Genomic DNA, 288358 nt, shown 5'->3' on the forward strand with positions numbered 1-288358 from the left:
TGTAACGCTGCCACAAGGTGGAGACACCTAGTCCTGACCCGGGAGCTGAAGAGGCCAGGATATGCAACAACCAGACGGGGGCCAGGGAAGGACAAGTGTGAAGGTTGTGTTATCAATGATTGGTTTCCATAAGGCTGGCTGAAATTAGATGTATATATGTATATCAAAGTATTATATATACTGTATCAGGAAGGAAGGATACACGGAATGTTTTCATTCTCCCTTCACGCAGACACGACGGTCCAAATTCCTACGGCAACTGGTGTTTTGGAGAAATCCCTCTGTGTCCACAAATATAACCTTAATATGGGAGGGGTGGACCTCAATGACCAGCTTTTGGCGCCGTACTTATTTGCCCATAAAGCCAGACGCTGCTACAAAAAAGTGTTTGTTTATATATTCCAATTGGCTATGCTGAACGCCTTTGTGCTATACAAAGCTGGATTCTTCCTAGAATTCCAGGAAGAGATCATCGGAGCCTTCCTGTATCCAGGAGGTGCTCCTGCCCAACTTCCCCTACCAGATGCAGTGAGCCGGCTGCATGAGAGGCATTTTCTACATGTCCTCCCGCATACCCCTATCCAAAGACACCCCCAAAGAAGATGTTGTGTCTGTAGCAGGCGTGGATTTAGGCATGACACCCGCTATTATTGTCCCTTCTGTCCTGACCAACCTGGTCTCTGCATCGGGGAATGTTTCCAACGCTACCACATACTAGTGGAGTATTAGCGTAGGGTACCGCACGACACAGTTTAGGGCACACTAACACAGGATCTTGAAAGATGTTCGATGGCTATCAACATTTTGAGAGACCCTAACCTGGAAAGTTGCAGTTGAAAAAAAAAAGTTTAAAAAAAAATTACAAAAAGTTACAAAAAAAATGACAAAAAATATAAAATAAAAAAGCCAAAAATAGTTGTCGTTATAGTTATCTTTCTGTTCTTACTCTGCTCTTCTACTTCTACTCTTCCTATTGTACTTTTACTGTACTTTGTTATTGTTTTTCATTCTATTGTTAACCAGTTTGCCTTGCAGGTACACTCATCAGCTGCCACACTGATTTTATATATTCTGACACAAACAGCGTTTGTGCTCAGCATATATGGAAATCTCTGATGGCAGCGCTGTAGGAGGTGATTTCACCACCGCAGTTAAAAAAACCATTAGATATACATGGAATTTTGTCATGTATACCCATCACTAGAAAGTGGGTTTGGATGTTTTGGGCGGCTAATGGTGGGTATACTACACAATTTTCTTGCGGAGATTTCTTTTAGGTTCTCTTTTTTTCATTCAGCCCACAGGCTGCATGAAAAAAAAAAACCTACACTATATGCCAAACAAGGACCAGCAATGTACTGGTACGTTACTGGACTGTGAGTGGTTATACCAGGATGATGCCTGCAGATTTAGGCATCATCTTGGCATCGTTTTTTACAGCCATCGGTTGGCTTACATGTAAAAGCAATCCTAGCAGATAATTAGCCACTAGACTGCTTTTACAAGCAGTGGAAGGGGACTACCCCCCCCCTCCCGCCGCCTTCCGCGTTTTTTCTTGGGCTCTCCTGTCCCACCGGGACAGCTGATTGGCTTCTATGCACAACTGCACCAGATTCTTAGTGCACCCGTTTTAGTAAATCTCCCCATATGCCCTTGTTCTCACCTCTGTAAAATTTGATAGATGTCTATGTGTTTTCTGTTCTCAAACTATCATATTACGCTGGCAATTCAGAGATTGAAATTCAGTTGGTTTAGTAGGAACCAGACAAATTTTGATCCATCTATGAGCAAACTGGTTGTACTGAAGTCAATTTACAGATCCGCTTTAGTGCAACCAGCCTGTCAGGTTTTTTCGTGTGATCACTGCCATCGGCTATAGTCGCCAGCAGTGATCATTGTATTCTGGCGAGGTGAGGGGGGGGGACAACCCACTGTCAAAATACAATAGTACCGTGGGAGGGATTCCACCATCAACACTGGCTATGTGGATGGGGGAATAGAGCAATTTTAGAAAATTGCATAATCTATGGCCAGCCTTAGAGTGTTCTACTGAAGCTACCTCTTTGGCCAAAACATATGCCATTAAACTACGCGTGATTAATTCACAATTGACTTTCTTGGTTGGATTTAAAAACACAATTGCATACCTACAAGGACTGTTGGAGACAATTTCAAAGATTGACTTCAGTAATCCTCCATTCAATTTTTTGATTGATGGGTCCCCAGTTTCTATTTGCTTGATGAGTGGTAAATCTTTAAGTGATTGTACTGTATTTGAATAATCGCTATAAATTACTAGTGGAACCTTGTTTATCTCTTCATTTACAATCACTGCTGTCTTAATGGCTTCCAAAACAGCATTTTCTGTTAAATAAAACTCTGGTAATTTTTGTTGAATAGCATAACCATTTTTTGGGAACCAAAAAGAAAGACCTACTGTATGAACCTTAGCTGGATTAACAAATACTAGTTCAAATCTTTCCTCAGCACTTGATCTAAATACATGTGTTAAAGGTTTAGCAGATACATTTGTACAACCATCAGTTTGTGCACTTTACTACAAATGTTTTGCTGTAACATCTAGCTGAATTTGCTTAGATGATAAAACTTTGAACCATTGTAAATACCGCTTTTTTAATTCTCTTGAACCAGTTTCCTCTAGGAAAAGTTTAAAGTGGCGGTCCGGGCTCCTTTAGAAAAAAATTTAAGTCAGCAGCTACAAATAGCTGCTGATTTTTAATATAAGGACACTTACCTGTCCAGGTATACCGTGATGTCCTCACCAGAGTGGATTCTTCAATTAGCTTTGGGTGCAGGTGCCGGCATCTTTAGTAATTCTAGATGGACCCTCTGCACACTGCTATATACACCCTTGGCAGTTGGCCAGCTTAAACATGTATTACAATATGTGTGAACTAAAAATCCCTGTTTTTCATTGCATAGTTTGCTGAAAAGGGTATAGCAGTGTGCAGAGGGTCCAGAATTTGTAGCGTTAATGTGGTCACACCTGATATTTAAAATACATGTACAAGCTATTGGTATTTGAGCACAGGTATATCTTTTTCTCTTGCATCTCTGGTAAGGGAAACAGAAACTGAAGCCTTGTGCCTTCACAGCCTGTTTCCTATTGCGCATGCACGGGTCACACTGCGCCTTGTGAATGGTCCCATAGGCTTCTGGGACCTGTGATGTGTCCCAGAAGACTGCGGGGGAAGGAGGGGGGCTTCTGGAACTTCCAAGCTTCCGGCTCAGTTTGCCGTGATGATCTGAGCTGGAAGTGGGAGCGGGTACCTGTCAAAAAAAAGGTACCTGCTCCCCTCAAAAAAGTGCCAAATGTGGCAGTGGAGAGAGGGGGTTAAAACAAGCGGACCTTCACTTTTCGTATGGAGCTACGCTTTAAGTGGTGAGTTTTTAAATGATTGTATTACACCTCACAGTGTTTTCTGTTGCTTTCACTGCAAAGTAAACACCTAGAAATTGTTTGACACATGACTTGGAACCTTTTAACACTGTGGAGTTTTTCAGGCGCTTTGCGTTTAAAAAAAAATGCCCTAAAAAGCTTGTGTTAAATGCTTCCTATTAAAATCAATTAATGCTTTCACACTGGGGCAAAGCGCTGGCAGTGCAGTGAAAAAAAATCTGCATTCAGCATCTTTGGAGAGCAAAAAAAAAAACGCCCTACTTCATTGAAATGAATAGCAAGTGTTTTGGCAATTTTAAAGCAAACCAGTGTGAAAGGGGCCACTAATGGTGTCACAAGTCTGGAGAAATAGCATATTGTTCTCTCATTAACTTCTTTTAATGGAGAAAAAGTTACTGAGATCTCATTCTCAGACACAAGTTTTCAAAACAAAAGGGGCTGCAGGACAAAACTCTATGGGCCTGAAAGTATCAGTCAAGGCAAAACCTAACTAACGCTACACCTGCTCTGTGACGCATTGTAAACCTAATCTATCTAACCCTGTAAAGCAAAATGCACTGTACTTGCCTATTCTGCAGCCAATCTGGTACGGTCCCAGCAAAGTTGCAGTTGAAAAAAAAAAGTGTAAAAAAAATTACAAAAAGTGTACAAAAATAATGCCAAAAAAATATAAAATAAAAAAGCCAAAATAGTTGTTGTTATAGTTATTTTTCTGTTCTTACTCTGCTCTTCTACTTCTACTCTTCCTACTGTACTTTTACTGTACTTTGTTATTGTTTTTCATTCTATTATTAACCAGTTTGCCTTGCAGGTACACTCATCAGCTGCCACACTGATTTTATATATTCTGACACAAACAGCGTTTGCGCTCAGCATATGGAAATCTCTGATGGCAGCGCTGTAGGAGGTGATTTTACCACAGCAGTTAAAAAACCATTAGGTATACATGGAATTTTGTCATGTATACCCATCATTAAAAAGTGGATTTGGATGTTTTGGGCGGCTAATGGTGGGTATACTACACAATTTTCCTGCAGAGATTTCTTTTAGGTTCTCTTTTTTTTGTTCAGCCCACAGGCTGCATGAAAAAAAAAAAAAAAAAACCTACACTATATGCCAAACAAGGACCAGCAATGTACTGGACTTTGGACTTTGAGTGGTTATACCAGGATGATGCCTACAGATTTAGGCATCATCTTGGCATCGTTTTTTACAGCCAGCGGTCGGCTTACATGTAAAAGCAATCCTAGCAGATAATTAGCCACTAGACTGCTTTTACAAGCAGTGGGAGGACTCCAACCCCCTCCCGCCTCCTTCCGCTGTGTTTCTTGGGCTCTCCTGTCCCACCGGTTAACCCGAGAGTTCAGCCGGTGGTTCAATTATCTGACCATAGAGCTGATTGGAGACGAGAATGGCTCCAATCATCTCCATGGCCTAAGATACCGCAAGCTACGAGCATTTCATGACATCTGTTTCACCAGAAATAAACAGCGCTATTGGGAAATTGGGAAAGCGTCTTATCACACCAATCTTGGTGTGGTTAGATGCGTTAAGGTCAGAGGAGAGATCTAGAGTCTAAAATACCCCAATTTTTTAAAAAAAGAGTACCTGTCACTACCGTTTGCTGTCATAGGGGATATTTAAATTCACTGTGATAACAAGAAAAATGATTAAAAAAGAAAAAAAAAAAAAAAAAAAAAAAAAAAACGAAAGGTGTCAAAATAACATAAAAAAGCAAAATAAAAATTAAAAAAAAATCAAGCCCTTCTGTCCCCCTGTGATTGCGCGCAATCTGTAAGTCTAAAGTGGTAACCTGTAAAGACTTTTAAAGCCTTTAAAAATGTACGTAGTTTGTTGCCGCTGTATGGGCGTGCACAATTTATAAAGCATGTCATTTTTGGTATCTATGCACTCAGCATGAGATCATCTTTTATATTTTACCAAACAATTTGGAATTATATAGTGTATTTGTGCATTAAATTTTAAAAAAAAAATTATTTTTTTTGCAGAAATTGCATTTGGGAAAATCTTTGCGCAAATACCGTAAAAAAAAAAAATTGCAACATCCACCATTTTGTTCTGTAGGGCCTCTGCTTTAAAAAAATATATAATGTTTGGGGGTTCAAAGTAATTTTCTAGTAAAAAAAAAAATATTTTTTCATGTAAACAAAAAAGTCACAGAAAAGGCTTGGTTTTCAAGTGGTTAGAAGAGTGGATGATGTGTGGCTAAGATTGAGCATAAAATGCCAGGACAGTTCAAACACCGCCCAAATGACCCCTTTTTGGAAAGTAGATACCCAAAGCTATTTGCTGAGAGGCATATTGAGTGCATGGATTATTTTATATGTTGCCCTATGTTTTGGGAAGGTAACAATTTGTTTTTTTTTGTTTTCTTTTACACAAAGTTGTCACTAAATTATATATTGCTCACACATGCCATGGGTTTATGTGAAATGACACCCAAAAATACATTCTGCTGCTTCTCCTGAGTACAGGGATACCCCATGTTTGAGACTTTTTGGGAGCCTAGCTGTGTACGGGACCCTGAAAACCAATCACCACCTTCAAGTTTTCTAATGGCGTAAATTGTGCATTTCACTTCCGCACTACCTGTCACAGTTTCAGAGGCCCTGAAATTTCAAGATAGCACAAAACCCCCCCCACATGACCCCATTTTGCAAAGTAGACACTCCAAGCTATTTTCTGAGAGGCAAGGTGAGTCCATGGAATATTTTATATTTTGCCACAAGTTTCGGGAAATTTATTATTTTTTTGTTTTTGTTTTTTTACACAAAGTTGTCACTAAATGATATAATGCTCACACATGCCATGGGTATATGTGAAATGACACCCCAAAATACATTCTGCTGCTTCTCCTGAGTACAGGGATACCCCATGTGTGAGACTTTTTGGCAGTCTAGCTGCGTACAGGACCCCGACAACCAATTTAGACTTTAGGCTTTCTAAGGGCGTAAATTGTTGATTTCACTCCTCACTACCTATCACAGTTTTGAAGGCCATGAAATGCCAAGATAGCACAAACCCCCCCCAGCCGGAGGGAACAAGGAGGTATTCAGGGACTTGTTCATGAAATATGTGCTGGTAACCAGGGAAGCCCGTCAAGACAGTATCCAGCAGTTCCTGCAGGGACAGTGCCACAACCAAAACAAGAAGTGATTGTAAATCTTTCAATGGGGACACCTGTTCCAGTGACAAACGTCTAAAAGGGAAATTCCCTTCACTTTGTAGATATTTCTCCTCCCTTTCTATTGTATCTTTAGGACTGGAAGTGGGACACAGAGAAAAAAAAAATAGGGGTTTTAACTATTCCCTACTTTATCCAAATTAGAAAAAACAAATGTAAATTACACTTTCAACAAAATGCAACATCAGTGAGTATGCCTCAGTGGCTTATAATTACTAACATAAGAGCCACTGTTTGCGCCTGTGCCTTAGAAAAGCCACTCTTGTTTGGTTTGTGACTTGGCATGAAGTGTGATTCCTGTATGGAGGTGGCAGATGCTTCCCCTGTCTCAGTGAGTGTTCCACTTACCTTCCCCAGTGCTAAAAACGTACTTGAAGCTTAGTTGTTGCTACAGTATATGTGCATGTGGTTGAACAACTATAAGGCCATTGTAGCCATGTTAGTGAACTTCTAACAACACAGATGAGTACTGTATAGAAGTATATGATATTTTTGTATTTGCACTAATGATTCATTTCTTAAGACAAGCTTTTGAGAGATTAACACCATTCTCCCAGTCCAAATAGTACAGGTTGTATTTTATCTATCTATCTATCTATCTATCTATCTATCTATCTATCTATCTATCTATCTATCTATCTATCTATCTATCTATCTATCTATCTATCTATCTATCTATCTATCTATCTATCTATCTATCTATCTATCTATCTATCTATCTATCTATCATATGTGTATTTTTCTTTTTTATAACTGATATGACGCAAGTCAGTTTGCAACTCGGTTTAATATGCTATACATGCGGACTTGATAGATGACAATAAGCCCAGCCCATATTGGCATTTGATTGTTTTTAAAGAGATAATAAATACTGGGAAAGAATCACTTTTGGGGTATACATTCACATATGAAAAAAATACACACACCAGAAATGTATATACTATATGTGTATATATATATATATATATATATATATATATATATATATATATATATATATATATCTATATATATATATTAAGTTATTGCTAAGCAATAAAAAGGTTAAATTCAGCATTGATAGGGCAGTGTCATTTCATGTGGTCACTTGACAACCAACTGCTTCTCTCAGGTCTTCAGTGACATATTTTACATCATCTGTCAGGTGGAAAGATTGATCAGACTGAAGCCTCTCTCCAACCTCCTAGCACATAAAACCCTGGGATTTTTTTTCCTCTTGCTCTCTGTAGCTCCTTTGACGTCAGACCTACACACAATAAGCTGTGAATTCTAATGCTTAAGTGAATAGGAGCTTATTGGGAGCTTGAGCAGAGCAAGAGGGGTGTTTTTGTATAGGAGCCATTACTGTTTCTGTAAGGCATAATGAATAATTTTCTCTGACTGTGTGGGAACTTGAATTGCTGCAAGGGAGAGAGAGAGAGAGAAAGAGAAAGAGAGGGAGAGAGGGGAAGAGAGAGAGAGAGAGAGAGAGAGAGATAGAAGGCGAGAAGGGAAAAAAAAAAGCACCAAATGCTGCACACTCAATAGGTGGCACTAGGGAATGGTACATCAACGCTCTAGGTCTGCAAAAGGAAAATCATTTTGAATCAGCCTGCCTGGAAGAGAGGATTCTGCTGATTAAAAAACAAACATGTCTGCAAAGGAACGGCAAAAGATGAGAGTCACAAAAGACAGCGTCACATTACTCCCATGTTTTTATTTTGTGGAGGTAAGTGAAAATCATATCCTATTTTTTTCTTGCCTTATTGCAAGTGCTATTAGAAATATGTAAAATTATGTGTGTACAGTGGATGTTGCTGATAAAAATGGTGTATATGCATGGTGAAGGATGCTTTTGATTTTTACAATCAATATTGCTGTGCATGCCACTTTTGTAGATTGCAAGCAACGCTTGTTTTTATCATTACTGCTGTCAAAACCAACATAATGCAGCAGATGTGCAATAAAGTGATGTAATATTATCTGATCCTCCGCTAAATAAATATATAGACAGAGAGAGAGAGAAAGATGCATTATGTCATAGCTAATGGTATGATATAGATTTGGCTGTTTACATATATATATATATATATATATATATATATATATATATATATATATATATACACGTATAATAAAATGCACTTACAGAGTAAGTCAGTCCTTTTTTATTGGTTTGCTCACTTGGTTTAATATATGCAGCTACAAAATGATGTAACCGGCTAGAAGGCTAAAATGCAAATATGAATAAAATAATGGATTTATCAAAGTAAATCTATTAAAAGATACCTGCCAATTGAATCATCATTTTGGAAATGTGAGTCTTAATATCACATATTGTGTAATAGTATATAATTATTGCTATTACTGTTGCTGATAATAGTAGAACATTTGAAGCATGTTTTGCCAATAGCCAATACAGATTCAGTTGGCTGGATTTTGTTTTTTGGCAGGGAGCCCTTTTTGTTATTTGAAGACTGGACTGGGTTGGTTAATGATGACAATAGCCCATGAAAGATGGCACAGAGTTCATTATAGTCCTTATTGAAAGGACTGGGTATATTATGGTTTAGCAGAAAAGGGGGAATTTATTAAGGAGGTAATGAAGGTCACAAATATTTTGCTGTTTTGAAGGCCATGCTGAATATACTGAACAGTTCCCCAGTATTTATAGGATGGTAATTGCAATGTGTTGTAGAGTTCAGCAACAGGGCATTTTTACTGTCATTTGTGCAAGTGTGATGTCAGATTCCTGAAGCTTGTGTGGCCTTGCCAGTTAAAGACAGACCTTAAGCCAAACTCTATGTGTTGCCAACCATATTTTTTTTTTGTTTGCACAATTGGCAAAAGAAAAGTGTTAAAAATAATGTTTAGCATTTAAAAAAACAGCTAGTCAGCTCACATATCCTATCATTTTATAAAGTGGTATATAAAACCTTAAACCCATCAAGTAGGCCCTTCACGAGCCTTAAAAAGGGAAAATGAAAGAACAGAAGTTGGTGTCTAGACTAATTTTGATTAGATGTAAAAATAGTACCAAGGAATATAAATGTACCTGTTGAGCCAGTGATAGTCTACTACACAAAAATGCGTTCTCGTAGACTGTGGTTTATTGGTCTTTTAGAGCAATGAATAATGAACTTGTACTCTCACAACTCTAGATACCCATAGGTGTTCTATGGTGGATGTATAACACTAAAACTTAATCTATGCATATAGCACAATGGTAAATGTTTATTATTCTTCTGTTGTAGCTTTGGTCTGGTTTCTATTCCACCTCTACACATATTTTCTTTATGAAATTTACATGTTCTTCTTATGTTTGCATTGGGGTTTATTCTGGTTGTTTCCTTTAAATCCTTTTTCAGCAATCTTAAAACAAAAAGTTCAGAAAAGTTTGTTGGTGTTAGACCAAATTGGACCTCAAAAGTTTGTGTGATTTTATGAGTGTGATAGCGATATTGGATTGAAAGCTTTTTGAAGGGCAGGTACGGATATGAATAGTTCTAGCTTCTATAAAAAGCAATACTCAAAATGGTTATATATAGGCTTTATAAATACTAGAAATAAATAAATATATTACTTGTCAATGACAGGAGGAAGATGTAGGTCAGTCAAAGCCACCCTGACTCACTGTAGTTGATTGACTAGCAAATTGTCACCTTGCAAAGTGAATGCTCATTAAGTTGATAAGATGAAGATATGTTCACTTTGAATACTTCAAATACTCAATTATATGCAAGAAAAAAAAAAAAACAAGCAGGAAAATATCAAGATTTTCTTGCACATTATTTGATATTTGAAGAGAACATTAAGCTGGGTAAATATTCTCAACTCCACCACAATAAGTAATCACTCAAACTAAAAAGTGAACTTTGGAGATATTTATCAAATATTTATTATTTCAGCTACACCATATTTTGATCAAGCTGAGGAGTCCTTAGTGAAACATGTTTTTGGGACATAATGCGCAAAATTTGATAATGAAATATTCAAATTGCTAATAATTTTTTTCACATACTGATTGGTTGTAATGGAAAGTTCAGCCATATGATCATAGAATCTGGCAGTGCATACTGTGTTGCTGCTTTCATTTCCCTGGTTGGCAAATGTCTCAGTTTGACAGTGTAGGCCATATGCGTGCATATCATATTTGGAAGAGAATAGTGTATGACTTAGGAGCAGCCTCAAGGAAATAAATATCTATGAAAACTGAAACCTGTAAGCTGTGTGGACTGGCAAGGTTTACAGTTCTCTAAAGTTCCTCAATTCATGTACCATATCAAGATAAATAATGAACCAAAAAGCATTTGGCCTACTGATATGGACAAGATAGCGAATGAATGTGTTACTATTTTGTTTTGTCTGTCTTGGTCAATGTCTATGGCCTGGTTTTCCTCCTTAGCAAGTTGTAAGAAAGTGAATTAATATCATTTTGAGGGCTGTGCAAATCTCCCATTTAGCCTAAATGGAAATGTTCAAGTTTGTACAAGTATTTCCAGTCTTGGATTCAGATTAATCGAAAAATACAGTAGTTGTAGTGGATGTTAGTCTTATTTTAAAGTGTCTAAGATAACAAATGTTTTCATGTCCATAGCAACCAGTCTCTCTTTCATTCTTTTACTGCATTATGGGCAGCAATACATTTTCTTCTCATAGATGCTTTGATACAAGTTATTTACATAGCAGTGGAACCTTAGAATTATTAGTATCTCGTATCTTTGCATAACATTGGAAAAACCTCTAAAAATAGTGTTATTGATTAGGAGGAAAATAGATCAATGGCTATTAAAGTGAATATACTACCAAAACATTTTTTCATTGTTCTGGATACAGTGTGGAAGGGTCAGAACCCCAGTCAGGTAAGTGTCCCTCTCTGTTTGTCTTAGTGAACATCATTGATAAGATGTAAAGTAATGGGAAATTTAAAAATTCCAAAGTTGCCAACTAAACAGAAGATGAGGAGAAATCTTCCAAAGTTGAAACCAGCTTTGAGGGGAGTTCCCTTAAAGGGGAATTCCCCTCTGTTTGTAGAGATTTGCTGTCTTTGCATCACCAAGGCAGCCAGTAAAGGAAAATCTTCCCAATGGGACACAACCCAGATAGCAAGCAATTGTGCTGCAAGTTTAAAAATGACTTGCTAAGCTATTGCTAAACCTGCCAGGCTTCACAAGTTTGTTGCACAATTGTAGCAAGTCTGCATTAAATGATTAGTGATCAATTTTCTTTGCAAACATTCTGCAAGTCTGCTGCAAGTTCTGGTTCAGTTATGTTGTGCAATAGTCATCCCACCACAGGGGTCACTGTGGCAGAGTTTGCATGCTGAAGACATGCAGAGCTCTTGCTTTAGACTCACCACTGCAACTTTGCTCTTGCTAGAGACTTGCCACGCAAATTTGCTACAAAGTTGAAAAGTGTCAACTAGAACGTGTTCTTCAAGTGCTCTGCAAGCAGGGGCGGACTGACCATTCGGGGTTTAGGACACTGCCCGAGGGCCCAGGGTCAGTAGGGGGCCCCATGAGAGGCTACACACTACAGAAAGAAGCCAGGAACTTCCATGCAGGCTATGCTGTGGTAGATATTTAAATGCCCACTCTATGTGGCTGAGCTGCAATTTGTAGGTGGAGCTTTGTGTGGCTTGAGTGTGGACACAGGGGGCCCCATGATCTCTGATTGCCCGGGGGCCCCATGAGTTGTCAGTCCACCCCTGTCTGCAAGTGTACAACTTGCAAGTGAAAATGTGCCGCAAGTTAACACACTTAAAATTCAACACTGCCAGAAATTTGTGTCAAGTTATCCTTGCTATCTGGGTAACATGAAGTAAACTTACAGGAGCTTTAACCCTTCTCTTCTCTATCCAAAACTAATAAAAAACATTTTGTCCATACATTTACTTTAACACTACTGACTTTAATTTCGCTAATAGTCAGCAAGAAATGTATTACTGATGTCATCTATGACACTGTGAATAATACCATGCAATAATAATCTGACCAGTAAGCTATTATATTAGCTGGGCATGTCATTTCTTGAAAGAAATGTGGCCAGTTAACCTAAAAGTAGCTAATGACTTAGTCAGTACCACTCAATTCAAAGACATCATAAAATGAAAGCATTCTTGTGTCATGGAATAGGTCTTAGGCGGGATTCACACCTTTGAGCTATGGAAATTTGCACAATAACACAAACACAAGAAAATTGTGTGTCGAGCATTGGGATTTTGCAGTGCTATTCATTCTTAATAGCACCCCAACGCAGCTTACCAACACACATGTGTTTTAGCACGTACAGTAATGCACTTTCATGAATTACCTTTCAAATAAATGTACATGCACATTTTGTTGAGGCATTTTAGTGTGTTAAGGAGTCCAATCAAATGAATGGCCTGCCCTAATACAATAAACATAAATAGGCAAAGGAACGCACATCAACATGCTTTGTGTTAGCGCATCATAAAGGTGTGAAGCCAGTCTGACAGTGTTGCAACCACTTACTAAAACACCCAGCATAAAATGATTATAAAGTATCTTCAAAAACATCAAGAACCCATGATGATATGTATTTCTGCTAAATTAGTTTAATGACTTCATGGCTGCTGTTATTGAAAATTTCTCAGCCTTCTTCTTAAAGATGAACTTATCTCTGGAAGTTGTGCCCAAAATGTCAGCTAAAGGGCAAAGGTTTAGTCATAGCATTGCCTGTGGTCTCCCTGTATGCAGCTGATCTTTTCTCATTACTGACTTACCATGACTTGTTCTACACTATATCTCTTTGTAGAGGTGGCCATCTTGGTAGAGGCAGGGCTTTTTTTCTCTCATATCAGAGCCTCCAACATGAAAAAGTGAGAAACAGAGTAATAATATCACCAAATCTCACTCCAAATCTCTTGAGACTAACAGTCAAAGGCAAAAGAGCCAGGAGTAGGGTTGCCACCTTTTCTATGGCAAAATAATGAGTGGGGCAGAATAGGGGTGGGAATAATAGTGGTACAGGTAGTGCATTGTGGGGAACTGTATTTACTGGGCTGAAGAACACTGAAGGATAATATCATCCTCTTCTTGGGGCCGTAGTGAAACTTCCCCTTTCACATCAGAATCATCCTTCACATTAGAAGCCCCACTGTACATCAAAAGGTCTCCCCTCCTCCTTCACATCAGAGCCTCCTTTTCTACAAGTAAGGAAGTATAGCAGTAAAGGTGCAAATGGCATACATGGCAGATAGAATAGTAAGTTTGAAAGCCATGTCAATCACGTAAAAGGAAACATGTCAGTAAAGTCGGTATGTTATGCAGAGGTAGTATAATGTGGATGAAACCCATGCCAGTAATACAGAAGCAGACATGTCATTTCAGGGACAGCTGACATACATAGCAGAAGTGGCACAGTGAGGGTGAGAGTCATGACAGTCACTCAGAAGAACATTTGGTAGTTTAGGGACAGCCAGCATATATAAGAGAGTTGGCATATTTAGGGTCAGAGCCATGCCAGTCAAACAAAATAATGAATCATGGAAGCACAGTCATGGCATGATTGTGCTATAAGGGTGAGAGTCATGACAGTCGGTGGGCAGGGTCAGTTCACTCGCACATGGTCTTCACATGCAGCCATACCCCAGCCCAGAAACATGCAGGTTAGCAGGCTGTAGCAACTGTACAGCCCACCCCAGACTGCCATTGCACAAATGGCGGCCAAGGGCCTACACTTCCCATCTTCCTGACCTTGTATGGTTAAGCCTTTACCTCCCAGGAATACTCATTGGCTAGAGATAGGCACTTCTATATTAAATATTTACACAGAGGCCAGATATTGCAATAAACTTCCTGTACTGTTTTAAAGAAGTAGTTGAGTAATCCATATAATATCATAGAATGAAACTGTCCAGATACTGTATGTGGTATAAGGTGGTTTCACTATTGGAGGATCTTGTGCCGATCTTGTGAGAATTTAAGCTGGTTCTCCTTATTCTCCACTGTTAGACCACTAGCTCACCATTATTTTTCCCCAGAGGGTGAACCAAGGGGAAAATAAACTCCTGGCTTACTCTTCCTTTAGGGCAAAAAATAGGGGGGCAGGGGGGTCATGTGCCCCGGACTCCACATTGAGAGAGGCTCCGCTGACTCGGAGACCAGTGCTGGAACTTGGGGTGTTAGAGCAGGCACCTGCCCCTCATCTCCTTGCGGGCTGACACTGTGATCTGCTCCTCTACGGCAGCCGGCATCTCTCTCCATCAGCTGCCTATACAAGTTGCAGGGCTCACAGAGACATCCTTGGTTGGTCCCTACTTTCTAAGTTGTGGTTCGGCCAACAGTCTCTCTCCTCACCCTTTTTCCCCCGGGCTCTTGTCAATGTCAAAGAAGCCGTAGTTGCGGCTGAAGGTGCACATCTCCTTTGGGCTCCCCTCGCTGACAGCAAGGATGGCAGGATTAGAGTTTTTTGGGTGGAGGTACTTCATGCAAAAGGCTACCTGAGGTTCACTCATCAGGGGACATAGAGACTGATGGGGGCAGGTAAGCATGATTTACTCTGACTTATTTGGGGGGGATAAAATGATATGTGCTGTGGGTGATTTTGGAGGCAAGAGGACTTCTGATTTAAAATCCACCGCCCTCAAACCCACCTTCTAGAACAAGTCCTTTCCTCTCCATAAGCACCCCCAGCACATATCATCTTACCCTCCCAAATCTAAGAGAAGCCAGCTGCCGTAGGGTGATCACAGCATTGGATACCTCAGGGCATGTGCCCCAGCCTCCAGGTGTTCATGTTTGCATGCTCCTGCCAGTTGTGTTAAGGCCAGTTCACACTGACCACCCACTAAACTGCAGACATTTAGTGTGTGGGCACTGGGCATTTTAGTGCATCACAGAGCTCCCTTTTTTTTTTTTTTTTTGTGTAGCACTACTCCCAAGGGAGCTGCTGGTTACTGGTTACCCTGGGTTACCATTGGCAACAACAGAACATTCTGACATTTTCCCAAGTGTTTTACCTCAGACAAGAATCAGTCCAGTATCTTTGGTTTTTATGTTTTATATGGAACTTGGATAGGAGAAGGGAGGAGTGGGATACCCCAACTGAATGAAACTATGCACAATAGGCAGGGACGACTTGAATAAATGCTGGTTAACGCTGAGTAACACTGAGTAACGCTGAAATTGAGCTAGTCATGGCTAGGCCGCTGCTTTGCCCTTGGCTGTGAAATGTTTTGCTTAAGCTTCCTGAGGTAAACTCTATCCTGAGGCAAGCTGTACTGCTGAACAACTTCAAGGCCCTTCCTGGCACCCTCTTTATCTCTATCTTCAGGATTTAACTACTTTGCACCCCCTTTACTGTGACACTCTGAGTGAGCTGGCTCCTTGATCCCCTGACTTCTCTGGAGTGGTCTCCTCTCTAAGGCAGACCCTTAGGCAGATCCCTCAGTACTCACAATACTGTTTTTCCCAAAGTCCTCTGCCCAAAAGCTCCACTGGTCAGCACACTGGATCCTCTAGAGCCCAGCTCCACTCCTGGTCCCTAGGCCGACCTCCTTGACCACCTTCCTCACTCTGCAGGAGTAAAGACAGCCATCCACCTCCTCCTGGGACTTTGCTCCTGCCAAAAGACACCCTGTCAAATCCCCCTCCGGATTTATTCCCAATCCCAGGATGCATTGCAGCAATGCCCCGCCCACTGGGACAGTCATAAACCCTGGTGTGCTATTGGTTAGGTTTCCTCCATTGTCCAACAAGCTACCTTATTGGATACAGTGGGGAGACTCCCTAAGACCCAATGAATCACACCTGAGAACATGTGACAGGCCAAACTCTCCTGATAAGCAGAAAGAGCCACTCTATGCATTTGCCTAGCACCTACCTAGGAAGGTGCTACATTTGTATGAACATTTATTCATGTCACTGTACAGCAGTGCAGTTCAATGTGCTACTGTACAGTGGCATGCAATGCCTTCCTGTGTGCTATGATAAAATGCAGCAATGTTAGGGTCACTTTTGAATTAAATTTGTCATGTGCGTTGTTGTGTACCTCTTTAAGTATTACCTGAATTTGTTTTTTGAACAGCTATCATTGTCTTTTTAAAAGGATGTGTAACGTGTAACATGCTCCAGACCCCTGATTCCTCCCCTCCCTGTGACAGTGGGTGGGGGATCTTCTCCTCTCACCTGCTGTTGCATTTTGAAAATAGCATGGCTGTGTGTGGCTCCGCTGACGCAGCCACATCAATCATTCACAGCAATCTGTAAATGAGAGAACTACAAGTACTGTCTTCCATTGCAGCTGACAGCTTGTAGTTCAGAAAGAAATGCAAGGGCACCTATTAGGGCTCTCATAGTTCATTCACAAGCCCTTCAGCTTGTAAACAGTCAGTTCGTATTGGAGGTCCAGGCTAAAATCTGCAGGGCTTGTCTGCAGGAGCCTGACATTGCACCCCTAATCAAGGGTGCAATGCTTTCCAGGCTCCTGAAGGAAAAAATAATACATTTACTTCTTTTTTCCAGCAAAAATATGTGCATTTATTTATTTTTCTCAAAAGGTGAACTTAACATTTAATGTTGTTGAATAAAGATGCTATGCGATTTTAGAGATTTTTGTATATAATTTTAGTGTTTACAGTGCCTTGAAAGTCCCAGCCACCTATTGTGTTTTCATATTGTTTTGGGAGGGGTGAGTGTGCAGATTATTGTAAAAAAATGTTTCACTTTAGTTTTGTATCTTGTATTCAGGATTGTAAAAAGTGCAGCAGTTTTTTTTTTTGTTTTTTTTCTAGCGCAAAGTTTACTATATATTTTTTGAGTGTGCAGATTAGTGCTTGATTTTTTATTTTTTTTTTTTGGGGGGGGGGGGGGGGTGCAGAGTTGGAATTTTTGCTAATAGGGTAAAGTGGGGGAAAGTGTTTTCCTTGTGGGGGAATGTTTCACTCTCCTAACCCCTACACTGGGTGTTACACTCCTGAACTCTTTTCACTCCTCATCCCTGTATTTTGTGCATAACACTCCTGCCCCCTGCATTCTGTGCATTACTTACCCCTGACCCATTGCATCCAGTGTGTCATGTACTCTTGAACCCAGCACTGGCTGTGTTACATGTTTCTGATCCTTCAACACATTGCATTGCACACCCTGGACCCCTGCAATCTGTGTTTATTATCCTAAATTTGACACTGAATGGCGCACTCTGTGTGTTACATAATCCTTACACTTGCACTCTGTGCATTGTACACCCTTGATCCCTGCACTCTGCTCTACAGACTCCTGCACTCTATACATTATATTATACATATACGTATACTCACTCCCCCCCCCCCCCCCCCCCCCAATGTTCATTGTCTCAACAGTTACTGGTTGCTAAGCAGTCCCTGAATATTTTAATGAAGTGCTTCATTAAGGTAGTCTCAGACAAAGTGTTAGCTCTCCGGGCTCTACCAACTGTACAGACTGCCCATTGCACAGATGGTGGCCAAGGGCCTACACTTCCCATCCTCTTGACCTTGTATGGTTAACCCCTTAACTCCCTATAGTATTCACACAATAAGTCCAAGCATCACCTTCCAGAACTTTGCAGCCAGGTTTGTACCTGCAACCACTCCGCACATATTACCTTCCAGGTATTGCCTGTAGAGATAGGCATTTCTTTAATAAATATTCACACAGAGGCAAGATCGTACAATAAAATGTCTTTACTCTTTTAAAGCAGTAGTTGATACAGAGTAATCCATATAATGGCACAGAATAAAACTGTCCACATATTGGATGAGGTTTTAAGTGATTTCATCTTTGGAGGTGCCTGTACCTCTCCTTATTTTCCACTGTCCAACTATTGCTCACCGTTCTTCTTGCACAGAGTGAGAACCAAAGGGGAACACTAACTCTTGGTTTAATATCCATTGTAGAGATCTGCTCCATCCCCAGTTAAGGATCACCTTTTTTCCTTTTAGTGTTCAGTGCAGAGTCCCGCTCAGCAGCCCCTCCCTCAAATGGGGGGAGAGAAAGAGATCCTCCAGCAGGCCTTACTTGTCCTAAGATTCCCTGCATAGCAACGACCCCAAACCCCAGCTCCACGCACCTTATAAAGGGACTCACAGAAGATTTCCACAAAAGGAAGAGCAACCCTTAAAGGGACCAAAACTTAGCTCTACTTCTCTACAAGTCACACAGAATGAAGCATACCAGTATGGGGTCATCCAGCATGTATGACATAATAGGGTCAGAGCCATGCCCATCACACAGAGGAAAACATGTTAGTACAGGGGCAGTTGTACTGCATAGCATAATGGGGGTAAAAGCTATGGCAATTACAAAAAAAGAAGAATAACAGCACAGAACAAGCCAGCATATATGATATAGTTATGGTGAGAGCCATAAACCTCTACAGGCATGGCATTGAAGACATGCTACTCGACATTCCATTTTCACACCTGATGAAGGTGGTCTTTTCTGAACTTTACTGGCCAACCAGCAGCATCATAGGTAGCCCACCAGTCTGACGCCCAGCACAGTTCTGTTCCTCTCCAGCACCCACTCCAAGAGCTTCTGCCTTCCAGTCTGGATAGACAGTGCACCTTATTACAAGCCACCACAGCGCCTATTGGCTAAAGGGTTGCAGCAAAAGGGGGTGCAGATGTAGATGGATGGTGTCCAGTATTGAATCAACATAATATGCGGCAAGCCAGACTGTTATTGATTCTGATCTTGATGCTGTTTATATGGGATGGGTGACAACTATACACAGGAACACCTAGGTGTAGTCACATATCTGAGAGTGCATCCCTATTTTTTAAATTCAGACAAAAGTTATGATTTAATAAACAGGTCCTGGCCAGATTCTGATAAGCTCCCCCCAGAAAAACTAACAGAATGTGTGAATGAGGCCTTGGTTCCCTCAATTTGGGAACAAGTTTCTTTGCAAAGGAGGAAGGCTTGGTGTACCCCTCCCTCCTAATTTTCAAGGTACCCTCCCAATATTGAAATATATTTGGCCTGCCCTTCCTTTTCTGGTATGACTTTTATTGGGAACTACACATCATTTAAAAAAAATGGGAAAACATGGGAAAATAGTCAACATCGGGTAGAGAACACAAGAAGTTACGTACCAGCTTAAATAATTTCTGGCAAGATCAACAGATATTTTTGAGCTTATCATATAGATGTAAAAACATGAGACTGTTCATTGTTAGGGTTCAAATATGCTTTATGTTTTTACTAATTTAATCTTTGATATAACAGAATATGTAAGTCTATTCGCACTCATTCCTATATGATGAATGCGATTTAGGACTTACTGTTGCCTGAAGACCTCTTCAAAGAGAACATAATAGAGGTCTCCGTGTATATTTCTCAAAGCAGCATCTTCAAGCTGGTAATGCTAATTATTCTGTATAGCATGACACCTCCTAGAAAACTGAAGACCTTATTAGAGACTTTATTTTCTGACTCTAGTACTTATAACAAATATCATTCTTTACAGTTTGGCAGTACTGCAGTAGGTGTGCTCACAGGGTGTGCCAGGTGTGCCTAGGCCCACCCTAATCACCCTGTTTGGTGCAGATTCACCCTGTTTAGACTCCTGATATTTCACTAAAGCCCCCTAATGGGGCTCCTAAAAAATTGTAAAAAATATAATAAAAAAAAAAAATACTGACACTGTCCACTTCCCTACTGACACTGTCCATTGCTCTGCTGACACCATCGGTATATTGTGTATGCACATGCACACACGCACAAATATGTTTGAGCTTTGGTGTGAAGTCCCTAATGCATTAGGCCGTGCACACCTATGAATACTGCCATTGCAAAATACAAGATATTTTTCACAGGCATATTCTTTTTGTACGTATGAATTACTGGATATTTCCTTTGCATTGATGATTTTAACACAGATTGATTACTTGCCAAAATGCGCTTAACACTATTAACAAAAGCAGGCTAGTGTACCTAAAACTAGGAGTCAAATCAAAACATAATTTTTAACCACTTGCTGACTTGCCGACTATTTACGGCGGCAGTCAGCCCCTCACAGGCAAAGTGACGTAGGGGTACGTCACTAGCCTGTGAGGCTCTAGGGGGCGAGCATACGCCGCCGGAGGCGCTCTCCCACCCCCGCTTGCTCCCTAACTTCCCCGCGCGTGTGACCGGTGGACCCGATGTCCGCCGGTCACTCACAATCGTCCGTTACAGAGGGAGAAAGGCAGACGGCTAATGTAAACAAAGCCGCCTGCCATTCTCCCCTGTGTAAGTGCAGAGATCATATGGTCCTGCTATGTAGGATCGTATTTCTCTGTAGTTACACAAACAGCCACATCCCTTTACAGTTAGAAGCACGCCCCTAGGGACACACTTAACCCCTTCTTCTCCAATAAAGTTAACCCCTTCCCTGCCAGTGTCATTTTTACAGTAACAGTGCATATGTATAGCACTTATTACTGTAGTAATGTCACTGGTACCCCCAAAAGTGTCAAAAATTCAGTCAGGGGTCCGATCTGTCCGCCGCAATGTCGCAGTCCCGCAAAAAAAATCACAGATCGCCGCCATTACTCGTTAAAAAAAAAAATTACAAAAATCTTTCCCTTAGTTAGTAAACGCAATAACTTTTGCGCAAACCAATCAAAATATGCTTATTGCGATTTTTTTTACCAAACATATGTAGCAGAAAACAAATTGGCCTAAAATGTTAAAAAAATTAGATTTTCACATTTTTCTCGGGGGAATATTATATAAAAAAATGTGAAAAATATTGTTATTTTTGCAAAATTGTCGCTCTCTTTTTGTTTATAGCGCATGATCAAAAAATCGCACAGGTGAACAATTACCACTAAAATAAAGCTCTGTTTGTGAGGAAAAAAAGACGTCAATTTCATTTGGGTACAGCGTCGCACGACCGCGCAATTGTCCGTTAAAGTCACGCAGTGCCGAATTGCGAAATAGGGCCTGGTCAGGAAGGGGGTAAAATCTTCCGGGGCTTAAGTGGTTAATTGCCATTTGTTTCTTCAATAGGAAAATTTACCCTCCCTTCTGTTCTGCTAACTTGTGCCATCTGGTAAAAGAAATGAGGAGAAATGAGCATAGACTGGAATATAAAACACTTACATCAGAACTCCATCTGAAAACAAAAAGCAGCTTTTGCTGCAGTACTCTCCACACCAGAGCTGCTTGCAATACTTCCTTTCCACCACAGGATGCCTTCAGTCTTCTGGCATCATTTAACTCTCTTCCTCTGAGCTCAGGCTGTTATGGACCTGTTACCAGCCTGGTAGTGAAGGAGAAGAAGCACAGTGATGAGCTCATCTCTCTGTCACTCTGTTTTCTTCTCCTATCAGCATGTTCATTGTCAGCATATAAATTGACGGGCTCCTTGTTCTGCTTCTTCCTCTCTCAATATGAGCTCTGCTACTGTATATAGGGTCTGCAAAAAAAGTTTATACCAAGTCAAATCCAGGTACTCACACTGGTTGCTTTTAAAACAAACAAACAAAAAAAATGAATCTACCTAAAGTTTAGCTTAAAAATGTTAAAACCACTGGTCAGGTTTTATTGCTGTCGGTAACTTCCTTAGGGATATCTCCTTTCATTTCTTGATCCAATTACTAGTGCAGCCATTATTTCTTCAAAAATGGGGTTGATGTCTACTTTTACCCATGTGACACTGGGTCAGTATACTGAATGTACTCTGAATATGAAAGAAGCTAGAAGTAACTCTAATAGGCTAATACCTTATTTTCTGGCGTATAAGACGACTGGGCGTATAAGTCATCCCCCCTAGTTTTCAAGTTAAAACATAGGTTTTGGGCTATACTCGCGGTATAAGACTACCCCCTTCCCAAGCAAGGCAACACCATTGAAAAACATCAGATTTCTCAGATCTCTCATATATCTCCAAGGTACTGTAAGAAAGTATTAGATGTAATCTCTCAAAGCGCTAGCTGTCTGTGCCCTTTTAATCTCCAAGGTACCATAAGTATCGTAAATGTAATCTCTCATAGATCTCCAAGGTACCATAAGTACCGTAAATGTAAGCTCTCATATATCTCCAAGGTACTGTAAGTACTGTAGATGTAATCTCTCATATATCTCCAAGGTACCGTAAGTACTGTATATTTAATCTCTCATATATCTCCAAGGTACTGTAAGTAAGTATTACCGGTAGATGTAATCTCTCAAGGCGCTGGCTGTGCAGGAATCCTGTATACCGCATGTACCGTAGCTTTGGCTAAATACAGTATACCGCGCTAAGCCAATCACGGTGAGCAATGTATTATATTATTGAATGCAAAGACTGCTTGGATTGGTGGAGTCGGAGAGGTGGGCTGATGTTATTCTCTCTGACTCTGCCAATCCGAGCAGGCTTTGCATTCAATAATAGAATACATCGCTCACCGTGATTGGCTCAGCGCGGTATACTGTATGTAGTAGCCGAAGCTACGGTACATACGGTATACCGGTACAGAATTCCCGCACAACCAGTGCCTTGAGAGATTACATCTACTGGTAAGAGAGATTACATTTACGGTCTTTACGGTACCAGCGCTTTGAGAGATTACACCTCCTACTTACTTACCTTGGAGATTTTTATACTCGACTTATAAGATGACCTCCCCATTTTGGGGGGATTTTTTTGAGGTTACAAAGTCGTCTTATACGCCAGAAAATACGGTATTTTCCTAATTTGTCGGTCATATATCCTTTCATTCTGTAAATCTTAACAAAGTCTTACTCAAATTTATAAGCCAAGCAGGGCCTGGTTTCTAATGGCTGAACCATAACTCCTCTAAGCTATAAAAGCAGTTATGCCCTGTTGATTTTTTTTTCAAAATCAAAAGTTTTTTACTAGTTCTAAAATAGGTGTAAAATAACATCACAGCTGACACCTATGCTTGCCTAGCCAAAACTAAAATACCCTCAGTTGCCACAGCCTCCTGGGATATCCACCATGTTCCAAAAGGATGAGGGCCAGTTAGTGCCGAAATATGGCAAGACTTCACACCTGCATAGCTTTTATCTATGCAGAGACATAAGCACAAAATCCTGCCCTGTTTTAGCTCTTAAGGCCCGTACTCATTATAATAAAATCACAGGTAACATTTCGTATGACGAACGATCAGCTGACTATCTGATCGTTAGTATATATGTATATAGTGCTTTAGACAGCTTAATCCAACTTTTCGGATGACAAAAACTGAAGGTGCAGGCTAAGAACTTTTTAACGTATGTGAGCACAATGTCCAATTTTGGTGTAATTAGTACAGTTTTCATCCGAAAAAGATCGAAAGAGCAAGACTACGTATTCTCAGAAATGAAAGATTACATTACAAAACAATTCAACACATTACATCACTTCTGAAGTTGTATTCTGTCATACAAGAATTTTTGTATGTTGAGTAACCTCTTCAATTTCGATATGAGACTAGCACGCAACAAAAAAATGGATGATTAGCTGTCCGATAATCTCATTGTGTGTACAAGGCGTCACTTGCCTGCAGCCTTCTGGGATGTCTGATTTTGAAATCCCAGGAAGCTGAGGGTACGTTACTCTCACCTAGGAGCGAAATTAGACAGTGGGGGATGGATGCTGAAAATTAGGCATATACTATACACAAAATAATAATAAAATAATTTGTGAGAGAGGTGGGAGGAAGGGAAAAAAAAGCAAATGTAGTTAATGGTAAAAAGTCTACTTTAAAACAGGATACACTATACAATACTATACACTTTGCAGTTTATGAGAGCCTACCTGGCCACCTGGTGACACATGGAGGTGCATTCTAATCTATGAAACCAGTTCATACTTTAGCTTAATACTGCACTCCAGATCCTACCACTAAAGTCTTTCTAAAATAAATTTGGAGGTTAGTGGTAGAAGGTGGTGGTGATGGTGGTGGAGGTGGTGGTAAATCATTCATGAGTTATGTTTTTAATACTTAAACCAACAAAGTTTTCAGTATAGTAGCAGAAAAGGGCACTTATCGTAATTTACTGTACTCAACAGTATTGTCTTAGTAATCCTTATAAAATGAAAGCTAGTGCCGATAGTTTACACCTCTGTGCTTATAGAAACAGTTTGTCTACTCAAGTTGCTTTTATCTTTTATCCATGAACACAAAATAATTACGGAGAATAAGCACAGATAAAGGTTATTTTACTTTTCAAATGTTCACAGGTGGCCAGGTGATGTATTCTTTCTGATTAGAGTTTCTTTGAGCACAAGCTGAAAACAGTTGGAGTAGCACTGCACATATTGGAACACTGATACTTCTCAGGATAGTTTGTTTTGGGTCTTCCTTGTGCAAGTAACAGTTTAATGTTGAAGGATATATTGAGTAATATAAGCATAACAGAAGACCTGTATAATATTTTTTTTTATTAAATAAAATAGGAAAAAACTATGGATGGGCATATTTGAACTTCCCATGCCATCCCAAGTCTATTAAAGTGTGAGTCTTGTTTACAAATTGAATGACCTATGTTCACGACACAGCTGATTTTATGTAAAGCATCTCAAGAGTTTCTCACTTTCAAATCTCAAATAAACAAACTTTAATAATAATGTTCTAAGAAACACACTGATGAATTCTTCTAGTATGATATTACATGAGTTGGGTGTTATTTACCATAATTAAAGCAGGGGGGCTCCACCCAAAAGGGTAAGCCTCGTTTGTCTGTCTTCCCCTAACCCCCCCCCCCCCTCCCTGCAACATATGGTACCTTTTAGGGGGAGCAGATACCTGATTTTAGCAGGTACCGTCTCCCAGTTTGGGCTCAGGTCAGTGTGGCAAAGTGAGCCAGAAGTTCCGCCCCCCTCCTTCCCTGCCCATTCACAGAGAGCAGCGCGATTTATGCATGCGCAGTAGGAAACCGGCAGTGAAACCACAACGGCTCCACTGCCAATTTCCCTTAGCCGAAATAGCAGGGCCCACACCCGAGAGCCGATTTAACCACTTAAGGATCAAGCCTATTTCTGACACTGTCGTTTACAAGTTAAAATCAGTATTTTTTGCTAGAAAATTACTTAGAACCCCCAAACATTTTATATATTTTTAGCAAAGACGCTGGAGAATAAAATGGCAGTCTTTGCAATATTTTTTGTCACGCGGTATTTGCGCAGCGGTCTTTCAAACGCAATTTTTTGGGGAAAAATACATTTCACTGAATCTAAGAAAATATTAACAGTAAAGTTAACCAAATGTTTTTGTATATTGTGAAAGATGATATCACGCTGAGTAAACAGATACCTAACATGTTACGGTTTGAAATCGCGCACACTGATGGAATGGCGACAAACTAGGGTACTTAAAAATCTCCATTTTGAGTTACAGAGAAGGTCTATTTCTAGAATTATTGCTCTCTCGCTCTGACGATCGTGGCAAAACCTCGCATGTGTGATTTGAACACCGTTTTTATTTGCAGCCTTTATGTATGCGTTTTCTATTTATTTTATTATTTTTATTCACTTTTATTTTATATAGTTTTTAATTTTTTCACTGTTTAAAAAAAAAAAAAAATCTGATCCCTTTTTTTGCTGTCACAAGGAATGTAAACATCCCTTGTGACAGTAATAGACAGTGACATGTACTCTTTATGGAGGGATTGGGGTCTAAAAGAATCTGCATTTTTGGATACTGACATTTTTTTAAAATCGGCGCCGTTGAGTAAATCGGAAGTGACATTGTGATGTTGCTTCCGGGTTACATGATCGGAGACCCGATTGAAGTTGAATCCAGCTTCGTTCGAGACTCCAACCAGCCCAAGGACATGCTAGCTGGTTGCTCGGTAGACCCAGGCAGAAGGCAGCGGGAGGGGGGACATCCCCTCCCGCTTGCTAGGATAACTGCCGAGCAGCTGCTTAGCCACCTTGGTTGTTATCTCCTGAAAGCCGACCACCGGCTCTAAAAAAAACGGTACTGGGTTGATGCCTGCAGCTGCAGGCATCATCCCGGTACAACCACTTCTGCAAGCCGACGTACAAGTACGTACAGAATCAGCTGGATGCCTTAACAGATAAGTGCTCTAATAGTAAAAGTCAGCAGCTACAGTATTTGTAGCTGCTGACTTTTAATTTTCGGAAGGGGGGGTGGAACTCCGCTTTAAGACCAGGTGTATTAAATATAAACTATTTATAATATTTGATGACTTTTTTAAAGTATTAAAAAAATTTGCTTGTGATTACTACTAATCCACATTCTTTCTCCGTGTACAAAAGAGTTCCAAGATTTTCTATAAATAGTATTCCAACACCATTGTAAAGATACCTACTCTTGTCATATACAGGAGTGCTTTTTTTGAGAATAGTTATCCTACTTCTCTTGATTATTTACTTTTAAATGGAATGCTGAAGTGGTTATAAAGGCTGAAGATTTTTCTCTGCATTAAAGTAGTTCTAAAGACTGAAGATTTTTTTACCTTAATGCATTCTGTGCACTGTTTTCATGCATGTCTGATGCTTCAGTTTTTTATTGAATAGGATCCTCTGTACAAAAGGCTTTCTGTTCATTTACTGTCCAGTGCATCTGAAGCTGCAGAGAAATGGATTGAGAAATCTACATCCTCAGTCCCTTTCTTTGTCTCAAAAGTGAGACATTGGTGATCTGTTTAAACCCCTAATATTTCTCCGAAGCCCAAATGCAAAAGCACAGCACTGTTGAGAAAAAATAAATGAAGTGGTTACAAAGGCTAAAGATTTTTCTCTGCATTAAAGTAGTTCTAAAGGTTGAATATTTGTTTTACCTTAATGCATTCTGTGCACTGTTTTCATGCATGCCTGATGCATAGTAAACTATGTTTACTATGCTTCAGTTTATTAATGAATAGGAGCCTCTGTACAAAAGGCTTTCTGTTCATTTACTGTCCAGTGCATCTGAAGCTGCAAAGAAAGGGATTGAGGAATCGACATCCTCAGTCCCTTTCTTTGTCTCAAAAGTCTCCCTTTCTTTGTCTCTAAAATCCCTGATATTTCTCCAAAGCCCAAATGCAAAAGCACAGCACTGTTGAGAAAAAATACATAAATAAAAAATAATTAAAAAATGTATTTTTTTTTTTTAATTTAAAAAATAAGGTTCAAACTTTATTGGCTTTTTCACACAGATTCTCTTGCCCATACAGTGTGGACGAGTGGTTTGCTTGTGCATCAGGAACTGCCTGTTGCCATAGAGGATGCAGAAGCTGTACAGAGATAATATCAGGTCCTAATTTGATAGGTATGTAGGAGTAGGTTAGTGGACCCAAATGCACAATGTCTGTGTTCGGGGGCCATACACCTGCATCCACACCCCTGTCCCATTGGGACCTGCAGCTGTGTTCGTACAGCTGCTGCATCCCCATAGGGCAACATAGCCTTCCTATTCAAAGCTCCAGCCACAAAAAACAAAACAAATTCACACTGTACAGGCCACAGCACTGATGTGAGCGAACACCAGGACCTTAATTACACAGAGACATGTATTTATTAAAGGCCCGTACACACGTACCGATCGTCGGCGAACGATCGTCCGTCTTTTGTCCCCGGGCTGTCGGTGTCTGTTGAAAAGTGCAAAGACAGCACAAGAATTTTGTCCACCGACTACAGCCGACTGCAGAAGTGATGTCATGTAATGGTTAACTTTCCCTGTGTTTTTTCTTTTCTGAGCATGCAAATCAATCAGATCTGAAGAAGGGCTAGGCCCGAAACATGTCATTTCCTCTATCTGTGGCATTCCCCAATAGCTCCGCCAGGTGACCCTTGGTTGCACTCTACAGCTGTGCCCTCGGTGAGCTGCCTCCACACTCCCGGCTACATCGGTGCTGCAGTTCCCGGTGCGCACGTCTGCGCCAGGCGCCTGGTGACGTCATCTTCCGGCGCCACGTCAGTAGGGACTGACGACCAGCGGCCGCTGCCGCCTCGGGCGCGCACCGCCACCGGAGTTGTTCGCCGGGGTTTGAGCATCTCATCCCCCCCTGTCAGCCTCTTTTCCTCACCTCAGGCATCGTCCAGCCCGGAGGCACATTTGCAGTGAAGGTTCCCGATCTGACCGAGGCAGCTAGTCCATCTACAAGTGCCACACCGTTCAGGATTCACAGGTGGTAAGGCGTTGTCTCCCTGCCTCTGGGTCCTCCTTGCTTTGGAGTTGTCTCCTTTGGTATCACATCTGTTTGCTGAGCACTGCACCCTTGGCACACCATTGGCTTTCCCTGACTAGGAGCTTATTTTAAATTGATTTTAATAAACAAGTTTGATTATTTAAGATCCCGAGCAGCATCCAAGTTTTTTTGTGCCATTTTGTCCGGGAGCGCCATCATACCCCGTTTTTTTGTGTCATTACTTCCTATGATTTCTAGCAGCAGCCATGGTCACCCCATGCTGAAAAGAACTCTCACTGAACTCCTGTCCAAAAAAAGCTTAAGTGGAATTTCACTCTCCCAGTCAGCATTAATTATTTTTAATCCTCAAGCCCCTAACACTAATAAATACTGTATTTATCGGCGTATAACACGCACTTTTTCTTCCTAAAAAATGGAGGAAAAAGCAGCAGTGCTTTTTTTTAAACTTACTTGTTTTAAACTTATTTTAATATTTCTTCTGTTACTTCCTGTTTTTTTACCTAGGCAAATTATGTCATACATCCCAGGAGTGTTCAGGAGGGGAGGAGGGGTTTTCTCAGCTAAGCACACTCTCCTGCATGCATACTTGAACTAAGGGCAGATGGATCCCAAGAAGTAAAATCTACCTGAATTATTTGCTCTTACTCAGGATGACCACAGCCAGAAATGCTAGGGGATGTTTTTCAAAGTGATTTCTCCACTAAATAAAGCATTGAGACATGAATGGATGAGGGGGGTTGCTTTGAATATTTAAAATGTATTAAATAGTGTTTTTGGTTTGAGGTGCTCAGATGCAGTGAAGATCTGCTTTAAGACGTATCTTGTTTATCTCCAACACTTCTAGAATGCCTAGTGTACAACCATCTGAGTTATCAACTCGCTGTTAGAAACCTTCTTGACCCATTTCAATCTGGTTATTGGCTGCAACACTCCATAAAAACCAGAACAGAATCAATCTTCTGCGTATAAGAGAAGTGCACTGGCAATCTAATGTAATCTAGTGTATGCACTGGCTTCGTTGCCCCCTGTGGGCTGGGGAAACAAAGAGAAATAATGCAGAAACAAAGAACATAGGGTGCACCAACCTACCACATTACCTTTGTAATAGCTTTATTATGTAAAAAGAGCAAATGTATACTCAGAAACAACATCAGCAATAAGACACATCAAAGTCCACAATGTTCTTGAACCGGTCTGGTCACCTAGACAAGTCCCAAGCATAAGAAGACCTTCCAAAAGGCTGATGCATTTCGAGCAGAGATCCACAGGCTCTGAGGAAGAAGGGATCTCCCCTCTAGATGTGTCAGCCTTTTGGAAGGTCTTTTTGTGCTTGGGACTTGTCTAGGTGATCAGGCCGCTTCAAGTACAAACCCAACAAAGCTTCTAATTAACTCCCTTGTTATCTCTTGCTTCAGCTAATGTAATTCCCTCCTTGTTAATCTACCTCTATGCAAACTATTTTCTTTCAATCCACATTGAATGTTGATGCCAGACTTATCCACATATACAATCTATTCAGCGTATTTCAACCCTCTCTGCCAATTCTCCACTGGCTTTCACTCACCCAATACATAAAATTGAAAAAATTAACCACACAACTCTTCCAATCCAGAGAAATCACCACCCCCATTTCAAAATATCACCCAAATCATCCTCTTTGCTCCTCACAGGACTTTCTGCTCTCTAGCCCCCTTGTCACCATTTCCTATGCTCTCTTCTCTAGAACTTCTCCAGAGGCTCTCCCTTGATATGGAACTCTCTACATCAATCCATCCAGCTTTCTTCCCTTCAGTATGATTTCAGGAGAACCTTAAAAACTCACCTCTTTAGGGGAAACCTATCTAACCTCTGCCTAACAACAGGAATTTTACTTACTCATTGCCCCAAAATCATTTCCTTTTATATCAGTTGCCTTTCCATTTAGATTGAAAGCTCTCATGAGCAGGATCCATCTGTCTTATAATAAATTATACTGTAGCTGTGCTGTATCTAATTAACAAACTGTTTGCACTCTATAAGTCATGTATAATAATAATAATAATAATAATAATAAGGAGCTTAAATCCAGTAGGAGAAGTGATAGATGCAGGGTAAAAACGTTTCCCTATGAATATTCAATGGAATTCTACTACTGTATGACCAGTTTAGGAGTGTGAAGATCCGGTTACAAGAGGTGTGAAGGTGAAGGGCATGGGTAGGGCATCACTCTTCATGTTGGAACCTCCACATAAAAAGTGGAGAAAGGTTAGAACTTCTGTTAAGTTTTTACTGCTATCTGTGGCTGCTTTATATTGTTTTCCTCTCACTAGCTTAACCACTTGCCTACTTTGCACTTAAACCCCCTTCCCATCCAGACCAATTTTTAGCTTTCAGTGCTCTCACACTTTGAATGACAATTGCGCGGTCATGCAACACTCAACCCATATAAATTTTTCGTCCTTTTTTTCATAGAAATAGAGCTTTCTTTTGATGGTATTTATTCACCGCTGGGCTTTTTATTTTGTGCGCTATAAATGAAAAAAAACGCAAATTTAAAAAAAAAACGTTTTTTTTTTTAGTTTCTGTTATAAAATTTTGCAAATTAGTAATTTTTCTTCATAAATTTTGGCCAAAATGTATACTTCTACATATCTTTGGTAAAAATAACCCAAATAAGTGTACATTATTTGGTCTGCGTGAAAGTTAGAGAGTCTACAAGTTATGGTGCTAATCATTGAAAATTGATCACTCCTAATGTACTGACAGCCTATCTCACTTCTTGAGACCCTAACAAGCCAGGAAAGTACAAATGACCCCCAAATGACCCCTTTTTGGAAAGTAGACATTCCAAGGTATTTAATAAGAGGCATGGTGAGTTTTTTGAAGTTGTCATTTTTTCCCACAATTCTTTGCAAAATTATTATTTTTTTTTTTTTTTTACAAAATTGTCATATTCAACAGGTTATTTCTCTCACATGGCATATGCATACTTACAACTACACCCCAAAACACATTCTGCTACTCCTCCTGAGTATGGCAATACCACATGTGTGAGACTTTTTTCCAGCCAGGCCACATACAGAGGTCCAACATTGAAGTAGCACCTCCAGGCGTTCTCGGAGCATAAAATACACTTTTCATTTCTCAACCACCTATTACACTTTTGAAGGCCCTGGAGCACCAGCACAATGGAAAAGCCCACTAAATGACCCCATTTTGGAAAGCAAACACCCCAACGTATAATCTATGAGGTATAATGAGTCTTTTGAACATGTCATTTTTTTCCAGAATCTTTCGGAAAATGTGGAAAAAAAATGAAAACGCATTATTTTTTACACAAAGTTGTCAATTTATAAGATATTTCCAACACATAGCATGTACATAGCAAAAATGACACCCCAAAATACATTCTGCTACTCCTCCTGAGTATGGCGATACCACATGTGTGAGACTTTTTTATAGCCAGGCCACATACAGAAGTCCAACATTGAAGTAGCACCTCCAGGCGTTCTCTGAGCATAAAATACACTTTTCATTTCTCAACCACCTATTACACTTTTGAAGGCCCTGGAGCACCAGCACAATGAAAAAGCCCACTAAATGACCCCATTTTGGAAAGCAAACACCCCAACGTATAATCTATGAGGCATAATGAGTCTTTTGAACATGTCATTTTTTTCCAGAATCTTTCGGAAAATGTGGAAAAAAAATGAAAACGCATTATTTTTTACACAAAGTTGTCAATTTATAAGATATTTCCAACACATAGCATGTACATAGCAAAAATGACACCCCAAAATACATTCTGCTACTCCTCCTGAGTATGGCGATTCCACATGTGTGAGACTTTTTTATAGCCAGGCCACATACAGAAGTCCAACATTGAAGTAGCACCTCCAGGCGTTCTCTGAGCATAAAATACACTTTTCATTTCTCAACCACCTATTACACTTTTGAAGGCCCTGGAGCACCAGCACAATGAAAAAGCCCACTAAATGACCCAATTTTGGAAAGCAAACACCCCAACGTATAATCTATGAGGCATAATGAGTCTTTTGAACATGTCATTTTTTTCCAGAATCTTTCGGAAAATGTGGAAAAAAAATGAAAACGCATTTTTTTTACACAAAGTTGTCCATTTATAAGATATTTCCAACACATAGCATGTACATAGCAAAAATGACCCCCCAAAATACATTCTGCTACTCCTCCTGAGTATGGCGATACCACATGTGTGAGACTTTTTTAAAGCCAGGCCACATACAGAGGTCCAACATTGAAGTAGCACCTCCAGGCGTTCTCAGAGCATAAAATACACTTTTCATTTCTCAACCACCTATTACACTTTTGAAGGCCCTGGAGCACCAGCACAATGAAAAAGCCCACTAAATGACCCCATTTTGGAAAGTAAACACCCCAACGTATATTCTATGAGGCATAATGAGTCTTTTGAACATGTCATTTTTTTCCAGAATCTTTCGGAAAATGTGGAAAAAAAATGAAAACGCATTTTTTTTACACAAAGTTGTCCATTTATAAGATATTTCCAATACATAGCATGTACATAGCAAAAATGACCCCCCAAAATACATTCTGCTACTCCTCCTGAGTATGGCGATACCACATGTGTGAGACTTTTTTACACCCAGGCCACATACAGAGGTCCAACATTGAAGTAGCACCTCCAGGCGTTCTCGGAGCATAAAATACACTTTTCATTTCTCAACCACCTATTACACTTTTGAAGGCCCTGGAGCACCAGCACAATGAAAAAGCCCACTAAATGACCCCATTTTGGAAAGCAAACACCCCAACGTATATTCTATGAGGCATGATGAGTCTTTTGAACATGTCATTTTTTTCCAGAATCTTTCGGAAAATGTGGAAAAAAAAATGAAAACGCATTTTTTTTACACAAAGTTGTCCATTTATAAGATATTTCCAACACATAGCATGTACATAGCAAAAATGACACCCCAAAATACATTCTGCTACTCCTCCTGAGTATGGCGATACCACATGTGTGAGACTTTTACGCAGTCAGGTCACATACAGAGGCCCAACATGCAAAGACACATAGCATGCACATACCATGAATTATCATGAATTACACCCCACAATACATTCTGCTGAGCAAAGGGTAAACAAAAGCTTACCTGTAGTTTTAGAAGCGCAGTTGTCCACAGGAGTTGAGTCCAGGCAGCAGGCAGGGACTTGGTCAGCAACAGTGCATGTAATTCTCCAGGCAAGGATACCAGTCCAGTGTCAGTGCATGCGGCAGGCAGAGGCATAATGGTAGTCCTGCAGGCAGAAGTAGGGCCTCTGTCGGGATAGAATGGGAACAGGGGTAGAGGCTTCTCCCACCCAAATCGCTTTGAAGCCTCCGGGATCCAGACCCTAATCTGAGAAGAAGAAAAACAAAAAAAATTGTTTTCTTCATCCAGAAAAACAATTCTGGTCCCCTCACATATGCGAGACCCCTGTGGTATGAATCCCACTACTTCAAGAGGCAGGCAAAAATCGTGGTCAAACAGTCCAGGGTCAGTTCCAGAGCAGGCAGAGGTAGGTACAAAATCAGCAGGCAAAGGCATGGTCAAATAACAGTCCAGGGTCAGTTCCAGATCAGGCAGAGGTATGAACAGAATCAGCAGGCAGAAGAATGGTCAAAAAACAGGCCAGGGTCAGTTCCGGAGCAGGCAGACATAGGTACAAAATCAGCAGGCAAAGGCGTCGTTGAATAACAGTCCAGGGTCATTTCAGGAGCATACAGTGGCATAAGGGGTGAAGGCGGAGGACTACGTTTACCATACTAATAATTTAGACAAGTATGGTAACGGCGGAAACAGTCGTCTACACAGAGGCCTGGTTGGGAAGGACACTGGGGACAATAATAGCGGGTGTCTTTTCGAATTCCTGCCTTGGTACACACCCTACATTTTTTCTGCCGTTTTTGGTCTCTTTGTGTGGGAGGGATTTTACTGGGAAAATGGCGTTCAGACAGTCTGCTTTTTATGTCAGATCTAATATTTTCTGGTGGGCCGTTTGGAAATATGAGGGTTGTGAAGATTTCCTCCAGGTAATAAAGGAAGGGTTGGAGGCTTTCGGTGGATTTGCGGTATAAAATGTAGGAATTGTATATGGCCAAATGAAAAATATAAATTGCTACTTTTTTGTACCAATGGTATGTACGTCTTGTGGGTAGATAGGGTTCCATCATTTGGTCATTGAAATCCACTCCCCCCATGAATAAATTGTACTCATGTACACATGTTGGCTTTCGGACTGGGCCATTCCTTCGTCGGGATTCCACATAGTTGTCATTGTGGATCGAAGACAACATGTAGACGTCTCTTCTGTCCCTCCACTTCACAGCCAGAACTTCCTCATTTCTCAGACTCGCCGTCTCCCCTCTTCTCAGCTTGGTGTTTACTAGCCTTTGAGGAAAGCCTTTCCGTTTTTTTCGGACCGTGCCACATGCAGGAGTCTTCTTTCTGTGAAGGTTTCGGAAAAGGGGCAAACTGGTGTAGAAATTGTCTACGTACAGGTGGTAGCCTTTTTCAAGGAGAGGGTAAATGAGGTCCCAAACAACTTTCCCGCTTGATCCCATGTAGTCCGGACATTCAGGGGGATGCAGCTGGGTGTCCTTCCCTTCGTACACCCTGAAGGCATATGCGTACCCTGTGGCTCGGTCACATAGTTTGTAAAGCTTCACCCCATAGCGGGCCCGTTTGCTGGGAATGAATTGTTTGATGCCCAGCCTGCCGGTAAATTTAACAAGGGACTCATCCACACATATATTTTGGTCTGGGGTAAATAACTGAGGGAATATTTCTGAAAAATAATTTAGAAGTGGCCGAATTTTGAATAGCTTGTCAAATGCTGGGGAATTTCGGGGAGGGCACTGGGTATTGTCGTTGAAATGGAGGAACCTCATGATCATCAAATACCTGGCCCTGGGCATTACTGCAGAGTAGATGGGCATATGGTAGATTGGTTTGGTTGACCAATATGCTTGCAGTTCGTTTTTTTTATTGAGTCCCATGTTGAAGGTGAGGCCTAAAAATATCTTGAACTCCTCCACCGTTAGGTCTCTCCACTCAAAGGGACGGGAATAAAAAGATGTGGGGTTACTCTGGATAAATTGTTGTGCATACAGGTTGCACTGGGCCACAATGGACGTCAGCAGGTCCTCCGTAAAAATGAAACGGAAGTAGTCAATTGGGGCAAAGTTCTCCGTGTTGACCTGGACTCCTGGCTGGGCAGTGAAAGGGGGGATGATGGCTTCTCCTGAGTTGGGAGAAAGCCACAGGGGGTTCAGAAGGGCATAGGGAAGGCTGGCGTTGGTCCTAACCCTTTGAGGGCGAGGTGACACCCCACTTGAGCTTGGCCTTTCTTGCCGAGGCACTGTGGTGCTGGTGGATGGCACTGTGGAGCTGGTGGATGGCACTGCGGAGCTGGTGGATGGCACTGCGAAGCTGGTGGATGGCACTGCGGAGCTGGTGGATGGCACTGCCTCCTCCTCACCAGAACGCCTTCGTTTGGCAGGCGGGCAGTATTCTTCCTCGTCGGAGTCGGTCTGCGTCCCGCTGCTAATGACCGTCTCATAATTTACTTCGGAGTCAGACTCTGACTCCGAAGATTCCGAAGCAGAAAGCTCCCTGTCCATGTCCTCACTGATGATATTGAAGGCCTCCTCGGCTGAGAAAATTTTTTTTGCCATCGTTGGTGACACTGATGGGCACGGTGACACTGATGGGCACGGTGAGACTGATGGGCACGGTTAAACTGGCTCACTGATGGGCACTGTGATGGGCACACTGATGGGCTCTGTGGGCACACTGATGAGCACACTTATGAGCACGCTGATGAGCGCTGTGGGCACACTGAGCACTGGGCACACTGATGAGCACTGGGCGGCACTGATGAGCACTGGGCGGCACTGATGAGCACTGGGCGGCACTGATGAGCACTGGGCGGGCACTGATGGGCACACTGGTGGGCACTGGTGGGCACTGGGCACACTGATGAGCACTGGGTGGCACTGATGAGCACTGGGCGGCACTGATGAGCACTGGGCGGGCACTGATGGGCACACTGGTGGGCACTGGTGGGCACTGGGTGGCACTGATGAGCACTGGGCAGCACTGATGAGCACTGGACGGGCACTGATGGGCACACTGGTGGGCACTGGGCACACTGATGAGCACTGGGTGGCACTGATGAGCACTGGGCGGCACTGATGAGCACTGGGCGGGCACTGATGGGCACACTGGTGGGCACTGATGGGCACACTGGTGGGCACTGGTGGGTACTGGTGGGCACTGGGCACACTGAGCACTGGGCACACTGATGATCACTTGGCACACTGGTGGGCAAACTGGTGGGCACTGGTGGGCACTTTTTTTCACTTACGATCTCTCCTCTCCTCACACTGCAGTCTGTGTGTGAGGAGGGAGAGCTGGCAATGAGTGATGATCTCAAATGTTTACATATGAGATCATCTCTCATTGGATGCCTCGATCGTGACGAATGGCCGCTGTGATTGGCCATTCGTCACGATCTGTGATTGGCTGTGTCCAAGGGACACGGCCAACACAGCTTTTGCCCGATGCGTGCGGGCGTGTTAATGGGAGGCCGTTTAAAAACGGCCTCCCGAAAATTCAAGTCCGCGCTGCAGCCGTATATAGGCTGTAGCGAGGATGGGACCTGGTTAAAGACGACTTCCAGCTTTTCCTCCCCAAAAACAACAGATGCATTGTGCATGTAAATGAATCACAATCTCAGTGTCATCGTATGTGTAACCTACCTCATTTAGCTGTGTACTGCAGGTTTCTGTGTCTGTGATGTCACTCCTTGTCCTGGCTGAATTTCAAAGTTCTCTGACTTCCCATTTCCTGCCTTTACTAGTCCTGATACTACATGTCCCATAATCCTTTGAACCTCTGTAGTTTCAGGACAGGCTAGGGGAGTCACTTGTAGCAGTTCTTGGAGTTGATGTTGGTGGGTCTTTGGGTTACTGTGGGTGTTTCTGGGCCTTCATGTGGGTGGTGAAAGGAGAGAAATGGAAATGTGTTATCACTGCCCACACTCCATTCTTCTCTGCAGTGAACAGAGTGCTGTACAGCAGGAAGTGTAACCTTACAAACCAGAAATGTGCTATTCTAGCTATAAAGGGCACACAATTATAAGACTGATCATATGATCATGTTTTTTTTTGTTTGCTCTGTTCCCAATTTTTTTACAGAGAAACAGCAAACTGTCTTTGTTAAAGGCATGATTTGTAATGTGTATATAGTATTTGCACACACAACTCTATTTAGTCACACACAAATCTATGGTTGTTGTAAAGTGTATGTGTGGTCACCAAACACACAACAATTATTGTGAGAAGAAATGCACTCCTTCTACACAAAATGTGAAAGTGGCCTTAGATGCAGGGGATCACTAGCATACTAGAATCATTTCAGTCTTAGGGCACAAGGTTTTATCACTGCCAACTGTTCCCCCTTTAGCTGAAGGGCTAGTGGCTGGGGGTGAACACATGCCATGACTGTGATACTCTGCTTCATGGCTGTTATGCTTGGTGGGAACTACTGCCTGCGAGACACAAACAATTCTAGTGAATGAAGCCATACTGCAATTGTGCACGATGTGCATGTTGACAGTGTAGTACTCCAGCATTTAGGGGGTAAAATTAGATGATGAGGAGGTGATACAACTCCGTCTCACCGCCTGTCAAATGCTTTCGTATCACTTTTCAGTCTGCAAAGCAGATGTAAATGTGTCATACCTCCTCCTGCGTCATTCCCATCTTGCAGCATGCCAAAAAATAATGGCTTACTGCAAGTCTACAGAGGAAGGGCTATAGGAGGATATCATGAAGGTGTTTCCTTCATATATAAATTGATTCGTTCACAGAGAATGGGCTCTGGGAGGGCGGAATCTGAGGGGTGGGACTCTCCCTGTTCACACTGGTTGGCATATTTAACCGGGCAGGACAGAATTCTAATTGTGACCCATTCCATCCCGCCCAGCAGCAGCTAGTTTTCAAAACAGGCTGTGTATGAAGGTGTCTCCCTTTTGAAAAATGTGTGATCCATAAGGAGGGACTTGGGAGGTTTGGACACTTCCTGTAGGTGTGACTGGGTGGGATTGAATGCTAATTAGGTTGTATTCCATCCTACCCACCATCAGAGCTGTGAAGGAAGTTACATCATTTGTACAGTCTCAAAGGCTACAGAGGGGTGTGTTTTAGGCTCTAGCTGCTGCAGGGAGTGGCTGTAGTAGAGAGTCTACAGCCAGATATACAGAGTGTCATATGGTACAAAGCCACAACTAAACCCAGGAGATCAGGGGATCTGCAGACAACAGAGCAGCATGGTACAAAGGCATGGTCTATGCTGTGACTGATCATTCCATTCAGTTCTAGTGAAATGAAAGTTGGAGTTCAGCTTTAACAATAGTTTTACAAGACAGGAAGTGAGGGAAATTTTTAAGCAGCAACACAAAATAAAAATTATTTTTGTTAGGATGGTAGGGAAAGGCTAGAACCTTTGTCAGCTTTTTATTGAAGTCTGTGTTTCTACTGCTGTTTCTGTTTCTACGTTCTGTCATATGAAATAGTTGTCAATCTGACGGGAGTGCTAATCCTTCCTGTCTATTCAATGGAAAAAAGGGTTTTTGTTCAGACATACATTTTAGGGAATATAATGAAAAGTTTTTTCGAGGACAGCATGGAAAAACCAGGCCACTGAAAGGGGCTACACTGACATAACAAAAGTCTAAAAGATTTATTACTAAACAGCACTTACTGCGTCTTTCTACCCTAGGCCTGCCCCACTAACGCATTTCACCTATCTGAGCTTATGTGTAGATTTGTCCCCTCTCTCTATTATTAAGCAGGGATGGATGAAACACATTCGTTGTGGACCTAAAGCTGAAGGACGCAGTGTGCGCTATCTATCAATAAACCTGTTAGACTTTTGTGACGTCATTGGAGTGTAGCCCCTTTCTCTTAGATGGAGGCGGAATGGCTCCCTGGGCTTTGCACACGACTGACTGCTTAATGGAAGAACAAACTTGGCGGCTTAGTAAGATTTCTGGGTTTCTTCTAATGGAAAAAGAAGGCCTCCATACTATTTTAAATCAGTATAACTTAGGTAAAGTAAAATCATAGAAATATCACTTATATAGAAACACCAAGTCTCAGTTTCCCCAGATAATAGATCTAGTACCCACAGTATGTTTTGAAAGAAAAAAAAAAGACATTAACTTTTTATACAACGTGTCATCACACAAGAAGCCCTGACCAAAGTATATATGTGCTTAAATATAAATGAGTACTAAACTGGTATGGAGGGAGATTCCATTAGCCAGTTTCTATCCTGAGTGTAGAGGAAAAAGCAAAGTTATTATCAGACAGTAAAGCCCCCGTGGCATGCCATTTACAAATGCATTTTCTTTCCTTCTTCTGCCAAGTGTAATAAAAACAGTTAGGGCAGACTATAGAACTGCTAAAGCATGATTAATGTGTGAGAGCTGCAATGGAGATCGCCTAGTGGAAGATGCCTTTCCTTGCAATCTGACAATATGCAAATGTTTTATGAAATTCCAATTTTGCTCATTTATTTACAGTATATGCACTTTTTGTGATATTCATGTAGATCTAGCATTATATATATATATATATATATATATATATATATATATATATATATATATATGTTAAATAAAAAAGTAATGTATACTTTTAACATAGGTACCTATTACCTCTCAGGGATTACTGATGACAATGCAACTTTCTGCTTTTCCAGAAGCATGGAGTCATCTGAGCTTCACCACATTCACCAAGCTCTGGGGGAAATGGGTGCAACTGCACCAGCAAAGTGCACAGTTTACTTTCCTTTATTAAATCAACCGATAGAGTACTTACCTGTGTTCACAATTATCTGAGACATCAGCCTCTTTTGAAAAAAAAAAACAGAAAAGAGCCTCTGAGTGTAGACTGTTTAATTGGTAAAACATTTAAACAACACTTGGCAACTCACAAGGGCCTGCAGGCAACAGGCTGTGGGATTAGTAACAATATGTTCCTCCTGGTGAGAGCTCCAGCCGAAAGCTTGGGGGGCACTGTGATCATTTAAGGAAGAGATGTCGGCAATCTCCTGTGTGCGCTCCTGATGAAAGAGCGTACATGCTCAGCAAGAGCCTAACGCACGCTCAGAAACGCGCTGTGTTGCCATAGCTCACCGTTGATGTCAAACACTTCTCCTCCGTGTATTGTATCCCTTCACGGCCTCAGTCTGGGACCCAGGTGTTCTACAGGAGATTGACGGCATCTCTTCCTTGATTGATCACGGTGCCCCCCCCCCTCCCCCTGGCGGAAAGCTTTGGGCTGAACGGACGAACAGATCTCTCATCAGGAGGAATGATATCATCATACTAATCCCATAGCCTGTTGCCCGCAGGCCCTTGTGAGTTGCCAATTGTTGTTTACATGTTTTACCAATTAATCAGTCTACACTCAAAGGCGCTTTTCTGCTTTTTTTGTATAATTTCTTCAGAGTTCACCTACACTCCTGAGAAGAGCAGCCCAAATTAAGTGTAACCAGCTATCTATTATCATCAGCTATTTTGTATAAGGTTTTTAACCCCTTATGGACTGACCCTTGTTTACTAGAGACTCCTATCTGTTGCACCTGAGCACTTTATGTATTGTGTCCTTTATGTATCAGCCTCTTCTGCGATCGCTCTTCGTGTGAGTAGCTGCAAAGTTACAACATTGCAGTCTAATCATTGGGGTAGAATAGAGGCAGGGGTGGGCAAACTGTAGCCCTCTAGCTGTTGTGGAACTACATGTCTCATAAAGCATTGCAAGACTGACATATAGAAGCAGAGGCAAGTTGTTATCAGGCTCTTTTTATATGAAAGAGAGAGGGAGACCTCCAGGGAGAGATATATTCCCAGAAAAGAGGGGAGTATATGTGGACCGGGACGAAAGAAGAGAAGAAAGTGAGCTGGAAGGAACACAAAAATAAAGAGGGCACAGTAGGAGAAGACATTTTTAACCTGAGAGGGGAATACTTGGAGAAAGAAGAATAAGAGTTTTGGACAGGTTTAAGATTTAAGTAGGTTTTGGACAAAATACTTAAATATGCCCCGGTGAAACATTTTAACAAATTTCAAACATTCAATAATGTTCATAAATACGTTCACACCCTTAATACAAAAAATATTTTATTTTGAAACTCATAGCGCAAAAAAAAGTGAAGGCTGAAGGACCATCAGCAGTGGATTGATAAACAGATCAGTTTTTGACATATCGAAATATTACAAACAGAACACTGGAAAAACTATTGGGGCTAAATTTGCACCAAGTATTGCCAAATTTTTTTTGACAATATTGGAGTCTGAGTGTGTATTAAAAGATAAACCAAAATAATTGGTTTGCTATAAACGCTTTATTGCTGATATCCTGATGATTAGGAGTGGTGATAAGGAAACCCTAAGAAGCTTATTAGAGAAATTAAACATACATTTTAGGAATATTGTACTGACATTGAAAATAGATTCTCAGATTACTCATTTTATGAATTTGTCAATTACTGTGTAATGGAAAATAGTGGATTCAGTACAAAAAAACGTTTTTCAAAGGGACAGAAGTTCATATGTAATGTGTAATAGCTGTCAACATGCAGCTTTTAAAAAATCCTAAAGGACAGATCATGTAGCTAAAATGTAATTGTTTAGACAATAGGGTATTTTTTGCGACAGATTTTTCTGGAGAGAGATTTGTTAGGTAGGGCTATGAAAAAGATGTTATCTCTGGAGAGATGCAGAAAGTGAATACTATGGTAAGGAATGGGCTGTTACAGGACGAAGTGAGGAAATCCAGAAAAGATTTTGGAATGGCAATTTTTATGGCTTTTAATACACAATCTAAAAACATTGAAAATATTTTCAAATGCCACTGACCAATCTTGAAAAAAGATTGACAACTAGACCCTATATGCCCAGATTATTTAAGATTTATTTGAAGAAGGCGACCACCCAAGTTGAGGGATGGAATTGTGAAAAGTGGGATCGATCCTACATTGGAGAATTATTTTACCTTTTTTTATCTAAAATAATTTTTGGCTTGCAGAAGATGCTGTGCTTGCAAGATCAGAAAGGATAATATCAGAGATAGATATATATATATATATATATATATATATATATAGTGCTTTGCTAAAGTATTCAGCCCCCTTGAACTTTGCGACCTTTTGCCACATTTCAGGCTTCAAACATAAAGATATAAAACTGTAATTTTTTGTGAAGAATCAATAACAAGTGGGACACAATCATGAAGTGGAACGAAATTTATTGGATATTTCAAACTTTTCGAACTTTTCGAACTTTTCACTTCATGATTGTGTCCCACTTGTTGTTGATTCTTCACAAAAAATTACAGTTTTATATCTTTATGTCTGAAGCCTGAAATGTGGCAAAAGGTCGCAAAGTTCAAGGGGGCCGAATACTTTCGCAAGGCACTGTATATATATATATATATATATATATATATATATAGAGATAGATAGATAGATAGATAGATAGATAGATAGATAGATAGATAGATAGATAGATAGAGATATACAGTATAGAAATTAAAATATAAATATATATATATACGTACGTATATACATTGGAGCGCCCGTGTGGCCTCTACTGCATTGGAAGAACTTCTAGGAGTCTAGGGGTGCGTTTACTGAAGCATGTTTATAATATAACACAGTTATAAAAACCATTGGCTCCCAGCATTTTAGGACTTGTCATCGCCATGACCCTACAAGATTGAGATTTGGGGAATTGAAAACGATTTCGGAACATTGGAGGGGGGGACTATATCAGATTCCTGGTGGATTTATATCACCTAAGTTTTGGCCCCTAGAGGACATAACATTGATGGAGATATAAATCATTTTATTAGTAATATCTGAGACCCCCTGATTAGCAGTTTTTTTTTTAATTTGTATTCATTTTTATTACATAATTTTTAGGAATGGCTTTTATTTTTATTTAGCATTGTTTTTTTCTCAGCTCTCTTAAAAAAGCCCTAATATGAGTTAGCGTTTATATTTTATATTCTGTATTTTAGTATTCCTATTGTATTTATATATAGTTACATAGTAGTTGAGGTTGAATAAAGACAACAGTCCATCCAGTTCAACCTGTGTAGGTGTGTGTGGACGTATTCATTTTCCATACCCCTGAATGTTTTGATCTTGTAGATGTATGTCCAAGAGTCTTTTCAAAGTAGCCATACTGCCCGCAGTTACCACCATTTGTGGAAGAGAGTTTCACAATCTTATTGACCTCACTGTAAAAAACCCCTTGCGTAACCTGAGGTTAAATCGCTTCTCCTCTAATCGCAGTATATGGCCTCATGTCCTCTTACATTCCTTGTGACTGAATAGTTTTTTTCTATGCTGAGATCACTGTTGAGGTATTTGCAAATTGCTATCATGTTCCCTCTCAGGCGTCTCTTCTCTAGGGAGAATAAATCAAGCACTTGTAAATGCTCCTCATAATTTACTGTAGGTCCTCCAATCCCCTAGCAAACTAGCTTAGTTGGCCTTCTTTGGACTCTTTCCAGTTCCTGCACATCCTTTCTGAGGATTGGTGGTAGGATTACAGTTTTATCTCTGGAATATATTCCCTTCCTTATATAAGATATATTATAAGATTTCATTATTTTAAAGATTTTCTTTTGAAATGTGGAGCTTGTTTCTGGAAACCAGAAGCAATATTTTATTAATTTTTTATTATTTAATATTTTTTTTTATCAGTTATGGATTTGTATAAAATATGTGGGCCTATTTATATGGTTACTGAAACATGGTGCTGCTCTTTATAGTCTTTTAATAGTCTTTTTGGGTGATGTTTATTTGGGTATTATGGAGAGAAAGATCAGGACAGCATCAATGGTGTATATCTGTTGTTAAGCAACGGTGCATTTGTGTACTTGCTGTATTTTTTTTAGAAAAAATAATCAAATGATGGAACAATCATATTTCCATATTTCGATCAACAGAATGTTCGGTTTTCAACTCATCTATGGCCTGCCTTAGGCAAGTCGCAAATTATATCAGTGTATGCTATCTATTAAGGGTGGAGGGGCAGAGGAGCAACTTAGCTGAACCATATAGAAAATGTTTACTTAGACCTCTTATAACCTAGAGGTCGTTCCTGAGGTGAGCAGAACCACATACACATAACCATGGTGGTGTTTTTGGAGGAAATGATCACAAAAATGATTTAGAGTGGAAACGTTTCCATTGCTTACAATGTTCACAAAGGACAGTTTTATGGACTTAATATTATTTTGGCTGTGTATTTTAACTTAATTTAGTTATTTTTATAATAAGTGTGATTTGTGAGTTACACTTGTTTAAATACTTAGTGGATTTATTCATATATGTAGGTAGTAGGTTTGAGCATATTAAGTGTAGCGCTGTACTATTATAACGTTTCTTGCCTGGTTTTATTAATTTCAATTGTAGTAACACTGTTGCCTTCATCACTCAAAATCTCACGTATTATTTTATAAAGAAAAAAGCATAGAGGGCAGGAGAGGGAGCTGCCGGAGTTAACTTTCCAAGTTAATCAATAGGTGATTGGTTTCAAGGTGGTCCTAGCAACCAATCATCAGCTTGTTAATTTGAAAAGGGAACTCCGGCAGCTCCTGCCCTCTATTCAGCACTGCTGTGCCTCCAGCTCTGTGTGCTGAGTATGGTAGGAAGGAGTAAAACAGAGGCGGCTGTCATATGAAGAAAACAGATCATGCTTAGATAGAGTGTGCTCTGCTGCCATATAATGTAGGGAGGCTGAAAAAAAAAATGCTACACATGAGACAATGTTTGTTTCTGATAATATATGTACTTTTTCATTTTTTCATGTTCTCTGTATGTGACTTAAACATTCAGCCAGCAATATTCTTTTTGCAGAAGCTTTGCATTCGCTTGATAACTCAACATGTGCTTTCTGGTTGTCTGTCCCATTCAGAATCACATTCTAGCTCTAACCATGTAATGGCAATTCTGTAGATTTTACCATGTTGTTTCAAGATAATGTATGTGCTAAAAAACATTAAGTCTTAAGGGGGGCCAGAGGTGCAAGGGGCAGTGGTGTTAATGGGGTGCCAGAGGTGCAGAGGGCTGTGAAGTAAAGGAGGGCCAGAGGTGCAGAGGGCTGTGATGTAAAGGGAGGCCAGAGATGCAGAGGGCTGTTATGTGAAGGGGGGTCAGAGGTGCAAGGGGCTGTGATGTGAAGGGGTGCCAGAGGTACAGGGGGATGTGATGTGAAGGGAGGCCAGAGGTGCAGGGGACTGTGATGTGAAAGGGGCGCACAGGTGCAGGGGACTGTGATGTGAAGCGGGCCAGAGGTGCAGGGGGCTGGGATGTGAAGGGGTGCCAGAGATGCAGGGGGCTGTGATGTGAAGGGGGGTCAGAGGTGCAGGGGGCTGTGATGTGAAGGGGGGTCAGAGGTGCAGGGGGCTGTGATGTGAAGGGAGGTCAGAGGTGCAGGGGGCTGTGATGTAAAGGGGGGTCAGAGGTGCAGGGGGCTGTGATGTGAAGGGGGGTCAGAGGTGCAGGGGGCTGTGATGTGAAGGGGGGTCAGAGGTGCAGGGGGCTATGATGTGAAGGGGTGCCAGAGGTGCAGGGGGCTTTGATTTGAAGGGGTGCCAGAGGTGCAGGGGGCTTTGATTTGAAGGTTCGGGGGGTTGCGATGTGAAGGGGGGCAGAGGACACCACTGAGGGGAGGTGCAGTGAAGGAGGGCAGAGGGTATCATTGTAAAGGGGGGTTCAGAACACTACTGTGAAGGGGAAACTATGATATGAAGGGGGGATTGTGATATACGGGGGGACTAAGGAAAATCATGTAAGAATGGGTTTGTGAAATAAAAGAAACGGCTGTGATGTGACAGATCATGCGATTTGGACTTCTGCTAGATTACAATTTTACTGATCGGACCTCCGTGAATTTTACGTCAGTAGATATTTTAGTGTTTGCCTTTTTCTGCTTTGTTTTCATATAATTTGTGATACTGATACAGCAGCTGGTTAGTTCACTTTGGTGGTAGGCATGCAGACCTGCTATATTTTAAATACACTCATTATTTTGCTAACTGCAAATTAATATAGCTATCTATTCATAGGTTTAAAGTGTACCTGTACCTTCAAACAATGTAAAATTTATGATGGAGATTACAGAAAGCCCTTCCAGGTTCAATTTTGCTTTATTTCCAGTGAACCCATGAAACCTCAAACCACATTAATAAAATAGTGACCAAAATGTGCATGATTATGCAGTGTCCCCCTGCGCCACCTTACTGGCCAGTGAGACTACTTGTGATCACACGTATTGGCCAATAGAATGGTCATTAAAGGCAGAACAGAGCATGACCACACAACCATTGGCTCCAGTTTATGTAATAAGGAACCTCAGGATTTGAGCCTCCCTGGTGTCCTGAATATAAACCGAACAGCTTACAATGTTTGTAGATCCCACACGTTTGTTTTAAATCCACAATCAAAAGCACTCAATCTGGTTAAAAAACACATTCCCTATGTTGGTTTATATTAAGTGAAATGCCTAAATAACAGTAACATACGGACTGACCCCTTTCAGGGAAACATCTTGTAACATTCACAAATGTGCGACTGAGAGTTTGGATGGCTTAATGGAGTGTAAAGAATATAACAATGTTCCTAACACTGTTCTATTTGTTACTACAAGCAACCATCTGCAGATGTCAGCCAACTTGAGCTCTGAAAGTGTCATGAAACATTAAAAAGAAATGCTGCCATGGCAAATGAAATATCAAAATGTTAATGCAAAAGCACAGTGATTGCCACGCAAGCAGAGCTGCTATTATCGGTGCATTTATATCTCTAGATGTTATATTACAGACTATAATACCTAATTTCCCTGTGTATTAAAATTTGCATTTGCTTTGCAACTACAGGGAGTGCAGAATTATTAGGCAAATGAGTATTTTTGAGGATTAATTTTATTATTGAACAGCAACCATATTCTCAATGAACCCAAAAAACTCATTAATATCAAAGCTGACTATTTTTGGAAGTAGTTTTTAGTTTGTTTTTAGTTTTAGCTATTTTAGGGGGATATCTGTGTGTGGAGGTGACTATTACTGTGCATAATTATTAGGCAACTTAACAAAAATCAAATATACAGTATACCCATTTCAATTATTTATTTTTACCAGTGAAACCAATATAAACATCTCAACATTTACAAATACACATTTCTGACATTCAAAAACAAAACAAAAACAAATCAGTGACCAATTTAGGCTCCTTTCACACGGCCGCTCCGTGTGAAAGGTCCGCTGCGGGACTTTTTTTTTTTTTTTTTCCACGGAGCGGATGACATTTCTGTCATCCGCTCCGTGTGCCCGCATATCATCCCATCCGTTTGCGGATGATATGCGGACATAATGTATGTCTATGGCACTGCTGACATCCGATTTTCCTTCCTTTCCGTTTTTTACACGGAAGGAAAAATAGGGTTCTGTTCCGTTCGTAAAAACGGAACAGAACTGACAGGAGGAAAATCGGGTGTCAGCGGATGGTATTCCGCTGACACCCGCAGTGCCATTCACTTACATTATGTCCGCAAATCATCCGCAAACGGATTGGATGATTTGCGGACACACGGAGCGGCCGTGTGAAAGGAGCCATAGCCACCTTTCTTTGCAAGGACACTCAAATGCCTGCCATCCATGGATTCTGTCAGTGTTTTGATCTGTTCACCATCAACATTGCGTGCAGCAGCAACCACAGCCTCCCAGACACTGTTCAGAGAGGTGTACTGTTTTCCCTCCTTGTAAATCTCACATTTGATGATGGACCACAGGTTCTCAATGGGGTTCAGATCAGGTGAACAAGGAGGCCATGTCATTAGCTTTTCTTCTTTTATACCCTTTCTTGCCAGCCACGTTGTGGAGTACTTGGACGCGTGTGATGGAGCATTGTCCTGCATGAAAATCATGTTTTTCTTGAAGGATGCAGACTTCTTCCTGTACCACTGCTTGAAGAAGGTGTCTTCCAGAAACTGGCAGTAGGACTGGGAGTTAAGCTTGACTCCATCCTCAACCCGAAAAGGCCCCACAAGCTCATCTTTGATGATACCAGCCCAAACCAGTACTCCACCTCCACCTTGCTGGCGTCTGAGTCGGACTGGAGCTCTCTGCCCTTTACCAATCCAGCCACGGGCCCATCCATCTGGCCCATCAAGACTCACTCTCATTTCACCAGTCCATAAAACCTTTGAAAAATCAGTCTTGAGATATTTCTTGGCCCAGTCTTGACGTTTCAGCTTGTATGTCTTGTTCAGTGGTGGTCGTCTTTCAGCCTTTCTTACCTTGGCCATGTCTCTGAGTATTGCACACCTTGTGCTTTTGGGCACTCCAGTGATGTTGCAGCTCTATGAAATATGGCCAAACTGGTGGCAAGTGGCATCTTGGCAGCTGCACGCTTGACTTTTCTCAGTTCATGGGCTGTTATTTTGCGCCTTGGTTTTTCCACACGCTTCTTGCGACCCTGTTGACTATTTTGAATGAAATGCTTGATTGTTCGATGATCACGCTTCAGAAGCTTTGCAATTTTAAGAGTGCTGCATCCCTCTGCAAGATATCTCACTATTTTTGACTTTTCTGAGCCTGTCAAGTCCTTCTTTTGACCCATTTTGCCCAAGGAAAGGAAGTTGCCTAATAATTATGCACACCTGATATAGGGTGTTGATGTCATTAGACCACACCCCTTCTCATTACAGAGATGCACATCACCTAATATGCTTAATTGGTAGTAGGCTTTCGAGCCTATATAGCTTGGAGTAAGACAACATGCATAAAGAGGATGATGTGGTCAAAATACTAATTTGCCTAATAATTCTGCACTCCCTGTATATTTTTAAATTGATGTTTTATAATTTTATATTTTATTACATATACACAAGCTTTGTTTTACAAATAATCATTTAACCAGCTCCCAGCTATAACCTTTAGATGAACAATCCTCAGCATGAGGCCCCATGCTGGGGTTGTAGTTAACTTACATTCCATGGTGGAACTAGGAGCGCACAGAAGTGAAGACTGCAAGCACTGAGACCACGCTGTCAATAAAAGTGCTGATCTCATACTAATGATCAAGAGCCAAATCCATTTGGTTCTAGATCATGTCATTCCCATGACAACCAATAATATTAATGGCATGGGTTTTTACAAGACAGCTGTCAATGAATAAGCAGGCTGCAGCCGTTAAAGTGAAATGCAAACAGTAAAGAAAATTGTAAAATTCATTTATTAAAGAAGATATATCATTATATATATTTTTACAGTTCTGTCCTTTATGGGACAAAGATTGTGATACATTTTCCCAAGTGCTTCCCAACCCTAGTTATGACATCTGACCTATCCCCCTTACCTTCTGCTGGGGCTGATCAAACATGGATATGTTATGAAGGGGAAGATGATTCATAGCTGCAGGTTGTCTTAGCTGTGAGCACTTTCTTGAGAAAAGCAAGGGCAAGAGGAATGAACAGGCCGACACCTACCTCTGCATTCTTCTTGCTGTTGCTTGTCTTGTGAAATGCTCACAACTGAGACAATATTCAGCTGTAAATGAGCCATCTCTTTCATTGATGTTGTCAGGTTGGCTGGAGCAGAAGGGAAGTGGTTCAGGTCAGACCTCATAATTAGAGTTAAAAAGTACTTAGAAAATGGGATAAAGTACTGCATGTTATTTGCCCCACAGAAGACAGAATGTAATTTTTTTTTTTTTACACGCTGTTAAACAATTCTGTTAATTTATTATTTATTATTTTTTTTGAGAACTGACAATTGTTATTGGTATTCGTTTTTCAACATATAACAAAGAAAGTAAATGGCAATTAGATTGAAAAAATATAAAAAGTGCCATCATACAGATGATGAAATAAAGAAGCAAGGATAAAGTATTTGGAATTCAAATCAGGATACAAAATAAATTATCATCTAACGCTGTAGTGGCAGAATGAGATCAATGATCTGGCTTCCAGGAGGAAATTAAAAGCACAAGCACAACTAGATCGTATCCGCGCTAAGGTACGCAGCCACATATCAAAAGGCACTGTACTTGACACAGAGAAGAGGCAGAGAAGTGCAAGAGGGCAAGGGGGAGAGAGGAAAAAAGAAAAAAAAAAAAAGGGGAGGTGAGAATAGAAAATCCACCTGTGTCAGAGCCCAACCCAAATCAGAAGCTGACATCTACCCACGCCGTAACATGGCCAGCAATATGTCAGACTGGGGGAGCTTATAAAAGGTCCCACCAACTCCCAAACCTGGTTAAGGGTATCCACTTGAGTCAGTAAGGAAGCAGTCAGGTATTCCATCCTCTTCACATCTCGGATCCTAGAGTGCATTTCAAAGAAAGAGGAGGGGGGTCTCCCATTTCTTCCATTGAAGAGTAACCCAGCCTCGTACTGTGGCCAGCACCTGTGCAAGGAGTTTTTTTTTTAAATTTACAAAAGGATTAAGGTGGGAGATCCAGGAAGAAGGTTTTGGGGATTGAAAGGAATCCAGGAACAGTAGATGGATAAGAGTAGGGAGCGGACCATCTGCCAAGAAGGGACAATTAATGGGCAGGACCAATAGATGTGGTACAATGTACCTGGGACTTTTTGTGCATCGCCAGCAACAGCGGTCAGCAGAGGGATATATGGAGTGGAGCAGGTCTGGGGTTTGGTACCAGTGAAAGTGACTGTTATACTGAATTTCTTTGTATAAGGTACAAATAGAACCCTTGGATGCCTGTGACCAAATAAGTTACCACATTTTCAGGGGCAGCTACTCCCCCAAAGCCTGCTCTCACTTTCACACATAGGCATGCTGAGGCACGGGTGACGTAAGTTCAGTAATGAGAAGTTTATAAATGCCCTTAGAGGATGGGCCTTTTAACAAATCTTCTCAGAGTCCTTCAGATTAGAAAACTGGAAGGAGGCCATTTGTAAACAATTGCACATAATGTTGTATTTGTAGATAACTAAAGAAGGCCTAAATAACTAAAGAAGGCCTGTCTGGGAAGGGAGTAAGCATCTTTCAAGTCCTGGAAGGTCTGCAGTATTCTAGTTCTAACACTAGTCAAAATGAAACAAGGCCCTTTCCATAAAAAAAAAAAGGAAATCTGCAAGGTCAAGCTGCCCAGGACATTAGATTTAAATAGAAAGGAAGTTGCTAATGAAGCATCAGAGGTAAGAGGATAGAACAGCTAGGCACGCCAGAGGGTAGGCAGGAGCAATATAGGTCCCAACAAATGTGAGGTATCAAGAGGGGCATCATTACTCCAAACAGTTCAGATGGAAAGGAGCCAGTCACAGTTTCACGACCTCCGCCCAGAAATTAAAAGTATAGAAGGTATACCAAGGGGCAAGAGAGCGTAGTACTTAGCAACATTTGGAAATGCAAGGATACCTTGGCCCCGGGAAGCATAGAGAACGCACTTAGCGATCCTGTGTCTTTTAAAATTCCAAAATAAAATTAGCAAGTCAGTTTGAAGGTTCTTAAAGACTGAGTATGGGATTAGGATGGGCAATGTCTTGAAAAGGTAGAGGAATTTAGATAAAATTGCCATCTTAATAGTAGCCATATGTCCAAATAGGGATAGCTTATGGGATTTCCACTTGGCAAGGAAGGTCTTAATAGAGCCATATAATGAGGGAAAATTGGCTTTATTAAGAGTGTCATAGGACAGTGTAAGATAAACACCAAGATATTTTAGAGTAGAGGATCTCCATGAGTAATGAAATTATTGAGATAGGCATTGTAAGGTCTGGTGAGCTATGTTGAGAGGGAGGGCCTCTGTCTGAGAGTCTGTTCATTTTATTAGTTTTCAAATTAGTTACTTGGTTATCTTCAAAATAACATCCATGTGGTCTGAGCATCTAGTTTTCAATTACCTATGGTCATGAAAGGGTTAATAAAAGGTAAAAGCACTATGACAAACTAAAGTGGCAGTACAGCCCAGCTTGCTTTGCAGTTCCCTTTGTATGATTAAAACCTGATATTGAGCCCACTGATAGGAGATGAGTCACTGCTGTGATAAAGCACTGTAAACAACAGGTCCTTTAAGCAGAGGTGAAAAGTAACCATGGTAATGATGTGAAAAGAAAGCTGGAGCTTCATATGTTGACTGGATAGAAGACTGCATAATATCATACAATATAAAATAATTTTTTTGGAAAAGAACAATATTTTAAATGCTTTGTTATTTAGCCCTGACCATAATAAATTAATAATAAAACCACTATACAATGCTATAAAAAAAAAGTCACCTTTGTACTGAGTGTGACTTACGTAACAATGCCACTCTCAGGTGCGCCCTGCACGAAGATTTTCCAGCTCGCGGGACCACAATCTAGGTGCCAGCAGCCTGAGAGTGATTGTCACTGGGTTATGTTTATTAGGCAGTTAATCCTTAACTGCCACCACGACTTTTACTGAACAGTTAGAACTTCCACAATATTAGCAATAACAATTATGAAAAATAAATGTCAGTGCACACACTGTCAGCACAGACAGGTATATTCAGAGATTTATACTACAGTAGCACTCTTGAGGAGATAGGGATTCTTTTAGTTTGCATTAAAAGCTTTAGATACGATTTTTACACTTTTCAAAATTTGGTTTATAATGAAAAGATCATAGTGGTCCAAATAAAATATTTACAGAAAAAAGGTGTTACAAAGCAATAAAGAGACAATAAAGCAACAGGGAAGAATTAAAAAGGAGTTCAAAATGAGAATACTTGCAATGTCCTGTGTCAGCATTAAGATAAAGAAAAACCCTTCTATCTGCAGCAGCCCCTCTAATACTTATCTGAGCCCAACTTTATTCAGCAATGTTGCAGGAGTTTCTCAACTTCCCTGGACTCCCCTCCTCATTTGCTGAGACAGCAACATGGTCCATTTGGCTCCCGCTGCTGTCAATCAAAGTCACTCAGCCAATCAAGAGGTGGGGGGTCGCAGCTCTGTGTCTGAATGGATGACACAATGGATGGAGGTCGCAGCTCGGGTGCCCCCATAGCAAACAACTTGCTATGGGGGCACTAAGCAGGAGGGAGGGGCCAGGAGAGCTGAAAAGGGATCCGAGAAGAGGAGGATCCAGGCCACTCTGTGCAAAACCAACTGCATAGAGCAGGTAAGTATAACATGCTAAACAAAAAAAAGATTTTACAGTCACTTTAAGGTACTATAAAGTCTATTTTATGATAGTTTAAACATCCGGGTATGATGTGATGCACAAGCCTAAGAAATTAAGCAAAAAATAATGTTCTTTACGTTTAGGACTGATGCAAATCCTCCATTATCTATGTCTCACATGCTTCTCCCAGACACAGCAGATCACAGTCCAAACACAAGAATACATGGGGCACTGAATTCCGATTTCTAAGGGTCACTGAAATTGTCCAGAGCACTTTGGGTCTGAATCAGCAGCACTTCACAAAATGGGGACACCCCTCAGGAGCAGGAAAAGCACCCAGAGTTCAAACTCCCCATACATACAATGCAATGGGAGCACCAAATAAACATCCAAGAGTTCAAGATTTTTAGTGATGCAATTGATTTATCAAAAATCCAATGCATTTCAGGGGCCAAACACATCCTCTGTTCATCAGGGTTTAACCGGTTGCCGACCGCCGCACGACTATATACTGCGGCGGTCAGCCCCGGCCAGGCAGAGTGACGTATCGGTATGTCACTAGCCTTCGCCGCTCTGGTGCGCGCGCACCCGCGGTCCCGCCGATGACTCGATTGGGTTCAGAACCGATCAGTCATCAGGTCCAGGCCAATCATTTTTGGCCTGGACCTGTTGATCGGTCCTGCCCAATCAGATCACACTTTAAGCCTGTGAAATGTAAACACAGGCTTAGAGAAGATGTGCCCTCCCCTCCCAACGGTCTTTTTGGATCCAGCGTGAGAGGAGAGCACATCTAATTGTAAGTACAGCACCAAGCACAAGCACATGTATTTTTTGTATTAGTGTGATTGTGATCAGAATTAGCGCAGGCGACTACGTTTCGGTCCCAAGAAGGTTTAGGGTCCCCGCCACCCGCCCAATAAAGATTTAACCCCCTGACCCCCCCCCCTGATCACCCCTACACCCCCTGCCACAACACACACCGTATACAGTATATAGCATTTTGCTATATACCCGTATAATTGTGATTTGTGGTCAGGTCTAGCGCTTGCGGCCCCCCCTTTTCCACTTAAATTACCCGCCACCCCTCCCCAATAAAGATTTAACACCCTGATCCCCCCCCCTGATCGCCGCCAGTTAACCCCTACCCCACTGTCACTTCAGCACTAATGCAAACGTAATATACTGTGTTTTTGTATTTTTGTATTAGTGTGATTGTGATCAGAATTAGCGCAGGCGACTAAGTTTCTGTCCCAAGGAGGTTTAGGGTCCCCGCCACCCGCCCAATAAAGATTTAACCCCCTGATCCCCCCCTGATCACCCCTACACCCCCTGCCACAACACACACTGTATACAGTATATAGCATTTTCTATATACCAGTATAAGTGTGACTTGTGACCAGGTTTAGCGCTTGCCACCGTTTCTTTTATCCGTAGGATCAAAAAGGACAGATCCTGCACATGCTGATATGCAACAAGTACAAAGAGGAGTACTTCACCAGCCCATGGCGCTGTCCATGTGTTCACCTCCTTTGTTTGTATGTTTTTTTGGCTGAAATGTCCTGGTTGCTGCTGCTCCTCTCTCACTCCACTGGGGGGGGGCGGATCAAAACAATTCAAATCTGTAAAGAAAAGCGCACGCAACCTCGGGCAATAACGCTTTAATAAAGGACAATAAAACAGTACATTGGAATTGCACTCACACTTTTCCTTTAAGACAATCGCTTTACAGCATTCCAACAGGAGCTACTCGCTCCTCCCGTCCCTCCAGATGGTGACTCTGCGGTCTCCTCATCCGCGGCTGCCACCGCTGTATCCCCGCTCTCCTTCACTTCCTGTGTTGCCTGGTCACCGGATGCCGGTTCTAGTGCGCCTGCACACTATACCAACGTGATCTACAGCGCCTCAGGAGAGCCTCAGCCAAAGCCGGAGCCACAAGTTGTACGGAGCTGCGAGGTGGGGGATTCAAGACACGGGTGCACTGCCTCTGCTGTTACTATGGACAACGCGTTTCGGAGGCTGAGCCTGAGGGACCTGAGGAAGGAGGCTCAGCCTCCGAAACGCGTTGTCCATAGTAACAGCAGAGGCAGTGCACCCGTGTCTTGAATCCCCCACCTCGCAGCTCCGTACAACTTGTGGCTCCGGCTTTGGCTGAGGCTCTCCTGAGGCGCTGTAGATCACGTTGGTATAGTGTGCAGGCGCACTAGAACCGGCATCCGGTGACCAGGCAACACAGGAAGTGAAGGAGAGCGGGGATACAGCGGTGGCAGCCGCGGATGAGGAGACCGCAGAGTCACCATCTGGAGGGACGGGAGGAGCGAGTAGCTCCTGTTGGAATGCTGTAAAGCGATTGTCTTAAAGGAAAAGTGTGAGTGCAATTCCAATGTACTGTTTTATTGTCCTTTATTAAAGCGTTATTGCCCGAGGTTGCGTGCGCTTTTCTTTACAGATTTGAATTTTTATCCGTAGGATACCCGCCACCCCCTTCTAATAAAGATTTAACCCCCTTATCCCCCCCTGATCACATCCAGTTAACCCCTTCCCCCCTGTCACATTGCACACTAATACACACATAATATACTGTTTTTACTGTATTTTGTATTAGTGTGATTGTGACTTGAGGTTGCGCTAGCGAGTTAGTTTCTATCCCAAAGGAGGTCTAGGGTCCCCGCCACCCCCCCCCCCCAGATCCCCTGCGCATAGTTAGAAATAACCCCTTGATTGCCACACACACACACACACACGCACATACACTTCCATTACTAGTATAGTGTTTGAACAGATCAATATCTGATCTGATCAGAACTATACTAGCGCCCCCATAGTTTAGGGTTCCCAAAACGCGGTGTTTTCACGGTCAGCACTGATTCCTGCCAGCACCTGCGTTTAACCCTTTAACCCAGGTAAGTGTAGTAATCAACAGATTACTGTCACTTACAAAAAAACACAACACACAAAACTGCTGTGTTAGCAGAGTCAGGCCTGATCCCTGCTAGCATTAGCAGTTTTTTTGGTAGCGCTTGAAATAGTCCTTGACAACCAGGTGCTTTTATTACCTGTGAGTCAACACCACTGTACAGGTAAATTTAGTTACCAAAATGTCTAAACGTTTGTACAGTGCTGTAGAGGCTTATAGTATGCTGGCCGTGTCATCTGATAGCGATGGGGAAGCTACAATGACCGAATTACTGTCAGTATACGAACCAGATGACAGCAGCGGCTCCCTGACAGATAGCTCCGACGACAGATGGGTCCCTGTTAGACCCAGGCGTACCCGACCCCATTCTGGAGTTGTTGAGATGCAGGAATCGCAGGGTGCTCGTATGGAGCAGAGTGTGGTTACTAGTGCCGCTCATCCTTCTGACGACCTGGCAAGCGCCAGCTGCCTAGTACACCCTGGACCTAGTACAACCAGCACTGCAGTATCACCTGGTGACGTGGCGAGTCCCCTAAGTGCAGTTGAAGCTGGTGCGGTGGCTAGCACAAGTAGTGGCCCACAGCCACCGCGTATTCGTACACAGGCCCGTAGAGCCTATAGTGCCCTCCCTGATGTGCTGGCATATCCCAATTGGCAACCCACTGATTCTACAGCGCCAGTACTTCCCCCATTCACTGCCCAACCTGGAATCCACGTGGAGACAGCTGGTTTTACGCCCCTGAACTTTTTTGAGCTGTTCTTCACGGAAGATCTTTACAGATCTATTGTGGATCAATCAAATTTATATGCACAACAATTCATCGCCGCCAACCCAAATTCGCCCCTGGCCAGACCATTCGGCTGGAATCCTATAACAGTTTTCGATTTTAAAATCTTTCTGGGCCTTTCCCTCCACATGGGCATAACTAAACAGAGTGAATTGCGGCTATATTGGTCCACTAGCCCAGTTCACCATATGCGCATGTACTCTGCCTCCATGTCCAGGGGGAGATACGAGCAAATTCTGCGATTTATGCATTTCAGCGACAATGAAATCTGTCATCCTCGGGGAGACAATGATCGGCTCCACAAAATTCGGCCCCTCATAGACCACTTAAATCAGCGGTTGCAGCCTTGTTTACCCCCGAACAAGTTGTCTGCGTTGACGAGTCCCTGATTAAATTTACTGGCCGTCTTGCTATCAAACAGTACCTCCCCAGCAAGCGTGCCAGATACGGGGTCAAACTGTATAAATTGTGTGACAGGGCCACAGGCTATACAGTTAGTTTCCGGGTCTATGAGGGAAAAGATAGCACTGTGGAGCCCCCGAACTGCCCAGACTACATAGGGAGCAGCGGTAAGATTGTTTGGGACTTGGTGTCACCCTTATCCGGAAAGGGGTACCATTTGTACGTGGACAACTTTTACACAAGCGTGCCACTATTTAGTCACCTGCTTGAATTACAAATTGGCGCATGTGGCACCATGCGACCTAATCGCCGGGGCTTCCCCCAACGGCTTGTAAATTCCCGTCTTAGTCGGGGGGCGAGAGCCTGCTTGAAAACGGACAAATTGCTTGCGGTGAAGTGGAAGGATACACGGGATGTTTATGTTCTGTCCTCCCTTCACGCAGACACGATGATCCAAATCCCTACGGCAACTGGCGTTATGGAGAAACCCCTCTGTGTCCACGAATATAACCTTAATATGGGAGGGGTGGACCTTAACGACCAGCTTTTGGCGCCGTATTTAGTTGCCCGTAAAGCCAGACGCTGGTACAAAAAAGTGTCTGTTTACCTTTTCCAATTGGCTATGCTGAACGCCTTTGTCCTATACAGGGCGTCAGGGTGAACTGGATCCTTCCGGGAATTCCAGGAAGCGATCATCCTGGCCTACCTGTACCCAGGAGGCATGCCTGCCCAACTTCCCCTTCCAGATGCAGTGAGCCGGCTGCATGAGAGACATTTTCCTTATGTCCTCCCGAGTACCCCTACCCAAATACGACCCCAAAGACGATGTTGTGTCTGTAGCAGGCGCGGATTTAGGCGTGACACCCCTTATTATTGTCCCAAATGTCCTGCAGAGACCAACCTGGTCTCTGCATCAGGGAATGTTTTGAGCGCTACCATACACTAGTGGAGTATTAGTGTAGGGTACAGCATGACACAGTGTAGGGCACACAAACACAGGGTCTCGAAAGATGTTGGATGTCCATTGACATTTTGAGAGACCCAAGCTGGAAGATCGCTGTCCCAAATCAAGACATCAAGAAACAGTTAGAAAGAAAAACCAAAGGATCCAAAAACTGTTGTTGTGTCAGTCATTTTATATGTCCTTCTACTCTTCTTACTGTACTTTTAATGTCCTTTGTTTGCTTTTTCATTCTTTTGTGACCTGTTTCTCTTGCAGGTACTCGTCGGCTACCATGACATTGATTTTATATATTCTGACACAAACAGTGTTTGCGCTCAGCATATATGGATACCTTTGCTGATAGCAGCCGTGGTGATTTTCTGATTTCAGCACTGCAGTTAAAATCCTATTTTGGTATACGTGGATAGTGTCGTGGCTGTTTGGGCGGTTAATGATGAGTAATACTACGCATTATTCCTGTGCTGATTTCTGATAGGTTCTCTTTTTTTCCGTTCAGCCCACAGGCTGCATGAAAAAAAAAAAAACCTATATGCCAAACAAGGACCAGCAATGTACTGGTACGTTTCTGGACTTTAAATGGTTATACCAGGATGATGCCTGCAGAATTAGGCATCATCTTGGTATCGTTTTTTACAGCCAGCGGTCGGCTTACATGTAAAAGCAATCCTAGCAGGTAATTGGCCGCTAGACTGCTTTTACATGCAGTGGGAGGGGCCTCCCCCCCCACCACCACCTTCCGCAGCCTTTCGTGGTTTTTCTCGGGCTCTCCTGTCCCACCGGTTAACCTGAGAGTGCAGCCGGTGGTTCAATTATCTAACCATAGAGCTAATTGGAGAATGGCTCCAATCATCTCTATGGCCTAAGATGCCGGATTCTACGAGCATTTCATGACTTCTTTTTCGCCAGAAATAAACAGGGCCATTGGGAAATTGGGAAAGTATTTTATCACACCAATTTTGGTGTGGTCAGATGCGTTAAGGTCAGAGGAGAGATCTAGAGTCTAAAAGACCCCAATTTTTTTTAAAAAGAGTACCTGTCACTACAGATTGCTATCATAGGGGATATTTAAATTCACTGTGATAACAATAAAATGATTTTAAAAAAAAATTAAAGGAAAGGTGTCAAAATAACATAAAAAAGCAAAAAAAAAAAAATCGAGCCCCTCCCCCCCTTTCCCTCCGTGCTTGTGCGCAATGGCACACGCAAGCGTTGGTCTAGTGTCATATGTAAACCGCAATTGCAGCATGCATGTAAGGTATCACCGCGATCGCCAGATCGAGTGCAGTAATTCTTGCAGTAGACCTCCTCTGTAAGTCTAAAGTGGTAACCTGTAGAGACTTTTAAAGGTTTTTAAAAATGTACGTACGTTGTTGCCGCTGCGCAGGCGTGCGCAATTTTTAAAGCATGTCATGTTAGGTGTCTATGAACTCGGCATAAGATCATCTTTTATATTTTACCAAAAATTGGAATTATATAGTGTATTTGTGCAATAAATTTAAAAAAAATGTATTTTTTTCGTAAAATTGCGTTTGGAAAATCTGTGCGCAAATACCGTGTGACAAAAAAATTTGCAACATCCGCCATTTTATTCTATAGGGCCTCTGCTTTAAAGAAATATATAATGTTTGGGGGTTCAAAGTAATTTTCTAGTAAAAAAAAAAAAATGTTCATGTAAACAAAAAGGCACAGAAAAGGCTTGGTTTTCAAGTGGTTAGATGAGTGGGTGATGTGTGGATAAGATTGAGCATAAAATGCCGGGACAGTTCAAACACCCCCCAAATGACCCATTTTTGAAAAGTAGACACCCAAAGCTATTTGCTGAGAGGCATGGTGAGTCCATGGAATATTTTATATTTTGCTACAAGTGTCGGGAAAATTATTATTTCTTTTTTTTTTGTTGTTTTTTTACAGAAAGTTGTCACTAAATGATATATTGCTCACACATGCCATGGGTATATGTGAAATGACACCCCAAAATACATTCTGCTGTACAGGGATACCCCATGTGTGAGACTTTTTGGCAGTCTAGCTGTGTACGCGCCCCCGTAAACCAATCCACATCTTCAGGTTTTCTAATGGCGTAAATTGCTGATTTTACCCCTGACTACCCGTCACAGTTTCAGAGGCCCTGAAATTTCAAGATAGCACAAAACCACCCCAAATGACCCCATTTTGCAAAGTAGACACTCCAAGCTATTGGCTGAGAAGCATGGTGAGTCCATGGAATAGTTTATATTTTGCCACAAATTTCGGGAAATTTTTTTTTTTTTTACACAAAGTTGTCAGTAAATTATATAATGCTCACACATGCCATGGGTATATGTGAAATGACACCCCAAAATACATTCTGCTGCTTTTCCTGAGTACAGGGATACCCCATGTGTGAGACTTTTTGCCAGTCTAGCCGCGTACAGGACCCGGAAAACCAATGCGCACCTTTAGGCTTTCTAAGGGCATAAATTGTTGATCTCACTCCTTACTACCTATCACACTTTTGAAGTCCATAAAAAGCCAAGATGGCACAAACCCCCCCCCCCCCCAAATGACCCCATTTTGCAAAGTAGACACTCCAATCTATTTGCTGAGAGGCATGGTGAGTATTTTGCAGCTCTCATTTTTTTTGGGAAAATGAAGAAAAAACAGGGAAATGCATTTTTTTCAATTTCCAAAACTTTTTGACAAAAAGTGAGATCTGCAAAACACTCAACATGCCTCTCTGCAAATAGCTTAAGGTGTCTACTTTCCGAAAAGGGGTCATTTGGGGGGGGGGGGGGGTTGTGATGTCTTGGCATTTCATGGCCTCCGAAACTGTGATAGGTAGTCAGGAGTGAAATCAACAATTTACGCCCTTGGAAAGCCTGAAGGCAGAGATTAGTTTTCGGGGACCTGTACTCGGCTAGACTGCAAAAAAGTCTCACACATGGGGTATCCCTGTACTCAGGAGAAGCAGCAGAATGTATTTTGGGGTGTCATTTCACATATACCCATGGCATGTGTGAGCAATATATCATTAACTGACAGCTTTGTGTAAAAAAAAAAAAAAAATATATATATATATATATATATATATATATATATATATATATATTTCCCGGAACTTGTGGCAAAATATAAAATATTCCATGGACTCACCATGCCTCTCAGCAAATAGCTTGGGGTGTTTATCTACTTTATAAAATGGGGTAATTTGGGGGGGTTTTGTGCTATCTTGGAATTTTAGGGCCTCCGAAACTGTGATAGGTAGTCAGGAGTGAAATCAAAAATTTACGCCCTTGGAAAGCCTGAAAGTGGGGACTGGTTTTCGGGGACCTGTACTCGGCTAGACTGCAAAAAAGTCGCACACATGGGGTATCCCTGTACTCAGGAGTAGCAGCAGAATGTATTTTGGGGTGTCATTCCACATATACCCATGTCATGTGTGAGAAATTTATCTTTTAGTGACAACGTTGTGTAAAAAAAAAAAATGTAATATTCCCGAAACTTGTGGCAAAATATAAAATATTCCATGGACTCACCATGCCTCTCAGCAAACAGCTTGGGGTGTCTACTTTCCAAAATGGGGTCATTTGGGGGGGTTTTGTGGTATCTTGACATTTCAGGGCCTCCTAAACCGTTATGGGTAGTGAGAAAATGCAATGAAAAATGTACGCCCTTTGAAATTCTGATGGTGGTGATTTGTTTTCGGGCTCCCGTACACAGCTACGCTCCCAAAAAGTCTCACATATGTGGTATCCCTGTACTCAGGAGAAGCAGCAGAATATATTTTGGGGTGTAATTACACATATACCCATAGCATGTGTGAGCAATATATCATTTCAATGACAACCTTGTGTAAAAAAAAAACATTTTTAGTCATTTTTCAAACACCTGTGACAAAAAAATGAAATATTCAATGAGCTCAACATGCCTCTCAGAACATTCCTTAGAATGTCTACTTTCCAAAAAGTGGTAGTTTGGGGGGGTTTTGTACTGCCCCGCCATTTTAGCACTTCATGAAATGAGATAGGCAGTCAGAAATTAAAGCTTCGTAAATTTCAGTATTTACACCATAGTTTGTAGACGCTATAATTTTTGCGCAAACCAATAAAAATACGCTCATTGATTTTTTTTTTGTCAAAGACATGTAGCTAAATATATTTTGGCCAAAAAAAAATGACATAAATTGAGTATATTGGATATTTTTTAAAAGACAAAGTTGAAAATGTAATTTTTTTTGCAAAATGTTCGCTTTTTTTATTAATATCGCAAAAAATAAAAAGCGCAGAGGTGATCAAATACCACCAAAAGAAAGCTCTGTTTGTGGGAAAAAAAGGACGTAAATTTAGTTTAGGTACAGCATTGCATGACCGCTCAATTATCAGTTAAAGTCACGAAGTGCCAAGTTGAAAAAAGGGGTCTGGTCTTTTAGCAGCCAAATCCTCCGGGGCTTAAGTGGTTAAAACATGTAACTGTGCTTAAATTGACTAGGGCAAGAAGATACCAAATTACCATATTTATTGGTATATAACACGCACCGGCGTATAAGAAGCACCTCAATTTTAGGAGGGAAATTTTAGGAAAAAAGCTTAAATTTAAATTAAACAGCTTTGAACTCAGACCTTTTTTTTTTTTAAATCAAATGCAGCCTCACCAGTGCCCATGAATGCAGCCTCAGCAGCGCAGTGTCCATAAATGCAGCAACACAAGCGTAGTGTCCAGCAACGCAGCCTTGCCAGCGCAGTGTCCTGTATTGCTGCCTCGCCAGCGCCGTGTCCAATATTGATGCCTCGCCAGCGCCATTGCACAGAGCGGGGGCGAGCCGGGCCGAGGAGAAGGGAGGACGAGCGGCCGCTGTCATCTGAAGTCCCGGCGCCTATGATAGACGTCACACTTCCCGGCATTGGGCCACTGTGCTGTCTATCATAGGAGGCGGAACTTCCTATGACAGCGACCGATTGTCCTTCCTCCTGCTTGACCTGGCCCGCCCTCCCCTCTGCCTCTCAGTGCTGCCTGGCCTTTTTTTTATATATCATATTATATATATATATATATATATACTGTATATATATATATATATATATATATATATATATATATATATATACTGTATATATATATATATATATATATATATATATATATATATATATATATAACGCGCACTGCTGTTTGCCCTCCATTTTTAGGGGGGAAAAGTGCATTTTATACGCTGATACAGTAATTTGTGATATACTGCTTGGATATAGGTGTGTGCAGCCTATAGCATTAGGGCGTGGACCCCAAAGCTCAAACACACATGCATGCAGTGCTGAGATAAGGTCATCCAGTGCCCAGGGCAAAGATGCCAAACTGACTAGCCTTGTAACAGAAGGAAGGCACCCCTATCCCTACAGTAAGCCATCGTGCCCAGGGCAGCCAACTGTCCTGCCCACCCCTTGTCCCGGCCCTGCATGCATGTGTGTGTGTCTACATGTAAACCAGTAGTACAGTAAACCAGCAGATCCCTTTGTCATCTGCTTACCATTCAAGCACAGTTAGAATTTTAAGCCCTGATTAGGGGGTTCATTTGGTCACCAAAACCTTCTATTTTTTTTCTGTTATGAATCACTTTTTTTGTTAAAAACCTTGGACTTCTGGACATATTGCAGATAACAGTGGGAGGGTTTCAGCAACAGAAGCAGTCCTGTCAATTCAGAAAGCAATAGGCAGGACTTGGCTAACAAGCTACAGGTTTGTAAATCAGAAGCGACAATGCATGTAACCACGTTATTTTATCCCGCTGTAGCGCATTAAGGCACAGCCTGCATGAGAGTGGCAAGCCTCCAGACCTCCAGAGTGGCCAGGCACTCTGGTTCACCAATTTATCTCAGAGCATTCAAATGTTCCTCTGACAGGACTCCAGTTATCCGCTCCAAAAAAAATAAAAAATAAATTATAGTAGTGGTGGTATAAGGAGCACAGGGGGCAATTGGAAGGAGGAAGGATAAACGAATGTCACTAGACATGTGCGGTTCGATTCGTTCCGAATAAATATTTATAATATCCGAATACCGAAATTGAAGTATAAACAAAGTTTACCAAATGTTCCAATTAACGAAATGAAATTCGTCCAAATTTCAGAAATCCTAATTGAAATTCGAATCTAATTGTATATCAAATTTCAGTCGAATTTGAACTGTAAACATATTTCTGAAATCAAAGACTGTGTGTGTTATTAGAGTACCATTTCGAAATAATGCTGTTTTTTTAAGCTAAATGATGATTTAAAGAGTAATGATGAAGATTTCTCTTTTGTTTGTTCTCTTTGCCACATTCGAATTGAAAAATAAAACTAAAGTATTCATTTCGGCCAATTCAAAATGTATTGAATCGAACATTTTGAATAAAAAAAATCAGTAAATTCTAAAAAAATTCGAAAAAGACATACAACAAATTTCCGAATACGAATTCTGAATAGGAATTGAACGAATCAACCAAATTTAACGAAACAAAATAACTAGATTAACTAATCTAAATGAAACAATTGTTTTAGTCATGCATATGTCTAGATGTCACACTGAACACAGAAAAGAGGAAATGTGTTTTGATTTTGAAGAAATACAAAATAATATTTTTGTATGATGCACAATTTATTTAGAGACACAGCACATGAAAATCAATTTAATGTAATTTAATTTGTTTTGTTTTTTTTATCTTTTGTGGACATTCACTAGTACTGTGGGGATTGGATTTGTAGTGAACAGAGAGTACATGTATATATTTTTTGCAGTAATATTAGTTTAGAATATTGCTCAAATTGGTATGCATTAGGCATCTTATTTTGTGGTGTAAGTATTTTATTAGTCATCACTGTTGTGTCAGTATCACTATAGTGTATAGTGCAGCACAAATTTAAATTAAATTTCACAATACTGGGATATTTACATATTTTGTGGGTATCACGGGTGGGTGTTAGCAGCTTCCCGTAATTTAAATATAATCATTGTAAGCTGTGGCGCATGATAAAATGAAAATATTTTCAGTAGGTTTACACTATTGCAATTTGCCTATGGCCAAGTTTGCATGGGTACAGCAGTCCATTCATTTGCATGGGTACGATAGTCCTTTCATTTGCATGGGTACGGTAGTCCATTCATTTGCATGGGTACAGCAGTCCATTCATTTACATGGGTACAGCAGTCCATTCATTTCCATTAGTACAGCAGTCCATTCATTTGCATGGGTACAGCAGTCCATTCATTTGCATGGGTACAGTAGTCCATTCATTTGCATGGGTACAGCAGTCCATTCATTTGAATGGGCTGCAGTATCTACGGAAAACACAGGGAAAAGATCCCTGCACCTTTTCTAAAATCACAGCCGCAGGGAGACCACATAATGTTATGTGGTTCCCAGCACAGGAAAGTGTTCTGCAGTTTTCAGTCTGTGGGGTTGCCATTAAGAATTAATGGCAACCCCGTGCATTTGTTAACAGCAGCATGTATTTGCTGTTTGTACGGGAAAGCATGCCATTTACACTCAGTCCCACACCTGCAAAAGTGCGAACCTAGCCTAAAAGAATATTTTGTGCCATTTATGTATGTTCAAGTCAATAGTAATGTCAAAACAAATTAAAGCAGCTTAGAAGGAGATACAATGAAGTTTAATCCTTAAAAAATCGTAATTTCGATTCAACCCCCCTCGCGATCTTAATCTGTCATTTCCAGGATTAATGTAACAGTGCAGAGACGTTCTCTGCTCACAGATGTCAAAGAAAAAACAAAAACAGCTGGCAAAGTTTATCACAACATTGCTCAGCGCTGAGAGATAAAGAGAAACATTGTATCATTTGGTTCTTTTAGATCAAAGGGATGAATTTCAGTCTGTAAATGAGTTCAGTTTAACCACTACTAGCCTTTTTCTGACATTTGTTGCTTACAAGGTTAAATCAGTATTTTTTTGCTAGAAAATTACTTAGAACCCCCAAACATTATATTTGTATATTTTTTTAGCAGAGATCCTAGAGAATAAAATAGTGGTTGTTGTAATATTTTATGTCACACTGTATTTGCACAGCGGCCTTTTCAAACGCAATTTTTGGAGAAAAAATACATTTCAATGATTAAAAAAAAAAAAAAAACAATAATGTCAGCCCAATGTTTTTTGTATAATGCAAAAGATGATGTTACACAGAGAATTGTGAGAGAATCGTGATCTTTATTTTAAGCAAATAAATGTGATACTCGTTTTATCCAGAATCGTGCAGCTCTACAATGAAGCCATAAGAAGGTCAACTGTAGGTTAAATGCACATGTGGATGAACTCAGAAGCATCTCAAACTAATCTCAAGGTCTACCTGAAACCATCTAATGCTTTATTCACACCAGTGCCTCATAAGTTATTGTTCATATTACAGCAAAACTCCGTAACATTCATTGTATGTCTTGGTGTGGTATAGTGCTGTCTATTGTGAATGACATCTTAGGAATCTCATTCATAATGTACAACTCTGGTGTGAAAAAATCCTAAAAGCTTGATGCATGTGCCCACCTTCCTAAACCCCTAGACCAGGGGTCTCAAACTGGTGGCCATCCAGCTGTTGCAGAACTGCAATTCACATGAGGCATTGCAAGGCTGACAGTTACAAGCATAACTCCCAAAGGCAGAGGCATGATGGGACTTGCAACAGCAGGAGGGCCACCAGTTTAAGACCTCTGCCTTACACCATTAAAAAAAATTGACAGTTCCAAGCACCACTGACAGTGCTGAGCTACCTGAAAGCATCTAATGGTTTATTGGTCCCTCCTAAGTTATTGTTTATATTACAGCAAAACTCTGAAACATTCATTATATGTGTTGGTGTGGTATAGTGCTGTGGTATAATGACATTCCCAATGCACCTGCATTGCAATACCCCACAGTTTGTGGTAATACACTACCATGCACTGTGGTGCACTGTTCTAACCAAACTTGATGCAGAAGCCATTTTGGTCCATTGTAGTGTGTTAGGAATCCCATCCATAATGCACAACTCTGGTGTGAATAAATCCTAAAAGCTTGATCCATGTGCCCACCTTCTTAAGCCCTTAGACCAGGAATCTCAAACTTTTCAGCCCACCCCCAGCTGTTGCAGAATTACAATTCCCATGTAGCAAGGCAAGGCTGACAGTTACAAGCATGACTCTCATAGTCAGAGGCATCATGGGACTTGTAGTTCTGCAACAGCTGGAGGGCCACCAGTTTGAGACCCCTGCCTTAGACCATTCAAAAAATATTGACAGTTCTAAGCACCACTGACTGTGCTTGACAGATTGGTCTGCATATAAATGTAAAAAAATAAAAAAGAAGAAAAAAAAAGCACTATTCAAAAAAAAAAAGTGTACATAAAACAGCAGCAACTTGATTGTGAGACACACACAAGCAATCATAAAGCAAATAAAGTTGCGCTTATATCATAAAGAAAATAAATATAGTCTAACAAGCGATGTTACAAAGTCCATAAAGTCACCAAGCGAATTCTTCATCACCTAATTGGTTGGGATCCCACGTGAAAAGAAAGCCTCCACCACATAAATTGACTGCTTATCAAATGGTATTGACCTCCTGTCACGGAAGGTCACAGTCGCCTACGGCTATAGCCCAGCCTAGGCCTCTGTTCAGATAATAGGACTAAATGAGGAAACCTATGTCCGTCACTCTTGAGGAGAATAATGAAGGAGATGAGGGGCTGGGGAGAAAGTCACTTAAAGTTACCATAGATACATGGAAATTCAGATGGTTCAGCAGGTATGGGTCACATCCATGTGTGGTCACTCCGATGGCAAAGGAACTGGATCTTCCTCGCTCACTCCTGCAAGTCTTCTGTGGTCTCCCTCCTAGACTCGGCTTCCTCCCCCAACCGCTGTTGCAGCAGGAGCTCCGCCTTTTCATACACAATCAGGGAGGAAAGGGGAATCCCACACCGTGTAACGCCTTTTATTAAAAGAAAATACTAAAAACTGCACTCACTAAAGAACAGATGTGACACAATGCTTGTATAACCAACACCAGGAAGTGCTGTGTGTTCCGCAACTTCCTTTTCCGTTGACATCACTTCCTGCCTGTGGAACACTGCATATAAATGTGGCATGTGGCTAGTGAAGGCATGTGATTAATAACAAGGGAATTTGTAGACGATTATAGTGCTATTATTACATGCATGAAACACCAATAGTAATAGGAATACATTTTTCTTGATAGCGCAACCCAAGATTAAAATTCAGAAGTATCTGTCCTAACATAATAGCTTTGTTATTGCAGTTATTATTAATGAACTGCCAGAAAAATTCCTATTCTAGTTTTGGATATATATAGCACCCATGATTCTTGGTTGACCAAAATAGTCGGGAATAGAAAATTCTACACAATAGTTTAAGTTCACAAAATTTTAAAATTGGGATAAGGATTTTTGTATAGCTACAGTCAACTTGAAATGACATATAAAATCTGTTATTAGCATTAACATGAACATTTTCCTGAATCCCCACTGTAATGTAGTTCTATTAGTTTAAAGAGAATCAGTAACAAACAAAGTCTCTCCAAATCCTTAACTTCTTCATCCTTGGGTGTATCGGGTGTCTGTCCAAGAGCGCCCCCACTTGAAAACCCACTTATCAAAAAGAAAAAAAAGCCAAACACCAATGAGCTCACTGTGCTTAAAACTAATTTATTCAGGTCAAGCAATCCCCACTGCCACCTGACTCCAATGCGTTTCACCCTTACAGGCTTATTTATGGAGTCTAGGGGTGATACCAAGGAAGTGTAGTTTATACACAAAAATAATTCAACATAATTAATTTAACATGTCATGATAAAGTTGAAAAGGTTCAAGTAGTCATTATACATTGAGAGAAGCTGAATAAAACTTCATATGGCCGTCTATTGGTGATAATTAGTGTTGACCGAACACGGACTGTATTATTCGTGTTCGTACCGAATAATTGGATTTTTGCTACCCCCGAAAACTTTACTGTATGTTCGGGTTTAAAATCCGTGTTCGGTCATTTTATTTCCTGTTTTGTATGTAATGGCGCGCTTTTAATGGCGGGCTTTCAACAGCCAATCAACAAGCGTTTAACTGCTGTGCGCCATCACAGCCATGCCTACTAATGTATTAGTAGCTGTGATTGGCCATCTGAAGCATGTGACCATGTCTTTATAAGTTTGAGAGCCCCAGCGCGCCGCTTCATTCTGCTGTAGTTTAGGGACAGAGCACACATCATACGTGCTGGCTGCTGATTAGGGACAGACAGTGATTCTGTGAAAAATTGTGTCCGAAAAGAATGCCGGGACAGGTCGGAGTGCAGGCAGGGAAAGTTATTAGAGCATTTTAGGGCAAGGCTGGAGATTAGGCAGGGTCAGTCTTCTACATCGATTTTGCTGTGTAGGGGGTGGTGCAGTGAACGATCTTATTGAGCATATTAGGGCCAGGCTGGAGATTAGGCAGGGACAGTCTACATCGATTTTGCTGTGTGGGGGGTGGTGCAGTGAACAATCTTTTTGCCCTCACTTGAGCCCACTGAGGAGGAGGGAAAAAAAAAATCTATTTTTATCAGTCTGTTAAGTGCAGCGTTCAGCTATATTTCACTACAGATTGCTGTTCTAATCTGCTATTAAAAAATTAATTTAAAGGTGAATTTTTTTTAAGAGCACTTGCCATGCTCTTAACTACATTTTGCTGCCATTTGCAGCACTCTAGCCTTTTCCATTGGTGTTTTAGAGTCATTTTAGTGCCTGAAAGTTCGGGTCCCCATTGACTTCAATGGGGTTCGGTGTCCCAGTAAAGTTCGGAAAAAGTCCGGGACACGGACCCGGACTTTTTTTTCAAGTTCGGCCGAACCCACCGAACACGGACATCCAGGTGTCCGCTCAACTCTAGTGATAATACAAAGGGTGTAAAGTAGTTATACACAAACAATGGGAGGAATTTTGGCACAATGTGGATGGCATATGTTTCATGCTCTCCCCTCGAATAACCCCTAGTTACTAGGTGGTATGAGAAGTAGGAAATAATAGTGTGGATTGTGGAAGCTGAATAAATTGGTTAAAGGTATCCTTTCACCTGCAGCCACTGTCACTTTTAGAATCAGTGTGGCTGTGTAGGGTTCCAGCTTCCCTGCCACATTATTCATTCACAGATATCTGTGAACAAACAAACTACAAATCCCATCTGCCACTGTGGCTGATGGATGTAGATCCTAATGGACTACGCCGCATTTAGCACATTCACAGTCCATTGAATCTTTCTCTAGGTTTCCAACTCACAGCTTGTACAGAGGTATGGGCAGAGAGCTTCAGAAAGTATTTGCAGGAGCCTGACACTGCACCCACGGTCTACCTTTTTTACAAAGGTGAACCTAGCCTTCAACCACTTGACCTCCGGAAGGTTTTACCCCCTTCATGACCAGAACATTTTTGCTGTTCAGCACTGCGCTTTTTTAACTGGCAATTGCATGGTCAAGCAACACTGTACACAAATAGAATTGTTATCATTTTTTTCTCCACAAAGAGAGCTTTCTTTTGGTTGTATTTGATCACCACTGGGTTTTTATTTTTTTAGTATATAAATGAAAAAAGACCAAAAATTTTAAAATTATCCAATGAAAAAAAAAAATGTAATCATAAATGTAGGCAAACATGTATTCTGCTATATGTCTTTGGTAGAAAAAATCCCAATAAGTGTATAATAAATGGTTTGTGTAAAAGTTCAAGTGTCTACAAACTTTGGTATATCTACTGGAATTTGAGACTGTAAAAGGGAGGCGAACAATCTGTACTGTACACTGACACTGTAATAATCACACTGGCTTGGAAGGGGTTAACATCTGGGGCAATCAAGGGGTTAATTGTGTGCCTAACATTGTGTCATGTGTGCTGCTTTTACTTTACTATCTGTCTGTTTATTCTCCCTGCTTTGCAGATAGAAGAAACTGCCAGATCACTGTTCACAGTACACAGAGTTATGTGTTTTTGTAAACACAGAACTCTGTGTGTGATTGGCCACAGCCAATTAACTGACTTCAGGCAAAATCATTGGTTGAAATCAGCTGCCAAACTTGTGCTGTGTCCAATCACAGCATGGGCCGGCAGGGGGCGTGTATGCGCACCCTGAACCTGGTAAAAAGGCTGCAGTGTACAGGTATTTAATTACAGACTTCATTTGGACCTTATTTACTCACTCTATAGGGATGGTTTACTAAAATTGTACAGTGTAAAATCTGGTGCAGCTCTACATAAAAAACAATCAGCCTCGCGGATTTTTATTTTTTTGTCAAAGCTTTATTGAACAAGCTGAAGTTAGAAGCTAATTGGCTACCATACACAGTTGCACCAGATTTTGCACTCTCCAGTTTTAGTTAATAAACGCCCATGTATCATATGTAAAATCTTTTTTGTTCAAAGTAATCCATGTTTCTATCCTGAAATTATTCAGAACTGCTTCCTACCACAGCTATTTACCTATTGGGGGGGATCTCTCACATAGTTGAAAGAAGTATTCAAAAGTGTCATAATAGTAACAAATATATTATCATGTTTAAAATAAAAGCTACTGGTATATCACTGTATATTTTGTGTACAGTATGAAACGATTTTAGGCAAACTTTAAGGTGTTTGTAAAAGTTCACATTTTTTTTTTTTTAAATACCAAACATATTATACTTACCTGCACTTTGCAATAGTTTTGAACAATGCAGCCCAGATCCTCCTCTTCTTGGGTCCCCCGCCTGCGCTCCTGGCTCCTCCTGCTTGCTGAACACCCCCATAGCAAGCTGCTTACTCTGGGGGTACTCATGCATGCTAGCTCCCAAGCTGCCTCTGTGGGTATATGAGGCACACAGAGCGTGGTTCAGCTCCAACCCCCTGCTCCCTCTTCACTGGCTGTGATAGACAGCAGCGAGAGCCAATGGTCCCTGCTACTGTGTCTCAGGCAGCTTTTCTTTTCAGTGAGATCTTCTCTAGCACTGAATGTATGTAATGGAAAAGGGAACTCACGTGTGCTGGGGGATCTATTGTCACTAGGGACAATCTATTGTTGCTGGGGAGGTTAATTGTTTCTTGAAGGAGGCTGTTAACTACTTGCCACCCACCCATCGTCAAATACGGCGCAGCAGTGCAGCTCTCATTCTGAGAGGATGTCATATGACGGCGCCCCAGCGGGAGCCCGCAGTGCGGCAAACGCAGCTGTACCATGTCCCTAGGACACGTCGCGACCCCAATCTTGATAAAGAGCCAATGACGTGGCTCTTTACCCATGTGATCAGCTGTGTCCAATCACAGCCGGTCACATGTAAATGAGGAAGTCAGAGTGTGTGGCGAGGAGAGCCAATTAGCGGCTCCTCCTCAAAGGAAAGTCCAGGACAGGTAATCTGGGCACTGATGATCATTGCCCTGATTAAAGTAAAGAAAAAAGAGTGCACATCAGTAACATCAATCAATGCCCATCAGTGACACAAATCAGTGCCCATTAGGGACCCCAATCAGTGCCCACCAGTGACCTCAATAAGTGCCCATTAGTGATGCCAGTCAGTGCCCATCAGTGCCTGCTCATCTGCACCGCCCATCAGTGCCCATCAGTGCTGCCTGTTAGTGCTGCCTATCAGTGCTCATCAGTGCCACCTATCAGTGCCTATCAGTGTGGCATATTAGTGCCTCGTCATCAGTGCCATCTCATCAGTGCCGAAAAGTGCCACCTCATCGGTGCACATAAGTGCCACCTCATCAGTGTCCACATAAGTGCCACCTCATCAGTGCAGCCTATCAGTGCCCATCAGTGCCACCTCATCAGCACACATCAAGTATGGAGAAAAATTACTTATTTACAAAATTTACTGACAGAAATTACGAAAAACTTTTTTTTTCAAAAATTTCTGACTTTTTTCTTTTTTTTAAAAAAAAAATAAAAAACCCAGCAGTGACTAAGTACCCCCAAAAGAAAGCTCTATTTGTGGGGAAAAAATGATACAAATTCCATTTGGGTAGAGCATTGCATGACGAGCAATTGTCATTCAAAATGTGATAGCGCTGAAAGTTGAAAATTGACCTGGGCAGGAAGGGAGTAAAAGTGCCCGATATTGAAGTGGTTAAAGTAGGGTTCTATTGTTTCTGGCCGCTGAGAGATCTATTTTTATTGGCAGGGGTCTATTGTTGCTGGGGGGATATATTGTTGCTGGCTGTGGGGAATCAAATTAACTGCTTTTGTTGTTATCATTAACAAATTACATACAAATCATTTAGCACCACAAAACGATACTTGCTTCTATAATCTCTAAAAGGTACAGAACTAGGAGGTAGTTAGGGGGTCGAACAAAGTGACATTACTCAGAGTTGGGTAGGCAGTGGAGACAAGGGGTAGCTGGGAAGGGGGGGGAGTACCTGCACCTATTCTCTTAGAAAAGAAGTCCTGATCCTAGGCATTGAGGAGGGAGAGACTCGGGAGAGCTTCTGCACTCGTGCACATCTCTGGATTGGGACAGGGCTCAGGTGAGTATAAGGGGGGCTGAGAGGGTTTCTGCACACTGAAGGTGGCATGCATAGAATACATGAAAGTAAAAAACCTTCAACCTTTTCAAAAAATTTAAGGAAACAATAGCAGGTTAATGTAGGTTTTCTGTAGACTAAGTGACAGTTTATCTTTTGATTATAACTGAAAGTAAATTTATTTGCAGAATGCAGTTGTTAGTTTTTCTTCTGCTTTATTACTTGGGGCATACTATTTATTAGTGAGTGAATGCCTGATCCAGCAATGTTTACTGTTCAGACCTGTCTGGCACCTTACAGCCTTCCCCTGCCTAGATAACTCCATAATTTTCCAGCCTTGGCCAGTGCCTAATACATTAACCACTTCAGCTCCAGAAGGTTTTACCTCCTTAACCCCGTTAGCGGTAAACCCGAGCGTGACTCGGGGTAGGAATTTTCTGCTATTATCGGTATCCCCGAGTCACGCTCGGGGTGAATGGCAGAGCTATGCAGACAGCGCAGCGGAGCGTCTCTTACCTTATCCTGGCGATCCAGCGATGAGCTCTCATTGCTGTGACCGCCAGCCGAGATCTCCGCCGCTCATCTGTCGGTAGGAGGACTTCCTAGTTCCGTTCCCTGCAGCAGCAATGCTGCATGGGAGCGGAACTAGGGAGGGAAATTAAAAAAAAAAAAAAAAACGTTGCACAAAACACATAACACATTTTATATTATATATATGCATATATATATATACATATATAAATATATATATATATATATATATATATATATATATATATATATATATATGTATGTATATATATATATATATATATATATATATATATATATATATATATATATATATATGTGTATATATAGGTATATATATATATATATATATATATACACATAAATACATATATATATATATATATATACATATATACATATATATATATATATATATATATATATATATATATATATATATATATATATATATATATATATATATATATATATATGTATATATATATGTATATATATATATATATATATATATATATATATATATATATATATATATATATATATATATATACATATATATATATATATGTATATATATATGTATATATATATGTATATATGTGTATATATATATATATATATATATATATACACACACATATATATATATATCATCGGGGAATCGAGTGTGTAGATCCGCCCGCTTGTGTAAACAAAGCGGGCGGATCCCCTAAGTGACAGGCAGGGTCAGATTGCAGGGTTCAGCATAGCTGAACCTGCGATCTGTCCCTGTGTCACTCAGTCCCCTTCCCCCACACATGTCAGTAAGCTCCAGGCATACATTAACCCCTCCCTCTCCAATAAAATGAACCCCTTCCCTGCCAATGTAATTTTTACAGTAACAGTGCATATTTATAGCACTGATTACTGTAGTAATGTCACTGGTACCCCCAAATGTGTCAAAAATGTCAGTCAAGGGCCCTATATGTCCGCCGCAATGTTGCAGTCCCGCAAAAAAATCGCAGGTCGCCGCCATTACATGTTAAAAAAAAAAACACCAAAAATGACAGAAATCTTTCCCTTAGTTAGTAAACGCAATAACTTTTGCGCAAACCAATCAAAATACGCTTATTGCGATTTTTTTTTACCAAAAATATGTAGCAGAAAACAAATTGGCCAAAAATGATAAAAAATTTTGATTTTTACATTTTTTTGGGGGGAATTTCATATAAAAAAATGTGAAAAATATTGTTATTTTTTCAAAATTTTTGCTCTTTTTTTGTTTATAGCGCAAAAAGTAAAAAACGCACAGGTGATCAAATACCACCAAAAGAAAGCTCTGTTTGTGGGAAAAAAAGGACATAAATTTCGTTTGGGTACAGCGTCGCATGACCGCCCAATTGTCAGTTAAAGTCGCACAGTGCCGAACCGCAAAAAGTGGCCTGGACGTAAGACAGCAAAATCCTCCGGTGGTAAAGTGGTTAATTAAGCTTTGAAAAAAAAAAAACTGAAAGCTGGACGGTTTTCATGCAGAGCTCCACCAGATTTTGCACTTTCCAGTTTTAGTAAATCAACCCCACTGTCTTTATTGAACAAATAGTTTTTGGGACTGGCATGAACTCCAGTGCGATACTCAGCTGTAGCCATAATTGTTTTAATATAAAAGCAAAATTCAGTGTAGCTTATTGATTTCTTATTGATTGCAAATACCATGTTAACTGTAGTAGAGATGTTAGTTCATCAACATATTCCACACAGGAAATCTGTTTGAGTACATAAATGTAGCTAATGCATTTTATATGCTAGGGCTATGTCCAGCTGTCTAGTATTGAGTATGTAGACACACTATTAGCAACCAAAGTTCAAGTTCAGTTTTTATGAGTGCAGATGGCAATGCATTTAAAGCTCATTGAATTAAACTAGGATATTCTGTATAGGACAGTGAACATTTCCACTAAATACAACCACACTATGTGGGTTATTCACTAAAATTGGTGTATGCAAAATCTGGTGCAGCTCTGCATAGTAACCAATTCGTTTCCAGCTTTTATTGCCAAAACTTAATTGAACAAACTGAATAGAGTTGGGCTGAACCCCCACCCCCTTGGTTCGGTTTGCGCCAGAACTCGAAAAAGTTCAGACCCGAACCGCAAACCCTATTAACCACTTGCCGACCACCCGCCGCAGTTTTAATGTGGCAGGCTGGCTTGGCTGCATGAACCGACGTAGTACTAAGTCGGTTGCACGCGTGGTGCTGGGGAGCGAGCGCGTGCTGTCGGTGGTGCGCTCCCGTCCCCACTAGGCAGTGGGGATGTCGATGCATGGGGCCGGCGGCCGCGATTGCCACTGGCCACCCGCTGAGAGAGAAGGACGGTCAGCTGTTGTAAACACAGCTGACCGTTCTTCTCTCTGAAATGATCACAGAGTGCCTGTGATCCTTATATATAGGATCACAGGTCTCTATGATCACTTTACAAGTCCATTCCCTCACAGTAGGTAAACACTCCCCTAGGCTCACATTTAACCCCTTGATCACCCACTAGGTTAACCCCTTACCTGCCTGTGTCATTATTACAGTAACTGCATATTTTTAGCACTAATTACTGTAGTAATGTCAATAGTCCCCCCAAAAGTGTCAAAAATGTCAGTTAGGGGTCCGGTCTGTCTGCCGAAATGTCGCAGTCCCGCTAAAAATCGCAGATCGGCGCCATTACTAGTAAAAAAAATAAAATAAATAAAAATAACATAAATCTTCCCCCTAGTTTGTGGACGCGATAACTTTTGCGAAAACCAATCAAAATACACTTATTGCAATTTTTTCTTACCCAAAATATGTAGCAGAATACAGATTGGCCTAAAAGGATGAAAAAAATATTTTTTTTACATTTTTTGGGGGGGAATGTTATATTGCAGAATTTGAAAAATACTGTTTTTATTTTCAGAATTGTAGCTCTTTTTTTGTTTATAGTGCAAAAAATAAAAATTGTAGAGGTGATTAAATACCACCATAAGAAAGCTCTATTTGTGGGGAAAAGGACATCAATTTTATTTTGTGACAGTGTTGCATGACCGCGCAATTTTCTGTTAAAGTAACGCAGTGCTGAATTGCAAAAAATGGCCTGGTCATTAATGGGGCAAATCCTTCCGGTCCAGAACTGGTTAAAGTCTATGGGACCTGAACTTGAAAAATCAAAAGTGCCCATTTTAAGCCTTATATGAAAGTTATTGGTCATTAAAAGGGTATGGGGGCCCGGGTACTACCCTGGGGGAGATGTATCAATGCAAAAAAAGATTTTTAAAAATATCATTTTTGAAGGAGCAGTGATTTCAATGATGTTTAAAGTGGAGCAATGAAAATTAAAGTTTCTATTTAATATAGTGCCATGGGGGGGGGGGGGTCCCCTTAGTCTGCCTGTAAAGTGCGGCATCGGTACCGTGTATAGAGCCTGCTGCAAAAAAACTGACCTATATAAAGAAAAAAATTACATTTAGATTGATTTTCCCAGCTGCAAGCTTTCAAACTATAGCTGGCAATACAGCGATGTGAAAAAAACAGCTTACCCCCCCCCCCCCCCCATCCATATCAGGCACTTTGGGCCTGGTATTGATTTTAAGGGGAACACAATGCCGAAATCTATAAAAAAAAAAAAAAATTGCGTGGGCCCCAAAAAATCTTTACTACATCTTTAGGTCTGGTATGGGTTTTGAAGAGAACACCCACACCAAAATTAAAAAAAAATGGTGTGGGGTCCCCCCTCAAAATCTATACCAGACCCTTATCCGAGCATGCAGTCTGGCAGACCAGGAAAGGGGCGGGGCACAAGCGAGCATCCCCCTCCTGAACCATACCAAGCCACATGCCCTCAACATGGGGGGTTGCTTTGGGAGCAGAGGGCTCTGCCCCCCACCCCAAAGCATGTGTCTCCATGTTGATGAGGACAAGGGCCTCTTCCCCACAACCCTGGATGGTGGTTGTGGGGGTCTGTGGGCAGGGGGCTTATGGAAATCTTGAAGCCCCCTTTACCAAGGGGGCCACAGATCTTGCCCCCATGTGAATTTGTATAGGGTACTTTTTACTCTACTCATTTACCAAACAAAGTGCCAAAAAGAAATAAAAACACACACACAGTTTTCGACAATTCCTTTATTAAAAATTTAATAAAAAATGTCCCCCAATGTAGATTCATTGTCAATCATGACGCCCACTGCACCCCTAGACCCGGAAAAAAAAAATCTCTGTCCACGAAGAAGGCTACTGCTGTCTGCCTACTCTGCCACATGACAGTTCTTACATAGGTAAGGGGGCAGGGCCACCTGGGGACGCCACCTGGTGGTAACACCCCCTTGTGACATCACCGACCCAGCATTCAACATCACGTCAAGCGCCCTGCAAATTTGGGTGTTCGTCAAACGGGCGAACAGGTGATGTTCAGGTCAAATTTTTGCTCGGCTCAAATTATTCACCAAACTCTAAAGCTGAGGTTAGAAGCTGATTGGTTACTATCCAGAGCTGCAACATATTCTGAGTGCTCCATTTTTTAGTAAATCTCCCCCATGGCACAGGAACTTAAGCCTGCCGTACATGGCTCCAATTTTCGCTGATTCCTGAAAAGTTGAAGGAGCCAGGTGGAAAATTACAATACCTGCGAAATAGTGACACTGTCCAATGAGATGTAGTCACTGACTGTTCAGGCAGCTTTGGGTGACAGCTGTCTGGATACAATAGCTGGCGGGGGAAATTTCTCTATCCATGATGCATAGTATGGATGGAGAAATCCATTAGATTTGTCTTGTTCAGCCTGAGGACTGAATGAGAGAACTCTATGCGTGTATGGTTAGCCTTAGATAAGATCATGACAATATATAAATCCTAAAAGCATCTTTAGGTTGGAGCACTGTGTAGGGGGAAGTATAGGACACACACATTTTGTTTTTTTAAATATTCTTTATAGTTATATCACATTTGGTCCCATAGCTCAAAGTCACTGAGACAAGTAAGAGCTTGCTTAGCCCAAAGTGTTAAACATGTTCTCATATCTGTCAGTTGAGATATGTCACACAGTTAATATTCATGCAATGTTTATTGTGGTTCATTGTTCTCCTGGCTTTACTATAAGTTGCCAGAGGTACTTATTGTGTAATTAAATGCCTTTGATCTTGTAGCAGTGCTGTGAGTTGTGGTGAGCTACTATGTAAAGTGTATGTAAACCCTAACAATAAACTTCTTCTTTTTTTTTTTTTCATTTTGTTTTTTTAAATACCCAATTGAAAGTGCTTTGTTATATCTGTGCGAAAGACTACCTGGTAATCCAGCCAGAAATTCAGTGAGCCAATTACTTACTATGCTTACTATGCTGCTCTCTTTGAGTTACATCATACCCAGCTATCTTTAACCATTTACTACTGGGCCCTTTTACCCCCTTCCTGACCAGGCCAATTTACAACTTTCAGCGCTGTCACAATTTGAATGACAATTGTGTGGTCATGCAACGCTGTACCCAAACAACATTTTTATCATTTTTTTCCCCACACAAATAAAGCTTTCTTTTGGTGGTATTTAATCATCATTGATTTTTTTATTTTTTGCTAAACAAATTAAAAAAGACCAAGGATTTTTTTAAAAAACAAGCATTTTTCATAGTTTGTTATAAAATTTTGCAAACGGGTAATTTTTCTCCTTCATTGATGTGCGCTGATGAGGCTGCACTGATGGGCACTGATAGACTGCACTGATGGGTACTGATGAGGCGGCACTGATGGACACGGATAGGTGGCACCCATGGGCACTGATGAGGAGGCAATGATGAGTCTGCACTGGTTGGCAGCACTGATGGGCACTAATAGGTGGCACTAATGGGCACTGATAGGCGGCACTGAAGGGCACTGAGAGGTGGAACTGGTAGGCAGCACTGATAGGCGGCACTGCTAGGTGGCACTGATAGGCGGCACTGATGAGCACTGATAGGCACTGATGAGGAGGCACTGATAGGTAACACTGATGAGGAGGCACTGATAGGTGGAACTTATGAGCACAGATTGACAGCACTGGTGTGCACTGATTGGCAGCAATGGTAGTCACTGATGGCAGCACTGGTGGGGCTGCACTGATAATCAGTGTTCTGATTATCAGTGCCAATGCCCCTTTCACACAAGCTGGGGTTTGGCTTTCTTCTTCTCTCCACACGCTGTGAGCTTGAGGAAAGAAAAGCCGATAACCAGCTCATGTTTAGATCCTGTGATCAGCTGTCATTGGACACAGCTGATCACGTGGTAACGCGCCACTGTAATTGGCTCTTTACCCTGATCTATGATCAGCTGAGTCCGAAGGACTAGGCGATCACAGAACGTGTCGCCTGCACGCCGCAAGGGGTGCACGGGCAGCACAATCACCGGAGGACATCCATGGATGCCCACCTAGCAAACTAAGCCCGCGCTGTAGCTGTTTTTCGGCTATACCGCGGGCAGGAGGGGGTTAAAGAGGAACTTCACTAAGATTTTTAAAAATGAAAAGTCAGCAGCTACAAATACAAGACCTGTAAGCTAAGAAATATCAACATGTTACTGCGGTTGCAAGATGTAATCATGAGTTGCCTTGCTGAACTTTTGCACAGAATTAACTTTTTTTTTTTTATCAAAAATGTTAATATACAAGCTGTATCTGAAAACCACAAACTGAAAACACTATTTAGCTCATTTTTATTATTCAAAGCAAAATCACCCATCCATCCATGTCTTCATGCTTTATTTTGTTAAGCAATCACTTTGAAATCACCCCCTAGCATTTCTAGCTGCAGACATCTTGAGTAAGGGCAAATGATTAAGATAGCATTTACTTCCAAAGTAAATATGCATTGTAATATACTTTCCTATCTATTCACTTATGATAGCAGCATAAGGATTTAAAATAGTTAATGCTTAATGAGAGAGTTTAGTTCTGAAAAAAAATGAAACCTCGAGTCAATCAACAAATTGGTGTAAAGAGTTAATAAATAGACTAAATTATGTTGTAAAGCTGCTAATGTGTAATGCCAATGTGTAAAAAAACACTATGTGAAAAGATAATTGAATAAGGGGGTGCTATACTCAAGCAGATATACTGTACAGTCCTAAGTAATGATAAATTGTGATATTCAATAAATTATTTTGTGACATGCAGAATATATAAACACTTTAATCAAAGTACATAAAAACATAAAGTGCATCAGGTGTTAAAGCGCTTCAAATAAAGTTCATTATGTCCTATGAGAGAAATTCTTGACTCTTCAAGTGAGATATCATTATACCATCAATACCATTAGCATTCGCACCCAATGTGCTCTGATGGAATGGCACTCACCAGACAAGTCAACCATGACCTCTTTAACCAAAAAGAAGGTCAATACATGCTCGTATTCTGGGATTCTTTGTGGTTCCTCACAGGTATTACACAGTTGTCATGGATCCAATACTTAGCTCCTTCACTCCGTCATGCCACCATGAATCAAAAAAAGTTTATAAAGTGGGATATTGTTCATTAAAAATGGTTGTAAAAACATAAACACAGGCTGCTTACATAAATGATGCTACCGCACTGGAAACGTTCACCTAATACAATAATGGGAATTGCTGCCTCTCTGCTCAAACCTCTTGAAGCCTGGGACCAGAAGATTGGGACCGGAAGTGACGTGACCGTAAATTATGCCTCGACGTACGTTTTGTCAATTGGCGTCATCAGGAAGCGACCCGGTCAACATTAAGCTAGTGTTTTATACAGTCCATAGCAATCCATTATTGGTTAAACACCTCCCCCCAAATAACTAATTCCTACACATCACCATACTGACTCTAATTATCGAAGCAGGTAGAATTTAACAATGAAAAATACATGGAAAATGTGTTGTAAAAATTGTATATATAACATGCCTCTAAAGAGCATTTACAAAACATACCTAAACTACTTTGAAAAAAATTGAATTCCACAATAAAATTCTACTAGGAATAATTAAATAAGTGCCCAAGTTGTGTACCAGAATCATTGAACATATCAATAACATTAAAAACGGGTAAGAAAAGCATAGTGTATGTAACCATTTTTGTCAATGTCATAATAGAGACCCCTCTTTGTTAAGTTTTTATAGGGTAGATAGAGTTCTAAAACATTGTAGTGGGAGCAATTTTAAAAAACAAGAATCGCAGAATGAAGCTAAATGGACTTACCAGTTTGGTAAATTGCAACCCATCAGTATGAATATTGAGATGGATTTAAATTTTTTTTTAATAGATTATTCATTTTTTTTAGGGGTACCAGATTATATTTGATTTATTATTGGGTAATATCCCTTTATTTTTAATTATTTCTCATAGCATTTTATTATGGAATTCAAAATGTTAAGGTATTATAGGTATGTTTGTGTAAAGGTTCAAAAAAAAAAGTTTCCTGTAATAGTTATTAGACCTTGTAGTCAACTGTCTTGTCAAACCAATCTCTTAACATTCTATGAGGAGGTGAGCTGTGAGCTAGATAGGGGCAGACCAGTGGATGTGGTGTACCTGGATTTCGCTAAGGCGTTTGATACAGTTCCCCACAAGCGCTTAATCTACAAAATAAGGTCTGTAGGTATCGACAGCAGGGTTTGCTCTTGGATACGGAACTGGCTAAAAGGGCGTGTCCAAAGGGTGGTAATAAACAGCGCATACTCAGACTGGTCTGAGGTGGTAAGCGGGGTCCCCAAGGCTCAGTCCTGGGACCAACCTTGTTCAATTTATTCATAAACAGCATTGAGGACGGGATCAGTAGTTCGATATCAGTTTTTGCAGATGACACAAAATTGGGCAGGGCAATAACTGCACAGCATGAAGCAGATATCCTACAGAATGACCTGGACAAAATAACAGAGTGGGCAACGACTTGGCAAATGAGGTTTAATGTGGAGAAGTGTAAGGTTTTGCACTTGGGAACTAAAAACATAAAAGCACAATACACTTTAGGGGGGAACCCTTGGGGGAATCAAAAAGGGAGAAAGATCTGGGAGTCTTGGTTGATGATAGATTAGGCAATAGCATGCAATGTCAAGTGGCAGCTGGCAAAGCCAGCAGAATATTATCATGCATAAAGAAAGGGATGTATTCCAGAGATAAGACTATAATCCTTCCACTTTATAAAACTCTGGTCCGACCGCATCTGGAGTATTCTGTCCAGTTCTGGTCGCCAGTCCTCAGGAGGGATGTGTTGGAGCTGGAGAGAGTCCAGAGAAGGGCAACTAAACTGATTAGGGGATTGGAGGACCTTAATTATGAAGAGCGTCTGCAATCGCTTGATTTATTCTCCCTGGAAAAGAGGCGCCTGAGGGGGGACATGATAGCAATTTATAAATATCTCAATGGGGATCTCGGCATAGAAAAACAGCTATTCAGTCGAAGGGATTGCATGAGGACTTGAGGGCATACAATGCGATTAGAGGAGACGCGTTTTAACCTCAGACAACATGGGGGGTTCTTTACTGTTAGGGCTACAAGATTGTGGAATTCTCTACCACAAGAGGTGGTTTCTGCGGGTAGTATGGTGGCTTTCAAAAGACTCTTAGACTTACATCTCAAGGATCAGAACATTCAGGGGTATGTGAGATGATTACAGCCACACACACCTATACAGGTTGAACTGGATGGACTATTGTCTTTATTCAACCTCACCTACTATGTAACTATGTAACTGTGATTTTAATGGCAAAAATACAGTATTCCTATCCTATCCTAGATTTATTAGCTTAATTTCAAAATGTAAAAAGAGGTCATGGCCACAATTATGTGCTGTAGGTCTGAATATTCCTAACATATTTTTATTTTCTGCTACCTCAGTATTTTCCAAAAGTGAAAACTCCCATCACGGAGTTTTCAAAGATTATTTTCTTCCTAATAAAGTAGACTCAATGACAAAAATTGCATATAACATTGAACATAGTAATGTAACTTCAAACGTTATGCTATTTTTTTTTTTTTTTTTTCAAATCTTTGGTTTTCATTAAAAAAATACCTAGTGCCCTTAGGGTCCTTGCTCAGACGCTTCCTGTGAAGGGGTGATAACTCTCAGGTTCTTTCCTGTGTTTTCACCCTGTCACATGCTCTCACAGTGGAAACTATAAATGGTCATGCTATTGCGTGCTTTGCAGGCATTTTTAGCTGTTACCACCATCAGAAGCCTACCCTAAGAAATTAAATAGAGTGCACATATGTAGACTTTGCTGTAAAGAGGCTAGAGATCAGGAGTGATGTGAGAAAAAAAAAGTTTAAAACAGCATTTTCTAAAATGAAAAAATGGCATTGTGTTAACCTCTTGCCACCCACGTAATGCATATCTGACACCCACGCACATGCGCTCATGGATGGGTGAGGTTTCTGTGCTAAGACCAGGTTCGCTGCATGCTCCCAGCACAGTAACCAAGCTGTTATGGACAGCTCCTAGTCTCTAGTAATGATCAGGAGCTGGTGGGACAGACAGCCCGATCATGTGCCACTGTGACAGCTAATTACCGTGGTCATAGGATCCAGCAGTCTGTCCTACCCCAGGCCGTTAAGATCCTTTTATAGGAATACCAGGGCTAGGTGGGAAGGGGTTAACATACATGTAGTTTAGCAAATTAAATATCATCCTGTTAGAGCTTAAATTTACTTTAAGTTACCGACTATATTGCACGAGTCACCTAATACAACCCTCTCCATGTTCTAGCTACTACTGTTGTCTTGATCTACAAATACAGGTCACTCTTCCTTTATGCAGGTTCCTTTCATGCATCCCCTCCATTTTCATACCAAGATGGCCTATTCTTTATTCTCTGACAAACTGAGATACTGTTTTGGGTTAATTTAGTATGCTTTATCTGTGAAGTCAATTTTCATGATTTGCCAAGGGTGGCGGACAGAAATGTAAGCAAATCAATCTTGTTGATCAGAGCTTCATTATAGCTCCAGCTAATTCATGGATAACCAAATATCTGCAAAATTTGCATGATCCATCAAGTGAATTTGTATGCTTATCCTTAAGGTGAACTACTAAAATAATTAGTATCAGTTCACTCATGCATTTTACACACTTGCCTGGTGGCCCCTGTCCTCTCACTCTGATATACACAGACACCCTATTGTTATGTACAGCTTTATAAGATGGTCCTGAGTATGAAGTTGGATGCGGAACACTAGAACTAGGTTTGAATGTACCAATTCACAAATGGAAAGATTCAGTGAATCATGCATCTTTTATTCACTCAACTATGTCTAAACAGATTTGTGTTGTCTGCAAAAAGAAACTTGCAATTTAGGAACCCACTTAATCCTGGAGCATGAATTTAATTATTGTCTTCAGACTGGAAAAGTTTGCATACATACAGCATATTTAGGTGAATAAAAACTATTTTAGAATTCCTTGATTCACTCAATGATAACAAAACTGTGAGAGTGATAGAATTGCTAGCTAGGGGTAATACTGGTGATGCTGGAACAAAGAGAATTTAGTGTCTCGTTGTGCACTAAATGCAAGAGCAAACACCTTTACCCTTGTCATTTCTTGTAGACTTCTATATGGATATATTTGTTGCTATTTCTACATAATACATTGAATACTTCTACATCCTTGCTTTACAAATAAATGTTTAATACAATGTTTAATACAGTTTGCATGGGTGAACTATAGATGTTGTTTCTTGAAAATTTGTACAGAGATGACTAAAGCAAGAGTGGGGAACCTTTTCTCATTCCCCATGAGCCTCTCACTGCTTTGACTCATTCACTGTGGGCAAATTTCTGCTTTAACTTTTGAACTTTGTGAGCAATGTATTTTTTTTTACAGCAGAAGCAAATAAGAAACTGGAAAATATGAAAAAGAAAAATATAAAATATTAATATGCAATACATTTAAAAATATCCTTTTTAATTATATATATATATATATATATATATATATATATATATAAATGCAAAACATTCTCTTGAAGTTACCTTTGGTCAAATATTTACAATTTTTATTTTATTTTTTTAGCTACCTATCCTGGCCTCATCGGTGGTCAGCCTGTATTTCCTGGAGTTAACAGATGTCTTTAAGCCAGTTCATTCAGGATTTAGCTGCTATGACAGGAGCCTTAGCATGCCCTACATCGAACCCCACCAAGAATCAATTCCATTTTTGATGTTACTTTGCTTAGCATTTGCTGGACCAGCAGCAACAGTAAGTGTATATATTCTTTTTATTTGAAGAGTGCTTTCTCCATCATTTTCAGGTAGATTTCATACTCGCTTCCATTAAGCTTTTATAGGGGCTTTAGTGTGTGGTTTTTATGTGATTAATTTTTTTACACCAATAGGCTGTGAACATTAGGGACAAGATGAATCTCTGAATGGATATAACCTATTCCCTACTGAGATCACACTTCCAGCCAAGAAAAAATGAAAAACATATACAGTCCATATTAGCTTAAGTGAATAGATTAAAAAAAAAACAAGGCCTGAACTGCCTGTTTACTCCATGCAATAAAATAAAGACAAGCCTGGTCCTGCTAAACTTCTCCACTTAAATTAATTCTCTGCTATGTGTTAAATAAAGTCAACTCCCCTAATCCCAGATTCCGGTATTTTAGAAATATCTTGTGGACCCTTAGAAAAGATTAGTCAGGTTCACTGAAACATCTTTTATCCTCTCCACAACAGGCTTCATCCTGTACATATCCTCTAGTTCCAAAAAATGTATTTTATAGTTCCACACTTTGAGCGGCTGATTTGGCTGCCAGTCAGAGTTTGTACCATACTGCACACTTTTCCTCGTTATGGGAATATGCACTGTTGGGACCCAATAAAGGGAAAATAAGCTGCCTTATCTTTGTAGGCTTTGTGTCACATATCACGTATCTGGTTGGAGAAGGCTTCCCTTGTAGCTGAGCGCTGAGCACCCCTAAAGGTTAGAACAGGGAGTGCAGGGCTCAAGGGGTACAGGTGCCTTTTAGGTAGATCTTCTGGAGATTGTTTCCACAAGGGTCCACTAGATTTTGGTCAGCTGGTCTGTCAAGACTGATAGCAGGACCACTGTTGGTCTTGGAGATATAGCTGGACTAAGGCAGTGACCAATAGCAAGATGGCACCAGATGCGGCAGGAGAGAGTTCAGACTGGCAGTACCAGACTAAAGAAGCGTAGTCAGGATGGAACCCTAGGTCATACATGGAGAGACTAGCCAGGGGGTAGGCAGGAGTGTGGTCTGGAACACAGCCGAGGTCTTACACAGGAATCAGGTGGAGCAGGCAGAAGAATAGTCAGATGAGCAAGCCAGGGTCATACACAGTTAGTCAGGAGAGACAAAGTATTGTGAGCAAGCCGGGGCCAAACTAAGAGTCAGGTAGCAGGATGGCCCAGAGGCAAGCTGGCTTGGTTACAGGAAGTCCAAGGAATACAGGATACACAGGACCAAAGAGTACTGGTAGCTGAAGATCATCCAAAAATCTTGGGCCACTGCCACTGTCCTTATAATAGGACATGTGCATGGATGCCCTCATTGGCGCATTACTGTGCAGACGAGCATGGCCATGTATAATATGGGGACTATGCCAGGTCTTCTTCTTAGCACATGCACATTTTTGTTCTGATGTCTCCTTCTCAGCACATGAACAGCTTTGCTCTGAATGGTGTCCTGATACATTGTAGGCTGTTTCCAAAAGTTGAGTGTTGAGTTTACACACAAGATTGCAGTGTAAAGCTAAGGTGGGTGCTATGTATGCTATGAAAAATTTGTGTCACCTATTAAAGATATCATTACCTTTCAAAAAATATTTATTAAAGATAAGGTTATGAAATAATAAATACCTGTATATCCTAATTGAATATATATTAAATCATGGGCCTCTGAACCCATATTGTGTATTACAGACATCAATACAGCAGCAGAAAAGCAAGGAGTCTTTTGAAACGATTTAATAATGTTGACAACGATGATATGACACTATCACCATCATCACAATAACTTGTAACATGAATCCATGGCAGATGGCATGTTTGTCAATTTGATTTCTCCAGCAAGATGGCACCCTAAACACTATGGAACTGCTGTCAAACCGTGTCATTAATAATGGCAGTGCTCTGAATTTTTTACCCATATAAGAGACACAAATCATACAATTTTACTGAGGTTCATGGGTCTGCTACCTTTTTCTGCCATTAACCATTATTTGATACTTGTCATTGATTGAGAATTCAAGGTCTGGGGTTTGACTGTCACACTAAATAAAACAGAGCTGTGCCTATGCAATGCAAAACAGAACAAAATACATTTCAGTGAAATATAATAAAATGTGTGATTTAAAGTCCATGCAAGTAAGTAAAGTATGTAAAAAAATCTTCTTTATAAGTTCACTGAAAGAAATCCAACACCAGCAGCAATGTAAAACCTCCTTGTGTAAAACATCCATCTCTGTTAATGAGAGTGCTTACCAGATTTTATTGACCCTCTATCTCTAGAGAGGTCAAATGGGCAATGATCAAGACCATCAGTTACCCTCACCAGACACCATAGGCAGAAGTATATAAGGAAAAATGCTCCAATAGTGTAAAACCTTCCAGTTATTTTATTAAAAGATTAAAATAGCACTTACACAATTAAATGGGTAAAATGGATAAAATGTCAAACAGTATATTTGCCGGAAACTGATTTAACCCGCACTTTCAGGATCAATAAGGACACAAAGACATCAGTATGCAGCACTGCCCTACATGTTTCGTCATCAATGACATCTTCTGGGGCACGGGCATGCTGCGCCACTGCTATTTATGAATTCATGGGATAACCAAGTCTCATTTTGAGTTGTGGCCAATTTATACATAATAACCAGGCCTTGGGATGATGCATGGCCCTCTTATGCGATATCCAAGTCTCACATTGAGTCTCAGCCCTCTTCTAATGTTGATCGAGCCACAGAACAGACCATATAAAAAAAGGAGAATACATGTACTGTTATAAGAACTAAATATAAGCTGCAACAATGGACAAAAAAGAGGATGAGGTAAAATAAACAAACTCCTCCTAACAGAGAAAAATTGTTATATTTATATCCGTATTGGATGAATGAACCTATCCCAGCTTAGTCCATCTTGTGGTTAAAAAGCAGTATTTTGTTAAAAAATAACTCAAATGTTGCTCAGGTCATTCCAGGCCTACTGTATTTACCATAAAAATCATTAAAATATATATATAAAAACATTCCTCCATAACAATCGCTAACATACAGTGCCTTGCGAAAGTATTCGGCCCCCTTGAACTTTGCAACCTTTTGCCACATTTCAGGCTTCAAACATAAAGATATAAAACTGTAATTTTTTGTGAAGAATCAACAACAAGTGGGACACAATCATGAAGTGGAACAAATTTATTGGATATTTTAGGAAAGAAAAAATAAAAATGTATTGGATATTTCAAACTTTTTTAACAAATAAAAAACTGAAAAATTGGGCGTGCAAAATTATTCAGCCCCCTTAAGTTAATACTTTGTAGCGCCACCTTTTGCTGCGATTACAGCTGTAAGTTGCTTGGGGTATGTCTCTATCAGTTTTGCACATCGAGAGACTGAAATTTTTGCCCATTTCTCCTTCAAAACAGCTCGAGCTCAGTTAGGTTGAATGGAGAGCGTTTGTGAACAGCAGTTTTCAGTTCTTTCCACAGATTCTCGATTGGATTCAAGTCTGGACTTTGACTTGGCCATTCTAACACCTGGATATGTTTATTTGTGAACCATTCCATTGTAGATTTTGCTTTATGTTTTGTATCATTGTCTTGTTGGAAGACAAATCTCCGTCCCAGTCTCAGGTCTTTTGCAGACTCCATCAGGTTTTCTTCCAGAATGGTCCTGTATTTGGCTCCATCCATCATCCCATCAATTTTAACCATCTTCCATGTCCCTGCTGGAGAAAAGCAGGCCCAAACCATGATGCTGCCACCACCATGTTTGACAGTGGGGATGGTGTGTTCAGGGTGATGAGCTGTGTTGCTTTTACGCCAAACATAACGTTTTGCATTGTTGCGAAAAGTTTGATTTTGGTTTCATCTGACCAGAGCACCTTCTTCCACATGTTTGGTGTGTCTCCCAGGTGGCTTATGGCAAACTTTAAACAATGCTTTTTATGGATATCTTTAAGAAATGGCTTTCTTCTTGCCACTCTTCCATAAAGGCCAGATTTGTGCAGTATACGACTGATTGTTGTCCTATGGACAGAGTCTCCCACCTCAGCTGTAGATCTCTGCAGTTCATCCAGAGTGATCATGGGCCTCTTGGCTGCATCTCTGATCAGTCTTCTCCTTGTATAAGCTGAAAGTTTAGAGGGACAGCCAGGTCTTCTTAGATTTGCAGTGGTCTGATACTCCTTCCATTTCAATATTATGGCTTGCACAGTGCTCCTTGGGATGTTTAAAGCTTGGGAAATCTTTTTGTATCCAAATCCGGCTTTAAACTTCTCCACAACAGTATCTCGGACCTGCCTGGTGTGTTCCTTGTTCTTCATGATGCTCTCTGCACTTTAAACGGATCTCTGAGACTAACACAGTGCAGGTGCATTTATATGGAGACTTGATTACACACAGGTGGATTCTATTTATCATCATTAGTCATTTAGGTCAACATTGGATCATTCAGAGATCCTCACTGAACTTCTGGAGAGAGTTTGCTGCACTGAAAGTAAAGGGGCTGAATAATTTTGCACGCCCAATTTTTCAGTTTTTTATTTGTTAACAAAGTTTGAAATATCCAATAAATTTCGTTCCACTTCATGATTGTGTCCCACTTGTTGTTGATTCTCCACAAAAAATTACAGTTTTATATCTTTATGTTTAAAGCCTGAAATGTGGCAAAAGGTCGCAAAGTTCAAGGGGGCCGAATACTTTCGCAAGACACTTTATATTCCCAATCCTAAATAAGGCATCTGATCGCATAAATATTATTTTCATCTTTAAAATTTAACGAAAAGGAGGGGAGGGGCAAAAATTATTTTAATCATCACTAGGCATTATCAATAGAAGTATTTACGTCTATAACCACATTAAGCCCAAAAGGAAAAAAAGTTTTAACGTTACACTAAATCAAGATGCAGCAATGGTGGGCATAATAGTAACTCAGAAAAGACTTTTCAACTAGCAGATCTCTTCAGTAAAGACTGAATTTTAACCCTTTCACAACCATAAGTCATTAAAGACTAAATGCTTAGGCCACATTTTCCAGGCTCAGTATGCACAGTTAACTTGGCAATAACTCTTTGACTTATTTGCCTAACTAAATACTATATTTTTTTACATTCTTTTCAACAAATTTAAAGGTTTTAATAAATACCTTATTTACTGTATCTGTTTGTTTAATATAATACACAAAAAAATGGGAGAAAAAAAAATACATACAGGGGGGTGGCCCATCCTTTACGGTAACATTTTTCCCCCTTTGTTTAATATAAGGTGAAAATGGACAAAACCACTAAAGCTTAAGTTGGGATATGTATTTATTTGCATAGTTACATTCGTCCAGCTTTGACCAATGTAAGAATGCACATGCAATATCTGAATGAGCCAGCTGAAAATAACTGTAGTGGGAACAGCTACTACAGCAATCACTGTTAACTTACAGTTCCCTTGCCAAGTGGCTGCCCAGCTCTTCCTCTGATAGAAAACTTGCTATGAAAGGAAAATGTATGTTACTGTATATAGACAGTTCTTGAAGTCAGTGAGTCACAGCTTTGCTCTCGTAAGACAATGTAAATTCCACATCAATTACACTGTCCAGCAATACCCACCTACTGCTGACACAACCTGCTCCCATCAACTGCTCACCACAGGAATCCCTGTGAAATTAGTGCTTTTTTTCTTTTGTTAGGCTGATGGGTGTCATTCATTGTGATTAACACGGATCTGCATCAATAGACAACATGACTGATGATGGATTTATATAGTGAGACAATTTTGAGTTTTTCAAAGTTTTTAATAAAGGACTTGCCAAAAAGTGTGTGTTTTAATTTACTATGTCCTTTTTGTTTTTTTGTGAATTAGTAAGAGCACTATGTACCCCTTACTCATTCATGTAAGGGGGTTGTATCTGGGCGAACCCTTTTTTAAAGGATGCTTCCAGATTCTGTTTAAATCCCCACTTGCAGACCCCCACAACAACTGGGGCGGGGTTGTGGGGAAGAGGTCTTTGTCCTCATCAACATTCTGTCAATTTACACCTACATGTTGAGGGCATATGGCCCGGTATGGTACAGAAGAGGGGGGGGGCACATGCTCAGCCCTCTTTTATCTGGCCAGCCTTGCTGCATGTTTAGATAAGGCTGTAGTGTACATTTTGAGAAGGATCCTACCCTTTGCTTTTTTTGTGTGTGTGGGGTCCCCCTTGACATGCATACCAGGACCTCATTAAGAATATGTATTTTTAGGTGGGAACCCATGCTATTTTTTTTTTTGTTGGGTCCCCCATTAACATCTATACCAGACCCTCATCTAGGACAAGGTTCTGATATAGATCTAGTATAGATAAAGATAATCCCCAGCCATTTGTTTACAAACAGAACAAACAAGATGGGAATTGTGATTTACCAGCAATTCAAACTGATTTTTATTTATTTATTTATTTTTTTTTGTAAATGTTAGTTTTCCTGATGTAGGTTGTATACATCATATAGATGTGCATTTCATGGGAACATTCAGAGCATTTTGCAGATATAGTATTTAAAGGAATTTAGCATTTTTAATGTTGCCGTCTAAGCATTATTAAAATGCTACTCCTCACTAAACTGAATTTTAATAAATTTTGTGTGCCCAGTCCAGTGTCCAGCCCCCTTCGGCCCCCAGACCATTCATTTAACAATCCATTACCTATTAGATTTGAAAATGGTCATTACTGTTTTATAACATTCAGCTTCTCTTGACTTTAAAGGAGTTGTAAAGTTAAAAGGTTTTTTTTTATCTTAATGCATTTTATGCATTAATATAAAAAGCCTTCTGTGTGTAGCAGCCACCCCAGCATCCCATACCTGCCAACTGTCCCGTTTTTGCCTGGTCCCGGCAAATATGAGCCAGTCCCGGGTAATTTACGTTGTCCCGGCCCATTACTTGGGCCTCCCATAAATCACCCGTCACAGGCAGCCGGTGCCCATATAAAAAAAAAATGGTTGTGGGCTGAAACTTTAGGCAGAAGTAGTGCAGCTAAATGGGAGAATTATTCCAACTCTGCTACTTTGGCCTTAAGTTTGAAATTCCCTTTTCAATTTCCTGTAATTCTCTCTTCATTGAGTAGACCCTATAGTCTGATGATAAGTAGGCAGAGATGAAGTATGCAGAGTGGGTGGAGCTTCAGGGAAGTGGGTGTGGTAAGTAATTGATAGCTGTGCTGCAAAGTGTCCCTGTAAAAAATTTTTCAAATGTTGGCAACTATGGCATCCCCTAATACATACCTAAGCCCCCCTCTCTATCCAGCAATGTCCACGAGTCCCTCAGCCACCAGGAACTCTCCCTCCTGATTGGCTGAGACACAGCAGCGGCGCCATTGGCTCCCACTGCTGTCAATCAAACTCAGTTAGACAATCAGGAGAGAGAGGGGATGGGGCCGAATGGCAGCTCTGTGTCTGAATGGACACACAGAGCTTCAGCTCGGCTCTGTTGCCCCCATAGCAAGCTGCTTGCTGGGGGGGGCACTCAACAGGAGGGAGGGGCCAGGAGCACTGAAGAGGGACCCAAGAAGAGGAGGATCCGGGCCATTCTGTGCAAAAGAGGAGGTGAGTGTAACATGTTTGTTGTTTTTTTGTTTTTTTTAAACACAAGACTTTACAATTTCTTTAATGGGGTCTGGAATCTGCACCAAACTTTCGGTAAGTTGTGAACTTACCCTGAAACCAAACCTCACACATTTGGCTCATCGCTTTTTGTGTATATGTAATTTACCAGCTTCAAATTAAAAAAAAAAATGTTTTTTATTTAGTTTTCGATAATAGTGGTGTGCTATACAATAACGCACAGCAGTGTTCAGAAACATAAAAAAGACTGCTGAATGTATGTTTAGCTGATAAGAGCTACTGCACTTTTCATTTTAGTCTTTTCGTATTAGATAAAGGCCACTTATTACTTAAGGCATTTCACTTTGTCAATTTACTAGCTCTTTATGCAATCAAAATTTACTAAAGCCAGTGAAAAAAAAAAAAATCAGCTATCAAAACAATTTGAGTGAGATCTTATAATCTTTAAAAGGGTAACCGATAAGGAAGAGGTCATTAAACGTATAATGTGCAGACAATTCTCAAACTAATAAAACTCCTCACCCACAGATTGTCTTATTGATTGGATGATTTTAGTATCGTTGTCTAAACTGCTAGAATCTTATTCCTTGTAAAAAAGAAAAAGATACGGAACTTCAGCCTGGATACTGGGTGCAGCAGTTCAACTATGAACATCTGCAAATTACCCATGCATTGAACCATCACCAGTTTAACTTTTTCCCCAGACAGATAATCAATTTCAAAGCAAACTGTTTGCAGCTAAAGCTTATTCTTCTGATGGATGTTGACAGAAGACATAGATTCAAAAATGTGTAACAGAAAGACAAATTATAGCAGCATATCAGCAGTAGCACGGGTTTAAATCATTCATATCTATTGTAAGGATAGCAGATACTTAGAGTGGTTTTAAAGTCAGGATATTTTTTACCTTAATGCATTCCCTGCATTAAAGGGTAACTCCACTTTCATGGGGGGGGGGGGGGAAAGCAAATAATAATAATATAGCATATACAATTGTGACACATCATATTGTAATTTGATGTTTTTAAAAAATCACCTATCCTTTTCAATCTGCAACTCTGTAATTTTCTGAAAATGCAATACAATATGGCTACCTAGAGGTGTTCTGTACACAGAATGTGTACAGAACATCCCCAGAAACATAATTTCCTGCTCACTGATTTTCTCAGAAGTCTGCACTAAGATACAAGTCAAATTTTTGGCATCCCCTGCAACACAAATGTCATTTTTGGTGAGATACTCCCAATAGAAAATCACATCCAAAGGGATGCAAAGTCTGCAATTTTCCTCATTAGAACCCTGCAGGTGCAGCAGCTGGTTGATCATTTTGAAACCACTCCCATTAGACCTACTCAGCCTATGAGCACAGAGAAACACACAGAGATTTCTTAAGAATAAAAAAGTAGACATCTGTAACAAGGTTTGTTAAAATTCTTGTAATGTATATTAGGTCACCCAGAGGGGAATGTTTTGTTCTCAACAAAAGTGGAGCTACTCTTTAAGGTAAAAATGTCCCAGTAGTTGTATCTCCCCCTCACCTCCCTAAATACTTACCTGAGTCATATCTCGATCCAGCACTTTATCCATCCGCAGCAGCATTTGTCTGTGATCCTCCACTGACAGGACACAAAGGCAGCAGTGGGAACCATTGGCTCCTGCTGCTATCAATCAAGTCCTATGGAGAGGGAGCAAAGGGCAGGGCCAAGCCACATTGTGTTTGTCTGTGAATGCACACAGCCTAGTTAGGGAGCAAGCTCATACAAGTGCCCCACAGCAAGCGGTTTGCTATGGGGGCAGGCACAGACGAGAAGGAGTAGACAATACAGACAGGAGACTCCAAAACGGGAGGTTTGGTGCCGCTCTGTGCAATACCATTGCACAGAGCAGGTTAGTATAACATGTATGTTATTGTAATTTAAATATATATAGATATATATAGCTACACATATCTATATACGTATATATATATATATATATATATATATATATATAAAACAACTACTTTAATGGCACAAATACAAATACAAGAAACACATACAGTATATGGCAGTTCTTTTATCCACCAAAGGATTTGTATATAACTAATTTCGATCTCTTGCTCAGCACAGTCAGGTGGATGACATCACTTAGTGATGGCCTCTCTTTCTACTACTAATGACAGGACAGTGAAAGACTTCTTCTGGTTCTACCCTTTCCTTCCCAGTCAGAGTTCTGCCGTATAGGGGGTTGCAAGTACTCACAGTGTTTACAACTAAAAATATATTGTTTTATTAACCATTACAGAGCTACCAAAAGTTCAACTTTTAGGCCCCTTTTACACATGGCGAATCCGTTTCGACTGACTCCGCTTGCTCAGCGGGGATCGCTCCATTGATCCCCGCTGAGCAGGCAGATGACAGATTTGTCTCCACCCACTGTGCAGCAACCCGCTCTCCTCTATGGGGAGATTGGATGAAAATGGACAACCTGTCCATTTTTATCCGATCCCATTCGATCCGACCTGCTGAGCGGGTAGCGAACGTATCGCCATCTGTCTGTTTTCAGTGGATTTTGTCGGATCGGATGCCAGGTAGGTGTCAGCGAACACATGTCCGCTGACATCCGCCTCCCCATAGAGGTCAATGGGTGGCCCGATGGGGTCCACCTGAAAAACGGACAGTTGGACCCCGATCGGTTAGACCGGGAAAGGGGCCTAAAGTAGAACAGGGCTCAGCAACCTTTTTCACATTACCTGTTATTTTTAATAACTACTGATAAATAGTGCATCATATTTTTAGTTATTTTTTAATTTCTGCACACATACGGTAACTTTACTGCCAATTGCACGTTAAACGTAATAATTATTATAAAATATTTCATAAATTTAACTTGCCTTTAGCAGCACAACAAGTGCAGAATTGATTAACTGGTACACACAAAAAACAAGTACTGAAAAGTAAACTGGACTTTTTCACTTTTTGCACGTGACTTAACGCGTACGACATAGACAGAGTAAACCCGGAAGTGACTCCCACATCCATTCAGAGTGCCAAACTTTGCTACTTTAAATGTGAGTCTGTATATTGTCATTTTCCCAAATAAAATGGAATGTATTACACTATGAGAGGCTCTTTTATATAGCCCCATCCCTAAGAGGCGACCACCCGAGGGGAAGGAGTAGTGAACAATAAGGATATTGAGCAGGCTCCATCCATCCAAGACCCCCAGGAGATACCTATGTAATAACAGGCTGTTTTTCAAGAAAGTGAGAGGTGAGCGGCCAGGCACACTATTTGGTGGCACTGCACAGAAGAACACCATCACTTCCTTTAAAACACCCACCAGTGAAGGATTCACCCCATTATTATCCTCCTGCACCCCCAAAGGACATTTATCATTTTCAGTTTGCACCATTGTGGAAGTCTGTTTATATTCAATATTTGTCACACCTAGTTGATGGACTTTTGGTAACACCATGAAAAACTTTCCATACTTCATTTATTTATTTTTTCACCCCCAACAAGGACTTCTATTTGATTGCACAGATATATGTGATTATTGATTATTTATTGTTTGCTTGAAAATCACTTTCAGATTTATTTATTTTTTTATTTCTTCACTTTATCAAGGACCTCTGTTGATTGCACGGATTCATGTGATTATTTATTATTTGCTTGAAAATCACAGAAATCACATGTTTTTTAAGCACTAAGCACTTTATAATAATTTCCATATCTGGCTACCTCATCCCATCTGTTTAAAACATCTTGTAATTTTGCACAGTATTTCACATATCACCTGGTATTGCATATTTATTGATCATTACATTATTGCAGTTGTTTTTCATATTGTATTACTACATCTATTCATGTTTTTATCGCAAGCATATTATTATTATTATTAAGAGTTTACATTACCGCATTTTCATAAATAGATATGTAAGACATATTGCACTTTCCAGAGAGGCAGTGCAGCACTATATTCGTTATTTATAAACCATTCACAAGCTAAGGATAAGCTTTTAAAGAGGTTGTAAACTCATTAAACTTTTTTTTTCCCAACCTGAAAGAGAAACACATAATGAGCTAGTATGCATCGCATACTAGCTCATTATGAAATACTTACCTTAGAACGAGCCCCCGCCGTGCCGCCCGCTTACCTGTATTACGGGGCGACATGTTCAGTAGCCCGTATTCTGGGATTGCGGCATCCGGCCATCTGATTGGCCGGACCCGCAATTACGTCACTCCCACACAGGCGCGCGGGAATCGACAGTCATGGCACGGGGCTCTGAAGGAATGGCACCAGTGGCCGTTCCTTCAGAGCGCATGCGCCAGTGATGTCACTGGCTGCCAGACTTGTATAAAGTACTCGAAAAATTCTACTTGAGTAAAAGTACAAGTGCTCGATCAAAAAGTGACTTGAGTAGAAGTGGAAGTTCTCGCAGAAAAAGTTACTTAAGTAGAAGTACTAAAGTATTCAACATTTTTTTTACTTAAGTATTGCAAGTAGTTTTTTCAAAAAATTTGCTACTTAAGTACTAAAAGTAAAAAGTACCAGTAGTTTTGAAAAAAAATTTCTACTCAAGTACTGAAAGTAGAAGTACAAGTACTGTGTTATGTAGTTATTAACCGCCTTAGCGGTAATCCCGAGCGTGACTCGGGGTTGATTTTTCATTGCAGGAGCGGTAACCCCGAGTCACGCTCGGGGTGGATTGCAGAGAGCGCAGCGGAGCTTCTCTTACCTTATCCTGGCGATCCAGCGATGATCTCTCATTGCTGTGACCGCCAGCCGAGAGTCTCGCCGCTCCTCCGTCCCTCCGTCGGTACGATCACTTCCTAGTTCCGTTCCCTGCAGCAGCAATGCTGCATGGGAGCGGAACTAGGGAGGGAAATTCAAAAAAAAAAAAAAAAACGTTACACAAAACACACTTTATATTATATTATATATATATATATGCATATATATATATATATATATATATATATATATATATATATATATATATATATATATATATACACATGCATATATATATATATATATATATGCATATGCATATATATATATATATATATATATATATATATATATATAATATGCACACACACACATATATATAAAATTATATTATTGATTCAATTATAATTCATGCGTTATATATTATATATATATATATATGTGTGTGTATATATATATATATATATGTATATATATATATATATATATATATATATATACACACACACACACACATATCTATATATAATATATAATGCATGAATTATAATCTAATCAATAATATAATTTTATTATATATATTATATATTAAATAATAAAATAATATTATTGATTCGATTATAATTCATGCATTTGTGTTTCAAATTTATCACATCTGGGATGTCTACTAGAGTCTTGTTTTGGTCAGGTTTAAGTCAGTAATTACTAAGAATTGTAGGCCTATAATACATAACGCCAAATTTCCATGAAAAGAATTGTACCGCTTTTGGTATGTAATTCCAGACATAATCATACCGCCAGGGAGGTTAAAGAAAGAAGTCAAAAGTTTGAACATCATATTGTTTTTTATTATTTCAAATGATTTATTCAAATGATTAACCTGTGTTTGTTAGTAGTTTCTTGATGCACTTTAAGCGCTGTAGCACCATTTATTTGTTTGTTTCATATTTTCTTTTTATTGGAAAGATTTGGTATAGCAGCTTTTATTATACACAGCCTTTATTTTTGTATGCGCTGATTTACAAAAGACATTATACACATTTTTTTGAGCTTTATGCAACCTGCCATCTACTGTTCTGGCAGTGGTAATTTTTTAAAAAGTAACGAGTAACTATGCAGCACAAAAAAAAAATATCAGAGTAGAAGTATCGAAATCATCTAAAACATGTAGTGAAGTAAAAGTAGAAGTAGGAGAAAAAAATTCTACTCTAGGAAAGTATAGATACCGCATTTCGGTACTTAAGTACAGTACTTAAGTAGTTCTACTTCGTTACTATACATCTCTGCTGGCTGCATCTAAGGTAAATATCTCCTAAACGGTGCATGTTTAGGAGATATTTACAGTACCTATAGGTAAGCCTTATCATAGGCTTACCTATAGGTAAAAGTTGCAGAAGAGGGTTTACTTCCTCTTTAAGTGCCAGCAGCAGCCCCCTACCTCACAGACACACATTTTTACTACACTAAAGATACCCAAGATAGCGCGGGAGATATTATTATTTACTACTGGCCTGTATCTTGTAACTGCTGTTTGAGTGTGTTGTGTTGAGATGTGCTGTGTCAGTCAAAAACACTCGGTTTACTAGCCATTGCTCATCCTCTTTGTAACCCTTTTCTTTTAAAAACTTCACAAACTTCACGTAAACCTTCTCCCACTGAGCCATCTTACAGTCAGTGAAGAGACAAATCCTGTCCATCTCCTCCAGTAGTGTTCGTAATTGTCAGTGGGTTAATTATGAGCAAGCAATAAGAAAATATAAAAATTATAATGCCTTCTAAAGTGTTGCTAAACCCACAACAGTAAAAATCAGTCTGTATATGCAGTAAATCATGCTTGGTATACTCACTCTGTAACCTAAGGGGTTAATCCTCTGCATTGTATAAAAAGGCTGTTTGATCCTGTCTTCTCTGATCCTCCCCTCCTTCCACTGACTACTAATAATTTCCTGATAACACAGAGTCTATGGAGTCAGGCTCCACATGCTCAGTTTGCTGTGTATTACTAAAAAGGTTTTTCTTTTTTCTGGGAGGGTGCATGTGATCAGCACAGGGCCAACCAGCATTGTCCAGACAGAGGGTCAGGGGTTTTGCAGCCTCATAGATCTGTCATAAAACTCCACCTTCTACAAGCTTTAACTAGCGCTTGGCTGGACACTGAGAGAAGTCACAAGACTGCCATATACTGCTAATGAGAAAATATATTTAGCACTTTATATTTACTAAAATAATTGCATTTCCATGTTCTGTGTACTGTGGTAGACCAGATATAGTGAATGCAGGGTCCTGGGTTTAGTAACACTTCAACAGCGGTCAATTCAGAATTCAGTATTTGTGCACATAGATTTTATTGGGGTACCTGTTGTAATGGCAAAAAAACTTTTCATGCCTACTCTATATGTTTTTTTTTTTTTTTTAAATGGTCAGTAAATGATCTTGCCACATATCCTTTTGTAGTGCCATACATAGTTCTAAAACAGCAAACTTCCTCTCTTCTACCAAATCCATCACAGCTAAACCTAAAATGTCACTATTGTTCACACTTCCTTTTTACAGTTCATGCTGGAAACAGCAAATCTTTAATTTGTAAAATTATTGCTTCTTTGTTTAGTATTCCATCAAGTAAAACATATTTTAAAGTAGAACTATAGGCAAAACTTTTTTTTTTTTATTTAGGATAGAGTAGGGGAGGGTTATAACCCCCCTATCAGTATTTTTTGCCCTTGCAAATTAAAGACATTTCTTGGGGCACCAGGACTAGTGTCCCCATTGGAAGATTTTCTCTCTAATATTGTTCTGGGGACAAACCAAAATTTGGGTTTTTCTTTTATTTTAACTTTCAATGATAATAAATGATAAACAGGACACATAGAGAGGGTATATCCCCCTAACAGGGGCAGAAGTAGCAGTTAAATTGTGATAGGTATTCTAATCTAAATCCACTCAGACCATAAAAAAAAGTTTTGTCTTAAGTTATGCTTTAATTACTCTGGTTTTTCATGTTTGACAATATAGTCTAAGAGTTAAGAGCTAGCTTCTGTTGCCAGAGATTTTATGTTGCATAGGTCTTTGAACATACTACTTGACCTCTCACATTTTGCTGCTGCTTTCCTGACACAATCTGCGCTATCTGCTTCATCTTTGTACTTTTTCTCATATTTCAATTCAAAGTGACACCATCCAATTAGTGAGGGGCACAAAACATTTTCCCAACACAGAGCACATATGACTTGATCTTCTCACACAACAAAACCTAACTCTGTCGTCCACACCGGTTCAAAAGAACAATTTCTGCACTTGACTGCCATTTTGCACTCTATTAACACCACAATAACCATGTCAATTAACACATTCTGGTTGGGTGGTAATTGCCGTTGGATGTGTGTGACCCAGCATTGTTTGGCAGTAAGAAACGCTTTTCCCATTGGGCACTGGGAATACTTTAAAAGCCAGGCGGAGATAGGAAATAATATTATTATCGCGCATGTGGTGATAACTGGAATAATGTGGAGGCCTCTCTTGCACTAACTGCTCAACACTTCTAAAGGTGGAGACAGAGAGTTTGAGGGCACGAAGTGGCACAAGTGCCAGAGGAGCTGGCTAGGGAAGTCCACTCCTTAGGTGGATGAAGCTGTGGGATGCAGTCCTGAGAACAGGATATTGAAGCAGGTTGTCACCAGAGAAGGAGATGGCAGACAGCAACCAGCAAGTCCAGGAATAAGGCCTAGGTAGGAAACAGCTGGGCAGTGGCAGGGGGGGCGCTGCTGAGCCTGTGCTCTCTCCACCAGTTTAGCTTACCTCTGTTACCTCCCTCCTGGTGACAGACATGGGTCCCAATGAGCACTAGCGCAATCCTCATGCATGCTCTAGTTTATTCACTTCAATACTGTGTGGCCAGGAACATAAGGTCTCCATACCAATCTGTAGGGAGAGAGCCGAAACACTAACCCACTTGCTTCCCAGAGGACCTGTCACCTTTGCCAGGTACCAACTTAATGACCGGCTACTTTACACTTGCCACCAGTTCTTGGTTACCCATGGCAACTGTTCACCATCTTCTTCCCCAAGTTTCCTGTTGAGTTAACCTTTTATAGTGGGATTGCTTCATACCCCATTGTGCCTTACAGATCCTGTTCTTCTGATATGCCATATTATACCATGCACCCCTTGAATAACTTCAGACTAGGCTTCGAACATTTTAAAAGTTTTACTGAGAATCCTCATGGCAAAGTCCATAACAGGCAATACATTTTCAACCCTAACTACCTAAACTGAGACTGCCCAGGCATACCTTAATAAGGTAAAGTCCATAATTGGCGTTCTCCAGACACTTAGAAGATTCTTTCGGTGTTCCAGTGTTCTGTGGGACTACATGGAGCAGCGTCTGTTTTCACTATCGCGGCCGGCAGCCCTGGATCCAGCCTTTCCCTTTTTTTTTTATCACAGGTCGAGAAGGCAGGGCCCAAAAACTCTGGAAAAGTAGTCGAACCCAGTTAACCCCTTCACAGCCTGGGCAGACTTGCCATAGTAAAGATCCTTATTGTAGGCAACCTGCCTACATGCTTAGATTGGTCCAATTCTACACACTTTTGATCTCAAATCAGCCCCAGTTCATACACTTCAAACCTCAGATTAGCCCCAAACCTATACATTTTGAAATGCAGGGGACTGCTTATAAGCATGCAAGTGGTTTACCTCAGCACAGCATGCCAATATCCTCACTCAGTAGTGGGCTTTCACTGACATAAAGAAAATGGGTGGGACAGGCTTTGTACTTGATTGCTGTCAGTTACAGCCAATGCCATCAAATGCCAGTACAGAAGGCATTGTGTGCAAACCTGGGAACTTGTGCCAGGGGTTTCTGACCCCTGAAGTCGATTTTACATAAAAAATAATATTCCAGCAGCATAACTATGTTGTTAATTTATTTTTAAATTAATTGTGTAAAACATTCCCCATGTTTTGGTTTGGGATACAATTTCTAGCCTTGCCATTAAATTTTTTAATTTAAGATGTGGGTTTTCATGTGACCATGCACCTAAATAGTCCCTGCACCCCTTGCACCAAATATTTTCACCTCATCAAAGAGTGAAAAATATTTGATGCAAGTGTTGTGTTAGTGAGACTTGTTGAGATCTGGAATCTTGTATCTAATAATTTATTCCCTCATTGCCGTACTGTTATTTGTAAATCACATTATGACAATAACAGCTTCTCCTTTTCTTTGTATGTTGGTAATGGACTCTTTGTCTTATTGCTATCACAGCATTTCACAAACCAATGATTTTTCTGGGTGACAAAAAGGTCAACATCTACTGAAAAATAATATGACTACCTTTAGTTTAGAATCTCGGCAGACAAGAGAAACAGAAAAGGCTCATGGGGATGATACAGAGAATGACAGTCTGCAGATAATAGCCCATCAAGCCTGTTGCTCTAGATTACATTTGAAAGCATAAATGGCTCATCCTTTGCAAGCAGCTCAGAAACAAAAGTGATATAATGATTGAAGGGTAGATGAGGGAACAGAGAAAATAATCTTGTCATGCGGTCAGAATAGTTTAGGGCATTACGTTCTAAAACAGTTTTTAGCACAATAATTAAAATATGCACACTTATTGAATGCTTGTAGTATCCATCTACCATCTGTGGTGGGGCTTGATTTATAAGTGTGTTCTTTTTTCACAACTGCCAATCAAATTGAAACTTTTAGGACAGGTTTACAATGACCTTGTCATCTATTCATGCAGGACAAAGTGACAGCGGCTCCAGATAGCTAACTCCTCCAGCAAGGTATACTCATACCTTTCAACTTTTTGAGATGGGAACAGGGGACACCTATTAGTAAAAGTATGCTGGCATGGGACACACCCCTGCCACGCCCCCTTAAAGGAGAATTAGTTAAAACCACAAGTGATTTTTTGCCACTACTATTCCTTCATACTGGCTTTTGAAATTTACAAAAACAATCATTTAGAAATTGAATGAAAAGTTTAGCACTGGGAAACACTTTTTGAGAAATAAATAGTGCACTTTATATACAGCTATACAGATCAGACCAAAAGAAGGGACAAATGAGGAAGAAAGAGGGACAGAGGGACTTTGTTCCAAATCAGGGTAGAACTTCCAGGTAGGTGTGAGCATGTGACCTTCCCACGTGACACTGCATGGACCCTTAGTGGTCAACAGTCAGACTTAAACATTGACACATAATCCACCAGGGTAAGCTATGACACAGGAGCTTACTACAGGGGCTACTAAAAAGCTTGCCCTCAAGTTTAACATAACTCTTACCGTTAATTCTAACCCTCACGTAACCCCTAAACATCTAACCCAGACCCTATACCCGTAATCCTCAGCATAACCCCTAAGCTTAAACTCATCCTAGCACCAAAACCTAGCACTTATGAATAAAGTCAGATGCTCAGGAAGGAGTTTTTGTTGAGAAAGCCAAATATGAATAGTAGGTACCCACATCCTGTAAATGCAAATGTAGAGATCCAAAATAAGAAAGTGGGGTAGCAGAATTTTCTTGGTACCATCAGGACACAATACAATGGGTTAAGCGTACATTTTTATTACAAAAGATTTACGCTACAAACTATTTAAAATCAAACACACATAAACCTTTTTGTGTGTTTGATTTTAAATGTTTTTTAATGTGAATGACAGTACCAAGAAAATCCTGCTGCCCCATTTCTCTTTTTGGAAACTTAGCACTTAATCTCACTCTAAACCTTAAACCTAATCTTAAATTGTGATGACATGAACTGCCTTGGGTTTGGTTCTCACAGGGCTTGGTGAACTTCAAAGAAAAACAGATGCCGAACCCCCAAAAAATCAATAAGAGTTGAGTCTGTCAAATTAAAAATGCCCATTTACTTGGATAATAGGCAAGAGGTGTCAAAAAACATGTATGAACATGTATAAATGCTCATAAAATGCAAAAAATTACATGAGGCTGACATGTACAAAGAAAAAAAAAGTTTTACATTGCTGGCAAAGGACATCTCCCTCCTTGCTTCCTCTTTTTTGTATAAAGAAAAAGCGGCACATAGACCCCCAAGTTTCCCCAAAATACAGATCCCTAATGGTCTGTTATGTATTGTGGGGAAACTTTGGAGGGGTCTGCATGCTGTTTTTTTTTTCATTTTTTTTTTAAAAAGCAAACAATGCAGTTTTAATTTAATCCCACAGCTAGTAAAAAAAGAAAGTTGCATAGAATTCCCCCCAAAATGTATTGTAGACCCTTTGAGTCTGGTATGGATTTTAAGAGGATAACTCACACAAAAAAAAAAAATGAGGTCCCCCTAAGAATCCATACCAGACTTACAATCTGAAGAGCATGCACCCCCTCCTGAACCATACCACACCACATGCCCTCAACATGGGGGAGGGTGCCATGCCAGGGGGGACCTCCCTGATAAAGCAAATTCTTTACCCTTGAAGAGAACAAGGACCTCATTTCCACAACGCTTGCCTAGTGGTCATGGGAGTTTGCGGGCAGGGAGCTTATCAGAATCTGGAAGCCCCTTTATTAATAGGAGAGCCCCTGTCCCCCACCCTATGTAAATGATTTCACGTGGAAATAAAGTCACCCAAATGTTTGACATGTCTTTTATTAAAAAAATACAAATCCCCCAAAAAATCCAATCAACCATTGTAAATCCATTGTCAGTCATGTTGCCCACTGCTGCTGACTCACCAAAAAAAAATGACTACCTGCTGCAATGGTCATACTGGACAATATTATTGACCAAAATATGGCCATGTGGCCATTTTTAGGAAATTATGTTTCCATTTTGCTTATGTGACCAGGGATTTCTGGCAATGTAAGTGAACAGCCTGATTGATATCAGTCGTTGGTAAGGACAAGATGGGTGCAAGCAGCCACTGCTTCATTAGCAACCATTGACAGTTAATGTTGCCCGCTGCCACACCAAAAAAAAAACATACTACTCGCCACACACAAAGCTGAATAGCTCCCCGAGCTGTCATCAGCTATATAAAGGAAGGGGCATGGATAGTGGTGACATCATTGTCTAAACATGGCCACGTGGCCATAGTTAGGCAATGATGTAACCTTCTTCATTCCCTGCCCATTGGCTTATGTAGCCAGGGATTCCTGGCCATGTTAAAAGGCTGGGTAATGCCAGTGGTTGCTAAGCATGCAGTGGGTCCAAGCAGCCACTGCTTCCTTAGCAACCATTGAAAGCCAAAATCTGTCCCATTTATCTATGCCAAATGCACTAAATGTTCTGATCTTATGTTAGATCTGAACACTGAGCTCATCCCTTCTCTTTAGATCAAAATAACTCCTAACCCTAAACTGCAACCTTACTTTTCTATCTAATCTTAGACCTTAAATTCAACCATGATCCTTTATCCAATAATACCATTACAATGCCTATTGTACTTTCATAGCAATTCTTGCCAATACTATTAAAAATAATACTTAAAGGATAAGTTGACCTTTGGGAACATGTTATATGTTCCACCCCTTGAACATGTAACATGTACCCTGAAGAAGTCGCGTGATAGCGTGACGTAATGCGTAGGGCAGACCGAGCAATGGAAATGACATTACGGGACACGGAGGAGAAGTCCCACCGCTTACAAGCCGATAACAGCATTTTAAACTGTAAGTTACTACTTATTTGTCATCATTAAAATTTGTGAAAATACTACACAATGTCGGCCCTGTTACTTTGAGATACGATGAGGCACCGGGTCATTAGCCTGAGTCAGATCCTAGAAAGGAGGAACACACCAGGACATCTCCCCACACTTGATCCAAGAAGCTGAGCAGAAGAGAGGATAAAAGATCGGATCTAATATTAGATCTAAAGGCGCATTGCTAATAGCATTAAGGTGAGCAGCTAGCACACCTAGAGGTGTTGAGCACTGAAGATCACTTTGTCTCACAAGATGTATAGGTGGAAGGAAGTTCCTTTTAACTCACAGAAGAGAAAGATTATATATTTTTGTTTGGACACTAGAACACAATATAAGGATTTTATGATTATCTATTTTTTATTTATTAATTTTATTGATTTATTATTGGAGAAAATATTGGGACACTTTAATAATTGGCACAGAGCACTTTTATATATCACAAATATCACTTGAATATATTTTAAATAATATACTATCACCATAAGCACTTTATTATTATTATTATTATTATTGATCATAATATTTATATCACTTGAAAATGTTTTGAATAATATACCATCACTTTGAGCACTTTATTATTAATCAAAATATTTATTTATGAAATATTATCAGAATATTTTTATATGATTTTGATATATAAGACACAGATTTAATTTTTACACAAGTTTATACATATTTTTATGTTACCATATTGGGGTGGGTTTTCTAAAGGCAAAAAGCTCTTCACTTTGCAATGGAATTTTCTCTTTGCAAGAGAATTTTACCATAGCTTCATAAATGTGGTGAAAATTCACTTTACAAAGAATATCCAATCACATGGAAGGAAAATAAAAAGCAGTATTTTTGCTTGCATTTTATTGGTTACCTAATGCACTAAACAAAGGGAACATTCATTTTGCAAAGTGAGATTCACTTTAGTAAATCAACCAGATGATGTCAACAACAAAAAAAGAACTTTGCTAATGCAGAATAAAAATTTAGGCCCAAATGAAGTAATTTGCAATGCCTTAGTGGCCACTTAAAACTACATGAATTATTTGTGAAATTTACTTAAGTCCCCGTGTATGACTTTCACTACAGAGTGCTCCTGTGACACATTTAGGTACATTAGTCAGTTACATTTATTGCAAAGTAACAGTTACAGTGTTGGTTACAGACCCAGTGGGAGAAAATTGTACTGTCTAAGCTTCACAGAAGATGACTCATGCTGTTACTTGTTCTTTTTTTTGTGAATGAGTATGGACTATGAACCCATTACTCCTTCACATTGTTAAAGAGGGCTTCCATGTTCCTGTAAATCCCACAACCACTGGACAAGGGTCATCTGCACAGGGAACATGGTACCCTCCATGCCCTCCATGTTTAGGATATGATGTGGCCTGGTATTATTCTGAAGGAGGACACACATTGCCCCCCTCCCTTTCTCAATCTGCCCGGCTACATGCTCAGATAAAGGTCTGGTATCAATTGTTTTTGGGGGTGGATTTACATTTTTTTCTTTAAAATACATACCAGACCTGAAGAATTTATCATGAATTAGGGGGAAACTGTAATGCTGTTTTATTTTATTTTTTTAACTATCCCTTGCTCCTTTGTAAGTTAATAGGGCTGTTGATTTCACTGTTTTTTAGAGACTCCTCCTCCAGCGTCCTTAACAACTATTGACAGTGGGAAGCTGTCATGTATAACAGCAGTAGTAATATTGCTATTTTACATGATGTTCAGCTATTGCCAAATTGTAAATGCCCATGCATTCATCCAAATGCCCGAACAGCCAAGGTTTGGTCCAAACACAACTTCATTCTAAAGTTCATCACTATTCTTCAGCTAATTATCTAAGGTTTAAGAGGTTTCTTACCAAAAGAGTGTGTTCCACCAATCGCACAAAGCGCAAGTGTATATAAATCTATTGATAAATCTCATGACCAAACAACTAAATATTAATAAATAATATGTGCATATAAGTCCATATGAAGATGTCAAAAACTGTATGTAGACCGGTGATAAATCAATTCTTCCCTGATGCTTTTAAACTCTACCACCAGGAAACTTCACCCAAAAGTGGTAATGGGGGGCATGCTTACTAACTTCCCTTGACCACCTTAATCACAGGGAGGTCGTCAATCCCTTTATATGGTTTCTCTGGGAGATATGAAGATCCTCCACACAGAATTGGTTAGGACTACCGACACTCAGATATAAAAATATAGCCCAACTCTGAGTGTAGCATATCATGAAAGGCAAAAGAGAAAAGGCCTCTCCATAGTGAAAAAAAGTTTGTAAAATTTTAATTAATAAAAGAATCTCACTTACATCAATATTAAAAACATGCCCCTGTTAAATGCACAACAACTGGCATGGGCGTCCACTTTCTAGTATGCCATGATGTCAGTAGGGGCTCTGCCCAGCATGTCTTATCATTAATAGACATCTTCTGGGGCAACATCATGTTCAGCTATTGCAAAAAGGGTAAATGCCCAGGCATTCATTCAAATGCCATTCAAATGCCTGAACCGCCAAGGTTTGGTCCAAACACAAGCTCATTCAAACAGAAGCTCATCCCTCATCCTAAAGTTCATTACTATTCTTTAGCTACCTAGAGTCCAAGGTTCAAGAGGTATCTTAGCAGCTTTTTACTAAAGCTGGATATACACTATACAATTTTCTTTAGATTTTTTTCCTTTAGATTTACCAAAAACATATAATAGGAGGTCAGACCTAAACACTTTCAATTTTTATGCAATCAGGCAGGCCCTTGCACTACATAGTTGAAGGTAAATCTAAAGGAAATCTAACAACAAAAGTTGTATAGTGTGTATCCTTAAGCTCAACAGTTGAAAAGGTTCCTCTGCTAAACATCGCAATCAGTCATTCCCTTATCACCTCTTTTTAAAACAACCACAGGTGCTTCAAAAGGCACCAGCATCTTGCAGTAATCTCCCAGAAGGAGACACACAACCCATTTGGGCCAATGCTAAGGGAACCATGAACACTCTGAAAGTTTTGAATAGTTTTGGGAAGGATTGGAATCCCTGTTGGGTTTAACTGTTATTGGGGACTGTATTAGCAAGACTGTCCTTGCCTCAACAACAGTTTTACTATAGAAGAATTAAGGGAAAATCTGCAGGCAGAGCATGGACAGCAAAAAAAAAAAAAAAAAGAAGTTAACTGTTTAGCCTTCTTTTACTATAAATAAAGCTTTTATATCTGTCTGTTGCTGTTGAAGATTTATCTTCTCTTCTTGTCTGGTAAACCATTGTTATTTGGAGAGGAAGTGAGGGGAAATCTTTCTAACAGAGCGTCCCATAATAGTAGACTTCCCAGAAGATCAGAAATCTGAAAATCTTGTTATATGTTATACAAATTTTCATATATATTTTCAAACAGATAAACAGTTCAAACACTGGTCACCCATGTTTGATTTGCCTCAGGTTGGCAACAGGATTCATGAAGTTCATTGATCTTCTTGACAGCCACATTTCTCTGGTAGTTCAAAAGCAGTTCACATGTGTATTGTGCTTGAACAGGTTTTGAACCTTTGTATTCCTACTGATAGATTTTCTAAAAAGATTTCAAGAGTAAACTATGAGCCAGGCACAATTTAATTCACTTGAATGATGGCAAGAGATCCACAAAGTACATTGTCAATTGGAGATAATGAACTTCTGCCCTCTACAGACTGATGGTTAACGTATTAAATGGTTTAGTTTTGAGTAGATACTTTGAGGTTGACTTGCACACTACCATCTTTTATCTGTGGTGAACTCCATTAACCAGATTTCTATAAATGCATATCCAAGTCTGTCTACCTGCCATTATGAGAAGATCTTACTATTTTAATTATTATAACTATTAGGATGAAATAAACTAGCAGCAATAAAATCTTGTGCTCCCTAACTTACAGGTGTGTGGCTTTTCCAGTGGAAAAAATACCCTGTGTCTTACACATTGTAAATATCTCTCTATCCATAGTGCTAGTTCATGTTATTGGTCTCCAAATCAGCCATTATAGCTCATCCTGCAAGTGATGTGTTCCTGGGTTCCCGAATACACTATTTTCTGTCACGTCCTAGGACTTCATAGATACATTAAGATCCCTAAAGCAGCATTATTCTCTATATGTGGCATTTGAGTAAGCTAACAGACCCGTTTTTATCCTGTTTAGCACATGTGACCACTGAAAAATGAAGAGAACTTGAAGGAAACTTTACAACTTGCCTCTATATTCTGAATATACTGTACATACATCCTAATATGGTGTGCACCATAATTTTCTGTCCCACACCATTTAGAAGAAGATTGTCCCGATTAGGAGTCAGGCCTGAAGACCAGTTGCTATAGCAGTAGCTCGACTACCACTGATCAGCAGAATAGTTACACAGGCAGTCCCCCTGGTGGATGACGTGGGCTCATCCGAGTTGCAGAGTCTAACTACTAACTGGTATTCACCAGAGCTCCTGATGGTGGTGATGGATTTTGCTGCATGTTAGTACCAGGTTGCGGTCCTCAGGTTCACCCCACCAGGTACAAAATACAGATTAAGGGGCCATAGAAAACCCCTTGGAACGGCTGCAAAAAGGAATGCTCAGACCAACTCAGTGAAAAAATGAAAAACTTTATTGAGGATCAGAATTGACACATGGTCTAAAATAACCCCGTCTTGGGGAACACATTACAAATATCAACAGGCTCAAAGAAGGCAACAGAAGACATACATGACAAATAAAAACAATGACACACACTCTCACAAGGCCGGCCTCACACATACTCCGGAAGATCAAACCGATGGGAACCCTGGCAAGCCGCATGCACTCCTTACGGAGTTTGTTGATGCGGTGAGCTCAGGGATCCATAGGTTAATCATGCCACAATATAAACTTAATCAAGATGTAATAATAAACTAAAAATGTAACACCAGATAACAAGGGATCATGACCGTCTTCTATATTTCCATTTTAGCAGCTTAGCACTGTACGGCTGTCATGATGTAATCAAGGAGTTCAGTCATGAACTATATAATTCATTGATAAATTCCAGCAGTATACTTAATAGCAGGCTGAACTATCACATTAAGATTGTGGATACCAATAAATTTAGAATTTTCAAATATAATTTCACCATGAGGGAGGCAGTGTCTAAAGGAGTGTCTGCAGACCAAGTAAACTGAATTGAGGTGCATAGAGCCGGCTCTATGCACCTCAATTCAGTTTACTTGGTCTGCAGACACTCCTTTAGACACTGCCTCCCTCATGGTGAAATTATATTTGAAAATTCTAAATTTATTGGTATCCACAATCTTAATGTGATAGTTCAGCCTGCTATTAAGTATACTGCTGGAATTTATCAATGAATTATATAGTTCATGACTGAACTCCTTGATTACATCATGACAGCCGTACAGTGCTAAGCTGCTAAAATGGAAATATAGAAGACGGTCATGATCCCTTGTTATCTGGTGTTACATTTTTAGTTTATTATTACATCTTGATTAAGTTTATATTGTGGCATGATTAACCTATGGATCCCTGAGCTCACCGCATCAACAAACTCCGTAAGGAGTGCATGCGGCTTGCCAGGGTTCCCATCGGTTTGATCTTCCGGAGTATTTGTAAGGCCGGCCTTGTGAGAGTGTGTGTCATTGTTTTTATTTGTCATGTATGTCTTCTGTTGCCTTCTTTGAGCCTGTTGATATTTGTAATGTGTTCCCCAAGACGGGGTTATTTTAGACCATGTGTCAATTCTGATCCTCAATAAAGTTTTTCATTTTTTCACTGAGTTGGTCTGAGCATCCCTTTTTGCAGCCGTTCCAAGGGGTTTTCTATGGCCCCTTAAACTGTATTTTGTAGTATTGTATTTGGCTGTGGTGGCTCCCTTCTTACATTTCGAGACCAACTGGATTTCCAAAAGGTCTCTTGACGGTTCTGTGTCCAGTCTATACAAGACACAGTTGTCTCACATTTTGGGTGCCCCCATTGTCTCACCCCACCAGGTGGTCAGCAAGCTGGGGTCCAGAAGCAAATAAGCAGGAAGGGATCAAACAGAGGCGTAGTTAGTAAAACAAGCAAAAGGTCAGTAATGAGTAGTTGCAGGTTTGGATCAGGTAGAAGTGCACTTGAGGAACAAGCTAAGGGTCGATGACAATTGGTAGCAGAATACGGACAGCAGCAGGGAAGACGAGAGTGAGATACTGGCTAACGAGAGCACAATAATCTGGCAAACAGGAAGTGCATAAACATGGCCTAAATCAGGAAGTTCATGGGTGGAGCAAAGAGTTCAAGGTTCAGTAGAAGCCAAGGCACAAGGGGGGTTGTCCAGTGGACCAGACAGGGTGCTGTCCAGCAAGCATCTCAGAAAGCTCAGTGAGGAGAGTCATAGCCAGACACAGCAGAGGTCCCAGGTCCAAGTCTAGGCCCTGACACAGATTCACTTTCAGAAGGAAATGTAGGCTTCTTAGAAAACCCAGCACCTGTTAGAGGGGAGAGTGTGGATTGGAAGAAAAATACTGCACAGAAAAAGTTGTTCTTAGGTTAGATGATATGATAGAACATACTGTCAAATACGTTATCGTTTGTTGACTTTCATGAAACAGTTCCATTTTAAAGCTAAAGTGCAGTAAATGCATATTACTGTATATCACCCCTTGTTCCTTTTAATAAAAACCCTAACATGCTGAATGAATTTTTTTTTTTTGTTTTAAATATACACCACTTTTTAGACCCAGCGACATCACCCCTGGGTCTCTTTGCTGGTCTTTAGTCTGTCATAAGATTGTGTTTGGTGGGAAGTGCCAGCAGAATGCTATAATATCTTCTTTTAAATGTCACAGCACCCTGCCTCGGTTCTTTTTCAAGTGAGCAGAAGCTTATCGCAAGCCCCTGCAGCTCACTCTGACCTGTTTTTCAGTTGCCAAGTTACCTCTACTCACATCAGATTAGAACATGTCTTCCCCTGACAGAACAGGATAGAGCACTAAGAAAATGAAAAATCCAATTACATATAGTTTTCAAGCATGTAGATACATTCATACTTGGGAGGGTTTATGTAAATACCAGTCCTGGTAGCAATTAGAAGTTGACTGTAGCAGTATTTCTGCACCACTAGAATACAGCTGTAAGGCTTGAGGAGTTCCTGGACTGATTGCATTTGCATACAGAGTTCCCTCCGGCAATGCCCTAACATGACACTGTACCTAAATAATAGATTGAGCAGAAAGCAAATAGCTGATGGATGGGAAGGGGGTGGAGGGATCATCCATGGACTGAGGAGAGGGCTCTAATGATGCTGGAAGATGATAAGCCCAGAAATTAGGCATGCTCAAGATACCTGCTGCAGCCTCTAATGCTTGTTTTGTGGAAACTACAGGTGTTCTTTTACTAAAGGAAATTAGACTGTTTGGAATTTTCACTTTGCAAGGGAATCTACTGACTTCAGTTACCCAATTATGTCCAAACAAAACTTGTTTTTTCTTTCATATTCATTACATGTAATCGAGCATTCTTTGCAAAGTAAACTTTTGCCACACTTACTAAGCTAATGGAATATCCTAACCCAAAGTGGAATTTCACTCTGCAAGGTATTTCCTTTTAGTAAATTAACTCCACAGTGTGCAGGCAAATGAGATTAATTACTTCCAGCATAGGAAAGGGCTCTCCTAAAGTCTGCAAGCAAAAAGGTAAAAGGAAGAGTTTGGTTTTCTCCAGCCAACCTTTCTTTTTTTTTTTTTTCAGATTTTTTAAAACAATTGTAATCAGGTTTAACAAATAAAAGTCTGAGGTTTACTGTAACATCCAGAAATCACCTCATTTACATGCATGCAAAAAAAAACAAAAAAAAAAAAACCTTTTTTACTCTGAAGACAATGCTGGCATGTCAGTTTATTTAGCCCTGGCCAGCAAGCATCATAATGCCACCTAAAGGCTGCTCCTTTAAAAAAAAAACACTTTAAGATCAGGCCTTTTTCTGACATTTGTTGTTTACAGTAAAAATATGTATATTTTGGTAGAAAATTACTTAGAACCCCCAATCATTATACATTTTTTAGCAGAGACCCTAGAGAATAAAATGACGGTTGTTGCAATATTTTACGTCACACTGTATTTGAGCAGCGGTCTTTACAAAGCAATTTTTTTTTTAGAAAAAATAAACTTCAATAAATTTATAAAAACAAAACAGTAAAGTTAGCCGAATTTTTTGTATAGTGTAAAACATGAAAACATGATGTTATGCAGAGAAAATAGATACCTAACATGTCTTGCTTTAAAATGGTGCACAAAAAGACCACGGATTTCTCATTTACCTTTAAGGCCCCGTTCACATAGGGGCGACGCTACTTCGCACCGCGACCTCCAAGGTCGCGGTGCGAGCAGCGCCCCGCGACCTCGGAGCGGCCGTCACAGGCTTCATAACATTGAAGTCTATGGCGGTCGCCTCCCGGCCGCCCCAAAGAAGCTCCGGACCCTTTTTCTAAGTCGGAGCGACTTGTGTTGCTCCTATTAGAACGGGTCCGCAGCTTCCCTATGGGAGGCAACCTACGGCGACCTGTGAGGCGACCAGGTCGCCTCACAGGTCGCCCTAGTGTGAACGGGGACTTAAGAGCAAAAGAAAAAAAAACATTTATTTTATTTATTTTTTTTGATAATTGCCTTCACTTGACATCATGGCCAGCCATCTTCCGGACCAGATCGCTTCCCGGTTTACCAACGGCTCTGGTAAGCCCAGAAACAACCAGGAAATAGGGGGGGGCACCTCTCCCGCCACCTATAAAAGTGATCCTGTAGCAAATCTACCATCGAGATCACTTTTATTTGAAAGCCGGCTAACTAACAAAAAATAAATAAATAGCCCCGGTCAAAAACATGACATACATGTAAAGTTGGCAAATGGTTAACATGTTTCACCCAGAAGAGCTTAATCATGGCTATCAAGAATCTCTATGATTAAATCTTTAGAAGTGAAATAGGTTAGAGAGGTACAGCCTTTAGATGAGGTTATGTTGCTTCAAAGACCTGGCTAAATAAATTGACACGCTGGTGATGTCACCTTTTGTGTTTGGTACATGTTAATTCACTTTGAGTTTATTATAACACAGGAGCCCACACTGTAATTTACATTGAAAAGCTGTCCATGGTGCTGAACTTGTTGCTATTGCTAGGCATACATTAGATTTATGTGTTCCTTATCACCTACATTGGTCTGTATTCACATAAACTATAATAAATCAGATGTTACTGCACATGTTTTATCTAATTTCTTGGACCTCATTTGTCATTATACATGAAATAAGAATGGTGATGCAGCCAGCCACACATAAGCCTCTGAGGTTCAACAGAACAACCTTGTTGGCTAAAGACAATGAACAATCATTCTTCATTTTTAACTGGGTGTGGTAAAAAGTGGGTATTCTTAAAGGACACAACTTTTCACATTTTTCAGCACCAGTTTCGTCCGCTGCTTCTGGTTTTCAATCACATGACCTCTCAGAGGACGTTGATGCTGGAAGATTTTCCAATGCTAGATATTGTGATTGCAGGTCTGAATGGGGAACAGACATCTATGTAATGTGTAACCAACTGCTGGTCCTGCTCCAATCATATATGAAGGGTGAAGTATTTCCACTTAGGGCCACCAGCTCAACATATGTTATTAGTAATAACCCAGATGGCAATGCCCCTTGGCCTCCCAGTCCAGTTCTCCTCTGATTTGTTATAACTTATTAGTGTCAGTAATTGTATTTGATTTAAATGATGATATAAGAATGCACTGCAAGAAGCATAAGTTATCATTGCCCCCAAGTAAAAAGTGAGCTATTAGATCACATCTGCTGATACACAAAAAAATTCAAGTTACAGCATTATTATTATTATTATTATTATTATTATTATTATTATTATATAGGATTTATATAGTGCCAACAGTTTGGGGAGTGCTTTACAACATGAGGGTAGACAGTACAATTATAATACAGTTCAATACAGGAGGAATCAGAGAGCCCTATTCATTAGAGCTTACACTCTAAAAGAATGTTCTTTATATCTTCTCTGTTCTAGGACTCTTCTACACATGAACTTACACATATTCATTCACACAAACTGATAAACCCAAAAAAACTATTTTCTACTAGCATTTCTTTACTGTTTTTTTCAATAATTTTTATCAAAAGTTGAATATACAACATATTTACCGTCAGAAGTCTTACAAACAACACGCTATATTTTGATTACTATACTTTTCACATCACAATTTATGTTCTGTATTATTGTTTTCCTGTAATCATTAATCAAAAAAAAAATTTTTATTTCCTTTTTTTGCAAGTACATAAATATGTACTGAAGGGTTCTTCAGACACTTAAAGGTGAAGTCTGGCCAAAGGTCTTTTGTCCCTACTTCTGTGGGTCACAGGAATGCACTTACTTCTGCACTCGTGTAAACTGTATTCAGCTGACAGCAGGCTAATGTCCGCTGTTATAATCAAAATAAGGTACAGCGCTAATAGGTGCCAAACATCAATACCAATATGCAAATCAACTAAATGAAGTGCTTTAAAAATTTAAAGTGACTCAGTGCACAAAATTGCTAAAGTAGGTGCAAAATAACAAGGTAAAGTGCTTCAAAGGAGTTTTTTAAAAGTGACAATGTGGCAAATAAATCACATAGTGCATAAAGCATAAAGTGCAAAGAAATGTCCAAAAATCTCAGTCCATAAATAGCTTCCTTTGTCCTGTGCAACAAACGAGTTGGAGAAGGTGCTTGACCAGTGCTTGCCACCACCACCCAAAAGATGGCCTCTCACCTGAAACTCTGACCAGTGTTTTACCACTAGGTCGAGTGAGCAGTTCCTCTAAGGATTCAGGATCTCCCTCCTATAGCTAGTTTTCCATAAGGGTTGCTCAATGGATAGGATATATTATTTGCTTCTGGTTATTCTCAGCATTATCCGGTGTAACATACAAAAGAGAGGCAAACAAAATCTATAGCTCTCTGTATAAAAGTATATTTTATTGGGAATTAGCATATAAAAACTCACAGCTGGCTGCCGGGTTCCTGGTTCGTTCGGAAGTCTCCACCCCTATACGCGTTGCATCATTCGTCAAAGGATGCTCTACTTCCTCAGTAGGGGTGTAACTGTATGTTACACCGGATAATGCTGAGAATGACCAAAAGCAAATAATATATCCTATCCATTGAGCAACCCTTATGGAAAGTGAGCTATAGGAGGGAGATTCCTAATCCTTAGAGGAACTGCTCACTCGACCTAGTGGTAAAACACTGGTCAGCATTTCAGGTGAGAGGCCATATTTTGGGTGCTGGTGGCGGAAACACTAGTACTTCCAAGCACCGGTCAAGCACCTTCACCAACTCGTTTTTTGCACAGACCAAAGGAAGCTATTTATGGACTGAGATTTTTGGACATTTCTTTGCACCTTATGAATGCTTTATGCACTATGTGATTTATTTGCCACATTGTCACTTTTAAAAAAAACTCCTTTGAAGCACTTTACCTTGTTATTTTGCACCTACTTTAGCACTTCTGTTCACTGAGTCACTTTAAATTTTTTAAATTGATTTGCATATTGATATTGATGTTTGGCACCTATTGGTGCTGTACTTTATTTTGATTATATTTTTCTGACTTTGCAGTGGTAAGCTTAGTTGGTATAGCAGCTGTTTTTATACATATTATACACGTTATAGTTTGCGCTGATTTATTTTATCTATTCACAATGTCCGCTGTTGGCTGATGTCACTCAGCAGGTCCAGGCCAGGAGAGATCTATTATGTTGGGATCCACCCAGGGACTTTAATGTCAGGATCCACCCAGATGCCTGGACTGGTAGCTGTTTAGAGTCTGAGCCAGCAGCCCCCGCCTCCTCCAGAGCCCAGCACTTCTGTGAGTGCTGGAGAGGCAGAACTAAGAGCCAGTGACTGACAATCACTAGCTCTCTGCTTACTAAAGACCAAGAACTAAGCAATCAGTGATCTTTGATCGCTCAGTTCTCTGTCTTAGAGGCAGCAGGGGACAGATGCAGTATCAAACTAATGCTGCATCTCCCTAGGTGAGTATAAATGTTTGTTTTTTTTAATTTCCGTGCTTCTCTTTTAAAGGTATTTCTTAAAAATGTTAGAAGTAATAGAATTCTACATTAATACATGTCAGTATGTAAAGTCTAGTGATTTGGCTGCAGAAATAAAAAAACACATTCACAAATATTCGAGCCAAAGAAGGCCAAAAGGAAGGAGACAAATATGTACTAGAAAGTCGCACATTATCTGCTATGGCAGCTTGTTTTTAATACATCATTTATGGTGTTTCATTTCTTTTTAGATAATGGTTGGTGAAGGTGTCTTATACTGCTGTCTGTCCAAAAGAAAAAATGGAATGGGAGCAGAAGCAAATATCAATGCTGGAGGATGCAACTTCAACTCCTTTCTAAGAAGAGCTGTCAGGTTTATAGGTGTGATTGTCTTTTATGTAACTTAAGCATTCATTTGATTTTGGAAAATAGGTATAGATATCACAAGTTCTTTACATGTTTCATAATGCCCCATGTTGGATCCCTCAGACCTTTTTTAAAAAAAATGTAATAGTGTGTTTTTAGATCGTATTTGGAAGAAAAGAGATCCAGGAATTAATCTTTTTAACTTTATAGTTAAAAAGGGTGGTCCCCAACCCTTGGATATATGTTTTTGCTTCCCAATTGCAACATTTGGCTGATTGGGAAGAGGATAATGGTGCCTCTTTCTTCTACAAAAAAATCTCTTACTATTTTCCCCAACTTAAAACTAACAACTACGCTAAAGTGTAGTGTTGTGGTAAGAGTCAGGAATGCAGTCAAGCTTCTACAAACTATTGGGAATCTATCTAAATATACCCACTCTATTGCATAGGGATCTCTCCTGAAGATATTTAACAAGTGTAGTTGTAACACCTATTACCCACCCGATGGATTAGAATAGAACAATTGTTACATTTCTGTTGTAGCCCTATTGATTCTTTGTTGCTGTTTCAGATAACAAAGTATTATTATTTTTTTTTTTTTTTCTAAGGACAAATAAGGCTTTTCTTTGGTGATATTGTCTTGTATAAATTAGTTTATAAAATGTAAAACTAACAAACACATTTTTTTCTATTTTGATCAGTGTTAAAAAAAATAGTGTTACTGTATAAAAAGTGTTAATATTATTATATAATTTGTCCCATTTAAAACGACATTAAAATCACTTTTTAGGTACAAAGCACTGCTAAGTTTTTTTTAAATGAAACATAGGTTTCTTGTCCTTCAATGTTGTGCTTTTTTTAATGCAACACTGAAAAAAGTCCAAAAAAAAAAAAAAAAAGAAAAAAACTTTAAAACAGTAATGATTTAAAAGTAAAAATAAAAATGAAGCAGAAAAGTAACGTTTAGAGAAAAGGAAGAAGGACTTAGTTAGGGCTGAAACAAAGGAAATACTCAGAGATAATATGGAGTAAAATAACACATTATATTATAAAGAAAAATACATTTTTTTCTTGTTTTTTTTTTTTTATTGTCAGGTTGCTTTAGCTGACATCATATGCAGATTTAAGCTCTATGGTTTTATAGAAGAGATACAAAAGTAATGGTGTTACTTTGTATTTCTATATCTTGTGTCTGAGTGCCGGTTCACACTAATACGACTTGTCAGGCGACTTGGTCAGCCTGGCAAGTCGCGCACCGTTGCGGTCATTGAGTAGTACAGGACCGGTTCTAATAGGAGCGACACAAGTCGCTCCGACTTAGAAAAAGGGTCCTGTACTACTTCGAGGCGACCTGGAGGCGACTTGCATTGACATTCATTTTATGAAGTCCATGCAAGTTGCGCCGAAGTCGCGCTGCACGCAACTTCACAGGTCGCCCCCTAAGTCGGAGCGACCTAGTGTGAACCGGCACTTAGTCTGTTTCTAAACACTGTATCAAACAATTTGCTTTTTTAACAACAGCAGCATCTATAGCATTTACACAGCAACTTCTGGCTATCATTTTAACAGTTGGGAATTGCTGCAAGTGTGAGGTGTGGAACGGCAGTGGGGCAGAATGGAAGGCCGTATTACATAGGCCCTGGGTACTTTGATGGAGTTTGGGCATGTGTAGAATCCTCAGTGTCTTCAACTTGTTAAGCTTGGTGTGTTTCCCCAATGGCAGCAGGCCATGGTTGATATGGTATCCATGTTATACACAAATGGTGTCCTGAAATATTTGAACAAATGCAAACTAAGTTTGGGCCATGCCTTGCAAGCCCAGTATAATATATAATTGAAATTTCCCCAATCCCACTACTTGTTATTATAGACTGGGCAACTAACACCCATGACCTAATCTCACACCTATATACACATCTACAACATATTTGGATACGTTCCCTAAACAAAATAAACACAGATGAGATTGAGAATATTTTGTACCATTCCACATGAACAATGGAAAGACATTGTGAATGTGCTACCCAAATTGACCCTGTCACATTCAGGAAGATTGACTCCAGTGTTTATTCTATATAGAACAGGAGAGGTGGAGCAAATATTTTAAATCTTTTACGGAAATGTCAAAGTCTTTTTCGTTACTGGTACAAAGTAGTCTCAATGGTCTTTTTCCTAAGACTATCCCCTTTAAAGACATATTTGGGACATATATGGGGATTTTGACTTATCCACTTTTAACCAATACACCATAGATGCTGTTAGCAGAGCACTCTTCATTGTTCGCAAACTGATTTCTAAAAAAAATGATTTTCCTGTTCCCTCCCACAATAGAAGAATCATTTCAAAAAATGTGATACACTGATAACGGTGGCACATGGAAGTTTCAGAAACAAACAAAAGTTGGCTAGTTTTTAACACACATTCTTGGTGAATGTCCATTTTGAGCAAAGCTAAGTGGTGCGGGCAGGGCTTTTTTTCTTGGAGAATAGGTGCAGGAACTCCCCCCTTCTGAGTCACCCCTTGTCTCTACCCACTACCCACCTCTGAGCACTGTCCCTTGGTTCCACCCACTACCCATCTCTGAGCACTGTCCCTTGGTTCCACCCCCTACCCACCTCTGAGCACTGTCCCTTGGTTCCACCCCCTACCCACCTCTGAGCACGGTCCCTTGGTTCCACCCCCTACCCACCTCTGAGCACTGTCCCTTGGTTCCACCCCCTACCCACCTCTTAGCACTGTCCCTTGGTTCCACCCCCTACCCACCTCCCACACAAAACAAAATACCTCACCCAGCAACAAAAGGTCCACCCCAGCAACATTAGACCCCCTCCAGTACCAACAACGGCTCTCCCAGCAACCAGTCTAAATGGATAAGCCAAAAATAGACCTCAACCTCAACAGGAGATTCCTACCCACAACATAAGACCCCCCCCCCCCAGCAAAAATAGATCCACCAGCAGCAACAATAGACCCTCACACAATACCAGATCCCTACCAGTGACAATAGATCCCCAAGCAGCCAGCATCAAGAGACCCTCCAAGACACCCCACACCCCTTGCTATTACATATATTCAGTGCTGGAGGTGCCGGAACTGCGTTCCTGCTGAAAAAAAGCCCTGGGTGTGTGAAATCAAGACCCAGTACGTAACTCATTGAATTTTTGGATTGATTTATTGTTATATATAGTATGTTGTTTGTTTGGTTTGTTCTCTAACCTTGTTGAGGATGTCTTACACTATGAATTTGATTATAGGACACCTGTACATTCAACAAATAAACTGTTTTATGTCATGTTTTTGGACTCATCCCTTCTGGTACAATGTGCAGACTGTCTATATTTTTTTTTTTTTACTTGTATTTTATGTTTTTCCTTTCTGTCTTGCTCAATGCTATTATAGACTTTGGCTGCAAGCTGTGCTGGCGTTGACTAAGTGTATTGTCAATATGTCTTCAAATAACCTTTTATAGAAAAATTGGAGCTGCCATTTCTTACATTCTTCTTTAAAATTATAGTTGACTGGTTTTTATGCTGACCTAACCTCGTTTATACTTTCTTAGTTACTGACCCGAAATATGGAAGGGGGTTTGGGACTTTAAATGAAACACAAAAGGAAGAGGTTGGTACTTTGAGTGAGGCAAGTGGCATACAGCTGATAAAAAAAAATGTTGTACAATGGCATATTTATAAATTAATTCATGGATGACAAAGTTAGACGTGGCACATTACAGAATGAAACATTTTTAAACATGTTTCATTCTGTAATGTGCCATGTCTAACTTTCTACTCCATGAATCAATTAATAAATATGCCACTGTACAACATTGTTTTATCAGCTGTATGCCACTTGCCTCACTCAAAGTTCCAACCTCTTCCTTTTTTAGTTACTGACCCGGAACAAGTGTGTAGGTCAGGAAATGCAGGGTGAAGTCAGAACTTTTGATGTGCTTACTTATTCCTAGTCATTGACTCAAAGTATTAAAGTGCTTGTAAACCTCAGACATAAAATATGAACAAAGCATATCCCTGTATAGTATATTCCTGTCTCAATTAAGAGCACCAACTGTCATTTCTGTTTGCTGCTTTGTTCCTCTGCAATTCACATGAATCACTTCTGACATGTTTTCCTGACACCAAGAGATAAAGGGTGACAGGGGAGGGATTTGATTGACAGTCTCAGCTCTGTTCTTGTGTGCTATGTTTAGGGGGGGGGGGGTTTGTGCCCCTTCCCCAATAAGTTCTCAGAGCTCTGCAGAGTGTAATTTCAGCTCTCTGCCTCCTTTTTTCCAACAGCTTAGACAAGCTTTATAAATTCTGGATGTAGAGAGAAGTCAACTAAGAATGCATTTACATATGACAGCTGTAAGGATATTAGGTTATAAAAACGGTTTGCTATCAATTACATGAAAGTAGTAAACCACTAGCTACACATCACATGTGTAGCTTCTGCATGCATACATATGGTAGAATTTATGGAAAATTAAGCAAAGGTATCACTCAGTGGCAAACAGAAATTCCACTTATTTCATTGGGACAGAATGTGGAGCAGTGGCATCTTAAGAACATTAAAGGGCCTGGGCAATGCAGTGCACTGGGGCCCTGCCTACACAATCACCCACGAGAATAAAAATGCAAATTATCGATCAGGCGATATTTATCAGTATAGCAGTGCCAGGCTAATGACAGCTTCCAAGTTGGGCAGCTGGGTCTGGTGAACACACACACGGACGGGAGTCAAACTTGACTGTCCTGTGTGTGCCTGTTCCCGTGGAGGCAGACAGGCATTCCTGCAGTTGTGGGCTTCCCCTCCATGGCCCAAGTGGCCTGACGGTAGAGCAGGGCCGACAGGCACTTGCCATCTGCTAAGTTTGGCGGTGGGATGCACACGGTAATCGGGACTAATGCTTGGCTGGGGCTGGGTCACTAGGCAGGTGGGGCCCCCCCCAGGCAAGTGGGGCCCCCGGGCAACTGCCCAGCGTGCCCATTCGGTAAGATGGTCCTGATGTGGAGAGTTTAATAACATTGGACCAAACAGAATCTGGAGCAGTTGTGCATAGTAACTAATAAGCTGCTATTTTCAGCTTGTTTAGTTAAGTTTTGAACATAACACATAGAAGCTGATAGGTTGCCATGCACAGCTGCTCCAGATTCTGTCTGCACCAGTCTTAATGAATTCTCCTTAATGTTATTTTCTTTATCCTTTGTTGAGCTTCAGGGACTGAACATACCTGTCATTTGGATTGCACTTGCTCTTCTCTCTGAAACCCATCCAGATCACTACCTCACAGATCGTTTTCATAGAGCTAGCCTTGCCTCGGTTATGACTGTGTCCAGACAAAACATGACCTAACCTTTGTCTCTTCCTGAGATTAAGTTTATTCAATTCATTTTATCATTTGTTTTTATTCTAACTCATGACAATTTAGTAAGATGTTCAATGGCCTTGATTCATCAAGCTGCATTGCATTTAAAGAATATCTGAAGCTATTTTTATTTTTTTTTTTATTTTGGATAGAACCACTGTCATTTTTAAATCCGGGTCTTATTAATAAGATTCCAATGTACTTCCTGTACTGTAAACTCAACAGGAAGTAAGAAAATATGTTTCCAATGTGATGGATACCTCATCTTTGACAGCTGTCATACAAAACAAATGTCCCCATTTGAAGATTTACCCTACATTCCTGTTCTAGTGGCTACTCAAAATTATAGATTTACACTCACTTTTATTCATGATTGTGATTAGGACAATTAGAGACAGTAAATCTCCCTAATGGGGACACAGACAGTGGTTTTAACTGACATTGGTCGGTTCTATAAAAACTGGATGACAATTTGCCTGTGTGTATGGCAGCCTGTCCAACAGAAGCCAACTGTTTGGCTGGCTTCTGTCAGATAAGCATGCTGGAAAACCAGCACGTCCAGTTGGTTTGCTATCAATTACATGAAAGTAGTAAACCACTAGCTCACACTTACATCTCATGTGTAGCTTCTGCATGGGGGGGGGGGGGGTGTTTCCCTGTCAGAGCACAACAGCTTAGCGAGGGAGATCGCTGTACTAATGTCAGATCATTAGTACAGCGGCTTCTACCGTAATTGACAGGTTTTTTTTTTCATTCAACCCACTGTGTTTGAACGTAAAAAACTGTGTGTACCAGGCTTAAGTCACAACAAAATGTACTTGAGGGGTACTGAAGTGGCAATTTAGCAAATAATAAAGTATTCTACTGTATTTATTGATTATTTTAGCATACCTTAAGGAACTGCTAGCATAATACATATTGTATACTGTATGGTATTATAATATTTTGTATAGTTTTTACTGGTGTGCAGACAAGCTGTCCATCAAAGTGACTGTTACAAGATAGGTATAAGCTATTACACCCCACCAGAGCTTAAACAGTTGCAGCAACTATGGGCTTGCCTACAGATGTGCAGTAGGATATAAATAAAGGTATGTGAAATTAAAAAGAAATACATACACTAAATGCCATCAGTACATGATTTAACCACTTGCTGACTGCCTAACGACGATTTACGTCGGCAGTCAGCCCCTCACAGGCAAAGTGACATAGAGCCTACGTCGCTAGCCTGTGAGGGTCTAGGGAGCGAGCGTGCGCCGCCGGAGGCGCGCTCCCGCGTGGTCACGGACCCCCCCCCCCCGCGCGTGTGACCGGCGGACCCGATGCCCGCCGGTCACTCTGCGATCGCCACTGCAGAGGGAGAAAGTCAGGCAGCTAGTGTAAACAAGCCGCCTGTCATTCTCCCCTGTGTAGAAACTGTGATCACACGGTTCTACTATGTAGGACCGTTGATCACTGTTTCTACAGCTCAACCCACAGCCAATCACAGTTAGAATCACGCCCCCAGGGACACACACAGCCCCTCCCTCTCAAATAAAGTTAACCCCTTCACTACCAGTGTAATTTTGCAGAAACAGTGCATATGTATAGCACTGATTACTGCAGTAATGTCACTGGTAACCCCAAAAGTGTCAAAAATGTCAGTCAAGGGTCCGATCTGTCCGCCGCAATGTCGCAGTACCGCAAAAAAAATCACAGATCGCCGCCATTATGCGTTAAAAAAAACAACAAAAATGACAAAAATCTTTCCCTTTGTTAGTAAACGCGATAACTTTTGCGCAAACCAATCAAAATACGCTTTTTGCAATTTTTTTTACCAAACATAGGTAGCATAAAACAAATTGGCCGAAAATGTTAAAAAATTTTGATTTTTACATTTTTTTGGGGGGAATTTCATATAAAAAAATGTGAAAAATATTGCTATTTTTGCAAAATTGACGCTCTTTTTTTGTTTATAGCGTATGATCAAAAAATCGCACAGGTGATCAAATACCACCAAAAGAAAGCTCTGTTTGTGGGAAAAAAAGGACGTCAAATTCGTTTAGGTACAGCGTCGCACAACCGCGCAATTATCCGTTAAAGTCACGCAGTGCCGAATCGCAAAATACCCCCTGGTCAGGAAGGGGGTAAAATCTTCCGGGGCTTAAGTGGTTAATGTTGTAACATTTTCAAAACACAATTTTATTTTCATGATGGCTTTCATTTTTATCACATGCTTTGATCTTTAATTGATTTATTTTAGATTTACCACTCCTAACCTTCTTCCAAGCAATATTTTATTATTACAAATATTTTATTATTAAACAGCCAATTATTTAAAGGACACATTTAACTTTTAGGAATAATCGCCCCAGACCCCCCCCCCATAAACTGTCACCCATCCTCCTCATCTCCCCCACAGGTCCTTACCTCCTCCACTAGCTGCATCCTCCTGTACTGCCTAAAGCCCTGCTGGTAAAATCCAGTATAGGGCTCCCATGCCAGTGCACTAGAGTCCCAAAGACTTGATAAAGGCATATCTGTTCTGCAGGAGCAATGTCCATATTATTTACTAGCTGGGCTGTAGACATTGCAAAAGGTTCCAGCTATTAGAAAGGGGTAAGTAAGGACCTGTGGGTGTTGGGTGACACAGTTTAGTGTATTGAGGAGACGAGGGAGGTGGGCTGAATTTGTCTTATTTTTATACTTGTGGTAATAGGGAGACAGCGCTCAAATTATTAATAAAATATGTGAATCAATTCAATTACTTCAGGTGGTTAAATGATATTAAATAATTTAGGATAAGTGAGACAGAATTATTTGTAAGACATGCCTAAAAACACATTCAGGTGAACCAATAAGTTGCCCCTAAGGTGCTCTACTCATAAAGTGACTGTGCTTATGACAACAAATTATGATATATATGCAGTCCTTATAACTTTAAAGTTGCTGGTGCAAAAGTGCAGCAAACAGTTCTGGGTGATTGTTTCTAAAGTGCTTAGTGCTCAGTGGAGATTAATGTCCACATGCAAGATGAGGGAAGGGAATCCGTCACCGAGTGTTCAGCCCACTTACCAGACGACCCCTTGGGGTCTAGCGTGGGTAAATGGTCTCTTTATATGGTTCCTGGCGTTCCTTGGGCTGTTTCTACAGAAACTGTATCTTCCCGCTGGAATGTGTCACTTTTGCACCAGCACCTTTAAAGTTGTAAGGACTGCATATATATCATAATTTGTTGTCATAAGCACAGTCACTTTATGAGTAGAGCACTTTAGGGGCAACTTATTGGTTCATCTGATTGTGTTTTTAGGCATGTCTAACAAATAATTCTGTCTCACTTATCCTATATTATTTAATATCATTTATCCCCCTGGAGTGATTGAATTGATTCACATATTTTATTATATAATTTGAGTGCTGTCTCCCTATAACCACATTTTTCACAACCCACTGTTGTTTTTGACTAGCAGCTCATTTTTTTCCTTTTCACGTTTGTATATTTATTGTTTTTAATACCTAGGCGCGATCACGTGAGTATTTATTACTCATATATATATATATATATATATATATATATATATATATATATATATATATATATTTCCAGTTATTTTTACACTTGTCTTTAGTGTTGTATTTTCTTTCTTGTACAGTACATCTATATACATTCTTCTACATTTAGTCTTTCTTTTTCTACATCTTTGCAGAGGGTTTCTGTAATTTAGTTATATCATGAGTTTTCCTGAAATACTGTTTATAATGGTTGTGTTTAAAAAAAAAAACACACACATGGAACTGCATAGAGTAACATCATGCAGGCCAGACACATGATTGCCTCTGAAAGGTCATATAAAGAATAATGTCAAAGTTCATGCCCGGGTACTGCATACTTTGAAGAGATGACATTTCCCATGAAACACGTCATAGTAACTATGCGTTGCTTTTCACCTTTGACAAAGGCTGAAGTATTAATAATTTTTTTTATATATATTTAATATGATAGCTCATTAAGATGTGCAAATTACTGGCCATTGCAGTTGAAGTACTGAACATAAAAAAGGGAGAATAGCTAATTAGGGAGACAGAACTCTAGGCATATATAAAAGACACCCATTAATGCAGCTCTGTATTCTGTAATAAATCATTGAAGCGGTGCTAAAGTGTCCAAAAAAAAAAAAAAAAAAGCTTTCCCCCTGCAAGTTACCACACTTACCTTAAAATTAAGACCTCCAGTGGCACACTGTCACCGCTGGCAGGGCTTTTATCTTCATCCAGTCTTCCTTGGGGATTCCCAGGCTCAAGCCATTTCAATAGCCAAGAGGCGATGCCGTCCCTTCGCGCATGCCACCTATGAGTACAAGTGATCAAGCTGTGTTTACCCCCGCTTTAAGCACATCTCCAACACAACTAATGCAAACACCTGAATGGGCATCAGCCTTATGCAATCTATTGTATAGTAATTCACAAACCTTAAGAGGGACTGACAGCATAAGAACCCATCGGGTGTGCTGTATGTAAATGTATGACAAGGAGCATGGTGATAGACAGAGAGATCAATAAGCAGAGAGATTACCCCATCAATTTTCAGCTGCTCCTTCAGTGTTCAATCAACAGGTTGGGGTTTCAATAAAAAACAAAATGGTGCCATTATGCTGTTTGCTAGGGCTATCAAAATCTCAGGACTCAAGATAGAAATGCAATCATTCCTTTATGTAACAGTGTATTTCACCTGAGCATTTAGGCATTTCCCTTAGTTTCAGCCGTAAACGGGAATCTAGCTTATACCTTGTGGTTTTCAAACAACAAAAAATATGTTAACAATACTATAACAGATCAGCACCGCTCTAAGCCTGCAGTCTCGGTTTCCCAGGTTTACACTCTGTATTCAGGTGCTGGCATAGACAGGGCACATCTTGCTCTAAGATGTATTCACTGTATTCAACTCCGCTGCAATGTAAATGAAAGACACGTTTCACCCACATTGAGCTTATTCATAGAAATCTCTATAATTAACCCCAGTGTGGGTGAAACATGTCAGAGGGGAATGATAGATGGGCAGGGATTGGAGCTGAAGCATGTTTTTCACTTGTTTGTCACACTGGAGTGGAATACAGTTTAGGCCCCTTTCACACTTGTGCAACTTGCCCTGGGACTTGGGACTGAAAAATTACATGGCAAGTCTTACCCCACGATTTTCAATGAGTTCCATTCACATCTGTGTGACACAATGACTTCAAAGTAGTCCCTGCACTACTTTGGTCTGACTTTGATGCGTTTTTAGGTCCAGAGTCCTCAAGATTACACAGGAATTGCTTCAAGTCCAGTAAAAATTGTGGCAAAATCACAGGACTTTTAGGTCGCACAAGTGTGAAAGGGGCCTTACCGCGATATTTGTATGCTTATATTGTAACAAAAAATATGTTAACTAAATTACATTGTTTTTCCAAACACCTGTATGGGATGAATGTCCCCAGTCTGGCACCATGAGATGGCCTGAAGCCATAACATCATGTGCAGCCTGCCCAGAACATTGCCTGGGAAACCAACGGGGTTACTTTAGTGACAATAGAGTCATAATTGGGGTTTGATAGCAAAAAATTTTAACTTTATTCGTGGCTTAATTTAAAAAAAAAAATTTCAGCACTAAAATCATTTGACTCCCAGCATCATAGAGTCTCTCAAGGCAAACAAGGCATCAACAATTAAAGTGCATATAAGACAAACAACTACAAAAGACAGAATTTTATTTTTGTCCAGTCGCGAAAAATCAGTACTCATAGGGGTTGTCAAGTGATAAATATCGCTTAAAAGTTACAAACATGGAACAAAACCAATAGGCTAAAGCATGACAACCAATGTGTGTAAAGCCCCTACAGCTCAGTGATAACCCCCTACTGAGTGGATGAACAGTGGCCAGTGACTGTCAGAGACAGGAGGAATAAGAACTGAGATCTTGGAGCCCATAGATGACCCACCGGTGCGGTAAAGTACTACCAGCTACTATATATCCTTGCTTAGCCCCGAGAATAATTTACTTACTGCCTAAATGGGACATTTATGCAAACTCCTGGGGACTGACCTTGAGGAAGAATATAGCTGATTTTGTCAGTTTGAGAAGTTGCTTCCTTGCTCTCCAACACCTGTGCTGGGATGCCAAGTCTGCACTGCTGCTTTATCTTTATATTACAGCCTGCTGACAGCCTAACTGCTGCTCCTCCTCCATGCATAGACTTCCGCATGTCTTTTTTGGTTGATATCATCACCCTTCAGATAAACTATTACAGCCCACCTGATGGCCCCACTGAGCAAAAGTGTCCCCTTTGGGTTGTTTAAATAAACCTGTCGTAGCCCTTGATTCGATATTTGGACTATTCTACATGTTTGATCACAGTTTATAGTGCCAGCTTGGAAAGATGCCCTTTAATGTTCCCCCTAACACCTATGCTTGGCCCTTTACTTGTATAGCTGCTTTTTCTTCATACTGTTACTTGTTCGTAGAATAACTGTTGCTCCTCCATATACAAACTATTACCCTGCTGACATTGTGACACTTCAGTGAAAGTCTGGTCCATCCAATAAAATCTCTTTCAACCTTTGGCTAATCAGCTGGATTGTGCCACATGATGGGTCGTAAATTGTGATAAACTTTATTGTGGGACAGTAATACTCACCTTGGTTGAAGATCCATTTTTGCATTAGTGCATTAATGATTTGTAAGGGACAATATTCAGTAGAGGGTTGTCACTGAGCTCTAGTCCCCAGGAGCTTTACACACATCAGTTGTCACATTATAGCCTATTGGTTTTGTACCATATTTGTCATTTTTTGAGCAATAATTATTGCGTGACAATCCCTATGTGCATTGACATTTGGCATCCAGTCGAAAATAATATTCTGTGTTTTGTGTTTTGCGTTTGTTTGTCTTGTATGCACTTTAACAGCCCATTCAGACGTTGTAGGGCGACCTGTGAAGTGTGCACCGTGACTTTGGCGCAACTTGCACGGACTTCATATGATTCAAGTCAATGCAAGTCGCCTCCAGGTCGCCCCAAAGTAGTACAGGATCCTTTTTCTAAGTCGGAGCGACTTGTGTCGCTCCTATTAGAACGGGTCCTGTGCTAATCAATGGCGAGTGCCTAACAAGTCGCGCTAGTCTGAATGGACTCTAAGGCTCCATTCACACCTGAGCGTATCATTTTCAGGCATTTTTTGGGCGTTTTCCAGGCATTTTTGCAGGTGTTTGGAGGCAGGCATTAACATCTAACAAAAACGCTTGTAATCTGCCAAAAAAGAAGCTCATGTACTTTTTTGAGCTTCAGGCGTTTTGCTTCAGGTGACAAAATGCTCATATGTAAACAGGGGTCATTAAAATGAATGGAATTTTGCTTGTTGGGCATTTTAAGACTTTAGAGATGAGCGTTTCACCAGCTGGAAAATGCTCAGGTGTGAACAGGGCCTAACAGTTGGTGCCTTGTTTGACTTGAGTGACTCTGTGATGCTGGGAGTCAATTGATTTTAGTGCTGAAATAATTTTTTGATAATAAGCCATAAATAAAGTTTACATTTTTTGCTATCAAACCCAATTATTACTCTTTTGTTACTAAAGTAAAACCGTTGGTTTCCCAGGCAGTCTATTGCCAGGGTTTTGTAGTACACCATATGTTTGGTTATGGTGACAACACCCTAACAGTTGAGTGGTCTATGGGTGTTCATGAACTTTAAAAGTATGCTAGGGCCTGGTGTTTATTATTTTCAGTCCAGAACATTGAGTGATTTCTACTCTGTAAGAGATCAAATCAAAGCTACACGATCATTGGCTTCCAAGCACGTATTAAGCTGTCAGAAACCAGTTCCAGAATGAATTATTCAGCTCCATTATTGCCTGGCTTAAGCTACCCAAACATTAGCAAAATAATTATAAGGGGACAGAGAAGCAGGTTACTTGAAAAAGAAGCAGTAACATGAAAATCTAAATTACAGGGGGGGGGGGGGTTCTCATTTACTTATTAAGCATCATGGAGTTGTGGGGGATAATGAATAAATCTATAAATATTGTAGCCAAAAAAAAACCTTATACTGGCAGGTTTACCTGCTTTATCCTCGTAGGATTTGAGATTATTGTTATTTTGTGTTGGATTTTAGTAATTGGGTTACAACAAAACATTTTTTTAATGTTTTTTTTTTTAATAAAGTTACCTTTAAGAACAAATCTACAGAACCTATCTTGTTTGCAACCCAGGGACTGCCTGTATTTTTATCAGGTTCATGGGGCTGACAAAATGTACATGTTTTATTATTTTTTTTTTACAAGCTGTAGTAATTTAACTAAAATTCAGGCCTTGTTTTGCCACAAAGTTTGTTTTTATTTAAAAATCTGACTTCAAGTTTTTGTTCCAGTTCTAGAAGGTGCTAGTCCTTTACCTAAAATGTTACTAAACCCACAACAGTAAAATCAGTCTGTATATGCATTAAAACATGTTTGTCATACTGACTGTGGAACCTAAAATGTTAATCCTGTGCATTGTGTAAAAAGGCTGTTTAAACCTGTCTTTTCTGATCCTCCCCTTCTTCCAAAGTCCCCAATCCATCTACAGAACCGAGATTTGGGGGAACTCTGCACATGCTCAGTTTGGTGTGTATTTCTAGAGAGTTTTTTTTTGTTTTGTTTTTTTGAGAGTGCATTAGATCAGCACAGGACCAATCAGCACTGTTCGGATAGAGGGTCAGGGGTCCTGCAGCCTCATAGGTCAATGAAAACTCCTCCTACAAGCTTTAACCAGTGCTCTGCTGGACACTGATAGAAGTCACAAGACTGCTCTAACCTGTGATGAGAAAAGGTATTCAGCAGTTTTTATTTACTAAAACTATTGCATTTCCATTTTCTGTGAACTGTGGGAGAGCAGATAAAGTAAATGCAGGGTCCTGAGTTTAGTAACACTTTAACTCAAGCACCACTTGCATCAGCAGCTAAACTAGTCAAACATCTAAATACATACATGAAATACAAATGTGAGAGTTGTTGATCTTGCCAAAAGATTAGTATTTCTGTCCATCCAGTCCTGTGATATATACAGCCCTGCTACATGGCATAGTTGAATAGATGACAATTGGTGTCCCTTCAGCAACCCCAGCCTAATGATTGAATAATGAAAGAGCAGCAGTAGACAGTTGAGGTCACCCCTCTGCTCACTCACTTTTTCTACCATCTCTCCTGCTATCACTGTGCTTTTCCTCCAGATATTTATATGCAGCACACCCGACTAGATACCAGTCCCTGCCTCTAGTCACCCAGTCCAAGTGCTACCATATAGGGCAGTGATGGCGAACCTTGGCGACCCATATGTTTTCCCATGATGCTCAACTACACTGCAAAGTGCATGAGCATCATAGGAAAGGTTGTTCCAAAACATCAGGGGTACCAAGGTTCACCCTCACCGGTATAGGGAATTACAAAAAGCTGATACAATATATAACTGGTTGCATAAAAAAAGAAAATCTTTAAATCATTTTTGACAACAGATGTGTTTTAATTTGTGCCTGTTACTGTTTATCTGCCTGGAGTTCATATTTAAGGCATTCTAAGATAAAATACAACGCTGGGTATAAAATCTGTCATTCAATTTCAACCTTTAGCAAAAAACTGCTTAGTACTGTTTGAGAAAAAAAAAAAAAAAGTGTAAACCGTCTCTATCTGTCATAATAACTGATGAGGATTTCAGTGTAGGCACAACACCATTACTAACAGACTGTATATCCCTAATAGTCTTCCTTTTCAGGTCACAGTGCTGTAGAAGGAAGAACATGCTATTTAGTTCATTGCAGCATCATTTCCTAGAGGCATAAATAGACTAGAAGCAAAGTTTAAATTCAAACACAGCCTTCAGAGAAAAACAAACAAGACAGATGCTAAAGTTATAATGCACTATCCAGTGGGTAACATAATATTGTTTTATTGAAAATGCTGCATAATTAGTACAGAATCATAAGGATTCTGCAGGGATATTGATGCATCTAATACTATCTGCTTCCCAAAGCAACCAAAATATTGCCTCTGTAGTTTGATTCAGTAAATTTGGTTGGCATATCTAATTTGTGTTCAGTAGCGAGAAATACTATATACCGTAATTATAACTTTTAAAAATATAACATTATTTGCATCTGTTTTTATTTTTACTTAACTTGCATATATTGAAAGTGCCCACATCCCTTAAGTGTGAACAAGAAAAACAAGGATGTTCCCTCTGAATGGGATTTTAAGGGGCAATGGTGTAGAGCACGGAAGTATCAAGGGAGGTTGAATGTAAAACAAAATTATATAGTTTATTGCAGAATAAAAAAATCCAAACAAGCAAGAAATTTATACAATACAAATGTATGAAAATCCAGGCGGTTCAAATACATATAGTAAGTGACCAACTTTAATGTCCACTATCCACAGACAGGGACGGCGGGAGGCCCTGTCTGTGGATAGTGGACATGAATGTTGGTTACTTATGTATTTGAACCGCCTGGATTTTAATCCATTTGTATTGTATAATTTTCTTGCTTGTTTGGATTTTTGTATTCTGCAATAAACTATATAAATTTGTTTTACATAAAACCTCCCTTGGTACTTTCGAACTCTACACCATTGCCCCTTAAAATCCCATTCAGAGGGAACTTCCTTGTTTTTGTTATTTTTACTTAAAGTAGATCCAAACTCAATCAGTAAAGTCTCATATACCTTTTAACATTCTAAAGATATTCCAAAAGTAGATTTATTTTTTTTTAAAGTGCTTGTATTCCGGTTCCGGCGCTCATGAGAGAGGAGTGAGCCTCCGCAGCCCCGCTTCACCCGCCGCCGAATAGTTTAAAAATACGGGGACCGAGGCCGCCCGGAGCGCGCTTACCTCCGCATCCCTCCTCCCACACACCAGGGGCTCTGGATGGACAAATTTGTGGAGCGCCAGCGCCCGCCATCTTCGATCGGCACGGAGCGGCCCGACACAGCCAGTTTACCTCACGCTGTCTCCAACATGGCCGCGGCGGCTACCACACAGCGGGAGGGGGAGGCGAGTGACTCCCTCTCTCTCTCACAATCTGCTCCTCAACTCCCGGGTCTCCATATGCCTGCCCAGACTGCGGAAAACACCCAGGCTGACCCGCAGTACCTGAAGATGGCAGAGGCAGTGGCACAGATCTTGTCCCCCACGATTAAGGCAGCTATTGAGACGGCCATCTCACAGAGCCCGTCACAGCTGCAAAAGGAGCTGACCTCCCACAGGCATCAAATCCAGGAGGCTGAGCTGAGGATTGCATCCCTGGAGGAAGAGACCCTGCTCAATAGCAGGGATATTAACAACCAGGATAGAGCACTTCAGGCATTGCAGGATAAAATTGAGGACTTGGAGAACCGCTCCAGACGGAATAATCTCAGAATCATTGGGGTGCCTGAAGCGGTTCAGGGGGCAGAGCTTCTCACTCTCTGCACAGACACTATTCCCCGAGCCCTGGGTCTGCCATCCCCCTGCATTGTGGAGAGGGCACACCAGGTAGGGGCCCCGAATGAATCCAGGAAAAACCCGCGGCCCATCATCGCCCGTTACCTGAACTATGCGCACAAGAACACCATCTTACTGGCATTCAGGAAACAAAGACCCTTACAAATCAAAGGCTGTTCTATTCTACTCTTCGCAGATTACTCCGCCGAAGTGTCCAGACGACGCAAGGCGTTTGCTCAAGTTTGCTCCTCCCTTTTTCAACAGCAAATGCGTTTTACCTTAGCGTACCCCGCTATTCTTCACGTTACCACACCTGGGGGTGAACGCCTGTCTTTCCATACGCCGTCTGACGCGGAGCACTTTCTTTCTTCACTATCCACTCCGATGGAAGAATCCTCATCTCAATCCAGAAGAGAGTCTCTGGTTCGCAAGGCCCAATTGACACCCGATAAGGAACCACCCAAAAAGGGCAAATATGGCCACTCCGCCGTCCGCAGATCCCTCCTGTGAACTTTGACGGCCGAGTTCCCAGTGGTCAATTTTCTCAGATACTGACGTTCTGGTAGCCCTACCATTTCTGTACGACAAACAAGTTTACAGGCGTCTGGGTGGAATCCTTTGCCTATTTCGCTGTTTTACTTTTATTTTATTTTCTCTTTCCAGGTATCGCATTTATCCTTAGGCCTGGTGTTTTTGTCTTGTTATAGAGTTGGCTCATATACTTGTTATTTGCTTGCCTACAGTTTGTTGCTCATTCCTAGTCCTTAGAGGGATGTTAGTAGTTCTCCCCTGGGTTCATGTACTGAGCATACAGTGCATGGAATCTTCGCTCCTCGGAGAGTACTCATCCCCTACTGCCCGTCACCACAGGCATATGGGTGTGGGGCAACGCCTGCACACTTCCTCTCCCTGAGAAAAAAGCGAAGCCTCATGATTGGTTTCCCCTTTTCTGTAAGACCTGCATCACACCTTACCACTGACCTCCTCTGCCAGGGTTACGCCATGCCCCGGCACAGGCTCCTGTTCCTTATCTTTTCTTCTCCTGTCTTATTCCTACAACAATTGTCCTATCATGTCCCCCCTTCCATGAGTGTCCTTGCTGACGGTAATATCTTTGAGTTACAAAACCCTATCAACTCTCCTCCATGGCCACCCTGAAGGTTGTATCATGGAACGTGAAGGGCCTTCGCTCGCCAAATAAACGCATGATGATATTGCGCCATCTCAGGCGTTTGAGGGCGGATGTCGCTCTCCTCTAGGAGACTCAACTGGGGGAGGGAGACATGCGTTTCTTGCAGAAACTCTGGGTTGGGGAAGCGATATGCTCCCCTGCCTCGGGTCGCAAGGCTGGAGTAGCCATCCTGTTTAATAAGAAGATCCCCTATGACATCCTAGACACTAGCAGGGATGATGCTGGTAGACGACTGTCTTTATTGCTCAAACTTCCTACTCGCACAGTACGGATCTCAAATATATATGCCCCGACACCCTCTTCCACTATCTTTAACAGTGACACCGCGACATGGTTGCTTCAGGACCCCACTCCCTTTCATATAATAGGTGGCGACTTTAATGATGTCATGAACATATCAGTTGACCGACAGCAAAGGAGGACGAGGTCTCACGGTCCACGCCCAGCTCTCCACGCCAGGGAAACCCCCCTGCACTCCATGATATCTGCCCTACACTTGGTTGACGCGTGGCGTCTTAGCCACCCCACAGATCACGACTACTCCTTTTATTCCCCACCCCAGGACTCCATGGCCAGGCTAGACTATCTATTCATCACCCCGGAACTTATCAGATTCGTTGATAGCACGGACATACATGATATTGCAATATCGGACCACTCCCCGATATCCCTTTCCATCTCATTAGCAGCTGCCACACCTCCCACGGGAACTTGGAGATTCCCAGTGTTTCTCACACACAATAAAGACTTCCAAAATCACGTGCAATCCTCCTGGCGGGACTATGCTACCCTCAATCAGGAGCATTCCACTGACCCTATCCTTTTCTGGGAAGCGGGCAAGGCGGTCCTGCGAGGACATATTATGTCATATGTTTCTACATATAGGAAAGCTCTTGCTAAACATTACCTAGAGGCGAGCGAAAAGTTACACCGAGCCCAATCCCGTCTCACCACATCGCACTCCCCTGAGCTCAGGGATGAGTGGTACGAGGCTAAAAAGAACTTCGACCATTGGGCAAACAAAATCGAGGAATCTAAACGTTCCCGATTTATGGCATCCTTTTACCGCTTCGGGAATAAACCCGGAAAACTACTTTTCAGATTGGTCAAAGGTCCCTACAAACCCACGCACATACTGACACTCAGGAACGAGTCGGGACAGCTTACACATTCTCCTACTGACATTAGCGGTATTCTGGAAAAATACTATAGCACTTTGTATAGCAAAGACCAGGTAAATCTTGAGGCCGCCAAAAATTTTCTGGACACTGTCCCTCTCCCCTCACTTACAGAAGCCCAATTGCTAGAAATCAATGCACCAATAAGCTCGGAGGACATAGCTCACACCATATCTCATATGGCATCTCAAAAAGCGCCGGGCCCAGACGGTTACTCGACGGAATTTTTCAAAACTTTTAAGGATACCCTCCTACCCACTCTCACTACACTGTATAACAATATGTGGCAAAATGGTACTTATCTACCCACGGGCTCTCAGGCTTACATCAAACTACTATCCGAAAAGGGCAAGGACCCCACTCAACCAGGCTCCTATCGGCCAATATCCCTTTTAAACATTGATGCTAAAATTCTATCAAAAATAATAGCTTCCAGAATAGCACAGGTTCTTCCCACACTCATTCACCCCTCCCAAGCTGGCTTCGTCAGGGGGAGGTCGGCCACTGCAAATATCCGCAAGGTCTTGGCGGTCCTTGAACATGCTAAAGCTAACCCTACTAGTCACTCTGCCATAGTGACTTGAGACGCCGAGAAGGCATTCGATAATGTTAATTTGGACTGGCTCTTCCTGACCCTGGCGAAATTTGGGTTTTCCGGCAAGATAACTGACTTCTTAAAAGCTATCTATGCTTCCCCCTCAGCGCGTATCTTCACGTCTTTAGGCATATCAAACCCGATTACATTATACAAGGGCACACGTCAGGGCTGTCCCCTTTCCCCCTCATTGTTTAACATGGCCATAGAGCCCCTTTCCAGGTACTTGTTGACCTCGAACACAATCCACGGTGTCCCGCTAGGTCAAACGGAGCTCAAAACTGCACTTTTTGCAGATGATCTGCTTATATTCACATCTCAACCTAGTACTGACCTCCCAGCGTTATGTTCGCTGTTAAAGGAATTCAGACTATTGTCGGGGTTAAAAATTAATTTCGATAAAAGTGAAGTCCTCCCACTAACGCAACCAGTCATAGACCACTGGGATCACTCCCTCCCTTTCCCTTTGAACCACCATCACATCACCTACCTGGGCATCAAGATTGGCCGACATACCTCTTCACTTTACCAACTGAACTATGTCCCACTTTTGGCAAAAATTATTAAAGAATTGGAATTGTGGATGACTCTGCCCCTTTCGTTCTTTGGAAGGTGCCACCTGGTCAAAATGATTAGTTTCCCACGTCTGCTTTACCCCCTCCAAACCCTCCCTCTCCTCCTTAAACATAAAGATATTAATACTCTAAACAAAGCCATTATGGCCTTCCTCTGGAATAAGAGGAGATCAAGGATATCCATTGCCAAACTGCACCTTCCGAAGAACGAGGGGGGAGCTGGCTTACCCAATATTAGGCTGTATAACTTGTCTTGCCTCTTACGCTATGGTCTGGATTGGATCACCAAATCCTCAAATTATTCCAACTACCACATTGAAACTCAACTAGCCTACCCATGGGACCTTCCTGGAGTGCTCCATAGCACCTTTACAGCATTGCCCGTACACCTTCAACGACACGTACTCTTTCGAGACACTATGATAGCATGGAGGGAAATACGGAAACGTTTGGGAGTTCCCTCAACCATCTCTAAACACCTGCCTCTTCATGGCAATCCATTATTTCCACAATTTATGGAATATGCTTCGTTCCGACTCTGGGAACAGAATGGACTAACGCTGGCTCATTCCTTGGTTAGACCCTCGGATCTCTCTATAAAACCATACACGGAACTTGCAGGGGAATATAAACTGCCCCCATCACATCTGCTATACTACCACCAGGCAATAGCCTATGTTAAATCTTGTTCACCCAGCTCAGCTAAAAGTTTCCAAAAATCAGTCTTAGATGATTTCATCAAGAACAAAAGTTACAACATTTCCGTCCTATATGATCAACTACTTGTAAACTCAAATAAAATCTCCACGGAAACTATGTTCGATAAATGGGGTGCTGTCTTCCCCCTGGAGGATATTGCACCTAAAATACTGCAAGGTTACCTACGGCTTAGAAAGACTGTGCTGATGGAGACATGGAGAGAGACCCAATTCAAACTGATTCACAGAGCCTTTGTTCCTGCTCTATATACCAACGACCCGAGAACTCCTGCAATCTGCCCTCAGTGCGGTGGAGAGAGACCGACGTTGGCCCACAGATTCTGGCATTGCCCCACTATTTCTTGTTTCTGGGACCAGGTGATGACTTTTATACAGGAGGTTCTGGGAATCCAGCTGGAAAAATCCCCTCACTTGTTCTTGTTTGGCTACGAAGAGATATCACAGTCCTCTAATCCTCCAAATCGGAAAGGTAAACGGCTACCCCCTTGGACCCATTTATGCACCTTAGCAGCCAAAAAAGCAATTCTAAAGACTTGGACTTCCAACACTCCCCCGTTGATTTCCATGGTTTGCAATGATCTTAAAGCACTTCTTCACATGGAAAAAGGAAATCTGGACACTGACAAATTCTCGTCAATGGAAACGTTTTTCTCCAGATGGCGCTCTTTCCTGCTATACACCTTTCGAGCAGATGAATTGAAAGATTTGATGGTCCCCTTCCAATTCACGGAATGGTATTTAAAGGCCTCCATATCAAATACATTAGGCGGGCTGAAAATTTAAAGGCAACACCCTTCATGTTCCCTCCTTCACAGGACCTAGCTCATCACCTACGGGTTGACTCCTTCAAGCTGGATCTCATGGATACCCCTATTTCCCCCCCCCCCCCCCCCAACTATAAAACATACTGTTATAATGCGAATAGACTATGTGTGTAGCTCAGCCAGTAAGAGTCACCTTTCTGTACTTAGCTGTTGTTTTCTTTACATAATTGACGTTCTCCTCACGTCCCATGCGAGAGTGTCAATCTCTTTACCTATTCCTACTCCCTCCAAATCCCCCCTCTCACAGTGTCTTTCAGGTTACGTTTACTGTTACCCCTGAATATAACATGTGTGATACTGTTATTATAAAATATAAAATGCAGGAACTCTCTGTCTGCATACATGATTGTTACTGTTTCAAGAATTTTGCTTGTTATTTGTATGCAAAACAGACCTTGTGATTGTTTCCTATGTTCACTAATAATAAAAATATATTTAAAAAAAAAAAGTGCTTGTATATGAGCATCTTGTAAAACAACCTATTTAGTTTAACCACGTTACCACTAGAGCATTTTGCTGTCTTACGTCTGGGCCACTTTTTGCGATTCGGCGCTGTGCGACTTTAACTGACAATTGCGCGGTCGTGCGACGCCGTACCAAAACGAAATTTACGTCCTTTTTTTCCCACAAACAGAGCTTTCTTTTGGTGGTATTTGATCACCTGTGCGATTTTTTTTTTTGCGCTATAAACAAAAAAAGAGCGTTTATTTTGAAAAAATAACAATATTTTTAACATTTTTTTATATGAAATTCCCCCCCAAAAAAGATGTAAAAACCAATTTTTTTTTAATTTTTGGCCAATTTGTTTTCTGCTACCTATGTTTGGTAAAAAAAATCGCAATAAGCGTATTTTGATTGGTTTGCGCAAAAGTTATTGCGTTTAATAACTAAGGGAAAGATTTCTGTCATTTTTGGTGTTTTTTTTTTAACGAGTAATGGCGGCGATCTGCGTTTTTTTTTGCGGGACTGCGACATTGCGGCGGACAGATCGGACCCTTGACTGACATTTTTGACACTTTTGGGGGTACCAGTGACATTATTGCAGTAATCAGTGCTATATATATGCACTGTTACTGTAAAAATGACACTGGCAGGGAAGGGGTTAATTTTATTGGAGAGGGAGGGGTTAATGTATGCCTGGTGCTTACTAACGTGTGGGGGGGAGGTGACTGAGTGAGCCAGGGACAGATCAGATGTTCAGCTATGCTGAACACTCCGATCTGTCACTCCCTGTCACTTAGGAGATCCGCCCGCTCTGTTTACACAGGCGGGAGGATCTCCAAACTGGATTCCCCGACGATCGGGGCAGAGCAGCGGCGATCGCCGCCGCTCCTCCCCTGGCCCGACTCCCGTTGTGAATGAAAACAGGGGAGGAGTCTAGCGACGTATTTCTACGTCGCTAGACGATAACTAGCCACTGTGCCGCAGTAGCAGCACAGTGGCTAGTGGTAAAGCGGTTAAAATAGAAATGAAAGACAAAACATTTTTCTATAGGTATCTATAAAAAAAAAAAAAAAAAAACATTATAAATACCTTTTTTCACTTTTATATTAGTGATCCCATTCCCTCTGTCCTCAGCTGCATAAGAGCTGGGGGAGCTGAATCAGCAGCTTCCCAGTAAAAAGGCTGTGCAGGGGAGGCGGGTCAGGACAAGTCTGATCATTGGAGGAGAGTAGGCTAAGTTCTCAGCACAGCTAGAGAACTGACCACTGTGTGTTCTCCTGCTTAGTGTGGTCAGTGTTTATTAGGAAAGTTGAGGGACTGGCAGGAACACCAGAGATTTCACATGAAGAAAGCAATAAAAAGAGAACAGGATATATTTTTTTATATAAGAAAAGCGGTTTAACCTTAAACTGCTTAAGGAGATCTTTACTGTCAGAGCAGTAAGGATGTGGAATTCTCTTACCACAAGCATTGGTATCAGCAGGGAGCATCGGTAGTTTCAAAAAAACTATTAGATGGGCACCTTAAAGACCACAACATACAGGGGTATACAATGTACGGTTAACAGCAAACACACACACACACATCAAAGGTTGAACTGGATGGACTGGTGTAAATGTAGAAATCCCATTCTTTCCTATGTGGCTGATTCAAAGAGAAAAGCTTTGGGGCAATTCACACCTACATGTGTGCATTACCAAGTTCAATGCATGCACACAGAACAGTGTAAATCCAGGCTTTTACTGCTTGTTAAAAATATATAAAGTTATCACCTAGTCACATTCACCCCCGGTCACTAATAATTAACTGGTAAAAGTATGTAGGAGTCCAGCAGATACCACAAAGGATAAAAAAGATTAACACAGAATTTTATGATTGAAAACAGCAGGGCAACTGTTTATCATATGCAGTGATTTTGTAAACTAAATGTCATCCAGTTACGATTTGGATCTTAATACTATAACCTGATTAAAACACTGTCTAGTAATTATGAGAGTGAAACACTCTCTAGTAATTATTGCACAAACCATTCATGATACATGTCATCTATAACTCAGTATTTCTGTTTCTGTTAGAAATGCTAATAAAAGTATGCAAATTAGGTGCCATGGAGGGACTATTCATTTATTTCTGTATAACAAGTTTAAGACCTTTCTTTAAGAACAATTTTTTTATAGGCATGAAAATAATATTATTAAAAGTAACTACACTGCTGGAAAAAATAATTAACATTTATAAGCTGTTAGTTTAGGCAATTGTTCGGCATGATTTTAGTACAAAGGTGACAGGTACTCTTTAAAAGATCACCAGTTTAGTGAACTAGTTCTGATTCCCATTTTTATTTAACCACTTCTGGACTGGAAGATTTTCCCAATTAAAGACCAGGCCATGTTTTGCGATACAGCACTGCGTTATTTTAACTGACAATTGCTCGGTCGTGCAACGCTGTACCCAAATAAAATTGATGTCCATTTTTTTCCCACAAATACCGTATTTATCGCGTATAATACGCACTTTTTTCCCCTGAAAAAATAGTGTAAACAATGGGTGCGTGTTATATGCCGATATTTTTTTTTTTTAGCAATGTGGGGCGGGCGGGGATCGCGGTCCGGAGGAGTGGTGTCAGGCTTGCCGCCCCACCTCTCCTGGCCCCCGGGACAGCCCTGCAAGCGCACTCTGCAGTTAGGAAAAAATCAGCACCAGCCCCTTCTTTTAAATCCTTCCTACATTAGATCGCTCATGTCAAAACACTGCCTCTAAATACCTTGCTTGTTTCCTTCTTTCTGGCCGCACTCCTCCTCCCGCTCCTCCCGCTCCTCCGGCTCCTCCCGTTCCTCCTCCTCTGAGTGATCATTCAACGTCAGAGGAGAGCGGTCACATGATCGGCCATTCAACATCAGAGGAGAGCGGTCACATGATCGGCCATTCAACATCAGAGGAGAGCGGTCACATGATCGGATTTGAAAGAACGGCGCTAACAAAGTAGAGTTTACTATTACACTGACAATGTAGGAAGCATTTATGAAAAGGGGCTGGTAGTTATTTTTTTCTTTTACTTTAGAGTACGCTTGCAGAACTGTCCCAGGAGACTGGGGGTCTCCTGGTAATGCATTGGGGCTGTGCAGTGTAAATGGGGCTGGAGAAAAAGTTACTGTACAATCTCCAACACACCTCAAATCCCTCCCAAGTCCCACAACAACAATACATGTAGGGGCTCAGCTGGGAAGTACTGGGGTGTAGAGGTAATAGGATGGAGACAGTGGAATGTATGACCACCTCCAGATTCTGTGTTCTACTGTGCATGGGGGAACTGTGTAATGTAAAGGGGCTGTGTACTATTATTTTTATTTGATTAAAATGTTTCTTTCCTGAAACTTCCTTCTTAAAATTAAGGTGCATGTTATACGCTGATAAATACGGTATTTCTTTTAGTGGTATTTGATCACGTGTGCAATTTTTTTTTGTGCTATAAACAAAAAAAGAGCGACAATTCTGGAAAAAAAACTATATTTTTTACTTTCTGCTATAAAACATTCCCATTAAAAATAATTTAAAAATCATTTTTTTATCATTTTAGGACAATATGTATTCTGATATATTTTTGTTAAAAAAAAAATTCAGATAAGCGCATATTGATTTGGTTTGCGCAAAAGTTATTGTGTCTGCAAACTAGGGGAAAGATTTATGTCCTTTTTAATGGCAGAGATCAGCGGGTTAAATGTGCCCCTAGGGTGTGCTTTCTAACTGTGTGGGGGATGGGCTTGCTGAATGAACACAGAGACCTGTAATCCTAAATAGGAGGAACACAGGATCCCGGTGTTCATCACTGACAGAACAGCGGTCTGCCATGTTTACAACGGCAGAGAGCCATTCTGTCTCCATGGGGAGAGATCGCGGGTGCCCAGCGGCAATTGCGGCCACCGAACCTGCTAATTGGCTCCCCTTGTAGTGCCCGCACCCCACTAGAAGTCCCGCGAAATTACGTACAGTTACATAATTTTGTGGGACAGAGCCGACTTGCCTCAGTATATGTACTGCTGGCGGTCAGCAAGTGGTTAAACATTGAAAAAACTTTAAGGTGAAGTAATCTAGACTGTCACTTCAGCATATGCAGCTAATGCCACATTGCTTATGGTTACACAGCAGTTTCTCAATTATATTGTTCCCCCGTAGAGAGCAATCGTGCAGTATATGGGTCATGACATAAGTGAGGACCTCGTTTTTTCCTTGTGGTGGTCCACGGGGTTTGTTATACTGAATAGAAGTTTGAAAATCTGACATAATTGCAACAATATTTTTAAGATGATCTATTATTTGATTGATAAACATATATTAAAAGAGATAATATATGTAGACTGTTCGTTTATGTCTGTTAGGACAGTGGTCCTCAACTCCCGTCCTCAGGGCCCACTAATAGGCCAGATTTTAAGTATTACCTTGGGGAGATGCAGACTAGAATACTGCAATCGCTGAGCAGCAAATTATATCACCTGGGATGTATTTCAGTTATCTTGCAAACCTGGCCTGTTAGTGGGCCCTGAGGACCAGGGTTGAGGACCACTGTGTTAGGAGACTCCAAATATGTACATCATCACAGAGTCAAGGAGATGGTAATAAAATACATTTTGTGTTATGTCAGCCCATGGTGTGTATAACCATAGGGACACTCGACAAAATCAAGGATAACTCCTGCTTTTTACAGCAAACTCAAGAGCAAATTTTAAATTATTCCCAAAAAATGTAAACCCTATTTTTATATACACTGATATACTGTATATACTTACCTATATACCTTATTGCTTTTTTTAATTACAGTCTGTGTATGAACTGTCCTACCTATAAAAATGAAAGGTTTTACATTCCCCTTGCATGCTTGAAACAGTCAGCCATGCCACCATACACCAACAGCATGGCAGTGGTGTTTAGTGCAGCCTTTCTCATCCATTTTTACTCCAGAAAGACCCTTGAAATAATTTTCAAGTTTCTGAGAACCCTTGTTAAAACCAAATCATTATTGGTCACTGAGAAGAATGCCCCTTACAAATGTAGTCAGTGGGAAGAATGTCCCCTTACCATGGCGTTCAAAATTACACTCTTCCAGATGGCTAAAAAGTTCATTGGTGTCATGCAGATGGTGCTGCCAAATTATTTGACCCGTAACAATGCACCATCAAATGGTAGGTCAATCATCCACAGCAACCTCTTGAAGAACCGTAGGGTTTCACAGAACCCTTGTTGAAATGACTGGCTTAGTTGAAAAGAATCAGGGCTAGAACAGTACTGTGGCACATTTATGATCTGTTAGGTAATAATGCTATTGTGCCAAGGTGTTAAGCTCCACTATAGCAACCAATGGTTGAAAAAAAATATTCATTTAAATATTAGTGTAGAGCTACCTATATAGTGAAAGTCTAGGTTAGACATCCTGGCACCTTCAGACATAAGGTCAATATGTCTGGGGTAATTATAATAGAGATTGTTCTACCCCTGTCCTAGAAACACTGGTGGAGGGTGATACACTCCTAAATAATATGGAAGACATTTGTTAATGAAATTGCATCTCAAAGCAGCATCAATTGCTGTATGTAATATTTTTGAGAGTAAAAATAAAACAAGTGCAGCACTTAACAAAAGTGATAAAGTGTATATCAAAAGCAATAACTTGATAAAAAGTTCAACTAATAATAAAGTGAATTATATGCAACTGTGAAAAAAGTGTCCACAATGTGTAAAAAGTCCATACAATATATAAACTTTAGGTGCACTATGCACTCACCAGAGCCTTTAAATATCAAGCAAAAAGTGGTAAACAACGAACTAAGTGCAAATAGCTCACCGAGGTCCACCACCAACATAATCCTTTAGAAGGACTGATCCTCCTATACATGTTTATTTAAGGAGGATCAGTCCTTCTAAAGGGTTATGTTGGTGGTGGACCTTGTCAAAGAAAAGCAAATATAGTTGGTAAGACAGTAATAGTAGCTGGAGCTAACACGGGGCATTGGTAAAGAAAATGCTCTTGAAATTTCAAAATGAGGTTTGTGAGCTTTTTGCACTCGGTTCACTGTTTCCTGGAAAAAGGAATCCACGCTTCCAACATGAAAAGATGAAGGGTACCGACTAAGGATTACTTATTGGAGCTTTGTCTCATTTCTGGTGAGTGCATACTTAGGTGGAGGTTCACTTGTACTGGAATTCCTCACAGTTTGTGGCAAAATTCATTGGATATCACTTTCTGCTTAAAATGTTATTGTCTCTGGTGAGCGCATTGTACACCTAAAGTTTACATATTGGGTAGACTTTTTACACGTTGTGGACCCTTTTTTCACAGTTGCATATAATTCACCTTTTTATTAAGAGAACAACATTTTTGCAGATACAATCATCAAAAAAAAGATATTTATATTAAAAAAGAATAGCGCGCAAATGCAAAAGAAATTACTACCAAATCTGAAGACAATCCATAAATAAAAATGGGGGTTTGGTCCCACCATATGGCCATATCGTGCTCAAGCCCACTACTGCGTCAAAGTACCCCATTATCAGTGGGTCCTACACTATCCATGAAAAAGAGACGAATCCAGCCTTTCTAACCCTTGGAGATAATACTCCTTGCTGGGAAAGATGTGCAAATGCACTACAGGGGACTCCTCCTATATCCACTTGATGGTGGACACTGATTGAGTACAGGTGTGTGTGGGGGGTGGGGAGGGTTGCTCAACCTCGGTGGTCTGGTCAGACCGAATACATAATAAACAGGCAAAAAATTTGGGGGAGCATACCCATGTATTTCTAAAGCTGTTGCAGCTATGAACCAAAAGACATGTATATTAAAAAAGAATAGCGCGCAAATGGAAAAGAAATTACTACCAAATCTGAAGACAATCCATAAATAAAAATCCATAAATATAAAACCCCCATTTTTATTTATGGATTGTCTTAAGATTTGGTAGTAATTTCTTTTGCATTTGCGCGCTATTCTTTTTTAATATACATGTCTTTTGGTTCATAGCTGCAGCAGCTTTAGAAATACATGGGTATGCTCCCCCAAATTTTTTGCCTGTTTAAAAAAAAGATATTGCACAGCAGAACATAATGTGAGAAAAAATTCCAATGCGCACATTAGTCTTAGATTTCATACAGTACAGCAATATCCATCATCATACAAAACACTAGCTAAATCATGAAGTCTAAATAGAATCTTTGGAAATAGTGGGAGTTTTCTCTATTATAAAATGTTGATTTGAGGAATATAGGGTACGAAAAGGGTAGGAAGAGGGGAGGGGTCAGGAGGTAGGCAGGGAATGTACCACGAATGGTAGGGTGATAGAAAATAGAGAGGGGGAGGAAACATTACCCCAAATAAGCTTTAACAAATTATTAATCGTTCACTAAAGGGCCTGACCCTCTGCATCAACCCAACTGGACAAAATCTTACCATACTTCTTGGGAAAGTTTCTACTTTCATATGTTATTTTGTACAACAGTAGCACAGAGCTAACTGTTTTACATCAAGAGTAGGAGGGTCAGCAGATTTCCACTTTAACAGAATTTCTCTTCTCGCATAGAACAGAAAAGTAAAACACAACTTAGTGTACCTATCTCCCACAATATCCTCCATATTGCTGAGTAAAAGAACGAGAGGGTCCAAGGGAACAACAGTGTCACAAATATCACTCAGAGTGTAAACCACTGACTCCCAATATGGGTGGAGCTTAAGACAAGACCATACCATATGCCAGAACGAACCAATTTCTGTGGTACATCTGGGGCACTTAGGGTCCCTTTGAGGGTAAATAGGGGCCAGTCTTTAAAGCATGTAGTACACCCGATGAAGAAATTTGAATTACATTTACTTTTCCTCTTCACTAAGAGTAGGAATGTCTCCTCTCCATTTGCCAAATGTTCGGGTCTGTCCAGCATCATATACTACGAATAGTCGGAAGTAAAGAGAAGATAAGGGTTTTCCCATCTCCTTTGTGGACAGATGGCATTCTATGGAATCTTAAACAAGGACAATTGGGTCAGGGAATTGAGCCATCATTGTGTGTCACAATTGCCAATAACGGAACTCCAATGAACAGGTAGTGAGTACATTTTTCACAGGTCTGTGAAGGGAGGATACTGCCATCTGTCACAATATGTTTTAGAGTGGTTATTCCCCTCCTGGCCCTTTTGATAGGGGTCAGAAATTGCATATAAATGTGGGAGCGACGGGTTCCCCATAGGGGCATATGCAGGGAAATATAGGATGGTTTCTTGCATATGGCCGGGGCTTAATTCCATACCTGTACCTCCACATTTAATAAGGCCTGTCACAGAAGGCTGAGTTTAATGCCTTGAAAGGCCAAACTGCTTAAGGCCGCCAAGGAGTCCAGAATAGCTGCCACTAAGGTCACCATTGGATTCTGTCTAGGCTGGAAGAACCACCACCCGACGGTGACCAGCAGGTATAATTGGAAGTTCGTAATTGCCAAACCACCACTGGAGAGAGGTAGGTATAGGGTCTTTTTTGCTACTCGAGGATTAAGCCTAGCCCAGACAAAAGACACCATCATACTATCTAGTCTTCTAAAGAATGACTTAGGAATAAGGAGTGGGGAATTTCAGAAAAAACATAAAAACTTGGGTAAGTACACCATCTTTACCAAAGGCACCCGCCCGACCGGTGTCAGAGGGAGAGCATGCTAAGAACTACACTTTCGGGTAAACTGTATCAACAACGGATTACCCTCTCTCCCTGTGGACTCCGGCAATAATAGTCTGGTATTGGCATGGGAAAATGCCTTAAAGGCATCCCACACAGTAGCATCATGAGCCAAATCAGGGTTGACACCCCCATAAGCGAGCAACTGAGTTTTAAACTGGGATTCTACTGCAACCTTTAGAAATCCAAAATCTCAAGAGCCTCCAGAATTTTTCCGAGGTGGGAAGCAGACAAGTCCAGGCTAAGAAGCAGCGGGGCATGATTGGAGATTCCCCTTGGCAAAATCCAAATTGCCCAGACCTTAGGCAGGACAGACCCCCCATCACAAGCCAAGTCAATACGGGAGAACATTTTGTAGGAGGCAGAGTGACAAATGTAGACACAAGAATCAGGATACTTCCAGGTCCAAACATCAGTCATCTCATATGTCTCAGTCCAAGTGGCTAAATCCGAGTGAGGGAAACCATCAGCAGCCAGTCTGTCCATATCCAGATCAGGGACCATATTAAAATTACCTAGAATGACAATATTGTTCATGGTAAACTTGACTACTTCTGGGTAATATTATAAGGGAAGCCGGTGGCGGTAGGTATAGACCCGCAATCACCAACATCAGACATTCAACTTGTGCATGAATTAATATTTATCGTCCATCCAGGTACAAAATGAGGCCCAACAGCTTGAAAGGAAGAAATCTGTGGATCAACACACTCACCCCTCTTGCAAAATTAGAGTAGTGATAATGATGTCCAATCTACGGTTTCTTTAGACTAAAGGTTCTGCTACCTACCAGGTGGGTTTCCTGGAGCACACAAATATGGGGGCTGTACGCTTTAACAAATTGAAACACTAAGGGTCTTTTATCAGGCAAATTTAACCCCCTTGTGTTCCAGGAAAGAATATTAAGGGAGGACAATAATAGGGACAGACAACCTGTACACAGGGACAGACACCATACATAGCAAAGTGTGATAAAGCTGAACCTGGGTGAAGGGTATAGATGAGCAGGACATTACTGCAGCCAATAGCATACAATATAGAAATAGAAAGCTGTGGAATATTTGAAGAACAAGTCAAGGCTGGCAAGCTTAACCAAGTAAACCATAACACCCCCCCTCCCACCCCACCTATCCCCTCAGAACTGAGGAGAGTCTCGATCCCCAAACTTTTCGCAGGCTCTTCCGGCTGAGTGTGAAGGCTGGTGTACAAGAGGCACTTGATAACTCCTCTGGAATGAAAGTCAATAATCTGAGTAGGTATTCTGGCTAGGACACCTGGTGCAGGTCATCCAGGTATCCGGGGGTACATTATTTAGTTATAAAAAAGTTAAACTTTAACCATAACAAAAGTCAGAGCCGTAAAGAACTCAAGTCAGGAAGAAAATGATAGCCTGGCATCCACTTCAAAGCGCCTTGTGCAAGGAAGCGGCCAGCAACCAGAGCTGCCACCACCAGGGGCCAGATGGGCAAGGTAGCAGACAAAACAGCTTAGCATCGCAGATGGGCTGCAAATGTAGCTAAAGCAGGCAACTTATCTGCGAAATGATTCCACCCAGGTGGCAGCATCCTTCGGAGAGGTAAAGAATTGCACATGGTCGAGTTATGCTTTAAGTTAAAGTTATACTGACATGTATTTTTAGTTTGCATAGACAGTTTTTGTAAAGGAATGTAGGAAGTTTCGTCCTATTGTTATCTGAATTCTGATAATAATAATATTTTGCACGACACTTTGCTATTCTGAGAGTTTGTTTCCTGAATTGGTTTTCCTGTTGCATATACATCTGTTTCCTTTACGTGAAGGTCTATTTTTATTTGTCTATTGTTGGCTATTATCGTAAAGGACTTTTTCCTGTTATGCATGGTTATTTTGTTCATTGTATGTAGAATATTATGTGTATAGAATGGAAATATGGCCTGGTCATACCCTGTTGTGTATACTGTATTTAGGACCCCGAAGATTGGAATTAAAACTAAGTAAATGCTGTCCCGAGTTACAAACATCCGACTTACAAACGACTCCTACAGAGGGAGACAACAGGAAGTGAGAAGAAATCTACCCTTAGGAAGGGAAATTCAGTCCAGTATCATGTAATCATGGGTTATCATGGGAAAAAAGGTGTCTTCACTGAAGCTTCATCACCAATCTTTGTTTCCACAACAACCCAAAATTTTCAAATTCCAGTTGTCACAGGGAGAGTAAGTGAGGTGACATTTTCCGAATAGCGGCACGGACAGCAAAACAAATATTACATGGGTGTTAACCCTTTCCTATGCTATCCAATAAACTTAAAAATTATATTTTTGGCTGAAGGCCCTGGGGGCCTCTGATCACAGGCATGCAGTGGGCCCTTTTAATAGAGAAAAACGGTGAAAATTGAGCCCGGGCTAGCAGAGTTTTTAGCAGGCGTTCAGCAAAAACAACAGAATCTGAGCCCTCTGCCCCCTCAGGTAGGGCTATGACCCACAGATTGTTGTGGTTCTCCGCGTCCTCTGCCCTGGTTTCCAGGTGCTTGACTTTGATCTTTAGTGCCTGGAGATCAGCATGATGCTCTCGTTGCACGTCCTCCACATCCGACACCTGCCACTCCGCCTCCGTAACCCAGGTCCAGGTCCCAGAGTACGAGCCCTATATCCGCCTAGACATGGTCAATTTTGGATGTGAGGGCTGTCTGGCAGGCCGAGATAGCCTGCAATAGAGATCATGTGCACAAGGCAGTTGAAAACCTCTTCTGAACACTGGAACCTGACAGCTGGAAACCGATGTTTAAAAAGTCAGTTTCACAGCTTTTACATACTGAGTTTATACGAGTTTAGCAGGAGTTATAAACATTTGAGGTTAGAAGGGTTTTTAAAGATAACCTCAGGAAACCCTTACCAATTGCCCGAAATGCATGAAAAACAAGTCAATTATTACCTATTTCAGCCATTCTGTGAAAGAAGAGAGCAGCAGCAGCAGAGAGCAGTGTGCTTTGTAGATAGCTGTCTTATTTTTTGTGTTTTCACTATGGATCCCATCATAAGCATGTGTGAGAAAATGCTCCTGATGTAGCTGTTGCTGAGGCTCCGAAGACATAGAAAACTGCATGAGAGAACCAGAGTTCATCGCTTCTGGGCTCATCCTATAATGCAGGCAACAGCATGTGGTAAAATTTGTGTTTTTCAACATTTTTATATGTTCAGAAATTATCAGAAATGTTTTCCCCTTTAAAAATGCTTATAAACGTAAACGTGCATAAACGCGAGTTACCGCATTTACACGCCTTTACAAGCATTTGGCGTTTGAAATGTCAGTAAACTACAGCCCTAAATGCGGTTTTTCTGCTTTCAAAAAAATGCCAGTAACCTCAACTGGCTCTAACTTACTATGAACAACTGAGTGTATATATACAGTACATATAAGATACCATTGAGGAGAGTTCAGGGGCTGCTAAAAAAATGCCCAACTGCTCCTAAACGTCCACTTAGCAGCTGCAGTATACATGAGGCCTTAACATGTCAAAGTTAGCAGCAATGTCAGGGGCAGCAGCAGGGGGTCTCTCTCTGTGTCTCCATATCTTTGGCGCAGCCTCGCTAATCACAGGGTCCGTGTTGCGGCATATTGGGCCAGCACTCCTGCCTCTGGTCATCACCCAGAGAGTCATTGATGGAGCAGGGGGTCAAAGAGCTGATCAGCGTGATTCCAACAACAGGATAGAAAGCAGGATTGGAGCCGGAATCGGGAGCTACATTAACCACTTTACCTCCGCTCACATGGAGGCTACTGCGGCAAAGTGCCGCGATCCCGTCCAGCGACGTAGACCTACGTCGCTGGACTCCGCCCCTTGTGGGCGGCGCTCGCGCGCCGCCGGAGGCTCGCTCCCGCTGTGTTCATTCACAGCGGGAGTCGGGCCAGCGGAGGAGCAGCGGCGATTGCCGCTGCTATGCCCCGATCGTCGGGGATCGAGTCTGGAGATCCGCCCGCTGTGTGTAAACACAGCGGGCGGATCTCCATAGTGACAGGGACTGACAGATCGGAGTGTTCAGCATAGCTGGACATCCGATCTGTCCTTCTGTCACTCAGTCACCTCCCCCCCCACACGTCAGTAAGCACCAGGCATACATTAACCCCTCCCTCTCCAATAAAATTAACCCCTTCCCTGCCAGTGTCATTTTTACAGTAACAGTGCATATATATAGCACTGATTACTGTAGAAATGTCACTGGTACCCCCAAAAGTGTCAAAAATGTCAGTCAAGGGTCCGATCTGTCCACCGCAATGTCGCAGTCCCGCAAAAAAATCGCAGATCACCGCCATTACGCGTTAAAAAAAAAACACCAAAAATGACAGAAATCTTTCCCTTAGTTAGTAAACGCAATAACTTTTGCGCAAACCAATCAAAATACGCTTATTGCGATTTTTTTTACTAAACATAGGTAGCAGAAAACAAATTGGCCAAAATTTTTTAAAAAATTTGATTTTTACATTTTTTTGGGGGGGAATTTCGTATAAAAAAATGTGAAAAATATTGTTATTTTTTCAAAATTTACGCTCTTCTTTTGTTTATAGCGCAAAAAGTAAAAATCGCACAGGTGATAAAATACCACCAAAAGAAAGCTCTGTTTGTGGGAAAAAAAGGACGTAAATTTTGTTTGGGTACGGCGTCGCATGACCGCGCAATTGTCAGTTAAAGTCGCACAGCGCCGAATCGCAAAAAGTGGCCTGGGCGGAAGACAGCAAAAATCCTCCGGTGGTAAAGTGGTTAAAACACGTCTGCTACCAGCGCCATTTTGGACACACCCCAATACACCTAATTATTAGTTGGACTTTTTATCAACGTATTGTTTTGATATATACTTTATCACTTTTGTTAGGTGTTGCACTTATATTATTTTTATTCATTCACAAGGATTTGTACAGTCACCTTGCTTGTCAGCTGCTACATTGATTGGTGCGCTCAATATAGTTATTTTTTACTTTGAATTTTTGAGAGTGTTTTTCTTTCCTATCACGCTAATGAGATGAACAAACAGTAATCCTTACTCATATTTATGCTACTTTATACAGCTCCTCACGAAAAAGACCTGAGGATTTTCTCTGTTTAACATTTTTTTTTTGTTTTAACTTGTTGCGGAAGGGTCATAATCGCTGTAATATTTTTTTATTTAGCCTGTGCCATTATTTAGGATATTTACTCTCCTTTGTCACCATGACAGAAAGTAAGGTTATGTCTTCAATTTTTAGCTGGTACTAGTTGCCACTGGAGCAGGAGATAAGGAGAAATCTTAACATGTGTCAGTGGGACACCTGTCAAAAGGAGGATTTATTTCCCTTCATGGATATCCTACTTTCTGCTGTGTTTCTAGGATAGAAAATGATGGTAAGACTCCCCAATAGGGACACAGGCAAAAAAAAAACAACTCAGGTTTGAACTCTTCAGCATTCCCCAAAACTAGTAGAAAGAGTTTTTTCTTCTGGTGTTCAACTTTAGTTAGTAAATAGATCATTTTAGCATGTTTTTCTGACATTGTTCCTAGACAGGGGCCATCCTTTTTAGAGTCAGGAGCCCTATCTGTGCTAAAGAAATTATTTTTCTAATGACAAATAGGCTGTTCACTTCGCTTTTACTTTTACTTTTACCTTAGCGCAACAGCATTTTGGCACATGTAATATGTATTTATTTAATATGTATTTAATATGTATTTTTAATTTACTCTATAGATTGTCGGGAGATTTTGAACAATTATTTTTGATATTGATTGCTTGATTGCTTGATACAATACATGGTGGTGCCTCCAATATGAAATAAATATTTTAATATAATTATAAATATTTTAATATAATTATAAATATTTCAATATAATTATTTAATATAATTAAACTAACCAATTAAATGGTCCCTGAATGTGTGCTCTATGTAAATATTCTAAAGCACAATAAAATTGTGTGAAAGTATGAACAACGGACAGAAAAAAATAAATTAAGATTTATTTTACAAGTAGGTTACTAACAATCACGTATAGGCAGTAGGATTAATATTATGATGCAAACACATACATTTGTATTCCACAACTACATAACTCAACATATACCATGAAAATATATAAATATGCCTGGTAATTAGAGGGAGTTGAACAATTTACTTTATACTCACAGGTATCATAACTGAACATCACTAATCTTACTAACCTAGCAGACAACCATGCCTGCATTTATCAGACCACCCTCTCTGCTTCCTCTGCAGTAGAATAAAGGGGCCAAGTCTATTTACCTATTCTTTTTAATTATTTAATCCCTAGGGGTTATGATACTGTGAGTGGAATATCACATCAAACAAGAAAAATAACACAGTTGGTTAACCTCAGAAGTAAGATGGAATTTTCAAAGTAATTATGGAATTATACTTTACCAGTCTTGTGACCTATGCAGGGTTTGGAGCCACACCCCCTTGAAATATGGAATTATACTTTACCAGTCACGTGACCTATGCTGGGTTTGGAGCCACACCCCTTGAAATATGGAATTATACTTTACTAGTCACGTGACCTATGGTGGGTTTCGATCCACACCCAGGGAAATATGGAATTATACTTTGTCAGCAACGTGACCTTTGCTAGGTTTGGAGCCACACCCCAGAAAACCTTCTTAGCTCTGACCTGGGGAACAAGATCGATCAAGATGGCGATCATAAACAAGATGAATATTAAGCTTTACAGGGAGGATAATGGTCATGATAATATATTGTGATTATGGGAAGGATCAAGATGTATAGATCATGGTAGCTGGATCCAGATGGATGGATCAAGATCCCCCTTTTATTCCCCAAAACCCCTTCATCTAGGGACCAGCACACAGGGTGTAGTTTGGAATATTTACTCACCTCTGACTGGAGCGTGATGTTACAGATTAACTAATTATTTGAACAGGCAGCCAGATTAATTTGTCTACCAGATTGCATTCTACGACCAGAAATCCCTATATTAATTTTTCTGGGAATAAAACTGGATTTATTTGACTCAATCTATAGAGGGAAAATAGTTTTATCTTTAGATTAATTAAAATGTGTCAATTTGCTTAGAGGGTATATAGTTATATTCCTCTGGAGTGTTTGTGGCTTTATTTGTGATTTACTATTTGTATATTAGCATTTTAATAATGAAACACTGGCTAAAGAAATGTAATTTTATCAGGTGATCTATGCTAAAATATTATTTATACTTTTTAAAATGTTTAAATATAATTTGCACCATTTTCACCTTACTTCTGAAAATGTGCAGATTATAAAAACATATATTTCTTTTGATAAGGATTACAAATAAAACATAGACATGCTAAAACTATCCCAATCATGCTTGAGTCCTTTATATATACATAAAGTGAAAATGTGATGTAACCTTTTATAGTTCCTTCCAAAAGTATCAACTATTTTATCTTTTAAAATATTGAAATACACCTTCATTTTCCTTTGACTTCAAGCCACTTTATAGAAGGATTCCAGAATGCTAACTTTTGGTTAATGGTTTTTAAGGTTACCTTTAGTTGTTACTATTTCTCAAGAAGGAACAATAGGAGTCTCTGTCATTAAGATGAACCTAGAGAAAGTGTTGTCTCTTAAGCTGGCCGTATGTTATAGAATTTTCTTGTTTAATTTCCTTTAGATTTACCTTCAGCTATGAAGTGCAAGGACCTGCCTGATTGCATACAAACCGAAAGTGTTTAGGTTTGATTCCATATTATATGGGTTTGGTAAATCTAAAGAAAATTGTACAAGGAAATTAAATAATATATAATCAGCCTTAGTCAGCTGGATAAACAATGAATCATAAATAAATGTATTTTCGTTAGTCATAAAACTGGTTAGTTTGTTAATGTCATGCAAATAGATGATGCTATGTGATTTCCCATAAACACTTTTGATATTGTCTGAGCCAATTTCATTTTAAACAGGTGGTGTTTAAGGATAATTGTAATCCATTGTCCAATGTAGTAAATGTGTCCTTGCAACTAATTGCTCTGTATGCAAACTTCATGAGTAGAAAAAAACTGCAGCTTTGAGATGAGGTAAACATTCATGTGACCCTGGAAGATTGGGTTCATCTGAGAACTAGACAGCTTCCTATTACCTAATTTAAAATAATAAAAACCCTGGAATATTGATAATTTGAAATTCAAAGCAGGAAAATTAGCTAATAAGAATGTAAGTAGTATTATTACCTACTGCTCTCTGTATTTGTCTATAAAGAGCTTTTTGATGTATTACTGATGATAAAATATTCATACTGACATAAAAGCAAGCCTATTCATAACAAATAACCAGTCAGAAATAATTTTCTAAATGGTCTAACTGTATTTTGGTTGGTTGCTATGCTTAAGGCATTTTACATGACCTTGTTGCACTTGCTGAATTAAAGTATGCATATGGTAATGTTCTGTCCATAAAAGCGGAATACTTTAGGATTTTCTGCTAAAAGATTACTTTAGCAAAAGAGCAACAAATCTTCAGAATTAACTATTGACTGGTTCATTATTCATGCAGATAACATACATTATTCAACCTGCTGTATTATGTGGGACTCCACTGGAGGCTTTTCTTGTAGCTATGGAAAGCGTTGGGAATAGACTGAGTATCTGCTAGATTTAAATTGATTTACTGTATTCTTTCTTGTCAGGGACATGTATTCCTGGTTCCTGTGTGTCTAACCCAGTCTTTTCAACCAGGCCTCCTGGGGTGCCTTGAGGTTTCCTCCGGGCTGCCTTGACAAAATGTAAAAAAATTGCCCAAAAATTTTATACAAGCTGGCGTGTGGATGAAGCCTGCCTTTTAATTACACAAAGCCACAGGTTTCCATTGTGAGCCATTACTTCTTTCTAGCTGTCGGTGTCCTAATGACAGTACAAGTTTGCAAAAGTGTATTTGCTTTGGAAGAATAAATCCCCTCTAACATTGGGTGTCCTATGTGTGTGGATGTTGCTGCATTATGTAAGAATGTTAGAATAGTTTTTAAATTTTAGAATGGGGTGCCTCGGGATTGCACATCATTTTTAAAGAGGCTTTGACTGAAAAAAGGATGAGAAGCACTGGTGTAACCCTTTCTTTCTCTATCCCAAGTTAGTGGTTTTACAGCACATGCAGTCTATAACAGAAATGCAAAATTGAACTGTATTCAATAGAAACAGGTAGAGAGAAAAATAAAAAAGCTGCCATAATTGAGCTCCTCATCTGTTCATCTGCTTACTTGTTTTAGGGTTGGGGATTCAGAGGTACTGAAATCAAAGGGCCAGCATGACAGACAGGGAACTTGTATACAGAGAGGAAATGTCAGGAATGGCAGCCTTGGTCCCCAGTACAAGTTTCCTTTAACAACTTTGTGTAACAAACCATATGGTCTAACAATAGAAGCATGGCATTAAGTTGTTAAAACAGATACAAGCTGATCTGTGATTGGACTGTTCAAGTTACTGAACACCAATGCTCTTTACATCTTCTTCTTGGATAGAATCAAATGATTTATGCTACTACAAACATATACACCCAGGCATACATCTTTATGAAAAGATCTCTTGTTGGTTTTGGTCTGAGTGTCTGACCTCCAAATGACATCTATGGGGTACTTTTTTTTAGGGTTTTCACCCAAGATTCACACTTTTGTCCAAGATTCACACATTTTCCAATTGAGTTTTAAGTTGAAACTATGTGAATGCTGGGTGAATGTTGTATAACTCTAAGGTGAACACATTGATGAATAGATCCTACAGATGTCATGTGGAGGTCAGACACACAGGTTTGACCAACCACAAATAGATCTTTTCATAAAAAGCTATACCTGATTTTGTATGTTTAAACCTATGTGAGTGGGAGGGGTAGCACTGACAAGTACTATTTTCAGGGTTATACAATAGCAATCAACTATGACATGAAACCTGATTGATTGCCTCATGGCTAAAAACCAATCAACTAGGGGTGTCTCATTGCAGTACCCGTTGACATTAGATTTCCAATTTGACTATAACTGGCTGAATACAGTAACAATTATCATATGTCTCTATGTTCCTTTAATTAGGTTTAACGATTTTACAATTTCCTTCAATTTTAAATTTCTTGCAGTGAAAGCTTGGTACTGACCTCTCACTAACAATTACTTTTGGTTTTCTTCCCAGGTGTCCATGTATTCGGACTTTGCTCTACAGCTCTCATTACAGATATAATCCAGCTCTCCACTGGATATCAGACCCCTTATTTCTTGACAGTCTGTAAACCCAACTACACATCCCTAAATGTGTCCTGCAAAGAAAATCCATATGTGCTGGAAGACATTTGCTCGGGGCAAGATCTTGCTGTCATTAATGCTGGAAGGTAAAGGTTGAATATATATGATGTGGCATTTTGATATGTGGAAAACCTGATGACTGTCTTGTATTTGACGAATGGTGATGGCACCTTGCTCATTATTAGGACCAGCATGTACAATTATATAAAAAGCATATATAAAACTGTTCCTACGCAAGCAACTTGTTTGGTTTCAGACTGCTTTTTTTTTTTTATAAGACATAAGTGTCCAAAGTATTACAGATAAAATGTTGGACATGTCCTGTAAATCAGAAACCCCTACAGCCCCTAAAACCCTTTAATCCCTAAACAGCACAATATCAGAGGACACATAATAGAAGATGGTTGCATACCTAATGTTGTTAATATAGCCTTTATTATTTGTTATTTTCCCCTAGGAAATGAAAATGTCATGTAACATGATGTAACATGATATCAAAAGGCTAGTTAGTGGGATTGCAAATGAAAGTACATGACCACACTGTGACCGTGACATGCATCCGTGGCAATGGCATGTACAGTGTTACTACTGGAAGGAACCACCTAATATTCTATCAGTATATCAAAAAATATATATTTTTTTCTTTTCAGAAGACCCATAACATACCTTCTGTTACCTAAACTCCAGGGTGAGATCATTTTGAGTTTGTGTTATGAGGCAAGTAGGGAAGGGAGGTGGGAGTCATCAGGATCTTTGCTTTGTACACATATGATGTCCTGTCCTGATACAAACTTTGTTAGGTATTTTATAGTTTTTTTTTCTTTCCTGTTTTTACTTCTTACTGTAATTTTTAACATCTTGGCTTTTGGAGGAGACACCCTATTTGGGAACCCCTCTCAAGATCCCAAATGAAAAAGGTTATGCAAGCTAATGTCACCAAAGCTGGTGACTACATGCTCACTGCCCCCTTGCAATAGGGATAACAGACCTGGCGTGCCAGGTTGGGTTTGTCTGGGTAGGCACACTTTCTTACTTTCAATTTTAAAAAAAACACACAAAATAATGAATCATCCTAGGGCAGAAACAGTATAAAAACAAATTCACTGCAAGGCCTGATTAAAACCGGTTTTACAACTAACTGCAAATGCAACATTCATTAACTTGTTCATTCACCTGGTGCATATTCACCCAATTATAAAAAGAGTAAATGTGACTGTGGAATTCTGGGTAAATATCAAAAGGGTGAATTTTTTTCCAAAGAAATTCATTAGCAATTTTGCCAGAGAATCCTTTATAAATATGCCCCTTATTTTTAAATGCGTTCAGTAAATATGCTGTGAATGTAAAATTCACTCTTTTATAAATAGGCTGAATGTTACAATAAGAACTTTTCCCCACTAAAGAAAAGATTTTGCCAAATGTCAGGGAATGTATTTTCAACCTAGCAGTAAAAATGCATTATCAAAAGGGAGAATGTTCTGAAAAATTAAGGCACGTCTACCATTGAACCTTTTACAAATATATCATATAGAGTGATGGTATCATACTTTTGTGGCCAGGGATACATAATCTTTGTACTAGTTTGGTTTAAATCCTGAACTTTGTTACTAAATTGAGAAAGGAAAGTAAACTAATTAAAGCTTTCTTGCTGATATGTAATTGGTTATGTCTTTAAAGGAACTTTTATAAACACTGTAATTGTGCTTGTCTTTTGTTGGCAGAAAATCTTTCCCTTCTCAACATGCCACCCTGGCAGCATTCGCAGCTGTTTACATTTCTGTGAGTAGAGTCTTCTCTCATTTATATGCAGAAACATATTTTAATTTGTATTATTAAAGTGACATTTTGTGGCTTGTTTGTTTTCTTGCTAAACTATATATATTCAAAGCCAGTCCATTGTTGTTTGCTATATGCTAAAATCTAAAAGGATCTTTTTTATTTAAAATTACCAAATTATTAGCTCAGCTCTGCCATTACCTTTTCCCCACACTCAAAATGTATAACTAAAGTCAAATCAATTTTATTTTTTAAGAATATGGTTAATGTGTATACACAGGTAATCTTTTTTATGCAAATGTCGAGAGAAATGCCAAATGTTTATTGCTGTCTGTGCCCTCATGTTAAAGATTTACCTGCACTATTTGTCCTGATGACCTTTGTCACCAAGGCAGAACATGATGGTAAATCCAAAATTGTACAGTTGTCATCAGAACAACAGATGAGGATAAATCTTCTAATGTAGCAGGAAATGAAGAAAAATCTCCAGAAAGGAATGCAAAAAAAAAAGAAAGAAAAATAATAACAATAATAATAATAATTGACAGGCATTTTTACCCTTCTGTACTCTTAAACTTAAAAATAAAAGGTTTGAATTGTAAATATATTGTAAAACCTGTAAGGTTATTTTTTTTCCCATCTGTGTCACACTGACAAGGTTTTGCTTCATTTGCTGCCCTATAAACACAACAGAAAATGAAGATCTCCAAAGTGAGCAAAGTCCTAAGCTAAACAGTTATCACTGGAGCAAATTTCCACTCTAGTCTTGTCCTGGTAACTATTAGTTTGAATTTCCCCATCACTTTCTCTTCCAATTACAGAATCGTTAGTGAGAGTAAATATCCCTGATTGTAACACAGACAGCAATGAAAACCTGATAGGGGTTCTAAACCCCCACTACTGTATCCAAAAAAAAAAAAAATTTCTGCTTGTACCGAAAAGTATACTTAGCCTAAAAAAAAATAGAAAACGGATGCAGCCACAGCTTCTTAAGACTGGTAAGTTTTATAGCTAAACTGTCCCCTAATCATAAAAAAGATATCCTAATCTATATTCATTGCAAAATTAGAGTGTACCCAAATAAAAAATAAAAGTGTAATGTATTGGATCGAACCAATTGGTGGGGGGGGGGGGGGGTTACACCTGATGATCCTGTTGTTAACCCTGTTCCCTGTCCTAAGATAACAATGCTCACTTTCTATATTGTATCTAAAGTTGCTTTAAGGAAAACTATAATTTATTAAGTGATTTTTTTTTTGTATATTGTATACTTTTTTTTCCTTAATTGGTCGAACTAGATGGACTTGTGTCTTTTTTCAACCAGACTAACTATTTAACTATATACAAGCTAGTTAGTTATTAAACTCACCTCTCTGGCAGCCTTGCCTCCTATATTCTCTCTGTTTCATACTGTTTGAGGCTACAGCACTGTTATAGAGCAAAGGTAGGTGCTAAGGGCTGCCATTGAGGTGAGTATAACAGATTTTCTTTTACAGGAAACTTTCCCCTTGAATTTTTTTAGATGACTGAAAAGGTCACTTTAAGCAACTGTCAGTATACAGATTTATAGAGGGCTAGACTTCACTTACAACAGTTAGCAACAACAGCATCAAGTCATCAGCAAGTAAGCATGTAGGATAAGTAATGTTGTGAGGTCTGTTCATTCTGCACTTGTTTGATGGAGGTTCTGGACAAAGAGCTCATTTTGCATATTAAACATTATTTTAACTTCAGAAGCCATACAAAATCAGACATTGATTGACATAACGACAAGCTTTTAGCTGTGCTCAAAATACATCTCTTTCCCTCCTACAGACAGAACAGCTCAAGCAGGAGAGGCAGGCAGCCAAACCTGCTAACTATCAATTAATGCTTCAGGGAAGGCAGTCATATTCTGTGTACTCCCACACATTAACTACCGCATGCCTGCAGGAAAGCTTTTTTTAAAACTGAGAACCTAATATTGTGTATATTAAAACATTCTATATTTATCTTCCCCTGACCAATTATACTTCACCTCCCAGAGCTTAGAAGCAGTCTCCCTGTGCTCCATACCCAAGGAATACCCACCTGTACCTCCTAATCACCCATCCTAACCTCCCATCTAACCCTGGTTAAATGCACCAGTTTATTGTTCGATGATCAGAGCCATTATATGTACGTTTCTCCTCTTGAGCTTTGCATGAAACACAAAACTACAACTCTCTGTATTGTTGAAACTGTAGGTTCTGTTATTGTAATCCACATTAAAAAAAAAAAAGAAAAAAGCGCAAGAAAAAAACTGTACAGCCAATACAGGCTTTGTTTAATTAATACAGGGACCCAGAAAATCACTGCTGGGTCCCTAGCTGACTACCCAAAAAAAAATTGGAAAGGAGTCAGTGCCCCCTAAAAGTCTTCAAAAGATGGAGGGGGATTGGACTTTCTCTGAACCTCAGACACAATACACATAGAGTAAAAATAAGGCATATTTTATTTATACAAAGAGATAAAAAGCAAAATATCCAAACATGTCAAAAGAAAACACATGATTTTAAAATTCAAGAAGAGGTTTTGGAAATTAGTCCAGCTATACAACAATTCCTCTAATACTTAGTACGCTCACTCCAATTAGGAGACAAGAGGTTTAGTGGATCCTCACTGGGCACATACTCCTCTACATGTTTCGCAGTTGGATACTGCTTCTTCAGAAGGAATACATTGAATGGTATCTGAAATATAGTGGGAAAATACAAATGATATACAGAAAACAATGTGCAAAAACCATATACAGATGTATACATATAATGATTAGTACATTGGGAGGGGGCGCTGGTGCTTACCATGCAAGACCAGCCCACTAGACATGACTAGGACAGTGTTTTTTTCTGTTTTCTGTATATCATTTGTATTTTGCCACTATATTTCAGATTCTATCTAATGTGTTCCTGTCAGGGTGCCAGGAAACCAGACCATATGGGGATGCAGGTAAAATAAAACAGTTTATTGAAGCAAACAACAATAAATGCACAGCAAGAGTGAGGAAGCGAGATCAGGAACAAGCTGGGGTCAAGTCCAGAAGCAGGTAGTCATCCAAGCCGAGGTAAAGTGCAGAAGCAGGTAGTCTGCTGATGCTGGGTCGTCTGCCGATGTGGGGTCGTCTGGCGATGTGGGGTCGAGAGCCAAGAGAATCGTCAGTTAAGCCAGGTCATACACGGAGGAACATGGAGAACAGAAGACTGCTAGCAGTGATGGACCTTGAAGCCTGGTATCATTTAAAATCAGGAAGATAATGAGAGCCTCGTGCTTGTCAGGGAGATGCTTGAGAGCAATCTCATCCTTCAATGCCTCAGAGAGACCATGAGAGAAGACAGCCACCAGAGCCTCATTATTCCAGCCCACCTCTGCCGCCAGGGTACGAAATTTAATGACATACTCGGCAATGGTTCATATACCCTGTTGAATGGACAGTAGCTGCTTTGCAGCAGAGGCATAGCGAGCAGGCACATCAAATACCCTACAAAAGGACGCAACAAAACTTGGGTAATCGAGTATCACAAGATTATCATTCTCCCATAAGGGATTTGCCAGGGCCAAGGCCTTGTCCGAGAGCAACGTGATTAGGAAGCCCACCTTGGACCTATCAGAAGGAAACACCTGGGGAACCATCTCATAATATATGCCCACTTGGTTTAGGAAGCCACGACACTGGCTTGGTTCATCCCCATAGCACTGCGGAAGGGGGGCTGCACCATCCCTCTGGTAACAGCGACTCCAGCTGCAATTGCAGGACGTAAACAGGGGCAGCAGCAAGAGCAGCAACAGGAGGAACCACTGGCCTAGCAGCACCATGAGCAAGGTTCATTGTGCGTGCAAGCAACATCTGCAATGCCTGAGCAAAACTGACCCAAAAGGTGTACTTGTTTATTGAGCCTGGTAGCCAGCATGGGGAGCGTAGGAGTACCTGCATCATCAGGATGCATGGCCCTTGCATACTGTCAGGGTGCCGGGAAACCAGACCACATGGGAATGCAGGTAAAAAAAATCAGTTTATTGAAGCAAACAACAATAAACTCACAGCAAGAGTGAGGAAGTGAGATCAGGAACAAGCCGGAGTAAAGTCAAGAAGCCAAGTCCAGAAGTGGGTAGTCTACCGATGCTGGGTCATCGGCCGATGTGGGGTTGTCTGCCGATGTGGGCTCGAGAGCTAGGGAGAGTCATCAGCCAAGCCAGGTCATACATAGAGGAACACGGAAAACAGAAGACTGTTAGCAGAGATGCACCTTGGAGCACAAACGCAAGGGCAAGGACTGCAACGCATCAGGTGATAGATATAGTCAGGTGTGCAGCAGTCTGCACATGTCAAAGATGGCTGCTAACAGGAGGGCAAGGTAAGCCTTGACAGTTCCTTCTGAAGAAGCAGTATCCAACCATGAAACATGTAGAGGAGTAAGTGCCCAGTGAGGATCCACTAAACCTCTTGTCTCCTAATTGGAGTGTACTAAGTATAAGTGGAATTATTGTATAGCTTGACTAATTTCCAACACCTCTTCTTGAATTTTAAATTCATATGTTTTCTTTTGAAATGTATGGATATGTTGTTTTTTATCTTTTTGTATAAATAAAATACACCTTACTTTCACTTTATGTGTATTGTGTCTGAAGTACTGAGAAAGTCCAACCCCCCCTCTTTTAGAGACTGTTAAGGGGAAGTGTCTCCTTTCCAATTTTTCAGTTTTCACATGGATGATGGTAGCCTCAATTAGTATTTTTTATAGGCTTGCTCCTTGTATAACTGACTACCCAGATAGGTGAACTTGTTTATTACAGGCATTTATATAGTGCCAACAATTTGCACAGCATTTTACATTCATATCAGTCTTACAACCTAAGGTCTCTGCCTTACATATAATACATATACTAGGATCAAATTAGATCTAAGCAAATTTACCTACCAGTATATCTTTAGTGTGGAAGTTGTTGTGTGTGTGAGCGATACGGCTTGACCAGTAGAAGTGGGATATTGGTTCGTAGGGGTTTAACCTAGAGTCAGTCCTCCTTCAAAGTGGATATCAGACAATGAATACGCCTTGTAGACTGGACTTTGTTCTGGCCTTGGGCTTCTGCCTCTCTACTAGTTTCTAAAGAAGACAAAGAGTAGATTTCAAGCTATAGGGCTAGTGTTAAGGAGCACCCAGTACAAAAAGTTCCTGACACTGAAGGAGTTTAAGTACAAATCTATATTAATCAAAAGAAGGCAAGGTATTTTGAGGGAAATGCCTTCCCCTTAATGTACAGAAAGATCTATATAAATCTCTCCTTAGAGTGGCTTTAAAGGATAAAGGTTTTTTTTTTTACCTTCATGCATTCTGTGCATACATGTAAAAAAAATTCTGGGTGCAGCTCCCCTAACAGCCCCAGAATCCTCACCTGAGCCCCCTCTCGATCCAGCGATGAGTCCTCAGCTGTCCCAGGACTCCCTCTCCTCACAGCCAGTGAACCAATGAGGAGAGAGCAGGGGTGGGCCAGGCTGTGGCTCTATATGTCTTATGGACATATAGAGCAGGGCTCAGGAGTAAGCATACACCATAGTAAGTGGTTTGCTATTTGGGGCACTGGTCAAGGGGGAGGAGCCAGGAGCACCAGTGGGGGACACGAGAAGAAAAGGATTGCGCATGCTCTATGCAAAACCAGTAGGTACATAAGACATGTTTGTTATTTTTTTAAAAAGCCAAACCTTTGAAACCACTTTAAACTTAATTAAACCCTCATTGATAAAATGTTTGTACAGCCTGTCTTTGAAGCTAAATCTTTCAGAAAAAGTGTTGGTGGTGGGGGGGGGCTTTCAGGTTTGTTAATGGAGAGGACTACAACTTCACTTGCTGGTCCTCTACTGAACAAAGCTGTGAAAGGAGGGTCCATCCATTGATCACTTAGAATAGACACACATTAGAAAGAGGGGGAAATCATGGGACATGTTGTCCAGACGCATGAGGCTGCAGACTATTCAATCACTTGAACAGTCCACACTCTCCAACTGGAAGCTTTTCTTTGCCTGTAGACAGCAGGCAAAAAACAGGGTTCTCCAAAGTTTGGCTCTATAGTTGTTCAGGAACTGCAATGCCCATTTTGCCTAGTCAGAGTTTTACAATGCCCCATGGGATATGTAGTTCCACAACCGATAAAGAGCCTTATTTTGGAGATCCCTGCCATAGAGTATAGATACACTTTAAATGGAACAAACGGCTTGTCTGATCCATTAGCACCAGGAGTGAGACTGCTAGAGACTCTGTTCAAGGCTGTGCAAAGAAATGTCAAACCAATAATTATAATAGTTTCCAGGCATAGGAATAATATCAGAGAATATGTCAAAGTGGGATTTAATAACAAAGCAAAGTTAACTACACCTTCTGCATCCTAAACAAATGTTGTCTGAGTTTACATGGAATATAGTATGTAACCTTGAAAACAATGTGAGAAAAAAGGCAAAATGAGGTACCTATTATTGCAATTAAGCACATTTGTTGAAAAATCAGACAAATTGTTGATAGATTAGGTTTCAAGCAGAGACCATCTGGCTACCAGTCCCTTTTTTTGATTACATGGTACAACAACATTCATTTTAACCTGTCATGAGAGACCATTCATGGCTGCCAAAGCTGTAATTTTTCTGAAAATGCTAATTGTTTGGCTGGTATGCTGACTGTCTAGCTTTTAATTATTTCTGATTTACTGACCCAGCATCATACTGTATATGCAGATCAGAAAAATCGGAAGGTCTGATCTGGATACTTGTTCTAGGTTAGTGGCTAAGGGCTCGTACACACTATAAGAAAATCGGGCGAACATTTTCGTCCAAAGAATTTTGGTATGGTTTTCGTATAGTGTGTACAGAACTTTCCACGGCCGATTCTGAATTTTCATACAAAAATTCTCGAAGGGACAAACTCCAAAATTTTTTCGGACAGAAAAAAATGAACGATTTACATTTAATGTGTATTGTTGTCGTACAATTTTTGTACAAGAAAAATCAGAAAAGAAAGACTGCGCATGATCAGAAACAATAAGCAACAAAAAAAAGCCTTTGTCTTATGAGAATTTTCATACAAATTTTTGTTCATCGGTTCAGATTTGCTGGGAAACAACAAGGAAAATCGGATGATCGTTTGCCCGATTTTTTTATAGTTTGTACCCCACTTTAGACTATTAAAGCAAGAGGATTAACATGACAGCAAAGCAACTGGCACATTTAAAAAAACCCTCAGCGTTGGTAGTGTACATATTTTACTGCTGTCATGTTTCTTTAAATAGCAAAGTAATTGTAAACACACAGTCATGTTTAAAGTACTATGATAATTCAATATATTACTGTCCCATAGTGTTAAAACTAAACTTCAAGATTTCTATTTTAAAAAACCCTTGCAGTGCCCCCTGCCCACTGCAAAGGTTTACTTCTCTTTAAGTCTAGGGATAGAGGAGTAAGCTACAATACTTACCTTAGTCTTCGATTCTGCAGGCTCCGACACTCACCTCTTCTCTCAGACGCTCTGGGTTGTTGGCAGGCTCTCATGATCCTTATGTACAATGCAGGACTTTTGGCCCTGTAATTTTTGTGATGACATCAAAGTGTGGATGCTGGCCAGAGCACCTTAGAGAAGGACTTTTATATACACAGAGAAAGCCTGCTGAATATGGCAGCCTATTCCTCTATGCCTAAACGTAACAAGCAGTTAACTCTCCCACTGAAATTACATATATATATATATATATATATATATATATATATATATATATATATATATATTTTTTTTTTTATCAATCAAAACAGAATAGGTATGCGGCAGAGGCATGGATAAAAACACAGCCCAGAACCAGTGTGTCTCTCGCTCACATTAAAGAGAATCCTAAATGGTTCTTAATCAACTTTTATTTTATTTTAAAATGTATACGTTTTTGAAAATTATGTTTTAGGGCTCATGTTGTAGCTCGTTGTGTAGCATATGTTTTGGCACATTTCCCCACCAGAGCCCACAGGTACTTGTGTACAGGCACCTAAATAAGCCAATTGCAGTACGCAGCCTTACGTGAACCTGAATACCTCAATTCACATGTGTATGCGTACAATTCTGGGCATAGACATTTCCATCCACAGTTATATGCCTGCATGTATATGCATGTTTATGTGATTACGTGCGTATGTACATGTATAGCCATGTACATCCAATGGCTTCTATTGGCAGCCATATGCAGCACCTATGGGCTATCTGCAGGCAAAATGCAACTGAACTTAGGCTATATGGACAGACATGAGCATAAGCCATTATACCTATTTTTACCACATACACATAAAGTATGCACATATACAAAGTTTAAAAAATATGAACAAGAAAAGAAAAAATAAAGCAAAGTGGTAAAGCTAAAACCCAGGAAAAGAGCTCAATATTCAATTGAGCTACAATGTTGTGCATATGTGGCAGTTCTTATTGTATTGGATCTTAATGTGCGCCCGATACGCAAATAACTCAGTTGCGCTAATAAGTGCATTTTTGGATATTAAAGAGGAAGTAAACTCTCCTCTGCAACTTTTACTTATAGGTAAGCCTATGATAAGGCTTAATTATAGATACTGTAAATATCTCCTAAACATGTACCGTTTAGGAGATATTTATCTTACATGCAGCCAGTGACGTCACTGGCGCATGCGCTCTGAAGGAACAGCCACTGGTGCCGTTTCTTCAGAGCCCCGTGCCGTAACCATCGGCTCCCGCGCGCGTACAAAAAAAAATTGTATGGGTTTACAACCTCTTTAATATATGCCAATCGCAATTAATCCCATTGTGCTAAAAAGCAAAGTTCTCAGCTCTTTTGTATAAGGTAATGGAGCACATTCAGCAGTACCCAGTAATATAGACACACAGGCTGATATCACATTGGATGCTCGATAGAATGTCCTGCCTAAAGCATTAAGCTCCATTTATTTATTGGATAACACAGGGATAATAGCCGGAAGTGATGGCTATACAATATCAGCCAATCAGTTCCAAATGTACAGTCACATGACATAAGTTACTCACATGGAATCAGCCAATGACACATCTGTATACATTCAAATATACAACAGGGGGAGTACACGATCGTGAACGAGCAGAACAGCATGCATGGCTTTCCGCAATTGGTGCGTGGAAATCCACGCACCGCAGTGAACAATTAAACCCACGTGTAGCGGAATTCGCACCTAACTGTTAGGTACCTTTTAGGTAAAGTCCGAAGTGGAGCTTGAGTGCTGAGGATTCAGGCGAAAACGTAGTCAGAGAGATCAGGCCGGCGACAGATCGGGCAAAGCGGTATCCAAACGTAATCCAAAGAATGGTCAGGCAGGCAGAAGTCATACACAAGCTGGTGGTGAAGTACAGATTCGGCAGGCTGAAGAGGGGTCAAGAATACAGGCAAAAGTTCATACACAATAGTCAGTAAGAGAGCATACAGCACACCCAGGAAGATATTTCAAAACAAACGGGCATAGAGGAACAGGAAGTGCTGCTATTTAAAGGCTGGTTAAATTGTACATTGTTCGCAGCTGGCAGCAGGTGGAGCTAGTGAGTCCAAGGTAAGGCATCAGGCTGGAAAATCACTGCAAAAACTCCAGAGCTTCTCTGTGGCACAACAGATAAGGCTGCAAGCTATGAAACAGGGAACCTCCCGGTTCAAGGACACTCAGGTACATGACACTAACACTACACAACAAAACCAGCGTGTAGAACTGTGAATGCTGCTCTGATCAAACTAGTGCATGCACTCCCGCAACTACTACTCGCGGGAATCCCACTCAGCAAGGCTCAGAGAACAATGCCTAACAGGATTATACTACTGTTCCCGTAGACGTGAGCCATTCTGTTTCCACTATGGTGATCAGGCACAGTAGAAAGACATGAGCGTGTATCCCTTCCTAAAGGCAGATAGATATCAAAACAATATTGACTTCACAGAGCAAGCATATCCCCACGAGTGAACAAATCTGCACATTATACACAGGCCCCCGCTGGTGGTCATATCCTTGCTGCTTGATCTTTGAACTCCGCACCGCAATACACATAGATCTCTACCAGCAAACCGACATGCGCATTGAGTCTTCCCCAGACGGAGATGTCTATGTAGAGCGAATGCGTCTACACATCTAAAGGAAGGTTTTCATGGCCAGAAGTTTTTCCTCAATGCCGGTTCACGCGTACACACTCCAATGAGTGTATTGCAAGCAAACCGACAACAGGAGTCATAATGACAAGTTGAATAAAACACATCCTGAAAAATGTCCACAATAATCCTAATAACATTATACCCATCAGAGAATTTATAATTATATACATTGGGTCCTAAGATATGCAGATCACTGCCAGACATCAGAGTCATGCAGGTGACCAAACCTTTATATTTGGAAATTGAGTAATACAGCCATGTCTGTCCACCCACTTGCCCCAGCCTGTGATTAAACATTAAAGGCGCAGATGCAGACTGATAAGCTAATCTCTTTGTGCATTCCTCCTGTCAAGATACAGTATGTCTCGTCATCCTGTAGCTGAGACACACCTGATTGGCTCTTTGTTCTGGCCCTCCCTCTCCCAGTCTGCTGGTGTACAGGGGATTACAAGAGACTCATACAAAGTCAAATTCAGGTGCTTGCACTAAATGCATTTACAAATACCTTTAATAGTATTTCATTGACAACATACCTGCATTACTTGGGGGTGTGTAGATAAAATTTGCATAGCAAATCGCACAGCAAAATTTACACATGCTTGCATAGCAATTCACACAAAACAAGTGTGATTGCAATTTTTCTGGGTCTACTGCTATGGAAAGTTTTTATGAATGCACCTCTAAGTGTTTTCCTTATATCTGCTTGGAGTTCAGCCTTTAAAGAAACAGTAGCGATAACATAACACTTAATACAGTTCTCTAAATATTAAATTGCAAAATACCTAGGAGAAACAGTTACTTGCTACAATATCTTACAATGTACAGTACATTCATTTTAAGTCAAGAGCAATTAACTTTACTCAGTTAGTAGATGATTAACCCAGCTAGAGCAGATGATTAACTCATCCTTTGGGAGAACATTAAAAGTCATAGATTATTTGTTTAATCAGAATACAATTTTTTTTATAAACTCAGCCATGTACAGTATATATGTGAAATAAATCTCTCTACCTAATTAGCAAGTCCACAATAAAGGCACTGTTAATGGAAAATAAACCTGTACTATTCCAGCAATTGATTGTTACTCCAGGAGAGCAATAATGAGCCTTGGTATGGAGGCTAATCTAATCAAGCATTCCTCATTGCATTACTGGAAACCTAACTTCGCTAACCTAGTTAACACATATGACTAAGCCTCTTAAAGGTGACCTTGTTGCCAAAAAAAAAAAAAAAAATTATACAAAGGCGTCCTTTTAAAAGAAGAAACGTAATACTTTCCAGTGGGTGGTGTGTTAAATTTTGTGGGTGCCACTTTGATAGTGTGTATCCTGTTGGGCATTGTAGTTTCTCCTATCAGCCATTACTATACTGTTGTGTCCTCCAGTGACCTGCAGAGGAAACACAAAGCCTAGTGAGGTGCAAGCAGTGGTGTCCAAAGCTTCAGCTCATAGAAATCCTACTATGTACAGTTAAGTTTCTTGTATAAGGCTAGACAAACACAGCAGGATTTCTTATGTTTAGCTCCGTAAGCTAAACGAGAGAAATCAGTTGCTTCACCCATCAACTCCAAACAGCATGAATAGAGGGATCTCTCCTGTCAGCTATTGTATTCTGTCCTACAGCTGTCAGAATAGCTGCACAGTAACTGCATCTGATAGGCTGCAGTCACTTTTCAGCAGATTCCTGCCCAGCGTTCTATGATTTTCACATATAAGGTATGTCAAGCCGGGTGGTGCTGTTAGGACCATTACTTGCATTCAGTTGTGATCGGCTAAAATTTGAGAAAAGTATTGTCAGCATAACTCAGGAACAATTCTAATCAAATGAAATTTGAATAGAACATACACAAATAGTTTTGATAGAGTGCACTTAGATTAGAACCTCTAGTGGATTTTTTATTTTATATCTTAGTGATCACACAGATCAATTCCAGTGATGGTGCAAACAGCAGTAAAACCTTACACAGGTCTTAGGCCTTTCCTATTTACTAAAAAAAAGGTCATGTATTGCAATTTGTTTCCCCAGTTAAATAACTTCCCTTCACTTCATGTCTCTGTACCCTCACAGGATATTAGGGGTAGTCTCCTCAGCTGGGACACAGAATACAATTAAAGCTGATAGAAAGGAAAAAGGGGTAACTAGTAGGTGTTAATCTCCCACCCATAGAAATTAGACTTTAAAGGATGTAGAGCTGTCACACATGAATGGGCACATCAAATAGTAATACTTTTTGTAAAAAAGTACATTTTATTTACATACTAAATAGATAAAAAGGATACACCATAAAATAAAGTAATTGAACAGCCTAGCCCCATAAATGCTCCAAGGGTTTACTGTACCAACTACTTCATTGTATAGTTGTTAGAAAACATGGTCGGGAGGCCTAACGCATTTCGCAGAACAAGTTGTTCACACTTTGTTTCCTAAAAGACGCTCCATGTTAGCCAGGTTATTAAAGAAAACAATGTCAATCAGTGGAAATCTGTCAATCATTTTAGCATGTGCAGCACACAGAAGTAATGACTCATCACCGGCCCATAGACCAACCGACGGCGTATGAATAACACAGACAGAGGCCGATTTAGGTAAGTACTGGATCGTGTCTATGATATGCCAGTGGGTCAGGGTATATATGACATTCAGTTGAGGCAAACAGCTTAGTTTGGATTAGATCAAAGAGATTGCCAGTCATATTCACCTCAGCCATCAACCGTCCGTAATTACTGATCAGCCCCTGGGATCTATCCGTATAAATTCTTTGGTGAAAAACCCTTTTGCTACTCAGTATCAGTTCCAGCCACCTTAAAACCTGTATAAAGCTGATAGTGTTTCTAATCCAAGCTGGCCTTACATTGTTTGAAATCCCACCAGCAGGGGCTGGCCACATTTTGATCAATGTGTGGGCTCTCACACTTCTTTGTTTAACTTTTGTTGATGGGATACTGTATGTTGGAAAATTTTTCATTGTAGATAATCAACTGCAGCCGCTGATCAGCGTATTCTGACAAAGGTGAATGCCACTGTCAGAATACAGGGTCCAATCAGGAGGGGATTCCTCCATCCACTTCCTTTGTGAATTTGTTAGTTTTGCTGGAAAAAAAATGTATTGTATGACCAGCTTTATTTAGTTTTTTACTTTCAGAAGTCACTGAAGTGACCCCTCCATAAAGGAAAACAATGAATAGGAGGGTGGGTAAATGAATCAGTTGTATACATGCGGTCCCGGGTTACAAACATCTGACTTACAAACGACTTCTACATACAAACGGAGGGAGACAACAGGAAGTGGGAAGAAATCTACCTCTAGGAAGGGAAATTCACTCCTGTAAGAGTTCTCATGGGAAAAAGGAGTCTCCACTGAAGCTTTATCACTAATCCTTGTTTCCACAGCAACCACATTTTTTTAAAAATCCAGTTGTCATAGGGACAGGAAGTGAGGTGAAATCTTCTGAACAGGGGTACAGACTGCAAAACAAATGGTACAAGGGTGTTAACCCTTCCCTATGCTATCCAAAATGTGTAAAAAAATATTATTTTGGGTGGGGCTACACTTAAAAAGTGTACCTGTTCCGACTTGCAAACAAATTTGACTTGAGAACAAACCTACAGTCCCTATCTTGTTTGTAAGCCGGGGACCGCCTGTAGTAGCACATAGTTAGTTCAATATGTGCAAATATCCCTGTGTACTTCTACTTTACACAAGTTTGATTGGAGCAGCTAAAACAATCATGTAAAAAATTCTTTGCTTTACAGATGTATTTCAATGCAACATTGACAGATTCATCCAAGTTACTGAAACCACTGCTGGTTTTCTCCTTTATAATATGTGGAATAATATGTGGCCTCACCCGTATAACTCAGTACAAGAATCATCCCATTGATGTTTACAGTGGATTTCTGTTGGGAGGAGGAATAGCAATCTATCTGGTAAGTAGAACTGGCCTTTCACATACCTTTTGCTAACATAACCCAACACATCCTCAGAAACAGACAGGCTAATCAGCTATCATCTATGATAACATGCACCATTTTACCAAAATTATCATCTACAGGTACTGGATTTTATGCAGCATTTATCAGCCATGTGTACAAGTTTTTATGTGTCCTATTTTATCAGCCATGTGTGCAGGTTTTAATTTGTCATTTATCATTCACATGTATAGTACACCTGTTTTTATGGGTAATTTGTCAGCCATATGTACAGGATTTTATGTGTCATTTATCACCCCCGTGTACATGTTTGGTGCGTCATTTATGCTTTTATAAATAATTTTCCGGCCACATATACAAGCTTTTATATGTCTTATTTTATCTGACACATGTACTTCTTTGTGTGTTTTTGTTGTGGGGGGGGGGGGGGGGTTGTTAGCTTTGTTTTACCACATAACCTAGGTGTGTTTTAAATCAGACCTCCTGCCAAGCAGTTAAACACACATTTAAGATGCTTGTAGGTAAACTGTTTTAGAATGCAGAAAAAAGTCAGAAGTCCCCATTATGTTAAAACAAAAGGGCCATGATTGTAGTTAACTAACCCTTTCAGAAAGTGCCAATGAAATGGCTGCCTTCATTTTTTTGTAATGGCCATTTTCCTTTAGGGGTTAGCGCTATGCATTAAGGGTTAATTTTTCATTTTGAGTTAGTGATAAAGAAAAGCCATAGATCATGTGATTTCCTTTCCTGGAACCACGGGTTGCGGGAAAAAAATCACTCCATTCCTTCATTAACACATTCAGTGCTGATAAGAAAATCCTCCCCAGCAGCGCTATTGTTTTCTGCCAGTGGGTAGCCTTACCCACCGGCAGAACACAATGATTACTGCTGGTGACTATAGCTGCCGGCAATAATAGCTTGGCAAAAAATAAGACAGGCTGATTGTGTTGAAATTAATTGACAGATCAACTTCAGTACAACCAGCCTGCCCATAGATGGTTCAAATCTCATCTGGTCCCGGCTGAGATTTGAACTATCTATGGCCAGCAAAAGTGTTAGGTTCAGTGTTAAAGTTTAAGTATTAGGTATTAGGGATCCAGAAAAAGAGCATGTCTGAACACTGTGAACATGTCCCACTGCATGTTTAAATTGCATCACCTGGCACCAGTATGTGGATTGTTACCTTACTGTACAATGAAAAAAATGAAAAATGACGAAGGTGACCAACAGCCTGTCAAATAACCAACAATCTGTGAATTTGGGCCCAAAAATCCCCTGTATTCAATGTCTGCAAATAAAACTGGTCAGTCCGTGAAAATTAATTGCCAGAAGAATCAGTTAGATCAGTCTTAGTGCAGTAATAGTTTTGTAGGACACTTTTGTAGTCTTACAAATTTCTTCAGTGTTCTGTTACTGAGAAAACAAACGGAACACTTAGGAAGAGGTTATTAACAGTTGGGGAGGCAGCTGCATCCAAGTCTTGGTACTACTCTCTTAATTAACTTAACAAAAGTGTGATTCTAATAAAAATAGCCACACTATCAAGGTGTCCAATCAAATCAAACTTTATTAAGCAGTGATACGTATTTGAATCACAGGCATAGCAATGGTAACCCATAAAATAAATTAAGACTATGCCCAATCAAAAATCCTTTCCCATATAACATGGTATGATTGGCTAAAATTAAGTGTAAAAAAAATTATAAATTATTATTATTGTTATTATTATTGTAAATAAAGCAAGAATGCCAAGGAGATTACACTTTCCTATAGACCCGGTTCTCCAAAACATAGGAGTAATATAACAGATAACTAATCCAAAAAATCTAGTTGTGTTAAGTATAATGATCAATACATTTAAATACCTTATACAGACATTGTGCTAACTACTATACACATAAGAAAGCTTTAAGCTAAAAAAAAATGGCAAATCCCGAATGAAAAATAAAAGGAAACATATAGCAAGCAGAAAAAATATACTGTACCTAATGTGCATAAAACTCTAATATATATTAATGATAATATTCCCAAATCATAAAGTGCAAAATTGTGAAATAAACGCACATTTACATTTCATAAAAAAACACACCATTTTAAAATTAGTGTGTTAAAAAACCAAGACAGTAAAACCTTGGATTGCGAGCATAATTCGTTCCAGAAAAACATGCTTGTAATCCAAAGCACTTTTATATCAAAGCGCATTTTCCCATAAGAAATAATGGAAACTCAGATGATTCGCTCCACAACCATTTATTCATAAGTCTTTCAGTTTATAGTCTATATACAAAGATTATAGCAATGTGATAGGTTGTGTCATCATAAAATGTCCATCCACAAATGGCGCCTCCACGAGGGGATTAGAAGCAAAATCCAGCAGGAGCTACAGAGTATAAAAGAGAAGAGAGGCGCCTCTTAAGTGTAGCAGTATGGGGACATTTAATGAAGGTTCAACATTTAGCAACTCACATGGTTGATGATTAAAGAGGCAAATCTAAGTATGCAGGCATCCGGGGTTAAGCTGTCCACATAGACCATCTTCTGAACCACTGGCTCTCACCGATGTCAGTCTGCCATTGTGATTGGGAAGACTACCCTGCAGTAGAGTGATCTGAAAGCGAGACTTTGAATCGCTCGTGGAGCGCAGCGTGGAAGGGTGTGATGAAGATGGCAGTACGGAGGATGGTCTATGTGGACAGCTTTACCCCGGATGCCTGCATACTTGGATGTGCCTGTTTTAATCATCAACCTTGTGATTTGCTAAATATTGAACCTTCATTAAATGTAACCATTTTGCTACACTTAGAGGCGCCTCTCTTCTCTTTTATACCCAGTTGTGACATGACGCTACTTGTATATCAAGACATCGCATGTATATCAAGTCAAAATTTATTTAAAGAATTTGCTTGTCTTGCAAAGAGCTCTCAAACCAAGTTACTCTCAAACTAAGGTTTTACTGTATTCAAATATCCAAATCCTTAAAACAAATAATAAGTTCCAATTCATGAATAAAAAAATATAAAAAATAGGTAATTCATGTGTAATATCCAAAAAAATATAAGGTGTATAGTCCCATATCCAAGTGCAAGTGAATGCCGCTTGCCGCTCTTATCCAAAAAATATAAGCAATCCAAGAAACAGATAGTTGTTACATCCAATGCTGATCTCCACAGTGATATCTCCTGTGATATAAGATAAGGTTGTCTCTATACCAGATAGTGTGGACCATATTAAATGGTCAATACCACAGAACAAGAGAGCGCTTGGGATCAGGCTTGTGGGTAAGAAGTCACAAAGATCAATGTTTCACAGAGCAATAAAACAAATCCAAGCATGGCAGCACAGTATAGTCATAACATTTTTTCACAATTTGTTACACATAATATTAATTATTTATTTTGTATTAATTGCATCTAAGTTTGACTAAAGTTTGAGTCGAACGTAAGTTCGACTCGAACCTTGGCTGTTCGCTCATTCATCGAATGATGAATACATTTGGCTTCTTCGCAGGAAATTCAAGTTCCGCATTATCATGGACTCTGACCTCTGAGATTCCAATAAATAACCTGCTGGCCAGGGGAACGAACCCACAATCACCTTAATTGCAAGCACGGTTTTCTACCACCTACGCCACCGTCAAGCCTGCTTAAGCTGAACACACTCTCCCTTATTTCTATCTCATTCACTGTGTGTAGGGTGAGATAGAAATAGTTTGGCAGGGAGAGTGTGTTCAGCTTCACCATGCTTGATGGTGGCGTAGGTGGTAGAATGCCAGGCTTGCAATTGTGAGGTTGTAGGTTTGATACCCTTGGCCAGTGGGTGATTTATAAGTGGAATTCTATAGTTAAGAATACATTGCTGGCAGGGAGAGAGATTTTTGCTTTTTACAATTTGTTGTGATCAGATAGTGCAGTGTATACCACAAAGTTATACATATAGGCACTTCAGTTTATATCAGTTTATGTCAGTATTGTTGAAAAAAACAACGTGGGGTTCCCCCTAAAATCCATACCAGACCCTTATCCAAGCACACAGCCTGGCTGGCCAGGATGGGGGGTGGGGGAGAGTGAGCGCCCCCCCCCTCCTGAACCATACCAGGCCACATGCCCTCAACATGGGGGGGTGGGTGCTTTGGGGCAGGGGGGCTCTGCCCTCCACCCAAAGCATCTTGCCCTCATGTTGATGGGGCTTTAACAGATCCCCCAGATCCCGCCCCCCCTTGAGAATGGATATCGGGTACATCGTACCCCTACCCGTGCACCAAAAAAAGTGTACAAAAAATAAAGACAAAAGACAGTTTTGGACAAGTCCTTTATTAAAAAATAAAAAAATAGTGTCCCCCAATGATTAGTCGCCCGCCCGAAAAATCAAAAAAAAAAAAAAAGCTCCTTCTCCGGGCGCTATGAGCTTTTAATTTGACAGCTCTTTTATAGGGATCTGATGTCACGAGATTCCCCACAATGCACTGCTCAGGTGCAGTGAATAAATTACATGCAACATTTTTGCATTGATTCATGTCCCCCAGGGCAGTACCCAGGTCCCCATACACTTTTTATGAGCCAAAAGCTTGCATTTAAGCCTTTAAAATTAGGACTTTTGATTTTTCATGTTCGTAGAGGTGGTCACACAAACCTATAGAAAAAGTTCATAAAGATAATATAAAAAAATGTGTAGCGCTAAATAGTAATGAATATCAAAGAAAATTCTTAAATACATGTGCACATAAATCCAGAAAAATTTTTGAAAGTGAGAAGTCCATATGAAAAGTTAATGAATAGGAGAAAATCCAATGGTAAAAAAAAAGCTTTGTGCTGTAAAGAAGAACCACAAGTCCCAGCATGCAGGTGGAGACGGCGCTCCTCTCACGGCAGAGAAAACAAATAGATGCCCCCAGTGAAGCAAAAAGATAAAATAGCTTCTTACCAGATGATGTTGGCTTCCAAACTAATGGAAAAGCCAAATGCGCATAAAGGGGTTAAACCCATCAGGTGCAGATCATCAGAGAAGACCTTCAAAATGTACTCTCAGGAAGACACATGGGAACTACATTGATGTAAAAAGGGAACACAGGGCACATAGCCTGATACCATTTAATACAAAGGTAATTTATTAAAAGGTATTACACTCACATGTTCGTAGAGACAAGCAGGCATATCTTAAATACATGGTGGAGAAAACACAGGCAGCAGCATTCGATCATATAAAAGCTGGCTTGGGGGCATTGTCACGACACGTCTGGTACCACCCGACGCTTCGTTATAGGATTGACGTATCAGGAACGTTATATTACATATATCAATAGTATTCAAAGTCTACCCCTTTGGGTGGTGTCCCGGCCGTTTCCCCCTTCCTTTCCTGCTATTTAAGGTAGATTGGTCCATCCCATCACATGGTTTGACAAGGTGCAGGCACGCGAAACATGTTGCTATAGTGACGGGACCATTTTGATTTGGCTTGCCCTCCACCACCTGTACGCTTCCTAGGCCGATGCCTGGCTTCCCTGCGCAGGTGATTGACGTCATCACTGGCCGCCCTTCCACATCTGCTGTCATCAGTTTCGGTCCACGGACCTTGGACGCCGCTATACTCCCTTTCTTCAGCTCTTGTTCTTTTGCCGACCGGTCTCCCCAGGGACATCCAGTGGCCTCTCTGTCCAAGGTTCCATCTCGGACATTGTCATCCTTATCACCATCCGTGGACACCCCCTTCTGTGTGAAAAGTAAACAGATGGAGCCCTAGTGAGCAGCAGTGTTTTCCATCCAGGCTGTAATACAGGGCTTTTAACTGTTGATTTTAGATTCTCATATCCTTGCTCAATGTTGGCAAATAAAGACTGCTAGATTATGGCAATACTGAGGTGCCATGCTTGGATTTGTTTTATTGCTCCAAGAAACATTGATCTTTGTGACTTTTTACCCACAAACCTGATCCCAAGTGATCTCTTGTTCTGTTGTATTGACTTTGTGATACTCCTTCCCAAGGTGGTTTATATGAGCAGCTAATGCATTTAAGGCTGTCCATTCCACCATTGTCTCCTTAGCGGGCACCAGATCTTCTTCTGTGGACATATTAAATGGTCCACTGTGCATTTAAAGCAATGTAATGCAAAGCAATGTAATACAATGTAATGCAAAGCAAGAAAACAACATCTTATTGTTCTATGAGATATTGTTTTCTTGCTTTGCATTACATTGCTGGAAGAGTTCTCAGGAAGGGAATGAGGAGTGACAGGAAGACATCCTGGTTATTTTAAATGTGCAGTTGACCATTTAATTTGGTCCACACTATCTGGTATGGAGCCAACCTTATCTTATATCATGGGTGATATCACTGTGGTGATTAGGGATGATCGAACTTTTGAAAAGTTCGGTTCGACCAGAACACCCGAACTTCACGAAAGTTCGGTCGGATTTCAGAACCCCATTGAAATCAATGGGACCCGAACTTCTGTAATCAAAAAACACAATTTTTAAGCCCTAAAACCCAATAAATGCCCCTAAAAAGTGCCTAGGGTTCTGGGTCATGCCCCATTAACTATTAATCACACAAAAAAAAGTTCTTAAAAATTGTCATTTTTGATAAAAAAGCCAATTATTGAAAAATTAAAAAAAAAAAAAAAGAGATCTTTTCATTTTTACTTTGGATTTAGTATCTGGGGGGTCTAAAAGGTGTGCATGTGAAGTTTCAGCTCTGTAGCATGTCCAGAACCATGAAAAAAAAAAAAGATAATTTTTCAGTAGAACAGGGATGTGGGTCGGGACCCTCCTTTAACTTTAACACCTATATGATCTTTTTTTCTGGTTCTGGACATGCTACAGAGCTGAAACTTCACAGGTACACCTTTTAGACCCCCCAGACACAAAATCACACAAAAAAAGTTCTTAAAAATTGTCATTTTTGATAAAAAAAGCCAATGATTGAAAAATTATAAAAAAAAAAAAGAGATTTTTTTATTTTTACTTTGGATTTCAGATCTGGGGGGTCTAAAAAGTGTACATGTGAAGTTTCAGGTCTGTAGTATGTCCAGAACCATAAAAAAAAAGATTGTTTGTATTAGAAAACTTTAAGCACAGGAATATGGCTTCTCTGCTGTAACACCTTGCCGGTTTAATAGCAGGCATTTTTTTGGGTTCTTTGCAGTCAGGAAAAACATCTGAACTTGTGTATAGTGGTACTGTGCACAAGTTCTGATGTTTTGCCTGCCTCCAAAACCCCCCAAAAAATGCCAGCAAAAACACACCTGGGCATTTTTTTTTTTGACGCTAGCGTTTTTTTGGGGTTCTTTTAAGGCAGGCAAAACATCTGAACATGTGTATAGGGGGTATATATAGGCATATATGTCTGAATATATACCCCTAGACATATATAGGTGTGATAGTAGCAGAAATATATTACTGTAAATGATTTCATTAGCGCAAGCATTTATTTCTGCTACTATCACACCTATATATGTCTAGGGGTATATATACAGACATATATGTGTATATATACCCCCTATACACATGTTCAGATGTCATGTCTGACATCAAACATGTCCTCAAAAAAGCACTGGCAGTGGCAGCCCCTGCAGCATAAAAAATGCTTGCTGGTGAGAAGCCACATACCTGTCCCGAAGCAACTCAGAGAAATGATCCTTTCTCTATAGCGGTCACCCTGCTATGGAAGGGTTTTGTCACCCTGCCATAGCAGTCACTGTCAGTTAACCCTACACTACACTACGGTCCCCTGACACTTAACACTTTCCCTACAGAAACTAAATTTTTGAAGCTAACTTAAGTGTAAAGGAGCACTCTAACTACACTAGATATCCCTTTCCTCACACTAAAAATAGCTAAATGACACTTTTAAAGTAAAATTAACAGAACTGCTTCCACTCTCTTCCATGTCCAGTATAACAATGCTGGGAATATGGCGGGGGCGATCTTATATACTGGGGGGCGTATTCACTAATGATTGGTCTAGGGACCCCCTAGTCACTCCAATCACATTCCTAGCATTCTCCTGCCCCCTCAATTGGCTTTTGCTAATGGTTCTGGTCCAATCATGGGCTTTTAAAGCCCATTTCCTGAAGCATTGCATTTTGGGCGGTTCTGGTTGCCGAATTCCGAACTTTTTGGGCAAAAAGTTCTAAATTCGGCCGAACCTCGAACACCCAATGTTCGGGCCGAACCGATGGTGGACCCGAACCGTTCGATCATCCCTAGTGGTGATTAGCATTGGATGTAACAGCTATCTGTTTCTTGGATTGCTTATTTTTATTGGATTAGAGTGGCATTCAATTGCACTTGGATATGGTACTTAATACTTAACACTTTTTTGGATTTTGCACATGGATTACCTATTTTTTTAGATTTTTAATTTTTGAATATGGACTTATTATTTGTTTATAGGATTTTAATATTAGTTTTTCAACACACTCATTTTATTATGTTGTATTTTATATGAAATATATATTTTACTTCATAAATCGATATTTTTATCATTATTTATATTATAGTTTTATGCACATTAAGTACATTATATTTTCTATCATGTTGTATTCATTTAGCACCACCTTTGTATAGTTCTAAACATGTTGACACCATCAATATGGATGCTGCAAAATTATTTTGGCAATGTGCCCATAAGGATTTAGGTCTGGTTATACATTTTTGGGCATCTTTTTTTCAGTTTTAGCTGGAATTCTGCTTTATATTTAAGCCAAAAAAATGTATTATCTTCTTTGAAAAATGTTTTGTTTGGAAGGCTGAACTCTTAGGCTTCATGTACACTAAATGGGGCATTCAGTAGGTATGTCAAATGCTCACAGAGAGCTTGAAAAACACCAGGGCATGGGGTTATTTGTTCAATACACACAAGCATTTAGCAAAGGTTTCCTTTCAGCCTGAGTCAAATGCTCCACATCAGTTAAACAGAGTTTAAATAAGGCTGGCCATACTTTATACAATTTTCTTGTATAATTTTCCTTTAGGCTTGCCAAAACCAAATAATATGAGATCGAACACTTTCAATTTGTATGCAATCAGGCAGGCCCTTGCACTACATAGTTGAAGATAAATCTAAAGGAAATTGAATAGAAAGATTGTATAATGTCTGGCCAGCTTTAGCAGTCCTGTATATTTTTAATGCTCTCCCTGGATAGTCCTCACTGGTGAGAGAGTGTTTGACAGCTAATCGAGAAGTAAGGCAGAAGCCACATGCATCAGGAAAAATTCTGTAGCCAGTGAACATGTGTACATATTGTAGCCTTAAAGTGAGTCTAAAAGCATTATTAAAAATTTACAAGGGTTAGCACCTCTGTAAGATTGCTGTTGTTGTCTGTATCCCCACTGGGGAGATTCACCCCTTCTTTTTGACCCATTTATCACAGTCTTTAGGACTAAAAGTTAAAGAAACCCCCAAATTGCATCACTGGAACAGAAACAATGGCAAAATCTTCCAATGGGGAGAGCTTTTTCTATGACAACTATCTAAGAGTAGATTTCAATTACTTTGATGAGCTCTCCTTTCACTTCCTTTATCTTGAGACAAAAAGTCAAGGGTATCCTCCCTAATGGGACACAGATAACAAAAAATAAATTTAACATGGGTTTTAACTATTCTATATGCAAAAAAAAAAAGGTTAGTGTTAGATATGCTTTAACCGCTTTACCACCGGAGGATTTTGCTGTCTTCCGTCCAGGCCACTTTTTGCGATTCGGCGCTGTGCGACTTCAACTGACAATTGCGCAGTCGTGCGACGCCGTACCCAAACGAAATTTACGTCCTTTTTTTCCCACAAACAGAGCTTTCTTTTGGTGGTATTTGATCACCTGTGCGATTTTTACTTTTTGCGCTATAAACAAAAAAAGAGCGTTTATTTTGAAAAAATAACAATATTTTTAACATTTTTTTATATGAAATTCCCCCCAAAAAAGATGTAAAAACCAATTTTTTTAAAAAATTTTTGGCCAATTTGTTTTCTGCTACCTATGTTTGGTAAAAAAAATCACAATAAGCGTATTTTGATTGGTTTGCGCAAAAGTTATTGCGTTTACTAACAAAGGGAAAGATTTCTGTCATTTTTGGTGTTTTTTTTTTTAACGCGTAATGGCGGCGATCTGCAATTTTTTTTGCGGGACTGCGACATTGCAGCGGACAGATCGGACCCTTCACTGACATTTTTGACACTTTTGGGGGTACCAGTGACATTTCTACAGTAATCAGTGCTATATATATGCACTGTTACTGTAAAAATGACACTGGCAGGGAAGGGGTTAATTTTATTGGAGAGGGAGGGGTTAATGTATGCCTGGTGCTTACTGACGTGTAGGGGGGGAGGTGACTGAGTGAGTCATGGACAGATCGGATGTCCAGCTATGCTGAACAGTCCGATCTGTCACTCCCTGTCACTATGGAGATCCGCCCGCTGTGTTTACACACAGCGGGCGGATCTCCAGACTCGATCCCCGACGATCGGGTAAGAGCAGCGGCGATCGCCGCTGCTCCTCCCCTGGCCCAACTCCCGCTGTGAATGAAAACAGCGGGAGCGAGCCTCCGGCGGCGCGCAAGCGCCGCCCAGAAGGGGGAGTGTCTGACGACGTAGTACTACGTCGTCAGGCGATAACGAGCCACTCTGCCGCAGTAATATTACTGTGAGCAGAGGTAAAGTGGTTAAAAGACAATTATTGTGGCAAATATTAAATTAAAATTTCTAGCTACTTATATTTAGTGCCAGAAAAATGCATTGTTCAAAACTCAAAACATGCATTGCATTTTTTAAACACTTTTCATTTTTTATTCATTTATATTTACAGTAGGTGGACACTAAGCTTTCCAGAGAAAATGACAGGTGATGGCATTTTAGGCAATCTATTTTAGGGGCAGGACGCTTTCTTTTATTTATATAACCTAAACCTCAGTTTCAGAAAAGCAAACTGTTACTGAAATCAGCACAGTCTTTGATTATTGAAAACACCTACATGCCACTATTATGATTTGCTTTTAATTAGTCATTTTTGCATGTCTTCCAGCCTGTTTATTGTATGTGTTCCCAATCTCTGCACACTCCTGCTGAAGCCTACTGGCATAATTGTTCTGCTGTAGATCAGTTTGTCTCACTCCCTTATTAAGTGGAGCTGCAGAGATCCATAAATACCAGCCATCCTGGCATATCACTGATCAGCCTGCTACAGGAATAACCTTAAAACAAATCAGTAGCACCTAGCAGATAACTGGATATAAGCACTCCATACATAATTGCCCGACATATGAAAAATTGCAATTGCACACACATATTTCCTGGCTGTTACTCTCAGTTCTTCATTATATAGAAGTCAGAGAGATGACCCGTGGTGGTAGAATTATGTCAACAGACTGCAGCAAGTGTGGAGCTTGGGGAGCTTGCATCATAATAATGTAGAGTAGGTATGAACAAGACAGCCTGGAGTACAGCCTGAGGTGGGTTCGGCAAGCTTTAAAGGAGTCCAGATGCCGGACCCAAATCCCACTGAAATAAATGGGAGTTGAATCTGTCGAATCAGAAATGCCCATTTCCGAGCTAACAGGCAAGAGGTTGTCAAAAAGAGAATGAGGGGACAGCTGTCCTTATAAAGGTTACCCCTCTCAACAAATTGGTATGGGTCTTCTATGTAAATTGCACTCACTACAATCATTTGATATAAGTCCTGCCCAAACTACTTTCAAGGCCTATGTCTGCAAATAGGTAATTTTACATATCTAGTGGGTCTGTGTGTCAGATGAAAAAAAGTGTTTTTGCGGGTCATATGGTTGTTGATGGAAGAGTTAAAAGTATGTATGGTTACCTCAAGTAGAAGTAGGAAATGAAAGGATAGGCAATACCAATACTCCATAACTGAATATAGTTTAGAAGCATACTTTTCAGGATGCTTTTGCAACAAACCTCTGTGTCATAATGTTTTATTATCATATATCTTTATATTTTAGGGCCTTTATGCTGTTGGAAACTTTCAGCCCAGTGAAGACAACATCCCACAGAAGCCTCCTCCACCACTCAGAGAGCCATTAAGGTCTTTAACAGACATTAGCCAAGACACCAGTAGGATACTACCAGGAAAAAATGGCAGCAGCAGTGATGGTATTTCATCTCACCCCTCTGAAATTATCTTGAACAGAAACAATAGAGAATCAAGCTCACTTACCAATATAAAGAGAGCAAGTACTGATGTAGAAGTAATAACCCCTCGAAGCCCCATGGGCAAAGAAAACATGGTCACATTTAGCAATACTCTTCCCAGAGTTCATACTCCTTCATTGGAAGATCCAGCAAGGAGAAATGCTACAATCCATGCTTCAATGGATTCAGCTCGTTCAAAGCAACTTCTATCTCAATGGAAGACTAAAAATGAAAGTAGGAAACTGTCTTTGCAGGTAATTGAGACAGAGGCTGGTCTCTCTCCACAAAGAGTGATAGAAATGAGATCAAGCTCTGAGCCTGTTAGGGTTGGTGTTAACGGAGACCATATTGGCCCGGGCAACCCGTACATTAAATTACAGCCTGGCAGTGTGCCAGGTTGTAACAATACAGGTATTCCTGGTGGGCCCAGAGTGTCTATACAATCACGTCCTGGGTCTTCTCAGTTGGTGCATATCCCAGAGGAAACCCATGAGAATATCCTATCCACTTCACCCAAATGCAGTTCTGCTCGATCAAAGTGGCTCAAAGTGGCAGAGAAAAGCGTTTCCTGTAGAAGTAATAGTCAACCAAGGATTATGCAGGTGATAGCTATGTCAAAACAGCAAGGAATGCTTCAGGGTAGCCCCAAAAGCTCTGAAGGAAGTACAGTTAGTTGCACTGGATCCATCAGATACAAGGCCTTGACAGACCACGAACCCACAAATATAGTACGGATTGAGGCCCATCCTGAAAACAACAGACCGATTATCCAGATGCCATTAGAAGGAGAAGGGAGTGGATCCTGGAAATGGAAAGCTCCTGAAAAAGGAACGTTGCGTCAAGCTTATGAGCTGAATGACCTCAACAGAGACTCAGAAAGCTGTGAGTCATTAAAAGACACTTTTGGGACTACAGAAAGAAAACGAAGCAACATTGATAATGACCACCTCCTTCATGGGATAACCACGATACGGGTAACACCAGTAGAGGGCAGTGAAATTGGCTCAGAGACTGTATCTATTTCATCAAGTCGTGACTCTACTCTAAGAAGAAAGGGTAACATTATCCTAATCCCAGAGAGGAGTAACAGTCCCGAAAGCACTCGGAATATCTTCTACAAAGGAACATCACCAACACGTACCTACAAAGAATGAAAACAATATTCTGTTTCCATTGGTTTCTACCAGAAACAGTTTTACTTACATACGGCTTGTGCTCTTATTAGTTTGGAGATGAAGCAGAAAACAACCTTAAATGTGCCAAAATTAGACATGGTCAGATGGTTTTCAGTTTTATTTACCAGTATGGACAATTGAACATTACAAACTTGTGCAGAATGGGACTGAATAAAAGCACAATGCAAAGAATTCAAACCAATGCGAATAACACAAAAAAAAGGCATCATACAATCAGTTTCTTTAAGCAAAAGTGACTGAAAGGAAAAAAGAGATACTGTTAGGAACAAAACAATGGAACAAAGGAACTAAGACACTTTATTTGATGAATGTGCCAACTCCAACATTTCCTCCTCCTTTACCTATGAAATTATGGGTACCACCTAAAAAAAATAGGATTTTTTTTTTTAATGTAAAATATTTACATTTGCAGATTATGCACATATGAAGAGGTGATGCTTGGCCCAAATCTAAACAACATATCTGCACAAGCACATAATACTTTATGATGTAGTAGTTTTTTCAACAGTCCAGTTGCTTCTGCTAGGACAACAGTGACTGCCCTTGTACAGATTATGACATTCAGCTCTGTTATTGTGAAATAATTGCACTTGACTTGCCAGAATTTAGTGCAGATCTGTCCTCACAGTCTACTTTGACAAAGTGTGGGTGTAATTCACTTACAATGATATAACTGTTTCATTTTGTTAGTTAGTACTTTTGTAATTTGCTCATTATTTTGTTCTAACTAAGTGCAGATTGTACTAAAGAAAAGGTGCTCAAGTGGTGGGGGCATCCTTGATTAGTGGATGTCTCATCCACCTGTCCATGATTGTTCTTTTTTCATAATTCCATTAACACTGAACAGGGTTTAATGTGTGTTAGAGTAGATTTGGCTACAGGTCTATTGGGTACTAAAAATGATTATGTACAACACTGCCGGACCAAAAAAAAAAAAGTGAAGATGTGATTTTATTTTCTGTACAAAATTTTTATTGAGAAATATGGCATGGTATAATGAAAATGGTGGCACAGCCATAATGATCAGAGGATTATAGAAAACATACAGAAGTTTTAATGAAGAATAGTTTTTAATCTATAGCATATATGAGACTGGAGCAACTTTATAGGATGACTGTCAAAGTTTAGTGGTTTGGATCATATTTAGATCCCAATGGAAAGTCAAATGAAATATGTTTTTAACAGAATGAAGAAATATTTTATCTAATAAGATTTTCATTTTTTTTAAATCTTTTTGTTTTTCAATCAACTTGTTACATAGACTACATTTGTATTGAGGATGCCTCTTGATAAGGTATCTTTGGCACTTACTTTCAAAAATAAAATCTTTACTGATGTCATAGTTGGAGATATATAACCAGCAAACATGTGCCAAAGCAGTGTGAATTGTTCAACACACTTTTCTTTTTCTTATCACCAAGTATTGCATACGCAGCGGCTTTTCACAGGATCAATTAGGAGGGCTAAAATACATATAGGAACGGAAGTACATTTTTTTCTTCCTATAAATTCAAATAACCATTTTTTCCTTTTCTTCTCATAGAAATCTTCTATACCCAGTCCACTGTCTCGTCTACAAGGTCCACAAGTGTGGTTGAGGCATACAACAAATATTCAAGGTCTCTGATAGTTAGAAAAACATTTCCTAAAGCAATATAATAGAGGCAATGCCTGAATTTTATTTGCCATTTGCTGAAAATGTTAAGATTGTCAAGTTTAAATAGATCCACAGTAAGTACTTCAACCAGTATGCTCACCACTGGAATTGAAATGTGGCTGTCTGAGACCATTGAAATGAACTGCAAAATTTGTGAAAATGTTTCCATTGCATTTTTTTGTAGTTAGAATAATTTTAAGTCTTTCCCTTTTACTTTATAAATCAACTTAAAGTGCATGTAAACCCACAATCTATGTTCAGCATGTCTTACTGTACACAGTTTTCAATTTGTGAATCTACTGCAAAGTTTCTTGTATAGAGATCCTCCCATCATCAGCTCTTCCTGTTGCAGACTGACAGCACTAACCCACATACTCTCAATCAGCAGCAGCATTCCCTGCTGTGCATAGTGCTTCAGCTGGCTGTCTATATGATAGCCCTAAAAGGCAGCTCAACCACTTATAACACTGTTAATAATTGTCGAGCAGTGAATTAGCCTTAAGCCTGGTACACGCTACAGTTTTTTTTTTTCCATGTAACCCAGCAGTCTGACATTAGTGCAGCGATCTCAACTGTTGTGTTCTGACAAGGGAAACCCCCCACCGCCAGAACACTCAGATCAGCTCTCTCTGCTATTGGCTGAGAGCACTGATCGGGAGTCGGTTGGCTGCTGGTTTTCCAGCATGCACATCCGACAGACCAACTTTCAGAGAGGCCAAATGTCAGGCGTTTTTTTTTACCGGCTGATGTCTCTGGACATTCTGCCCACGTGTACCCGGCATTAGATTTAGGGTTTATATAAACTTTAAAATTCTATCTACTTAATAAGAATAGCTAATAATAACATTTACAGATAAAGTATATGTGTGTTGAAAGACCCATGTTTGTACATTGAGATAGTTGACATTGTATACAACCAACAATTTTCTTCTATCAAGTTGTTGCAAGTCAGCTCTGTAAATTTCGGAGCCAACAGCTACAAAAATGCAAATTTTATTTCAGATAGCTTAAAGTGGAACTAAAGGCAGGAACACTCACTTATGCTCCAATGGTTTCACACCCGTAAAATCTCTTGCTGGCCCTGGCATCTTCTTCCCAGCTTCTTCTGGGCATCAGTTTTTGGGCATCTTGATTGGCCAGTGTGGGATGATGTTACTCCCACATAAGCACAGGAATGCAGCAATCCTTGCACACAGGCAGTGTCAGAATGTAAACATTCCATGGTGGACAATACTACAGAGAATTGCGAACAGGCAAGTAAAAGTATTGTACTGCGTGTCTCTTTTGCAAGAAAAAGCCTGCCTGTTTGCAATTGTTTATTTTAACTTTTGGTTCCCCCTAAGTTCTAATAGGTTCCTAAGCCTGGAAACAGACAGACCAATATATTTTTGAGAATGACAAACAGGGAAATGTCTGGCAATCCTTGCACAGTTGCCTGAGTGTCAGAACCCAATGTAATACCTACAAGATGTTGACAGTGGCTGAGGTGGTGTGCTGTGATGCTCTTTATAGAAGAGGATAACGTTGGGGCCACTCTAAAAATGTTCCTCCAGGAAATCTCCTCTTAATGGTAAAGAGCACCTTTTCATTGTCACCCAAGTGGCCTGTAAAAGACAGCTAATCACAATTGGTGCTTAAAATCACATGCCATTTTTGGCCCATTTTTAACTTTTCACATTTATCTGCAAATATTAAAGCCTAGCTTCAGCCAAAACTCTTTTTAGTTTTGGATAGTGTGGGGAAACGTTTAAATGTCTACTAGGTTTTATCTATCTGTGACCACACCTCCTTACCTCCTGTCCCTGTAACAATTGTAAAAGAAATATGGGATGCATTTTTTTTTTACCAGCACAGGAAGGCATGGAAAGCAATAAAAACATTGTCAGAAGTTTTAACTCTTCCCCACTCTACTCAAATTGTTTTTTTGTTTTTTTGTGGGTGCCCTACTGGAGATATTCATCAATTCTTGTTCGGACAGGATATAAAAGAAAATATCACCAGCGGGGGCACCAAGTCAAAATTAGACAGAGCTTCTATTTCTTCCCTGCGTTCTAAAAAAAACAAGGTTTTGCTTGAAGTTATGCTTTAGGTCTTTTAAGACGATTTTACATAAAGCAACATGTAATTTATATTTACTATCCTCTTAAGTGAGGTTCAAAACTTTTACACACAGGCTGGAAAAATCCCATCTGTGCCATCCTAACATGAAATCGAAAAATATATCACCACCCTTCTATACTTATTTGTCAAGTTCCCATTTCTCATCAATGCTTTACACTAACATTTTTTATGGAAAACTAACAGTTAAATATTATAACATTTCACAGATATGAAATCTTAGTACAGGTATGTGACTTTTTTCTACTCAAACTTTCCAAAGTCTTAAACAAGATTTCTGATTGTTTCAGTAATCCCTGAAACTGTGCTCTTTACATGGACTTTGTTCGTGTAAGTCATTTTATACTTAAAGTGCCAAAACTGACTTCTTTTTTTATTTTGTAGAGTATATAATATTATAATAGTATATTGTAAAACACCAATTTAAAAGGACATCACATGTTTGAAATAAACATCTGCATGAATATTTGATAATGATACAAATAAAATGCCTTTTGTAAATGTGACATTTGTTTACATTATACTAATACCTTAATTTCAAAACAATCAAGTACCAGATGACATCTTTTTAAATTTCTAATTTTCTTACTTGCTAAAATGGGCACTCATTTCTTTGTGAGGCTGTGCTTTATTGAATAAAGACTATAAAATACAACTATGTTTTTTTCAAAAAGAAGAAAACCTGGATGTAAAGTATTGTGTTTAATAAAATGTTATGCAAATGTTTTCAAGACCGAAAAATTTGTAAATTGCTATAAATGTATTTTATCTAAGTAAAAATCAATGCTACTGTGTGAGTTATTGTGTAAAACATCACAAAAAATAAAGATACAATCTCCAATATATTTTCGTTCTCCCATCTGTAAGATTACAAGAAAAAAGCTTTTATTTTACAAGAAACATTTGCCAATATCCATAGTTAAAGGGAAACCATAATGGTATTTCAGCAATTTTATTTTTACTCATGTTCTAGATTGTGTATTTATTTATAATATATATTATATGCTCAACCAAAAATATAGGGTACACCAATGACATTGGTGTCATTGAGAAGATTAGAAGCTGTTTGTCTATAAACATGCACTTTCTGATTCATATTATCATAACATTCCTCTGATCAGAGCACCAAGTGAGGGAGATAAGTCCATCCTCTAAATCAAAGGTCTCCAAACTTTTTAAACAAAGTGCCAGTTCACTATCTTTCAGACTTTAGGGTGGCGGGAGTTGCCAGTGGTCGTATAAAATGAGAGCAAAGGAAAAAATATTACATAGTGCTTGTAGTCAGTAGAAGGAGAAAAAGTGCCCCATCGTTGGTATTAATGGTGGAAAATTGCCCCATCATTGGTATTAGTAGTGTATTAGTGGTGGAATAGTGTCCCGTCATTGGTAATAGTGGGAGGAATAGTGCCCCATCACAGGTATTAGTGGAAGGATTAGTGCCCCATCATTGATATAAGTTGTGAAATAGTGCCACATCATTGATATTGGTGGGAGGAATAGTGCCCCATCATTGGTATTAGTGGTGGAATAGTGTTTCATCATTTGTGTCAGTGAAAGAAAAAATGCCCCATTGTTCGTGTCAATGAGAAGACTGGTTTCTCACTGTTGGTGTAAGTAGAAGAAATAGTGCCTCCTTGTTGGTGTCAGTGGGGGGAATAGTGCCCTAAGGGCTGGCTAAAGGTAATCCAACAGCTGCATTCGGCCCACGGGCTACATTTTGGAGACCACTGGTCTATACCTTAGGGACTAGGAACTTTACCCTAGGGACAATGGCCTATACAATAGCGACAAGGATCTATACATTAGGGACAAAGGTCTAAACCATGGGGACTAGGAACTATACCCTAGGGACTAGGTGCTATGGACTAGGGACAAGGGTCTATACCCTAAGGACTAGGAACTATACCCTAGGGACAAGGGGATATATACCAGGGACAAGCATCTATTCATTAGGGACAAGGTCTATACCAGGGGTCTCCAAACATTCAAAACAAAGAGCCAGTTTACTCAATCATTCAGACTTTAGGGGGACCGGAGTTGCCAGTTGGAGTAGAAAATGCCCCAGTGTCAGCAGGAGAAAAAGTATTACATAGTGCTTGCAGTCAGTAGATGGAGGAATAGTGCCCTATTATTAGTGTCAGTGGAGGAAAAATGCCCCAATGTTGGTAACAGTGAGGGGACTGGTTCCCCACTGTTTGATGTCAGTGTAGGAAATGTTGCCTCCTTGTTGGTGTCAGTAGGAGGAATAGTGACTCAAGGGCCAGATAAAGGCAAGCAAAGGGCCACATTCAGGCCTACGGGCCACAGTTTGGAGACCCCTGCTCTAACTCATTTAGCTGTATACTGTATATAACTCTGAGCTTAAGTTTTGGGGTTTTGTGAGGGCTGGCTTAACCACTTAAGCCCCGGAAGATTTTACCCCCTTCCTGACCAGGGGGTATTTTGCGATTCGGCACTGCGTGACTTTAACGGACAATTGCGCGGTCGTGCGACGCTGTACCTAAACGAATTTGGCGTCCTTTTTTTCCCACAAACAGAGCTTTCTTTTGGCGGTATTTGATCACCTGTGCGATTTTTTGATCACGCGCTATAAACAAAAAAAGAGCGTAAATTTTGCAAAAATAGCAATATTTTTCCCTTTTTTTTATATGAAATTCCCCCAAAAATAAATGTAAAAATCAAAATTTTTTAATATTTTCGGCCAATTTGTTTTATGCTACCTATGTTTGGTAAAAAAAATCGCAAAAAGCGTATTTTGATTGGTTTGCGCAAAAGTTATTGCGTTTACTAACAAAGGGAAAGATTTTTGTCATTTTTGTTGTTTTTTTTTTTAACGCGTAATGGCGGCGATCTGCGATTTTTTTTGCGGTACTGCGACAATGCGGCGGACAGATCGGACCCTTGACTGACATTTTTGACACTTTTGGGGTTACCAGTGACATTTCTACAGTAATCAGTGCTATATATATGCACTGTTACTGTAAAAATACACTGGTAGTGAAGGGGTTAACTTTATTTGAGAGGGAGGGGCTGTGTGTGTCCCTAGGGGCGTGCTTCTAACTGTGATTGGCTGGGGCTTCAACTGTATGCAGAGTGATCAATGGATCTACATAGTAGATCCATGTGATCATCTCTCATACAGAGAGGAGAATGACAGGCAGCTTGTTTACACAAGCTGCCTGACTTTCTCCCTCTCCCCCGCCGATCGCAGAGTGGCCGGCGGCGATCGGGTCCGCCGGTCACACGCGCGGGGGGGTCCGTGACCACGCGGGAGCGGGAGTGCGCCTCAGGCGGCGCGCGCTCGCTCCCTAAACCCTCACAGGCGAGCGACGTAGACCTACGTCACTTTGCCTGTGAGGGGCTGACCGCCCACGTAGATAGTCGTGCGGCGGTCGGCAAGTGGTTAACCATTGAATAAAATAAGCACTTATTGGAACTAAAGGAAGGGAGCACTGCAGAGTTTTCCACCTAGCTAAATTGCACAGATGAGCATCTCAACTCAATCATATTGAACATCTTACCAGAACAACTATGTGATGAGACATCTGCCTAATATAGAAGCAGAGTCGTTAAGCTAAATTAGTTTTGAGGTCTTGATAAAAAAAAACTTTGCAATTAAACAATCTAGCAGAAAACTTTTTAATATTTAAATCAATTTAAAAGTGTAAGTAAATAATTTGCTTACAGGTTTTTTCAGATCAAAGTGAAAAATTATTAACATGAAAGTGTGTTTTGTTTTTTTTTGGTATAAAGAGGTTTTGTGCAAATGCTTCATTTTTGTTAACAATAAAAAAAAATATATATATATATATATATATATATATATATATAGAATAAGATAATTATTTCATGTTATCATTTCTCAAAGAAATTATTTTCCTCATCATTTCTACTGTAAATACAACACCTCAGTTAGCTGCTTTATTTTGATTCATGGTCAATCTGTTTAATAAATAAAAATGTTTTATACATTTTCAAAAGTTTATTTCATTTTGAGAAGTTATTGAGCTTTGGGGGATGAAACACTAAAGGTAAACAGGCTGTTCACTTTCCTAGGGAATTTTGGACATCTGTTGCACTAAACCAGGGGTTTCCAAACTTTCCAAACAAAGGGCCAGTTTATTGTCCTTCAGACTTTAGGGAGGCTGGACTGTCACCAGTGGGAGGAGAAAATGCCCCAGCCTCAGTAGGAGGAAAAAAATTTATATAGCGCCTATAGTCACGAAGAGGAGGAATAGTGGGCCATCATTGGAATTAGTAGGAGAAATAGTATCTCATTGTTTTCAGTGGAAGGAATAGCGCCCAATTGTTTATCCTAGAGGGAGTAAAAGTACTTTATCAATGGTGTCAGTGGAAGATTCCCCATTGTTGGTGTCAGTGGTAGGAATAATGCTCCATTGCTGTTGTCAATGGAAACAAAATTGCACAATCGTTTATATCAGTGGGAGGAATTATGCCCCAACAATGGTGTCAGTGGAAGGAAATAATTTTACATCATTGGTGTCAGTGGAAAGAATAATGCTCCATTGTTGGTGTATTTCAAGTAATATTTCTACTTTCAATGTCTCCCTATGCCATTAATATCTTAATTAAATCAAAACAATTTAAAGTACTTATTTTGTAAATCTATGATTTTTAAGATCAATATTTCTGGCCTTTCCATGTGCAGTGCTTCCACTATAACTTCCAGTCAGGGAACACACACATACTTTCTTCTTATCAGGTGCCATTGGGAGTACAAGTCCAATGGTCCCTTGCATACATTAAAAATGCATATGCGCAATAAAGTTACAGATCTTCTGCTGGTCACCCCTGTGCTGTTCTGTCAATCAATTGCAGATGGGTGGGGAGTTGTTGCATGTAGCTGTGTAGTCCTTAGGTAAGTAGTATGCATACTACAGTGAATTCATAAAGACATCACTGGTGATAGGAACCACAGCAGCAAAGTAAGTTTAGTTAGGGAATATAGACCATTTTTCCTATGAAAAATTAAAATGACTGTAGGAACTAGCATGGGCTATCAAGAGATACGTGTGGTTATGCATTTTTAATTTTTAAACACTGTGTGTAATGATATTTTAAAAATACAAAAGAAGTATAGGCTTATCAGTGTATGCTGCTCCTATGCCTGAGGTGTTCCTCATAGACACAGAACAACGAGTGCGCATTGTTACCTTAAGACAGGAAGTATGCTACTAGCAGGTTCACCAAATGTATAAAAAAAGAAAAAAAAAGGCAGAAAATGGAAATTAGTGCAGCCGTCACATCTAAGGACTAATAAACCGCAATACATTTTTTGTTTTGCAATTGAGATATGCTTTAAAAGAGAATAGAAAAATAGTAACAAAAACAAGAATTAGGATATGTTCCTCGGTTTGCAGGCACAATTGAAGCTGGAGTGTCTAAACCACAGACACTCTCTCCTCAATTCATGTTTAGACCCTTGCTAGCTAGGACAATGTCAGCTGTGCAGCTGACAGCATCCTGATAATCAATGGATGACCTATTATTGTCTAAATATAGCCACCTCCATCTGCCATTCAACAACCTACCCCATTTTTTTTACTTTGGGCTGTCAGCTGGGTAATTTCCCAGAGAGCAGCTGAATAGAGCCAGGGATAAGTCATTAGTTGTCAAGATGCCGGCAGCCGATAGCATCATAGCAACCACTAGTCCATATTAATGACAGATTCCCAGCACAAAATGCCCTACTTGGAGCTCTGGTGTCTCTCTGTACACCAACTGACAGTTGATCTTAATTACCACAAGTTTACTTAACTGCAAACTGGATGTAATTCTTGTTGAGTCTGTTGCAGAAACTGCAAGATATTCTAAAAGTGACAGCAGCAAGAACTACCCGAATCTGTCGGTAAAGTTGTGCACCAAACCGGTGCTCAACTTTCATGAATTAGAAGCAGGCCATGTTAAAGGGGCCATTCCTTGATAAATTTGTTGAGATTGGTTGCATAAAGAGCATAGTGTTCTGGTAACTGTGTGTGGTTACTTCTTATAATAATAGCAATCAGTATAAAATTAATATAGGTACAATCATCACTTATGTCTCATCTGTTTTAAACAAAAAAATGAATGGATCTACTGGTAGGATGGACAAGTAATTAAACTATGCTAAGGGGGAATCAGAAAAACAAACGGCTGTGTAAGTGCCATTGACAGACTGAAGTATATATGCCAATTTTTTTTCCCTATAGCTCCACTTTTAAAACTTGATGTAGAAAAGTAACAAAAGACCAAGCAATACATTTCCAAAAAAGGAGGGAGGTTTAATAACAACAACTGCAGCTGGGAACAAATTCATTATTTGTTCAAAGAATGAAAGGCATGCAAGCCTTCTTATAACAATTTTTGACCATAGAATTACATGTGGTACAATATGATTGGTTGTCAAAACATACATCAACGTAAGTACCATAAATAAAAAAATAATGGACATCTGCAGTTTCAGACACTGATGTCTGAAACTGTCTGACCTTTATACTAGTGTCACAACCCACCTGGGGTCTTGCAGTGGAGAGGGAACCCAGTTGCAGTGGAACAGCACTTCCTTACAATCACGACCCTCAGGAGTCCCTGGAAGTGGGAACAGGGCCCCGTAGGGTCTGTGGTGGCACGGAGGCCCTTAATGAAGAGGAGGAAGTAAAGTCAACAACTCTTGAGTCAGGTCTGGCAGGCAATCACGGAGTATCAACCTGACGAAGAAAGGATCAGGAACCAGGCACACAGGCAAAGCAAAAGCAGACACACAGGAGCAAGGAAAATAACCAAGCACTGACTGGAAGGTGTGCTTGGTTTATATAGGGAGCCAAGATCACATGACCTGCCACCTCCCACCAGTAGGTGGGGCCGCCAGGAGCTATAAAGGGAGGTCAGAGACCCAGCGCCATCTTGAATTGCTTCATAGAACCTGACCTTACCAGATCTTCAACTCTCCTCTCTCCCTCTGTGTAAGACACTGGAACCGCATGGAGGCGGCCATCTTGCCACGACAGTGTGCCCACTGCAGTCCTCAGAGGTGAGGGGAGGAGAAGGAACCGCCAGACCCGGAGGAGGTGTCTCTGAGGACGGCAAGCACAGAGACTCTGTTGTGAGAACGCCGCAGGCGCCCAGACGCAGGTGAGTACGTGGCAGTGACAACTGCCTGACAACTAGTAAACTTTCACCCAGTAAACTTGTGACTGTCTTATAAAAAAATACCAGTATGAAGTAGAGAGGTCATCTAGAGTTCAACTTTTAGATATAGCTTTCTATAGTATGAAATAATATAGTATACATTACTAAAGACTAATAACTATTGCTTTAATATTGAATAATAATAATAATATTGATGATAATTCCACTGTACTATTACTATAATATTAATAATAATAATAATAATAATACATGTCTTAATAATTAATGATGATAATAATATTTATATTAATAACATATGCAAATGAATATGAATAATTTGATATACATGGGTTTTATGAAATTCTACAACATACTCCAATAAAAAAACAACAGTATTTCAAGTAAAACAAATGCAAATAGTTTGTACAGTATCTCACAAAAGTCACATTTTTGTAAATATTTTATTATACCTTTTCATGTGACAACACTGAAGAAATAACACTTTGTTACAATGTAAAGCAGTAAGTGTACAGCTTGTATAACAGTGTAAATTTGCTGTCCCTTCAAAATACCTCAACACACAGCCATTAATGCCTAAACCACTGGCAACAAAAGTGAGCACATCCCTAAGTTAAAATGTCAGAATTGGGCCCAAAGTGTCAATATTTTGTGTGGCCACCATTTTTTTCCAGGACTGCCTTAACCCTCTTGGGCATGGAGTTCACCAGAGCTTAACAGGTTGCCACTGGAGTCCTCTTCCACTCCTCCATGGCGACATCACAGAGCTGGTGGATGTTAGAGACCTTGTGCTCCTCCACCTTCCATTTGAGGATGCCCCACAGATGCTCAATAGGGTTTAGGTCTGGAGCAGTGGCGGCTGGTGCTCAAAATTTTTGGGGGGGCGCAAAAAGAAAAATGTAATAGGTATTGCTTTGCGTCAAAAAACGCAGTAAAAAATTGCGTGACTTGGAAGTCATGGTACAGGCATGGCACAGGTGATGGTATAGGCATGGCATAGGTGATGGTACAGGCATGGCACAGGTGATGGTACAGGAGATGGTATAGGCATGGCACAGATATGATATAGGCATGGCACAGATATGGTATAGGCATGTCACAGGTCATGGTGCAGGAGATGGTATATGCCCCCTTTCAATGCAGAGACCAGCGTACATGCCCCCTTTCAATGCAGTGACCAGCGTACATGCCCCCTTTCAATGCAGAGACCAGCGTACATGCCCCCTTTCAATGCAGAGACCAGCGTACATGCCCCCTTTCAATGCAGAGACCAGCGTGCGTGCCCCCTTTAATGCAGAGATCAGCGTGCGTGCCCCCTTCAGTGCAATGAACACTGTGCTGTGCCCTCTTCAATGCAATGAACACTGTGCTATGCCCCCTTCAATGCAATAAACACTGTGCTGTGCCCCCTTCAATGCAATAAACACTGTGCTGTGCCCCCTTTAATGCAATGAACACTGTGCTGTGCCCCCACAATGCAGAGTTCAGCTTGCATGCCCCCTTCAATGCAACTGTGCTGTGCCCCCTTCAATGCAATGAACAATGTGCTGTGCCCCTTTCAATGCAATAAACACTGTGCTGTGACCCCTTCAATGCAATAAACACTGTGCTGTGACCCCACAGCATTGTCCCCAATCACTGCAGAGCGCCACAGCATTGTCCCCAATCACTGCAGAGCGCCACAGCATTGTACCCAATCACTGCAGAGCGCCACAGCATTGTCCCCAATCACTCCAGAATGCCATAGCATTGTCCCCCAATGATTGCAGAGTGCCCACAGCATTGTACCCCAATGATTGCAGAGTGCCACAGCATTGTACCCCAATGATTGCAGAGTGCCCACAGCATTGTACCCCAATGATTGCAGAGTGACACAGCATTGTACCCCAATGATTGCAGAGTGCCACAGCATTGTACCCCAATGATTGCAGAGTGCCCACAGCATTGTACCCCAATGATTGCAGAGTGCCCACATCATTGTACCCCATTGATTGCAGAGTGCCCACAGCATTGTACCCCAATGATTGCAGAGTGCCCACAGCATTGTACCCCAATGATTGCAGAGTGCCACAGCATTGTACCCCAATGATTGCAGAGTGCCCACAGTATTGTACCCCAATAATTGCAGAGTCCCCACATCATTGTACCCCAATGATTGCAGAGTGCCCACAGCATTGTACCCCAATGATTGCAGAGTGCCCACAGCATTGTCCCCCAATCAATGCAGAGACCAGCGTGCGTGCTCCCTTCAATCCAATGCACTTACCTGGCGGCGGCTCGGCTCCCGACGGCGGCTTCTCCCCTCCTCGATACTTCGTCCTCTTCTGCGGCGGCGGGAAGGTGAGCGGCTTCTCCCTCGTCTCGGCCTCTCCTCTTCTCTGCGGCGGGCGGCGGGAACCGACGGGAAGGTGAGCAGCGCCGGCTTCTCCTCTCCTCGAGACTCCTCTCTGCGGCAGTGGGAAGGTGACGGGGCGGTGACGGTGAGTGACTGATGCATGCACCGGCACCGCCCCCATTGCGACGTCAGTGGGATGTCCTGGATGATGATTGGTCCAGGCTGGAGACTGGACCAATCACAGCCAGGATATCACGAAAGTGGGGGTGTCCTAGCACTGTGCCCTGCGCCCAGGTTTCGCCCCAGAAGGCAGCCAATTGGTGCCTCTTCTGGGTCGTAAACACCACCCCCCCCCCACAGCCTCCACATCGGCTGGCGAACGCAATTTTTTTTTAAAAAACTTTATTGCTCTTTTTGTAATTTTCTTTTCTTAGGGGGGGCGGCGCCCTGGCGCCCCCCATATGCACAGGCCGCCACTGGTCTGGAGACATGCTTGGCTAGTCTATCACCTTTACCCTCAGCTTCTTTAGCAAGGCAGTGGTCATCTTGGAGATATGTTTGGGGTCATTATCATGTTTGAATACTGCCAACATTAATGGCTGTGTGTTGTTTAGACATTAATGGCTGTGTGTTGAGCTATTTTGAGGGGACAGCAAATTGACACTGTTATACCAGCTGTACACTCACTACTTTACATTGTAGCAAAGTGTAATTTCTTCAGTGTTGTCACATGAAAAGATATAATAAAATATGTAAAAAAAATGTGAGGGGTGTACTAACTTTTGTGAGATACTGTATATGATTATGGATATAGGAGAACTACAACATGCAAATTATATCATCAGTGTTAACTGCCATTGGTGAGGCAATTAGAGGTCATCTGAAGTCTGAGAGTCTGTACAATTAATTGAAAGGATGGTAGCACCACACCAGCTTGCATAGTCCTTGACAGCCAATGACTATACAAGATAATGTTGCACTCTCATCCTTTCAAAACTTTATTAAACTTCTCTGGGTGTGCAGCAAGACCCCACCAAAGTTGCTGGTGAGCAGCCTCTAGGACTGCAAACCAACTATTTTGTTGTAATGCATTTACATAGGGTTCAATGCTCCTACAATAGAAAGTCTGCCCAATGTGTGAGGTCAGAGTTGACAGGCCAGTAATTCACTCTGACACTCAAGCTAAAGGTTCAGGTTTAGGCAAAGTCAGTAAGGCCCCATTTATGTATTGCGTAATGTGAACGTGGGTTCCAACTGACGATTTTAAAAGTGCAATTCACACAAGTTTACATATGTTGTGCATAGGGCAGCCCATTCATGTCATTTTATACATGTATTTTGTGCTTATTCTCATGCGTGTTGTTATGCAACAATTGTGGCAAAACCACACCACATTTAAGGTGCCATTCTTGATGAATGGCATCCAAACAAGCGTTGTGTGTTGCGCCATGCCGATTCTGCCCATAATTCCTTTTTGCCCAAATGTAAATGAGGCCTTAAGCTATGATTTTGAGCCTTGAGCTTCTAGGGCCCTGTTTATCAATGCATAAAAATAAAAGAATGAGTTAAATAAATTGTGCTGCAGCCCTTCAATCAGCCAGTTAAGCAATAAGTGATGGTTCATTATATTTTTAATTGCATAAGCTGTAGGAGAATCTGATGGAACAGATGGCAACCAAGATGGAAAATGTATTTTTATCTCTCAAGTTCTATTCCAAGAAAACAGCATTTACAGACTCCTGGGTCAGGGCCACATGGCCTGGAGCTTACCAGCAATGGACATGAATATGAATAACTCCTGTCCCATACTGGTCTATTTGTTTTGTGCAATATTTTATAATTTTTTCCAGATATACAGTACTGTGCAAAAGTTTTAGGCAAGTCTGAAGAAATGTTGTAAAGTAAGAAAGCTTTCAAGAATATATATTTAATTCGTTTATTTTTATCAATTTACGAAATTCCAAGAGAGCGAACAGAAGAAAAATTCAAATCAAATCAATATTTTGTGTGAATACCCTTTGGCTTAAAACCACCATCAATTCCTATACTTGCACACTTTGTACACTTGCACAAAGTCAGGGATCTTGTAGTATTAGAGTCTGGTGTATGATAAACCAATTACAGTATACAAAGCAGCTGCATCAATTTCACATGTAGGTTAACATGTAGGTTAACCACTTGCTGACCGCCGCAAGAACATATACTGCGGCGGTCAGCCCCTCACAGGCAGAGTGACGTATCGGTACGTCACTAGCCTGTGAGGCTCTGGGGATCGAGCGCACGCCGCCGCCGGCGCGCTCCCGCTCCCGCGCGGTCACGGACCCCCCCGCGCGTGTGACCGGCGGACCCGATGTCCGCCGGTCACTCAGCGATCGTCGGGGGAGAGGGAGAAAGTCAGGCGGCTAGTGTAAACAAGCAGCCTGTCATTCTCCCCTGTGTAGAAACAATGATCATACGGTTCTGCTATGTAGGACCGTTGATCATTGTTCCTACAGCTCAAGCCACAGCCAATTACAGTTAGAATCACTCCCCTAGGGACACACACAGCCCCTCCCTCTCAAATAAAGTTAACCCCTTCACTGCCAGTGTAATTTTACAGTAACAGTGCATATATATAGCACTGATTACTGTAGAAATGTCACTGGTAACCCCAAAAGTGTCAAAAATGTCAGTCAAGGTTCCGATCTGTCCGCCGCAATGTCGCAGTACCGCAAAAAAAATCACAGATTGCCGCCATTACGCGTTAAATAAAAAACAACAAAAATGACAAAAATCTTTCCCTTTGTTAGTAAACGCGATAACTTTTGCGCAAAGCAATCAAAATACGATTTTTGCGATTTTTTTCTACCAAACATATGTAGCATAAAACAAATTGGCCGAAAATGTTAAAAAATTTTGATTTTTACATTTTTTTAGGGGAATTTCATATAAAAAAAATTGAAAAATATTGTTATTTTTGCAAAATTTACGCTATTTTTTTGTTTATAGCGCATGATCAAAAAATTGCACAGGTGATCAAATACCACCAAAAGAAAGCTCTGTTTGTGGGAAAAAAAAGGACGTCAAATTCGTTTAGGTACAGCGTCGCACGACCGCGCAATTGTCCGTTAAAGTCACGCAGTGCCGAATCGCAAAATACCCCCTGGTTTTTTAGCAGCCAAATCCTCCAGGGCTTAAGTGGTTAAAACAAAGTCATTAACCAAAAAAGCTGTGTAGGAGGCTTAAAACGGGTAACAGCCAAACTCTACTACTAAGGTGAGGTTGTGGAAGACAGTTTAATATCAAAGTTCATACACCATGGCAAGATTAGGCAGCAAGACACAAGGGAGTTATACTGCATCAGCAAGGTCTCTCCCAGTCAAAGATTTCAAAGCAAACTGGGGTTTCAAGATGTTCTGGTCAAGCTCTTTTGAAGTAGCACAAAGAAACGGGCAACGTTGAGGACAATAGATGCAGAGATAAGTAAAGAAACTTAATACAGCAGATGAAAGTCACATCATGCTTACTGAAGATGTCCAGGAGTGCCATCAGCACAGAACTGGTGAAAACCAGGGGGACCTAGGCACACCCATCTACTCTCTGGAGGAGTCTGGCCAGAAGAGGTCTTCATGGAAGAATTGCAACCAAAAAGCCATACCTTCAATATGGAAACAAGACTAGACAACAAAACTTTGCAAGGACACATTGTATCTGGGGTGCAGAAACATGGAAAAATGGCAGCAGATGCTCTGGACTGATGAGTCAAAATGTTAAGTTTGTTTGCCGAAGGGCTGGAGAGCAGTACAATAACGAATGTCTGCAGGCAACAGTGAAGCATGGTGGAGGCTCCTTGCAAGTTTGGGGCTGCATTTCTGCAAATGGGTTGGGAATTTGGTCAGGATTAATGGTGTCCTCAATGCTGAGAAATACGGGCAGATACTTATCTATCATGCCATACCATCAGGGAGGCATGTGATTGGCCCAAAATCTATTCTGCAGCAGCGAAAGAACCCCAAACATACAGCCAATGTCATTAAGGACTATCTTCAGTGTAAAGAAGAAGAAGGAGTCCTGGAAAAGATGGTTTGCCCCCCCCCCCCACAGAGCCCTGATCTCAACATCATTGAGTCTGTCTGGGATTATATGAAGAGACAGAAGAATTTGAGGCAGCCTACATCCATAGAAGATCTGTGGTTAGTTCTCCAAGATATTTGGAATAACCTACCGGCCGAATACCTTCAAAAACTGTGTGCAAATGTACCTAGAAGAATTATTGAAGTGATTTGATTTGGATTTCCCTTCATTTACTCTCCATAAGTAATAAAAATAAACTATTAACACTTCTTTTCTGAAAGAATTCTGAAAGAATTCCTAATTTACAGCATTTTTTCACACCTGCCTAAAATTTTTGCACAGTGGTGTATGTATTGCCATATTAAAGAAAATCATAGGTAAATGTAAAAATTTCACATTAGATCATTTTAATCACTTTAGCTCCGGAAGGTTTTACCCTCTTAACCTCTCTGGTGGTATAATTATTTCAGATTTTAGGTGCTGAAAGCGGTACCATTATTTTGCATGTAATTCTTAAGGACGAGCAGCCCAAACCAATTACAGTATTTACATATGATTTCTTTTACTGTGCGTTCTTCTTTATAAAATCTCGGGTATGATAAAGTTTGAAACACAAAATCATGAATTATAATATAATAAATAACTTTAAATTAGCTAAAGTATTTATATATATATATATATATATATATATATATATATATATATATATATATATTACATTAAAACTGCAGGCAAGGGCACTGGGGGGCAAACTAAGGTCAATTTATTTTATTTAGTAATGTAATCCTATAGGATTACAATATATCAGTGTGTTTACAGTATGTGTTTTACTTTTTGAATTTGCTGCCGGTTCACCCCCCTGCGACGTGACGCTCGCAGGGAACGGAAGCCGGGGCACACAGCATCAGACAGAAGATCCGGCTGCTGTACACTGCCGGAATACATTGCGGGATCCTGGGGACAAGGTAAGTAACCTCTTCCAGGATCCAGCGATTTCTCCCTGGCGGTACCCCGAGTGTGGCTCGGGGTTACCGCTAATGGTCCTTAAATTCCACCCCGAACCACACTCGGGAATACCGCCGGGGGGGTTATTTACAGGCCATAGTTTTATGATTCGGCACTGCGTTACTTTAATGAAAAATTGCGCGGTCGTGCGACGCTGTACCCATATACAATTGATGTCCTTTGAAAGCGTATTTTAGTTGGTTTGCGCAAAAGTTATAGTTTTTACAAACTACGAGATAGATTTTTGGAATTTTTATTTATTTTTTGTTTTCATTAGTAATGGCGGTGGACAGATCAGGCCCCTAACTGACATTTTTGACACTTTTAGGGGACCAGTGACATTAATACAGTAATCAGTGCTAAATATTTTGCACTGTTACTGTATAAATGACACTGGCAGGGAAGGGGTTAACACTGGGGGTGATCAATGGGGTCAATGTGTACCTAAGTATGCTTACTAACTGTGTGGGGGAAGGGTTCTTCGACAGGCACAGAGAGATTGGGGTTTCAGTTTAGCTGAAACTTCTGATCTCTCCCTGCCTGTCTGACAGAAGACTCACCTGCTTTGTTTACATAAGCTGGCGGGTCTTCTGTTGGTTTCTCTGACGATTGCGGGAGGCCGGCGGCAATCGCTGCCGCTCCTCCCACGGCCTGCCTCCCACTGTGTCTAAACACAGCAGGATAGCGGCTCCTACATAGTACTACGTGATTTTGCACAGCCGAGCCGCCCTGCCGCAGCATTACTATGGTGGGCGGTCGGCAAGAGGTTAATCAATTCCTTGAAGGTTTGGGGGGGCATTCATTGCTATTATATTAAAATTGGGTATTATATGCTCATTTGCATATTTGAATTTGATTGGTCCGCTTTAAAATCAACTGTAATAACGGTTATTGCATTTTTGTTTGAATTTATCTAAGTAATAACTGCGTCAGCAGTTAATCTAACGGCGGGGACAGAAGAGGAAAGTTGTCCTGTCTGTTTCTCCCTGCCTTGTATTGCCTGAGGAGCTGTCTCCTTCGGCTGCAGATTCTCCATTCTTGTCCCTGCTCTGCTTGGACTTTCTCCGGTCACTGACCTTCTGTTCCATCCTCTGTGTCTGACCGGAGCTCCGTGAAGCGGATTATTCACTGCCTGTGACCCCCCCCCCTGCCTCTGCCTGCACTTCACCCGGTTACCGACCTTTACAAGATGCAGTCCTTGCTCCAATCGGTCCTGGAGAGGGCGAGCTCCGCCGAAGGTGAAGCCTGGATCCGCCGCTGTCTCGCCATGCCGGACTGCCCTATCCCTTCAGGTGATGACGCTGGGATGTTTGCGGCCCCCTCCTCCTCTGCTGGACCCCGTGCTGGACTTCCTTCCCTTCCTGGGAATCGAGTTGCTAGCCGCCACCTTCCTTCCTCTGCCCGCCCCTCCCGGTCTCCGCCTTCTGCCTCTCATGAAGATCGTCCTTTGCCTGCTCCTTTGCCGCCCCCCCCACCCGGCGACTGCGCAACACACAGCTCCGGCCGGGACAACAGGCCTGTAAGAAGGCCTAAGAGATTTGGTTCCCCATCACCACCTCGCAGCTCCGCCGCTTCAAAAAAGGGCAGGAGCGGGCGTTCTGTGGACAGACGTCCTGTTATTAAAAGTGTGCATTTTGTTTGTCCTCCTCCTGAGGTTCATGTCTCCTCCTCCCCTATTTCTTCTGATCCTTTACAGGATGCTGCTTTGGAGCCACCTTCTGGTGTAAATGAGGTACTACATGCCCAAGAATTGCCAGAAGATGTGTCAGCTCCTGTGACAAGTGGTGAGTCTGATAATTTACAAATGTTGTTAGATTTGGCAAGGTCATTTAATGTATTGGTAAATCAGGTTGTTAATGTACAAAAATCTCCTGCTAATACTGTTGCACCTGTTTGGATTGATCATGTCGGTGCTGTTTCTGATTTACCTTTACCTACTTCTGTACCTGTCTCCACTTTACAAGTGCCTCTGCCGGTATCCTCTTCTTCTGTACCGGAAACCTGTTACAAAGAGGCTATGACGTGCGAACTTTCGCCGTTAGGCTACCATTTGAATTTAGTATTGAAAGAAAAGATCTGGAAAGGAGAATTTGTGGATATATTGTCTTTACTCCCTTCTTCTAAAGATAACCGTTTTGATAAAAAAGATAATGAGAAATCTGATGAGCGCAGAACACCGGCCAGATCTTTTAATAATTGGCTTCAAGGTTTCTGTATCTACGCCAGTGTGATGGGGGAAAAACATCCTGAATGTTGTAGTGGTTTGTTTCAGCATGTTGAAATAGTTCTAGAAGCCTATAACAATTTTAATGGGCTAGCCTGGTTTTTTTTATGACGAATCTTTTCGTCAAAAACTTGCTATACATAAATCTATGTGTTGGGGGATAAAAGACGTTGGGCTTTGGCTGAACCTTCTTTTACCTCAGCGTTCTTTTGTAAAGCCAATGTCTGTTACCCCGCCTGCTCCTTTTAAAAAAGGTTTGTGCTTTAGCTTTAATGAAGGCCAATGCAAGTGGCCGGGCACATGTAGATATAAACATGAGTGTTCTTTCTGCGCGGGCGCTCATTCTGCCTCGAGATGTTTTAAGAAGCTGGCATCTCACTCTTCCAATCCTCAGCCTGATATTTTTCGTAAAAGTGGTCACACCGGTGAGGGTAGCAGAAATGCAACCGTGGCTTCAATTATGGCCAAACCGACTGATAGCTCGCATCCTATTTGATGGTTTCTCTGTGGGTTTTCTACTGCCTTCCTTTACAGGTTCAGGATGTGTAGTGCATGATAATTTGAAGTCGGTGTCCAGAAATGAAGCTATAGTTGCTGAAAAAATTTTAAAAGAGCTTCGTGATGGCAGAATTGCAGGCCCTTTTGTTGCGCCTCCTTTTGTTGATTTTCGGGTTTCACCTTTGGGAATTATTCCAAAGAAAGAACAAGGTTCTTTTCGTCTTATACACCAATTGTCATTTCCTAAAGGCTTATCGTTGAATGACAAGTTGGATCATGACATTTGTGCTGTTTCCTATGCTTCTTTTGACGATGCCTTGCGCATAATTCGCAATGTTGGTGACTCAGTCCTATTGGCTAAAGCTGATGTTAAATCAGCTTTTAGGCTGCTTCCCATTCACCCTAGTGCATACAATTCGTTGGGTTTTAGATTCGATGGTTTTTATTTCTATGACAAATGCCTCCCAATGGGCTGTTCTTTATCCTGCAAATATTTTGAGATGTTTTCTTCATTCTTGGAATGGGTGGTTTGTTATCGCACGAAGTCTCTTAATGTTGTTCATTATTTGGACGACTTCCTCTTTGTAGGAAAGGCCGGCACTTCGGACTGTTTATCTCTTTTTTCGGAATTTGTTGTTGTATGTCGCCAATTTGGAGTTCCCTTAGCTCACGAAAAATCGTTTTTTCCTACTAGGTGTTTGGAATTTCTGGGCATTACTATTGACACCGCTGCAATGGAGTTTCGTTTGCCTCCTGCTAAGATTTATAGGCTATATACTCTAATTGATTTTGTCTTGTCAAAACAAAAAGTCACTTTGAGGACTTTGCAGTCAGTTTTGGGTTTGTTGGCCTTCGCGTCTCGGGTTATTCCCATTGGTAGAATTTTTTCGAGACATTTATATAAAGCTATTGCTGGTGTTTCATCCCCCTTTCATTTTATTCGTCTCACTCGCAGTTTACGTGATGATTTGCTTGTATGGAAAAAATTTTTAAAAAATTATAATGGGTGTTGTTTGTGGAGACAGCCTTTTTGCACCTTGTCGGCCTTGGATTTGTATACCGATACTTCAGGTTCCATTGGGTATGGGGCTTTCTGGCAAGGCCACTGGTCGGTAGGCTTATGGCCTGAACCTTGGAAGTTGTCCGGTTTAACTAAGAATATAGTTTTCTTGGAAATTTTTCCATTACTGGTTTCCTTGGAGTTGTGGGGTTCTAATTTCCGTAATCGTAATTTGTTGTTTCATTTAGATAATATGGGTGTTGTCTATGCCATTAATTGTTTGACTTCAAAATCTTTGCCCGTATTAACTGTATTGCGTCAATTGGTTTTTATGTGTTTAGAACTGAATGTTTGGATTAAGGCGAAATATATACCGGGTAAGTCGAATTTAATCGCTGACTCTCTCTCTCGCCTACAGCTAGACCGGTTTCGGGAATTAGTTCCATATGCAGACGTTCGAGGCAATTTATGCCCTCAGCATTTGTGGGATCTGCTTTGACTCCGGTGCATCAAGCTGTTCGTAATTCATTAGCCCCTCCACGTGGGCGCACTATTTAGCCGCGTGGCGTATGTGGGACGGTTATATAAATTCTCTGGGAAATAATCCGGAGATTTCTTTGGAGGACCTCGTTCTAGAATTTCTTAATTTTTTGATGTCTAAGGAATATTCTTATTCACATATACAAAAAATGCTTAGTGGTGTTTCTTTTTTCTTTAAATTATCGGGTATGCCTTCATGTATGTCCTTCTTTCCAGTCCAACAGGCGTTGAAAGGATACAGAAAAGAATTTGTTAAACCGGATTCTAGGTTTCCCATATCTTCTTCCATATTGTTGACCATTTGCAAGGCTATAGATTCTGTTTGCTTTTCGCCATTTGAGGCTTTGCTATTTAAAGTGGCGTTTAGCCTTTGTTTTTTTGGCGCTTTTCGAATATCTGAAGTATTGCCAAAAAATACTTCGTGTATTTAAGGTTTAATGTTCACGGACTTAAAAATTTGTCCTGATTTTATACAGATTTATTTAAAACGCAGCAAGACAGATCAAATTGGAGGTGGCCGCTGGATCACGCTTCATCCTTTGCATGGTTCTTTGGTTTGCATTGTTTCTCTTCTGTCCGAGTATTTAAAAGTACGCCCTGCTGGCTCTTTGTTGCTGCTTCATATGTCGGGTCTTCCTCTTACCATTTACCAATTTAATTCGGTTTTGAAACGTTGTTTAGCACGTGCGAATCTTCAACATCTTCGCATTACATCTCACTCCTTTCGTATCGGTGCTGCCACCGAAGCTGCATTATTAGGTTTCCCTGCTCCAATTATTAAACGTATTGGGAGGTGGGATTCGAACTGTTTTCGGAGTTATGTGAGGCCTAATTTTATCATTTAACTTGCAGGTTGTCGGAAACATATTTGGATTCTCGGTCATTCCTTCATATTCTGGGCCTCTCGTAGGGCAGCTCTGAGATGCTATGGTTCGAACCTTGGTCTGGATATGGATGAATTTCAAGTTTGGTGGTTGGGTAGGAGGGGCATGTTATGTGTGGATTTGAATGATTCTTTGCCAATTTTAATGTCTCATTGGCCATCCCCTTCTATTATTATTTTGCATTTAGGCGGTAATGATATTGGGTCTCGTACGACTTTGGATATCATTTCTGCTCTTAGATTGCAATTTTTGAGGCTGCATTCTTTATTTCCACATTCGGTTTTAATTTTTTCGGAAATTATCCCCAGACTCAGTTGGCATTTAATTCCTGTGCTTAAATTTTGTAAAAATATCCGTAAACGTATTAATAGATCTTTGGAAAAAAATTTGCGTTCGATTAATGGTTTTTCGTACAGACACGTTGACTTAGAGGGTTACTTGCCTGGTTTCTATCGTCCAGACGATGTTCATTTATCGAATATTGCATTTGATATTTTTAATTTGGGGCTTCAGAATAGTATTGAAATGGCCACGGTTAGGTTGGTGGGGTGCCAGGCTCTTGTTGTTTGAGCCTGGCTGGTGGATATTGTATGTTTATGTTAATTAACTTGAGCAATTAATGCTGAGTTAATATAAATATAGTTTATTAATATTATATATGTTATAAAATATATATATATTTATGTATAATATATATATACAAATTTTAATGGTTATATCAATAAAGGGCCGTGGCCAATTTTCAAGCCATTATTCTAAGTCTGGTCTCTTTTATTTATGTTTCTTATTTATATATTAGATATATGTTTTTTCTGCTGATGGGTTCTGTCTACGGTCCCATGAAGGTTTGGGGGGGCATTCATTGCTCCACCAACACCTATGGGATTGTGACAGACCAATCAATACATAACAAGTTGGTATTATATGCTCATTTGCATATTTGAATTTGATTGGTCCGCTTTAAAATCAACTGTAATAACGGTTATTGCATTTTTGTTTGAATTTATCTAAGTAATAACTGCGTCAGCAGTTAATCTAACGGCGGGGACAGAAGAGGAAAGTTGTCCCGCCCTCCCTACCCCTATATTTACCCTATGTCACGGTCCTTTTTTGGATATCTTTGTACTTGATACTTTGATGTCAACTTGAGTGGTTATAACTGAGTTGATGATATATATTGTGGTTGTGGATATTGTATGTTTATGTTAATTAACTTGAGCAATTAATGCTGAGTTAATATAAATATAGTTTATTAATATTATATATGTTATAAAATATATATATATTTATGTATAATATATATATACAAATTTTAATGGTTATATCAATAAAGGGCCGTGGCCAATTTTCAAGCCATTATTCTAAGTCTGGTCTCTTTTATTTATGTTTCTTATTTATATATTAGATATATGTTTTTTCTGCTGATGGGTTCTGTCTACGGTCCCAAATAATTTACATTTCTTCACACAAGATCCTCTCGAAACATTGAAAATGTTGGAAAGTTATTTGAGCTGCAGAGAGCATTGTGATTGCTTTAAATAGTCCTCTGTTTACCACCACTTTCTGCTCTGCTGCTGGAATTACCAACAAGTAATCAAAGGTTACTGTAGAAGGCAAATATGAAGGATATAATTTATTTGCGAGTTCTACAGTACAGTGCTTTGGTAGTGCATTTCTTAGTACTGGTAACATCAGCAATCCTGTTGCTGGAAAGGGTTTATGTCCCAAACATTAGGCTGAATTCACAAAGCTGAAGCATCATATCAAGGATGAAAAGTAAATTATTAAGTCCTCAGTCGCATAGCTGAGAAAAAAAGGAGCGTGCCTGCGAAATTTGTGCCCGCTTAGCTTAGCTTGAATGAGAAGGCCTGGCTCATAATCGGTATTCTAATTCGTCTCAAAGGTGTTCAGAGATAAAGTTAGGTCTTTATGCAGGCCACTCAAGTTCTTCCACACCAAACTCATCAAACCTGGCCTTTAGAAAGCTGTGATTGTGTACAGGATCATGATGAAGCAAGAAAGGGTCTTTCCAAAACAGTTGACATAAGGTTGGAAGAATGCAGTTGTGTCTCAAAGGTGTTCAGTTGAGTTATAGTTAAAAAAAAAAAGTGGTGGAACTTCCATGCTACTATGTTACTATGGGTACATTTCTGTAGAAAAAACAGGTAAGTAAAAGGCTGCTTAATTTCCCACGTGTAGTAATCAAAAAAAAAATAAATAAATAAACTAAAAAAAGTGTGAAGCGCTACAGAATGTTTGAGTGACCTAAAGGGGTTCCATGATCCCAATTGTACCTGTGTGCACTAGAGTGCACCTACAAATGTGAGTGTGATTATTTTTATTTAATAGAGAGCAACTTTTTATACAGTTCAATACTATGTTAGTTTTCTCCTGCTTTTATGACACATGTTTATAAGGTACACTGTCTAAGGTAAACAAGAGTCCAGGAACCATCAGAGAAGCAGCTGACCGCTGGATATATACCCTTGAGGGAATGCTATTTTAGACCCCTGTCAGGGTCTTCCTGGGAGGTGAGCGCATAGCTTGACCAGTCGAGGGCATTTTTGCTTCTTTTGTTGAGATAAACACAAGATTTGCACTGAAGTTTATTATCAAATCAGGGATTATCCACATGGAGTGTATGGGCATGTGTACTAAGTGAATGGACTTGATTTAATGGTCACTTCTTCACAAGGACTTTTATTCCTACATATATAGGATTGCAGTGTTATATGGTCATTTCTACTGCATGTTGCTTTTAAGTAAATGTTCAATGGTTCACCGATTGTGATATGTCACTATAAAGGAATATGTGCCATATTACCGTTTTTTATTCCTTTTAAACATGAGGGGTCATCTGATCACCATTATTTTCAAGCTAATTTTTTGTCATCATAATTTATCACGAGCCTGCACCATATTTGACTTTTTGTGCTAGCTGGATAGGTATCGCTTCACACTTTTTTATTTATTTTGGAGTTGAAGTTCGTTTTTTGGGGAGGCTACTCGAGTTGCTCCATAACAAACTCATTAAACTATGCCTTTTTTAAAGTCGGGTTTGTGTACAAGGACAAGGACTTTTCCAAACCTTTTGGTGCAACTTTCCAACATTTCATTGTGTGCTGCTGCATTGAAAGAACCCTTCTTTGAAAATATCTGAACGCAATAGTTTAGAGGGGATGTCTACCTACTTTTGGCCATATAGTAAGTGTAGGGCTCCGTTCACATCTAGGCATCCCGGATCACGGGCAGGATCACTGCAATTCTGCCCAGGATCCTGAATCAACACAAAACACTTGTGATTCCCATCACTTCCAATGGCACCAAGATCACAGAACGGTTTTGATGCTAATGGCGTCCAACGAATCGTGGTAAAATCATGCAAACAGAATCCAGAACTTGTGTAAAAATGAAAAGTGCGCTTATTCTGGGTGTATAAAAAATGTATACTGAAATGTATAGGATGTATAGGATGTATTGATATACAAATATTCTCTGTTATTTGGTTCACAAAAACAAAACAGAAATTATAGTGATAAAAACTATAGTGCATAAAATAATCATATATCAGTCCGTGAAAAACAGAATAAATCCTCTTGCTGAAATATAGGTGAATAAGTCAACCAAAACCAATGCTGTGAAAAAAGTCCAAAGCTTGCAAAAGGAATGGGTGAAGATAAATAAATAATCCCACCACCAAGTGAAATTCCTCCTTACCCGACGGAAGAAGGTAAGTGCTAAAATGATGATCCAACTGTCCACAATGCTAAATCTTAAACTGGGTCACCTCCAAACGTGAGCAAAACCTCCAGTGCCACAAAGGCAAACCTGGTCTCTTACCAGAAATCAGCAGCAAACAGACTCAGCAATTACTGTGGCAAAGCAGAAAAACGATGTTCCTTCCTCCCTTATAACAGGCAGGTGGCTTTTCAGTTTCCCCAATTTGACTCCTCCAGCAACTTCCCTCGCCTCTCCGCTCTACACTCTCCGAGAAAAGAGCGTACGCAGTACTCCCACGTTTGGAGGTGACCCAGTTTAAGATTTAGCATTGTGGACAGTTGGATCATCATTTTAGCACTTACCTTCTTCCGTCCGGTAAGGAGGAATTTCACTTGGTGGAGGGATTATTTATTTATCTTCACCCATTCCTTTTGCACGCTTTGGACTTTTTTCACGGCATTGGTTTTGGTTGACTTATTCACCTATATTTCAGCAAGAGGATTTCTTCTGTTTTTCACGGACTGATATATGATTATTTTATGCACTATAGTTTTTATCACTATAATTTCTGTTTTGTTTTTGTGAACCAATAACAGAGAATATTTGTATATCAATACATCCTATACATTTCAGTATACACATCACCCATAGGTGATTTTTTATACACCCAGAATAAGCGCACTTTTCATTTTTACACATATTTAACACCATTCAGTTGCAGCTATTCACACACCAGCGCACCGTTTTTTTCTTATCAATAGAATCCATCACTTCCAATGGCACCAAGATCACAGACGCTAAAGGCGTCTAACAAATCGTGGTAAGATCATGCAAACAGAATCCAGAACTTATTTTGAGCAACAGGTGTCCCGCAATTCTGTTTGCACCATTTTACAGTGATTTGTCAAGCGCGATCGGGGTGCCATTGGAAGTGATGGGGATCGCAAACATGTCCGGCAATTTGTGTTGATTCAGGATCATGGGCGGAATTGTCACGATCCAGGATGCCTAGATGTGAATGGAGCCTAATAGTTTGGTGTCCACAATCATTTGGCCGCATAATGTAGCTTTGTGAAATTAGACTATTTTCTCTTCAGTTATACTCAGCTCTTACAATGCTGAACTCTGTAGCGGTGAAAAGGAAAATAATGTGAAAAGAATACAACACAAAATAATTAGGAAAGTTACATAATACAGAGCTGGCAGGAGGAAACAACAACAAAGTATTCTGTGTTGGTGCTCTGCTGCATTACAAATCAATTAATCAACATGCAGAACTTTTTTAAAGGCTGGCAATGGACCAGTGATCTATAACTAGGCCCCTAATCTGAGAATTGCTCTCATCAAAGGGAAGCCGCTCACCAAAGGCTGTTATAGAGAAAACATTTTTTCTTAACTAGACAGAGAGAACGCAAAGACATCCAATGACAGACAGTGGGTCATGGCGGATACATTTTATACATTCTTATAACTATGGGCTGTAGACTGAATATAAATAGAATTCAGTACCTTATACAGAATATAAATTGCATCATAAACTATAAGACCCAAGACAGCTCTTTAATAGGTTCTTAAAAAAAATATATGGTTATTTAAAGTTCAAAATATAGGGCTTTCGGTACAATTTGCTAGAAGCTGCAAATTTGCTACAGATAGATTAGGCCTCCTGCTGGATGCACATCTGTTTCAAAGTTAGAAAAAGAGGTTTTAGGAAGTACTAGTACAACCCAATTTTTCTGGCTACCACTATCTTAATTGCTTATCCAGTGACACAGCATTGGACACTACTTCCTAACATCAGCTGTAACAGGACACGTGGGTGCTGGATGATGATAATGAGCTGATTAGCTTGCACTTTTCAACATAACAGCTTAGAATAGTCAGATAAATGTGAAAAAAGAGCCTACAGCTCCTCCTGAAGCTTTTAAACAAATGCAGCCATCTTTTCCATGTCAGAGACTAACAAAAAAAAAAAAACATTTTATGCTCAGGGGATCAGTCATCACAACTGGAACTAGGATGGAAGAAGATTGCAAGGTCATGGATTGATGTGTTAATGTGTGTTACCCACTAGAAAAAAGGAACACTAAATCCTTCTCCACCTGGAAGATGTATAGAACATTTTTATTATTTCTTATCTGCTCAAAATTAGGCTTTAAGGGGGGCGTGGCTTGCGCGCGTGCTGAATGGACGCTTGAGCTGAGAGCTCTCTGTACCCGGCCGAATCTTTCCCCAGCATAACCGAAGCACAGCGGCTCCTGATACTCGGCACATACCGGACTCTCTGACTGAACACATCGGGATGATGATTACCCGCAAAAGGAAGGATGAGCAGGGCCCGAAAAAGCTCACGGCCTTCTTCTTTCCCCAGCAGCTTCCCCCTGAGAGGATCCAAGATGGCGCCGCGGCGCGCCATGACGGCGGGAGTCCTGCGGCCTACACAGATCTCCCTGATGCGGCTACAGCGACATCGCCTGAGGACTCCACATCGCTACCCCCCATGCCGGATTCATCGCCTGCTACGCCGGTGACTGGTAGCCCAGCGAAGTCTAGGATGCGCATGGACCCTATTAACGCTTCCGGGATTGCTGTGAGTACCTCCTTTGCCTCTATGCATACTATGTCTGCACTTCAATCTTCTATTGCTGCGTTCCCCACTACGGGCCAGCCTGTGCTGGACACTACAATGAAGAATATGCTAATGACTTTCCAATCTTCTCTTATGGCTAATCTTACCAGCATAATGGACAGATTTGCAGGTGAAATGAGGCACATGGGCAGCAGGGTGTCACATATTGAGCATGGTATGCAGGAGTGTGCTGAAACTGTAAATGACCTTGTTGATGCTTATCAGGAGCAGAGGGAGGACACGGATTGGATTAAATCCAAGATAGCGGATTTAGAAGATCGTTCGCGCCGCAACAACATCAAGTTGCGCGGCATACCTGAATCAGTGCAGCCGAACGATCTTCTCCAACATGCGTCCACCATTTTCACTACCCTGGTCCCAGAGCTGACTCCCATTGAATTGACTATTGACAGGATACACAGAATCCCTAAACCCCGCCACCTAGAAGATTCTGTGCCCAGAGATGTGCTTTTACGCATGCACTTTTATCCTGCCAAGGAAAAAATCCTTAAAGTCTCCAGGCAGCTGGGAACGCTACCTGATCCGTATGCAGAAGTGCAACTCTACGCCGACTTGTCTCAGCATACACTGCAACAACGGAGGCAACTGAAAACCCTCACAAAGGCTCTCTTCAATCATAAAATTATGTATAAGTGGCGCCATCCGGCGACTTTAATGGTCACTCACAATGGGATCCCGCACACCATATCCACCATAGAGGGGGGGATGCGCCTCCTCCACTCCTGGGGTATCATTCCGGATCCCCCGAGGAACTTTCATGATGGCTCCCAACATGCTTCCTCAGCTCGCTCAAGAGCTCATCAGGGACAAGGACGCCAAAATCATCGTCCATGACATGCTGTGCTTCCTTAACTCCTCATCCACTAGCCCGGCCGGGCTACAGTTCTTTCTTTATTGTGTTACAGTAACTGGTTTCTCCACACCAGTGGAAGTCCCCTATCTCTTGGTCAGTAGGCCTTTTCGCAGGATACTCCTACTGCCTCTCAGAGCACATTGTTGATTCAACCATTCAACTAGCCTAGTTTGAGCAACCTCGGTCGGTTGCCCACCAAGAGGAATATTTCATAATTGTTGTTCTTTTTATTGTTTACCTTTATTTTTGGAATACTCTACATTTAGTGCCTTCTCAAGTCATCGGCAGCGAATCTCGGAACTAGCGACAGCAGCTGAACTCTCCTGCCTTTCTGGACACCCTTCTACACCTGGAATCCTCCCTAGTAGAGCAAGTTCAGGTATAAGCCAACTGTCATTGGGACTTCAGGTACTGTTTTCATCTCCTTTGTCATACCCCTTACTTCAATCACTCTCTTCTTCTAGGCATGTCTCTCAATGTTCTTTCTCTGAACGCCAGAGGCCTCAACCACCCAGCAAAAAGGTCCTCGTTATGGAAATCGGCTCTATCCTTTCAGAGTGACATAATATGTGTGCAGGAAACGCATTTTTCCCAATCCGCAACCCCCAAATGCTCTCATACCCACTTTCCCCACATTTATCTGGCGTCAGGCAAGAAAAAGCGTAAAGGGGTTATGATAGCCATCAACCAGTCCTTGTCATACCAACTGCATGACGCTATTACTGACCCAAAAGGTCGTTACATCATCCTCCGGTGCATTATCGACAATCGCAACTTCACGCTGGTTAATATCTATGCGCCTAATACTCACCAGATGGCCTTTATCCGATCGATTGTGGACAAAGCTAAATCCCTCCAATGGGGATATTTACTTATGTGCGGTGACTTTAATTTGGCTCCTGACAGTGCTATAGATACATCTGCTTCTCCTAAGAAGCACAATTCTTCCCTGTCTAAGTTTTTGTGGGAATCTGACATGTATGACGCGTGGAGGTGTTGTCATGCAGGGGAGAGGGATTACTCTTACCTTTCCCCTCGTCACGGCACCTACTCGCGTATTGACCTGTGTATTACTGACAAGCATCTTTTGGATCATATATCATCTATCGAGCTACACACTGCCACCTGGTCGGATCACTCCCCCTTGCGCATATCGCTTGCCTTAGGTGATCCTAAGTTGCCCACATTCGTGTGGAAGCTGCCTGGCTACCTTTTAAACAACCAGGGCTACGTGGCGGAGATCCAGAAACAACTAGAATGCTTTATTACTGAAAATGCTTTGCCGGATATGGACCCGGTGACAGTGTGGAACGCTCATAAAGCTGTATTACGTGGTTTGTTCTTACAGTTGAGCGCTAGGGAACGGAAAAGGAGAACGCAGCATATGGATACTCTTACCAACAAACTAGCGTCCCTGGAGGCACAAAATAAGACAGACCCTTCCCCAGTCCTCCAAGCTCATATTTTTGCGACTAGACAGGAACTTCGGACTTTCTTGCTGGAGAAATACAGTTTCTCCCTCAAGAAATGGAAAGCCAACACTTACGCTACTAGCGATAAAGCCACCAAGGCTATGGCCCTTCGAATTAAAGGTCAGCGGATCAAATCCAAAATCCCTTGCATGACTCATCCCACGACAAAAGAGAAATTGCTTAAACCTACACTTATAGCCAATGCTTTCAGTTCTTACTACGAATCCCTTTATAACCTTAAAGCAGACCCCTTTACCTTTCAACCGACCCCTGCGGATATTGACGACTTTCTCGCACAAATTGAACTCCCTTCCCTGACACCCCAATATATTGAATCTTTAAACAGACCCTTTTCCGACTTAGAAATCAAGACTGCTATAGCTTCACTTCCCAACATGAAATCACCTGGACCGGACGGATATTCTGCGGATTATTATAAGAAATTCTGTGACACCTTGACCCCCCTATTACGAACTGTGTTCAATTCTGCTGCCTCCTCCTCATCCTTCCCGAAGGAAATGTTGAGTGCATTGATTGTAACTCTACCTAAGCCTGGGAAGGAACCTGATCAGCCTCAAAATTTTAGACCCATTTCCCTATTAAACATAGATGTGAAGATTTATGCCAAAGTTATAGCCGCCAGACTAGTGGACCTTCTTCCCCAAATTATACATAAAGATCAGTCTGGTTTCACTAAAGGACGACAAACGTCGGACGCAACAAGACGTGTGATAACCGCTATTCACCATGTGGGCCTCAGTGGGACGCCTTCTCTGCTCCTTTCTTTGGATGCAGAGAAGGCGTTCGATAGGGTCCACTGGGGGTTCCTATCGGCCGTCCTTCAAAAATTCGGTTTTCGCGGATTTATTCACGATGCCATTATGGCATTATACTCCACGCCCTCAGCTGTAGTCCGTACAACGGAAGCTATTTCTACTTCGTTTAATATCACTAATGGCACTCGGCAGGGATGTCCACTCTCCCCCCTAATATTTAACATGATTATGGAAACTTTAGCCACACACATCCGCTCTAATCCCAAAATATCTGGTATACATATGGGTGATCAACATCATAAGATCAGTCTTTTCGCGGATGATGTGATTCTTATGGTATCTGAACCAGCTACGTCCCTCCCGGAAATTCAAAGGATTCTTCAGTGGTTTGGTAAAGTCTCCTTTTACAAAGTCAATGAGTCCAAGTCCAACATACTGGGTATTGGCATCAATGCCACAATGCGTAACTTATTACAACACCAATTCCCGTATGCGTGGACAGATCAAAGCATTTCTTATCTTGGCGTGCAACTGACTGCATCTACAAAAAAGTTGTTTCACCACAATTTCCTCTTGGCTCGCACTAAATTGCAGGACAATCTCAAGCATGTGGCTTCCTTTGAATTCTCCTGGATGGGTCGTTTAGCCGCGTTTAAAATGATGTATTTTCCCCAACTACTGTACCTTTTTCGTGCCCTTCCGATCCCCCTCCCAAAGTCATATCTTAGCTCCCTTCAGTCTCTAATCTCCAAATACATATGGCAAAACAAAAAACCTAGATGTGCTCATGCTAAACTGATTAAACATCGGTTGGCGGGGGGGGCGGGATACGTGGACATCTCTGACTATTACTTGGCATCAGTATTGGCTCCATTGCAAGATTGGTTCAGGGAAACCCCTAATACATTGTGGAGTGCGATGGAGGCCACATACTGCACCAGACAGAAATTATCTGATTGGTTGCTGGCGACTACCCTAGGCACCAAATTGCCCTCCTTTCTCCCTCCGTTCATGACTGCTGCAGCTAGGGCGTGGAGAACCCTGGTAACGCAAGATAATTCAGCTTCTAAATGTACCCCACTCAATATTCCACTGTCGACATTACACTCGCTTATACCCCACATTGACGTTTCTGCTTGGCTAGTTAAAGGCGTTACCCATCTTGGGGACTTATATGAAGGCCCCAAACTGATTCCGTTTAGCACACTACAAGCGAAATTCGACCTTCCCAGATCCGCTGTATTCACACATCTTCGGGTGTCACACTTCCTTGATTCCGTGCACTCCGGGCCCGTGACTGTTCCTTCCCAGGCTTGGCAGTTCCTGTCAGATTCAGGGCACTCTAACCAGAAAGGAATAACGGTCTTTTACAATCTTCTCCAGGGTAAGACTTTCTTCTCCAAGTCCGTTCCCCACGTTCAATGGGAAAGGGATATTGGTCGAGAATTTACTGACAAGCAATGGAGCAGGGCTATCCGCTCCATCTATTTGGCTACCAGTTGTGTCAAATTGTGGGAGTTACACATAAAGTTTTCCCTCAGGTGGTATCTCACGCCTTCCAGGATATGCAAGTTCGACCCCCAAAACGACGGTAAATGTTGGCGTATGTGTGGACACGACGGTACACTTTTTCATGTCTTATGGAGCTGTCCGAAACTTGCCCGTTACTGGGCCCAGGTCTTTGATTTATTGGACGAAATCTTACACTGTCGACTTACAATCAAACCTGGTCTTGCACTGCTGAATCTAGAGATTGAGCAGATTCCTACCCCCTACAGAAACGTTACGACTCACATTCTTTTAGCAGCCAGACTATCTGTAACACGCGCTTGGAAACAACCTGAACCACCAAATTTTAAGGGAGTCATTGACCTTGTCAATACTCATCACACATTTGAAAGCTCAATTTCCCTCAAGAACCATACTAGGGCTGCTGTTGATGCTCGTTGGAAACCGTGGTGTGACTGGATGGAGCATTTGACACCAAGTTCTGGTTCACTATAAATACCTACCTTGACTTGTTTCCTACAGTACTTTGAGAGGATAGGAGCGACCACCCAATTACACTCCTCGCACCTGGGCACAGTTTAGTTCCCGTTAGGGGTGCCCAGGGGCGAGGAGCTACGCTAAGCTTTGCCTAGTATATTGGAGGTTACTGTGCATGCTCTAGAAGTGTGTCCTCATGGGCTCTAATACGACGTGTATGACAAAGGTGTAACATCTTTACGGTGTTCAGAAAGGCGAGGAACCCTGTATGCTGTTTATGCATTGTCTAATTGATCCAGAATGTTGTTGCTATTTCATGCTGTCTCTATCTAGCTCCTTTTACTCAAGTTGAACGTATACCCATTCACTACCACTGACATGCACAATGATCTATTACTGTTGCAAGTGTTATGACCGTTGATATCTCTGTACCATCTCTATTACTTTATTTACATTGATGTATGTACCCCTGCTATGAGTACGAAGGTGGTAGCTTGTACGCTACTTGTTTTGTTTTGTATTGTTTTGAAAAATTCAATAAAAATAAGTTGGAAAAAAAAAAAAATTAGGCTTTAAAATATTGAAATTAAAAATGAATATATAGTGTATACTAGCCTCAATCCAAAGCACCTAGCGTGGTTCCGATCTGATCTTGTCCCCTTCTACTATTATTATAATGAATTACTTCTGACAGCCTAACTCAACACCAAGAAAACTCAGAAGATGGCCCCAACCCTTCTCCCCCCTCCAACACACAGCAGGTAATTGACAGCCTCAGTTGTGCATATTTCCCTATGAGTAAGTGTAGAAGAGGGTGTGCTGTTCCCTCCATTTTGGTCTCCGATCACTCTGAGCTCTCCTGTCTCGGCAAATCCTCGCCTTCTGCTTTCTGGAGCTGAGAAAAACCCTTTTATCTATGTGTTTTAGAAGTCTCTAGAGACCAGAGGGCTGCATACTAACAGGTACAACTTATTTAGGAGGAATTGTTGCATCTCTGTGTATTACCAGGGGCTAGTTATTTTAGTGGGAATATGTATATAAGGTTTTATAACCACTTTATTGATGAGGGTTCAGAGTTTTACAGTTAGGTGACCAGATTTTCAAAATGAAATCCAGGGTACCCTATTGACCATATTCACTTTTAACAACACACACAAAATAATGCATTTAGCCCCCATTCACACTGGGGCGACCTGTGAGGCGACCTGGTCGCCTCACAGGTCGCCGCAGGTCGCCTCCCATAGGGAAGCTGCGGACCCGTTCTGATAGGAGCGACACAAGTCGCTCCGACTCAGAAAAAGGGTCCGGAGCTTCTTTGGGGCGACCAGGAGGCGACCGCCATAGACTTCAATGTTACGAAGTCCGTGGCGGCCGCTCCGAGGTAGCGGCGCGCTGCTCGCACCGCGACCTCGGAGGTCGCGGTGCGAAGTAGCGTCGCCCCAGTGTGAATGGGGGCTTATTTGTAGCCACAGCTACCATATCATGGCCGCATTTTAGCACACCCTCAAGCAATTGGTCACAAATGTTTGGAACATGAGGCATACATTCAAGGTATAAAGTCAATGTAAACAGTTTTCAAAGAAGAAGCACCAAATTATGCAAGCACAGTTAGGAGGGATGCATTAGGAGAGTATCAGAAAGAAAAACGCATTGCAAAACACACCTCCTAACAAATGCCTGGAGGCGCAGCTAATACAATGTTAAGGTAAAATAGGCCCCAGAACTCTTCAGACATCAAATAATGAAAGATGTTTTGTCAAAAAGTGAAAAACTTCTTCTATAACAAGTGTAGCACTGCCCCCTTAAGAGCTGCTGGTTTTTCACACTTTTGAATTCCCCTGAGTTACCTGTAGCAACTGCTTGCAGAAGTCATAGCAGTTTACTTTCTTGGCTCAGTCAAGAAACAGTCTAGGGGGTTGTTGTTTTTGTGGTTGTATTTGATATTGGGATGGGAGAAGGGATGAGTGGGATACTCCAACAATTGAACTATTCACAATTATGAGGACTTCTAACTTGAGAATGCAGCAAGGCCGCTACTTCATCCTGCCACTTAATGAATCTGAGGTAAATGTTCCTTCTGGTATTTCTCTTAAGAGGACTCACCTAGTACCCCCTTCCCTCCACCGGCTGACACCCGTCCACTGACTACACTACTCCGGAGTGGTCCCCTTCCTGGGCAGACCCTTAGTCAAGATCCTCTGTACTCACGATACTGCTTTCCAGATTCTTGCAGTGCCTCAACTCCTCCAGTAAGCTCTCCAGGACCTCTGGGCTCAGCTCCATTTTTCTGGCTTACCAGGGTGACTGCCTGTGACCACACACCAACTACTTCAGAAAAAGAGGTAGCCGCCGCCCTCCTTCTGGGACTCTGCTTCCCGTCAAAGGCCTTGTGCACATGTGCCCCTGGCTTTTTATACCCCACCCCACAATGCGCCCAGACAGCAGTCTGTGCCAATCCCTGGGGCTGTATCAAAAGCCTGTGTCCTCATTGGCCAGGTTTCCTCCACTGTCCAATGTGCCTCCCCATTTTGCACAGTGGGGACACTCCCTAAGTCCATATGAATCACACACTGGGCACATTGAGCAGTCCTAACTCACAGATCCTGCTCCCTGTTAAGCAGAGTGCAAAATAGAATTTACCTGCTGCTCCTCTGATAGGCAGACAGAACCAAAAACTATACTAACTCTCTAGCACCTACCTAGGAGGGTGCTACACAAGCATGTCCATGGAGAAATGGTAATACTATTCTCCATCATTCTATCATTTTTTTACATTTTACTCTCAGTCTTTCACATTATTGTCTAATGCCACAAGCCAAAATTAGGACTCTTTTAGACATGAACTCTGGGACCTAACATGACTCACAATACAAACAAGTATTTATCATCACACATGCATCTCTTCCCAGGTCCATGAACAAGTCGGCATTTTCTCTACCTCCTCACCTCCCTCTCATAAGTTAGCACAAGCTGGGAGGGTGGATCAGAGGACATCCACAAATCAATGATTAGCAGGTGCTAACATGAAACCCGGACACAGCCGAGAGCTACTGCATGCACCTTCTAATCTTTGTCCAGCCAATGAAGGAGCCTGGGGCCAGGCATGGCATAACAGGGGCAAAATCAGGGACAATTTTTAGCGGGGGACAGCCTGCTGAACCAGGGACTGTTCCCAGAAACCAGGAACATCTGGTCGCCATATGTTACTGATGCCCAATTTCTGACAGGTTCTCTAGTTGTTCACTTTCATTTCAGATATAGTGTATATAAAGTTAAAAAGGTTAGGACCTCTGGTTCTTATTTTTACTGAAGAGATTCATGCTCTTGGCTTGTTATAGTAACCACTGCCATTGGAACTGAAAGAGAGGGAACATGCTAAATTCTGAGTTGTCACCAGAACTGGAATGGAGAGGAAATCTTTTGATGGGGATATTTTTTCTGGTGACACCTGTCTAAGAAGGAATGTTCTCTCACTTGATAGATTTGCTCTTACTTCCCATTGGATGAGATTTACTAAAAATGGTGCACACAGATTCTGGTGCAGCTGTGCATAGTAACCAATCAGCTTCTAGGTTTTATTGTCAAAGCTTAAAGTGATGGTGATAGAAATTCTATACATTTTGTACTCTAGCCAAAACATAAAGTGGAGTTCCAACCTAAAAAAAAAATAAATAAATAAATTAAAGTTTTAATACAAGGACACCTACTTGTCCAGGGATCCGGCAATGTCGGCACACCAAGCCAATTCGTCTATCGGCTTCAGGTGCAGGCGCCGCCATTGCAAGTAAGGGAAACAGCCGTTTTCATAACAGCCGTTTTCATACTTCACATGCGCGAGATAATTATCCCATTGTCTTCTGGGACACACACATGTCCCAGAAGTCAGTGAGGAGGAAGGAGGAGGGGCCAGACTTGACGTAGATCGCCGTGTTGCGATTTCACCAGGAAGTGGGAGTGGGTACCTGTCAAACTTTTGACAGGTACCCGCTTCCCTCCAAAATGTGCCAAATGTGGCAGTGGAGAGGGGGAGGGTGTGAACAAGCTGAGCCTCCCCTTTTGGGTGGATCTCCACTTTAAAAAAATTGGCATTATGCACTTTAAAGTTGTTTGGAACACTCCAAATAAAATCCAAATACAGTGTTAGATACTGCTAGATTTATCTTTTTAGTTTCTGTTTACCAAGGTTCTTTTTTTTTTTTTTCAGTAATAAAGGAGGTAACAATATTTCTGATACATGAATTTTCAGCATAATACAAGCCTCACATTTAAAAGACATTGCGTGACCTTATAAAACAAAATGAAATACAGTAATGGCTTTATGAATAGATTCCCCATCTTCACAACGCAGGACGCAGGATACAATTATTTGTGAAAGCCATTAATTTCAAAGTCCATCTACTGAAACAATTTGCATAACGGCTAAAATGCAGATCTATATTTACTAACTGAGCCAAGGACAGTATGATTGTTGCTGAGACAATAAAAAAACACTTTAGTATGCATGAGATTTCATCTCAGACACAGACATAGTCTTTGAAGCCGAAATTTGTATTTACAGCTGAAAGGTTTACATAAAGGCAGCCACATTTAAAATGTATTTAGAGAAAAAATATATATATTTTTTTTATTTGGGTAAAGTAGGGAAAGGTTAAAACTCCTATTCATTTATTTTTCGACGGTTACATCTCCTTGGGGAGATTTCCCTTTGCCTCCTATCCCAGATGCAATAGGAAGTGAGAGGAAATCTCTACAAAGGTAAATTCCCTTAGATACAGTGCCTTGAGAAAGTATTCGGCCCCCTTGAACTTTGCGACCTTTTGCCACATTTCAGGCTTCAAACATAAAGATATAAAACTGTAATTTTTTGTGGAGAATCAACAACAAGTGGGACACAATCATGAAGTGGAACGAAATTTATTGGATATTTCAAACTTTGTTAACAAATAAAAAACTGAAAAATTGGGCGTGCAAAATTATTCAGCCCCTTTACTTTCAGTGTAGCAAACTCTCTCTAGAAGTTCAGTGAGGATCTCTGAATGATCCAATGTTGACCTAAATGACTAATGATGATAAATAGAATCCACCTGTGTGTAATCAAGTCTTCGTATAAATGCACCTGCACTGTGATAGTCTCAGAGGTCCGTTTAAAGCGCAGAGAGCATCATGAAGAACAAGGAACACACCAGGCAGGTCCGAGATACTGTTGTGGAGAAGTTTTAAGCCAGATTTGGATACAAAAAGATTTCCCAAGCTTTAAACATCCCAAAGGAGCACTGTGCAAGCGATAATATTGAAATGGAAGGAGTATCAGACCACTGCAAATCTACGAAGACCTGGCCGTTCCTCTAAACTTTCAGCTCATACAAGGAGAAGACTGATCAGAGATGCAGCCAAGAGGCCCATGATCACTCTGGATGAACTGCAGAGATCTACAGCTGAGGTGGGAGACTCTGTCCATAGGACAACAATCAGTCGTATACTGCACAAATCTGGCCTTTATGTAAGAGTGGCAAGAAGAAAGCCATTTCTTAAAGATATCCATAAAAAGTGTCGTTTAAAGTTTGCCACAAGCCACCTGAGAGACACCAAACATGTGGAAGAAGGTGCTCTGGTCAGAAGAAACCAAAATCAAACTTTTTGGCAACAATGCACAACGTTATGTTTGGCTTAAAAGCAACACAGCTCATCACCCTGAACACACCATCCCCACTGTCAAACATGGTGGTGGCAGTATCATGGTTTGGGCCTGCTTTTCTTCAGCAGGGACAGGGAAGATGGTTAAAATTGATGGGAAGATGGATGGAGCCAAATACAGGACCATTCTGGAAGAAAACATGATGGAGTCTGCAAAAGACCTTAGACTGGGACGAAGATTTGGCTTCCAACAAGACAATGATCTTAAACATAAAGCAAAATCTACAATGAAATGGTTCACAAATAAACATATCCAGGTGTTAGAATGGCCAAGTCAAAGTTCAGACCTGAATCCAATCGAGAATCTGTGGGAAGAACTGAAAACTGCTGTTCACAAACGCTCTCCATCCAACTTCACTGAGCTCGAGCTGTTTTGCATGGAGGAATGGGCAAAATTTCAGTCTCTCGATGTGCAAAACTGATAGATACCTACCCCAAGTGACTTACAGCTTTAATCGCAGCAAAAGGTGGCGCTACAAAGTATTAACTTAAGGGGGCTGAATAATTTTGCAGGCCCAATTTTCCAGTTTTTATATTTGTTAAAAAAGTTTGAAATATCCAATAAATTTCGTTCCACTTCATGATTGTGTCCCACATGTTGTTGATTCTTCACAAAAACAGTTTTATATCTTTATGTTTGAAGCCTGAAATGTGGCAAAAGGTCGAAAACTTCAAGGGGGCTGAATACTTTCGCAATGCACTGTAATTGTTCCCATAACTGGTGCCCCAATTGAAAAATGTCCTCTTTGTTCCTGTAACAAGTCATAATTTTAGATTTAAAACATAAAAACGTGTTGTGCTGTAATACAAAATAATCATTAAATTTGTGTCAAAATAAATCATATATAAATCCCAATCCTAAATAAATTTTTACAAAAGATCATAAAGTCCAGTATAAATAAAAAAACAGAAAGTCTCTTAAAGAAATGTTGTGACAATAAGATCTGCTTACTAGAATGTTAGAACCCCCCAAAAGGAGGGGGAGCATAATGACATCACCGCTGTAACTCTTCTCTACGTGTTTTGTCCGAAGGGACGAAAAATGATATAATAATTTTAGATTGTCATGAGGTCACCTAGAGAGAGTGAATCTTCTCAGGGGTTACACAGACAGAAATACGGGGGTTCTAATCCTTCCCTGCTCTATCCAAAACTAACAAAACAGGTCCTATACACTTTAGATGATCTTTGGGTGATCTTTGGGATAATATTAACCCCCTTCCATCCCTCTTTCCCACAACCATCTAACTGATTGCTGGCCTGAAAAAAATAAACAAAAGCCATTTACGCTCACTTCAATTTGCTTTCTTATGATGCTGCAATCTAGAGCCTTCTCTCCTCTTCTGTTTACATCCAGTGGCATCCTTCTACCCGTGCGACAAGGGCACTTTCTATTGGCTGTCCAGCTGTGTAGTCCATTCAGGATCCTGAAGAGGAGTGCCTTCAGCGCAAAAGGTGAACCCAACTTCTTTTACTGCTTAGAGGCCAGCCTGTATCCTCCTTGGTTCCCTGCAATTAGTAGGGTGCCAAAACCTTGGAGTCCACACTTTCTTTACTGTAGTCCATCATCCAAACAATGGACCGCACACTGAAGATTTCCAACTTCAACTAAGGTTAATTCCAATGACAGCACACCGCTCACTCCCACCCAAAGCAATGCCCCCTTTGGGTAGGAGTGAGTACTGTGCTGTCATTGCAGTAAACCTTGGCTGGAGCTGAATGTCATTGGTGTGGCCCATTATTTGGATGGTGGACATCACTGTGAGAAAACTGTAGGGGACTTGCTGCTGAGAAATCATTGCTTAGTATCATTATTTAATTAAAAATACCATACTTTCTAGGTAGCTTGCCCTGTAATTAATTTTTTTTTTTTTTTGCAGCACTCATTCAACATAAATGTTGATAAAACATGGGGAATATGCTCCGCATGTATGGGGGATAAGCACAAGTATCACAATACAATTTTTGTAAATTAAATATCAATGATAAAATGAATGAGCTGCCAACACTTGATCCACGAATTAGATAAAACAGATCATCTTAAACAATAAAAACATATAGGTGTAGCGCTTGAAACGAAATATAGGAGAACTACACAGTCCTTAGATACAGACAGTCCATATATAAAACGTCTATATATAAAAAACTTCCAAGAGAGATAAAATTAGGTGCTCCTAAGGACACTCCAAACACCGATATCCCCGTGTAGGAAGTACCACCACCAAAGGTAAAGGTTGGCCTCTTACCACAGTAATTTGACCCCCATGACAGAGATCAAAAACAGCACATATCAACCTCCACTGGCAGATCCTGCACCAGCTCGCTTACTGATCACGTCCACTCCTCACAGATAGTAATGACATATAGAGAATGGAAACAACTGCCATAGTGTAGTACCGTTAAAGAACTTTATTGGACATAATCCACAAAGTGGCAACTCACATTTAGCTGAAGTTTGTATGGCGTGTGTAAATCAGGGTGTCCTCGAGGCTCGATTCCTGCCTAGAAAATGGCCGCCGCGTCCCCTCTGTAGTCTCAGCGTGACGCACCGCAGGCTCCTCCTAAGCGTTTCGTCAGAGACTGATGTCGTCAGGGGGTGTGGCCTGCGGTGAACGTCCACAATTTATGCGCTGACAGAAACGGATAGGCGGGGCAATAGACAGGTCCCGTATCCCGGAAGAAAGACACGTGTGTGTCAACGACCGGAACTGGCATATCACAAAAAGAGACATCCGGACTTAGAATGCGGTCCACATGCGTACCAACGTCCGGAACCAAACATTAACCGGATATCACATTAAGGGTCAATCAAGACCGATATTAACACTAATACGATATTCAGTGCAAAATATATTTTATGCCAATGGATACAACATATGTAAGCCCAATTGAGCTAAACACACAAGTCTCCATTAGCTTTGCTTGATTAGATGGTCACAATGGACCACAGTGGAAACCGGCGCCATCTCTCAGCAGAAATCAAAAAATCGGGAGACTCCGACTACACCGCCAGATACAACACTAATACATAAAAAATATTAACAATATTATCAATCATAAATCTAAAAATACATGGTCTTAAATAAAACATATCAAAAAGGCCTCTCAAAATAAAAAAATATATAATAAAATAAAAATACAAGCACATAAACTCATATTTCATATGCTTAAATGGTAACTACTGTACAGGCGATCTACCTTCAAACTATAGATTATGAATTATTGATGAAGGAATTGATGTCCCAATCAATGTTAAGCCCATGAGGGGCATAAGATTTGAGGCGATAAATCCAACTGGTCTCCAACTGGGAGATCCCTCTCGTCAGATTGCTGCCCCTCCAATTACCCGGGAATTTATCAATCCCCATAAAAATAGTGCCACTAGGATCTTTGTTATGGCAGAGGGCATAGTGCCTCGACACGCTATGTTTAGGAAAGGCTTTTATAATATTACCCACATGCTCATTTAACCGTACATGCAGCTTGCGTATCGTGCGGCCCAAACCACATGGGCAACGCAAAAGATACACGACATAGCGTGTAGAGCATGTAATGAATGGTCTAATCTTGTAATCCTGCTGTGTGTTATTAGAAAAGAAAGATTCAACTCTTCTGGATTTACAAGTATTAATCTTACATATTGCACATTTCCTGCATGGGTGAAAGCCTCCTCTTTGTTGAAAAAAGGAGACAGTCCTTGGGGGATCAACAATGTTCGGAGCAATCTGAAGTCTAAGTGCAGGTACACCCTTAAAGATGACTTTTGGTGTCTCAGGTAAAGCTGGTCCCAGAACACTATCATTTTTCAAAATATGCCAATGTTTCTGAATGATTTTCCTCACTGAGAAATGTTGGATTGAATAAGAGGAAAAAAACGCATGTTGGAAATAATCATTCCTTTTGCGTACACGCGGTTGTAAAAGATCTTCCCTGTTGCGATTATCCACCTTTATGAGGGCTTTCTCAAGCTCCTCTTCTTTGTACCCTTTCTCCAAAAACTTGGACTTCAGCACGGCGGATTCACGCAAAAAGTCTGACCTATTGGTACAATTCCTCTTCAATCTGAGGAATTGACTGACAGGAACGGATTTAAGCCATAACACATGGTGGCAACTAGATGTGTCTATAAATCCGTTCCTGTCAGTCTCCTTGAAAAATGTAGAGGTCTCCAAAGTACAACCCACCACCTTGATCTTCAGAACCAGGAAGTGAATCTCGGTCTTGCTACTTTCGTGCTCAAGCCTGATACCTCTATCATTGTTGTTAAGCGTTGAAATGAAAGTTTCTAAAGATTCAGCATCACCATCCCATAGGAGGAGGATGTCATCGATGTACCTCCGCCAGAGAATGATCTCTGGTCTAGGAACATCACCGATGACATCCTCCTCCCACTTGGCCATGAATAAATTTGCCATGCTGGGCGCAAATTTGGCGCCCATGGCCACACCCCTATTTTGTTTGTAATACGTTCCTTCGAACCGAAAATAGTTGTGGGCCATGGCATAGTCCAATAATGAAAGAATAAACTGGTTTTGGAAATTCAATAAGGTGCCCTGTCCAAGAAAATACTCAACGGCCTCCCTGCCATGCTGATGTGAAATCACTGTATAAAGCGATGACACATCTGCAGTGACCAGAGTGTAGCTCTCTTTCCACTCTATACTACTAAGGATGTTGATGACCTGCGTTGAATCTCTCAAAAATTAGGAAGTCTTGATTACCAAAGGCTGCAAAAAGGAATCAATGTACTTACCCAGCCGGGAAGTGACCGAATTGATGCCACTAACAATTGGCCTTCCGGGTGGGTTCGTCGCATCTTTGTGCACCTTAGGCAGGTAATACATGATGGGTACCTTTGGGGCTGATAGAACCAAGAAGGATTTCTCCTTCTTTGTTAGAAGCTTTTGCTGGAACCCATCTTCCACCAGTTCAATTAGCTTATTTTTGAAAGATGCGGTGGGATTCCCCCCAAGAGGGATATACGTATCCCGATCAGATAGTAATCTTTTCATTTCATTGTTATAGGATGAAGTATCAAGAATGACAATCCCTCCCCCTTTATCAGCTGGCCTTACAATAATATCTTTCCGTTCTCTGAGGGAACGTAGACCTTCATCAAACATACGTTTATGATGTGTCTTTGCAAGAGTCAGCTGATCCAAATCCCTGGCCACCGAGTCTCGAAAAACGGACAAGGTAGGAGCCAAAGAACCCGGAGGATTGAAGAGAGAAGCATTTGCAAAAGGGGTGTTTTTAACACCCATAATATAATTCAATCTGGAAGAGATGGGATTCCCAATCATGTGTCTTTTGATACTCATCTTCCACACATATTTTTGTAAATCGATAAATGAATCAGATTTTATTTTATAAAGGTCCTTAGTTTTGAACTCCTCTAGTTTTCCCTTTATAACATTGATCTCTTCATCATGTTTCTTTAATTTAAGCCTTTTCTTAGTTACCATAATTCTTAAAAGTTTAAGCCCTGCTTTATTAAAATATTGATACCATTCGTTGGTGCCCAGGATATCGCTCTGTGGTGCGACTTCCCAGCGCAGACTCCTGGGCACCATTTATTTTTCAAAAAATGCCACGTCCCACCCTGTATGCAATTCAGTGGTCATGATGTTCTTGAGTCTCAAAAACAGACCATTCATATCATCGGTGGGTTCATCAGATGCAGAAAAAATACCCTCCAAATTAATGGAATAAGTTTTCCTGAAATCAAAGATATCCATAGCTGGAATTCCGTGACAACCAAAAATTGATGAATATCAATAATATATATAAAAGACCCTAAAATATATACACACAATTGCGCAATCTGCTGCAGCACTAAGACTAATTCAGAAATGGATAAAACATGGGGAATATGCTGAGGATATGCTGAGGAATCGAGCCTCGAGGACACCCTGATTTACACACGCCATACAAACTTCAGCTAAATGTGAGTTGCCACTTTGTGGATTATGTCCAATAAAGTTCTTTAACGGTACTACACTATGGCAGTTGTTTCCCTTCTCTATATGCCATTACTATCTGTAAGGAGTGGACGTGATCAGTGAGCGAGCCGGTGCAGGATCTGCCAGTGGAGGTTGATATGTGCTGTTTTTGATCTCTGTCATGGGGGTCAAATTACTGTGGTAAGAGGCCAACCTTTACCTTTGGTGGTGGTACTTCCTACACGGGGATATCGGTGTTTGGAGTGTCCTTAGGAGCACCTAATTTTATCTCTCTTGGAAGTTTTTTATATATAGACGTTTTATATATGGACTGTCTGTATCTAAGGACTGTGTAGTTCTCCTATATTTCATTTCAAGCACTACACCTATATGTTTTTATTATAAATGTTGATAAAAATGTTCAAGATATGGATATTAATGAGTGAAAGCTCATATAAATATTTATATGGTATATGATTTAAAACAGGATATAAGCTGTGAAAGTCATATATTAATAAACCACATAATTATTATGAGCTATAGATCAGCAATCTATTTAAAGTCTGTTCTAATGACATTTTGTTTTCACAATCTACTTTATAGAATGACTGTCCATTGTGATTTATGGCTTTTAACCCTGTGGAACTGTATAGAGTACAAGTATTATCTCCTTTTTTTTTTCAGAAAAAGCAGAGAAAAGCTGAATTCAAGACAAAATAAACATAAATGATCGCAGTTGCGTATTCATAAAAAAAAAAAAAAGTTAACATTTTTTAAGCTTTTCATGTTTCCACTGTATAATAATGCACTTTATTAACCACTTTAATACAGGGCACTTTCCTCCCTTCCTGCCCAGGCCAATTTTCCCCTTTTAGCGCTGTTGCATTTTGAATGACAATTGCGCGGTCATGCAACACTGTACCTACACCAAATTTATGTCATTTTCCCCCCACAAATAGAGCTTTCTTTTGGTGGTATTTGATCACCTCTGGGTTTTTTCCTTTTTGCTAAACAAATAAAAAAAGACCGAAAAGTTTGGAAAAAAAAAAAGTTTTTTTGTTTATGTTATACAATTTTGTAAATAAATAAGTTTTTTCCTGCACTGATGAGCACTGATGAGACTGCACTGACAGGCACTGATGAGGAGGCACTGATGGGGTGGCACTGATGGGGTGGCACTGATAGGCGACACTGATAGGCAGCACTGATATGCGGCACTGATAGGCACTGATATGTGGCACTGATAGGTAGCACAGATATGCAGCATTGGTGGGCACTGATAGGCGGCACTGCTAGTCACTGATAGGCGGCATTGATGGGCACTGATAGGCAGCATTGATGGGCGCTGATAGGTGGCACTGACGGGCACTGATAGGTGGCACTGATGGGCACTAATGGGCACTGATAGGTGGCACTGGTGGGCACTGATCGGCACTGACGGGCAGCACTGATGGGCACTTATGGGAACTGATAGGCAGCACCGGTGGGCAATAATGGGCACTGGTGGGCGACACTGAAAAATGGCAATGATGGGCACTTGTGGGCAGCACTGATAGGGAGGGCACTGGTGGGCAGCACTGATGGGGAGGGCAATGGGGGGCTCCCTGAGCCCTGATTTCCATCCCTGGTGGTCATAGTGGGCATCCCTGGGGTCATAGTGGGCATCCCTGGGGTCATAGTGGGCATCCCTGGTGGTTCTAGTGGCACCCCCCCCCGGGGGTCTGCACTGGTAATCAATGATCTGATTACCAGTGCTGACCCCCCCCCCCTGTCAGGGGAGCCACCGATCGGCGCTCCTTTACTCATGCCTGTCAGGCACGAACTAAGGAAAGCCGATCAACGGCTGTTCCTATTTACTATGTGACCAGCCGTGATTGGACACGGCTGATCACATGGTAAAGAGCTACGTCAGTAGTCTCTTTACCGAGATCGGAGATGCAGGGTGTCAGGCTGACACCTCGCATCACCGATCGCCGCTCTGCGCGCCCCCGGGGGGGGGGGCAGAGCTGTATTATCCTGCCGCCGTCATATGAGGTCCGGTCAGGATAATACAACCACATTCCCGCCGTCAATTGCCTATAGGGCGGGCGGGAAGTGGTTAAACCTGAAGATTAATTTGGTTATATATTCCTTTACTCGTCCCTTCCCCGCATCCCCTCATCAACATGCTAATTACATTCTCCATTTTCATTACATACCGTATTTTAGTTGCAGTAATGTCATGATATGGTCTCTGTGCACCTCTATGCAACGTAGGCACATCAAGGCAGGTGAAAGAGGATGGCAGGGTGCTGTACATAGCTTCCTAAAAATAAATTACCCTGCCTAGGTACTCTTTTCAAGAGCCTTTAGCCACAATGCAAGTAATACACTGGCCTTTGAGAGAAATTATGCAAAGCCTAAAATGCCTTCATAAGAGGCTGTTAGTCTAGATGAGTGGGCATTCATTTGTTTTAGGACTGCCCCATATAATGCCCATGTGAGATGCTGAGCCTCTATGATTCAGGGGCCCATTCACACTAGATACTGCATGTAAATCTCACAGGATCGCACTGTGTGTTCCTGTGAGATTCACATGCATTTCTGCGCAGTGTAATTTCAGCCCATTCATTTTGACTGCGTCACACCAAAAGTAGTGCATGCACTACTTTTGAAAACGCACTGCGACCGGATCACATGGTACATTTGTACCATGCAATCCGGTCCAGGCAAACACATTGCATTTGTGACCTGCCTTTGGGGTGTAATTACCTTTGCTCTGATACCTGCTGCAGATCACAAGGGCAGTGGGATTCGAATGTGGTGTGGGAAATCAACACAGAACGTGGGTTTCTTGCACAGCATTCCAGGGTGATGGGCCCTAAAAGTAGGCAACACCGATATATCTGGGGCCGATATGCACTTTCTCCGATATATCGGAATCGGCCCCTGAGGTTACTGATATTGCCGATATTTAGGGAAAGTGCATGTACGGGGGTGATACCTGCATCTAGAGGCATCACCCCAGTACTGGTGTCCATAGCCGACGGTCTGCTGACTTGTAATGACAACCGATGCAAATTCGCTCAGCTGTCATTACAAGGAGGAGCGGGAGGGGACGTCTTCCCCCCTCCCGCCGCCTTCCACGGCTCGCCCGGGTCTCCCGTCCCACCGGGAGACCCAGGCATCCTACCTCCACCGCCACCACCACTGAAGAGAAGCCCCGGGTCTCCATGTGATAAAACCGGAAGTGATGTCATGACATCACTTCCGGGTATTCGTTGCCAAATTAAAAATCTGACAGCATTCAAAACAGCCAAACATGGCGTTTTGAATGCTTTTCAGTGCCGAGGGGGGGCTTTGGGTCTTTTAGACCCCCAGATTCCTACACAAGGAGTACCTTTAGAAAAAAAAGGATTAAAAAAAATGGTTTTACATGTCCGATAATATCAGTTGATATCAGCCGATACCAGGTTGGAAATTTCGGCAGTACACCCCCCCCCCCCTCACCAGAACACAGTGTACTGTGCTCTCAGCGAATGGACTGCCCACAGTCCAATGGCCAAAATATCGGTATCGGCATTAAAAAAACAATATCAGTCGATTTCTACCTAAAAGTACTGAAATCCAATGAGAGAAAGGTTCCGGCCAGGGACAGCAAGGTTGGGGAAGAAAGGCTAGATGATGCTGGATGTGTTCTCGTCAAGAAATGGGGCAGTCTCTAACTTAGTTGCTGCAGTTTCCAAAGCACACTGTAAAAAGCTCAAAGTGTACAGTGAAATCAGATTAAGTAATAAGAATACTGAAGAGGAACATGTACACAACTGTGCAAGACTGAAGGTAAGGCTGGAGTTCCATCAACGCCCGATTCACACTACGCAAGCACTACTTTTTGTTGTTTGGTGGCTGCAAACAAGCTTGAAGGATGTGTTTGGGGTTTCATTAACAATTAATGATACCCATGCATGTCTCATAAGGGCAGCGTGTGCTGTGTGGGAAACCAGCATAGAATTCACCTTTCCCACACCATGTACTAGTGTGAACTGGCCCTTTAGGACATTAATATTTATTTATTTTTATTTTTTTGCCTTCTGTACGAGGTATATTGGCCATGTAAAAAAACCTTTTCGTTTTTATTTTGTGGCAACATAATTGAGATGGCACCCGTAAGGAAGTCAACACTAATGTTTTGAAAAGCTTGGTTTGGCATGTAGTGGGCAGAGAAAGCAGTGCTAAATTATTTTTATTTAGCAGAGTAGAATCAATTTATATAAGTGACTAATAGCAGCACTTACTATAAAAGAGCATGAGTAGGTCATACCTTCCCTTTATCTACTGCTGTTGGCTGGGCAAAAGAGGTCTGTAGGCTCTCTGATTCCCTGATGTGGTGCCTGGTACCTAGTGATTACATTTCTCTGCTCATAGCCAAGTCATCATCAGGAGTCATGAAATTACCTCCAATAATGTTGCACAGAGCAGCCCCAATTCTCCTCTTTATAGGTCCCCCCCAAGTGCCACTCATTTATGTTCAGTCCCTAGGTTCGGCCCCACTCCCTCTTCACTGGCTCTGATTGACAGCAGCGGGAGCCAATAGCCTTGGCTCTCCTTCACAACGTTGCATTGTGATCGGGCTCAGCTATGTATTTAGTGGAGGCTGCAGAGGAAGCTGCATGCAGAAAAACTTTTCTATGCAGTAAGGTAAAAAATGTTTAGCCTTTAGAGCCACTTTAACCACTTGCTGACCAGCCGTCGCCTATATACGGCGGCAGGTTCCCGCAAATTGCCGTGCCTGTACGGCAGTCCACGGTAGCTATCCAGACCGTTGTTCTCTCAGTAATCGATGCAGAGCTCCTGTGTTCCTCCTATTTAGGAACACAGGTCTCTGTATTGACTTTACAAGCCCATCCCCCACACAGTTACAAAACACCCCCTAGGCTCACACTTAACCCTTTGATTGCCCCTGCTGTTAACCCCTTCCCTGCCAGTGTCATTAATACAGTAACAATGCATATTTTAGCACTGATTACAGTAGTAATATCACTGGTCCCCCCCAAAAGTGTCAAACATGGCAGTTAGGGATCCAATCTGCCCGCCTCTGATCGCTGATCGTTGCCACTACTAGTAAAAAAATAAAATAAATTAAAATGACAAAACTTTCCACTAGTTTGTAGACGCAATAACTTTTTAACAAACCAATCGAAATACGTTTATTGGGATTTTTTTTTTACCAAAAATATGTAGCAGAATACAAATTGGCCTAAAATTATGAAAAAATTAGATTTTTTTTTTTTTTTTTGGGGAATGTTATTTAGCAGAAAGTGCTATAGCGCAAAAAATACGAATTGCACAGGAAATCAAATACCACCTAAAGAAAGCTCTATTTGTGGGGAAAAAATGACATCAATTCTATTTGGGTACAGCGTCGCACGAACGCGCAATGCGCAATTGAGAGCTGGTTTGCTATGGGGGCACTCATGCACGCTTGTTCTCGAGTCAACCATAAGACACACCGAGTACAACTGGTCCCCACCCCCTGCTCCCTCCTCACTGGCTGTGATTGCCATTGTCTCCTGCTGCTGTCTCTAAGCCAGTAAGAAGTGAGAGAGCTGAGGCTCATGTGTAGGGATGATCGAATGGTTCGGGTCCACCATTGGTTCGACCTGAACATTGGGTGTTCGAGGTTCGGCCGAATTTAGAACTTTTTGCCCAAAAAGTTCGGAATTCGGCAACCAGAACCGCCCAAAATGCAATGCTTCAGGAAATGGGCTTTAAAAGCCTGTGATTGGACCAGAACCATTAGCAAAAGCCAATTGAGGGGGCAGGAGAATGCTAGGAATGTGATTGGAGTGACTAGGGGGTCCCTAGACCAATCATTAGTGAATACGCCCCCCAGTATATAAGATTGCCCCCGCCATATTCCTAGCATTGTTATACTGGACATGGAAGAGAATGGAAGCAGTTCTGTTAATTTTACTTTAAAAGTGTCATTTAGCTATTTTTAGTGTGAGGAAAGGGATATCTAGTGTAGTTAGAGTGCTCCTTTACACTTAAGTTAGCTTCAAAAATTGAGTTTCTGTAGGGAAAGTGTTAAGTGTAAGGAGACTGTAGTGTAGTGTAGGGTTAACTGGCAGTGACTGCTATGGCAGGGTGACAAAACCCTTCCATATCAGGGTGACCGCTATAGAGAAATGATCATTTCTCTGAATAGCTTCGTAACTGGAATATGGCTTCTCACCAGCCAAGCATTTTTTATGCTGCAGGGGCTGCCACTGCCAGTGCTTTTTTGAGGACATGTTTGATGTCAGACATGACATCTGAACATGTGTATAGGGGGTATATATAGACATATATGTCTGAATATATACCCCTAGACATATATAGGTGTGATAGTAGCAGAAATAAATGCTTGCGCTAATGAAATCATTTACAGGAATATATTTCTGCTACTATCACACCTATATATGTCTAGGGGTATATATTCAGACATGTATGTCTATATATACCCCCTATACACATGTTCAGATGTTTTGCCTGCCTCAAAAGAACCCAAAAAAATGCCAAAAAACGCTAGAGTAAAAAAAGAAAATGCCCAGGTGTGTTTTTGCTGGCATTTTTTGGGGGGTTTTGGAGGCAGGCAAAACATCAGAACTTGTGCACAGTACCACTATACACAAGTTCAGATGTTTTTCCTGACTGCAAAGAACCCAAAAAAATGCCAAAAAAAACGCTAGCGTCCAAAAAAAAATGCCCAGGTGTGTTTTTGCTGCCATTTTTTGGGGGTTTTTGGAGGCAGGCAAAACATCAGAACTTGTGCACAGTACCACTATACACAAGTTCAGATGTTTTTCCTGACTGCAAAGAACCCCAAAAAATGCCTGCTATTAAACCGGGAGAGAAGCTAACTACCTGTCCTGAAAGAAAGTGTTCTAATACAAACGATCTTTTTTTTCTGGTTCTGGACATGCTACAGAGCTGAAACTTCACATGTACACCTTTTAGACCCCCCAGATCTGAAATCCAAAAAATCAAAAAATCTCTTTTTTTTTTTTTTTTCAATAATTGCCTTTTTAATCAAAAATGACAATTTTTAAGAACTTGTTTTGTGTGATTTGGTGTCTGGGGGGGTCTAAAAGGTGTACCTGTGAAGTTTCAGCTCTGTAGCATGTCCAGAACCAGAAAAAAAGATCATATAGGTGTTAAAGTTAAAGGAGGGTCCCGACCCACATCCCTGTTCTACTGAAAAATTATCTTTTTTTTTTTTCATGGTTCTGGACATGCTACAGAGCTGAAACTTCACATGCACACCTTTTAGACCCCCAGATACTAAATCCAAAGTCAAAATCAAAAAATCTCTTTTTTTTTTTAATTTTTTAAATAATTGGCTTTTTTTACCAAAAATGACAATTTTTAAGAACTTTTTTTGTGTGATTAATAGTTAATGGGGCATGACCCAGAACCCTGGGCACTTTTTAGGGGCGTTTATTGGGTTTTAGGGCTTAAAAATTGTGTTTTTTGATTACCGAAGTTCGGGTCCCATTGATTTCAATGGGGTTCTGAAATCCGGGCCGAACTTTCGGGAAGTTCGGATGTTCTGGCCGAACCGAACTTTTCAAAAGTTCGATCATCCTTACTCATGTGCACATCAATGGACTAAGATTGGGTACAGGTAAGTATAAAGGGGGGCTGGGAGGGGGTGGAAGGTTTTTTTTTTTACCTTCGTGGATAGAATGCATGAAGGTAAAAAACCTTCTGCCTTTACAACCACTTTAATTACTCTGATCTAGTCAGGGTTGCTTAAAAGTTTTGTGTGTGTAGGTCTTCATAATGAATTAGTGCTGCAGTCCTATATCAGCATTACACTAAAGATTTGGCTGCTGCTCTCACACAGCATGTATCATTCCAGCTTTTCTGTGGTCAGACATACCCCTTGTACAATACTCCAATCAGCATGGCTCATGTTTCCGGAGCAGTGCTGTTGAGTGAATACCTGTGCAGCAGGTGGAACTGCTGGAAATCTGGACAGATGTACTGTGTTTGAGATCAACAGTCCGGATCCCCAGCATGCCTCCCCCTAGTTTGATACTGGGCTGCAGCACTGGCACAAAATAATAGTAATAATAGATCTACACAGACATCTGTCAGTTTATAGGCATCCATACTGCATCAGAGTAATAAAACAAAAGGGTTCATTTGGGCTTCATCCTCACTTCAGATTGCTTTAATCCAAAACACAGGACCACCATCTGTTTCTTTTGAATTTTAATCATTATTTTATCTCCACCATTAATGGCTCCTTTCTTCGTTATTCTCAGTTGAAACCTCACACAACCTCACAATTATCACCTATCAGAAGCTACTGAGTGATCATTTTCCTAAAATGACTTTTACACCTAAATACTGTTGTAGCACCCTGCTAGGTAGGTGCTAGTATTAGTGTAGAATAGGTTTTGGTTTCTCTGCTTAAAGAGGAAGTAAACCCTCCTCTGCAAGTTGTACCTATAGGTAAGCCTATGATAAGGCTTACCTACAGGTACTGTAAATATCTCCTAAACATTTACATTTGAAGTACTTTTCAAACAACATTCGTCAAGTCCCTGTAGTCATTATCAAAAATGCTTACAAGACTTTTTGTACGAATGTTGGTACGAATATCTACCAGTGAATGGCCAGCTTTACTGTCAAATTGCAATGTGTTACCTGAACCTTTGTCAATATATATATAACTAAAAGAGACACAACATTTATGCATGTTAATTTTTTCCTTAAATTAATTTTTTATTAAGTTAATTTTAAATTAAAGTTTAATATTAAGTTAATTTTTTATTGTATATATATATATACACACACTGTTCAAAAAAATTAAAGGAACACTTTGAAGACACTTTGAAGACACATCAGATCTCAATGGGGAAAAATATCATGCTGTATATCTATATTGATATGGACTGGGTAATGTGTAAGGAACGAAAGGATGCCACATCATTTGATGGAAATGAAAATTATCAACCCGCAGAGGGCTGAATTCAAAGACACCCCGAAATTCAAAGTGAGAAAATGATGCAGGAGCCTAGTCCATTTTTCTGAAATTTCATTGCAGCAACTCAAAACTGGTACTCAGTAGTTTGTATAGCCCCCACGTGCTTGTATGCATGCCTGACAACATCGGGGCATGCTCCTAATGAGACAGCGGATAGTGTTTCCTCCCAGATCTGGACCAGGGCATCACTGAGCTCCTGAACATACTGAGGTGCAACCTGGCAGCGTCGGATGGACCGAAACATAATGTCCCAGAGGTGTTCTATTGAATTTAGGTCAGGCGAGTGTGGGGGCCATTCAGTGGTATCAATTACTTCATCCTCCAGGAACTGGCTGCATACTCTCGCCACATGAGGCTGGGCATTGTCGTGCACCAGAAGGAACCCAAGACCCACTGCACTAGCGTAAGGTCTGACAATGGGTTCAAATATTTCATCCTGATACCTAATGGCAGTCAGGGTGTCGTTGTCTAGCCTGTTGAGGTCTGTGCGTCCCTCCATAGATATGCCTCCCCAGACTATCATTGTCCCACCACCAAACCTGTCATGCTGAAAGATGTTACAGGCAGCATAATATTCTCCACGGCTTCTCCAGACCCTTTCACATCCATCACATGTGCTCAGGGTGAACCAGCTCTCGTCTGTAGAAAGCACAGAGTGCCAGTGGCCGACCTGCCAATTCTGGTGTTCAATGACAATGCTGGGCAGTGAGCACAGGGCCCACTTGAGGATGTCCAGTCCTCAGGCCACCCTCATGAAGTCTGTTTCTGATTGTTTGGTCAGAGACATTCACACCACCTGCTGGAGGTAATTGTGTCGGGCTCTGGCAGTGCTCATTCTGTTCCTCCGTGCACAAAGGAGAAAATACTGGTCCTGCTGATGGGTTAAGGACCTTCTATGACCCTGTTCAGCTCTCCTAGAGTAACTGCCTGTCTCCTGGAATCTCCTCCATGCTCTTGGGACTGTGCTGGGAGATACAGCAAACCTTCTGGCAATGGCATGTATTGATGTGCCATCCTGGAGGATTTGGACTGCCTGTGCAACCTCTATAGGGTCCAGGTATCGTCTCATGCTACCAGTAGTGACACTGACCCTAACCAAATGCAAAACTAGTGAAAAACAGTCAGAAAAGATAAGTAGGGAAAAAAATGTCAGTGGCCTCCACCTGTAAAACCATTCTCTGTTTTGGAGGTTGTGTCTCTTTGTTACCCATCTAGTGCACCTGTTGTTAATTTCATTAACACCAAAACAGCTTAAACTGATTAACAATGCCCTCTGCTACTTAACGGACCAGATCTATATTCCTGGAGTTTAACTGACTTGATGCTATACTCTGGTTACAAAGTGTTCCTGTAATTTTTTTTGAGCATTGTATATATAGCAAGTTGGATCTTGTAATGTTGGCCTTAACCTTCTTAAAACTCTCTGCCACCCACCCTATCTTTCTGGGAGGGGCATCACCGATAACACCCTAGGCCTCAGCAAACATGCTGTGTCGAAGGAATAAACACCAGTACAGTATATAACAGCAAACCTTGTATGCTGAGGTCTAATATTGTTTAACAATATGACAGAGGGATAACAGGATACAGCAGTAAATGGCAAAAATTACTATGCACTCCAGATAAATGTACTTACAAACGTATATTGATATATAAGGCAATGACTAATACCATCTAGTCTACAGTCCTTCCAGCCACCCAGGTCAGCTTAAACTGACTTTTAAATATGGGGGAGAATGTGATCTTCTCTTCAGTTTACAGAAAACATCCTAAAATGAAGGGAAGATCACATTTTCCCCCATATTTAAAAGCATCAAGCAAAAGGTACACAGCCCCATACGTCACTTCTGGAGAGGAAGCTCACACTGTTTTGAGCATGGAGCATACCTGGACTTTGGAACTGCAGTGGAGGAAGTAATGTGTATCTGGCCTAGCGTTCATTGACCTCTCTATGACTTGAGGGAGGGTCAACAACATTTGGTAAGCAGGATTGCCCCTCTTTCCACAGTGGTGACGTGTGCAATTTGTTCACAACAGCTGGTGCGGGGATCCCTTTTAACATCTTTACCATCTTCAACACATGGACTTTATGCATAGTGTTTTATTGTGACTTTGTTCATTTTGTTACACCCATTGTTTTATATTTTGTATTGTGGGTGAATGATTAAGCCTGTTGGTGCTGGCAGCCAAATCCATCATTGTGTAACCAAGAGCAGGTATATTTTGTTTTTTATCTATATACTTATGGTTAATGTTATATGCTGGTTGCAGTCGTTGTTCTGCTTCCAATCACTGTTATTAGATTACAGGTTAGTTTCCCAGGAAGTGAATCCCTTCTGTTTGCAAAGGCCCTGTCCCGGGTGGAGGAACTAACAACTTTATTATCAAACCCACTTATCCACTTAGCAGAGGGTATGGGTCTCTTATTTACCTACAGGTTTAGTGCAATATCCTCTTTGAGGAGAGCCATTTCTCATATATCCCCAAAAGAGGGCTATAAAGTCTTTAGAACAGTGTCCCATAATCCTTTTCTGACAAAAACATTTACTTAACATACATTTACTTTGTATTCAATGTAGAAAGTAGTGACCCATTCTATATGAGTAAGACCCCTTTCACACTTGTGCGACTTGTCCTGCGATTTGGGACTGCAAAGTCCAGAGTTGTATAAAGTACTCGAAACCCATACTTAAGTAAAAGTACAAGTGCTCAATCAAAAAGTGACTTGAGTAGAAGTGGAAATGCTCAATCAAAAAGTGACTTGAGTAGAAGTACTAAAGTATTCAACATTTTGTGTACTTAAGTATTGCAAGTAGTTTTTTTAAAAATTTTGCTACTCAAGTACTGAAAGTAAAAGTACCAGTAGTTTTGAAAAAAAATGCTACTCAAGTACTGAAAGTAAAAGTACAAGTATTGTGTTATGTAGTTATTAAAGAAAGAAGTCAAAAGTTTGAACATCATATTGTTTTTTATTATTTCAAATGCAGCTTTTATTTATACATACAGTAGCTTTTATTTTCGTATGCGCTGATAATACACATGTTTTGAGCTTCATGAATCCTGCCATCTACTGTTCTGGCAGTGGTAATTTTTATAATTGTAACGAGTAACTATGCAGCACAAAAAAAAAATATCGGAGTAGAAGTATTGAAATCATTGAAAAAATGTAGTGAAATAAAAGTGGAAGTAGGAGAAAAAAATTCTACTCTAGGAAAGTACAGATACCGCCTTTCGGTACTTAAGTACAGTAGTAAAGTAGTTCTACTTAGTTACTATACATCTCTGGCAAAGTCACATGACAAGTCGTACTCCATGATTTCCAATGAGTGCCATTCATATCTGTGCGACTTCAAAGTAGTCCCTGTACTACTTTGGTCCGCCTTTGATATGTTTTGAGATCCATAGACATAGGGATTGCTTCAAGACCAGTCAAAATCACATCAAAACCACGGCAAAAAATGTCTGTAAAAAGGGGTCGAAATGGCCGTATTGAAAATTGTGCAAGCATCAAATAGCATAGGCAGGTCCTTGCCCATTCAGATTAAACATAATTCAAATACCAAACACTTTCCAGATATTTATTTATGTTCCTAGTTTTCCTAGCACAATTGTTAATCATTTTATTTCAACAGTTTGATATATAGGCGTTGTAATCAGGGCTGCTATTAGAAATCACGGGGGGCTGCCCATACAGCCTACTTGACAGGGCCCCCTTCCCCTGTCCAAAAAGTGACTGAGAACATATATTTATCAGTCTTTCTCTGTAGCCTCAGCTACACTGATAAATAAATTGGATGCTCTTTGAGGCTTCCTGCTCATTCACAAACTGAAGCATAGTAACCACCATTTACTATGCTTTAGTGATGAATGGACACAGGAGTGATTGGTACCGATCGCTCACTGTGTTCATTCAGGAAAAGAAGTGGCCAGTAAATTACATACTTACTGGCCCCTTACCTCGCTCTTTCTGGAAACATCCCCCTGTGTGCCCGCAGCAGCTGCTGGGGGGATAGGAAAAGGGAAGCTGGTAGCGCTGCGATGAAAAGGGGCACACAGGGGGGCCCAGACAGCTGATAGAAGGGGCACATGTTCTAGAAACAATCCTCCTGCAGTGCAGCTGGAGGGGGAAAGAGGAGAAGAAGCCGGCAGCACTGCCGGGGAAGGCAGAAGAGGATTGGTGTCTGCAATAAGACAGTTCAGCCGGACCTCCTGTTCAGCAGGTGCCTGGGCCCCCCCCCCCTTTCGAACTGATGGGGCCTGAGCCCAGTACAGAAGGGCTGGCTGTACTGCCTTATCAGCGGCCCTGGTTGTAACCATTATCTACACATTTTTTTTAAAGCCTTACCAGGTTTTATATTAACACTGTACCTAAAATGAAAGAAATAAAGTCAACTGCAATCATTTAAATTATTTTATAGGTAGAGACAGTAACCAACAAAGGCAGTACAAAGTATTTAAAGCAAGAGATCAGTGATTTTCATTTTGACTAAAGAGTATGCAATTCTACCTGAAAGCACATTTTATGGAGAACGTTTTATTAGGTGTCATTATTTCTTTCAGAACTAAACAGTTGGGAATTTCTAATCCTAAGTATAATATTTGTTCCCATAGAGACAATAAAAAATGCAATGAATTATGAGAGCATGCTCCTGAATATTGAATCACTGGTGTTCTCCTATACAAAACATTCTGGAACAGTTCTTTACTTGAATGAGGGATTAAAGACACTTCAGAATTGGGAATAGATTTCTTCACAAAGAAAAACAATGTAATTGGGTTAAATGTGACTTCAACTGCTTAATAAAAATGCCTGTAAAAATTAAAATGAATATGGTAGAATGATGTAATGTTCCTAGAAACTGACCTAGAAACAAGCTGAGGACATTTTACAATAGCATTGCCTGCTGCTGGAATGTTCTATTGTGCTTGTGTCTCCTCCATCTTACAGTTCCTTGTTGACTGTCATGGAAGGGGTGCTTACAACATTTTGTCCCTGTTCTTTTCATTATGATTATCAAAAATCTTTCTTTGATGCCCTGTCCTGCCATACGAATGCTCCATAGAATTTCCCTGCTTCACAGAGGACAGGGTAAGGATGGTGTTTCCTACTGGATTCATGTACTGTTGTAAGCTTAAAGCTGAACTCCATCTTTGGATACGCTTTTGTAGCAAGGTTTCCAGGCCTTTGGCCTGATGTGGGTCTGCCATTGTTACCGGTTACCTTTCCAGTCCATGTGAGCTGCGGCCCTGGATGTAGAGACTGAGACATGGACAACTCCGGCATCTTGGTTTTGTTGTTTTATTGTAGATAAAGGGGATGGGAGAAGGGAATGAGTGGGATACTCCTTTTGGCTTCAACTATATATACTTGGGACTTGGTTCCTGAAAAATGCCTGTTGGCGCTTCCTTAACGCCAGCCGGCGCCAGCCAACGCTTACTAACTCTGAAGATACTCCGTAGCTTAATAGAAATGCTGAATCCTTGACTTAAAGTCCAAAAGATCCAGGACTGTGAAATTGTAGAACCATCGACACTGTTACAATGCAACAAGTCACTGAATACTTCCCTCCCGCCTTGCTCTGGTATGAGGTAGTATGTTGTATAATTCTGTAAAGCGGTAAATCCCAACTGGCACAATCTGTACAATTCAAGGCCCAATAGTAGGTGCCCCCTTTAACCTTTAACCTTGAATTCTTTGGGGTTCACTGTCTATGCACCCCCCTCTGTAACTTCAGGGTCCTCAACCTAGGTACCCCCTTTCCACTAGCTGGCACTAGATCCCAGAACCTCTGCCGGAGTGGTCCCCTTTAACTCTGGCAGACCCCCAGGGGCAATCCTCAGTACTCACGACCTGTGTAGGCTTTCCTGGGACTGGACCCCTCTTGCTCTCTGCAGGTTCTCGGCACACCGGATCCCCTCAGCTCAACTCAGCACTCTCTGGAGTCTCAGACAGGAGGAGAGACAGCCGTTCTCTCCCTCCTGGGACTATGCTCTGGCCAAAGACATTGTGTCATGTGCCACCCCCAAACGTATACCCACTCCCAGAATCCTTTGCAGCACAATCTGCCTTCTGGGGTAGTTACAAGCCTGGATGTGTCCCCTGATTGGGTTTCTTCCACCGCCTATGAGAAGCCTCTCACTGGAGCCAGTGGGGAGAATCCCCCTTCAGCAGGCACACCTGGAAACCATGACACCCTCACTAATAAATCATAGCCCTGCTGTTAGGCAGACAAGGCCAATTATACATTTACCAAGCACCTACCTGTAGGGTGCTACACTTTACATCATTTGTTTGGGCCAGCACGGCGCAAATTAACTATGTCCCTCTCTAACATGTGAGGCTGCTGGATATGCGGTATAAACTGTATGTAACTGAGGCTACACACAGCATACTGAACTGTGTTCCGGGTTTGAGCTGAGACTTCCAATTTCATACCTGAAACATAGTAGAGTCTATCACAGCAGTGCTCAGCCTTTTAGTGAAAGTATGGTATTCTAGTTTCCTCGGTTTGGCTGAGTCAGAGAGGCGGGCTGATGATGTCACAACCTCTGACCCAGCCAGTCAGAGGAAGATTGTCACCGAATTTCGGTGTCACCAAATTTGATTGACAGCAGCAGGAGCCAATCGCTCCCTCTGCTATCAATCTGTCCAATGAGGAGAGAGACAACAGCTGGATCCACTGCGCACGTGCACATCGCTGGACCAGATGGGCTCAGGTAAGGAAAAGGGGGGGTCTGGGGGGAGAGCTGCAGCACAGAAGGTTTTTCACCTTAAAGAGGATCTTCACAGCACCTGAGCACCACAAACTAAAAACACTATTACATGTATTTTTAATCATTAAAGCAAACTCCTCCATCCATTCGTGTCTCCATGCTTTATTTTGTAGAAGAAAACACTTTAAAAAACAACCCCCTTGCATTTCTGGCTGTGGCCATCTTGAGTAAGGGCAAATGATTAATGTAGCATTTACTTCCTGGAATCTGTCTGCCCTTAGCTCAAGCACGTATGCAGGAGATCGTGCTTAGCTGAGAAAACCCCCTCCTCCTTTCCTGTCCCCCTAAGCAAGAAACTGGGAAGTAACCAAAGAAATGTAAAAAAAAAATTTGTTTAACCACTTTACCTCCGCTTACATGGAGGCTACTGCGGCAAAGTGCCGCGATCCCGTCCAGCGACGTAGACCTACGTCGCTGGACTCCGCCCCTTGTGGGCGGCGCTCGCGCGCCGCCGGAGGCTCGCTCCCGCTGTGTTCATTCACAGCGGGAGTCGGGCCAGCGGAGGAGCAGCGGCGATTGCCGCTGCTCTGCCCCGATCGTCGGGGATCGAGTCTGGAGATCCGCCCGCTATATGTAAACACAGCAGGCGGATCTCCATAGTGACAGGGACTGACAGATCGGAGTGTTCAGCATAGCTGGACATCCGATCTGTCCTTCTGTCACACAGTCACCTCCCCCCCTACACGTCAGTAAGCACCAGGCATACATTAACCCCTCCCTCTCCAATAAAATTAACCCCTTCCCTGCCAGTGTCATTTTTACAGTAACAGTGCATATATATAGCACTGATTACTGTAGAAATGTCACTGGTACCCCCAAAAGTGTCAAAAATGTCAGTCAAGGGTCCGATCTGTCCGCCGCAATGTCGCAGTCCCGCAAAAAAAATCGCAGATCACCGCCATTACGCGTTAAAAAAAACCCACCAAAAATGACAGAAATCTTTCCCTTAGTTAGTAAACGCAATAACTTTTGCGCAAACCAATCAAAATATGCTTATTGCGATTTTTTTTTACTAAACATAGGTAGCAGAAAACAAATTGGGCAAAAATTTAAAAAAAATTAGATTTTTACATTTTTTTGGGGGGGAATTTCATATAAAAAAATGTGAAAAATATTGTTATTTTTTCAAAATAAACGCTCTTTTTTTGTTTATAGCGCAAAAAGTAAAAATCGCACAGGTGATCAAATACCACCAAAAGAAAGCTCTGTTTGTGGGAAAAAAAGGACGTAAATTTCGTTTGGGTACGGCATCGCACGATCGCGCAATTGTCAGTTAAAGTCGCACAGTGCCGAATCGCAAAAAGTGGCCTGGACGGAAGACAGCAAAATCCTCCGGTGGTAAAGTGGTTAAAAGCAAGCAAATATAATATACTTTCCTGTCTATTTACTAATGGTAGCAGCATGAGGATTAAAAATAATCAATGTTGATTGGGCGAGTGAAGTTCCAATTTAATGCATAGAATGTATTAAAGTCAAAAACCTTAAGGCTTTAGAATCACTTGAATGCATGTATAATGCAGTGTACTTCCTAGTAAAATTACATCATTATGATGTCATTTTTGTCTCTGTGTTCCTGTAGTTCAACAAGAAGGACTCAGCCATATGTCCGTCACCTCACCAGCTTTCCAATGTTTGTTTTTTAATTTTGACTTAATGTAGCAAGTATGCCTTATTCTCCAGAAAAAAAAAGTTTTAATAAAAGCAAACCCGACCGCTTTGGTTGTCACGGTGATCATATTACTGGGAAACTCCACGGATTTGTTCTTAATCAAAACCATTATTTTAGAACTTTCACAGTCACAAGCCTCTAATACTGACTTAGATGTACAGAGTGACATACTATACTCTACATGTGTATACATAGCTCCCAACTGTTCCTGATTCTGCGGGACTGTCCCGGATTTGGGACAATGTCCCTCTGTCCCGCTTTCCTCCTCATTTGTCCCTCATTTTAGTCTGATCTATATAGTTGTATATAAAATGCACTAATTATCTATTAAAAAGTGTTTTACAGAGCTAAACCTTTCATCCAATTTCTAAATTGCTGCATTTGTAAATTCCAAAAGCCACTATAATGGAATAGTAGTGGTACAAAAGCACTTGTGGGTTTAACCACTTCCCGCAAATCGGCGTAACTGCACGTCGGCTCGGAGAAGTTGTTGTACCGGGATGATATGCAGCTACAGGCATCATCCTGGTACCTTTCTTTAGAGCCGGCTTTTAGCTTTTAGAAGATAACAGCCGATGTGGCTCGGGAGCCCCTTTGGCCATTATCCCGGTGCCCTCCACGGCTCTGCTCGGGTCTCCCGTCCCACAGGGAAACCCAAAGCACGTCCGCCGGCTTGTTGGAGTCCCGAACAAAGCCGGATTTGGCTTTGATCAGGTCTCCGATGTATTAGCCCAGAAGCGGCTTCTGGTTTACTCAGCGGCTAATGCACCAAATGTAAAAACCTGTCAGTATTCAAAAATGCGGATTTTGCCATTTTGAATACTTTGAAGTGCAGTGGAGGGGTCCGATCTCTCTATAAAGAGTACCTGTCACTGCCTATTACTGGCATGTGTACATTCCTTGTGACAGCAAAAAAAAAAGATCAGATTAAAAAAAAAAAAAAAAACAGTGCTAAAAATAAAAAAATTTAATAAAAATAAATTGGAAAAAAATGTTTTTAAAGCACCCTTGTCGCCGTGAGCTCACGCATGAAAGAAAACGCATACGTAAATTGCCGCAAATGAAAATGGTGTTCAAACCACACATGTGAGGTATTGTCCCGATTGCCAGAGCGAGAGCATTAATTCTAAAAAAAGACCTACGCTGTATCTCTAAACCGGTAACTGTTAAAACATTTTAAAGTGTCGCCTATGTATCGTAGTATCGTAGTTTGTTACCATTCCACGAGTGTGCACAATTTTAAACCGTAACATTTTAGGTATCTATTTACTCGGCATGACATCATTTTTCACATTATACAAAAAAATTGGGCTACTTTTACTGTTTAGTTTTTTTTTACATGCAGTGAAATGTATTTTTTCCAAAAAAAAATGCATTTGAAAGACCGCTGCGCAAATACCACGTAACATAAAATATTGCAACAACTGCCATTTTTTCTTCAGGGTCTTTGTTAAAAAAAAATAAATAAATATATATATATATATATATATATAGAGAGAGAGAGAGAGAGAGAGAGAGAGATACAGGGCTTTTTTTCAGCTGGAACTTGGAGGAAATCAGTTCCACCACCTCTGGCTCAGGTCCTCTGCTTTCTGCTCAGCACTATTAATTGTACACACAATTAGTCTGGCTTTTGTGTTTACAAGTGACAGCTTGTCTCCCGACGGCTCCCACAGATCTGATCTTCTGAGCGGCTCCCACTTAGTGAAGGATGGGCACAAGGGAGATGTAGGTGCCCAGGGTGCAGTGCGGATGCCGACACCCCCACTGGATGATCTACCTGCAAGTGAAAAGGCGGAGCCACTTACAGTGTGCAGGGAGGCACAAGAGCCGGCTGGGTGCTTCAGCCTAATACAACAACAATAGTAAGACATGTGGAAGATGGGGGAGCTTTTAAGGTGGTGGTGGTGAAGGTGGTGGGGGTTGCGGTTGCATGCAGAGGTCAACCCTGAAGAGGGGTGAAGGTGAGATGTGGATGGAGGATGTAGAGGTTAGCAGCTGTGGAAGAAGCCTTAACTATTCACTTTGTATACAGCGCAACCCTGAACCCGTAATGCACCCCTGGTATTTATTGCTCCTTTAAGACCCCCCCCCACTCTTAGTGAAATTTGTCCACCCCAGTATTTGATACAGTTTGGAGGGTGTGTGTGGGGGTCGAGGGGGGTTTTGGGGGGGTCATGGTTGAGTTCCTGCACTTATTTCCTGAGAAAAAAAGCCCTGTATATATATATATATATATATATATATATATATATATATATTGTTTAGGGGTTCAAAGTAATTTTCTAGCAAAAAATAATGATTTTAACATGTAAAAACCATGTGTCATGTTCCTTAAGTGGTTAAAACATTCTATCCTGATGGTTCTAAATTTTTCTTTTTATATATTACTGACAGTCTGGTGAAGAAACGTGTCTATTATTTTTCCAGAGCCCTGTATAGTTCCTCAGAGCCATCCCACCTCTTGTGCTTAATTTTTCAAAGTATATAAAAGAAATAATTCAGAGCTAAAAGCAGTTTCCATGGTAACGAGGAATAATATTGTTTTTGTTCAGTTCATGTGGCTGCACCCGCAGTTTGTTCTCATTGCTCTTAGTTACACTGTAGGAAACTACTGGGCAAAGAAGACCATTCAGTTACATTAAATAAAAGTTTTCGGTACCCTATGTGCAATAGGATTTTAATGAAAATATATAGTCGTTTCAATGTTTGTTTGTTTTTTTAGAAAGCCCAGTATAGCAGAAAATCGTCATGCTTGTCATGGATGCATCCTGTAACAAATCTTTATATTTAATAATGTTTTTAACCCCCTACGTGCAACTTCAGTTTCTGGCTACTGGGAAATGTAACCACTTGCTGGAAGTCATCGTGTTTGCAAAATACTGAAATCAATGTGATGTGATGATCTGGATGTAGAAGCATTTAAAGCGGAGTTCCGGGCACAAAATCGATGTTTTTTTTTTGTGCCCGTCCGCTAGTTCTGGATAACCTGAAAAGGAATTGGATAGTTAGGTTTTTTTTTTTTTTTAAACTCACCTTGTAATCGTAGATCGTAAATACTCACCTCAGGGTACTTCCTCCCTCGGAGCCGCGGCTCACCCCGTCACTTCCTGCCTCGCGATGATTCCTGGGAGCTGAACGTCATAGCTCCCAGGAATCAATGCGACGGCACCGGCCCCGCACGTCATTTCCGGGCGACGCCGCATTCCCCTGCTAAACAGCTTCTGGGCATGCCCAGAAGCTGTTTAGGAATGCGGCGCCGCACTGGAAGTGACGAGAGGGGCCGGTGCGGCGCATTCTGGGAGAAGAAGACGCGGAAGAAGACGCAGAAGAGGACCGCGCCGGCTTCAGCTGCCCACAAGAGAGATGGAAACGCTGTGGAAGAAATTTTATAAGTAAGTATTTCTTCTAAAAGGTAAGTGCGAACCGGGACAGGTCAGAGGCTAGCCATTGTGGAATGTGCTAGCCCTGACTGTCCCGGGGGTATGCTTATTGAAAAATGACATCTGTGCCCGGAACTCCGCTTTAAAGCCCCATTCACACTTCGCGTGGCAGGAACTCACACTTCTGCTCGCGATTATGGGTGGGTGATTTTCATGCAAATCCACATGTCATGCATAGGGCAGCCCATTCATTTCAATGGGCTGCCCTATGCACGTTTGTCACCCAAAAGAAGCTCTTTCTCTTTTTTGGGCAACAAGCTTCACTCCAAGTCACATCAAAATCTCACCGCGTTTGGGGTGCCATTTAGAAAGAATAGTAATCAAAAGCATGTTTCGTATTTTGTACCAATTGCCATCCAATTTGGAATCGCAGCCAGAGTCATGGAGGTTCCATCCGCGATTCCAAATTGCAAAGATTGAAGAGGGCCTAATTCTTTCGGTAGCACAGAGTTTTGAATTGGTAATATACCCAAAACCAAAAATGTATTATATTGCAGCCTACCAATCATTAGATGCGGCGCTGTATCAATTTTCTTTTCTTTGGCTTTTTTCATTCTGTTTTCACTTGATTATCTAGCCAGTAACACACCTGCGGTATTAGTTAGACACAACTCTGGATGAAGGAGAACAGGGTGCTTAGTAGACTGAAGCATTGCCGGTCTGGATTGCGAGGGTAGTAGTAAATGTATTAGCAGATTTTATTACACTAACAATTTGAAGCCAAACTCCAGCTTACATCATATAAATCAATAAACTCGTTTAAAGTGCAATATATATTCCTCTTAAGTGCAATAAATAATGTCCATAAAGTGCATTCAAAGTAAAGTGCATAAGAGTCCACTAAAATATAAATATAACCGTGGATTAAAATTCAATAAAGTGCTTGATAGATGTTTCATATAAAAGTGCAAGTGACACCACCACCGTTTAGCCACCAGATGGCCTCTCACCTCACTGAAGCATTAAACCAGCATTGAATCCTCAATATGACCAGCATAAGGAATGCCACTTCCTGAATCGATCTCACTGAAGCATTAAACCAGCATTGAATCCTCAATATGACCACTTCCTGAATCGATCTCTCACCATCCCATGGACATGATATGTGAATAAAGATAATGAGGCATCTAAGTGTACACTGCTATTATCCTTTAATTGATTCACATTCAAAGTAGAATTGCACTCACATGAATCGGCACAATGGGCTTGTGCGGACCGTACACGCCAAAAACAGTAGCTTTTCGGGAGCCGTGCTGGTGGGTCGCTGCTCGTCCATCCAGGTCTCCCCCCCCCCCATGATGCACATTGTCACTTTATTTGATTTTATATAGCGCTGTATACATATCTGTTTATAGTTCATTTCTCCCGTTAGTGAAGGAGGTTTTATATAGCTGCTGTATTTTCTTTATGTGTCCCAAATTATTGGGTCTTAACACTACACCACTTTATATTTAATTGCGCTGATTTACTTTTTTGCACAAACTCCAGCTTACACTTAGGCCCCTTTCACACGAGCTTTCCGATCAGATTCGCCTGTCTGTTTTTTAGCTGGACCTGATCGGATGCTCCATTTTCCCCTATGGAGCAGGGGATGTCAGCGGTGACATGTCCGTCGACTAGCGCTGCTATCCGATCTGATCCTGTCCATGAAATCCAGATGGATGGAAATCCTATTTTCCATCCGTCTGGAGGATCGGATGAAAATGGACAGGTGGTCCATTTTCATCTGATCTCCCATAGAGGAGAGCAGAGATCTGACAGTTCCATCTCAGCATAGTAAGCGGAGACAGACCTGTCATCCACCTGCTCAGCGGGAATCAGCATATCGATCCCCGCTGAGCGAAACGGAGTACGCCGGGCGGGAAAGGACCCTTATAAGCAGTTACAGAAAACAATGTTTCCTTTTAGGATAAAGGTTTTATATGAATAATAAAAAGCTGATCATTTTATACACCCCTGTCAGTGTTAATTGGTTTGTCTTATCCATGTAAACTGGTATACTCAGCTGGAGAGCTTGTGCTTTTGAAAAGCAACAGACTTGCTGACCATCCCATGTACATTTACTGTGGGGCAATAGCTCCTCTGCACAGAATCACATACAGGTACGTGATTTTGCACTTCAGGGTCTGGGGCGCGCAATCACAGCAGGAGCCATTCAGCAGGTCCGCCGTCACCCAGCGATCATTTGGGAGAGAAGCAGAACGGCCATGTAAACAAGGCAGATCGCTGTTCTGTCAGTAGGGAAAGTAGTGATCTTGTGTTTCTGCAGAACATTGATCTCTGCCTTCCAACAGTACAAGCACCCCCCTCCCCCCCCCCCCCCCCACAGTTATAACACTCTCCCTAGGCACAAATTTACCTTTTGATTGCCCCTAATGTTAATCCCTTCCCTGCCAGTGTCATTAGTACAGTGAGAGTGCATATTTTTTAGCACTGATCACTGTAATAATATCACTGGTCCCCAAAAAGTGTCACTGGGTGTCAGTTAGGTGTCTGATTTGTCCGCAGCAATATCGCACTCTCGGTATAAGTCACTGATTGCCGCCATTACTAGTAAAATAAATAAATAAAAATTCCATAAATATATCCCGTTGTTTGCATACGCTATAACTTTTGCACAAACCAATCATTATACTCTTTTTGGGATTTTGTTTACTAAAAATATGTAGCAGAATACATATTGGTCTAAATTAATAAAGAAATTAGATTTTTCACATTTTTTTGGGATGTTTTATAGCAGAAAGTAAAAAAAATATTGTTTTTTTTTTCAAAATTGGCTGTATTTTTTTTGGTTATAGAACAAAAAATAAAAACAGCAGAGGTGATCAAATACCACCAAAGGAAAGCTATGTTTGTGGGGAAAAAAGGACATCATTTTATTGGGTACAGCGTCTCACAACCGCTCAATTACACAAGTAACGCAGTGCCATATCACAAAAATTAGCCCATGTTCTTTCTTCAGTATGTATGTCACTGATGCAGCTGTTAGTTTCTGTTCCCACATTTTTTTCTTTCTCACTGCTAGTCAAACCTTTACCACAGAGCCAAAAGTGGTGCTGTAAAACTCATCCCTGGCTCAGGTCTGACAGGTGGCTAGGGGGGACAGAAGCTGGCAGCTGCATAAATGACATGAAGTGACACTGAAACCTAATTGTCAATTTTTCTGCCTTTGGATTATTATAGGTAATATGTATATTTTACACCTTTTGTCAAAATCTCTAATAAAAAAATTGAAACTAAAAAAAAATGTGGGGTGACTACATTAATGGGGATGTTTGATTGCCAGGGACATACCTCTAAAACTGGGACTATCCCAAGCAAACTGATACAAATGGCACTCTTAGCTTAAGCTAAGAGTGCACATTTAAATAGTGCTTAAGTGCTTAGTTGCCTTCCAGCAGGGCCGAGACAAGGGGTGGGCAGGAGGAGAAGCTGCCCTGGGCACTGTGGTATCATGTGAGGTGGGGGGGCCACCAGGAGGTTGGGGGAAGGGTATTTGTAATGGGAGGGGGGATTTGGGGAGTGGCAGGGGATATGAATTGTTCTAGGAGGGGAAATTTGGGGAGATGTGCGAGGAGTGTGTATTTGATGGGATTTATGTTGGGGGGGGTAGGGGAAGAAGATTTGTGCTAAGAGGGGTCATTTTAGGGGGGTTGTGCTAGAAAAGGTAATATGGTATGGGGGAAGGGTGCTAGGAGGGGAGTTTTTTTTTCTTTGGGGGGGGGGGGGGGGGTTGTGCTAGCAGGGATGATTAGGGGCATTTGTGCTAGGGGTAAAATTTGGGGAGATTTGTGCTAAGATGGGGAATTGGGAGGTAATTGGGATGGGAGGGGGGAATTATTATCAGGGGGTGGGTTTGTGCTGGGGTTATATAGGAAATGAGAGGATTTTAGCTGGGGGGGGGGGGCTTGGCAAAGATTCATACTGGGAAGGGGATTTCAGTAGGAGGCAGATACGGTAAGTACTGGGAGGAGGGGGAATTTATTTGTAGCATCCTCCAAGGTAGGTGCCAGTGAGAGAGTATAGTTTTTGGCTCTGTCTGCCTATCAGAGGAGCACCAGGCAAATCTATATTGCTTTCTGCCTACCAGAGAGCAGGATCTGTGAGTTAGGTCTGCTCATAGTGCCCATTGTGTGATTCATCTGGTCTAGGGAGTGTTTCACACTGGTCCAATAGGAAGGCATATTGGACAGTGGAGGAAATCTGCCCATTGAGTACACAAGCTTTGATACAGCCCCAGTGATTGGCACAGACTGATTGTCTCGGTGCATTGTGGGGTGTGGTATAAAAGCCAGGAGCACATATGCTGCGGGGTCTTTGGAAGGTGAGCAGAGTCCCGGAGGGAGGGTGGCGGCTGCCTCCTCCTCTGTAGCAGTGGCACGCGGTCACAGGCAATCGGCCTGGGGACCAGAAGAAGGGAGCTGAACCCAGAGGCCCATGAGAGCTGACTGAGGGAGTAGAGACACTGGAGACCTTTGAAAAACAGTATCGTGGGTACAGGGGATCGTGTCTAGGGGCCTGACCTGAAGGGGGCCACCCCTGTGTCAGATAGTCAGAGGACGGGTGTCAGCAGGAGGAGGGAAAGGGGGTACTAGGTGTGTATCCCAAATATAATTCATCCTAGCAAGTAAACCTAAATTCATCTAAGTGGCAAGGTGAATCAGCAGCCTGGCTGCATCTTCAGACAGGAGTCCTATTGTGAATACTTTAAGTTGGAGTATCCCACTCCTCCCTTCTCCCATCCCTAATTTAAATAAAACCACAAAAACCACTACATCCCCTAGACTGTTCATTGACTGAGCCGAAGAGTAAAGAGTTAAATTGTCATGCTGCAGTTGCTAACGGTAACCCAGGGGGATCCCAAGGTGAACAATCCAGCAGTCCTCAAGGGGGCAGTGCTACATATGCTTAGGGGGTAGGGAGTTTGGGGAGGAGGGGATTTTGCTGACACATAATGCTCATACATCTTGGGGGGGGGGGGGGTACGATTTGGTGTGTTTGCCCTGGGCTGTACACAACCTTGTCCCAGCAAATTGGTATATTTTATTTTGGTATAAAAATCACTGGATGTGAATGAGGCCTAAGTCTTATTAAAGGCACAGATGCTCTTTATAAAATAGCCCCCAAAGTGTGAAACGCACAGTTAGAACTAGCAATACACCATCCTATTGAATTTCCACAGTCTTAATTCCATTTCCCACATTTGGTTTTAATTTCATGGTCCATTCACCCATTTTATTTATGGTCAGAAACTCTAACTAGGACGTGTCATCCAACCCCAAACTAATTGAAATATATTGATCTCTACTTACAATTTTTCATTTCCTTAATGAAAGTACACTTGTTTGCCATTCCTTATATAGCAGCCATTTTTTACTATTGTTCTACAAAGACCAAAACGTGTCAAAAAATGATTTATAAATATTTATATAAATAATGTTTATTTAAAGGATATTTACAGGAAAAATGGAAATGATCTCTGTGTTTGAATGAGTACTAACGATTCCTTCTTCCTATAGGTTCCAAAATTTTTCAAGGCAGACATGGGCATTTATTGATCTCACATGCAGTTCCAACTGGAAAGTTTTGGAATTGTGGTAGGAGAGGGAGATAGGAAAGAATAACATAAAAGCAGTTCTCAATCTGCTTTTATTACACTATTTCTGTGGGTTTTTAATCATTTTTTTTATTTAGCAGTTACAGGAAATTAATAATGCCGGTCTGACACCTTGTCACCCCCCCCCCCCCCCCCCTTATTCCGATTACAGAAGCCCATTTGGCAGGTAACTATAGCTGAAGGAACATTCCTGGCTCTTGCAACTCCTTACCTGATGTCAACTTCCTGTATGGTCCGGGGCTCCCTTTCTTATCCTCCACATGTGAAATGAGGAATTCTTGCTCATGATGAATAGGGATATGCTCAAGTTCAGTCAAAACACAGGTTATGAATAAACACTTGCTTTTTGAATATTCGTCCAAGCCTGGACTTTTGGCCTAGTCAGCGAGAGCTCAACATCATATATAGTAGCAGCATTTTTACCATTCACAGTATATCTGTCAATGGTTGCCTAGGAAGAGGTGGATACCAGCACCCATTTAATGTTTAGAAATTACCAGGCTGCGGTAATTTACTAGCAGGGAATGCCCTGCTCATGTAAATAAAGGGGCAGAGATAGCATAACATCACTCACCAGTTATGGCCCATGTTTGGTCAATGGCATTTAGCTATATGGCTGTGGTCATATTTGGCAAATGTCCTCACCAGTGAGGTTTACATTATAACGGTGGGGTCCAAAAGATGCCATTCAGCACTGGTCAGCAGGATTCTTTCTTTTGGTAGCCATTGTTCATCACAGACAGTGTAATTGATGATAGGACCATTTGTTTTTCTTTTTTTATTAAAAGACTTGTAAAAAAAAGTATGGTGTTATTAATTACTGTTTACATTTTTTTTAACCAATAAGGGTACTATGTAATCCTTACTATTTCACATGCCCCTTATCTCGGTGCCCCCACTTATTGTTACAAAGGGATTCTAGATACCCACCCACAGATCCCCACAACCACCAGGCCAGGGTTGTGGGGGAGAGACCCTTGTCTTTCGGTTGTGGGGGAGAGACCCTTGTCTTTCTCAGCATGGGCAAGATACTAACCATCCCCTCCCCCATGTTGAGAACATGTAGGCGGATATGGTGGCATGGTTACGGATAGGGGTCTATTGTCATCCTTCCCTTTTCTGGCCTGACAAATTGCATGCTCACATAAATTGGTTTCTGGGGAGGGCACCATGTTTTTTTGTTCTTATTTTTTGTTTGGGATACCCCTTTAGAATTTTGGGGGGCCCCATACCTTTTTCGTTTGTGTGGGGTCTCTCTTGACATCCATACCATACTCTCATACTCTCATCAAGGATAAGGGTCAGGTATGTATTTTGTGGGGAACCACACACTTATCATCTATATGAGACCCTCATCTAGAATAAGAGTCTGATATTGAATACAAGAATCCCGAGCTCTTTGACAACCATTTGCCTATTAGCCTAAAAAATAGCCATTACAGTTTTTCAACATTTGGCTCCTATTAACTTCAAGAGGGTGTGGGTTTTGCTCCTAAGTTTTAGTCGTGTCCTGCAAACATGCCTTGAACTGAACCCAGGTATGTTCGAGTCATCACTACTCATGACCAAGATCATCATCCTGCAGGGAGTGGCTGGTCATGTGATGAAATTATTCCACTGACCCCTTCATGCCAGTTTTCAGGGCTATGGCAAGATAAGCAGAAGAAGAAGATGGTGAAAATGAAGGAGAGAGGGCACCAGCAGCAGTTGCAAACAACTGGCTGCTTTGCACCTGGGAGAATGAAGAAGAGGAAGGCTTTGTCAGCTACTCGACTACTCTCTCCACATGTTTGACTGTGTAGCACAGCCACTCTAAGAAAAAAAAGCAGACATGCCCTACCCCTAGCTGGTGCTGCCCAGCTACTACTTTCTCTCCAAACATAGACCCTGAAAACACTAAAAGAGAAAAGGTGAAGTATAAGAAAATAAAAAAGCTACAATAGAACAACACCCCATCCAAAATTCTACAAAGTCTCCAGACACCAGGACCCAGACCAAAACTTATCAACCTCTTTGACAACCACTCTGCATGGGTAAGAAACCTTTATGGCACAACTGCCATCGATAACCCTGCCAGCTAGTCTCATGCCTAATTAGGGATTTCTCGCAAGAAAAACTGCGTTCAAAATGCCTGTTCTCACCGGAAGAGAGCGATATCTTGTCACAAAACAATCATGTGAAGGTTTACAACAGCATGAAAGTTAAACTACAGTCATTTCCCAAACATATATTTACTGTTTTATTTATCGACATATTTGTTATTTGGGGCAACCACTCTTGTGAAACATACAACTTTACTGGTCATGAAAATCACCCTGCTACTTTCTAGTTTAGTATAACTGTTTTTTGGGTCAGATGTTTTGTGATCATTGGATAGAGATAATTATGCTGATTCATTGTCCAATAAACAGGGTGGAAGTGAAAAAGGTATGCAGTAATCTGCAATGCTGAAAAAAAGTATTAGTGTTCGGATGTTAGAGGTGAACTAAAATCTCCTTCCACGGGGAGTTAACATTTAGGAATGTTTTAATTGGCAGAGACAACCACATCAGGATTTCAGGCTTTGGACTCGCATCTGATAACATTTTTGGAGAAGAATGTGCAGAAGCTCTGGGTTACATCACCCCAAAGGTGAATAAGTGACATGCCTTAGAAAGAAAACTGTGGATTTGTTAGCTTTTCTGCTGTACAGATCCAGAAATTGTAAACATAAATTTATTTTATTTCCTTCAAAAGCTTTTAACTGTAATAGATGCTTTGTACTTAAAAATAAAGAAAAAAATGATGAACCTGTGGATGGGTGCAACATGGCGTGGCAGCAATAACACACAGACAATCCAGGTGCAATTAGTAGAACTTGTAGTAAGAGCAAAACAGTTCACAATCCCGGTGGGAGAAGGTCCAACCAGGGGCACTCACAAATGCCAACAGTGTCTAGCGTAGCAGGTATCAGCCGAACTGACAGCGTCTGTCTCAAGGGGCAGAATGTGGCCAGGCCATCTTGTGCCTAAGAAGGAGAATGTGCAAGATGATTGTGAGCCCTAAGCTTCCCTTCTCATATGGAACCTTTTCCTGCTGCTAATACTGTCCCTGACAGATACTGTCCTTACACCGTCCACATGCGAATGTGTGCCAAACCCAGGGGCCAGGGTCAGTCTTAAATAGACTCTGCCACACCCAAGATGGCCACCAAAGTCACATGGGGGACCAGTATCCAATCGTATCGCTGCCCCAATGACTCAGGAAATTATAGAAGAACCATGTTTCTCATATCTTCCTCTCCCTCTGCATTGGCGCTGTGGTTAAGTGCCACCTGCAGTGGAGACAACAGACTGCACCTGCCTACAAGCCTAACATTTAGAAAAAATAGGTTTCATAATTGAAAAACAGGGCCATTTTAAAGACATATCTTCCCAACCTACGGAAGTCCCTGGAAATATGGGAATACTATATTGGGATTGCTGGTTGTTATGATATTCTAGTGTGTACAAGTTACTGTTCTTATCCCTGTTTACTTGATAGGTCCACAAAGAATTTTGATGCAATGTGGCAGTCAACTTTTATGTGCTTTGTGTTGTACTGTTTCAAATGGCAACAGAAAAATAATCATTTAGTTGTCAGGAAAGACATCATTAAAAGGTAATTATTTACACTTTGGTAAAAAGCTAGAACTCTATCTAACATATAATTGCAACCCATAGGAATCCTGCCAGAGAAGGTCTGATTTCTGGAGAGCCACCAGGGTACTATTTACATGATGGAGCACTCAGGCTATGAGTTCCACCTGCACAACTCTACATAAAAATCTCAGAGCTTTAGTGACACCCCATATGTCCTTGTAAGAATTTGTATATTTCTTTATTCATCTTTAGCAAATATTTAAAGTACTTTTCAATAGACTCTATTTAAAAAATATTTATACACGGAACAACAAATGCATACAATAAATGCAACTGTTTTATCCCTGACAACTGTGAATGATATCATCTGTTCTAATAGTTTGACATTTATAGATCATGATCGGGACTCACAGTTGTTATTGAGGAACTGACATGTGTTTTTGAAGTCCTAGCACTAAATCACCAGCTAGTAGTTGTTTATAAAAATAACAGTGCCAGCAATTCTATCCATGTGCCAGTTCCCTATTAACATTCTTGAGCTGTGATCAATACCTGTAATCCTATGAAAACAGCTAATAATACCACTCATGTTTTGAAAAATCTCTGAAAACTGTTATTCTGTATGTATCTTTCTAAAGTTTGTGCTTCTATTAAAGAATGGCACTGCATTCTGCTGGCTCATAACAGTGTGATGCTATAGGGTTAAACTGTGGCTTCCTTACCATGGGTCCCGCTGGGTCCATTGGACCCAGGCAGAACTTTAAGAGGGGTGGCAGATGCGGCTCTTTAATTAGGCAAATTAGGTGGTCGCCTTAGGCCTTGTGGCTGCCTAATTTGCTTGATTGAAGAGCCCCCTCTGGGCTCCAGAGATTGACCACCTCACTCACCCACCCGGCCAGGGTCCAGGGAGGGCAGGTGAGGAAAGGAGGTGGAGCCACACCCATCACAGTATTGTGACCGGAACTTAGCTGTTACCTCAGTCGCCCCCCCCCCCCCCCGGCATACTGCTGGAGTGAACAGACAATAGGGACACCCATGCTGCCACCACTCTATTAGAACCAGCCAAGCAAACCACCAGAGATGTATAAAGTACTAGAGACCAAGACTTGAGTAAAAGTACTCTATCAAAAAGTGACTTGAGTAGAAGTGGAAGTGCTCTATCAAAAAGTGACTTGAGTAGAAGTACTAAAATATTCAACATTTTTTGTACTTAAGTATTGCAAGTATTTTTTTTTTAAAATGTACTACTCAAGTACTGAAAGTAAAAGTACAAGTATTGTGTTATGTAGTTTTCAATGCAGAGTGCCCACAGCGTGCCCCCCTTTCAATGCAGAGTGACCACAGCGTGCCCCCTTAAATGCAGAGTGACCACAGCGTGCCCCCTTAAATGCAGAGTGACCACAGCGTGCCCTCTTAAATGCAGAGTGCCCACAGCGTGCCCCCTTTCAATGTAGAGTGCCCACAGCGTGCCCCCAATCAATGCAGAGTACCCACAGCGTGCCCCCAATCAATGCAGAGTGCCCACAGCGTGCCCCAAATCAATGCAGAGTGCCCACAGCGTGCCCCCAATCAATGCAGAGTGCCAACAGTGTTCCCTCTTTCAATGCAGAGTGCCCACAGTGTGCCCCCTTTCATTGCAGAGTGCCCACAGCGTGCCCCCAATCAATGCAGAGTGCCCACAGCGTGCCCCCAATCAATGCAGAGTGCCCACAGCATGCCCCATTTCAATGCAGAGTGCCCACAGCGTGCCCCCAATCATTGCAGAGTGCCCACAATGTGCCCCCAATCAATGCAGAGTGCCCACAGTGTGCCCCCTTTCAATTCAGAGTGCCCACAGCATGCCCCCAATCAATGCAGAGTGCCCACAGCGTGCCCCCTTTCAATGCAGAGTGCCCATATCATGCCCCCTTTCAATGCAGAGTGCCCACAGTGTGCCCCCTTTGAAAGCAGAGTGCCCACAGCGTGCCCCCTTTCAATGCAGAGTGCCCACAGCGTGCCCCCTTTCAATGCAGAGTGCCCACAGCATGCTCCCTTTCAATGCAGAGTGCCCACAGCGTGCCCCCTTTCAATGCAGAGTGCCCACAGAGTGCAGAGAGACCAGCACACGCACTTACCTGATGCGGCGGCGGTGGCTTCTCCACAATCCTCCACGTCTCCCTCCTCCTCCTCCTTGGCCAATGGCAATTGTTCGCCTTTTGGCCAATCATGAAACGGAGGATCTGTGTGATAATAGCGAATATTCATTCGCTATTATCACACAATGGGTGGGCTCAGGGCGCACTGCTCTGCGCCCCGGGTCCACCCTCAGCACAGCCCTGTCACAGTAACGAGTAACGAATGCAGCACATAAAAAAAATATCTGAGTAAAAGTATTAAACTCATTGAAAATATATACTTAAGTAAAAGTGGAAGTAGGAGAAAAAAAACTATACTCTAGTAAAGTACAGATACCGCATTTTAGTACTTAAAGCGGAGTTCCGGGCACAAAAACGATATTTTTTTTTGTGCCCCTCCGCTAGGTATGCCTCACCTGAAAAGGAATTGGATAGTTATTTTTTTTTTTTGTTTACTCACCTTGCAATTGAAGATCGAAGATACTCACCTCAGAGTACTTCCTCCCTCTGAGCCACGGCTCACCCCGTCACTTCCTGCCTCGCTATGATTCCTGGGAGCTGAACGTCACAGTAAGTATTTCTTCTAAAAGGTAAGTGCGAACCGGGACAGATCAGAGGCTAGCCATTGTGGAATGTGCTAGCCCTGACTGTCCCGGGGGTATGTTTATTAAAAAATGACATCTGTGCCCGGAACTCCGCTTTAAGTACAGTAGTGAAGTAGTTCTACTTCGTTACTATATATCTCTGCAAACCACAGAGGGATCACCCCGGCCGCTGGACTGTCTGCAGGTCACAGGTGAGTCCCGGTCCAGACACCCTGTCCTCCCCTCTTTCCTGGGGGGAGACTGCATGTAGCCATGGAGATCGCTGGGCTGTATGAGGGATTGATTTTGATTTTTTTAAAGTTGACTGTAAATGTCATGCTCATGTCATGTGTGGGGGGTCTGGGGGGCTACCCTTGCGAGCTGCTACATGTGGGTGCCAATGTATTGGTAATAACACCCCAAATGCAGATCGCAAATGCAGTATGTTTACAGGCACAAAATGGCATGATACCATAGTACTTTGTGGTTTGGTGCAGTGTGTTTTGTTAAAGTAGTGCAAACACTACTTTTTCTGCAGTCTGTTACTTTTTGCAGCCCATTCAAATGAACGGACTGTCAAAATGCTCCCCACAGCAAAGCATGTGTTCCCATGTGATCCTGGTATGAACTGGCTCTTAACCTAGGTTCACACTTCTGTGTTTAGTGCAGGCCATGTTTGCATGGGCACGGCAGCCCATTTAAATGAATGGGCTGCTGTACCTGCGTTTCTACAAAAAAAAGAAAAAAGGTGAATGCACCTTTTACAAAATACGTCCGGTATGTCATAACATTTTGCATATAGACAAGGTGCTGTTACATGTAAATCTGACTTTCAGATAAAATAAATTATTTTTTTTGGGGGGTGCAGCATTTTATTCTTGGACTCAGGCAGCACAATGTCTTGGGCCAGGCGTGGGTTAAACCACAAAAAATAGTGTGTGACACATACAGTATTTCACAAAAGTGAGTACACTCCTCACATTGTTGTAAATATTTTATTATCTCTTTTCGTGTGACAACACTGAAGAAATGACTCTTTGCTACAATATAAAGTAGTGAGTGTACAGCTTGTATAACAGTGTAAATTTGCTGTCCCCTCAAAATAACTCAACACACAACCATTCATGTCTAAACCATTGGCAACAAAAGTGAGTACACCCCTAAGTAAATATGTCCAAATTGGGCCCAAATTGTCAATATTTTGTGTGGCCACCATTATTTTCCAGTACTGCCTTAACCCTCTTGGGCATGGAGTTCACCAGAGCTTCACAAGAAGCTAAAGAAGCTAAGGGTAAAGGTGATGGACTGGCCAAGCATGTCTCCAGACCTAAACCCAATTGAGCATCTTTGGGGCATCCTCAAACTGAAGGTGGAGGAGAGCTAGGTTTCTAACAGGAGTGGAAGAGGTAGTGGCAACCTGTGAAGCTCTGGTGAACTCCATGCCCAAGAGGGTTAAGGCAGTGCTGGAAAATAATGATGGCCACACAAAATATTGACACTGTGGGTCCAATTTGGACATGTTCACCTAGGGGTGTACTTACTTTTGTTGCAAGCGGTTTAGACATTAACCTCCATGGCGGTATGATTGTTTCAGATTTTAGGTGCTGAAATATATATATATATATATTACAGTAAAACTGCAGGTAAGGGCACTGGGGGGCAAACTAAGGTCAATTTATTTTATTTAGTAATTTATCAGTGTGTTTGTGTGTTTTACTTTTTGAATTTGCCGCCAGTTCCACCCCCCTGCGACGCTCGCTCGCAGGGAACAGAAGACGGAGCACAAAGCATCAGGCGGAAGATCCGGCTGCCATACACTGCCGGAAGACATTGCGGGATCCTGGGGACAAGGTATGTAACCTCTTCCAGGATCCAGCGATTTCTCCCTGGCGGTACCCCGAGTGTGGCTGGGGGTTACCGCTAATGGTACTGAAATTCCACCCCGAACCACTCTCAGGAATACCGCCAGGGAGGTAAATGGCTGTGTGTTGAGTTATTTTGAGGGGACAGCAAATTTACCCTGTTGTACAAGCTGTACACTCACTACTTTACATTGTAGCAAAGTGTCATTTCTTCAGTGTTGTCACATGAAAAGTTGTAATAAAATAATTACAAAAAATGTGAGGGGTGTACTCACTTTTGTGAGATACTGTATATAAAATGCAAAGAAAATTGGTAATAACATATAGGGATTGATTTACTAAAGGCAAATTTACAGTGCATTTTGTAAAGTGTAGTTGCACTCTGCAAGTGCAGTTGCTCCAGAGCTTAGTAAATGAGCAGAAGCTCTGCTGACTTCCATCATCCAATCATGTGCAAGCAAAAATTCATTTTTTTTTTCCTTGCACGTGATTGGGCAAAGTGAAGCATTACCTCATTTAGTAAGCTCTGGAGCAAGTGCACTTGCACTTTGCAAAGTGCACGGTCTACTTGCCCTTAGTAAATCCCCCCCATAGTGTCTCAAACTACAAGAGCAATAACATTAATAAAGAGTAATGACACTAAATAATGCATACAAGTAAAAACCATGTATCCCAAATGTGCATAAAATTATTCCATATATCTAAAGTTCAAAAAATGTGCTTGAACAAATGATGTTCATAACACACACCCTATGATCAGTGAAATAATAAACAAAGATAAAGTGCAAAATTTCCATGCAACACAAAAAAAGTGTGATCAAATTTTATAGAACAACTTTGTGATAAATGGTAAAATTGACATAATTATGCAGTCAATCCCCTTACTGATGGTATTGTTCACAGATATTGTGCCGCGCAAGGCTTCTGGTAAGCCTTTTGTACACATCGTGGGGTGTGCGGCACACTATCTCACAGATAGGATTTCTCTTCACTACCACCAGCAAGGGGATTGACTGCAAAATGATGTCACTTTTAACACTCACACAAAGTTATTGTATAGACTTTGATCACACTTCACTTCTATGGACATTTTGCTGTAGCATCCTCACTGTTGCTAGTGAAGGTACTCAGTTGGCTCACCTGTAGGCAGAGGAGAATAGGTTTATTTGTTTAGGAGGCTGTGCAGTGGTTCAAAGGGCTGTTGCTCTATTACTTCCCCCCTGTCTTCTGGAACATTCTGGATAGTTTCAGAATCGAGTGGGCTGATGGACAGCTGCAGGCTTAATATTTATGGAGTTTCCACCAGGGCCCAGAAGGTGTAGAAACAACCCACAAATACTCAGAAGCCTGGAAGTCTGGGAGTAGAGTCCAGGGTCCAGTCATCTGGAGGGGACCCCTGTGCTGGGGGGCTCTGCATCTGGGGCAGAAGAAAGAGCAACAGAGAGAGAAATAGAGAAGTGAGAAACTTCAAGTCTTCATTCAGCCCAGTCTCAGCACTAGCTCACTCTTGCCCCCCTTGCGGACGCCCATGATGGGAAGCAAGGGTAACAGGAGCAATGCAAGAAAAAAGGGGAAATCAGGACTGGGTACAGGAACAAGGCAAGCAGCAGTAAAGGAACAGGATACAAGAATAGCAGCATGGGTCTGGCTGAAAACACTGACACAAGTTGCAGTAGCAGAGGTGGGACTCCCAACACTTGGGATCAGGTGGAATTGATTGTAGGAACCTGCTAACTGCTGGGAGATACCCGCTGGTGGTCACTGGAACTACAGCTTTCAGCCCATAAAGCCACTGTTCCACCAATTCCAGTGGCTCCTTTGGGGGTAGCACTACATTGCACTGTATCTGTGTTTATTGTTTTACTGATCTTACGGTGTGTTATGTACACACTAGCTAGGAAGTTGTTTGCACTTTAGATACACGGAATCATTTTATGCACATTTGGGATACATGGTTTTTATAAGTATGTATTATTTAGTGTCATTACTCTTTATCAATTTTATTGCACTTATTGTTTGAGACGCTAAATATTATTACCATTTTTTTTTTTTTTTTGCATTTTATGTTTGCGTCACCAACAATTTTTAGTGGTTTAACACTAGAGCGCCACGCTTTGTTATTAGAATATTTGTGTATCTTGTATCAAGATATAGTGTAGGCTGCTGTTGCTGGGGTTTTATTGTAAACCTGAGCATGGATTTCTTTTACATTTAAATACATTTAAATATATTTTATTTAGATATATTGAATGAGATAGCATTCTTACACACTGATAAATTTGCCCTAGACGTCTTTTCTGTTCACAGTGTAAGCAATCCTTGACTATGATTATTGCTACTATGGAAATCCTGATCTTCAGAAGGACATAAGACAATCCCTAACCTATCTGAAAAATGCAATAAAAATTAAAGTACCTTTCATACTTATTCCTATGACAAAAATTAAACTAAACATTGTTTGGATATATATACACCATATAACACATCCACACTATTATTTTACATATTCAATACTTTCTATAAAAGAACTTTACTCCTTCTATAGATCCTTTTAGAATATTAATAATTGTAGTTTTGCTAGCAAAATGTTGTTTTATAAGGTATGAATGGATCATCTTTGCTTTATGTAGCAGCAGACACACAGATTTGTAAGAAATTTAGCTAACAGTATTTTTTTTTTTTTTCAGCTGCTGTGGGAAAAGGCCAACCTATCATCTGTGGGTGTATGAAAGGGTATCATTTATTTTTCCACGGGATTAACTAAAAAGTTCTTAACAATATCACAATGACACCCCTATTCATACTAAAGGTATGTGTAAAGAACTAAAGCCCAAAGAATAATATCATATATTGTTCATGCTTACTACCACAAAGGAGAATTAGCCTCATTTATCAAAGTCTGTGCTAGCCATGGCAACCAACAACTAATTTTCTTACCTTTAGGGAATGAACAGAAGTGGGAATTTGGCACCTTTGGACAACACAGTTTATCTTTCAGACATTTTTATAAATGCAACACATTGTAAGCCAAATGAGATCAGCTTACCAGTCATTAGATTGTGGCTGCAGGGTTTAGTCGCATCAAATTCGCATGACAGGAGAGTGTGCCTGGCTCTCAATGGAGCCGGTTCACGCATCTCCGTGGCTGCTGCAAAGCGGATTGTACAGGGGTCCTGTGCATTTTTGGCTCTGTTTCACGTCTGAATTCAGGCAAAATTCCTGATTTGCCCCTGAATCAGAGAACAGGGACACCCCGGACCCCTGCTGTGAGCTGCATCTGCATTATGTGTGAACGGCGTAATTGTACAACCGATAGAGATTTTAAAATCCAAGCCAATTCACTACGTGAACACCTAAAAGCCCGCGGCTACAGTAAACGTCTTTTGCGTACAGCATTTAATAGAGCTTTCTCACAAGATCGTAATAGCTTAATCTTTAGAGTTAAAGATCGAGATACACAATCCACGGTGAAACTCATAACAAAGTTTTCAAGCCACCAGAATGTACTTCGAGACATTCTTGGACGACACTGGCATGTACTTAGTCATGATCCAATTATGAGCAAATATGTGGGGCAATACCCACAAATTGTATTTAAACGCACTAGATCACTACGAGACCAATTAACAGCTAGTCACTACCAACCCATAAAAAATCCTAGAACAACTAATAGAGGTACGTATAGATGCCGTGGCTGTGCTATGTGTCCATGGGTCGAGGAGGGTTCCCATTTTGTTTTACCAAATGGGGAAAGTTTTTCCCCCACTTTCCGTGCCAACTGCGACACTCGTGGATTGGTGTATCTCATGCACTGTACATGTGGCACGTTTTATGTTGGGAAAACAATCAGAGAGCTTCGTCAGAGGATAAATGACCATATATATATATCAGAGGGAGGAAAGATGATCACGCCCGTGAGCAGACACCTAGACCTCTACCACAGATTCAACCCAAAAAAAGCACGTTTTTATGTCCTGGATGTTATCCCCCAGGACCCACGGGGGGCAACTGGGACAAAAGAATCCTCCAGAAGGAAACCATCTGGATTGAACGTCTGAATGCCACCTGCAGACCGGGTTTGAACGAAACCCAATCCTACAAATCATTCTTATAAATCGTGCATTTATTAACAAATTAAGACAGAACTTTTTCCTTTTTCTTTGTTGGTTGTTACCGGTGGACGGTAGGTCAGGTATCTGCTTGCTTGGCGTGGTCGCCTTTCCATCCCTTCCCCCCATTTTTCTCACTCCCACTGGCCCCTTGACAACTATTAAAGGAATCAATATTTGTATCATATGGAGCCCAATGAATGTCCAGTTGCTGACTCTGTGCCCCCTTGACAGTTATGGGATTTTTGTTCTGGAGAAGTATAATTCTCAAACTAAGTCCTTCATATGTCTAAATGCTACTGAGGGTAGTGTCCTCAATTTTGGGCGTAATTGCCCTAGCCCTTCCATTTATTAAGCACCAATTAATCTGGGTGCTAGATACATTATTTCTTCCCTCATTAACATATTTTTCATAATGTAATATATAATTATATTTGTGTTTTTTTGTTTTTATTTATTTTTGTAAAATTATTGATTCTTAACCATGCATCTTCTCTGTAATCATTATTCAGATCAATATATTGTCTGTTTGTTGTTATCATATGTTTGCAGATGATTCGTTATTGAAGTGTGTAATGTTAGAAACCTTCGGGGGCGCTGTGGGACGCTAGAAGTTATAGCCAATCTGGTGATGCATGTGCGGCCTGGTAAGCCACAGTGGACTTCCGCTCCTAGGAGCGCGGTTTCCTGTGGCACCAGATCGGACTCTCCAGAGCTTGTCAGCTCTGGGAGTCTGACCTACCCTCATGGAGGTCTACGATTGGCTGCGGCGGAGCCAATTCCGCCTACGCCGCATCGTCGTATCCGGGGGGTGTGGCCGGGGCGGCGACGTCCTTTGACGAACCGCCCGGGACCCACGCCATAAAAGGGCGCCATACAAGCGTCCGAGTATGGCGGCGGTTCCCCATCCGGGGAGGACTCTCGTGACGAAATATAGCTCAACAGGGTAAGCCGAAAAACTTTCATCTTTGCTATCTTCTGGAGTATGCACACCTTTTTACTTACAACTTTGTTTTCAATCCTCTTTCAATTCAATAGTGTCTGCCACTTACAAGGCAGGTCTAATTACCCTTACCTAAACAAAGCATTCCGCAGGACCGGTGAGCATGTGTAACTATTAAAGCCCCCAATACACTTGCATGCAATTCTTGGTGACTTTTAAATGTCTTGAAATATGCATGGACTACCACTGTTGGGCATATTGAGAGAAGTGTGGTACCAATAGTAATCTTTTCAATCTATCATATATCTAAGGCTGAGTAATGGATGTACCTCACATATGAAAATGAAGTACCTTGCGTTTTTTCTGTATGGAAACCTAGGACCATACAAGTGATTACTGCCTGGGTAATTATCGCTTTAGAAAATATTTTTTTTTTTTTTTTTAATAAAAGAAAGAAAAAAAAAAAAAAAAAGAAGAAAAGAAAGAAAAGGTCTCTAAATACTGCGGCACATTAAAACACACAGTAAAAGCTCCTTGCCCCTTATTGGTATGTGTCCATGCATGCACAACATCTTTCTTTCCCCCCCCCCTTTTTTTCCTTTTTGGATTAATGGATTTCTTTTCTATATATAAGCAATTCTGTTTTTACCTATCTTTGTATCAACATGCACCGGGTGTGGCTATCTGCTATTGATAATGGATTGATATATTGATATATCATAACTAGTGCACTCTCTATATCTAACCCAGATATAAACATACAGGAGCGTTTGTATTTACACTCCATGTGAATATCGGCTCCCCAATTTATGAGCTCCGTGACCGTCTCTTAGTCCTCCTCATTATATTATCAAAAGAGTTCAGAATATACAATGTACATGTATGTTTATATCCTATATAGATGTGTTTCTTTACTATTTATACATACTTATGTCTAAAATATAATGTTACCCATGTGATACGGTGTGTGTCCCCACATGCGTCCCAATGGCTGTCCTCTTGCCTTCCCACCAGCCCCCCCTGCTGGCTAGAATAGTAATATCATGATTGTTATATGCTTTTTCCTCTACATTGACATTGTATGTTACATATAATGCATTGTTAATAATAATACTCCCATTTGTGGAATATGTATTAAATAATACATTTTGTTTCCTTAAAATTACTTATATTCCTATACAGACAAAGCAATTAGTAAGCTCCAGATGAAGCTTTCATCAAGAAGGCGAAACATGTTGAGCAAATTGTCACAAGTAATGTATATTATGTATCTACTGTAAACTTCAGCCGACCCTGCTGACTAGCACCTTGAGCATCGAGGTGTCCGCCGGCAGGCTCTGTCTGCTTTGAAGTATATCACATTGTATCTATGCACAAATACAACTTGTTCTGTACACAATTGTTCTCATACTATATGAAGGTCCAGTACCTCATGTAATACTGTATTGCATACTGCCGACCATTTTTGGTCCTATGTTCAATGTAGATTTTTCATCTGCTTGCATTATTAGACGTTTTTAAAGTGTTTGTTTAATAAAAATTAATTTTATGAAAATTTAGTGCCCGGAATCCTTGTCTCCCAACCTTTCCATATCCAATGATTTAATGTAGGATAGGGGCACCTTCAGGTGACATATGTAATGACCCAGATTGCTGCTATCTGGTGAGTCATTTGTTTTGAAAATATGTGTGAACCCAGCCTAAGACATTTTCTAGTAGTAATGAAAATACATGTTGGTACCTGACAAAAATGCAGTGTCCTTGTCACTTCCTAACAGCTGCACAAAAAAAAAAAAAAAGGAGTCATCGTTCTTCTGTAAACTACTGATCTCAACGTCCCACCTGTGAGGAAGGGACCTGGACCAGAAAGACAAAAGAAATGCATGGGCGTGGGGCCATGACAGGGTTGCAGGGCAGGAACTAAGGGGCCCCTTCACTAGAACTATGGGGCCAAGCCCAACACCTGCAAAAAAAAAAAAAAACCCACACCATAATATCCCCCCCCCCCCCCCCACCAAAAGATTTAGACCAGTGCACAAATTAAGGTCCAAAAAGACACAGATGAATGGGTTTGGGGTGGATGAACTTGACTTGCATGCACAGAGTCCTGACCTCAACCCAACAGAACACGTTTGGGATGAATTAGAGCAGAGACCTGCGACCAGACCTTCTCTCTAACATCAGTGCTTAACCTCACAAATGCGCTTCTGGAAGAATGATCAAACATTCCCATAGACACACTCCTAAACCTTGTGGACAGCCTTTCCAGAAGAATTAAAGCTGGTATAGCTGCAAAAGGTAGGCAAACGCAATATTGAACCCTACAGACTGAAACAGGGATGCCATTAAAGTTCATGTGTGTGTAAAGCAGACGTCCCAATACTTTTGGTAATATAATGTATGTCTATCTCAGAACTACCTGTTAGAAAATAAAGAGAAAAGACGTGAAAAAAGAAAATGAATTTAGCTAACTCATCTAGGAACTACTAAGCCTCAGTATGTTACTTTTTGATTACCCAGTTCTACACATACATGAATATCTTTCCATAATAATTTACTCAGCTGTACCTACAGATCTACAGGCTTTAATCTATTTTCTATCTTTTTTCAGATTTTTCTTTTATATGCAGTCAGAAGTAAAGGCCTTACTAGGCATCAAAGACATGACCACCAGAGCACAGGGGCACATCTGGACAGCAGCATTGTCAGTCTGGGGGGAGAGGAGTGTACTAGCAGATTTAAATACACTAACACATTGAAGCCAAACAGTTACACCAAACAGTTTTGTTTCTTTTGGTTTTGCATACATACATACATGAATAAATAAATAAATGAGATTCCAATTCCTGGACCGGGTTAAGTCCCAAATCTAGATTTCCCTGCCGGGCACAGTACTCATCCATGGATGCACAAGATGACCTGGTGGTGCTATAGGATTAGTATGCCTTGATCTATGCTTTTGCTCTGCTGAAATGTCTACTTTGTTTACTGCAAGGAATTAAAGACAAGAGTATTCCAGACATTCTCATAGCTGTGTACTGGCATCTGAGAGTGTGGTATATTGATCATGTTCTTTTGTTAGACAACATTGCTGCTGTGACCTCAACCAAATCAGCCCGATCTATTATTTTTAAGGATTAATCGTCCATCCTGCCTCTAATTTTTAGCTTTGACAGCCTACCTGTTAAAACCCAGGTTCTGAGAGAGAGAGTAGAATTTCAAATTTGAATATCCTAACCATGTATAAAACCCATAAATCTAGTTCCTGCAAGATTTATCATCAAACATGGAAAACTTATTTTCACTGGGGTGAGTCTCTGGGGGTTTCTCATAAGTCTTTCTTGTGTGCCATGTTCTTTCTTTTCATCAATTAAGGGTAGAGCAACACTTGGCCCTCTTGCTGATACTTTATTGATTTGTACTTTTATACAATGCAGTTGCACATTTTGTTCCCCCTCGATTCTAACCATGGGTTTTAAATCTGGTTTTCTTGCCTTTACAAAGACCCCCTTTACAATTTATTCAGGACATACCTTTGATATTGTAAGGTAACCTTTCTTGTGTCCATTACCTAGGCCTGAAGGCCTATAAGGGTCCCCATTTTATATGACACGGAGACAAGGTTGTTTTAAAATCATGAACCATCTTTTTGCCCAAAATAATCTCTGTCTTTCACTTTAATGGGGGATATTATATTATCTTCCATGTGTCTGGGAAGAAAAGATGTTAAAAATAGAACAAAAAATATCGTTTGGAGTGTCCATTGATGAACACTCCTCCCTCCCCTCACATTATGTTGTTTTCTCTTTGGACTGCTTACTACAATGGAGAAGGTGGGAAGGGTTGGCCTTCAATTTTTTTTGTGCCTAGTGTAAATTTTTCCTGTTGACTGCAGTATAACCCATAGTAGCTTATTTTTAAGCTGTCTTCTTCATTGGACTCCAAGAAAAGGCTTTGTGACCTCAAGTCTGCTATCTGGATTATGAATTATCATGTTATTAGTGAATTTCTGTGGGTGCTCTCCCCTTTCTGTAAATTAAGACTACAGAATAACCCAAGGATGTTATCAGGCTGCTTTACACAATGGACTCCAGGAAATGGCTTTGTGACCTCAAGTCTGCTCTCTTGATTATGAATTATCATTTTTATAGTGAATTTATTGCCCTCTCCTTCCTATAAGCTGATCCTCTTTGTCACCAACTCCCACTCCATAAACATCTTATGATGACAGCAATCTACAATGTAATACAGCCTAACTGGCTCGCAGTGTATAGTATTCCAATCCCTAACCAGCCGTGTCACATTTTCACTTCTTCATTTTTGTCCTTTTAAAAACAGGGGAACATCCTAAAAAAATGCACATACCATCAACATACCAGGAAATAAGATGGAAGCATTCCAAAATTTATTTTGAATATTATAGGAATATAGTATTATTAATGGTAAAGTCATCCTTTGCCGGAAAGGGAATTTGTCTTAGCAATTAATGCAAGCACCATTTTTTCATAGCATTGATTTGGTGGCCTAATAAACAGTTTAAATGTTTCTACCTATCACCAACTCTGATTAATACCGAGTAAGTTAAAAATCAGTAGGAGAAAAAGATGTGAAAGGGACCTGCCTAAGAATAACTCTGTCAAAGCTTATTTGCCAAAAACTGGACAATAAATACATACTGGCTTAACCAGTTCTGGACCAGAAGGATTTGCCCCCTTAATGACCAGGCCATTTTTTGTGATTCGGCACTGCGTTATTTTAACAGAAAATTGCGTGGTCGTGCAACACTGTACCGAAATAAAATTGATGTCCTTCTTTTTCCACAAATAGAGCTTTCTTTTGGTGGTATTTGATCACCTATGCGATTTTTATTTTTTTGCCCTATAAATAAAAAAATAGCGACAATTCTAAAAAAAACAATATTTTTCACATTCTGCTATATAAAATTTAAAACTCAAAATGTTTCATCCTTTTAGGCCAATTTTTATTCTGCTACATATTTTTGGTAAAAAAAAATCCTAATAAGCGTATTTTGATTGGTTTGCGCAAAAGTTATCGCATCTACAAACCAGGGGAAAGATTTATGTCATTTTTATTTATTTACTTTTAGCGGGACTGCAACATTGCGGTGGACAGCTTGGACCCCTAACTGACATTTTTGACACTTTTGGGGGGACAAGTGACATTACTACAATAATCAGTGCTAAAAATATGCACTGATACTGTAATAATGACACTGGCAGGGAAGGAGTTAACCTAGGGGTGATCAAAGGGTTAAGTGTGAGCCAAGAGGAGTGATTTCTAACTGTATGGGGGGTGGGCTTGTGAAATGACCATATAGATCCTATTTAGAAGGATCACAGGAGCTCTATGATCATTTCAAAAAGAAGAACGGTCGGCTGTGTTTACAACAGCTGACCGTCCTTCTCTCCCAGTGGGAAGCGATTGTGGGTGCCCGGCAGCAATCGCGGCCACTGGTCCCATGCATCGGCATCCCCGCTGCCTAGTGGGGGCAGGAGCGCGTCGACAGTAGCGCACGCTCGCTCGCCCCCAAGCACTATTCACGCGACTGATGTACCCCAACGTCGTTTCGTGCAGCCGAGCCAGCCTGCCGCAGTAAAACTGCCGCGGGCAGTCGGCACGTGGTTAAAGAGTGTTGCCAAAGCACACACCTTTTTTTTTTGGGTTCATTCACAGGACCCAGATAGGTATACATTGTGAAAAACAAGTGCATCTTTGCACCCAGGAGTGACAGGTGTTTACATACAACTCAACCATATGTTGGTAACTTCACACCTGAACATTTACTCACTTACACATCTGGGTAGATAATAACAGGGGAGAGGGAGGGGCTGAAGAATTTTCTTGGTACCTATAGACAACAAGCAAAAACATAAAATCAAGTATATTTTATTTAAAAAAATAGCAGCAAAACATAATATTACTAAAAGATAATAAGTGCATTAAAAGAGTTTTGGTTCTCATTGCACCCTATTACTCGGACCCAGCTGTGTTCGTCTGTAGTCACATCAAGTGGGGGTAATGCTGTGAAAAAGTAGAATGATATTATAAAAAAACGTAAAAACACAGCTGGTCAGTACTCAACTAGTTTTGAGGTTTTTACCGCTTCTTCAGGAGTTTGAAGGGTGAGACACCAAAGAATTTTTCTATAATAAGAAAACATACAATTAACATACAATTATTAATGTGATAACATATGAAGATATATATATATATACGGTAAAGAAATAAACTTGCTACAGATAATGCCTGGGCACTTTACCAATGGGTACATGAACAGGATGGAAAAAAGGCAGACAGGGGCATCAAAACTAATCTCCACGGGCGGATGTGAAAGCAGACAAAAAGCCGCAACTACCTGTATAGCTGTATACAGTACATATAAAAGAAAGGAAACCAACAGGCGTTGGATTAAATTGTGCCATTAAAAAATGGGGGGCGAAAAAAGGAAGGAAAACATTTTTTTAATGACACAACTTAAAAAGGAACAGACGCAAAAACGGATGTCAGCGGATATCATCCGCTAATATCCGCTTGCCCATAGACATACATTATGTCAGTTTTTCATCCGCAAACGGATGGATGAAAAATGTACATATGGAACGGACCCTAAAAAGTGACAAAGTCACTGAACTGAAGAAAAAACAGACTGTGCCGTGTGAAAGGACCTTTACCCCCACTTGATGCGACTACAGACTAACACAGCAAGGTCAGAGTAATAGGCTGCAATGAGAACAAAAACTATTGTAATGCATATTTTCACTTTGTAGTAATATTATATTTTGCTGCAATTTTTTGTAATAAAATATTTTTTGGATTTTACCTTTTTGCTGTGTGTCTATTGGTACCAAGAAAAACCTTCAGCCCCTAACTCTCCCCTGTTATTATCTACTATGCAATTTAGGATGTAGGTACCGTTTTAATTAAAACATAATACCCAATAGCACAATAAGCACTTCCACTTATACAGTTGGTTGAGCGAACCTTGATGCAAATGTTTTGTAATTTGACCTTATTCCACCAGTATGCTTATATTTGTAGGTGACTCAGAAACCAGTTACCAACAGACAAACTACTCTTACAGGACCAGCCTCCCAAACAATGTGGGGTTGACTAACTAAAGGCAAAAAGACTGCACTTTGCAAAGTTGCCCTCTGCAAGTGCAGTTTCTCCAGAGCTTAGTAAATGAGTTGAGGCATCACTTTGTAAAGAGTACCCAATCACGTGCAAGGAAAAAAAAAAAAAAAAAATGCATTTTTGCTTGCACATGATTGGATGATGGAAGTCAGCAGAGCTTCTGCTCATTTACTAACCACTGGAGCAACTGCACTCAGCAAAGTGCACAGTCTTTTTGTCTTCAGTAAATCAACCCCTAAGTGGTTAATCTCCAGATAGTTGAGTGCTATAAAGCAAAACTCTAGCCGTACCCTTTTCAGTCCCATCTGCTTCTGTATGTGGCGCTTGGTGAAAAAAAAGGTGCTACTCATTGAGATTGAATAATTAAAGGCAAACAGACTGTGCATTTTGCAAAGTGCAGTTGCCCTCTGAAAGTGCAGTTGCTCCAAAGCTTAGTAAATGAGGTAAAGCTTCACTTTGCAAAGGATACCCAATCACAGGCAAGGAAAGTTTAAACAAATGCATTTTTGCTTGCACATGATTGGATGATGGAAGTTAGCAGAGCTTCTGCTTACTAAGCTCTGGAGCAACTGCAGTTTCAGAGAGTGAAAAATGCACAGTCTTTTTGCCTTTATTTCCTTCAACTCCACTAACTACCCCCCCCCCCTCCCATCCCCTTCTCACTGTGTGCCTCCTAATTTTCAATAATTGGCAGGCACACTTCCTGTCTTGTGATGTCCAGCCTCTCTTAAGATCCATTGACTGTGAGGCTGGGTTCACACATTTGCTGTTTGTTTGTTTTTTTGCAGCAGTCCGGTGTGTTTCTGTTCACCAGTTCAGGTGCGATTCAGGTGCTAATTTTTACCTGAAATCACACCTAAACCGGACCCAAAAATGCACAGAACCTTTTTTGAACCCACACAGTGGCTGCCCCCCGCACACATTTGAACCGTTTGCATTAAAAGCTGTTCGCATTCACATGTAATGTGACTTGGATGCGGTTAAAAATGCATCCAATTTACATATGTGGGAACCGAGCCTTAGATATGTCTCCTGGGCTACAGAATGTGTCAGTCACTGACGCTGTTTCCTAAGTGGAGAACACAACTTCCATAGAGCCAGTTTCAACTTGCTGAGAAACAGCCTGCTCCCTCCATTTGCGCACTGTTCCGTGGGACACAGAAAGTTGGCATAAGATAAGAGTCATGTCCATGCAGTTTGATCCAGTCTGCAAACATAGGGGTTTATTTACTAAAGGCAAATCCACTGTGCACTACAAGTGCACTGCAAATACACTTGGAAGTGCAGTCGCTGTAGATATGAGGGGGACATGCAAGGAAAATAAAAACAGCATTTTTGCATGCACATAATTGGATGATAGAAGTTAGCAGAGCTTCCCTTCATTTCATATCTTCCCCTTAGATCTACAGCTACTGCACTTCCAAGTGCACTTCCAAGTGTACTTGCAGTGCACAGTGGTTTTGCCTTAAGTAAATAAACCCAATAGACAGCAGCGTCCTTTTTTATCTGGATGATAAAGGGATATCTTCAGAGACCGACCCATTCTCCCATCTGTGCACACTAAAGGAACCTTTGTGCAGCTGATAGTATAAGTGGTTTTGTTGCTCTGTATGTTTCAATGCAATATTATTTCTCAGTGAGTAAAACTTGCTTGCTGTATTCAAGGGAGCCTACAGGCATAGAAAATCTTGCAGCTTAAAACAATTTCCATCTCACAATCACTGTTACACAGCATACAGAACAAAATAAGAACTTAAATGTAACAAAAGGCAATGGGAGTTGTGACGATAGGCAGATTTCCCACCTTAGCTGGTGCGCCTGTATACCCTTTGATGATGAGTAATGAGCTAGGATACCAGCAAAATGTATTTTGGACTGAATCCCCTGCCCTGCAGCTGCACATATCAAAGTGGGGGGATTCTGTTAGTACTGTTAAAGTGTTACTAATATGTAAGGAATATACTTGAGTATATGCCCCGCGCCCAGTGTTCAGAAATAAATATGTGAATAATAAATTAATTGAGTGAATAATTTAAATGAGTACAAAATTGTGCGTTTATAGCAGCTGCTATAGAAATAATGTAAACGTGTTGCAGGTAAGTAGTCTATAATAGGATAACTATAGCGCTTGCTAAAATTAATTGATTACAGTAAAATGTTGATAATAAAGTATAAAGTGATATACATAAAATTCATACATAAATTTCATTGAGGTGACTATTGTGACAATATGGTGATATATATACAAATGAATTCATATAAAAAATGATAAAGTGACTGTAGTGAAAATATCAAAGAAAAAGTCCAAAAAAAGTTTTCAGAATTTTTTTAAAATTTTAAAATCCAATAAGTAAATAAATAGTGAGTCTCTCGTGCAAACAATGCTTATTCCCAAACAATAGGTGCAGGTGCTCAGCGTAGTGATTTCTCAATCAGCTCTGTGGTGCTCAGTGCAGCTTTTATTTCCACCGTGATAAATGGTAAGATTTGATCACTTACCAAATAGCGTGGGTCATGTATGCCTTATGGCATCAAGACCAGCCAAGCTTAGGTAGCCTTCCAGGCTATGATGGAGTCTCCTTGTGCCTTGCTTTGGGTGGGTAGGATGGCGGGCTCCCCCTCTCTCTCCTCTCACCTCAGGCCAGATAAGAAGGAAGACAAAAAAAGCTCCGGATGGTGTAGTATTTTAGATATACATTTTATTCCCCAATCTGCTGTATTTCTTATTTCCCCTGTCTTCTGGGATACTTCCTGGAACTTTGTTTTCTGTTTTTCCTTCCATGTCTTGTTCTTTTTTTTTCTTCTTTTTTTGTTGCTGTTTGCTGCCCTTTGAGTTTTTTGAAGATTTGACAGGGGAATCACGATCACTGAACACATCTCACAGTTCAGTTGGATCGGTCTTCTCAAGACAGGATTCCCCTGTCAAATCTTCAAAAAACTCAAAGGGCAGCAAACAGCACCAAAAAAAGAAGAAAAAAAAGAACAAGACGTGGAAGGAAAAACAGAAAAATAAAATTCCAGGAAGTATCCCAGAAGACAGGGGAAATAAGGAATACAGCAGATTGGGGAATAAAATGTATATCTAAAATACTACACCATCCGGAGCTTTTTTTGTCTTCCTTCTTATCTGGCCTGAGGTGAGAGGAGAGAGGGGGAGCCCGCCATCCTACCCACCCAAAGCAAGGCACAAGGAGACTCCATCATAGCCTGGAAGGCTACCTAAGCTTGGCTGGTCTTGATGCCATAAGGCATACATGACCCACGCTATTTGGTAAGTGATCAAATCTTACCATTTATCACAGTGGAAATAAAAGTTGCACAGAGCACCACAGAGCGGATTGAGAAATCACTACGCTGAGCACCTGCACCTATTGTCTGGGAATAAGCATTGTTTGCACGAGAGACTCACTATTTATTTACTGATTGGATTTTAAAATTTTTAAAAAAATTCTGAAAACTTTTTTTGGACTTTTTCTTTGATATTTTCACTACAGTCACTTTATAATTTTTTATATGAATTGATTTGTATATATCACCATATTGTCACAATAGTCACCTCAATGAAATTTATGTATGCATTTTATGTATATCACTTTATACTTTATTATCAACATTTTACTTAATCAATTAATTTTAGCAAGCGCTATAGTTAGCCTATTATAGACTACTTACCTGCAGCAAAGTGTTCCTAAACCCAACAGCTTGCATTCACTATATAGTCTCCACAGGACCGCTGTTAGAAATCATGGGGCCCCATACAGCCCTCCTGATGGGGCCCCATACAGCGCCCCTAATGGGGCCCCCCAAACCTGCCTCCCCGGGGGTTAGTGGAAAAGCAGTGCTGGCTTTATCTGCCTGCACCTCAAAA

The 288358-nt window shown here is 40.9% G+C and overlaps 1 protein-coding gene across 1 annotated transcript; it reads left to right on the plus strand.

Moving 5' to 3' along the window:
- Nucleotides 1–7835: 7835 nt before the first annotated feature.
- On the plus strand, nt 7836–192833 carry PLPPR4 (phospholipid phosphatase related 4). Its single transcript, XM_082265866.1, has 7 exons — nt 7836–8334; nt 86936–87121; nt 120411–120540; nt 161714–161909; nt 163545–163602; nt 177526–177699; nt 189646–192833. The coding sequence occupies exons 1-7, from the start codon at nt 8257–8259 to the stop codon at nt 190987–190989; spliced, it is 2166 nt and encodes a 721-aa protein (XP_082121992.1). The 5' UTR covers nt 7836–8256; the 3' UTR covers nt 190990–192833.
- The last annotated feature ends 95525 nt before the right edge of the window (nt 192834–288358 follow it).

The sequence above is a fragment of the Pelophylax lessonae genome (genome assembly GCF_965119305.1).
Source record: "Pelophylax lessonae genome assembly, chromosome: 8".
NCBI classification, from domain to species: Eukaryota; Metazoa; Chordata; class Amphibia; order Anura; family Ranidae; genus Pelophylax; species Pelophylax lessonae.

Bases quoted from the DNA above. Each gene is read 5' to 3' on its own strand.
- PLPPR4 (XM_082265866.1), top strand. From the start codon at position 8,257: ATGTCTGCAAAGGAACGGCAAAAGATGAGAGTCACAAAAGACAGCGTC. The intron at 87,122-120,410 runs GTAAGTGTATAT...ATTTCTTTTTAG, and splicing joins TTGCTGGACCAGCAGCAACA to ATAATGGTTGGTGAAGGTGT. The intron at 163,603-177,525 runs GTGAGTAGAGTC...TTTGCTTTACAG, and splicing joins TCGCAGCTGTTTACATTTCT to ATGTATTTCAATGCAACATT.